The 288,358-nt window shown below is 37.5% G+C and overlaps 1 protein-coding gene across 1 annotated transcript; it reads right to left on the reverse strand.

The window, feature by feature from the left end:
* Window positions 1-298: 298 nt before the first annotated feature.
* Window positions 299-167,679, reverse strand: LOC150077950 (cell adhesion molecule Dscam1-like). Its single transcript, XM_090385369.1, has 36 exons — window positions 167,138-167,679; window positions 99,910-100,230; window positions 98,440-98,601; window positions 82,382-82,531; window positions 77,404-77,521; window positions 76,975-77,150; window positions 74,541-74,813; window positions 73,254-73,661; window positions 67,788-67,949; window positions 67,301-67,585; window positions 67,027-67,146; window positions 63,884-64,057; window positions 57,879-58,026; window positions 57,572-57,720; window positions 54,345-54,476; window positions 54,053-54,220; window positions 53,129-53,199; window positions 52,570-52,807; window positions 49,810-49,956; window positions 41,996-42,151; window positions 35,614-35,753; window positions 35,198-35,351; window positions 34,984-35,098; window positions 34,052-34,206; window positions 33,111-33,128; window positions 29,736-29,834; window positions 28,910-29,095; window positions 23,899-24,192; window positions 20,779-20,943; window positions 20,327-20,482; window positions 19,734-19,846; window positions 15,507-15,579; window positions 10,164-10,250; window positions 6,394-6,532; window positions 1,552-1,628; window positions 299-550 (listed from the first exon to the last, which is right to left on the reverse strand). Exons 1-36 carry the CDS (start codon window positions 167,232-167,234, stop codon window positions 519-521), a joined length of 5,658 nt encoding a protein of 1,885 aa, XP_090241495.1. The 5' UTR covers window positions 167,235-167,679; the 3' UTR covers window positions 299-518.
* Window positions 167,680-288,358: the final 120,679 nt, after the last annotated feature.

Here is a 288,358-nt window from a genome sequence, read left to right on the forward strand (position 1 = left end):
TTACAACCTTTAAATATTGGACTATACAAGGGTTCCATCGGATTAGATTTATTTTGATATTACTTTAAATTATTCAAATTTTTAGTAATCAATTAATCTTAATTACGGATTGGAATATACTATTTCGATATTTTAGGTTTAGATATACTTCTACATTTTAAAGTTGGAAATGGAATGTCGAGCAAATATTACTTGTCTGATTTTTTCGAAATTTGACTGAATTCCATGAAGGGGTCCCGTGTAAAATTTCCTAATACACAGTTTTCACACTACGTATACGTAAAATAAAAATCTCCAGTTCTTGATATTTTATTTTTAATTTTTTTACCAAACTTGATTTTCGTTCTTCTGACTAGTATCTTAGAATTCGCACACAGAAGTCTGCAGTGCAGCTTAGTTCTTCGTCCTTTACTAAGAAAAGAAATCTCTGTATTTTATTTTGTACAGATTTGTACGTATCGGTGAATTCAACGAGTTTGACACCGACAGTTCACAGACAAATGGCTGGTAGATAATGTCTACTTGTATTTGAGTTGACGCTCAATTGGACCTGAAAAAAACAAAAGAATGAAGACATTCATTATTTTATTTATTTCACATGGGATTATACATTATGCTATCGAAAGTATTGGGACAGCATTATGCAAAATATTGACTATGATAAGGATATAGAGGAATTAAAGTAGAATGTAGATGTAAATTTAACTGCAGATGATCCTTTCAGATTCAAGGAAATTCCAGGGAGAACAGAGCAAGTTGAAACTGATACAATATATTGACTCCAAGTGGTTTGTGAAATTTATTAAAAGCGATTTTGCCGGTTTAGGAAACATGACGTGAACGTTGATTTTCAAATGATGACGAAGTCCAAGAAGATGCCCAAGTGGCTTCATGAACAACTGAAAACGTTTTCCTTTGACAGTATTTTAAGAAGGTTTTAGAGAGATGTGTTTGGAGAAGCAAAGGAAACTATATGGAAACGTAACACTAAAAAATGTTTTTGTTTATAATCCAGAAAGACCACCAATTCAGAGGAGTTTACAATACGATCGTTAAGTGTATCGTATGGTCATTGATGGAATCAGATTTTGTGATAAAACCATTTTATGTACCATAGCTCCAAATAAATAAATCAAAGAGAATGATTAACAACCGAAGAGACAAAGACAAATTCGTTGATCCAATCCACTGAGCACGAAACGTGTTAATAAATTTGTGATGAACCCTAAGATCAAAGGAAGTAGCGCCATCCACATTGTGCTTCCGTCGGAACCAGAGATTTCAACTACTCAAACAGGGTTTGCTAGTGCACTCTCGCTCATAACCACTCAACTATGCCAGGCCTAAATTATTGCTTTACCCTCAGGTATTTTTGCAAAGAGGTTTCTAAAACACGAAAAAATGCTGAATTACAACGCTATAAACTTCAGTAACATTAAATTACAATTATTAATTTAATTTAAAAATAAGATGTTAACACTGTGCTTCACAAGATAGTAACAAACTAATTAATGGAAAAAAGAAGAAAAGAAAATTTTAGTAGAAACAGACCTGGACTGTGATCAGCATGGCAGTCTTCTGATGGATAATCACTACTAAAAGAATAGGTCCTCTCTACATCACTGTCACTGAGAAAAATGGAAATAATTAAAATCAGCTATTGCATTCTCATATCACTACGGGCCTATGAGACAACAATTAATCAATTAAACTATACTAATCAAAATTAGATTAAAATCTGAATTAATAATAATGATAATAATAATGGCGATAATAAATGATAACGGTAATGGTGATAATAAATTCTGTTAATGCCCCTGGAGATGCAAACCAGAACTATCTATAAATGTGATTTAGTGTTGAATATTGAATTCTATGTTAATTGCCATTATCTGCAATTTATTTATATTTTATAATTCTAATTTCTTGCTGTATATACTAAATATAACCTGTGTGCTCCATATATATTTGCGGAAAATCAAAATAAAACATGACGCTGAAGTCAGTTAAAATCTAAGAAGAAAATATTTGTCTGAAATTTTTATTTTTGAAGATTTTCACTCCAAATGATTTTTTTTCAGTAATTTCTAACGGATGCCAGTATTTCTACTGTAATTTACCGATCGATACCGGTGACCCGGTCATTAAGGTCATTGATAGAATCAGATTCCGTGATAAAACCATTTTGTGTGCCATAGCTTCAAAGAAATAAATCGAAGAGAATGATTAACAACCGAAGAGACAAAGATAAATCCATTGATCCAATCCACTGAGCACGAAACGTGTTAATAATTTTGTGATGCACCCTAAAATCAAAGGAGAGTAGCGCCATCCACATTGTGCCTCTATCGGAACCAGAGGAAGGCCTTTCCAATTTGGCTGTGGTTGGCTGATCTCGGACGAAAGGAACAGGGTTCCACTAGTGCTGAGTTTTTAAGAGTCCGCACAATAAGTAAATTCTTCGTATACATTATACTTAATATATTGGCACAATATGGCGTAAGATACTGAGTTATAAGGTTGTAAGTTATCAGCAGTAACTTTACTACGCTTCCTACTCAGTGGCATAACTTTAAAAAATTAGTTACTAATTAGCTATTATTAGCTAGAATCATGCCCAGTAACTGTCTAAATTTGCGTTGATTGAACAACAGTCACCACGCATGACAGACCATATTATCACCTTTTCAACATGAGAATTGTTTGGATGGTCTTCAACCTTCAACTATTCATTCTGTGGACGTAACTTTATAAAAGGAAGATAAGCACATCATTACGCATTAAATGTTCAAAACAAAGTGGGATCCATTTATCTTACATCCATTTTCAGAATGTAGACCTCTTCTGCTGCTCAGTGTCTTGCATTATATTCAAGTACATAATGATGTCGGACCAGATTTCTTCTTGAATATTTCTTTCTTCTTGAGTACATTCTTGAATATTTCTTTCTTCTTGAGTATATTCTTGAATATTTCTTTCTTCTTGAGTATTTACCATTGCTTTTTCTATTGATACGGTTCTTTTGTGCAATATAGCAAACAAACCTTATAGGACGAGCCGAAACATTTGCAACAACCTCCATTCTATGTTGTTTATCTGTGGTTGATTTCAGATGCCCATCTCGTTTGTCAATAAAACCATGAACCTCGTTTTAAGTTTGGACAACAGTTTGGTTACAGGTTATAAGGATAGCCTTGTAATTTCTCCATGAAAAAATTATTGTGCGATGTCACCTCCAAGCTGCTCAAGTTCAGCGTGAGAGGAATGCGAATCATTAAACTTTTCAGTTATATATACAGTATACAGGAGTATATACTGTATACATACTCACAGATACATACAAAATATTAAATAAGGGGAATAGGAAAAAAATTAAACGTGTACACTAAATTTCCTGATATTGTTTACTGCTTTGTGCACATTCGTTTTTACCTTTTACTAACGGCAGCTCACTTCGGGCAGCTCGAGATTACTTCTACTTTTGGTGCCATTTACTATTGAATAAAATCTGTAAAGTATTATGTACGGGTTCTGCGAAACATCAGCACTAAAAGCATATGGTTACGATTTTACTGAAAATAAATCGTGTTATTGGGGTGTGCATCTTATTAAAGGGCACCGTCAGTGGAGAATAATATGTACTGCACTTTTTTATATTTTTATTAAGTGTTTTATGTATGCATTCAGAATAAAAACATTTGGTCTCTGTGTACTTTATTCTTAGCCGTACAAGATTAAATTAAAAAAAAAACGATCTTGAAACTTTTGATTTTTACTAATGATAACATAAAAATACGAGTTCAGGAGCATTACAAGCAACGCTCCTTCAGGATGACTTGAACAGGCTTCAAGAATGGTCAGAATAGTGCAGAAAAACGTAAGCTCTTTCACTTGGGAAATAGCAACCCCAAAATAATTTATACACTCGTGAAGTTGAATTATAAGCAGTAGAGGAAGAAAGGGATCTGGAGGTTAGAATACAGGCAGATATGAAGATTTTTGAGCAGTGTAAACAAGTGGCCAGGAAAGCCCATGGTGTCCTGTCAATGATTTATTGAACATTATCCTGTAGAGATAGCAAGATCATAATCTCACTGTATAAGGTAATTCTAAGACCGCATTTGGAATACTGTACTATATCCGAGTATGGAGACTTCATCTGGAAAACGACATTGAGCTTTTTGAAAGAGTCCCAAGTCGGGTAACTCGCATGATGAGATCGTCAAAGGGCGACCGTAAAAGGAAAGACTCCGATTATGTGGGCTGCAGAGCTTGGCAACCAGGCATTTCTGAGGGGACCTCATTGAGGTTTATAAGGCTCTCAGAGGGGTTAGTAAAATGAATGAGGCGAAATTTTCACTGTTATAAAGAACTCCAGAAGTAGGATCCATAAATTCAAATTACAGGAAAAGAGGTATAATTTTCTTTTAACCAGCTCGTCGTTGATTACTGGAACAAGATACCTCAGCAGGTAATTGAGACTGACAGAAATTCAAAGGTCAACTAAAACTTTTTGAAGAAATTCAAAGGTCAACTGAAATAATTTTTCTTTTTCTTATTTATTTATTTTTTTTTTGGCCGGCGCATCAAAAGCCTATAGCTTCCTTGCACTATTTGGCTGTTCGACACAAATAACAGAACACGTAGAAAACGTGGTGTAACTCGTGCAGCTTGAGATGAAACGGGACAAAATTTGGTATGGCGGTGTACCATACAATAACGATAAACTGAACAGACAGCGAGAAACTTCGGACAGGTATAAGGGACGACATTTATAGGGGTTGTACAAGAATTACCAATTCTTGTACAACCTCTAGTTGATATACGTTTCTCGAAAATATGGTCACACGGCATCAGTACAGCGTATGATCCCCTCCAAAGGCTAAACAGACCTAAGAGCGGTGAACCATGCTCGATCTAAGGGTGTCTATAATATTCTGTGGCAACAAATCACCACCAATTCCTCGGTCACTGACCAAGTGACCGAGGAATTGGCTGTCGGCGTGCAAGGCGACTCCCAAGGGTGTCTCACACTATTCGATCGAATTTAAGTCGTTGAGTCGTGCTGGACACAGCAGTCGTTGAATATCTTCAGTTTCAAAGTGAAGATATCCACCACTTGAGTTTTGTGGCGTTGTCGTGAATGAAAAGACTTTTTAGGGGTCAACCGCACCCCTAAAAAGTAGCACATAGGGTTTGAGGATCTTTTCTCGGTACCTCTGCAAAGTCATGTATCCTTATCAAAACATGAAGGGGGTGCGGCTGTTGATCCTTTTCTCTGATGTTGAAAGGATGATACCGCATTCCTCGTTGTCTCCAGATGAAACGTCTAGAATCGGCTCCTAGGCTAAAATGGACTTATCAGAGAACAGAACTGTACCCCATTTGTCAGGTCTCCAAGTCACATGTTTATGGCACCAGTTTCAATGAGCTCTACAGTCTTTGTGGTTAATGGGATACAAACCATTGGCTTCTTGCGTGGAGTCCACTTGAACTGAGCCTTCTTAACGCCGGTCAGAAGTGTTTTCACCTGTGGTCGCAGCAGCCTAAAGAGACAGTTGATGACAGGACATCTTAGGGTTCTTTCTTGCTGTTAGAGCCAGACAGCGGTCTGGCTCTAACAGCAAGAAAGTTGGCACAGCCCTTGAGCGATATTGGCCAGCTTTTCTTGTAATGGTCTGTGTCTCCTGAAACTGCTTCTATAGTGCCGAGACGACACATTAAGCCAACATGCCACCTCCGCCTAGACTGCCCGGCTTCAAGTCATCCATAATCCGCCATCTCAAAGAATTATCTAAAGGAAGATGACTTGCCATCCTGAGTACTGGAGATGTGGCTGTCCCACTGAGCAAGGTAAAAAACGGGAATGAAGTGATGTGGGCCTAATTTGTGCTTTTATAGGCATGGATAAGCTGCATAATGTGCGCCTCTGTAAGGTGGTAGATCGAGTTATATTGGATTCTCGGAATTTGCATGCCAGGATGCCTATTATATTAAATATTCGCATTTGGCGAGGTTCTTCACGATAAAATATTCATGAAAAACATTTTGTTCTGTTAACTTTGTCGAGAGGTATACTATTACACACTGCTATCGACTGTACTGGAGAGATAAGTCTTGCAATCAACAAACAGTGGAAAGAATTTTTTCTTCATGCTTTTTCGAAAGTACTTACCATTTAAAATAAGAGCACGGGAATAACCTGCTCATAAAGCAGGTTATTCCTGTGCTCTTATTTTAAACCTTGTGAAAGTCATTTGGAATTTATGAGATTACCACAAGACTCTTATAATAGAACTAGTCCAGTTAGAATGCACCCATTCCACTAAAAGCTAGTAAAATGGAAGTATATACATTTTCAAATGTTTATTCAATGCCTAGATGAAAAATTACCTTCCTTCTCTTTCCCTGCTAGTCCTGACTACACGTTTGCTTACTAGATGGCCTCTTGTTTTTTTCGCTAGTTGAATAGTCCTATTTAATTCTGGCAATACATCTTGAGATTCCAAATTGCTTTCTTCTTCTATGATACCTAAAGGAAAAAAAAGTGTAAAATGTAATAATGTATTAATCGAATTACAGGTAAAAATAATTATAAATGATTAAAGAAAGAAAATAAACAGATAATCTTTTTAAAAAAAATATTACAGAAATAGAAACAATAACATAGTATTAATTATTAGTCAAAATTAACAAGTAATATAAATAATACATAACTACTAGGTAATACTAAAAATAATGATAGAATTTTGTTGATCATCGATAACTTTCACGCCACTATAACTTGTTAAGGATTTCAATCTTTGTTGGTAAGTTTTTTTTTTCTTTCCATTATATTACATCAAATGAAATAATTTTCCCCACACAGAATACAAACTAGTGGAAAAGAAATACAAGCTGTTGTAATTCATTAAATAGAGGGTTACAATATGAACTGAAAACACATTTTAATTGTCTTCATCATAAATCAAGAATCTTCTGATAATAATTTAACCCTTGACAATGGACAATTTTCTCTGATTTTGAAGCACAAATTTAACATTTTATTTATAATAAGAAATTCTCTTTCTTACCATATTTGTTTAACTTACCATATTTGGTTCAGGATATTGAAGGAAACAGTATTTGGGATTTCTTTGGTTATATCCAAAACCTGTTTCGGACATTTTAATCTCTTTAATTGGTGCCCTCGTGCGTAGCACACTTTGTAGAATCACTATCCTCACCACGCCGGATGGAAAAGACCTGAATTCGAGTCCCGTCGATGACGTGAGGAATTTTAGTGGGCTTTTTCACAACGTCGGTCTCAGGCGAGGGTAGCGTGGTTTTACAATCCCGGAAACTTGGGTTTTTTGTCCATCAAACAGAAAATCAACTGCAGAACGCATGCAATTTACAGATAATACGTATGGAGCAACATGGCCTTAGTCGCTGATGCTCCTAAAACACCACTTCAGCAACTCTTGATCAGGTAGTACAATCTTATGTTTCAATAATATTAATTATTAGTTATAATAAAAATAATAATTAAGTAATTAATAGGTAATATTAGTAAAATATTAATAATTACAACTAGTACATATTAATTTGAACTCCTTCCCAAAACAAGTTTTGGGAAGGAGTTCAAACTTTGTGATATGGCGACCCTCTACAATGATAAAGGAATTTGTGAGATCCCCATACCCCATGAATAAAACTAATGATTTCAGAGTCCAGTGATTAATGAATAAAAGCAATCATAACTCGGGCGGGGGAATCGCCCGAGGGATTCAAGCATTATACCCAAATACAGGGATTTTCAAACCACAGTTTGAGAATTGGGTATAATTATTTGAGTATTTGGGTATAATGCTTTAATTATGTTTTTTCTATCATGTTGTGTGTGTGTGTGTGTGTGTGTGTGTGTGTGTGTGTGTGTGTGTGTGTGTGTGTGTGTGTGTGTGTGTGTGTGTGTGTGTGTGTGTGTGTGTGTGTGTGTGTGTGTGTGCGTGTGTGTGTGTGTGTGTGCCTGTGCGTGTGCGTGTGCGTGTGCGTGTGTATGTGTGCGTGTATGTGATCAAAGTTTGGTATCAATCAAAACTTTGATACTATTTCGTGGGATTATTCTGGAAATTATTCTATTTCTGCGTTATTCTATTATAACGAAGAGGTCGACTCGGTGGCCAAGTTAGCCGGTATCGAACGTGACGCTGTCTCAAAGCCTCTTCCGTAGTCGTTCTTTGTACATGAATTCACCCATCCATCGCATTCTGTCACTGATAATCAAATTAAAAGAAAATTCTCAAACTGTACATCACGATACTGGGAGATTGCAACGCGCTTTGAGGGAGTCGCAAAATCTTTGTAAATTTTGCCTCGATTTTAAATTACTGTTTTTTTGAGTCACACGCAGTGTTAATAATTATTACATCGTGGAAGTTAATCATAATTGGAGCAAATATATTACATTTTTCTAAACTACTTTTATGCAGTCTCGTTTAGCCAGATATAATCACAATCTCCATGACTCCACACAATAAAAGAGATACGTAAGGATCTTTAGCAATACCACTTCGTTATAACCTTGATCAGCTCAGGTGCAGATCTATAGCTACGTTATTATTATTGAATTTTTAGGCGCCTTTCGAAACCGGGCATTTTTGTTCCGGTGTGGGGGCGATGCTTATATGCACTGTTCCACCCGCGAGGGCTCTATAGCATATGTTCCCAAATACTGCTATTTGTAATAATGGTAGATTTCATATAAACTGAATGAAGAAACAGAATAAACACAACCATTACCATCCATCGTAATAACTATTTAACTTCGTTATATTCTTTCTCTGGTTTATTTCTCTTTTTTTTTTTTTACCAAATGAACCAAAAAATCAGCGACGAAAAAAGAGAAAACTCTTGACGTCCAAAGTTACATTTAATCACGTATAACAAAAAACATGAAACTTATTTAACCATTGCGCTGATTCTTGCTTAAACGGCTTAAAATACCATTGAGCTATACTGCAAGGCAACAATAGTCTAATTTACACAACTTATCGATTAATCTTGCACAAGGACATCTTGGGCGTCTCTCATAATGCATAGGAAGTCACAATTGCGTTGTCAGCTCTCTCACTTGGGGTGCCTGCTCACCCACCAAGGAGGAGAAACTCCGAAACGGTGCCGTTTGCGTAACTGCATTCCACTGAGAATAAGTAACGATATACTTTTCCCAAGGGAAGTGTCATTTAAAGTTTATCGAATAGCATAAGTTTATACAAAGTTTGCAACAGAGTATCTTTAGATTTCATCTCATTTTGTGAATCACTTCACTATGATCAACGCCACTCAAACTTCAAATAAGTTTAAGTGTGCGATAATCGAAATCACCCTAAAATTTTACATTATAGTTATATACACTTTTTGTAGCTTGAGGCCTCCTGCCCTAAATTACTACGGCTAGGAATTAAAAAGTAGTCTGTTTAATTGTGATTAATATCATAAACTCATTTCCCCATCAAGAACGATATATGGAAGGGTGATTTCATGTTCCTTGATGGTATTCGCGTTCTTCATTTGCCACTGGTTTCGGGAAGCTTGGTTCAAATCCCGTCAGATACTGGAGGAATTCGTAAAGATCTCTTCAATAGAAGCTCTAAATAGGCGATCTGTATGGTTTATCTTTGTGAGTTATTCTGAGTTTTTCAGTCCAGACAACATGAAAATTCTCGTTAGCACACACTTATGCAGATATAATGTGCAATAAAGGCCACATGAAATAATCCAGCAATAGAAAATAGCTCATTATGACCAAAGTAATCGATGCGCCCAAACCCTCAATATTATAGCAACATTTTAGCATTTTGCATTTCAACATTTTGTTGTAGCATTTTGCATTTCAACATTTTGCTGTAGTATGTATAACATACTACAGCAGTTCCATTTTTTTTTTAATTTGCTACAATTTACAGCAATTTTATATTTTAATATGAAGTTCCCCCCCCCCTCTTTTATTTGTTAAAAAAAACTTTGTAAACTGAAATGAATGTGGAACTTGGTTGATTTCCACCTATACCTTTCTAGAGATTATATCGTCCTTCCTCTCTAACCACCACTACCATTATTCAACACAAACAAACAGTCTGATTGCTTGTGTTAGATAACCCTTATCTCTACTATATATTTACCTTCGTCTTCTACTTTAAGACCCGTACTGCCGGATTTTCTTTTTTGGATAGCGGCTTGGATTTCTTCTGTACTTGCATAGCGTGATCCTAATTGGAATGAAAATAATACTTAACAATCCTAAATAATCCAATTATACATCATGAGAATTTTATTCAATGTTATAAAAAATGTTTCTCCAGAGAATCAGCAACACCTGATGACTCACCGGAATTGAATGGCTACCTTGTGGTAATGGAAATGGTATGAATGTTCGGGATTTATTTTCAATTTTATTTTATTTTATTTTTTGGCCGAAGATTACAGTGACTTAATTACATTTTTAATTGTTATTGTTGGTTAAGAGGGAGAATTAAACAAAGAATTTGCATTTAATTCAATATTGAAAATAAAAGTACAGTCTCTCTCTCTGGGAGGGGAAACATTAAACGCCAGTGAGATGTTTTCTCCGCCCTTTGGCATCGATGCTAACCATTATATATCTTGACATCCATGCTAACCATTATACATCTTGGCAACGAATCAAAAAGATGCTTGATATCCAATTGAGGAATATTTTTCCATACCTGATTCTCGTCATTAAACACACGGTTTGCCTGCTTGATGCATCGACCGAAATTTCCGTTCCATTACGTCGCAAGCATGCTCAACAAGAGAAAAATCAGAGTAACTAGTAGACCAAGAAAGAATGTCGACATTGCAGTGAAAGTTTCTGACAACGTTTATCAAACTAGCAAACTATCTAACAACGTTCGTATGTTGATATAATATAACTTTTAAAGATTTATATATTTAATTAGTTAATTTTCTTCATTGTCCTTGATAGGACACAAAGGTTGTTTGTATAACTCTTGGAAAAATGGAAAAAAGGACAGAGTAAAGTAGCTTCAACTACACTCTAACTTATGATACCATCTTCAGCGAAACCCAGTGTGTACCACACCACCAATTATAGAGACCCCACGATACTGGGTTACTTTAGGAGATGGCACCCCCCCACATCATGATTCCTGCCGTTCGAATTAAATTCCTTTGTGAATATAGGCAGAAACACTTTTACTCTTCATTACTCTGTCATTACTCTTTTCTGAACTCAATGTTGTTCGTTTGTTTCCTTTGCTTTTTTTCCAAGTAACTAATGGTCGGGTTTCGTGTTTTTATTGATTTTTTTCCTCTGGTTTTTCAGGGAATGGGAGATGAGATGAGATCGGGCAACCATTGCCCAAGACCGACCAAATTGTGCTACGGTGTAATAAAAGCCCATAAAAATACTACCCGCCTTGACAGAACTAAAAAAAAAACAGACTTTTAAAATCATATGCTTCCCATGAGGGCTGTGATCAAAAACTTTGGCTCATCACTAAACATAGTCCATCGTAATTCTTCATTCTATCTAGTTCTGTCTCTATACAGAGAAGTCATTATATGCGACAAAATGTAATGAGGTGGGTTGGGGACGAAATGCAAACTTGAATGCAATCCTGGGTCATATACTAATGAGACATCCTGGTATTAGGTAATCCTTGTAGAGAAGAAAAATCTGTCAGCATTAGCCTGTCAAATTATTACATGGTTCTCAGGTGCTGATAGTTCTCTCAGTGTTCCAGTGTACGACGGCTGTGGTTGGATAACTGTCTTCAACGGGTTGAAACGAGTCAGGTGAAACTATTTGCCCTAGAGCAAATATTTTTATTTGGCTCATTTCTATTTCAATTCCCCTTTCAGCTTCAGATCCTTCATAACAAGAGTACTAAATTCCACAGCAATATTGTTTGAATTTGTCACAAGTCTTTCTTTATATACATATTGACTAAAAAATACGAATCTTTATTCAGTCTCGAATCGGGTCGCCTTTGTTTCGATTACAAGAAAGTCTGCGGCATGAATTCTATAGGGTGTTTTACTGTTTTGGTCTTATTGTAATCATTCTTCAAGCAAAATATCTCATAGCTGTGACAAAGTTGAAGGAAGAGGATTGCATTGCCGAACATCTCGCTCCAGAATATCCCACACATTCTCAATAGGATTTTTTTTTTTTTTTTTTTTTATGAAAACCCCAAACACGAAAGGTATCAAGACCTATAGTACTTAGTACCGTGCATGGGTTGAAGGAGAAGTATGGGGGGAGGGGGGATGCCGGAAACTTTGCTCTAGAGACTAAACATGAGTTTCACCACTTCAAGCCTCCAATAAGCAAAGTGGTGGGATTGAGATTAGGTGAAGTGAAAGTGGGAGCCAAACATGGTGGAAATCATGTCATATTATCTCAACCATTCTTGCACGATTCTGGCATGATGCGCTGTTGCACTGTCATCCATAAAGTGGCCATCACCTTCTGGATAAAAGTGTAAGGTGCAGTAGATGTGATACAAAATTCCGGTACTCTCTGGATGACATTAGACCTTCCACCAGTATCAAGACCCAGTCCGTGCCAACAAAACATTATCCATACTATGATACCACCTCCAGATGCTTGGGTTGTCTTAACAAGGTGGGTCAATCGCTTCGTGAGGTTCTCGCCACACTTTCTCCTTGCCATCAGTTCAAAACAAAGTGTATTGTGATTCGTCGAACCACATCACTTTCTTTTATTGTTTCCAATCACGACGTTCTCGGCACCACTGCAAGTGGATTTATCTGTTTTTCTCTGAAACAAGTGGCATATAAATAGGCAGGCGACTGCCAATACCCAATTTTTTTTCAATTCCCTGCTCATGGTACGGTTAAAATAGAGCAGTTCTGGGCTTGATTGAAGTCAGACGTTATTTGTTGCCATTGGATGTCTTATTTTTCCGTACAGTCCTCCTCAGAGTACGACTTCGCTCTGTTTTTCTACAACATTTACGCCTTTGAAATGTGGAAGAATCGCTTACTTTCGTCATAAAAAACCTTTGAGATGGATGCTTTTGGAAAACCAGTTGCCTTTCTTTTTTATTTGTGGCTCCCGCTAAACGTGCACCACGATAAAACCTTTTTCAAAGTCTGACAGATCACACGTTTTCCCCAATTCTGGCTTTAGATTATTGTAGTCAAACAACTCTGTACAGTGTTTACCCTCAACGAGGCAACACGTCATCACCCCAAGTAACAGTTTTCTATGCATAAAAAAAAAAAAAAATACAAAGTTTGTATTTTTTTTTTTTTTTTTTTTTTGGTCGGTGCGCGTATGTATTTTGTATTTGAATATATGTGAAGACAATAATTAACTCCAATTCTTATGCTGATTTCTTCAAACCAAATTCTCACGCCAGTTCTTACCAAGATTCCCGCTATAACAAGAGGCAATATTTATACCCTTGTGTAAATATCGAATTAGACCGTGACTGGGAAATAAATCTCACTCTCTCTCTCGGATACGGTGTGGGAAGGACGTTGATTTTAATCACTGTGCTACATATTCAGTGAAACACATGGGATAGAATGGACGAGAATAGGAAGTGGATCCATCGATTCACAAGAGGAGTAACAGTTGTTGTAGGATTTTAGGCACATCAGCAACTTAGACCATACTGAACCGTATATATATTACGTCTGTTAATTTCATGTGTTCCTGTTGTCGATATGGCTGTTTGCTAGACGAAAAATCCGAAATTCCAGGAGGAAAAAACCACGCTATAGTCAGCCACGTTGTGCAAAATGCCCCTGAAAATTCTTCACGTAATCAAAGATTCGAACTAAGGTCTTTTCCACCCGATGTAGAGTGAACGGCGATTCTACCAACTGCTACCCACGAAGCGATGCTACCCACGAGAACAGGAGTAACAGTAGGTTATCACATAGTGGGGTCTCATCTCCGTTCGTCAGATAGCAGAACGAGTGAGATACCTAAAATCAATGGTGGAAGGATCATTAGGTGTTTCCACCAGTTGTTAAATTTTAAGCGCTAAAGCAGCTGGCGATGATACATAGTATATTATGTCTGTAACTGCGTGTGTTCCTCGGTCTCTTTGACGTTTGCTGAACGAAAAACTCAAGTTTCTAAAGACAAAATCCATGCGTCTCTCACCGAAGACCTACTGACCAAGCCAATTCGTGAAAAATAGGCCCATAAAACTTCCTCGTGTTATTTACACGATCTGAATTTAGATTTTTCCAGCCGGTGATATATCCATTGAAAGCGAAAGCACTGTGCGCTAATGGAAGAGAGAAAGTGCAGTCTGGGTGAAGTCATTAATGTAGCAACAATAAATTCGGTGGTAGTGTGATAGTATGAGCTTGTTTTGTGTACTTTGGATTAAGTCTATTGGTTTCATCGATAAAACCAAGAACGATCACCACTAATGACCACCCAGTGTTAGTTGACAATTGAAATAAACAGGAAAAGGAAATCATAAATGCACCCTCAATGAGTGAAAGCTGGTTCATTGGGATAGTGCGAGGAAATCGCTAGGAGGTCCCTTAATGAACTGACTTGAAAGACATTTGATAGAACCATTATAAAAAGAACGGGTCATCATAGTCAAGCATTTAATGAGAAGTAGACACTGTCTTCCACTGCCTATGCTGGTGCAGAGAAGAAAAGAATTCGACATTGCAACGGAGGAAGAATATAATGGGAAACGATGAATCAAGCTACACAGTCTGGGAACCAGATGGACGCACCCCTGTGTGGCGTAAGCCCATAAAATGCTTACACCCGGATTGCAATGCAGTCTGGGTGAAGTCATTAATGTAGCAACAATAAATTCGGTGGTAGTGTGATAGTATGAGCTTGTTTTGTGTACTTCGGATTACGTCCATTGGTTTCATCGATAAAACCAAGAATGTAGCCATTTAGTACATTCTGGTGGTAAACAAAACAGGAAATAAATCCTTATCTGTACCGTGACAATTCTTTGGAGAGAGGGAGAGAGAGGGGCGGTATTTTTATGAGCACAACAACAAAGAACTGAACTGAATGACCAAATGATACTACTAACCCTCCTGGGGATACCTTATAACAGTTGTGCCAAAGAAGGTTAGTGATGCCATTAATTGAAGTCCATTGGTGTCACGCTGGATATTAAAAATTTCTTTTTAATAACAGATTGATTTTTCGTTTAGTATTTCAGTATACGTTAGAGGCTTGCGTATTTCTATAAGAAAACTGAAAATCAAAGATTTTTGGTACGATAGTAAATAGAATAGAATAAAATAAAATCGGAAGCAGTGACCGGAAGAACGTACCATAAATGCTGAGCTTACACTTTACATTACATCCATGCATACTTTGGATTATGTACTGATTATGTACCCTTTATATACTCTGAATTTTCTTCTTTCCAATTGTTTTTCTGTTATAATCAGTTTTTATATTATTCAAACTTAATTCCCTAATATGAAATCAGAACTGTGCATACACCTACCTATCATTTGGCTTTCATCTCGTTTCGTGCTCGAAGTATGTTTCTGTACAACTGAATACACGGATCCAATATCCTAATAAATAAATAAATAAATAATACTTAGAACATATCTTCAACTATAGTACAGTCCATTGACACAATTCTACCCCTCCAAATCCGGCACCATGCATTTTCTAGAAATGAAAATCGGCAATTTTCATTCTCGGATCGATATTTCAAATTAGAGCCATAGTGTTTTTACCAACTTCCAACTAAACTGATACATCTGTTAGGTCGTAGGATTGTATAATTGTAATTCGTTAACGACATTACTTCTTTGATTACAAACGAAAGACTAGTTTTTTGAGTTTCACCATTCATGCGTGAAGAATGATGTAACGATTCACAAAACACATTCTCTAAAAGGTAAACATATTTGTCGTTAGTGAATGTTTTTAGAACATTTAGGTTGCCTTTTGAAGACATCGGCGGCGCTGTAACTTTTGTCCATTTCGCCCATAAGCCATCTAAAAGAAAATTAAATAGCCAAGAGGAAAAAAGCGGAACGAAAAAAGCCCATAAAAGTTCCTCACGTCATCGCCAGGATTTGAAAGTGGGCCTTTTTCAGCCGGTGTGAGGAGGACGGTGGCGATACCACTGTGCTACCGCCCAGACAACAGTTAACAGTAGACCTCACCAGTGAAATGTTGATCCATAGACACCAGCGGTCCTAGTTCTTTCCAGCAAAACATTCGCCATATTAAGCAACCACCACCACCTGCCTGGAGAGTGGGTAACATTTACGATGGGTCCATGGACTCGTGTTATTCGCGCCACACACGAAGGCGTTCGTCGGCGTGTTGCACCAGGTATTTCGACTCAACCGACCAGCACACTCGTTTCCAGTCCTCCAGTATCCAACGAGTGTGTTGACACCACTGAGCAGACGGTGTGTGAGAAAAAGATGAATGAGTGTGAGTGAAAAAAAAAAAAAATATATATATATATATATATATATTTTTTTTTTTTTTTCATATATATATATGAAACTTGAAAGAAAAGGAAAAAAAAAAAGAAAAAAGTATTCAAATTAAAAAAAAAAGTATAAAAATAGAATGCAAGTAGAGTGAGAATGCGGATTGTGAATGAAGTAAATGTGTGTCTCTCCCACCCCTTCCCCTGGTGGGTTAACCACTGCCAACAAACATATCCCATCCCCAGAGCGGGATGGGCAGCTTGACCTTCCTACCGGATTTGACACTACTTGGACATGACACCGACGAAGACATTCTGTGACGTTGCTGCCAACACGCCATTGGCAATCTGAACTGGGTACTCTAACGCGGTTCTCTTAAAAAACTCCATCCCCTGGCAGGGGAGGGAGGAGACAGGTCTCTGTCTCCTCTCCTCCTCCCTGCCTACCCCCATATGTGGGGCTCGTCTCCACTGACCTCTTTGGGGATGCTTACTCTATCGTTCCTATTCTTCTATCTGTTTTCCCCCAGTCTTCAGTCTCCCTCCCTTCTCTCACAAAACAGACCGAGTACACCCCTTAACAATGCCGCCAAATTCTAGTCAACGTCTAAATTCTACCGTTTTCTTGTAAATCTCTTTTGGCCAAATTCTAGTGTACACCCTTTTTTTTTTTTTTTTTTTTAAGCTTGCCACTGAAATCCTTGGAAATTAGGTGGTAGCGACTGCCAGAGTACTTAAATAATCTACTGGGTGCCTGACCTGTCTCCTCGTGGCAAAGTGTGGGCAACGGTGGGTCCGAATAGGGGCCCAACTGCTAAATAGTCAGAGAAACAACAGAACATAACGCTACACAACACACCACTCCCCACACACTTTTAAATCTTTGGCCTCCACAGAGTTCTGTGTCACTCACAAAGAAAAGAACGCGGAGATGGAGGAACCCCTGGTGCCGTCAGACAACTAACACACTTAAAAAAAAAAAAAAAAACACGCACACTTTGAGCAGACGGTGTCTCATGGGTCGTCAGTTGTGGACCCCATACATCTGAGTGTGTAGCAGATCGTCATTTGGGATATTGTTCTTATATTCCCCATATTGTATTGCGATGTCAACTGTGGAACAGTGAACTGCCGTTGGGCCCATCCAATGGGCTGCACCCTTCGCTCGCCACGAACACCCACCTTGAATAAGCTTTTAAGTTCCTTCGGCGTGAAGTGGTTTGACCCATTTGACTGCTTTCTTTGTAGATGTCAATTGGCCATGAGCAACTAACAAGACGTTTCGTTTGTAATATGGAGGCATCCGAAGCAAGATATTCTTTTGAAACTCCGTAATATATTCACTACGTCCCACAACTGCTTTCGTGGTCGTGCTAATTTATCACGGTCAGATGTAAATTGCCACTACTCTGGGGTACGAAGCTATTCGGTTTTTTATACTGCGAGTTATGCTGAATTATGACCTGCCCATACAGATGGGCAGGTCATAATTCAGTGACCACTGAGTGTATTTTGGAAAAGGAAATAGTTACTTTTACTGTACTATACTGCTCGACAAATGAAAAGAAAACGTGGCGTAACTGGTGCAGCTTGCAATGAAGCGGGACAAAATTTAGTTATGTTGGTTTACATCCTTATTCTTATCATAGAATAAGGATGAAACGAGGAGACAAGGAGAAACTTCAGACAGTTATAAGGGACAATTATAGGAGCTGTATAAGAATTACCAAAAAGATTACAGAAGTCTATATAATATTCTCGAAAATATGGTCACATGACATCAGTACGACATTGATCTCCTCCAAGAGCTAAAGAGGCCTGACAGCGGTGAACGATGCTCGATATAAGGGTATCTAAAAGATTCTGTGGCAACAGATCCCATTCTTCCATCAGCACAGACCTTAACTCACCCAGTGACCAAGATTTGGCTGTCAGCGTACAATGTGACACCGAAGCGCGTCTCACACATGTCGATCGGATTGAAGTCTGTGATCGTGCTGGCCACAGCAGTCTTTAGATATCTCCAGTTTCAAGATATTCCTCCACAGCTTCCATGTGCAGTGGCGTTGTCATGCATGAAAATAAAATCTGGACCAACTGCACCCCTAAAAAGTCTCACATAGGATTCGGAGACCTGTTCTCGGTTTCTCTGCAATTAGAGTATCCCTCTGGAAAACATGAAGAGGGGTGCAGCCGTGGATCATTATTTTGCAACACACGAGAACACCGCTTGCACTGTGTGTCCCTTTCTCTGATGTTGGAGGAACGGTACCGCATTCCTTGTTTTCTTCAGATGAAATAACGTATAGAATCAGTTTGAACGCTGAAACAGACTCAGAGAACAGAACTGCAACCAATTTGTCAGGACTTCAAGTCACATATTCATGCACCAGTTTCGACGAGCTCTGCGGTCTCTGGGGTTAACGGGGTACAAACCACTGGCTTCATTGCGTAGAGAGTCCACTTAACACAGTCCGTTTGGAAACGTTTTCGCCTGTGGTCGCCGCATACTCAAGACAGTTGATGACAGGACATCATAGGGTTCCGTCTTGCTGTTAGAGACGGATAGCAGTCTGTTCTGGGTGACGAGCCTTTGGGTCACCTTGGCCAACCATTCTTGTATTGTTTCCTATCTCCTGAAACTGCTTCCATAGTGCCGAGACGACACCGCGTGATACATTAAGCCAACCTGCCATCTCGATACTGGAGATGTGACTACCCACTGAGCAAGCCAAAAAACGCGAATGAAGTGATGTCGTCTCAACCTGTGTTTTTATAGGCATGAATAATTTCAATGAATGTGTGGCTCTGTAAGGTAGATCGATTTATATTGGATACTTGGAATTTGCATGGCAGGATGCCTATTATATCAAATATTCGCCTTCGGTGACAGTTCACAATAAAATATGCAAGGAAAACATTTTGTTCTGTTAATTTTGTGGAGCAGTGTTTTTCAGCTACAATAAGTCTCCTTTCCTCTCTTGAGAAAAAAGTACTGTGCATTTTAAGGAAAAAGTACAGAGATGCAACATTTGTCGCCTTTTTTTGTTTTATTTTAATGTACATAATATGACGACAGAAATCCAAAATACTGCAAGATAAGGATTGGATCCCTATTTTGACTGATTTGAGAAATTGGACTGTGTCGAGAAAATAACAACAATAATTCTAAAACGAATAACATATTACGAAACGAAAATTTATTTATACTTTATAAAATAAAACCCAAAGGATTATTTGACGCTACATCATTGGGAAATAAATTAATCTTACCTTGGAATCTCTTCTTTGTTGAGTGCTTGAATCGTCTTCCCTATCTAGGCAGTGCCATACCCTATTTTCTCCAAACGGGGAATGGAATGTGGCATATGGTGAAATATCTTCACCTGTTTTCACAAGAAATTAATTTTTAATCATATTTTTGGCCGAATTCGATTACTGAAATTATAATTATTTTTCATTGGTAATTTTTTATTTAGAAAAATCAACAATAATTTGATAATTATTACAATATCACTAAATAAATAATTTATAAATGTTTAAGTGATATTCTTTGATAATGTTTTTTAAAAAATGTTAAAAAAATAGTGTTTCGGGAAGAGATAATTTTTTACTTTTTTATTTTATGTAATTTTGTGGTGCCCTCTATTGCAAATGAAATGAATCTTTTTATTGATACATATAAAATTAATTCGATTAAGTTAAGATTTCCCCAGTATAAAAATAATCTTTAAAATAGCCACCAAGATAACTGTCTCGTTTTTAAATACACAATTTCATTTTTAGGTAAACTGCAATTAAAGAACTTCTTTCTCCTCCGATAAAAACGTACAATGTGTAATAAATTTTATTATATGATAAATTACCTATACTTTTACCAATTGATTCAACAGATGGCGCCACTTTACGTACTGGTGAAGGAAATACTGTAGGTAGAGGCCGATTACTTTGATCATAATTGAGCTTCTTATCAAAAGCAACAAATGCTGTTTCGGAATTTAAATCATTCCTTACTGGATGACCTAGTATTAAAAAAATAAAAAAGGTAACGTTATTCACACAATGCATTTAAAAAGAAATTAACCAAGAACAGCACATTTAAGGAAAAAGTAATGATGTATGAAAATAAAAGAATATATACCAAATATGTTTAAAAAATATAAAATAGTTTCATATATTGAAATTAACCCCAACTAAAGGTAAATATAAAGTAAGAAAGGATATTTATTTAATTATTTATATATTATTATTATTTTTTTCACAAAATCAGGAACTTATGTATCTTTACTAGCGGAAATTCCTAGAATTTGTATATTACCTGAGTATTTCATATCAGAAACTTTTTTCCTGTGACAGATGATGAGGAGAGTGATAATAACTGCAGCTAGGACAACCAAAGAAGACACAATAGGCACTAGGACGGCAGTGTCTTCGTAGAAAGGGGGATCTTCAGTATGGACGATTAGTTCTGGTACGATTGTAGCTATATTTGAAATACAACGTGATTTTTGTACCAACAGGGCATGGATTGGAATTATTAAAAGTAAAATATTAATTATCAATTAATTAATAGTAGACATCGGATTATATGCACTAAAATATGCACCAAAATGCTAATATATGCGCTACAATTTTTACATTTATTACTTGTTTATTACAATTAATTGAACCACAATTTCTTTACATTTAACATGTTGATTTAATAAAACCGTTTATGAAAAGTTTTAACATCTTTTTTTTAAGTTTCCCTTTTCAAACTCACACCTGGAATAATTTTTGCTACAGTGCACAATAATATATTTCTCAAAGTGGTCCATTGTAAATTTGTGGCGTTTATCATCGAAGATCATTATATTCTCACATTTGGTGAGTATGGGCTTGGCACACACAGGGTCCTGGGCTGGATATCATCATTCTTCTCTTTCTTGGTGATTCCCTTTTACTTCTGACTCTCTCTCTCTCTCTCTCTCTCTCGGGGTAATTCAGAATTTTTTTTTTGGTTGGTGCAGCAGATAAGCCTCAGGCTTCCTTGCACCATATGGCTAATAATAATAATAATGATAATACGCAGAGAATGGCCTTTCTATCCCTACAGAAGTGACTGAGCTGTATTTAAATAGCTTGGCTTCCAGTGATATATTCAAATATCGTGGATGCATATTTAGAACTGAGATTAGCAACGGTAAAAGGAATCGAATGAGGATATCATCGTCTTAAAAGTGCGCGTTGGTGTTCGCATGACAACTAAGTGAACACAGGTATACTCGTACTGATGATGTTATTCCATCTCTCCCAGATTGATCACTAGATGCGCTAGATTCGTTAGCTGCAAAGGCCTATCTTGGATTCGTCGTTCCACACGATCCCACGGATTCTTGCTGGAATTTATGATGGACGGTTATGCAGGTCACCATCATATTTCATCGTACTACTCTACAAACGATTCTGCATAATTCGCACCCTGTGGGCTGTAGCACTGCCATCTTAGAGGCCTGTTGCCGTCCAAACACAATGTAACCACAACCAGTCATGTATTTTCCCATCATCAAAAAGGAAAACATCCACTCCCGCCTTGAACTTTCCCAATCTCTCCTCCTCGGCCATTTGGGAGGTTATTTAATTCAGAGATTTATAACACGTTGAGCGCTGCAAGGTAAACTTGAAGTGATCCAGACTTCTTTTACTCTCTAAGATATTTGCTTTCCTCCTGTTTCTTATTTTATTTACCAGAGATAATACATTTCCCTCAATTCATTTTTGCACATGGCGGAACTGGTCATACAGACAACCTTCTTCCAGCTGGAATTCTCGTGGCTAGCTTTGTCCGACAGTAACCACTAAGAGCCTCAGACACTGTCTGCGCCGTTACATGGGTGAACTCCGTTGCTACCGGCAATGATGCTCCCGCACGAATACTTATGAGCACGCCTCTTTTGAGTCTGTTTATTTATTTTTTTGACATTCCCAGTCTCCATAAATCTGTAAAAAATCGTGTTGCGGTTTTAAACGACTCTAATGTTTTTTCATGAATACACGCTCTTCTATGTTGAACACCATGTTCAATTACCTCTCTCACTGAGCATGAGTTATGATGCTGGTATAACTTGATTTATTATTAATACTCATGATTATTTTAATACTTTAGTTAGTATTAACATTTATAGTTTCGCATACTTTCGAATAGATGGCGATACTACGCTCAGAATGAAGAATGTTACTTTTAAATTTCGTGTCTACAGCACTCAAAAGAGTTCTATTTGACACTATGTCACTTGCTTTTCTAACCTAAATTACTACTGTTTTAGGTGAAACAGCAATTTAGGCCACATTGCGCCGTGTATAATTTCTGTAAATTGCGTGTGTTCTATAGTCGATTTGCAATTTTATAGACGAAAAGGCCTAGTTTCTAGAACAAAAACCATGCTGTCTTCGCCTGAGACTGAATAACTCAGTCACACTGCGATAAAGACCCATAAAAATTCCCAGCGTTACTGACGGGATTCGAACTCAGCTATTTTGCACCCGGTGTGGAGAGGACGGTGATTATATCAACTGTGCTACCCACAAGGGCAGTCAATACGGAGGCAGTTGTCTTGGAATGAGGGAATTAACTGTTTCTGTACAATGTACATGTCATTCAGCAACGTTTGCTACCAGACTGTGGAATCATATTAGACTGGGATTTCTCCTCCGATGGGGCCTGGTTTCATCTAGAATCGTTTGGGTATGTAAACTCTTAGACTACTCCTGTATGGCGCATGGAAAATCCCCACGTAGCATATTATAATCCCTACACCTGTGAAGATTGGAGTGTGGAGTGCAATGATCTGTCGTAGGATTTGGGCTCATCTTTTTTCACAGAAACTATAGCCTCTCAAGTAGTTCACTAACACAATTCACGAATTCCCAGGACACTTCACAGTGGAGGAGATTGTTAAAGCACTCTCCTCTTCCCTGTGAAGGTTTCAGCAAGATAGAGCATCAAGTAATGCAGCTTGGCCATTAGACTTTTTGTGGTAATATTTCAAATACAACAACAACAACAACACATGAATTCTGGAAAAAAGGGCAACGTATTCAATGCATTACATACAGCGCTTCATCCTGGCCAGATATTGTGATTATGGTGTAGATCTTTCAGTATTTTTTATGGCAAATTAACCTTAGACACATTAACGTTAGAAAAATGATAAAACAAACGTACTCCACTTTCGAATTTCTTCATTTTTATATTCTTCAAACTCCTTATATCTTCTTTCGCAACACTTTTACAGTAAATAGTGAAAATATCCATATTTAAACTTTTAGAATCGATGACTGTAGGAGCAAGACACAGGAGATTACACTGTCAAGCAAATAAACGATTTAAAGAACAGTGTTAAAGATGCAATTATCGTACTAAATATCTTTTATAAATTGTTATTCTTTTAGAACTCACCTCCTCTGTAGGCCAGCGTCAGCACGTCGTACTCCGCTACTGTTGACCCGGCGACATTGTGAGCCGTAACTCTTACGTTGTACCAGGTATCGGGTCTCAGGTCGTGAAGGGTCATCGGTCCCTCATCACGCTTTACGTGGTTGGTAACCAGCACCCATTCAGGCATGATTCGGGCTTTATACTCGACAGCCATGTGAGTAATTGGACAGCCACCGTCATCCCAGGCGTCTAGCTGTAGGGTGATAGCAGTGACGTTTGGCACGATAAAGGCTTCCTTCCGAGGGGAGACAGGTCCTGTGGATTGACAGAGAATAGGGAGAGAAAAGTGATTGATGACCTTGCTTTATGAGAGTAATCGTAAAGTAGAGAAAAAGGAACGGTAGAGGCTTTAGTGTTCTCTAAAGAGGACTTACTTTGAGTGTTAAATTAATTTTCGCTGTCAACTTTGATGATATTAAGGCAGATCGTAGGCGTGACAACTTTGTTTCTAGCGAGGATGCGCGACTTATTAAACTTCAAGATTTATAAATCTCGTCGTCGAACTGACGGCGAAAAATTGGCAGAAACATTGCTTTTATTAAAAAAAAAAGTTGGCCGTATTTTATACTGGTTGATTTTAAATTTATTGCTGCGAATTTATTATAATAGAAACAAGCAATCTTCTTTCTGAACTGACAGTTCAGCCACAACAACGTCATTGTCATGCGCAATGCGCTGTTCAATGTTACTGTCGTCAGAAAAATATTAATGAATGTGGCAATATTTTATGATGATCTTTTCAGTAACGTTACACATAAAGAATACTATTTTTTTTTATAAGGAATAAATGATCTTGGCGATTGATCTCACGTTCTTTGCAGAGATCCGTTTTCCCCCTTGTCAAATTTAATTTGCGTTCAAAAGTTTTCTTCTTTCTTGCTTAGCAAATGGAAGAAAACTGTTTTATAACAAAATATGGTGTTTTTTTTAGGTGCATTAGCATTAGGCTATATGGCGCCGTATATAATATGTAAATTGCGTGCGATCTGTGGCGATTTGCTGTGTGCTGCACCAAAAACGTGAGTTCCGGGGTGAAAACCATGGTACCCTCACCTAAGATGGACTAACTCAGTCAAGTTGTGAAAAAGGGCCATAAAAATTTCTCGTGTCATTCGTGGCCATCTTATTTCTGTGAACAGTAATATTTCTCGTGAGGCAACTATTGCCCCCGATAGATTTCCCATCTTTATCCTAAAAACTCATCCTTAACACCACATAGTGGACATAGTGAGTATTTTGCATCTACATTTATACATCAGGAGTTGTTTATGGAGGAGAATGTCAAAAGTTTATCAAACTCTAACAGGGAACTTAATGAATTTGCAATAAATGAGAGCAAAGTGAAGGAGGAATTGTTGAAGTTAAACATAAGAAAGGCACTCAGGGTGGATGGGATCTATCCAGTTATATTAAAGGAGGCAGCAAAGGAAGCAAACAAACCCTTAGCCATAATTATGAGAGCTTCCTTGGACTCAGGGGAGGTACCCATGGATTGGAAGGAAATATATCACCAATTCACAAAGGGGGTTCAAAAGGTGACACAAGTAACTACAGACCTGTTAGTTTAACTTCTGTTTTGGGTGAAATAATGGAGTCAGTGGTTAAAGAAGCATTGCTGGATCATCTAGAAAAGACTGCAGCAATAATTCAGACACAGCATGGGTTTGTCAAGGGGAAATCTTGTCTGACCAATTTGATTGGATACTATGATGTGGTTACAAAGGAACTAGATGCAAAAAAATAATTCTGATATCATATACTTCGATTTCAGAAAAGCTTTTGATACTGTTGCACATGGAAGACTAATGTACAAATTGGAGCAGTATGACATTAAGGGCAAGTTTTTACAATGGGCACTGCTCTTCGTGGACTGTTATTAGTGGAGTCCCTCAGGTTTCGGTGTTGGGTCCACTGTTCTTTTGTATATTTATAAATGATATTGATGAAAGTATATCAGGCTTAATCTCCAAGTTTGCAGATGATACAAAGGTTGGCAGGGTTGTTTATGATAATAATGACAGTATGTTACTACAACAGAATCTATAAAAGTTGGGCATATGGGCTGAGAAGTGGCAACTGAATTTTAACACTGACAAATGCATAGTACTGCATATGGGTAGAAGTAACCCCAGAGAAACATACCAACTGTGTGGTGTTACACTCAGGGTAGTGGAGAATGAAAGAGACCTGGGGTAATTGTGCAGTCAGATATAAAGTTTTCTGAGCAGTGCACACAGGCTGCAAGAGTAGCACAGGATCTTGTCAATAATATACAGGAATTTTGCTAGTATAGGAAAAGGAGGTGATTATCCCTTTGTATAAGGCAACGGTCAGGTCACACCTTGAGTACTGCGTACAGGTCTGGAAACCTCATTTTAGGAAGGATGCTGAGTTGCTAGAACGAGTACAAAGAAGGGCAACAAGATTAGTGAGGGGAACGAAGCAGTCCTCTTACCAAGGAAGACTTAAATTCTACAGATTGCAGCGTCTGGAGACTAGGCAACTACGAGGTGATCTGATTGAGGTGTATAAGGCCTTGAATGGGTTGAATAGGTTCAATGCTGATGAGATTCTTCCTCTTGCTCAAATTACCAACCTGAAGGAGCATAAATTCAAATTGAGGAAAGACAATTGCAGAATAGATGTGCGGAAATTTGCCTTTAGCAAGCGGGTAGTTGATTGCTGGAAAAAACTTCCATCTATCATTATGTCATTAGCTTAAATAAATTCAAGGAAGAACTGGACAAACTTTTAAAGCGAATCGATGTGTAAAATGGGAATTGAATTTTTTTTTTTTTTTTTTTGGCTGGTGCTGTATAAGCTTACTTTCTTGCGTCATGTGCCTCTACTAATACTAGTGGACATAGTGTTATTGTTATGCGGTTCCTGTGGTTTCCCACAAATTTGAGTTAAATACTCTGTGATGCTGGAAAACATTGTAACATTGCATGATCTTTCTTATAACAAAAGCCAAACCCATCGGCCTATTACCTATAGGAGCAATTTGGTCACAGCAGCCCTTGCGCAAAAAAAAAAAAAAAAACAACAACAACAGTTACCCAACTCCTATTTAATTAACACCTTTGTGGACTGGGAAAACATTAGCACTTCTCCACTGCAAATGGATCTTCACGGCGTCTAACAATGCTCTGATATTCAAAACGATTTGATACTTCCACGCAGCCCTTCTAAGTGTAGCTGAACCATTTTCCCTTAGAGTCTTGCCCTCCTTTATCTCAGTGTCTTTTCTAATAAACGCTTCTGTGAGATCATTATATCATTTTACAGCAATCTGACTTCTCAACATTCCCCAGAGATTCGAGCTTTCTTTCGACTGTAAATATCAATGAGAAGTATTTATCTGTTAACTCATTTGCCATTTCTGCTGGGCTTTCTATGGACTTTCTGCTGAAACCAGTTAAGGAACCTATTTGATTTTTTGTTGTATTTACATCTAAGAAGAAATCTACAAAAAATTCAACAGTCTTTCAGCAGTCTAAATCATAATCGGTATTTAACTTTTAACTGTTGAAGATAACGAAAAACTTCACCTCCTCGTGGGTACTCATGTACGTCAGTAAACTCCTGAACCTTATTTGCACCACGTGGATGTTTGCTTCAAATACCACAGAGTGTACAACAGCTGTTCTATTGGCCTAAACAGGATCCTTACTGATAACAGCTGCCAGCACAATGAGTCCTGGAGTGACACCTCTCGCGGTTTCGATATGAGATATAAATAAATAAAGACAAATAAAATCGAATAACTATGTGTTTAATAACCGTCGTCAGAGGGAAAAATTTTTTAAAGTGAAATGGTGAAAAAAAATGTTTTTAAAAGGAAAGCGATAACAGTAAAAAATTGAAAGCATTTTACCTGGAATGGAACAACAAAGTCGTATATTCCTCTATTAAAATAATTTTAAATAATAAAAAAATAATATAATTTAATTTATTATTGCTTTTATTATGAAAATTGCGATTTTTTTGCAAATTCATTGTTTCTTAACATTCTGATCATCTTTAATATCCATTATTGACGTCCTGATTGCAGGGAATTATAATAAGAGTACTTTATGCAGGGAATTATAATACTAATTATAGAGGAAAGATAAACAATCATTTACATACACTTAGATAACACTGAAAGCTGATATCCACACCTTTTAGAAATTGTCACCAGTTAAGGTTTTTCAAACGAATTATTATATTAACTGAGATAAATGATCTTAACCCAACCCAACCATTCCTATTATGAAAATTGAAGTACGCTCTAACAGACAGATGCAATGCTTCATTTTGCTCCTTTAAAATATGACACTCTTTTCAATGTTAGCGAGGTTGGTCCTGCATCATTGGCAACCCTACGAGTATTTAGATGAAATGAACTTTAGCAGCAAAAACTGTGGTTGGTTTATACAAAAGGAAAGTAGTTCAAAGATAATTAAAGCTACTTAAGGCGCATAAGATAATTAAATACGAGTTTGGCTTAAATATGAATGAGAATTGCTTTTTTATAATTTTATTGGCACTATTGGAAGGAATTTTGTGGTTGCCGAAATCACAGAAACTGTTTCCAGTGACTTTCTTTGTAATTCTGAAATTTTCTTGCAGCCTAAGCACTGCTTTAATTAGTTCCAATAAGTGATTATCAGAAAGTGCCAAGTCCGTATTATGTGGGGGAAAAAGGAGTAACCCCATTTCAGATCCTTTGAAGTATTCATCGTGACTGGGGATGTGTAAAGTCCGACATCGTTTTGGTAGAAACAGGCTGTTTGGAGAGTCTGTTTCTCAATTAATATCACCTTGAAACCATACTCCAGTATTAAAAAAATATATTTATATTTGAACCATCCACGTAATTGTGTTTTCCAGTAGTTAGCTTTGTTTTCGCCTGACATTCTCTTAATTCTGAATGAAGAGAGATATTTTCCATTTGTTTTGCATAATTAAGTTGAAAATGCATTCTTACCTCCACCGCTCGTCCTGGCCGCCACAATATCACTTGGATCACTACGACCAACGCTGTTAACACCAACAACATACACCTGATAACGAGTACCGCATTGTAAACCTCTTATGGTAGATGTTGTGTTTGGCGAAGTAACCTTTTGGTGTTCCCACACACCATTTCGACGTTTATAGTGCAGTTCATAACCTGAAATTAAAGAAATGACAAATCTTTTAAAAAGAACTGAGTATATTCTACATCCTTTAGTGTAAACATTTTAATGACTGTAAATTTACAAGGGTTTGTCGATATTCACTTAATCAATATGACGATATTCCCTAATTGTTTCAAGCAGCGTATTCACAAAAAAACTAACTAAACTCTTCAAGAAATCCTCTATCTACTTATTGATTTCTAGAATACAGAAACATATTTCAATGCTTCACGAATGCCTGGGGTTATGTAGTTGCTACGTCACTGACTACATCAACTATGATGTAGCCAGTGGATGCATGTCGGATTTGATATGTTTAGTATCGACTGATTATTTTGAGATATCGGGTTTCCTTCCATGTAAGGATCATTAATTCAACTTAGTCCATATACAATGTCTAAAACATGAAGAATAATGGACTTACCATTTGAAATGTCCGCAAATAATTCGATTGAGTTTACAGATGTGTAATCGATATGCGCATGCAAATAATGGTTCTATAATTGAGAATAGAAAAAGTTGATATTGTTTACAAGGTGAGGTTTGGGTAGACGAAAATGCGTCGCCATTTCTCTGTGTGGTTGAGAACTTTATTTAAACTATAGTCCAAATTCAAAAAACGTATTTTCTTACCTGTTACAGGATTTTCTCCAGCTTTTCTCTCTTTCCAAGATAGAGTAATTGTTGTGACTGTAGTTGACTCCACAACTGGGGCAGGGGGTGCTGGTGGAACTAAAGAGAAAGCCAGTAAAATTATCAGACTACATATATAATTTCCACTAATTTTGTTAAAATTAAACAATGTGAATTTTCGGTGGGGAAGTAAGGAAAGATTAATATTTTATAGAAACTATTTAGAAATTATTTAGACATGGCTTTATCCATATCACATATCGATGGACTCATAATGGTGACAAAAGTATGGCAATAAACGCAGAATATTGTGAAATGTTCTCGTTGTATGTCATAGGGTGTGCCATTAGTAGACAGTTAATTAAATAAAGATACTTCAGATTATGCGAAATAGTCGAATTGTCTGCAGCCAATACTCGGACACTTCTGGACACAACTCTCCAAAATCTAGAAAACTACTGGCGTTATCTGTAAATCATTGTGGTCTCCCTGGTTTGTGGATTTTATTCCTCCATATATTTTTTTTCTTGTGAGAATCACTGGAAAGACAGCCGAAGAACAGTTGGAAACGATCAAAAAGAGAACATATTAAACATATTTAGAAACAAGCCTGATGATACCGCGAGAACAACGTTTCTCTTGATTCAGCTCCGAACAAATGACTAGAGAATTCTCCATGAGAATACCACAGCCAGATCTGAAGTTAGAACCTGCTTTTATGACAATCCGGCCTGACTTATTCTCTCTCTGACCTCTTGCTACCAGCTCAGATGCTCTTCGTTGTGCAAGCAATCAATGGAGATCTCTTCATTATCAAGGATAAATAAATAAACACAGAAAACAAAATTTTCTAGAACAGAACAGAACTACAGAACCACCGCATTGATTTCTCATTACATATAGAGAGAGATGTCATCTAATTTAGAAACACTATCTCCAAGCGAACATAAAGTTTCTCACATTGAATTCACCACGTGTCTGCATACAGCAATGCAATACTGTGTAGGTGTGTCTAAATGTAGATGCAGACTCATATAAGTAGTCGTCCATGCGTCACTGAACCTTGTACACTGGGCTAAAATTGGTGACCTATAATTATTATTTGCATCCAGTTCACCATACTTCCCACTACGGATTATAAAAGAATTTCAAATTAGGATCGACTTGACAAGTCATCATTATTAAAAATGACAATAGTGAAATCAATCCCCTTTCCCCTGACACCTAGGAACTTTGCTAGTGTACAGTTCCTCATCATTCATCCCACCTTATAGTTCACCAAACACAGCGACTTCAAAGAAAGGACAGATGCAGCAGGTAATACAAAACATTTAATGAAGAGGGGCAATTGAAAAGTTCGTGATTTCAGTATGAAGGGTTTATTTGAGAAGTCCAGTATCGAATCACTTTTCTACAATAGTTCCCTTTGCAGTCATTACACTGTTGCCACCGCTGCTGTAAAGCTTTGATTCCAGCAGTGAAGAAAGTTTCTCTTGGGCTTCCAGGAATGCATCCACTGCAGCAATGACGTCACTGTCGGCGGAAAAATGGATGCCGGCCAGGTATTCTTTGAAATTATCCAGGATTTCAAGGCCGCACTTATACAGTGAAGCCATGGCAATGACAGACTTGTGTCAGTCATTGACACAAATCTGTCATAATAATGACGGATGGGTGCGTTTTCCTGATAGAACAAGTCCCTTAGCTGAGTTTTCCTCGGCGTTTGTCTTTGATGTTTACACGCAACCGCCTCACAAGGTCTGCGCAATATGCATCTATTATTTTCTGACTTTTCTGAAGGTAATCCACTAGCAATACTCCAACAGCATCCCAAAAAACCAAAGCCATCACCTTGTCAGCAGAAAGAATCGACTTGGCTTTCTTTGGAAGGGAAGAAGAGCTGTGTTTCCACTGTTTGGACTCCTCCTTTGTCTCTGGCCGAAACTGATGGCGTATGTCTCATCCATGGTCATAAATCTTGCAAAAGAATTTAATGGATCTGCTTGAAACGATGTAAATGTTCGCTTGACTTGAAAACTCTTTTGTGTTTTTTATTTTCTGTCAGCAACTTTGGAACCTATCATGCTGCTACCTTTTTCATGGCGAGAACCAGTGTCATTATGTAGTACACGCCTTCAGATGAAATGCCCAAGATGCTAGCAATGTACCGAACTATCGCTCATCACCAGATCATGCATACTGTCAAAAACTTCTGAAGTGATGGATGTGCAAATCTTCTACCAAGTGCGTCATCTTCCAGGCTCTCCCTTCCTCTTTTAAAATCTGCCGCCCACTTCTTAACCATGGTATAGGAAGGAGCATCGTCCCCCAATGTTGTAACCATATCCTCAAGAATTGCCTTTGCCGCTGGTTACTTTTTTCCCAAATATTAGAAGACTGCACGGTGAATAATTATACAGTCCATCTTTCCTCATTTACACAACTTTGTACCTGTAATAAAAAGACTTTATTGAAATTGCACGAAACTTTATGGGCTACTATTTGAAGTGATATACATTAAGGCGGTTTTTTAATAATCTTACACAATCTTGACAATCTTTTATATGAAGTACACCTGTAACATCATAAAACCTGAGTTCGATCGTCCCATCGATGACGTGAGGAATTTTTATGGGCCTTTTTCACAACGTGGCTGAGTTAGTCGGTCTCAGGCGAAGGCAGCATGTTTTTTCTCTCCTGGAAACTCGGCCTTTCGTCCAGAAAACCGACCACAGAGCAATATGGCCTTAGTTTTCGATGCTCCTAAAACCCTATTACAACAACATCAAAATAATTCGGTCACATTACTAAAACAAATATATAGCAGTATGTTATATTAGAATAACTGTGTTGTCTTTTCGTTAGAATAGATTTATTAAGCAGAAACATGCAATAAGTTTTAGGGAAAAGTATTATAAAGACTGTTCAAGACATTATTACATCAAGAAAATGAAGTTATAGACTAAACTTGCAGGTACGAGCGACAACCATGCTTTGGGCAGAGTTTTTGAAAGCTAGCAGCAGCAGCAGCCAGATTAAAAATAAAGTGACAGGTACTATCGATTTTAGGGTGTATTAAAGGAAAATGCCTAAAATTGCATTCATGCGTGTATGGATGTGTGGAAATAGAAAAGTTAAAATTTATTGTTGCTGTCAATTTTGTAGAGTGCAAGACGTAATAATATTTGATAAAGTAGGTGCTACATCAATAATGCATTCGTCTCATGCCAGTAGTCGTAAATCACTGGGACAATTTTGCGCCGGTGGCATTCTGCATGCAATCTTCACGTGAAAGAAAAAAAAGGAACAAAATAAAAGAAAGGGAGGGAGAGCATCCACGAATGCTAAGTTAGAAGAGTTTTTTGACGTACTTACACTGAGAACGTCGACCCACTGTAAAGCAGTAAGAGAGAAATAAAGGTTAAATATACAACTTTTTGGACTGAAGCATAAATATAGAGTTATTGTCAAATTGAATGATTGATTTATTATTTATATTTTATTTTCTCTTACACTACTACTGCATTAAAGGAATGTAATACTCATATATGCTTTCAGAAAAATATAAGGTTTACGTTTTGATTTCACAAAATCAGAGGCTTTATCAGACCATAAACAACAAAATATACTATGCATAGAAGTATGAAGAAAGAAATATTACTCTTTTGATGCAGTAATAAATAAAATAATTTATATAAATTAAATAATTTGTTAATAAAATAATATGATTTTAAAAAAATATTATTTAAAATTTAAAACTTTTCAAACATATATATAAAACTTTCCAATGCACCTTTTATTTTTAAACATAAATAAAATATATTATAAAACATAATTGGAAAGCTTGAAACTGTTTTTCTTCCTATCCCAGACTCCAAAATCTTGAGGAATCCAAATTTCTTTCTATCACGGACTCCAAAATTTTTAAGAATCAAAGCAACTGTGTACACAGTTAAAGTAAAACCAAAATTTACATTTAAGATAAAGAAAGGAGAAAGAAAGAAATTTCCTTATTCTTTCACTACCTTCGTTAATTATAATTTTGTTAAAATTTATATCATTTTTCGTTTTACATCAATAGTTAAGCTTTTCACTTTTGTCATTCCACCAAAATGAGAATCAACAAAAATGGACCAACGTGTGCTGCCATCTATTGCTCCCGTAAAGAATTATATAGATGGGCTCCAGGGAGTTATTGGTAAGACTTCCTTGAGTCCTTGCCCAATCATTATTTTACCACAGTTATAATACAACTATAGCATATTCAATACTGTAATAAATTATAGAGATTAAATAATTGAATTGTAAAGTCTTACCTTCAACTAACAGGGTGTAGAATATCTCATCTGAACCATATATATTTTGAACGTGACATGAATAGTTTCCTGCATCGATACTTTGAACATCTTCTATCCTTAATGTCCCTATTGGCAAGATAAGGAATCTCTCCTTGTCTGCTATGCTATGCCCACTGAAATATAAACAATTAGGCTATTTTTACGATAGCGAGTGATTTCTTTTAAAATCATTGATTTTCAAAGATATTAAACTACATTAATATGGTTAGGGGTGGACGTTACGTGGTTGTTTTCCATTAAGATTATTACTAAATATAATACCACGCGAAATTAATAGTATATATTTATTAAGCTATTCGCCTAAACTACTATACATTAAGGTAACGTTTCAGGTATCTTACCGATACCCATCATCAGCCCATGCTGGAAATCGCCAGTGTGGACGCACGTTTTCCGCGCTCCTGGATTTTATGAAAATGTGGTTAGAGTGCCACACTCAAATCAGATAATTTGATCATGTTTTTAAAGTTACCTTTTATCGCGCGAGATATTTTGGTTTTACCAATAAAGACACACTCTGAAAGATACTTTTAGTAATTTACCAGTGAAGTGGGTTGTGCATTGTAAAAAATTGTGTTTACCGTTGGTGCTTTGCTGCTTTCCTTTTAAAGAACTCAAGGGACTTATTTTAGAATTCCGGTTGCGTGGTATTTGCTTGGATTTTTTCCACTTTGCATATTTTCTTTTGGTGTGGTGTTTCTTTTCTTAGCATTTGCTAATGTTGACTTAGCTGGTTGAATTTTTTTGAGTGGATTAATGATAAAAAATAACTTTCTTAAAATTCTTAAATATCTCGTGGAGTCCTGACTTCACAATTCTCTGTGGGGCGGTCGAACCCCAGAGAGCATTTAAATAAGGGAATATGAAGTATTTTTCAGTAGAATACTTACTTCCATTTCCATTCCCTCGTGGGTGTAGGTAACCCAACTGTTCTGCACTGCAAATCTACATCCCTTCTCCAGGAGGTGAGAATTTCGCTGGTGAAAGACGATATGCGTGCTGGAGCTATACAAAAGGGTAAACGCAAATTGTAGCTGTAATGCTTGGTGTACAACATGTCAGAATTGAATGATCAGACTGCCCGTGCCACACAGAAATATTTACCTCGTTGTGATGGAGTCTGAGCTACAATTCCCGATGGATCTCCTTCTCCAACGTTTGACGAAGCAGTTACCCAGAATTCGTAGCGTTGCCCCCGTGTAAGCCCTCTGATCTCATAGTAAAGTTCGTCTGGTGCCGCCGTTATCTTCGTTTTATTCTGAAAACAAATATGCTTCGTCAGTGTAGGAGAATGATGGTTGAGAAATGAATGAGTATCTCCAACTATCCTTAAAATATTTATAAATTTATTAATATAAATTAAAAAGAGGTTATCTCTTTTATTTTGTTATAATATTAGATTCGACTAAATAGGAATAATTCAACAAAATTAAAAATTAGTTCTCCTTAACGAAAAGACAAAGAAAACATTTTTCATCCTTATTGCTCCTATTCAGTATACAAATTGTTGTGGTACTTACTTGTATTCCATAAACTACAGCTCTCATATAGAGAGTGTATTTCTGTATGATGCCATTGGGATGAAGTGGTGCTTTCCAACTGACTAATACTGCATCAGTTGCCATCACAGCAGCCTTTATATCTGATGGTTCTCCCGGAACTAAAAAAAAATGAAATTAGATTAATTATGTTACTTAAATGAATTTGAATAACAGATAATTATTCTGACAAACTAGTAATATTATTAGTAGTAGTATCGGTGTTCGCAAAATGATGTAAAAAAAGCAAACCAAAAAAAAAACTGAATGTAACCGATATCTTTTTCCCTCACTTCATTTAACTATTTCTTTAAAACAGTTGTCTAATCTTCTTTAAATGTGCCAGTGTATGAACTTCCAACGTGTACTAGTAGGTGGGAGTTTATTCTAACAGCCAATCATTATTTTTTTAAAGGAAAACGTTCGGACATCTATTACGCAATTATTTCCTCTCCATTTATATTTATGTCCCTTTGTGTACGTCATGTGGCTGATTGTAAAGATTCCCTCAGTGTATAGTTGACTCAATTCTATTAAAGCCTTAAATATATCAAATCAAGTCATCCAGAAGATGCCTAGTTTCCAACCTGCAATATAGAGGAACTCGGTCTTTTCTATAATCATTTCAACAGAATCACATCGTTCTAAAAGGGATTTCCAAACATGTATGTGTATATCGCTTAACCACTGCTTTATACAATGGAATAATCACCTTTATTTTCTCTATTGATAGAGATATACCCAAGCTCTCTTTGTTATTTTAGTTTATTGAGTTTGGTGCTACCCAAATGGTTCGCTACTCTAAAATCACTCCTGCTATCTGGTTGGAAGACTTGAATTTTACAATATCACACCTCAGTTGCCAATTTCCACCTATCCAAATAGTTTACGTAGGTTTTCTTGAAGTAGTATACTTCATTATTGTCATTAATCAATCACTTTGTCCACTTTTGTATCATCAGCAAACATTAAACCTGAAATATATAAGCTTACATCAACATCATTAATAAGGGACCCCACCACAGAACATTCTGGAGCTCTACTCGTGAAATTAGTCCATGAAGAGCAAATATTACTGTTGATGAAAGTGCGAATGTTAATCGTGCGTACAATAACCAAAAGAGATTTCGTTTTAGAAAAAAAAACAGAATGAAATTTTGTTTTCTCGTGCAAATTAGATACACAGTATCAATTGAACCAAAGAGGATATTTCATATTTCAATTATTACACTTGACATTATATACAACAGGATTGTTAGACATTAACAACTTATATAATCAACAGAATTGTCATTAAAGAGCAAGGTCCAATTAGTTTTTAAAAAATTAAATAGGATAATCACCTCTTTGGGGCAATGTCTTTTAATGAAACATTAAAAATATTAAAACTGTGGCTTGATGATGAGAAATAAAATTATGAGTTGTTTTTGGTCAACGCTTTCATTTGAAAACATCACATCTAACAGAGTACGACCTTGCGTAAGAGCACTGTTATATAAGTGGAGATTAAATTTATCAGTGGAATAATTAAATTATTTGTTATGTAATCTTGACCACAATATTTTAAGATTGTATTTGGAAAAATTAGTCACTAATCAGAACAATCTGTGCAGAAGGAGAAATGTTCTTAAATAAATTTTCTATTGCTCGCTCAGATTTATCTGCCATTTCAAACGAACAAGCGATGGTAATTAAAATCTAAGTAAAACATGAACTATTTCAACAAAGCAGCCTTGCAAGTTAGGAAGATAACAAATTTTGAAACGAATTTTTAGCAAGATAGCAAATTTTAAACGTTTTGAGTGTCCCAAAAAGGTGTAACCAATTTTAAATGAGCAATACAAACATGTTGGAGAAAATGGAACAAGATGAACGTATAATGACACGGATTTGTTTCACGGAAGAGTGCACATTTCATGTTTCGGGAAAGGTGAATAAGAAAAATGTCAGAATTTGGGGGACTGAAAACCCACACTGTGCGCAGGAGTATCAGCGAGATAGCCCAAAGGTGAATGTGTGGTGTGGCATCATGGTTGATCGTGTTATTGGACCCTTTTTCTTTCAAGAAGCGACTGTGAGAGCGGATAATTACCAGGACATGCTTGAGCTTTATGTGTATCCTCAATTGGATGAATTGCCAAATGGGGTTATTTTCCAAAAGGATGGAGCGCCGCCATATTGGGTTTTGAGTGTGAGGAGGTCTCTTGATAACAAGTTTCCTGGCCGTTGGATTGGGCGTGATGGTCCCATTGCGTGGCCACCACATTCATCAGATTTATTCCCTTGTGATTTCTTCTTATGGGGGATTCATCAAAGACACAGTCTACAAGACCCTTGTTGCAGACACCGCAGACTTAAAGCGCAGGATTACAAATGTAATTACCATGATTAAGCGTGACATCCTTGAAAAAACATGGGATGAACTTTATTACCGATTAGATATTACTCTTGTGACAAGTGGTGCACATGTTGAATGTCAGTAAAAACTTCAACTGTTTCTCTCACATTTAGCGCAGGTTTTGTGTTTCTATCACCAAAATTACATTTGTTACAAACATTTCAAATTGGTTACACCTTTTTGGGACACCCTGTACATTTGATTTTAATTTGATAAGCAATGTCAGGATTCAGTTTATGGCCAAACTATTTTTCGATATAGTGCTAATAAGAAATGAATTCAGTTTAGACAACTCGTATTATCAATTGACGTATTATCAGCAGCAGCGATTTAAACTGGTTTGATTATGTCAATTTTATTTCATTATGGCGTCGTTGGGATAGTTATTACATTTCAAATGAAAACACTTAGGAAATAAAGAGACAGAGAGAATCAAAATTTGAAATTATACGCCATCAGAGAATGAATCTTACTTTTGCTTCTTGGCTATTTTTTTCTTGTTTTCACACTGTAACTACCTTTTTTTAATTATCCACACTTCCATTTTTAAAGTCCGCATGTGATTACAAGATGTAATCAACAGGTGGAAAAGGCTTGGTTCGATTGCCATCAATAACGCGAGTGACTATTGTGATCTTTTTTCACCGATAGCTCAATTAGTCGATTTAAGGCAAGGACAACAAGGTTTTTTCTCCCGGAAACAGTAGATGAGGTAATTTTCGGGTGGCCATACGCATGGAATTCCACAGCAGACGACTCAAGAGACACCCCCTTCTCCTCACAGCTAATCATCGTTGATGGTGAATGCTGAGGTGTCAGCAGTAAGCTAGTTAGACACTGGAGGACTGGAAACAAGTGTGCTGGTCGAATGAGTCCAAATACCTTGCAACACGCCGATGGACGCCTTCGTGTGTGGCGAAAGCAACACGAGTCCATGGACCCATCGTGCACGGCACCCGATAATCAGGCAAGTGGCGGTGGTTGGTTAATATGGGGCGAGTTTTGCTGGCAAGAACTACTAGATCCCCTAGTGCGAATGGACCAAAGTTTCCCTGTTGAGATTGAACAGTGGTGTTGCCAATTTTTGGCAGGAATCGCTTTCACTGTGGAAAGACTTTTAGGCAGCATGGCTGCCTACAAGTCTTCAGACATCTAGTGAAGTCAATACTTCAGCGAATAGCGGCTGTTATCCGTGCGAACGGTGGTCCAACACGGTATTAGGCAGGTGGCTATAATTCAGTGATCACTCAGGGTATGTAGTAGGATTGTCAGTTTGCCAGTGCTGCGTTCTCTATATTATCTGTGCAAGCTAGAAGTTTTGCATAATTTTATAGTGTTTTTTTTTTTTTTTTTGTTACCTTGCTTTATCTTCTCCTGCGGAGTATAATTTATCTAAATATATCTAAAAGATGTATTGCCCTCGGAGGTAGCGCAGTTGGTAAAATCGCCGTCCTCTTCACAGTGGATAGAAAACTTCCCAGTTCGAATGACATCGATGATGCGAGGAATTTTTTTTGGCCTTTTGCACAACGGAGCTGAGTTAGTCGGTCTCAGAAGAGGGTAGTATGGTTACTTCTTCCGGAAACCCGAATTTTTTTGTTCAGCAAGCAGGCAAATCGACCACACAACAAGAAATTTACAGACATACTGTATTTTGCTCAATATGCCAAAGTTACTGATGCACTTAAAACCATACAACAACAACAATAACTGATATAGTTCAGTAAGACATGGCTTAGAACGAATTGCGTCGTTTAGAATTTGCGCCAAGAAATAAAGGTCATGAAAATCACTATGTAGTGTTTGTATGGTTGGTTTACCTATTTAGCGGGATGAAAAATTCCAGTTGCCTAGAGAAAAAACCATACAACTCTTATTCAAGACCCACTAACTTGGCCATGGTGTGGAAATAAGTCCATTAAAGTGCCAATAGTAGTTTCAATAATAATCACTGAGACCTTTTTCGGCAGTGGAAGAATGAAGAAACGCTATTCACTGCTTCTTCCTTAAAAACAGTCTAAGTTGCAAACGTCATGCAAACTTCCGTGTCATATAACTGTATCTAGTTGTCCTTGTAACGCTACAAGACTAAAATTGTTATTTTTCTTTTCTTTCCCACGGAAACAATCCAACAGTTTGGACAACAAACGCCTGACATCTAAGCTTTAGATAAAGTTACTGAAAACTGAAAAAAGAACCATAGCAACAACCGATAATCTCACACACAAATAACACTGGAAAACAACTACAGATGGAGATTATGTCCACTTCGCCGTCCGAGGCAATGTTACTTCAATATTTAAAAGGTAGTCACTAGCTCGATATTATTGTTCAGTTCTAATTTGAAATTTCTAGTGCCTTTTCCACAAACCACTGCCATTTTGTTAGTCTGGTGTTGATGGTGTTTTATTTTTCTGTTATTTTTTATTTTAAATTTAGATGATGCGCCGCAATCTATAAATTATTTCTATAGTCTGCCAGCAGCTGCTGGCCATCTTTATATAGAATGGTATTAAAAGCATCGCCTAGTTTCAAATGCATTTTCGCTGTTTGTCCTTCCAGTTTCCACTCTTCGTAATTATACTGCTAATATTGACATTATACTTTACTAGGGATAGTCTACATCTGTTTCCCGAACTCACTCCACTACCTATCACACATAAGTTCAGTTTCTGTTAAATGCATTTTCTGTGGATATTTGCGGGGGGGCTCTAGCTTCTGAGTAGCATCTAAAATTCCGTCTCTTAAAAAAAACAAACAGTCCAATAGCCTGGGCAACAAACGCCTGCCATCTAAGCTATAGTGGTCACTGCCATCTACAGCGACACGTGCATCAGTTAGTCAACATCCATTCACAATTCATTTCCACTGAAACTATTTTTTTCCCTTTTATTTATCTCTCCTTTGGAACAACCTTCTCTTTCTCTCTCTTTTTTTTTATCTATTCCTGAAAATTGAAATCAACTGAAAATCAGAAGACCTTCAAGTATTTTCAATCTTCTCAATCCAGAACTCACACAACATCATATTTATTGTAATTTCCAATAACAATTCGTGTTTGAGATTACCCTAAACGCACTCTATAGGAAAACATGTGTGGCCTTTCCCACCAATTCCAACTTCTTCATTTTGTTGTCATGGCAAAGAATATATTTTGGTGTGCGACAAGAATTAGAAATGCTTTCCAAAAAATAATTAAACAAATGAAAACTGTACTGTTCCTTAATCGTTAGTTTTTATAAGGTAAGTCCAGGAATCAGCACCATTTCTAAATTACTGGATAGCATTTCTGCTTTCTCACATCATAAGATAAAGGTTGCGTTAGATTCTCGCAGCGACTCGAATTTAAGAAACGCTACCCATCGAGGGCAGCTACCTTTTGCGTTTTACACAATGTGGCCGATTTAGTCGGTCTGGTTCTCTGATTGTGTGATTCTTTTTCTGTCCAGAAACTTGGGGTTTCCATCCTTCCACAAATAGGCAAACCAACTGCAAAATACGTGCACTTTACCAGTTGTTATGATAGTTTAAATTTCTTTAACTCAAATCGGCTATTCAAAGAACAACTTATTGTAGTCTTACCTAGTGTAAAATTAGTTTATGCTTTAATATCGTATAATTCAATACCTCGTGAGCCGATATTTTCTTACATTGATGAATCCTGACGTTGCTGATTTTTTTCCACAACAGAAATGGCGGTTTCTTTCCATCAACCTTACGTTGCATAGTAAAATAGAATACTAAATTCTAGTTACAAATATGGCAGAAAAATATAACCGCAACCATTAATAAGGAGGGAGACTGAATAAGTTTGATGGAGTTTAGGAAAAATATGGAATGAAAGTAACAGACAGAGAAAGGGAAGAAGTGAAAATATAAATTCAGAAAGCATGTATAAGAAAGAGAAATGAGGAACAGCGTGAGAGAGAGGGAAAGAAAGAATTATTGAGCAGGTAGGAGTAATACCATCTTCTAATGTCCTGCAGTAGATCGGTTCGCTCATCACTCCATCTCCTGCTGCAGTGAATGCAAGTATTCGGATACTGTAGTTGGTATATTTCTCTAGTCCGTGGAGGATGAACTTTGTCTTTTGGGTGGTTATATTTCCTGAATGTTGCTTGTCTGAAAGAAAAATAAAAGCATTTATAATTACACGTCCACCACACTTACGTATAGCAATGACTGCAGTCATTTCAAATTCTAAAACGCAAGATATGTTAAAGAAATATAATTATACAAATGTAGTAAGGAAGTAGAATACTGATTCAACCCATCTTATTGAAATATGTAAATATCTCTATGAAAGAACACTACTTTTCTTTGTTTCGTCGTCAACTGTCGCTGTCATTCCTACACTGACAGCGAGAAGAACTTAAACTTAGACGCTTTACAAACAACTATATTTGTCCATGCAGTCATTCTACACTGACTAATATCGTTTTTAATCTGATAAGGTCACTCAGTTGGCGAATTCTTATCAACATGTAATAATTTGACTCCAAGCGGATGGATTTTCATAAAATTAGAGACTACTTTCTAATTCTTTCAACATGGTGAAGAGTAGAGACCATTTGGCTTTTGTTTGAAGACGGCAGCTAGAATTAATTATAATATTCCTGTTAGAATCCCCATGAAATTCAATCAGCTGACATATATTGTAAATTTTGTTTGGATCTGACTACAGACACAAGTTCTAAATGAGTGGGTGGTGCTTATAATCAGAGTGGTAACCATCTTGTTTCTAGACGGCAAACGTCTCTTATCAGAGCACACTAGTTGTGGGGGTGCTCTGGTTTTATTGTGGGGGGTGTGGGTATTTATTGTTTTTCTTGGTTGCCCTAATTTTCTTTATATTTTAATTATTATAATTTATCCCCTTTTTTATATGTATATCCCCGTAGTCCAATCCTCCCACTTAGCATCTGACTTGTATGTTCTCAGAAGATTACCAGACTCAAAGGGGACCCCAATTAATTTAGGTACTTTTCCGCCGGATTGGCTGAGTTTCGGAATGACAGACTCCAACACATGAATGAAAAATAAAACAATGTTTATTGTCATATCATACAGAAACTAGCAATAGTATTTAGTCAAACTATATTTAGCTGGTGACTTGTTATTTCAATAACCTTTATATGTGTAAATATCTTGTTCAAACTCAATTGTTTCATCATCAGATATTCTATTCTAATACACATTATTATTCATTATGACATGGTGTCTCTTCATGTTCTTTACAGGGACTTCAATAGGTCGTGTCATACACTTTACATAGATTCTTCCCACTCTTCTTCTGAACAGTCTGTATAATAAACCAACAACTACCCGCCAATGAACTGGCTCACAAAAACCTTCAGAGTTCGTGTCTCAATTTGTAAGAAAATTGCTTTTATTCAATCAGACACCCTTTCTGCAATCAGGTCAACAGGAAATATTAATCAATTCAATTTAACATTACCCTTCTGAACAGTTAATCCTCTATACCTTTATATATCACTTATTAATTAGCCCCTACTCAAATCAGAACTACTCTCCACAAATCAACTCATAATAAATTGAAATTTCAACCTTCAATTTCATACATATTATAAAAACCTTTCGCAACATTGAACAATTCTCAGTTATCTATTATACCCTCTCCTTCCCGCAAGCATTTATATGAGGAGCTTCACTTCAAATTATAGGCTACGTCCGTCTTAAATACCTTACACTTTTATTCATATATTCATTTCTTAAACCTCCCTCCTTAACTATATATCTATTTATCCTAAAGTCCTTTCCTTAATAAATTAAGTACACCTATGTCGGTAAACTCTCTAGCACTTACGTGTTAGGCCTGGAACTTTCCTCCCTGCTCGGCTTCCTTTCATATCGGTCATTCAGGTACTGGAATGCGGGGGCGCTCATTTGGGGATCTCGGTGATTATGGTGTTTCCCTACCGGGTACTGCACGGCTGGAATCAATCAGTGTCGCATACTCTTTACCGGTCAGCATTTTTTCTTCCGTGGATAGAGGGGTTTTCGAGTAGGTCGATGGTTCGACCACTCATTCGACTGGCCTTGCCTATATAATTCTCAGGGTGTGATTCTTCCTTCTTCCTCACTACGGCTTCCATGTTTACAGGTGAACATTCCTACGGCCTGCCTGTCGGGATATGCAGAATTTCTATCACTGCTTCCATCTATCTCAGGTCTGCAGCTATCACCCAAACTAGAATACTGCTCTGCTTTGTATCGTTCTCCAACTCCTTCAAATCATTCTCCAGACCGCTCCGTGAACTTCTTCAGCCTCCTCCGAAAACTTCTTCCGAATCTCACGAAAACTTTTCCAGAATGCCCGCAAACTTCTTCAGAATCTCCCTCTCAAAATTCCCTCCACTTTCTTCCTGGCCAATAGGAGATCTGCACATCCTTTTTCCTGTGTTCTCATTTGTCTCCTCTCCTCTTCCGTGGGCGGGTCTTCTTTACTCTTTGTGTCCCAACTTCCGTGGACCTCGAACATACGAGAACAATCCAGAAAGAGAAGCGGAAGTTCAGGTCAACTGAGAAGCGTCACAGCTCCTCCCGTGACCTCACGCGCGCACACCTGGTGACGTCGCCTACCTCTAATAGCGTTTCACCGTGAAATCTTTAAGAGGGCCAGCTTAAGCACTCTTGGCCCTTACTATGGTGCATCTGCTTCTGTCTTAATGGGGATTTGTCATGGTATATTACTTTTACTGACTCGTCAAAGAACTTCCATACAAACAAGCTACAACTAAACGGGGAGTGACTGGAAGGTATTTTTGAATTCCAGTGCTTCTTAACCCATGTTGTTTTTACCAGAAAACCACTATTCGTATTACAGTTAAATTCTCATAATATTTAACAAATTTTATTAATTAATGTAAGGACGGGTCCTTACATAGTATTTCCATTCCCTTACAAGAAAAGCAGGCGTATGTCATCTGATTAGCCAGCTTTCCGTCTACGTGAAACACACTAAAAATAATCCCTCTTTCGTGATGTCCCCTTAATCTACTGAGAAACTCCTTAAGCTTCAACTTCAACAACAAAAGAAATGTATGAGACATAATAGGATGATTTTTAGTATTAGAATTAACCATATAGAGCAAGGAAGCCAAATTATGCGCTTCCATCCTCAAGTAGGTAAGTATCCGTTGATCTTTGAATTTCTTCAAACTGTCCACCTCAACTAATTGAAGAGGCAAATTGTTCCAGCAATCAACAACGCACTGGCTAAAAAAATATATTTAAACCTTTTAAACTTTACCCTGTAATTTTAATTTATGGCTCCTAGTTCTGGAATTCTTATAACAGTGAAAATTTCGCCTTCAATCATTTTAGTAATCCTCTCAGAGCTTTATAAACCTCATCAGGTCCTTTTTAGGTGTCTAGACGTTAAGCTCTGTAGTCCATATAATCGACATGTCACCTCGTATGGTTGCCCTTTTGCTGTTCGCACCATGAGACTTTCCCGTCTTTGAACTCTTTCAAGAAGCTCAGTGTCTTTTTTCAGATAAGGTATCCTTATTTAGACACAGTATTTCCAATGCAGTCTTACAATTGCCTTATACAGTGGGATTATGACCTCTATCTCTACAGGAAATTGTTCAATGAATCACCAATAGGAGACCATGGGCCTTGTTGGCCACCTGTTTACACTGCTCATATCGTATCTCCCAGATCCCTTTCTTCCTCTACTGTTTTCAATTTAACCTCATCAAATGTATAAGTTATTCTGGGGTTTGCTATCTTCAAAGTGTAAGACCTTGCATTTTGCTACATTAAAACAGAGCCGCCACATTTTTAATTATTCTTGATGACTTCAATAGGCTTCAGCTTGTACAAGTCATCCTGATGGAGCGCTGCTGGGCAATAATCATTAATGACTCTCCCAATTTTTGCATCATCTGCAAATTTTAACATCACACCCTCTCTCTCTCTCTTCGTCGATATTGTTTAGAAAATTAGAAATAACAGTGCTCCAAGAATCGATGCTTGGAGGATTTCACTTTTGATATTACATCAATCTGAAGTATATATCCGTTAATCACAACCCTGTGCCTTCTGTCCTGCAACCACCTTGTGATACATCTTAGAATCTTTCCACTAATTCTAACGTATTCCAAATTGTATGGTAACTTCTCGTAAGTTAAATTCTTTGCTAAAATCCAAATAAACTACATTGAAATGGTTCCCTATATGCAACTCACGAGTAATGGTGTCAAAATAGCTTACCAATTAGTTGAATGATTTTTCCTTAACAAAACCATGTTGTGTGTCCTTCAGAATGCCTTTTCTATCTAAATGTCCCAGGATTGCATCCTTAGTCATTGCCTTTAAGATTTTCCCTACCATTGAAGTTACATTAACCGGTCTGTACTTATTGACTTCAGTCTTAGAACCACTTTTATGTATTGTCGATACGTTGGCATTTCTACAATCCAAAGGAATTCCCCCGAGTCTAATGATGCCTTCAAATTTAACCTCAGTGGTTTAATACACTCTTTGTCCGCCACCTCAAAATTACTGGGTATATATCATCCACTCAAAGAGTCTTACTTGCCTTTAGGCTCAAAATTTTACTAATAAACAATCTATAATTTTGAAATCACTAACTTCATAAATGTCAACCACACTCGCACATCCTCTCCTCAGCATGAAGGGTGTTTCGTCAGCAAAGACCGGTGCAAGTGCGAGTACTTAGTCATTGCATCATCTGGGTTATCTATGACTTTCTCGCACCCAGTACTCAAGGGTATGATCAGATTCATTTTCTTCTTCTTCTTTGTATTCACATACATTTAAAACTCTGGCCCCATTCTTTGCCCTCTTAGTCAGTGATTTCTCATACTCAGCCTTGCCTTCCTAATCTTATCTGTGGTACTATTATAGATAAAATTGTACGTAGCTGTCATAGCTTCAGTATTTTTCATCACTCCGTAACTTTACCATGCTATCTCTTCCTGCTCTATTACACTGGCCAGCTCCGTATTCATCCATCTCGGCATCTTCCTCGTGCTATACTTTCTTAATGGTATACTAGGGGGCTCCGCCCCCTGCTCGATTTGTTCGCCAACCTCCGCGCAATTGACCAGGTGATCAAAGAAAGTGTACCGTATTACAAGTACGAATCCCAGGCCGTACTAGAGAGCCACAATCCACTGTCGAACCTATCAAAACGCACTGATCGATATCTAATCTATATATGTTTGTTTGTTTGTTTGTTATTTGGTTTTTAGGAGCATTAGCAACTAAGGCCATATTGCTCAGGGATATGCGGTGGTTATTCCCTTGACCTTTCCGCATCCTCCGTATTTGGTGGTGACGAGCTCGAACCCCGGTCTAATCAAGAAGCGTGTGCTACTGCTGCTGCTCCTTCCCACCTGGCTACGGAGGCGCCAATCTATATATAAAAGAAAATAGAAAGTGTAAGAAAAAACTGTAAAAAGTAAAAATTTGTGAATGTTGAGTGAATGAAAGTTATTATTAATTGCATATTCTATCTTAGCCCCTTCACCGGACAGACTGATGGCTATGCGGGCCCTCAGGGGCTTCGTGGTTATCCAAGCTGACACCATGCTTTTCCTAGCTGGCAAGGTGTGGGATGCTGACACTGGCCATTAGGGTAACCCCCAACCCAGTGTGGGACAGAGCTGCAAAAAGTACGCTCCACCATAGGAATCTCTTTCCCTATGTTCTTTTATTCTACCACCCGGGTGGTTGAGTCTCCTTACCCCATCCCCTTTCCCCCACCCTGTGTGCCCCTGCTCCCTTTTGCCTGGTGGCTCACCCCACCACCCACTTTCAACTCCACCTTCTGGACCAGAATGGGCGTCCTGTACCAGGGGTCCACTTACTGTCTTCCCTTTTAAATCAGGCGAGTGCCTCAACTACTGCCCCCTCTGTTCTCTACCCCTTTTATCCCACCCTCTTCCTATCTCCCCATTATCTCCTTTCCAATATTTTTTTCTTTTTTGGGGAGGGCTTTTCTTGGATGGCTAGGCTACCCCAGGGTTCACCCCGCCAGAGCTTTCTTCTCTCCTAAGGTGTCCTGGCCCGCCTCCCCGGGGCGGTGACGGAAATTGAGGGTGTTAGTAGCTCTCCACAGGCCCCAGACTAAGTGGCCAGAAGAACAACAAAACACACACACTAACACACACGCTGGCTTTATGCAGAGTATTGTATTCTACACAGAGTAAAAACGCGGAGTTGGGGGAGACCCCAGTGCCGCCAGACAAAAAACACTATATCACTATGATCGATATCTAAACAGGAAATGACCTAACCTATGTAATTATTTACCTGCGCATTTGTAGTATGCGGCATTCTCAAGGTCGAATAAATATCACAATGTAATTATTTACCTGCGTTTACATAGGTCATTTAGGCAAAGGCCTCTTGCTTCGGGTTCCCATAATGCATGAGGAATATTGTTGCATCCGAAAGAGCAGGACTAAAATATTTAACTAACATATTTACAAACTATACAAATATTTAACAAAAATATTTACAAATTACTAAACTATTTACAAATATAAAATATTCATTAATATACAAAAAAACGTTACAATGGAACATCAAATGTTAGAGAGCGAACCACGTGCACGAAGTTGGTGAACGTTATGGAGGCAGTTGTTAATAATTAATTGCATTTGTAGTGACGTAAGTGCCACGCTCTCTTCTCCCATTGGCTCGAATAAATATCACTAGGAGGAAAACTTTTAATGTATAGAGAGATATGCGTTCATGGCTTCTGTGATTATTGCTTTAAAGTTATACCATAATTCTAACGTATTCTCCCTTCCTCTGCAATCCGTCCAGTTAACAAATGCCATGTACTTAAACTGTCCTTAGTCCTCTTTTCTGAAATTAAAACCGTGCCTTTGCCTTTAACTGCTGCAACATTTTTCTTCATCTTCCAATTAACTCACACCGTACATTATCTTTTCTTAAAGACATTATACCATACAGGAACTCGTCATCCCCAATTTCCAGCTGGCACCCACAGTCCTCTTAGCCCTATCATGTCAGCATTAGTTGTCCAAATGAGGAGTATGAATTCACCTATTTTATTGCAACACTCCTAATATTGTAGACACAATTAACACTAATGATTCATTTATAGTTTACTAAGCCTAGCATTTCTCTTGAAGTTATTTAGGCTTGTTTCCTTTGCTTTACCTTCCTGCTCATTTGAAACACTGCCACCCTCAGAACACCTTGCCAAAATCCGCTGCTGCAGCAACAAACAAGAATTGTTGAGAAGTGTGCAAGCATTACTTTAACCCATAATATCGGATAAACGCGTGCCGAGATTACCCTTGTCCTTTAACTATCAGTTTCCTCAACCTTCAAAGGTATCCTCCATAATGCTGGTAAAAACCCTTGCACTATCTTTGTTAAAATGAATACTGTCTCTACAAAATAGATTCCTTCCACCTACAAGTGCGGGCCACGCTGATAAAAATTTCCTCCCTAAAGCCTTGCAGAGTTTCTCAAATCTTGAGTTAATCTACAAGGCTTTCAGCATATAATCCCTCCTATCGTGTCTGGACAGAATTGTTGACATACATCTTCTAACTCCGGGCATTTTTTTTAGCATGGTCCTATATTTATTCATCAGATAATTTTTTTTTACATCATTAATCCTACATGAATAAAATCTCACAAAATCGTTAATATTACCAAATATTTTAAAATAAACTGTAATGCTGAGGAACCAACAAAAACTTTGATTTTTAACCAAGTTCAGCCTATATTTAAGTAAAAATTACCTGGTGCTTTGTGTGGCTTGCTGTAAATTATACGATATCCTTGTAATATCCCATTCAGAGCACGCTTTGTGGGGGCCACCCATGATATCTGCAGACTTTGAGAGCTCACCGGAGAACACTGCACTCCATACGGAGATTCATCTGGAACTGCAGGAAACATGAAATAGTAACGTTATTCTCCATCATTAATTCCGAATTTGATAAAACCTTCCCATAATTTTGCTACTAAGTGTATCTATCGTTCACTATTTAAATTCAATTTGAGTTCTGCTTTTGAAGTGGCAGTTGTTTGCTTGCTAAAAAAAAAAAAAAAAAAAAGACGAAGGAAAGAGATAAAAAAGCACTTAATTTAAGTGTCTTAGCGACGTCTTTGAAAAGCTTCCGTGTTCCTTACCAGGATACTGTTTGTTGTATTTCACCTTCACGAACCCTTAACAACTAGATATAAATAATTCAAACAGCTGTGTTAAAAAAGCACGTATATCCCTTCATGGAACATCAGCGGAAAGTCTTTTGACAAGGAATCAACACAGACGGTAACAAAAAATATACTTAAAGCGATTCTTAGTAACCAAGGGAACTAGAATATCATGAAACATCGTATTTACAAAGGCCATAATGCAGACATTGAGCTGAGTAGCAATAGCAAAGAAAATACTTTGTAAGAGAAGTTCAATATCGATAAAAAATATGTGTAAAGAGGACTGAAAGCAAAATATCTGACGGGATTGCGCAAAACCATCGATTTTATTGCTGAAGATTTCGAAACACTCTTCGAGTGTAAACTTGAACATCCGTTCATAAAGATTTATTGCAGCTTTATAAAATTCTACAGTTTTGGTGAATCAGCTATAATGATCTAGCGGTCAGCATTACTGTTCCAATATACAGTACAAACTTTCATTGTGTGATTGCACTATTGTGGGCTCGGTACAATGTTTCCAAAGAGCTTTTCAGGAGCGGATTTGTGTTTTGTCAATTTTCGTACCTGTGGAAAGTAGTTTACAGTTGGAAACTTTATAAAGTACTCTTGCCTTTACACCGAAAGGGAGATGTAAATCCTATTATACACAGCCAATCCAAAATATTGGAAACCGAACTTCTTCTTATACTTGCCTGAACTACTGCTTGAATTCGACATGACATGAATCCTTCTAGTGATGATGGGTGCCTAATGTAATTTTAAGCCATTCCTGTAGTAATAATTCTTCTACTTCTTCAGTAATGAAAGGTGGTCTACGCACCCGTAGACCATGCCACAAAAAATAGCCACCTTAATTCTAATAAATAACCAAGGAAAGTTAATAAAAGGATCACATTTATATTGCGGTACGTACGGTATATAAATGTAAGTTTTCAAATGGTATAAGGGAAAATTATTGGTATTAGATAAGTACTGCATGATTGCTTGGAGACTCCTAGTTGATCAGGTGATGGTGAAGATAGGTGATCTTTCCAATTTGCAGAAAGGTATTATTGTTGGAACAAATTTAGGAGGACACACAATTGAGAAAACAAAGGAAATCACTGGTGTGTCGGCAACCATGTCAAAGGTATACAATGAGTGGAAGACGAAAGGAGAATACAGCTCGAAAAGGAAGACATGCGGCAGAACATCGGTAAGAAAGAGAACGCGGGCATTTAAAGCGAATTGTGCATTCAGACTAAAGGTCCAGTGTGTACCTCCAAACGAACTATGCGGCGAAAGTTCAAGAACCGAGGATTTTGTACCGTTTGCCTATAGGACAGCCACTTTTTTCGGTGAAAAAATCGAAAGATTCGACGGGAATATTGCCACCAATACCAGGACTGGACTATAGCACAGTGACAAAAAAATCATGTGGTCTGAATTTTGCACTAACTGCAGGGTGAAAATGTGGCGTGAACATCATGAAGCCATGAATCCCAGACCATGTTGTGTCCACCAGTCAAGCGGCTGGAGGTGCAGGTATCATGGTATGTCGTATTAGTACGAACAGGATTTGCTCATATCACTAGAAGGTCGTGTTACCTACAATGGATACCTTTCAGTCGTATCCGATCAACTTCACCCGGCAATGCTTCATTTTTACAAGGAATGCGATGGATTCTTTTAAGACGACAACGCAACTATCCACCTCGCAAATATTGTAAGTGAATGGCATGAGGAACATTCCCAATGATTCCAAAACGTACCTCCTAATCCTTCATATTTGAATTCAATGAGAATATCTGGGATATGTTGGAAAGGGCAATCCGGCTTCGCAGTTCTTTATCCTGATGGAAGAATGGCCAAATGTGGAATTAGTCATGAAGAATTTCTATTGGATACTTTTCGCAAGGTGGCTGAGTTCGTTGGTCTGGCAAGGGTAGAAAAATAAGATCTAATGGATTTTCATTTTTAAAATCTCTTGATCATAATGATCACGGTTGTAGTTGTAAAATAAGAACAATCGATTCTAATAACAAAACTTTATCATAAAATAACTAACACCATTTTGGCTTTTTTCAATATTACAAAAAATAGCAGAACATTCCCATCTTAAAAATATTTCATTAAACAAAAACGACTGATAATAAATAACTATTGCGAAAAATGCTCCACTCGAAATTTTTCTATGGAACCCCTGGTCTCCTTGAAATGCATTTTTAGAAACGTTGTACTAGCGCAACTGTCTACTTATTTGGTTCCTAAGAGTAGTCAACTTAATGCTCACCAGAAAATATAATCAATTAAACAAATGCACACCTTCAGTTAAATATATCGTTAAAATTGATTACCATCCTCTAGAGTCGCTGCCACTACATCATCCGATCGTGGGCCTGCTCCCATGGCGTTGTAAGCCTGTATTAAGATGCTGTACTTAGCGAACTTATTAAGTTTATCCAAAATACACTCCGGTCGAAAGTCACCTGCTACTTCCATGGTCTTGTAGAGGTAAGGATCTGTGGAATTGTATAATTTATATCCAATGTAATACCCTTTAATTTTACCATGCTGGAGATGAGGAAGAGGTGGCTGAAAATAAAGGATACATTTATTACATTTTACAAGTTTGAATTCTAAATAATGTCTAAAATTAAATATCATAATTACCAATTAGAATGAACAATAAAAGGTAAGCCCATTTCATTTTGAAAACGCTTACAAGTTGGAATGCAATATAAAAATACTAGTATGGAAGTATAGTCACGTCCCAAAATATTATACGTGTTTTCTCTTCCAGACATAATGCTTTATAGACTTTTCGATGCTTTAATATGATCAACAGATCATATTAAATTGGAGTTAATGAAATAATAAATATTCCGAATTAAGAGAATAACACCTTTTGCTTACCTTCCAGGTAATTCGCAAAGACTGGGAGCTGTGAGGTTCCACATGCACAAAAGTCGGAGGGCCACCAGGAACTGGAAAGAATTAATTGCGATTTTTGTCTTGTACTTACAATATTCATAGCTAAAACAGTTCAATCAAAAGTACTTAACATTAATTTTCAAGTACGCTACTTAGTTTTTGCTAAAAGGCAGTTCTGATATTTTAAAATAATACTATTCTATATTTTTTGGCTTTTTAAAATCCTGTGCATATAACTTTATAAAGACAATTTTTCTTAATCTATAAGTACAAAATTTATTTTTTTCCAGTATAATTTTTCTCACGTTATTAATTGTACGATACATTACATAAAGCAGTTTATAAGCTTATACGAAATATGTTTCACATCATAGATTTTCACAGTTATTACGAGTTATCTTTCATATAACTATTCATAAGATTCATTTTTTCTCTCATATTCGTTGTGTTTCATTTTCCACAGCATATTATATGCTTCGACTCTTCCAAAATGCAGTGGAAATCTTGGATATCAGTATTTCCAGTCGATTGGACTGGAAATAAATCCATCAAAATCGACGCAGATGACCTACACATAAAGGAGGAAGAAGAACCCTCTACTTTTTGGCAATAAGTCTGCACATCACAGTGGTTATAATCAGTCTTCCCCACATTGAGTAGAACAGTCCTCGGTTCGAATCCCATTAATGACGAGAAGAATTTTTACGGTTTTTTTGTGCCACGTGGCTGGGTTAGTTGGTCTCGGGCAAGGATAGCAAGTTATCCAAGGAAATTCCGGTTTTTCATCCAGCAAAACAAGCAAATTGATCCTATTTGTTTAATAGAATTTATTGAGAAAAATATAACTAAGAATATTTTAAATAAAATATAATTTAACTATTCAAAACACTTTACTATCTTATTAACCTTCTTCTGTGGTGAGGACTTCCAAAACTTCTCCAGGCTCACTTCTTCCTAAAATATTCTCAGCAAGAACACGAAAATGATACTTAGAAGCGGGTGATAATCCTTGAATCGTAACACGTGTTTGGTCTCCGGCCACAGAACTATTTGAAAGTATTCCTTGCCAGGCAGCTGGAATATAAAATAATGAATTTTGTAAGCCAGTCCCCTGCAGTTATTAATTAGTGAAGCATTCCTTGATTATTAAGAAAATCTAAGCGTTCTATTGCTTTATTTGTGATGTATCACTACATACCTGAGGCATTTTTGAACTGCACTGTGTATCCAATGATAGGACTATTTCCGTTATAAGGAACGCTCCATGTGAGGCCAATACTTCGACTATTTCTGTTAGTTACATCCAAATGGCCAGGTCGCTCAGGGGGTTCTATAGAATCGTTGAATAAACCAGCAGTCAGTCTTATTGATTATGAATGAAAATTTAATTAAGTAAACCCTTATAAAACGCGCTTAGATATGGTATCACCAGCTTTAGAGCACAGATAAAACCCAATTCATCTACATTTATATAATATACATATGCATTGGTACTCAAAAGTTAAGTAACAAACACAAAAATGTAAATAACTCAAATGCCGTTTATTATACTGTGCCAAAATATTAATGGTACTTTGATAATCTACAAGTATTGAAAAAATTGCTATGTGAAGTTAACAAAATAATGCATTTAGTGAGTACACGAGCGGACAAAAATGGTATGTCATTAATCCACGAAAACGTACCCTAATAAGGCGTGTGATCTCCATACGGGTTTCTGTATGGAGATCATGTAGCGATACAGGTTTCTAGGATCACTTCTAGAGATTTCGGCCATGTTCTGTTGGATTGAGGTCGGCGGATTTGTGGGTAATTCCATATTGGGTTTCATTTTCTTCCTCTACCGAACTCGACTCATCAGTGAAGCAATAGGAGCAAAAAGCATTAAAATGTCCTATTGCTGAGGGGCTCGATCGATATACTGTCGGCACTAATTGAAACGGGCTCCTTTTGCATATGAGAAGTGTTCTGTCAAGTCAATCAGTTATATAATATAATATGAACCAGTTTTGTTTCATAACTTGCTGATCTAGTGAACAAATCCAAAGCAAAGTAATCATCATAAATTTGGTTCAGTTACTTTCTAATCTTACAGTGGTATGATCGTATTGAATTCAAAACCAATCTAGTTTAGATTGCAAATTCCATCATTCGCTCAGAGCAGTTTATATACAGTACATCTCCACTTCATTCATGCATTATCTAATATGAAATACCAAATTTGAATCTTCTTCACAAGAACGAAAGAATTCACTGTGCCTTTCTTACCACCGTTATGGCAGAACAGAAATGCATTTCGCATTCAGAGTAACCAGGACAAATAAACGACCTCAAATAGACCTTGGAAAAATAAACTAGTCAATCAATGGATCAATCTTAAACTCAGTCAATTAACTGAAATACAGATGGTTAGGTAATGTCATTTTTTGGAAGGAGAAGATACAACAAAATTGCGTTATCAAAAGTAATGAGATATATATATATATATATATCTACAGCCAGATTTCTAAAGTTTTAACTTTCCAAATTGTAAATCTTTGACGTTTTCCCCTTTAAATTCGATTGATGTATTTTACCTTGGTAAACTATTTGCTCTTGGGGATCAAAAATAACGAAATGTGTCAGTTGAGGACCATGAGATGAGTTTGTTAAGGCTGTTCCTCTAAGATAATCTCAAAGACGGATATAGATTTGTAACCTCTTTGGTTTCCATCGTCAATAATTCTGACCACTGTCTGAATAGATTGATTGACATCATTGACTGATTGCGATAGATTGACAGAAGAATACGTAGCGAAAAGAGAATGAAGGAGAAAAGATCTCTCTAACTACTTTGCCTCCAATTGATAAAGTAGATAGTAATTACTGTATTTGCGATGCATGTTGAAATGTGGCAACGTTTGTTCAATTGAAAAGATTCTTTTGTCGCTAAAATCCAGCGACAAGCTTACAGTTAGTACACTATTGTTCATATCATTCATTATAAGTTTGCTGACAAGAACTTTTTGACAACTATTACGAGTAACCCGATAAGAATATTAGTACGCGATAATTGACGATTAAAATTCTTGTCTCGTTCTACACTCATCAGCCACCAGAGGAAAGAAAGCTTCAGGCCATTACGCTGTTTAGATCGCATCTTTCCTTCAGCACCCACTATTGACATTCCTCATTGTATATACGGTTGCTTAGAGTAGAGCAAAGTGCGAAACTTGCTAACTTAGTTTGAACCTAGTTAAACAGATGTACCGTAAATTACATCACTCACTCAATTCGCACAGAAGGTTGAATTGTCTCAACCATTTTATAGACACAAAGTCGTAAACATTCTCACGAAGTACAACCGCATTGCACTAGAGTTTCTAGTTACTGGGTTTAATTCGGTTAAGCAGAAAGCAGAATCTTGGCTGTATGAACTGGAACTAAAACCTTCTCATTAATGATAATTGTGATGATTCCGATAATGGGGATAATCTTTCCTAGTTCTTCGGATTTACAGAATTCATTGGATTAGAGAATGCGGTCCCTAATTGTTTCTGCTATGTTAACAATAAATTCGTTAAAGACATTTTCTTTTGTTGTCCCTGATATTTTTATATAAAGAGCTCAGTTTAGTACTCGGTGCGTTACATTTCAGGCTCGTTAACAAACAGTTCCATAACAAAAATAAATAAATAAAAAACGAGCAAAAAGGAACGAGTTTCATGCGCTAACCAGGAACATTTCTTTTCTGCGGATCCACCACCGCTGTTGTGAATGAATGGATAATGTTCAATCAACGTAAGACAATAAACAATATCCAATGCTTGTCCAAAATATATGGTATATGGATTTTCCTGTGTGATAAGTATGAAAAAATAATTAATTTCATTAAAATTGGATTAATAAATAATTAATCCAATTTTAATGAATTTGGGAAGGCTGCACAAATTGTTCTAACAGAATAAAATATAAAATTTAATGAAAATCCATCTACTGAGAGTAGAGTTATTACATGCGGACGGACGGACAGACAACAGAACTGTTGAATTTCTATTGGTCCGAATTTAATGAAATTTTGAGTGGCTTGGCAAATCTGTCTAAACTGCAAAAAAATTGTCCAATAAATTATGAAATTATATATATATTTCATAGATGCTTTACTCATATACGCATAATAGGCCTAAAAAACTGGATTCTTTATTAAATTAATTATAAATATTCAAATATAAGTCTACTTTCTTAAATTTAATAGTTATAAAATAGAAATTTGTTTAGACACCTTCACTTCTTTTTAAGATGGCACTTTTAAAATCTCAAATACTGAGTATAAGGTTTTCTTTGTATTTTAAGAATATTTTAAAATTAAAGAAAAATAAACTGTGAAGCTCCAAAATTATAGAGTACAAAAAATGTTTTGTGGTTGGCAATACCAAAAAAGCTTACCTTGAACAACCAATTGCACTGCAGCTTGATCGTGGCCAAAAGCGTTGGTCACAAGACAAGTAAAGTGTGCGGAGTCTGATCGATGAGCTGAGGAAATTGTGACCTCTGCCTCCATTCCTCCAGGAACAATTTCCTCTCTGAGATTATACCTATAAATCAAAGAAAACGTAAATCCAACCTTCTTCCACAGCTCTGGTATTGTGAAAGACTTTCAAAGAAAGCTAATAACTGCTGATTGGTACAGGTGTTTTTGTTCATTGTAACGCCATGCTGAAATCGGGTTTTGGAATGCTTAAGTGAAAATTACCTTTGTTCGCTCTTTAGGTTTATTGGTTGTCCGTCTCTGTTCCAAATTATGGCCATTGGTCTATCTCCCTGGGCTTTGCATCGAAGCTTTGCCTCATCTCCTTGTCTAACTGTCAGGTTGAGGTAGTTTTCTAGGAAATGTGCTGGAACTGTAAAAAAAGTATACATTACAAATAAAAATTAAAAGAAATTTAAAAAAGAATAAAAGTTGCACTGTAATGTAATCGAAATCTACTTTGGGTGAATTAAATATTTGCTGAAGTATTATTAATGACAAAAATATAAATACTTTAAAATAGCTAATTTTTAATGCATTTAATCTCTGCATGAGAATAAATCACAGATTTAATACGAAGTGATAATTTATTACACATATTTATAATTATGAGTGTAGTTAATGAATTCGAGGTACTGGTTAACTCAAAAATGTGAATATAAGACTATTAGAAACTTGGTGGTATATGGCATTGTATTAAGTTATGAGGTGTATTGCGTCTGTATTTGTGTAATTGCATTGTTTTTTTCTGTTTACCGGAAAAAAAACGTTATAAGATCAAGTCTACTGTTGGTCTAAACGATTTTAAAAGAATTAATCCCAGAGATGAAATTATACAGTCCTTGCCCGAGACCGGCTAACTCGGCCACAGTTAGCTGGTCGGTGGCCGAATTAGTTGGTCCCTAAATATGATGTGGAAGATTATGAATGATGCGAGCCTAAGAGAGAGACATTATGGGAAGTTACTACAGCAAATAAATGAGTGGTTAAGTGGCAAAAGTGTGGTGGTGGTCCCACAGGGTACGGTGCTGGGCCCTTTACTGTTTTTAATATTAATTAATGATAAGTATATAAAAGTATATAAAAGGATACAAGTATATAAAAGTTTAATACCTAAGTCTATTGATGACACAAATTAAAAATGGTAGCTGGTTTATAATACCGAAAAATGCAGGATTCTTTCATTTGGGTATCAGTAATCATAAAACAACCCACCGGTTGAGTTTCACCGAACTTTAAGATATTTCATAAAGAAAGGACTAGGAAGTAACTATACTGATATGAGGTGTTTTGTAAATGAGACAAAAAGGTTATCCAATTAAATGTACAGTATAAACAGTGGTTAAGCCCGCAACTTGGACACAAAGGGTATTCTTGTGAAAAGAGGCTTGAGGTCTTCAAATTCCGGTGTTCAGAAACCATCTTCTATGGAGTGACCTGATTGTGGCGGTTAAGCTTTTAAAAAAGGATCTAGTCGAGTACAAAATGCCGGGATTAGCTCTACACTTTGCCGAATGATATACACAAAGAAAGTGGCTTAAATTTAAATCGAGAGGAGATAAACTGTAGACTGGATGTCTGAAAACTTTCCTTAGAGTGATTGATTGCGGGAACGAAGTCCTATCTATTCTTGCGGAGATTGAAATTTTACCTAAATTCAATGGAGTTTGGAAACTCCACACAAAGGATAGAAGTAAACACTTGAAATAAAAGGTAAATGAATTGAGGGAAGACAAAATTGTCTACAATTAGGGTATTTTGGTTGATACTACTTGAGATGGCTTCCTTGCATCGTTAATATAAATATCCTTTCTTTTCTGTATTATTTATGATGCAAAATAAGGTAAAATAGTAAACTGTTGACAGTACCTTATGAGAAGATATTCAGAAAATAAAGCCATTAGCATCCATCTTCATTTTGGCCAAATGCTTAGAACACTCGATTTCTTGATCCGCATGAAGCCTTTTTAATTCTTATTTCAGCAAACATCTTTATTTACATAGTTAGTGAAACCATAATTATAATGAGGTTGAGTTTGATTTTGTAAGGTAATCACCGATGTAACTAAAGGTCATTAAGTGAGAATGTCTTTTCTGTAAACAGCGAGCGTAGGGAAAACCGAAAAGAAACAATACACTACTCGGTTCTCTTTGACAATCTTACTAGTGACGTGAAGTACAATAGAAGACAATCAATAACAAGAACAAATGAAAGCGGATGTCAGGTTGTGACAATTAATTCAAGCGACTGCGTTTTTATCAAGAACAAAATCTGTTTTCTTTTTTTTCTTCAGTTTACTACCAACTGTTGAATGTTCATTCACAATTGTGTTCGTAACATCCTACTAGTTTTTTTTCTCTGCTCCGATCTGTGGGGGTGGCGTTTTAATGATGAAACAATCTATCTCTATTTATCCCTGGCTGGGTCGCCAATTGTGGGGGTGGGGTTTCTATCTTATATATATTTTTATATTACCTTTTATTTTGTTATTATTTGTTATTTATATTCCCCACTTTATATATGTACATCCCCGTAGTCCAATCCTCCCACTTAGCATCTGACTTGTTTGTTCTCAGAAGATTACCTGACTCGTAGGGGACCTTAATTACTTTAAGTATTTCTCCACAGGATTGGCTGAGTTTCGGAATGACAGACTCCAACACATGAATGAAAAATAAAACAATGTTTATTAACATATCATACAGAAATTAGCAATAGTGTTTGGTCAAACTATATTTGGCTGGTGACTTGTTAATTCATTAACCTTTATATGTGTAAATATCTTGTTCAAACTCAATTGTTTCATCATCAGATATTCTACTCTAATACACATTATTATTCATTATGTCATGGTGTCTCTTCATGTTCTTTACAGGGACTTCAATAGGTCGTGTCATACACTTTACATAGATTCTTCCCACTCTTCTTATGAACAGTCTGTATAATAAACCAACAACTACCAGCCAATGAACTGGCTCACAAAAACCTTCAGAGTTCGTGTCTCAATTTGTAAAAAAAATTGTATTTATTCAATCAGACACCCTTTCTGCATTCAGGTCAACAGGAAATATTAATCGATTCAATTTAACATTACCTTTCAGAACAGTTAATCCTCCATACCTTTATATATCACTTATTAATTAGCCCCTACTCAAATCAGAAATACTCTCCACAAATCAACTCCTAATAAATTGAAATTTCAACCTTTAATTTCATATATATCATAAAAACCTTTCTCAACTTTAAACAATTCTCAGTTATCTATTATAATCACTCCTTCCAGCAAATATATATATATGAGGAGCTTCACTTCAAATTATAGGCTACGTCCGTCTTAAATACCTTACACTTTTATTCATATTTTCATTACTTAAACCTCCCTCCTTAACCATATATGTCTAGTTATCTTAAAGTCCTCTCCTTAATAAATTAAGTACACCTATGTCGGTAAACTCTCTAGCACTTACGTGTTAGGCCTGGAACTTTCCTCCCTGCTCGGCTTCCTTTCATATCGGTCATTCAGGTACTGGAATGCGGGGGCGCTCTTTTGGGGATCTCGGTGATTTATGGTGTCTCCCTAACGGGTACTGCACGGCTGGGATCAATCAGGGTCGTATATTCTTTACCGGTCAGCATTTCTTCTTCCGTGGATAGAGGAGTTGTCTAGTAGGTCAATGGTTCGACCACTCATTAGACTGGCTTTGCCTATATAATTCTCAGGATGTGATTCTTCCTTGCTACGGCTTCCATGCTTACAGGTGAACATTCCTACAGGCTGTCGGGATATTCAGAATTTCTATCACTGCTTCCATCTACCTCAGGGCTGCAGCTATCACCCAAATTAGACTACTGCTCCACTTTGTACCGTTCTCCAACTCATTCAAATCATTCTCCAGACCGCTCCGAGAACTTCTTCCGACTCCTCCGAAAACTTCTACCGAATCCCCCGAAAACTTTTCCAGAATGCCACGAAAGCTTCTCCCTGAATGCCACGAAAACTTCTTCCTAATCTCCCTCTCAAAATTCCCTCCACTTTCCTCCTGGCCAATAGGAGATCTGCGCATCCCTTTTCCTGTGCTCTCATTTGTCTCCTCTCATCTTCCGTGGGCGGGTCTTCTTCCCAACTTCCGTGGCCTAGAATATACGAGAACCATCTAGAACGAGAGGCGGAAGTTCAGGTTAACTGAGAAACGTCACAGCTCTTCCCGTGACCTCACGCGCGCACACCTGGTGACGTCGCCCACCTCTACTAGCGTTCCACCGTGAAATTTCTAAGAGAGCCAACTTAAGTGCTCTTGGCCCTTACTATGGTGCATCTGCCTCTGTCTTAATGGGGATTTGTCACGGTTATTTACTTTTACTGACTCGTCAAAGAATTTCCATACAAACAAACTACAACTAAACAGGGAGTGACTGGAAGGTATTTTTGAATTCCAGAGCTTCTTAACCCATGTTGTTTTTATCAGAAAACCACTATTCGTATTACAGTTAAATTCACATAATATTTAACAATTTTTATTAATTAATGTAAGGACGGGTCCTTACAGATCGTTAACATTTTACCACTGAATAAATGTGGTGTAGTGAAATCACACGAGCTGAACTGAACGCGATCAAATACTAAACATGAAGTTGCATATGCATTTTTAATCCAAAATATGAATATGATCCATGATTTCTTTTTAGGAAGTTGATATCTGAGATAGATATCATAATGTCTAGCTGCTGGTACGGGTGCAGAGAACAGCAACGAGATTAGTGAGGAGAACGAAGGGGTGTTCTTACCAAGAAAAGCTTCAGTTCTGCAAATTGCAGCGTCTGGAGACTAGGCACCTGCGAGGTGATCTAATTGAAGTATTTCACGCTTTGAATGGATTGAGTAAGTTCAATGCTGATGACATTCTTCCTCTTACTCAGACTACACACGTGAAGGGGCATAAATTCAAATTGAGGAAGATTGGTTGCAGGATAGATGTGCGGAAATTTTCCTTCAGCCAGAGGGTGGACAATTGTTGGAACAAAATTTTATCTGTTGTTGTGGCAGTGGGTAGTTTGAATAAAGTCAAGGAAGAACTAGACAAATTATTGGAGAGGATGGATAGGTGATGTGGAAAGTTGTTTTTTTAATTTTCTGACTGGTGCTGTATAGGCTTGCTTGCATCATTTGTCACTACTAATACTGATATCTGTAAAAAAGTTCGGGAAATGAACTGAACTAATATTTGGGAAGTGACACATACACCCATGATTTATCACCAATAATGATGGAAGAAACAGAGTGTGGATCAGCAGCAGCACGTTGACGAAGAGCCTGGCATGCAAGAACTCGCGCATCTCAGTGATTATCAGTGAGGATGCGATGCATCAACTTTTCTGACTCGAGTTGCATCCTTTGTATTAAAGTTGATTGACGTTTCTTATAAGATATACTAATTTCAGCAGCAATTTCGCAGATGGTTCAACGATGATTCCTGATCAGATCGCGAACACTAGCGATTAAATCAGTGGGGTTTTTTTAAAGTTAAATGGTGGCTAGAATGATGATTATCTTCAACGACAAGCAGCCCTTTTTATATTTTGTAAACCACTGACAAGTTTTTCGAACAACACACTGAATTTCCCCCAAAAGTCATTATTTTAATTTACTTGGGCTTCTGTTGCACTTTTACCTAATTTGAAGAAAAATTTGATGCAAATTCGCTCAGTAAAATCGCTCATTTTAAAATACAACAAAACACATACATACCATCTAATAAATGCACGCTAATTCAGACTGACTTCAGATAAACGGATGATTCATGTCTATAAGCTACCGAACATGTTTCTACGATGCCACAATTTCCAGATACAAAGTCAGCCCCAGAACTTTTCAATCACACTTTGTACTTTGAAGGGACAGTTTCCTTTAACTCTTTGTGAACGTAATTGTAAAAATCATGCTTCGATTAGCTTTTTTCTCCAAAAAAAAATTTCGTTCATTACTACTCCAGGTGGCTTTCGTTATCTTGGCAAAGTATATTTAATAGTGGTTTTAAATTGGGACACGAAATTTCGCACAGGAATAGATAGCAAAACGGCATTCACTCTAACCCAAAATCATGGTGATTAATAGCCAATCACTGTGAAGAAGTAAGAGGAGCAAGACCTGCCTATCACTCATTGTAGCAGAGATCCCTTGTACTGAAACTAAACCCAAATTCTTTACTTAATTTGATAATGCTTCTCTTACCATGAACTCTCAGGTAGATGACAGTGCTAAGACCATTTCCGATTCCATTTGAAGCTTGACATAGATAATATCCTGCATCAGAAGCATTGGCTTCAGTAATTCTTAAGGTACCATTCTCGAACACTTGGTAATGAGGTCCACTAAGAATTTGTTTGAAATCAGAAGGCACATCTCCTATGAGAAAAACCAAAGGTTAATTAAATACTGGAACAAAATGTCACTGAATTTTGAGAAATTGCAAAGATTATGTAAATTTAAAGATGGATTGCCCATATTTCGATTAATTAAAATAATCAGTCAGGGGATCTATGGCTTACAATTACTGGGGTCTTTTGGGCGCTTTTTCTATTCGTTTACAAGAAAAAGATATGCGCTGTTTATGTTCCTTACTTTTTAAGGATTATGACAATGGCTTTATAATGAGGTCTGCATAATAGTAAAAACTTACCATTACGAAGAGATCAATAAACGTCCACAAAAGGTAACTCTACGGCAGAAAAAAAACATGTATAGCCCAAATTATAAACAATGAGATACAAAGAGAAAAAATCCATAGAGTTCAAGGGAAGGTAATCGTTATCTAAATAATCTGTGGATAAAATGGTCTCTAAGAAGCTTTACAAATAGAAAGCGAACCACAAATCGTTGAAAATTGAAGTCGGGGAGAGAAGGCCATTAGGAACAAAGAGAATAAAGGAGATATTGAGCGTTTGTTGAATACCTAGTCTGAATTTTATTTAAACAGTGAAAATTCGATTTCATTGTGCGAAAACGGTAGCTTTTAAGACGAAGATAAATTGTTCTTCTCAGGGCAGAAGATGCCTGATAAGTCATCACTAACAGAAACATAGCTTAGGTCAGACAATGATGAAAATCCGGAGTTTAAATAGCAACTTCAAGTGCATCTTCATTAAAGTTGATGTTTCGTGAGCTTCAAAGTAAGTTTTTATAAGTTTTTTTCCTCCCATAAAAGCAGATAGAATCTCTTTTGTACAGCGCATTAATGTCCCGCTTGCCTAATTTTTTTCTACATCACAGAGATTTATACGCCAACATCTGCCCATACTTGCGCATTCTTTTGATCGAAATAGAGTAGAAATCTGTTGAAATTTGCCAAGACGTAATTAACGTATTTACGTTTTATTTATGCCTCTTCAATCCAACATAAGTTCATTCTCCAACAAAACATCGGATTCTTCTGAAAGAAGTTTTTTTGATTTCTGCTGTAATTAACATTGGCCAAATTGTTAGGATTCAAATAAAGACTTATGTTCGCCGGTAAGTAATGAACTTTAAAATGAACTGCTAAGTTAGAGCTACGTACAAAATTCCTAATGGCTTCTAATTGCTCTTATCTTATTTTAATTTAAAAAAACGAATTACTTTATCTTTTACTTAACAGTTTAATTACAGATCTAAATTCGTTGGGCATCACTAATGCATAACTGTGTTTACAAGTTGAAAACATCCTTTTTTTTTCTTAATAATTCCCGCAATTCTTTATTAAATATAAAAGCACTTAAATGCAAAAATCAATATGATTAGTGGAATTGCTTTCGTGGGACGAAAGAGGCTTTCTTGATTTTCCTTTCAACTGTTGACAGGCGGTCTGTTCTATAAATATTTTGAGGCATTAGAGAAACATCTCTTAGCTGCTTTGCATGATATGGAAACAAACTTAATTAGATAATGATTTAATGCAATTGCAGCTAGTTGGTGGAAGAGATCTGTAATAGCTTTAATTGCTATCTCCTTTCGTTGATAGCAATTAAATTAAAATGTGTGAATCGTGATTTGTTGATGAAATAAATTGTTGAATTTCACTAAAAGCAAAGCAAATGTAAGATTTGAAAGCCAGTTCTACATCATGAAATAGTCTCTAAGACAATAACGAATGTAACAGCAAACATGTTCATTTGTGTTATCTAAGTTCATCAGTGAATATTTCGATAAACTTAAAATGGACATATAGTATTAACTTGAGGTAGCGATATGAATCGTCCAGTTGGCTTCTAAATATTATACGATTCAGATGTGACAGCAAGGGGAAAAGTTCAGTGAATGGGTTTCTAATACTTTGGCCTATAAGTGATCATTTAGTTTTAAAGAACGTCCAGTTCCTGCTTGTTGAATGACGAAGTTTCCTTCATTCAGTCAAGGGGTGCTGTTAACAGCTCAATTTTATACCTACGTTGGGTCTGGGTCTGAATTTTGACATCTTGTTAATTGGCCAATAGGTCGGTCATCCTGAAGCTCAAATCTTCTTGTTGTTCAAATCTGCCTTGGAGTTGCTTTTTAGGAATGATTGGCTACTTTTTTAAAAACTTCCTAGGTTGTGGTTATGTCGGTCTTTGATCCAGGGGGAGAGTGGAGAGGAGAAAGGTTGACTGTCTTGTCGGGAGCTTTTTTTGGTTTTCTTCTACTGTCTCTTTAAGGATGTTGACATACTGTTGATCGAATCCTATACCTTGTTTTCTGTTTTGTCTTCTTTTCAGGAGCTTGAATATTTTTTTATAAAGAATGAATCTTTAAATTTTCTTCTTTTTTTATGGTTTCATTTTGTTTTCTTTGACTAACTCAGCCACTTTGTGAAAAATGCCAATAAAAATTCCTCGCATCAATGACGGGATTCGAACTCTGTCTTTTCCAACCGGTGGGAGGGGGGGAAGAGAAGGCAATTATACAAACTGTGCTACACACAATAGCACGAAAAATAGAATAAGAAATTAAAGAAAAGAATGAGAGAAGAAAAAAATAAAAGGGAGAGAGACAGAAAAGGAAAGAAGAATAAATATAGGAGAAAAAGAGAGCAGAAGGGAAAGAAATTAGAATGGAAAATAGTGAATAACAGAACGAAATAAATAAATAAAGAAAGAAGATAATAGAATAAAATAAAGTTCCTGTGTGTGAGAGAGAGAAAATAACAGTTTAAAAGATAGAAAGCCAGAGAGAGAGAGAGAGAGAAAAGAAGGGAAAGAAAAAGAAAAGAGTGGAAAAGAAAGGGCATCTCTCTCTCTTATTTAAATAAGAGAGAGATGCAGATAAATCTCGTTTTATTTCCCATTCGAAGTCTAGAGATGAACACTCCAGACTAATGAATATGCAACCAAATATTACAAAAGAAATGTTGAATACTATCTTACCTGGAGCTTTTTTCCAAGTCACTTGCGGGATTGGATGACCTACCGCCCGACAATCGATAGTTACAGTGCTGCCTTTAACTACAAATGTATTAGTTGGTTCGATCACCCAATGAGGAGGAACTACCAGAAAAAAAAAAAAAACTATATATAGAAAAACGATCGAAGAGAAAATAACTGAAAAATGTTACTTTTCGAGATGCCATTTTAATTTGCCATCACGGTGGATTGAAACGTTTTGTAAAATAAACAAAATTTAAGAAATGTGACAACGTACCATTCACTACTAACTCGGCGGTGAAGTTGACAGAGGCCGCAACGTTGCTGGCTACGCAGGTGTAATTTCCATTATGCCTTGGACTGAGTTTTTCGATCACCAAGGTGACTGAATAGGTATCAAATTCCTGAACTTGGACTCCGAGATCTGCTGGGATCGCTCGATTGTCTTTAAGCCACGTGACAACAACCGGTGGATCTCCACGAGCGACATTGCAGTAGACTCGAGTTCGCATTCCTTCGTGTAGGTTGTTATCAAAATTGAAGCGCTCAATAAGGGGCGGAACTGGAAAACGAAAATTAAAATAAAAAGTTACCTTTTTTTCATTAAAATTTGATTTTTTTAAATTTAATAAAAAATAATATATTAATAAATGTTAATTGATAACTTTTTAATCCGTACAATAAATTGATGTTCTGATATGGTAGCTTTATAGTTGCATAACGTAATATTTTCGATACTGAACGAAGATTTCAAAAACCTTTACCTTTAACAGACGCGTACATCTTTCCTTGCGCACTTTGACCTTGTCTGTTACGAGCCACACAGGTATATAAACCTTCATCTACTGTAGGATCGACGTCTACCACCTCCAAGGTTCCATTTGGATAAACTTTCTGTCGGTGATTATAAGGTAGTCGCCTGCCCTCTAGTGGACAAAAAAAGAAATCAGCACTCATTGAATCCTCTGTGGTATCTAATGAGTATTTCATCTGGAATCTTTGGTAAAGGAGAAATTTGATTAAATATGCGAGTATGCCAAAATTAATTTAACTGTGAGAAATTGTCGTCAATCGACTGTCTGGCTTAAGACGGTCTGTGTCAAGGTGGTGCCAAAGAATCTCAGAAAAGACACTACCCGATCTTTTAGAAAACATTGTAACTCGTAACGAGGCTCGGATTTTCTAGTGAGACAGAAACAAAAAGCCAAATTTTTCGTTTGAAAATTTGGCATTTTGTTACTGTGTTTCCGAATCGTCCTGTTATTTCCAGATAGAAAAAACTCAAGCATGTGAAACCAAGCCAGTCTTCTTTTTCGATAACAAAAAATTAGACCCTCGTAAATTTCTTCCTCCACGACAAAAAACCAATCATTTTACTTTTCAATAATCAATACTCATAAACAAATTTTAAACTATTTCATCTTAAAACAGTTGAAAATATTCATAGTAATATGAACGGCACTACTAAATGATTTCTAGAAAATTATTTCTAGCATTGTTTTCCATAGAAGAGATATTAGAACGTGTATATCAAGTCAGAAAGAGAGTAATTTGAAGATGATCACGCTCACTTCCACAAACATATCCACAAGGAAAAAGCTTCATTAAACCAATACCAATAAACAGACAACCAAACTCCCCGGATGATTAAAGACCAATCTCGATAGGCTGCATCCTTCTCGAAATATTTTGACAAAGCAATACTTAAGCATATAAAAGATCATTGCCCATAGATCTTCATACTTGCAGTCATTCCAAGCAGATCAATAGTCCCGAACTTCCTTAGAAATTTCAGGAGTCAGAAAATCTTGGATAATGCAGCACAAATGGCTGTAATTTTTCTTGATATAAAGTTTTTGTACAATGACACAGAATTGCTGTTTCCTCCTATACTTGAAGTATAATAGTTGTCATTGTCCTGGTTCTCCTAATTATCATTGAAAAATACACTAGAATTACAGAAAATCTACAACACTGCTGCAAACAGCAGCTGTGCAGTTATTTGCTTGTCTCACTCGACCAAATTACCAAGAAATATAATATTAACGAAAAGATATCTTAAAGGGAAAGGGGAATTTTCTATCTGCTACTCTTTTCAAGATCGCTATCGATCTGTTGCTCTCTGTAAACAGGAATTTCCTTTCGTACGAAGACAACCTTACGCTGTTCATCCACTTAGAGAGATAGGGCATAAGGCTGGCATTATTTTACAGAATGCCCAGCAACAAATAACTCCTTCATCTTATCTTCAAGCCATTTGAACTAAATATCTTGAAAAGACACCAAGTTTCCTTCATCAAAAAGAAAAAGACACGCACAGATCTCGTTAATGGAAAGGTAATAGAGAAGGTCAAAGATCACTCTGATCTTATTAACTTCATCAGCCAAGAATACTGGATTCTAAGATGGATAAATTGAGAAGTATCCTTTTCACAATATCTGAAGTAAAGCTTTGGAAGCACACTAGTGCTACAAAAATTATTATACACTCACTGGCTAAAATTAGAAACATTTATTCAATATCTATCAGAGCCGCTTTTGCCGAATTGCAGCCCATACATTTCATGGTGTGGATTCCACTAGGTATCCGAGAGAGAGTTTACCTCCAGACCATTCTTCCATCAAGATATTTATCAGCTGATGTATTGTGGCCAGTGAAGTCGAACTGTCCTTTCCATTATATCCTAGACATTCTCATTGGATTCATGTATGGAGAACAGTTGAACAGGGTAGATGCTTTTAGTCTTGGGAATGTTCCTCGAACCATTCAAGTTCAATTTTTGCACGGTGGATAGCTGCATTGTCATCTTAAAAGAGTCCATCACAATCCGGGTAAAAATGAAGTATTGCAGGATGAGGTTGGTTCGATACTACAGAAAGATCTAAGAATATATATATATATATATATATATATATATATATATAAAACATATTTTGTGATATAATCCTTCACCACTTCTTCAGTGTTAGGTATCATTCTCTACCATACCTTTAGCACTTCTGAAGGTGTGGTGGAGAATGGGAACTTAATAATAAACAGTTCAGTTCCTTTTTAAATGAACTGAAACTTAGTAGATTCTTTTTTCCCTAGGAAGCAGAACTTAGAATAGTTCATGGTTTGAATACTGAAACTAGTTCGTTATTTTTATGAACTTTAGAAGCATTCCTCTCAGTGAATCTAGAATTTTCCAGTTACAAAGAACTTTAGAAACATAGGGTGGAGTTTCATTCATGTCAGTGCAGACTAGGACTGAAGGTGACACACGATGATTGCAATTTATTCGTGAAGAAAACCGTTAGCCTGTTTTAGCAATTAACCTTTCTTACTCTCACGTGCTCGCTGTTTTTTTCAAATCAGGTAGCCTGCTTCCTCAGATAAGGTAAGAGGTGGAACAACTCTTTTGCCAAAGTCTCGATTAATTGGTATCGGTGTGATGGCTTTTATCATACAGAATGCTCAGGGGAAAGGTGAGGGGGGGGAGATACACGCTGAAATGGAGAAGGCGTCTTTATCTAGAAGGTCGATCAGGTAAGCAAGACAACTTATTTATCATATCCAGGGCTTCAAGACACAGGCCAGACTTTAATCACGTACTTGTCGGTAAACTTCGTATATTTAAAAATGTGTCTTATACTCTTTTTCCGAAAAGAAACAGAAATACCAGAGCGCAAACCTCGAGACCAAGCTACAGCGATAAATGTTGAAGAAAATTACTTTATAATCTTATAGTAATTCGGATTTTATTGCTTTCTGTTCAGTAGGCGAGCATCATAACAACCGAACCAATTTATATATTTATGCTGTGAGAAACCCGAAAACAATTCCCGGAATAAAACCACACACCTCCGAGCGCGATCTTCTTTAATCGGAATACAAGTGACAACTATTATACTTCAAGTATAGGAGGAAAGAGTGACGTATCAATATTTTATATTTCATTTGTTTTCGATTTTATTCGAAAACTAATAACTACTTTTGTCTCATTTAAAATATCTGCACATCGTCAGTTTGTGTTCGAACTTGATTACTTTAATCTAATTTTTCAGAGAAAAAAGAAGCCATGCTGTTTCGCTGGTGATTAAGTACTTTACTTTACATCGAGGAAGATAAAGTGGTCTTTTAACCGGAAAGGTTAGCGAACACGTTTGCCTTGGCTCATGAATTATGTATGGGCATATTTACATATTTTAATTCACTCTGTAATAAACCATCCAAGTCAATCCTATTCGAAACCCATTTTGAATAATCAGCGTCCCTCGCGCTAGCAAATTTTCTGTAATGGCTAAAATCCATTACTACAATGACCTCGCAGTGGACTCCGAATGAAGCAGGGATAAAAGGACGTAAGCAATTTGCACTACTACTATCTCTCCTGCAAGTTTACTAAAACACCTTAACTGGCATTACAGATTTCAGTTTTAACGAACTAATAGAACTCGTTTGCTGACAATAATTTTGTTCTATGAAAATTCTTATTCACTTTGTTTTATTTATTTCAATAAATTCTAAATTTAGAGATTTCGCTACAGCATAATGTAACGGGAAGGGTAAAGTACATTAAGCAAATTCAGGAATTTGCTCTTCTTATTCTTGTAGACCTTTGTAGTCCCAGCCCATCCTGCGAAAAAGAAGTGCACGCAAATCTCATCTCACAGCTACCCATTAATTGGCGTGATTCTGGCAAACCTTTCTTGAGTACAGTATAGAAAAGTCTAATGTACCTTTGAGTGACGCGAGCAACTTTTCGGGGCTTTTATTTCACTCAGTAGCTAAATCAGTCGGTTTCTGACGAGGATATAATAAGTAAAGAAAAGGAGTACTTGAATATGTCAACTTATTGAGTTTGTTGAAGAAATTTTTAACATACTCAACACTCTTTGAATGCTATAAACTTCAACAAGTTCATATGAATTCCTTCTTTCAAGGCTCTGGTTAATAGAGAAGAAAAACTAGGTTAGGCAAGTTTTGAATCATCCATCCCTGTTGTCAGGAGAGATAAAGACAGACATCGCTGCTTGTGCTGCGCATCACTTCGTAATAACCATATGATCGAGACTAGACGAGCACCGAGTCAATATTAGCTTTCGTTTCAGGCTGGACAAAGTGGATAATAATCTGTTGTATCAGACCGTGTTTCACATCTCTCGAAGTTACTCTCAGTGGTCAAAATTGAAGCTACGCTATTGATTGCGATTTTCAAATGTAATGGTTTTATTATTACCTGAAGAATGCGTGATTATAGTTTCTCTAATTATAGACGGATGCTAAGTCTAAGTTGTCTGTCATATTCGTCATGACAACCACAGAGAGTTTTTGTATAACTATCAGTTTATCGGCCTAGATATTTACAATACAAAACAAGAGCTGCATATCTGCCCGCGTTAATCAAAACGTGGAAACAAGAAATGAGCTTTTACTATCCTCGTGAGATTAAACTCTTGCATGTTAAGACTCCATAACTCAATAGTATGTTTACTTTGTTAACAATAAGAGATGGATACTTGGATGAAATGTTGTCCCCCAACAATGGTAATGACCAAATCCAACATTGTGTCAACAAGAGAGAATGAACGGTAATACTCAGTCTGAATAACATTTCTGAGTAAAGCATTTGTATAAGTTATTAATAGGGTTTAGATTAAGTCGACTGTAAATCTTGACTCGCTGCATCTGGTAAGATTCATAAGTAATGTCCTTGAGGAACCTATTAAATAAACCTAAGACAAGTTCTCGCACACAGCCCTGATGGGAGAAATCCTTTAGACAGCGAATTTATTATTTTATTAAAGTGTCATCCCAATAATGAAATTTTTAATTCATATAATTACAGTATTACTATACCAAACCACCAATTTCTAAAGCAAATCTGTGCACATTATCCTATCGAAATACGATGTTGCGTATGATTTATAAATAAGAGACGATCCGAATGCGTAGCTAAGAAATCAATAAAGCACCGGCCTTGTAGGAAACGCCAAAAGAGATAATAAAATTGGCTAAGAGTTTTTCATTGTTTTTAAAACAAATTTCACCAAACATGTCTGCAAAATAAAATGACTGTTTCTTTTGAGATTGGGCGAATCCACCAGTTATCCAATCTATCGGAACAGTCGCTTTACAGAATCAATTAGCAACATAAATTCCCACCAAATTAGGAAAAAAACATCAGACCTGTAACTATCGGCCTATTGAAACTTTGTATAACTAATTGAATAACAGGCGAGCCTACCTTTTTCCCAATGTATGGACTCAATGGGATATCCGGCTACACGACATCGCGTCACCATTTTCTCCATGGAGACCACAGATATGTTCAACATGTTCCTAACAAATGGAAGGCCAAACACATTCAGACGGGCAACGTGAATTGCCTTTCCCGCTCTGTTGACGGATGAACACTGGTATTCTCCTCCATCTTGTACTCTCACACCAGAAATGTTCACGTGGCTAACAATTTCCCCATCAGATCCCACATAGTCACCGACACGCCTTCTTCCAGTTCTGACAATCGGAATGCCATCCAGTGTCCAGGAGATTTGAGGTTTTGGCGATCCTGCTGCTATGCACTTAAGGGACACTGATGGTCCAGGCTGTAGTGTTTGTTCAGTGAAAGTATGCAGAAGTAATGGAGCTACATCTGGAACAAACACGTGGAAAATAAATTACTTTATACAGTAATTTTCATTTAATAGAGTAAATTGTTAAACTTGAGTTAAATTAATATAAACTAAATCTAGGATTTTTAAAAACATTTTTGATTTTTAATTTTAATTTTTATTTTATTCAAAAATAAATTCATTTCAAAGAGACTCAGTTTTTATATTTATCGCATTAACTATAATAAGTATAACTATGTTTAGTTTTAATAAATTAATTTTATTTATATTAGTTAATTAATGCTATGGATAAAATTATTGGTAGAACTAATTCAACCAATAATTTTTTAGCCACAGTATGATGAATTAACCATTTTAATTAACAGAGTATTTACTACATTTTATTTTATATATTAAAACTGTTATTTATAATATATTACTTATAGTATTTAAATTTTTCCTGTAATAGCAATTCTATTGTAAATTAAAATTTAATTAAGACACCGTTTGAAAGTTAACAATAATCTATATATATATCTTTTTATGTATACTGGATGTACGGTTGGCCTGTGGCTACATCGATTTTTCTAAACTTTGGACATACCTAACGTCCGATGTAATGTTTTCGATGTTCTGTATGTAACATTTAAATAATAATTTTACAATTTAAACTCTGTAATATTTGGATTCTATATATATATATATATATGGATTATATTTAGTGTAAATTAAACAAAATTTATTTCAAATCGAAAAAAATCTTATTCGAGAATATTTCATTTTAAATGCTCTTTTAGAATTTTAAGAATTGAAAATAAAAATTCATATTTTATGTCAGAAATCAAATAAATAAATTTACTTTAATACATCTTTTCTAAGTTATTATTTAAACCATTTATCCAATAGATGGATTCAGTTACCGCCTAACTGGAGTTCAGCAGTTCCTTGAGCCCAGCCATGCAAGTTGGATACGAGACATTGGTACATTCCCTCATCTTCTCTCCTCACAGCAATGATGTGAACAATAGTTGTGGATACCAGTTTCACTCTTATACCATCAATCACCAGTGGACTTGCATCTTTCATCCAAGTGATGTTCTGTACAGGATAACCTGATATGGAGCAGTTAAACTTTGCTTCTTTCCCGACATCCACCTTCTGTCGCTGGGGTTGGATGTGCACAAATAGCGGAGCTGTAAAGAGGAAAATCTGTTGCATTAAATTTACTCATAGAACTTGGAACTAATAAATACGTAACTGACTCTTGTAGGGGAGAACTTGGCTATTTTAGCAATAATATTTAATGAGATGAGGTGGAAACTGCATTTTTAATGATCGTCAGTGTACTCATGCATTTTTAGCCGATCTTATCGGTTAGCTGAAATTAATGGGAACTAATTAACGTTGATAAGGGAAGATAAAACACGAGCATCTTTTTTCGGCTTATTTAAAGATACCCAAAACAAATCAATTGGAAAATATCGATATCTTTTATGTTATTTTAATTTTTTATGTAGTTAATTGGTCTTTCTAGGTAATGACCTGATAGCTTAACATGATCAGAGCAATCCCATCATCCATCACGGGTTTTAACGAGAGTTTAATAATAACAGTCACCTGTCACTAAGGTTCCGATACTTTAAAAAATCATCATAATCTAAAACTCTTCAAAACCTTTGGTTTCTTGCTCATATGGATGCCGAGAGAGTGCAGAAGTGGTCATTAAGTATTATAAATGTACTGTAATACACGAGGACATTAAATATGCTTGGCAATTAGCGATGGAAGTCTTGTCCGCTCTGCAGTGGAAGGAAGAAAGAGGGTCGAAGTTGCGGGAGGGATCCAGGAACGCGAAGATTTGGTGGCTTATCGTAAATCGTTAGAAAAATGAGGGCTGCATAAAATAGCATTACGCATAAGGATCGGATGGTAGGTGATAAATGGTAGCACGGTTTTCTTGCTTTTTAAAATACAAGCTCATACACGCACGCATTAACATGTATTAACGAACTAATTTTTTTATACGGTTTGCTCGGATGCAGTTTGACGTCAGCTGCAACATTAGCGAAAAATGCGACGTGGCTCTGAAAATCTCATGAGAGAGGAGAGGATAAACGGAAAGAGAAAGAGAGAGAGAGAGAGAACAAAGAGAAAAGAGAAAAGATGGCGAGTGAGAGAGAGAGAGTTAGGACAAAGAGGGAAGAGAAATGAGAGGAAGAGAGAGAGAGAGAGACAGAGAGGGAAGAGAAAAGATAGCGAGTGAAATAAAGAAAGAGAGAAGGAAAGCGAAAGGAGAAAGAAAGCTAGAAAAGAGAAGGGCCGAGAGAAAGATAATGGCAGAGAATAAAGAAGTTAGAGAACGTACGTATTGCGTTATATTTTAAGTACGTTCGATTATTAAATAACATGCCTCAAAGGTATATTAGAAACTTCTATACTGTTCTCAACAAGTGTTTGCCAGAATCACACCACCTGATGAGTAGTTGTGAGGTGAGATTTGTGTAGAAGTTTCTTTTTTTAGAAGGGATCGGGAACGAGCATATTGGGGTCAATCTACTGACATGATATTTGGTACAAAGGTATAAAAGAATACGAGCAGCAACCAGATTGGTGAAGAGTGCTAACCGATATAGATATGACGAACGGCTTTGTAGGTGCAGACTGCAAAACTTGTCAATCAGACATTTTGTGGAGGGAGAGAAACTGATTGAGGTATATAAGGCCTTGAAGGAATCAATAAAATGAACGATTGAAGTATATTTTCACTAGGGAGTAAGAAAAGGAGGGGCCTTCATGCCGTTTACTTTCGGGCAGAATGTTATAGATTATTGAAGTGGATTGCCTTCCATCGTGGTCGAGGCGAAGAGTTTTGTAAAGTTCCAACTTCCATTTATGTATAGACATAACCAAAAAACATTACGCGGAAAAAATCCGATTTTAATGAAATTTAGATGGCTCTTTCTAAAAGATCCAAATACAAATTTGTCGACATTCGTCCATGAGAGTTGATCTGTTGCATGCGGACAGACAGAGACGGACGCAAATGGACTTTTTTTCAGTATTATTAAGTTAGCCTTTAACTTGGGAACAGAACAACTGATTATCATCAAGCCAGGCTATCGTTAATGTTACTACGAAGCTTGGAGTTTTTTCTCGCATATAAATAACTGATGATGCTGAGATGATAAGGATAACTGGGGATCAGCTGTAGTTTCTCATTAAGAGCGTTTTTATAAATTAAAGTGCTACACGGAGAAAACTATGCATCGTACTTGTATTTAAGAGAGATCCTTAACAAGGCGAATGTACAGAGATAGAGCCAGAATAAAATGACATCTGATGCTCCGTACTCACCTGTAATGACTAGGGACATCTCTGCTTTCTCTTCTCCGACGGTGTTTTTTACAGCACACACGTAAGTGCCTCCATCCTGACGTGTAGTCTGACTAATTAGCAGAGAGCCACTTACTTGCTGTACACGTTTATCAACAGTGACAGGTCTTAACGTTTTTCCTTCATACTTAAACCATCTGAAAATATCAAATATAAAAAATAATCACGCTGAAATGATGTAGTATTTATACATAAAAGTTTATATTATACATTAATGTATTCAATACTTTTATTCTATAGAATTCGCATATATTATTTCGAGCCATACAGAGTTCTTTTTAATATAAGTACAAGAAACTTCAAAGAAATTTAAAAACTGTTCCTAGAGAAATTTATGTTACTTTTAATGTCTACTTCAATGCAAACTAAGCACAAATTAAAATCATTTACCGATATTCTGGAACGGGTAATCCCTGAGCAGCGCACGGCATTTCTACCAAATCCCCTTCGTTCGCTTCCACAAGAGGTCGGCTGTCTGCTAGACGCGGAGGCACTGTGTTTTGAGGGTCTGAAATCAAATTATGATTACTATTTAGTTCATTATTGAAGCACACTAATTCCTAATGGCTGTCTAACAATCAGTAATACACTCACCAGCCAAAAAATAAGAAATTATGTGTGATAGGGCCGCCTTTTGCTCGAATTACAGCTGCACATGTCGTTGCATAGATTCCGCTAGCTGTATGAGGGAGTCTTAACTCTAGATTTGACCAGTCTTCCATCAGGTTATTTATCGGATACTTTACTGTGATCAGTAGAGAACTGCGAAGCCGAACTACCCTTTCCAACGCATCCCAGGCATTCTCATTTAGACTCAGATCTAGAGAATTAAGTGGCTAGAAGAGATACTGGAAATCTTGGGAATGTTCCTTGAATCATTCCGATATAATTTTTGCACAGTGGTTAGCTTTGTTGTCATCTTGAAAGAATTCATCGCAATCCGGGTAAAAATGAAGCGTTGCAGGGTGAAGTTGGTCCGATACGACAGAAAGATATTCATGGGAAGTAAACACGACCTTCTAACGGCATAAGCGGACCCGTTTGTAACAACAGAACATACACCATTCCATGATACAAACTTGAGTCACTTGAGTAGGGTAACACGAGACAGTCTGATGCATGGCTCCATGAGGTTCACGTCACACTTTCACCCTACCATTGGAGAAAAAAGCATAAATCCAGACACACTGCATACCGCAGTCCAGTCTTAGTTGGCGGTACCACTCCAGTCGAATCTTTCGATTTTCCAAAATCGAAAATAATTCCAAATTCTTCTGCTTCCACCGCATGCTTGGTTGGAAATGGAGTTTTCTTTACCTAAATTCAATAATTTGCTACACAATGGACTTTTATTGTGACGCGCAATTCGCTTAAATTCCTGCGGTCTTCTTCGTGAAGTTCAGCTTTCTGCCTCATTTATTCCTTTTCGAGCTACATTCTTCCTTCGTCTTCCACTTATTATATATTTTCGAGATGGTTTCCTTCGACACACCAGTGATTTCCTTTGTTTTGTCACCAGTGGCTCCTGCTAAACGTACTCCAACAATAAGAGCTTTCCGAAAATCGGAAAGATCACCTGTCTTTCCCAGATCGGATCGACTAAGATGCCTCAAGAAAGCCAAAAGTATAAGCCTACGTCACAACTTAAATTTGCATACTGTTCGTTTAATTATCTGTTGACACCAGTTGCAAAAGGTATTTAATTTTTTGGTCGGCGAGTGTAGCTAACGTGTGACTGAATAATAAAATCACTCTCATCTAAATTCACTCCTAAATTTTCAATAGGGTGAACCTTGGTCTTGTACTCACCGTCCAAGTAATACCAATTCCCACCCATGGACTCCATCAGGAAAGAGTCCAAGGCATTCAAAAATTTAATATTCCAGAATTTATTTATATATTGTATTGCTTTTTAATAAATAAAAAGACTTATTTTTATTTATTTTAAAAAAACATCATTGTACTCGGTTGCAAAATGTAGTTCTCCCAGTGATTCTAAAAGGTAAGATATTACACTCCTCGAAGATGCGTAAGTTGTCTTAAATAATTCCTATCTGCGATGAATTTTATTTTAAAAAAATGTGAAAAAATTCTTTAATTGAATTGTAACTAATAAAAATTTAATAATATTTTAAATTTTTTAATTACTAAACATAGATTTATTCAGATACCTTTTCCTATTTTTACCTGCTGGGACAAAATTGTCCCTACTCTATCATAATTGTTATTTTGCAAAATTTTCGTGATTCTAAAAAAGTTAAGGATTTATAGCCCTCACAAATAATTCTTTTAAATAATTCCTATGTGTGATTTTTATTTAAAAATTGTAATTAAAAATAAAAGTGATTAATGAAAGGCTGTTCTAAACGCGAATTTATTTAGACACATTTACTCCTTTTTTTTTTTTCAAGATGGCGATTCTTAGATGTAAACCGAACATATACTAAAGTACAAATATCTATCATGACATTTTTTTCTATTTTTTTCTAGCCCCCTTGGGGGCAGAATTCGCTGGTCTCCAATTTATTAGAGACAGGATTTTCACCTGCTCGTACCCAGATTTGGGCTTTCTGGGTACGGGAACTGCTGACATCCACTATCTCCAATGGATGCGCGATTCTTTGTGGTCTTCACCACCGTACGTGAATATAGGAGACTGCTGTACCCATAAGACTTGCTCTTCTTCCTATGGGTGCTTGTAATAATACATTTAATTTAGTACGTGTATAGTTGTGGCCCACCTCCTCGTGGCGTGGACGGGTACTGGGAAGCAGGGCCGACCGGACTAGTCGGGTAGGTAAAGTGCCTGCCTGGCAACCCAAAGGTCGCGGGTTCGAATCCCGCCTCGGGCTTGAATCAGAGTAAATGCAAAACCTTTGGGAGGTGCATTATCGCCACAGAAGCCGATGCGCCAATAACAAAAAAAAAAAAAAAAAAAAAAAAAAAATGGGAAATGAATTAATGGCCACAAACAATTAGACAACACAAAATACACACATGCTGAAACGTTCTCACTTCTGGCCATTGTACAGAGTTCTGTATGTCATCACAGAGAACCATGGCGGAATGGAACTAACGTTTAAGGGCCGCCCTACATAAGGCACAACACATGCCCACATATCATGACAATTCAAGTGTTCACTTAAATATTGGGCTTCGAACTGCATAATACTTTTTTTTTTAGATCTAGCACTTTCTGAAATGTAGTACACGAACTCTACATATTATTTTTCTAACGTATCGCTTGCATTTTGACTGTGGCTTACTTTTTGTGTGTTTGTGAATGCAAGACGAAATATGTCAGAACATGCATGGTTTCGCATAGTACTTGATACTCAGGTAGACGTTAAAAGGGAAAAGAGGCTTTGTATGAATGAGATAATTAACCTATGGCAAACGAGATGGGATACTGGAACATCGGGAAGGGTGGCAAAGCTATTTCTTCCTGAGGTGACGTTTCTCCTAGATAAAAAAAAAGTGGCTAAATGGTTTACGCCTGGGTTGGAGTTGCTATATATAATAACAGGCCATGGCTCATTGAATGGGAAACTATTTCCTAGGATTAACAAATACTGAATTGTGTTTATGTAAAGCCAAGGAAAATTGGCTTCACATTAATGTAGTTTCCATGACAGTGCGCGAGCTATAATTAGTGACTTCCTTGTGAATGTGATTCCTGGACAGGAGTGTCATCCTTTGATAGAATTAGATAAACTTCAGCTATTACAAACGTTTGCTAAAACCGCATTCGATCTGAGAAGAAGTAGGCTTACACAATTAAGAACTGGTTCAACTTCGGTAAACTCTGATTAATTTGGTCTTTGTAATAAACTGAGACCTTAGGCGTCCCATCCCGTGGTGTGGATGAGTATCTGGAAGCAGCTTTCCCGGTGATTGCTCCTTCTGCGTAATCAGGAGGCCAGCAGAGCACAGCATGCATAAAATGCACAAACATTACACCTACACGCCTGGCTTATTTTACAGTCTGTTAAAACCCACAGTTATACGAGGCGAATTTGAACTGATGTTCTAGGAGCCTCCCTAACAACACATGTCCACATGTTAAGGATAACTTTAACTCTAAAACAAAGTTACAATAACAGTTTTTCTAAAAACGTATCGCTTGCATTTTGACTGCGGCTTACCTCTGAGTGTTTGTGAATGCAAACTTATTTTGCAATCACGTCTCATATGCTTGTACAATGAAAAAGTAAATGCGTTCTGTTTCTATTAGCAACTAAGCAAATGATTAATGCAGCAAATACAAGATTCAAACTGAGAAATGTTACATTTTTTATGAATCCTCTCCTTTATCTTTATTTATTTTTCATTTTTATAAAGAATGCTTATTTAAATAATCATTAATTATAACATAACATGAAATGGAAAGAGATGAAAACTCATCCTATAAAACATTCAGCACCGAATGTAAATCTGCATTTCAAGTCGCCTTTCTCTCTCTCTACTTTCAAAGCCGGCTAATGACGGTGAGCAGTTATTTTTATCAATCTAAAGTGCTCTTTTTTAGTTAAATTTTCTTCGTCAGCGTTTTTCCTTGCACTTCAATATTAGTAAGAGGAAATATGCAGTTTTCATATTTCCATCTACATATTTCCTCTTACTAATATTGAAGGCATTAGCTATTCCATCTGTTTATTTTTGGGAATGTTTCAGCAGAACGAATAATTTAGTTTTCCGATGAGCCTTTGCAGTTTTGCAGAGTTTGAGGCTACTTGGAACATTATATCCTAAAAATAAGTGTTATTTGAATTTTTATGGCAATCTCTATAAGAAATCTAGACCTGTTATTTCATCTTTCTTCTTTTTTTTCTAATTAACATTTGAGAAAAAATCTTTTCTTTAAGCTTCCATTAAGATTGTAGGATTAACCAGTAATTCGTTAAAATCTTTTCTTTAAGCTTCCATTAAGAAATATGTAGGATTAACCAGTAATTCGTTATTAATTTTGAAAACGCGGATAAGAAAATTAAAATAAACTCTATAACACTTCCGTTTCGTAGTCCATTTTAAGCTTAAAAAGCAACAAAAGGTGTGTTAATAAATTTTTATTTACTCATTATCGAAAAAAACTATGACTGTAAATTTAATAAGAGAAATTAATTATTTCAATTATATGTATATATTTTTTTATTTTAAATTTCTACGAAACAAATAAGTAGCAACGTGTTTTGAGAATTTTCATGTGATCACCAGATAATGAATCACGTGAACACCAGAGTAAAATCATGTGGTGACGTCATGGTAAAAACTTCATAGAAAAGAGCAATAATGTCAATTCATTAAAACTAAAACGGATAAGCAGGAATTTATGGTAATTAGTCTAAACGAAAGGTGAATTTATAAATACCTGTAACTACCAATCTTCCTTGGGAATCACTGAGCCTAGATTCCGATGTAAGCCGATGTCTTGTTCGGCATCTGTAGCTTGTAAAGATGTCGGCTGCCCCAACATTTCTTATATGCAATTCACCACTTGGAAAAACGCTGTACCTTCCACCTGGTGGTTAATGAAGAAGAAATATATAATCAGAAAATTTTAAATAATTTATTCGTAATAATCAACACTCAGTGCTATCGTGTTGTTGATAAATGTATTTTTGACATTTAGGTAAAATATTTGAATAGCGATTCGGCTTAATTAGTATTTTAAACAGACCTTCATACCAAAGTTAAAAAACTGCTCTAGTCAACAGACAGTATTTATATTTAATTAAAAGACTTGTTTTGAATTTAAAAAAAAAAATGTATCTTCTCATCAGATTAATGGATTAGCTAAAATAAAATTATCGCTCTTTATGGTGTTTACCCTTTTAATTAACTAATGAAATTTAGTATTAATGAGGGACTAGGCGAAAAAGATAAGATGTTTGTAGTTTGTCGCATATTGAACTATACACTGTGCTGCCACTTTATTAAGTACACCTACCTAGTAGCGTGTTGAGCCTCCTTTAGCCTTCAAAATAGTCTGAATTCGTCTAGGCATGGATTGAACAAGATGCTGAAAACGTTGTGCAGGAATGGAGTACCATGCAGACATGTGTCACGCATGTCTGCATGGTACTCCATGAGATTCGACCGAGGTGTAGGCCTGCAGCGAACAGCTCTTTCCAACTCATCCCAAAGATGTTCAATAGGATTGAGATCCGCGGACTGAGCGTGCCACTGCAGCAAAGAAAAAGTCATTGTCATGTTCCTGGAACCATTCCACAGTGATTCGGGCTTTGTGCACCGGCACATTATCCTGCTGGAAGTAACCATCTGACTGAGGATAAACTGTAAAAATGAACGGATGCACTTGGTCAGCAACGATGTTTAGGAACGATGTGGCATTCAGACGTGAATATATGGGTATCAATGGACTCAACGTGTACCAAGAAAACATTCCCCACACCATAACACTGCCCCCACCACCTTGCACAGTAGTCGTCAGACATGACGAGTCCATGGATTCACGTTGTTTTCGCCAAATGCTGATCCTTTCATTAACATGATGCACCAAGAACGTCGACTCATCAGACCAAGCAACTGTTTTCCAATCCTCGATAGTCCAGGTGCTGGTGTTGCTGTGCCCACAGGAGGCGTGCTTTCTTGTTCTTCATTGACAACAAAGGTACGCGATGTGGCCGTCGGCTGTTGTAGCCCATTCGCGACAAAGTGCGACTGATGGTCCGTTGCAATATTTTGTTCTGCGCACCAAGGTAGTATTCTGACGTAATGTGCGACATTGTGACCCGTCTGTTTGCTTGCGCAATTCTAGCCATCCTGCTCTGACCTCTCTCTCATCAACAAGTGATTTTCTTCCACAGGAGTGCCATTGAGAGGATGTTTTCTGTTCGTTGCATCATTCTCGATACACCCTTGAAACTGTGGTGCGTGAAAAGTTCAGGAGAACTGCCGTTTCAGAGATGTTTTGTCCAGCACGTCTTGCACCTACTATGCCACGTTCGAAATCGGTTAGACTACTCCTTTTCCCCATTCTTGCTACGGTTTGTACGCTTAACTGATACTAGAAAGGTTGTTCTGCTGCATTTATATCCACAACTGTGGTCATGTGACTTGCAACCATTTCTGTAGGACAAACCATTTCTGTGCACAGCAGGGGTGTACCTAATAAAGTGGCAGCACAGTATATATATCCTTACCTTACGTGTGACGACAGTGATGAGATTAATTTTTCATTCTAGTGTTGGCCAAGGAATCTTTTTTTTACAAGCCAAATTTTCAACAGAAGAAATCTTTCAACCCCAATAGCTTTAAATAAGATAAGGTGTGAGTTAATTAAAAAAACCTATAATGTAGAATTATATAAAAAATATAATAAAAGTATTTAAGGAAAATTTATAGAACCCAGGATATCTAGGAATACGTGCTGAAAACACTCTTGTGTTCAATAATGGAATAGTAATGAGAAGACTTTCTATTTTATGAAGTAGAATATAGTATGCCATTCTCTGAAATTCTCTCACTTAAATATAGTTTATATTTGCAATTCTACTTCCATTTTCTATATATCTCTCTCCTCTTATCAATCTCTCACTCTACTTGTCCCTCACAGCTTTCCTTGATTCTGGTATCGCTCTGATTCTTTGTGTTCTGCTGTTATTTTTCTGTTTTATGGTGTTCTGAGATTTTCTGAAGAGGAAACTTTCTGTGAATATTAAAATTAAATAATTTATGAACCGTAATTGCGAACGAGCTGAACACAGTAACACCTTGGAAAGTTTAAATCCATTTACACTTTAAATATTTAACTGCTCGGACATCAATATTGCATTAAGCCTTATCCGAAAGTATTTCCGCTAATTTCGAGAAGTGAGCTGCATTACGAATCCATCTGTTTCAACAGCTCGATGGGCATGTGCTAAATACATTTTCACATGAAGAGTATGTTTAGTTTTCTCGCACGCTCACATTGCTGCTATTAAGGGGACATCTCGTCCAAAAATTCGAAGATGAGCCAATAAATCAAACTTCTAGAACAAACATGAGCGCATGCAATCGGAAGTAAACTTCACCCTTTTAGCTGCTACGTCCAAAACGTTTCAAAACGTCAAGCGCACCAATGAGGGGTCCTGCACCAATACATCAATAATGTAATCTAAGAAAGCGAAGTGAAGGTTCATTAACTTGGAACGTTGCCTAATTAAGGCACGGAGGCCCCTTCAACGTGTCATTCGAGCCAGAGGTGATCTGGAGCTTGCTGAAATTCACACTGACTTGCACGCGCCACTGGTTTGTGACTAATGTAGACTAAGGCAGTTTCCTTGTCCTCCAGAACTCCATTGGTGGCACGTCAATTTACAACGCAAAAGGCTACGTTGTAGTCTTGAAGAGTACGTTATGAAAACAGTGATATCGCTGCATCTACCTAAAGAGATTGAATGCCCAGAGATAGCAACTAACCAATACTGGAAACACTGATAAGATAAAAGGAGATTAGACCTTCAGTTTCATACAGATTAGGGAAATGTATTAGTTTTCATTCTTTGAGCGATGTCTGTGACAATGAAGACTTTATGAGTGGCAGCGTGGATGGGGGATGCATGAGTGCACATCACTCTCTCTCTCTCTCTTCCCCCGAATGTCGAAACAGCTGTGCTAGCAGCGTTTAGGTGTTTAAATGCATAGTAGATTTCTCTATTTAGGTGAAGCTATGCAATGTAAAAAGATTTAACAGCTTAGGCTGCAGCGTTTAGGTGTTTAAATGCATAGTAGATTTCTCTATTTAGGTGAAGCTATGCAATGTAAAAAGATTTAACAGCTTAGGCTGCACCATGGATAACAGTATATTTGTCTTTAAGTTGAACATAAGCCCAAGCTTAGCACACAATAATTGGTGTAGATCTTCATAGAGAACAGAATGCTCAGGTGATCAACCATCTTACGCAGTGCCTTCCAACGTTATTTAATGTCAATTTCTGCATTTAAATACTCTGTCACCATGCGAATATAATATTATATAGTTTGAAATCCTTCATTATCCTCATGACTCTCGTCCTAGTTAAGCGAAATAGCCTGCCATTTGATTGGCTGCGGTCCTCCGTAACGGTGTAGTGGTTTCGCAACTTTTCACTTCTTTGGAGAGATCTGGATTCGAATCCCATAGGAGACTGGAAGAATTCTTAAAGATAAATGTCACTATGGAAGTGTTATGGTGTGAGAACACTACCATAGCGAAACAGTTTTCTTGGTATGGCACATGCGTCTCGTTATGCTGAGAGCCTGCCACCTGGAGAGCGTATCCGAACATTCTTGCGGACCAGGTTCATTCCCTTTACCCAGTCGGCAGCGGAGTTCCAAGTACTGCAATATTACAATGCCAAGGCCGACAGGGCGCAGAGTGTGTAGAAATGTTGTACGCGATACATGAATTCTATCGAGAATCTGTGAAATCATCCAGAACGACCTATCAGTAATGGGCTCGGTAATCAGCAACAGTAAATATATAACATATTTTATCTCTACCGTTTTACAGCTCAATATATGTTATATATTTACAGGAGGATTTAGAATTCTTCTGCAGAACATATTGGGTGTGTTATGATCAATAATAAAGACAACAATTCTTATGAATGTTCATCCTTTTTCTCTAATAAAAAAAAATCCATAAAAATTCAGATAATACAAATTCGTTTGCACAAATATACTTAAAATTAAATAACCTCAACGTAGAAATAATTATTTATATTTTCGCTGTTATTTTTTATATGATACATACATTATACGCGTACAAAGGATAGCAATACCTTATAATATTTATTTTACTATATATCAGTAATTTATTTTCTGTAAGGAAAGGAAGATAAATTATTCAAATATGAGCATCCGTGAATAATATATATCTATCTGTTTGAAGTAACGCAGCTGAATCACATTTGTAAACGAACAGGGACAATAGAATATTGGGCTTTAAGATTGTTTAATATTAGCTGATTACTCTGGACATATAGAAGAGCCCGTTTCTTGTCCTGGTAATCTAATTTACAGCCAAAATGAAGTTCGTATGTTTTCTTTAATGTAGCGTTATAGAATGTCTGTGAGATTTAATTATGCAATCAACGTACACATAACAAAAGCCATCTGGTGAACTAATGCACTGACATGACATTTTAAAAGCCCGTTCAACTGCAATCGATATCAAAAACTATAACAAGAGCACAAGTTTACGATGTCACAATTACAACTGACCTATCTGGAAGGTTTGTTTATATATCCGTTTAATATGACCAGAAACTGGCCGCTGCAGAAAGTTCAAAAAAGCTCTCCACCTCAGAATTTCTCAATCAGCAGTCCAACAAATGTGAATAGATCTAATCTATATATGTGAAAACTAAACTATGAAATATCTTGCGAACCGAGAGTGGTAGGAAAACGCGGGCTATAGATTTTAAATCAAGGTTAAAAAATACGCTAATCCACCATATTTCTACTAAAAATGTCATTGTTGTTTGCTGTTTTAATCTTATAGATTACAAGCTCTGTATACATAAAATTATCTGTTAACCGAGTTTGTTGCTTCGAAATATTAATTCTATTAAAGTGTTTTGCTACTTTTTTTAGTATTTCTAGTGTTGAAACATTTCTCCAAATGAGATAATAGAGTGTATCCATGAAATATTCATAATAAAAACTTCGAAACTCCAAACATAAACAATAAAAGAAACTACAGTGAGCGGGATTATCAATCTCATCCTACTCTGACCAACTATTTCTGAACAGCTTTCCACGAAATCGGAAGACAAGAGAAGCATAACGGCTGACAAAATAAGGAAAGGAAGGTATAGATTGCAAGAGCTAGTGTGTGCGGAAAAAAGACGTCCCCAGAGATTGGGAGGAGGGTTCTAGCAATCTTGTGGTACACGGAATCATGAAATTTTGATGAAATCCTAGAATCAACTGAGTTTCTTTTCATCTCTTTCCACGGAAAAAGAAAAACGAACAATCGGCGTGTCATTTCTCCGTAAATCGCCTTAGAAAGCACCAAAATGGTGTGTCACAAGAAAATATTAATTCGGATATCACAGTAGATGCGGATCGACACGAGAGGGAGCTGTCGAAGCAACAGGTAAAGTGAAAGCAATATAAACATGCTTTGCGGTTAACATGCTAATGCACTCATTATCGAACTAAGTATAGCCCTTATGTTAATTGAGGGAACGTAAACCTTTGATTTATCAGTCTAACACATTGAAGAAGCCCTCAGTTTAAATCTTAAACATCAAAATATGTTGTTTTTGAAAGTAGATATAAAGTTACTGATAATATAATTCTGCATAATCATACGTTTTAATATTTTTCAGAATCATGTTATAATTTTTGTTATACATAATGAATAGTAAATATATATACATCACAATATATTTATATTTATTCTGCTTCTTAGAAAATTTAAGATTTCTTTGAACACCTTATTTCATTTGATATCAGCAAAAATTATTCATTTACTCTTCCACTTGGCATGCGTTGAGTCTCTATTTAGATCACTTCTTGCATTATTATTAATATCTTGAATCTTGAATCTTGCATATTGAATCTTGCATATCTTGAAAGCCTGTGTTTTCCTTTAGGTATTGGAGCCATTCTCGTTTGGGTCTTCCTGGTGGTCTCTTATCTCCAATTCTTCCGGTCAGTACTACATTAGGCAGCCTGTATTGTTTCATCCGGTTCACATGTCAAAACCACTGATGTTGTTTTTTGTAGATCTGCTCTATTATGCTGCATTCAAAATTTAGATCTTTTCTTACTTGTTCACAAGTTTTATGTTCTCTTCAATTTGTTTTATTGATTTTCCTTAGATATCTCATTTCAAATGACATTATTTTTTGCCTTTCTTTCTTATTTATTCTCCAATTCTCTGATCCATAAGTTGCTGTGGGTATGATGACAGTTTCATGTAATTTAATTTTTAGACTATTTGAGATTTTATTGCTCTCCCATATGTTTTTGAGTTTGTTGATGTTTGTCCATCCGATGTTCAGTCTGCGAATAATTTGGTCAATATTACTTAGGTTTCCGGTTATTAGAAATCCCATGTATACAAATTTTTGTACTTGTTCTATTTGTTGATTTTGGATGTTTATGTTTACATCTTCTATGTTTTTTTTTCCGATTTGCATTACTTTGGTTTTATTTATATTAATATTAATTCCATAATTGTTTCTTGTTTTATCGATGTTTGTTAATATTTCTCTTAGTTGTTCTTTAGTTTCTGTTAAAATCACAATATCATCTGCATATTGTATGTGGTTTATATTTTTTCCATTTATTATTATGCCTCTTTTTTCTTTAATTGATTTCATTAGTTCTTCTAGGTAGATATTAAATAGATATGGAGATAAAGGACATCCTTGAATGACTCCTTTCTCTATTTCAAATTTTCTCTGTTTACAGAGTCAAATGCCTGCTTGAAATCGATGAAGCACAGATAAAGAGGTTTCTTCTTATTCCAATACTTTTCTGCAATGATGTTTAGTGTGAATATTTGGTCTATTGTTTATCTTCCTTTTCTAAATCCTGCTTGTTCTTCCCCTATTCTTTCTTCATATGTTTTAAGTATCCTATTTTGTAAGATCCTTATAAATATTTTATATATATGGTTTAAAAGGGTAATGGGTCTATAATTCCGACAATTTTCTCTATCTCCTTTTTTGTGTATAGGTACTATTATTCCACTTTTCCAGTCTTCTGGTATATCATGTAAATAAAATTAGATTAAACAATTGTGCAAGGTGTTTTAGCATTGCATCGCCTCCGAATTTCCATATTTCTACTTGGATACCATCATTTCCGGGTGCCTTGTCATTCTTCATTTGGCTAATTGCTTTCTGAACTCCTTCTTTTGTTATCAAGAGTGCTTTATCTCTTCTGTTATCTAAGGCAAGAGTGCTTTTTCCTTCCCCTTTGAACAGGGTTTGGTAATATTCTTTCCATATTTTTTTATGGACTACGGACAGTTCCTGTGGTGGTTACTAGATACACAGAGAATGATTGCGATTAGTCAGATAACACAGTAGGAGAAGCGTCAACCGAAGAACTTTACTTATGATATACATATGAAGTAGTTAATTTATGATTAATACTATTAATGATGAATTACACTGATTAATGTAAGTTTAAAGACAATGACAAAGTTCATATAAAAAGGAATCTAAAGTTAGGTTTTGTGGTTGTAGAAATTTGTACTACTGCGGATAATAGAGCAAAATAATGCATCATTTTTGTTGTTTATAATAAAAGTTTGTTTGCTATTTCTTTAGCGGTTCCATTTTTTGAAAACATTTATATTTTCAGTTAATATTGTGTATCACTGTCTAGGAACTCCTTTTCAGTTTTTCAACTCACGTAGTGGATAGTTTTCCACGTTTTTGTCACTGCTCGATGTCCACAATTTTTATCATCAGTTTCATTCAACCACAGAAAACCAAGTTTAAAGATTTTTTTTTTCAAACATGTTTGATTTCTTTCTTCATTTTTCTTTCTTTTTTTTCCTCCTGAGAACTGCTGTGCTCAATGATTTTTCAGTGAGACACTCCAGGTGATGCTGAGTCGTATATATTTTCCAGTTGGATAAGCAGCTCGCTTTAGTGGTTTTGGTTGCACTCATCGGAATATATCTTATCGATTTCGTAGCGTTTGGGGTATAATCTCACACCACTTTTAGCTAAGCAATATCCGATATGTACAAATTGATTTTATTATCCTGTGACGTAAAATAAACTGGGTAAATGCGCTGACAGAAATCTATGCGTCCTAGAGTATTCTAAATAAGTAGAATATAGTATTTCAATGAATTAAAATATAATATTTCAATTAACTGGAACAAAACTAGATCTTACAAATTCTAATTAATTTGTAAGATCTAATAAAATACGATCCATACCATCGAATTTAGTTTTTGGTACCTAATGACATTAAAATAAACTTCCTGAAGGGAGTAGGTTACAAAGATCCAACATTTTTTTTCCAGTAACCATGATAATACAATAGTTTGCAGTATTGTAAGTGCTATGAAACAAAAAAGGAACACGAAATTATAACTGAACACTTTCTCATTTCGAAAGTGTAAAATAACTAATAATATTTTAGAATTTTCAAAGTTATTTGATTTGATTTCATGCAGTAGGAGCATGATAAAGAGGACCCACGTAATTCTTCCTATCAACGGATAGGAAACAGTGTAAAGTGAAGTAAAGTGTAAAGTGTGTTTAGGGTCAAGCGGCACCAGGGGTTTCCCCCATCTCCGCGTAGGTTACATTGTATGTGAACCAGTTTACTGGAAAAGCCAGAGATTTAAAAGTGTATGGACTTTGTATATGTGTGATGCCTTGTACCGTTGTTCATCTGGTCATTTAGCCGCCAGACCTCTACTGAGGCCCGACGTTGCCCCACTTTCGCCCCGTGGAGGCAGACCAGGTATCCACTTGAATATAGTTCACTCTGGCAGGTCCTGCCACCTAATTTCCTGAGATTTCAGTGGCTAGGACCTAAAAAAAAAATAAAAATAAAATAAATAAAATAAAAAATAAAAATAAAATAAATAAAATAAAAAATAAAAATAAAATAAAAAAAAAATAAAATAAATAAATAAAATAAAATAAAAATAAATAAAAATAAATAAATAAAAATGTGATCACGTTGAGGAGGAAGTGCTAGGAGGTCAAAAGAAATGTTGGGCGAAATTGATTTTCACTTGTGGAATTTAGATTGTGTGGGGCGTTCACTAGCGTGCAGGTAGAGTGGGGAGGGAGACTGAAGACTGGGGGGAGATAGATAGAAGTATGGAGCCGATAGGGAAGACAACTCCAGTTTACAGTGGGGCATGCCCATGCCCCACCAGAAGGAAAAGAAGGGGTGGCGAGAAGGGGAGGTGACAGCAGGGCTGTCCCCTCATCCCCCGCCAGGGACGGGTAGAAAGTAGGCCAGGCAAGGGAGCTGGCCTATTTGCCCACAGGGCATACATGTGGGGTGGCTTCAGTCGGGCGCCAAGGCGTCAGGGCTGCCCCATTTGGTATTCCCAGGAGTGGAGTGAAGATATCTCTGTCCAGGTTTTCAGTCCAGGTCTGTATGACATTTGTGCAGATCATGCTTCGTCTTTTATTAAGTAGTTACTCGTGGGATCCAGGTCCATCCACTAGTGGATATTCAGTAGGATAGGCTTCAGTCACAGTCAGGGAGGACTCCCGAAGGTCCGATTGTAGTCAATGCATTTGGTTAACAGTTCTCAAATGGAATCGGTGTCCTCCATCGGTCAGTATTTGGGAGAGTGCAGTTCAGGCACAGTCCAGTTTTATCTTGGTTCATCATTTGTTGTGATTGTTGTTGTATTTATCCTAGTTGTCCTAGATTTTCCGGCAAAGGAAGAGTCTGGCGTCTTACAAAGAGGCACTGAGCAAAGTTGGTTAGGGCATTGTAGGTTCCCTCGTCCTCCAGTAGGTAGTGCTCCTGATTTTTGGGGTTGAACTGGACTCGTGTGATGAGGTGTCCACGCAGATCTTCGTACAGTTCACACTCGTGTAGCAGGTGGTCCCAGGTCTCGAGGGAACCACATGCGCAGGCTGGGTTATCTGTCAGTCCAAAGAGGTGTAGCTTGTGGCGGATAGCTCCATGTCCTGTGAGAAGGTAGGTGACGTGGAGACCAGGGCAGAGCCATGTCGGATATTTTGGGTACACCTTTTGCAAGTTCGGAAAGAACCTTCGCGTGATGTCTCCTTTGTCAGAAATCGTCCAGCGTTGTTGCCATTTCGATGTCAAGTACGTTTGCAGCCTGTATTTCTCAACTTCACAGTTATTAGCCGGGTCCGTAGTGTGGTCCTGGAAGGTTGTGACTTTGCCACGTCTGAGTTGCTGAAGCATGCCATTGCGAATCACCTCAAGATCAAGAGGGAGAGCGCCCGTGATCACTTGTAGTGCATGAGTAGAGACTGTCTTGCATGCTCGGGTGAGGGTCAATAGGATGGGTCTATGTATGATATCCAGTCGTCTGCGGTTTACCGCTGTTGAGGCTTTGTGGAACCAGACGCCGGAGGCGTATGCGATTGCCGGGATAATGGCTGCTTTATAAAGGATCGCAAGTGTGCGCCTTTTCAGGCCCCATTCGCAACGTGTGACTCTGGCAAGCATGCCAGCGTATTTTTTCATCTTAGCCTGTATATATTTTAGGTGTGGGGTGAAAGACCGATTACGGTCCAGGATAACTCCCAGGTACTTTAGTTCTGTGACTAGCTTAATTGTCCTATTGTTGATTCTTATTTGCGGCGGTCTAGTTGGGGTTAGGTAGCCCTTAAGTAAGATGGATTTAGTCTTGGTGGCCGAAATGGTGAGCCGATGCCTTTCCGTCCATTCTTGCAGTGTGGTTACTGCTGCATTCGCGAGAGTTTCTAATTGGGCTCTTGAATCTGCAGTAAGGGCTAGGGATAGGTCGTCTGCATAGGCCAATGACTGTACACCCCCTAAGTCGAGGGAGAGGAACTCGTCCAATACATAGTTCCACAGGAGGGGGCCTAATACTGAGCCCTGGGGGCATCCTCGGTGTATCTGTCGATCTACCTTGCAGTAAGGGGCCTGTACCAGGATCCGTCTGTTTGTTAGGTAGCTTCTTATGCAGCTGAATAGATTTGATGGCAGTTGGGCTGCCCTGAGTCTTGCGAGGACGCTCGGCCACCAGAGGGCGTCGAACGCCCCTGCAAAGTCAATAGAGATGAGGAGAAAGTATTTTTGTCGGCAGCTCTCCGCCATGTTAAGGATACATTCCAGTGCGTCGAGGGTTGAGTTTCCCGGTTTAAAGCCAAACTGTTTGTTTGCTGTTAAGCTAGCTGTGAGGTAGTGTGATTCAATCCTATGTCTGAGCAGCTGCTCCAACACTTTGCTGAGCACAGTCAGGAGTGATATTGGCCGATAGGAGTCCGGCTTGTGCTGTGGTTTTGAAGGGTTTTTAAGGATCAATTTAATGTTTGCCACCTTCCAGTCCGTAGGGAACCAGCCTGAGTGGAGACAGTGGTTGTAAAGGTCCAGGAGCAGATTCGGGGTGTACTCAGCCACTTTCCTTACTATTTCCGGCTCGAGCATATCTAATCCTGGGGTTTTCCTGTTTCTTATCTTGTTAATAGCAATTTGTAGTTCTGCTTGGGTGAAGGGCTCCTCCGTCCTGGGGGATTTGTATGCATCGTTGGCTTGGCATAGCAGTTGCTGTTCAGGAGTGTTGTCTCCTTCAATGGATTTAAAAGTGGCGTCTAGTATATTGTTTACAGTATCGTGCCAGTTGTTGGTCATAGCACCCTGGGGAGTGATGGTGGAAGGGGTTACCTCCCCCCTTGGCAGCTTATTTGTGACTATCCGATAGATGATACTCCAGGGGTCAGAGTTGCCGACAGTAGAGACCAGATGCTCCCAGGACAGCTTTTTCCGCTGCCTGATCGTCGCAGTATAGGTGTTCCTGGCCTCCCTGTACTGTTGCCTGAGTGGTTCCACCTCAGGGGCCAGCCAGGTCCGTCTGGCTCTTTGGAAGGCGCGTCTCTTCTGGTTCATTTCTCTTCTTAAAATATCAAGTTCTTGCGACCACCACGGAACGGCTCCTGGCCGAGGGGTCCTTTTCCTGATTGCTTGATTAGCCGCATTTACAATGGCATTGGTGACAGCGCGTTGGTGTTGGTCCGGAGTTTGTTTGTGGAGCTGGTTGGATGGCAAGTTTTGTGCATTTCTAGTGATGGCTTCTTTGAATTTTCCCCAGTCTGCTTTGTTGACAGCATATCTATTCTGTTTGTAACAGTTTGTCTGAGTACGGTGGAGTGATCTATGCATAGTAAAGGTGATAGCCCTGTGGTCGGAGGAGGTCCAATCCTCCTGCACTTTCCAGTCATTGAGGTGACCGGCTAGGGATCTAGTTGCCATGGTGGCATCCAGTGTGGCCTCCCAGAGAGTTGAACTGAATGTTGGTAGATTATTAGAGCGATTTATGACAACAAAGCTGCTATTGGCCAGGAACTCCTCCATGTGTTGCCCATTTCTAGAGCCTCTACGCTCTGGGGTCTCACTGTGCCACAAAGGTGAGCGGCAGTTTAAGTCGGCGGATACAAGGATCTTGGCTCCTGCTAGTTCGGTTTGCACTTTATGCAGATATTGAATGTACGGGAGGATATCTGCTTCTGGACGACAGTACAGGGAAATGATGTAGAGTTCCCCTAGAGAAGTTATGATGTGTGCACAGGATGCCCACTCGTGACACAGGTGTGAGATCTTGGTGACAGTTATGTTGGGGTTTCGTACAACAACTGCAGCCCATGGGGTTGCTCCATCCATTTGGACAGTTTTATAGCTGGGTGGGTATCCTCGGACAGCACCTGCACAGGTATAAGGTTCTTGCAGCAGGAGAATGTCTAGATTTTCTTCTTCGGCCCTTTTCCTTATCTGTCCCGCTACAGCAATGGCTCGTTGTGCATTAAGTTGGAGGAATTTAATGCAGCTGTTGTTGTAACTTTTAGGAAGAGTCCCCATAATATATTCTTGATTGTTGGGCGCTTCTTGCTTTAATATATACCGGGCATTTGTTATCTCTGACTGAATGTGTGTGGGGGAGTTTTTGCCACTTGCAGTTTGCGCAGGCTGGGTCGCTTTGTTTATTTGGACAGTTTGCATAATTGTGCCCCTTCTCAGCACAGTGTCCGCAAGTTGGCTCCTGCTGGACGCACGTGTGGGTGGTGTGGCCGAATCGGCAACACCGGAAGCACTTTGGGACTGCGATGTGTTCCCTGAAGCGGTGGGAGCTCCAGTTTATATATATAGGAAACAGTATGAAAAGTAAGGCTTCTCGTTCTGTCTAGTATTTGCGTGTCTGTAAAGATTCAAATTACTTAATAATCCGATTGAAACATATCGCCTGTGGTTTCTTCTAGTTGAACATATCGTTGAAGAACAGATTATGTCCAGCAGGTTTTGGTCTCTCGGTGGCCGGTAGTTAACTTGGAAGATTTGGAGTGGTTGAAGAGATTTTGTGAGCCAATTTTTGATTTTGAGGTGTATTGAGATTCTACTACTCCGTCTCCTATTACTGAACTAAGGTTGATCTTGTTTAGGTATGGGGCAACGGAACCAAATGGGAAAATTATCGCCACTCTTGTAAAAGTACACTTTTCTATAAATTGTGGCATAATTGTACACCCATCGGGTGCACACTACGATCTCCAATAGACAAAAACATTCATTTCTGCCAGCATCGTTGCGAAGGTCATCTTCAGAAAATGAAAGTGAAGTATTTACAAGCTTCAATGTCAAATTATTTTTCGCTTTTTTATTCATCTAATTTTCTATCTTTCTTTCATACACATCCGTTTTCTGTCCGAAACGTTCCTTATTAGCCGTCCCTCTTTTTTAAATTTCTTCAATTTTTTTCGTGTATTACTTTAATTTGCCTCTTATTCATTTTCTCCTGTCTAATTTTTCCATCTTTTACCCCATCGTTTATGCTTCAGTCCATTTTATTTCCTTCATTCTTAACAAGGTTCTTTTGAGATAGGCCTTTTTAATAGATTGCTTCGATGTAGAAGACGTCCCTTGAACAGCAAACTGCTGATTCGTTGAGAAACGTGAAATATCTGATCAATAATTTTCGAAGAAAGTATTTAAATAGAATTCTTCGAGAGGTAATATCAAGTTTCAAAAGGAATTGTAACTCGTTATCCACAGTGTTAATTATCCAATAGAACGAGATAATATCAAAAGTACTGAAACTCTTGGCACCCAAGTGTGTTTCACTACCCTTGAGAAATACATTTAGATAAAAGATTTTCTCAGAAAATTCACTAGACAAAAACTTACACAATGAAGTACAAGTTTGTCGTTGGAAAAATAAGGATTAGTCTTCGTTTCAGCAACAGTATACGCAGTATGAACAGTACTAAAGATGGTGGTTCAAAATAATAGAATACTTACCAAGCCCCAATATTGTTTGACTCTCTATGTATCTTAATAATAATAATTGCACATTGCATCTTCAATTCTAGCGACACATCAAATGTGTCGCTAGAATTGAAGTATTTTGTCAGACTCGAATTGAAGTCTGACAAAATCGTGCATCGTAATTCGTTACTCCATATCACGGCTTTCCAACCCTCCAGAGACAAATGAGGACGGTTATGCAAATGGACGCTGTGCATTGCTGTGACGGTTGGTTGGTGTGCTGCAGCTCTTCCATAAAATGCAATTGCGATCCCAACTCCAGAATGGCACTATTCAATGAGGACTCACAGGATCCAAGTACCACCCTTCTGAGCGCCATCCGGTCTCTTTCCGTTAATTTCTGCGGTCTACCCAAACGCTTTCCAGTTCTAGTATCACACAAGGACATTTCCACATCATTTCCGCTCTGAGGTCGTTATCGAATACTTGGACATCAAGCAATGTTTATTCCGTGACCTTAGTAATCATTCACATCTCTGTTAGGGGACAGTTCCTTATCGAAGATGACTGACAAAGCTGATGCCAAGAGCATCCCAGGTATTAGGTTACGGTGAGGTAGATAAAAGAACTGTTCGGTTCTATTTTTATAAAATAATTCGAACATAAAAACATATTCCAATTTTTATGTTTGTTCTTTAACTTTTGAGCACCAGTATATTATTAATATTACATAAAAATACATCACATCGGGAGAACGCTTGGTGACTTTAAGTTTCTAATTCACATTAATTAACTTGAGGAGAATTTTCGTTAAAAAAAGGTTTTGCTTTAAAGAAATTTTTGAAGGTGAACTATCTTATACTTTAATCTACCAATATGCTGTAAACTGAAAGTTTAACACGTGAGTGAATAGAATACAAATCCCATTTTACAACATAAACACAGTTAAGTCAGTGTTCGTTATAGATTTCACACTTTTATAACGGAGTTGAAAGGTCCAAAAAGATATTAATTTTTACCTCACAGAAGTTATTTTATACGCTTTTAAGAAAACTACTGTTCTTTCTAACTTTTCCGCACTATATTCAGGAATTAAAACTCCTTTTAACTTTTTGTATACGTAATAGCTAAACACAAGGAAATTCACGAGTCTACAAAAGTGATTCCACTTTTACTATGTAGCTAATCTCTCCGTTTGGAATGAGCGAAGGAGTCCATGGACATATTTCTGCTCCTGTAGTCCGCACATCGCTGCACACAAATGAGGTGTTTTGGCATTCTCGTGCACCGAAACAATTTTAATACGAAACGAAGTGAGAAAATGAATTCTTAAGCCACAATCGCAATACGCCTTGGGAATTGTCGACAGTAGCTTTTCGCCCATATAAACAGCTCCAACCTTTCAAGTATGAGATGCCGCTTTGCCTTCTAAATCACTCGCGGGGAGGACGTAGAACGGGAGAAAACAATAAGAAATGAAATAACAGCTATTCACTGAAGGCAGAAACGACTTACCGTTTTCAATATCGGAAGAAATGACGGAAGCGGAATTTTTAACCCATGAGGTCACTGTGACGTAGTCTTTGACGAAACTGGGAATCTGGCACTTCATCACTACGGTGTTCCCTCGGATAACGAATTCGTCGTACACTTTGACCTCGTAATACTGGCGGACAACTGAAAAATTACGTAAACGGCATTCATTAAGATAGAAGGAATGGTTCTTAGATATGTATCTGTAATTCAGAGATAAAGTTAATAGTCAGAGATAAAATATAATAAAGGAAGGAGTAGAAAGCAGAGGAAGACTCAGAGGAGAGTATTGAGGAAGCGAAAGTGCGAGAATTAGGGGAAGCAAACAGTGTCAAAATGCATTTATACTCAGTGGACAGTTTACTATGAATATCACTCATTTCCTGGCTCGTGTACTTAAGAAAGTCATAAACTGGATAGGCCCTTGCTTTAATTTAACTTAATGAGATAGCTGCACCGGTTGGTGAAGTAGAGGAATATTAGTATTATAATCCTAGAAAGAATTTTGCACAGTAGGCCTAATGCTACAGTAGATTATTCTGATGGATAATGCGTCTTAGCCATCACTGGGAGAGGAACAAAATCACTATACAAATTTGTAATGGGATTCACGAGATCACGCGATGATATTTGCTAGGCTCTACTTTCTAGGAATTGTTGTCCATGTCCAGTTAATCGCATACTGTAGATGAAACCGGGATTCGTGGAACCAGAAGATTTCTTTATATTTCTATGGCATCCAATTCCAACAGTCTTCGGTCCACTGAGGAGTTTCATCCTATTATATGGCATGTATTAATGGTGTGATGGTGTCTTCTTCTATTGTAGCCTAGACTGAACCAGAGGCGTTGCGATGAGGGTGCAGAGGAGCAGTTGCCCCGGGCGCAGAGCTTCAGGGGCTCAAACTGAAGGAAACAGCTATCACATTCACATTACATTATCACACTCAGGGGCACCAGGAAGGCATGTTGCCCCCGCTGGGCGTCGATGACCCTAGCTACGCTACTGGACTGAACAATAACCAATGCATTGGGAAAACCGTGAATTGTGACAGCGCTGCAAACTATGCTTCCATATAATTAGGACCAATCTGCAGCTCTCACAGCAGTCAACCACACTTTTCTAACCAAAAGTTTGAATTGACTTCTCGACTATGGTATTTCTTACGCGCACTTGATACTGCAATTTTTATTATTAATTTTCACTAATGGATTTTCACTGAAATAAACTTGAAGAACCTCTATTTAAAGAATCACTATCGTATTGTTATTGGGACTATTAAAATTTATAAAAGGGATAAGTATTTCATCGTGGTTCTCTCCTGCCTCTGCTTAGATCCGATTAAGTTGCTTGGCGATTCTATTATTGCAAACTTTTACTATAACCATTGTCTATGACAAAACTCCTAATAAACTGTATACTGAGCGTATAATAATGAACTTCATTACTTACCAGCACGAACTCGGACAGGACCACTCACAATCGTTCCTAGAGAATTTTTTGCCATACACCGGTAAGTGGCGCTGTGTACATCTTGACGGTAATTATCTGCTGGAAATGGTGGAAAATATAGGGTTCCATTAGGAAGAATATGTCTCAACCCCAGCACTCGTGTCAGATCTTCACCATTTCCAAGTTGCCACTCGATGATTGGAGCAGGATTCCCATGAGCCGAACATGTTACTATTGCTCCAGAGTTGTTGGAGAATTCTACATGATTTGGAGGTTCGTAAATGAAAACTGGACCCACTTTGTCCCCTGACTGGCAGAAACCTGCAACACAAAATAATAGTTTTGTACTACTAAACAAAGCGAACATTATCATTCTATCAATGTAAATATTAAAGATTAAATATTATAATTTAATTCTATGAATGGAGAAATAGTTGAAAATCTTTAATTTTCAACTATTTCTCCGTTTACAGAATTACGTTATTATTTTTATTCATCGGAAGATAAAATTTGAGAAGTTTTAAATCTCCGGGAATTAATCGTTGAAGCCTACCTCTTAGGTATTCTTGGGAAATTTAATACGTCTCTCAAAACCGTATTCTTAACATAAAATCATACCTAACTGCTCTTTCTGTTTCCATCTCTGGCATTATTTTTTTCTTCTTAAGAAATAATGACTTACTGATCTAGTCTTTTAGTTAGATCATCGAATTTTCGCCTAGAGATAAATCTCTAGATCCATTTTCTCTTGGAATGTAGACAAAGAGACAGTTCTGGCCACGAGCCAACGTTAGCAGAATAATTTATTCATTCCAATCATAAACTTATTATTTTTTATTTATCTCCAACAGCGTTGTTTAAATATTAAAATCTTTTCGTCTAAACACGTATTACCTGCTATGCGATTGTGGAAATTAGACGTATATACTTCATGTGTCTCTATTTCAGTTTAAATGCATTATTTTTATTTAAGAATAACGAGTTTGCATTTATAAGATAAATAATAAATATCTATACATAAATATTTAGAAAAAGTGTGAGTAATCTTGCGTTAGAAAGAATAAAAATGAAAAGCATATGCCAATTAGAGTACTTATGTCTGTTTTGATGTCTTTGTCTTAATCATAAAAACCCTTAGGAGAAAACAGCGAAACTTGAACTGAAGTTATAGTTAAAATGTCATTAATCTTATCATGTCACCCTTCGCATTTAGCCGAATTTAACTGTCACTAATATTTTCATAAGAGTTTCTAATTTTTTTTTTTTTTATGTACTCTGCTGTTTCCATTAGCTTCCATGTTTGATGTTGCAATACTGAATTCTTTATAGTCTTATTACAGTCGTAATTGAGGATGCAATGTTTTTCGTCCAGAAACTCATCAGAAACAGCCAAACCAATCGTTTTCCATCTTTCTAACACTATTTAACACATTCTATCCTATTACTGATTGGACCTTTATTTTTAAAAAGAATATTTATCATATAACGAATCTTTACGAATCTTTATTTTCAAAAAGAACATTTATCATAAAAAGAATCTTTATTTTTAAAAAAGAATATTATTTTACGATAAGTATTCTTATAAACAAAGACCAGCTACTAGCGACCATTTTCTAACTGATAGGTAGGCATTGTCAACAGCATTTATATAAAAATAAGACGTTGGTGATACGATAGGACTTATTGGGCATCATAGTCCCTTTTGATTTGAATTACTATATGGTGTATAAAAAGAAACTTTGCTAAATCTTTAAGCATTTCTGCTGGATAAAACATTATGAAATTTTATCCAAGTTCCATATAGTGTCACATTTTTTATTTAAAATAGGATGCAAGAAGGGACTCAAAAATTCAAAACCGAATGTTTTATCTGTATTTTTGAGGTAGTCGGAAAATATATAATCTGTAACGAAAACTTGGAAATAATTAAGGTATATATCAAGAAAAAAATTGTTGTGAAATAGTACAGGCGCCAAAAGTTTTTTTTTTTTTTTTTTTCCTGTAGAAAATAAAAGGATTGCGTTTTGTACTGAGAAAAAGAGCAGGTGCCTATGGATAAAATATTAAGTTTGATCAAAGTTTGCGCTCGAACACCCTACAAGGTATCCATCAAATTATGGCTACGTGAGCTCATGTAGATCAGCCAGGTTACGAAGATTAAATAGTTGGAAAGGTTTTTTTTTTTTAGAAATTGTTTTAATACAGCATTATTGGATTATATTAAAAGATTAATGGATCAGAAGAGGTGGATGCATTTTGTCATATAAATTGTTTTTGATATTATTCCTATACTATTTAATATATACCATCCTCTCAAAAGTATTTGGACACCACTCCAAATGTGGTGAAAGGGCAGGACTACGCAGATAACAAACAGGTAAAGGTGTGCAGGAAACACCAGAGATATCAACAGAGTCTGATATGAGTAATTAGAAGTACACGACTTGGTTTCCAGGAGAGAAACACAGCCCATAATCTCCACACCACACTAACAACATCGCGTTTAGCACAGTGGTTACGATCACTATTCTTCCACATCGTGTGGTAAAGGGTTGTAAACTTTATCGGCTTTTCTCACAAAGTGGCTGAGTTAGTCAGTCTATGATGCCTCATAGCGTTAGCTGCTTTGGCGCTTAACACACTGCTTCGGCTGCTTCTAGTGGTCTGGGCTAGTATGTTTGCAGGTTTCGGCTAGCTTTTCTGGTAATTCTGTTCTAGCATGCTGGCATACCGAATTAGGACGAAACAAGAATGGTTCCCTTCAATGGAGAATGATAGAGAATTGCAAACAAGGGTTTTATGCCAAACTTGAGCGATATGACGACCAATCACTTAAGTTTTCATTTTAATTTTGTTCGCATCTCTATAAATACTTTTATCATTCCATTCGTTCCCATTAGCCCTTGTTTCTAACCAAAATTTCATTAAATATAATTCTCAAATTTCATCATGGCGTGATGTCAAGATTGTGAGTATAAATTCTTACAATACCCGATGAAGATTTGAAAGACATTTTTCCATAATAGCAGTCAATACTGAAGCCTTGATTAAAGTAAATTAAATAATTCGTAAAATTAGGTGGATCTTTGAGATACATTTTGGAATGTTTACAGAAGCTTTATTTACCATCTTTATAATAATACAAGGGATAATTTTTTATAGGACGCAGTATCAAAGATCTCCATGATCTTGCAAATAATAATCTATCAAATATCTCCATAATCAACCAGTGGCAAAACTACCACACTCCCAAATTCTTCACCGCGGGGCGGTCCAAAGAATTAGGTGGACGTGGGGTTTCTCAATTAGTAGTTAATATAGTATGGCTGTTAAGGATCACAGGGAGGTCTACAGACCATTAGTTGTCTCTGCGCTCACTCTAAAAAACCCAATCCGCTTCACCAGATTTGTAACTGATCGTAACGTGACCAACATGACCTTTCCCCCTTTCGTAGTAAGTGCTTTATTTCTAAACATAAGAAAATATTCTCCTTTATTTTCTTTCTTTTTTGTTTTAGTTGCATTTTAGCTATTTCTGGCATTTTCGAAATCTTTTTGTGTTATTCGTCTTTCATAGCGCTGCGCTGTTTCCTTCCAGTCATGACTCTCAAGAAATATAGCTTATTCCCAAGTCATCGATGGCAGTAACCCGTAGGGCACGTTAAAGTTCATGGCAAAGGCGCACTGTTGAACCAGTTCGATGTTGGGAAATATATCTTAAGGTCAATCAACAAATCTAGTCCAAGGGTTTATAGAGGTCACTATCAGGGAAAAAAGAACCGATTCTGCAGGGCTGTTTGTTGGATATAATGTTCAGCGTTTCATTAACTTGATGAAGCTGAAGGATATTCTCACAGTCGCAATGTTTCTATAATATATAAGAACAAAGCGGTTAACGTAACTTCTGACTCAAAACTTTTAAGACAGATTTCTTAATAATATAATCAACAGGCAACCTAAAAACATCACTCGACAATATTCTGTTCTCAACCATCAAATGATTAATAAAAGGGCAAGGGTGAACATTCACACCTCATAAAGGACTGACTACGAATATTCTTTTCAGAAGTGTTTTATTACCTCAGAAACACTACCGAATGTAATCAATGCAAGAAGAATCTATTGCAATAAATCAAACGCTAATGGTTTGTAAACCTTGTATTCAGTGTTTTATGTGCTCCTTCCAGGAACTTTTCAGATATAGATTATATGAAAAAAATTATGGTTAAAGTACGTATTCCACATACACTCGTGAAAAAGTGTATAATTCAAAATGAAGTTTTATTTTTCTTCTTTGTACGTTAAAAAGGACGCATTAAAATAAATCATCAGGGTGTATTTATCGGCCTTTTCCCGGTAAAGAAAGTACAAGAAAAACAGAGAGAAAGAGTCGGTTTAGAATTAATATTCATTATACAGCTTGTGTGTTGTTTCCCCCCCCCCGTTCCCAGGGTTCAATTAAACTCTACTGCCTGTGCTATCCGAACAAAACTTGGAAAACTACTTTTAGGAATTCCACAGTCGTCAACGGTTGCTCTTCCCCCTTCATCCGCAACTCCCCCTACCCTAAAACCTTTTTCGTTGTCGATCGATTCCGTCTGCAAGTCAAGTCAAGGACTTTAAAACAAACAGCCAAGTGTTTCTGAAATGACTGCTCCTCTTTTATTCGTTCGCCTTTCTCAGTGCCGAGGCATAGGTGCGTGTAGCGTCTCTTTACACTTCACCAAGCACCTTCCGTAGGTTACGGTCTCTCACAAGCCTCCTTTTTGTGTGCACTAAGCCATCATGAGTGGAGTCCACTGTGAATGACACCACGAATAGATAGATCCCAGTGAGAAAAAGAAGAAAGATGGAACAGTACGATTGGGAGAAAGTAAATTAGCCTGTAAGAGAAACTATAAATGTGCATACACAGGCAGGAATTGTTAACGGTTGGGGGATAATACGCAAAGCCTTAGGGGAAAATAGTCTTTCTTACATGACTGGGAGTTCGAGTGTTTCTGGAGATTCAGAGAGGGAAAAAAAAATGCAAAACACAAAGTACTAGAGTAAAGGATTTGGATACTTTCGAAATACGATATCAAAAATCCTCTGGAGTATACTTCAGATTCCGATTTGTCTTAATTCGACTTCTGTTTTCATTCAAGCAGTTCAGAAACGTATAAAATAAATATTTGTGAATGAAATTGTGTGATTTTCGAATAATTAAAAATGAAAGAAAAAAATAAAAGAAAATTAAAAAAACATACATAAGTTAATTTTTTAACTGTTGCAATAGGCTTAAGAGAGAGTATTTCCCTCAAGAGCTCTTAACTTTCCCTAGAAATCTTAGTTACGCAAACATTTAATTACTGATGTAGTTATGGTTTCGGCTGATGTACCAAATTATTCACATTTTAAGAAGCCAAAGATAGAAATCTGGACAGAATTTTGCTTTCTTTTCTCTTCAATACAGCACCGAAAAAGATCCCCGAATCCTCAAATGAACTTGACGCTCTCTTCCATGATTGAATCATCTTAAACAAGAATGTCCATCCCTTTCGTGAACAAACGGAAGTATTTTAGTAATCAAAATCATCATCATAATTACAGCATCTCAATCCCATTATTTATGTCCACTTCGTCAAAGCAAATCTAATTCCCAATGCCACATTCTCTTAACTGAATTTCTGGGGCAATGGGAAGTCATATAGACTTCTTAATATTATTGGTCACCCTTGGTCACTCGGTTGCAGCATGAAGGTTGCATTTGTCGACATAAAAATGACTTGGAAAACAGTGTATATTATACATTTTTAAAACACTACTAGTTTGCGCATGCGTTTTACATGCTTTTGATATGTCTTCCATGTTTTCAGCTGGTATACTCCACATATCATGCTACTGCGTAAAGCACCGTTATAATAAGAAATAAAGTATTATTAAACGAAAACAATTTATTAACGTTAAAAAAATAGAGTATAACGTTTAAAACAAAAAGGTAGAATTATTTCATTCGGTTCTTTATTAATAATATAGATATTTAAAACACCTTTTTCTTTTTGAATCAACAGTGCATTACAATGCTTTGGTAACGTAGTGCTTTAATTGAAATGTAATGACAATGCTACTATCGTTTCCTCTTTTTTAATCATTTTGTAAAAGTTAAAAAATGAACACTAAGGGTTTACAGAACAAATATACAAATATATTTTTCTTTTAATTGTACAATAATATATAATGCATTGAGATGCTTTGTTTCTTCTTCATTTGTAATGGATTGTAATAAAATATATTAGAGATACCCTTCATGTTCGTATTCGTAATGGATAGTCTCTTCCAGATCACTAGTGTATTATTTAATTGAATATTATTATCCAGATGAAAGATGATCGTCTTCCTTTCTTCTTTAAAATCGTGTTATCACTGCTAACTACCAATTTCATCTTCTAGCTCCATTTCATTTTCCTTTCTTCCTGAGATAAGAATGAAATTTAAAATACGCAGCTAAAGTAACGAGGGGTTGGCCCTAGTAGAGAGAGAGAGAGAGAGAGGGAGGAGACGTAAGATAACTAGAATAGAGCGTCGAAGATGATACATGGTTTTTGCATCGGAGAATGGCATTGTTATTAATTGAAAAATCAATTCTTCTCGGAATCCACTTTTTTTTCCTACCAGCTGGTCATGGGTGGGGTCATTATTTAGGCGGCTCTGGTGTATTTCATTAAAAGGAAACCCACTTAATGGGTGGCTGTTACTGCTCTTCTTTCGTCTTTTGCTGTTCTCGCTCCGCTGATAACTCCATAATGATCCGTTCCTAAAATGGCATAGATCGGCAATGGGAAAAGGAGGTCGACGCATTAAGAGCAGGGAGAGCCCGTCCACTGAGGACGCCAAAGATCGGTGTTTTAAGCGATTTTATGAAGACAAGCGTTGACTTCTTTTTATTGTTTCAGTCGTCCGATGATTCTTGTCCCCTTTCCCTTTGGCTATTTTCTTGTATCACCTCGGTATCTTAAGTGCTTTGTAATGTTTGTTCTAGGAGTGGACTAAAGCAGCCTACTTAAGTAACGAAATAAATAGATACGTTTCTCTAGAAGATAAGATTGTAGGATTACAAGTAAATCAGATTTTCTGATGCTGGTCTTAACATCGAAAAGTGGAAAATTCACGATTATTCATAATACCATTCAGAAAAGGTCTAGGTTTGGTCCCTGTTGGAGAAAGAACTAAAACTAGAACAAGAATTTATAGGGATTTTTCCCACCACAACCTGGCTGGATTTGTCGGTCTCGAGCGAGTTTTACAAGGTTTTATCTGCAGGAAATTCATATTTTTAATCCAGCAAACAGACAAATAGACTATACAATACACGGATGCCTCACAGGTTTAGTTGAGTAGGAAAATAAAATAAAAATTCATGTAAATAAATCGAGGAACTGGTGAAAATAAAAATAAAAAAACGACGCAGAGAGTTTACATGATAAATCTCTTCCGAATTTGCAGCCTTCTTCAGGTCAGATTTTTTTCTCCTGTCCCAAAACCTATGAGTGAGAGTTCTGTATGCAAAACGAGCTGTGATTTTTGTTCTTTCTCATCTCTTTACACAAAAGAATGCGTTTAAGCTAGACTCGTGAACATATTAGATGGTTCCAAAAGCAATGCTCAGGATGAAGTTTACAAATGCGTTTAGATTTGATCTACAATTCGAATCTGAATCTGTCTTCAAAACAACTCATAAACATCAAGGAAAGGAATGCTGCAATGCAGATGGACTGTGAGGCATAGGGAAGAAAACCTTGAACCCTATATATGCCTTTTTTTTTTGGGTCGCAGTTCCTTATAACAGATCATGATGCTCTTAACCATAGTGCTCAACTGGTGGAGGGGTTTATTTACAGTAAGGATATTTCCTGACTAGTGCGAACACCGATGGATTTGAACTTAAACCCAATATTGCAAAATTAGGGAATAGCATTAGTATGGCAAATGATGCAAGAAATACAGCACAGGCAAAAAAAAATCCCATTTCACCTATCCATTTCCTCCAATAGTTTATCTAGTTCCCTGAATTTATTTAAGCTATCAACTTATACAACGACAGATGGAATTTTGTTCCTGAAATCAATCACCCGCTGACTAAAGGCAAATTTCCTCAGATCTATTATGTGACCAGCCTTCCTCAATTTGAATTTATGTCCCTTCATTGTGTAGTCTGAGCAAGAGAAAGAATTCCATCAGCATTGAGCTTTGCTCAATCCATTCAAAGCCTTAAACACCTCAATCAGATCACCTCCTAGGTGCCCCGTCTCCAGATGTCGCAATTTGCAGAACTAAAGCCTTTGTTGGTAAGCGCATCCCTTCGTTCCCCTCACCAGTCTCGGTGCCCTTCTTTCTACTCGTTCCAGCTTCTTAAAACGAGGCTTCCAGACCTGCAAAATTCCCTGTATATCATTGACAAAACCCGCATGAGCCATTCTGGTAGTTGCATTGCTCTGAGAACTTCATATCCGACTGCACAATTACCCCCCAGGTCTTTTTCATTCTCCTCTGCCCTGAGTGTAGTACCACACAGTTGGTACGTTTCTCTAGGGTTACTGCTACCCATATGCAGTATTTTGAATTTTTCAATGTTAAACGTCAATATCCATACATTTCTCAGCCCATCTGCACAACTTTTCTAGATAATAATAATAAAATCCTTTATTTGCAATTTTATTTTACAAGTATACGATTCCCGTTACAGGCATCCAGAGGAATCTAACAATCTAATTGGAGACATTAATTATATTTACATACAAGCTGATAAAACATAGAAAATTGCATAGAAAAACCGCAGCCATTGAGTAACAATAAAATACATATAACATTCAGACAATACATGAATCATAGCGAATATAACGCTTCTCCAACATAAGATTAGCTTAAATAGTTTTGAGTTCTCGATAATTGCCGGATATCAAATGAGAGTTACAAGAATGGTGACTGCACGTGAATATGGATTTTCTCTTTTTTTCCCTGTATGCCAAATCGCTGGACCACAGATCAAAATCAATGTCGGCTGAGCTCACATGCTCCGATTATGCTGTTGGGAAAGTGCCGCTTGAAGGTTGAGAGCTTCTGCAAGTTTGAACAGAGCACCGGAGGATTTCTGAGAGCCCTACCCGGGATTTTCCAACCCACGAATTCCCAGATGTTGATGAAGTCGTGAATTGTGAAGCACAGATTGAGTGCCATTGTGAGCTTCCTCGCATATGCCATGTGCTGGGCTGAGGTGTAGCTTAGATTTTTGAAGAGCTGCGATTGTTGGCCCATTTGAGGACCAGAATTCTAGACCCCAAAGCGTCTTCAGGCTGGACAAAGGAGCTGCAGCCAAGACTTCAATGCCATAACCGATGATTGAACTGAAGTAGTAGAAGAGAAATTTCCTGACTATTTCTTTATTATGCGATTTACAGAGGTCGAGTTTCATGCCCCAGAAGGACCGTAGCGCTTTTGAGCGCAGTTGCTGGATTTGATCCTTATAGGTCAGATTTTCGTCCCTTATCACTCCTAAGAATTTAATTGAATGAGGGGCGACGAGTAGATGCCCTCAATTACGGGCTCCAGAGAGACTGCTGGATTGAGGTCTGCTTGTTCTCTCGGTGAGAAGATGATGTACTTTGACTTTTCCGGAGTCTGCGCGGGCAGCACAGTGGTATCGTCATCGTCTTCCCCACACCGGGTGGAAAAGGCCCGGGTTCGAATCCCGTCGATGACGCGAGGAACTTTAATGGGCATTTTCACTCCATGGCTGAGTTAGTCGGTCTCAGGCGTAGATAGCAAGGTTTCCCCCCAGAAACTGGGGTTTTTCGTCCAGTAAAACAGACAAATCGACCATAGAATAGACGCAATTAACAGACATAAGACACACAGCACGGCTGATGAATTTAATTATTCGGGTGGTCTAAATATAATAGTTTGATTTTTGATTTTTCCGGGTTTAGTTTTAAAAAAAGGCCGCCTATTTACAGAAGGAGGACAGATATTTGTTGAGGGTGACAGACTTCGATAGGTTCTTTGCCTGGTCTCGTGAGGTGTTAGCAGGATTTGGTAGATAGCATACGATATCGTCGGCATAGGCCATAAATGCAGGTATATCATTCATTAGGTGGTAAAAATATCGCCGAAAATAGCACTGCCGACAGACATCCTCGGAGTATGCCGACATCTACCTGCTTGGTGATGCAGCGATTTCCTGGTTAGAAGGTGAGAAATCTCTTGGTGAGTAGACTTCTGAGGAGCTTAGCGACATTACCTGTGAAACCGTAGTAGTTCTCCAGAAGGCACATGAGAGAATTAATCTTTACTGAATCAAATGCAGCTTTCAGATCCAGGAAAACAGCATGAAGAACAGAGCCTTGTTCCCAGGGCTAAAGGGTTTTCAGGTTTAGAGCCTGTAGACATGTTACTGGTGATCTTTGTGAGAATACATAGTGTGTGTGTGTGCTGAGGTCGCTGGGAGAGGATCTGGTTAGCAAGAGCTTTGAAAATGCACTTCTCTAGGCATTTGAGAATAGGAGAGGAAATAGAAATTGGCCTGTAGTCAGTAGTTGAGTTAGGGTTTTGCACTTTCGAATAGGTGAAGAAATTTGAGAATAGGTGAAGAAATAGAAATTGGCCTGTAGTCAGTAGTTGAGTTAGGGTTTTGCACTTTCGGAACTGGGACGACTCTGTAATTCAGCCAAGCGACTGGGACCACTCCCTGTTGTAGGATTCTGTTGTACAGTTTCTCGCTGATGAAGTAGGAGGCGACTTTTAGATAAAGAGTGGGAATAGAGTCACTTCCCATCATTTTCTTATCGACCAGAATGTTGATGGCCTTGATTAGCTCTTCTTCGTATCATGTTGAAGTAGCATACGGTCATTCCTGTCATTAACCACCCTGCCAACCTTTGTATCATCTGAAAACTTGGATATTAAGCCTGATATGTCTTCATCAATATCATTAATAAATATAGAAAACAAGAATGGATCCAACACCGAACTCTGGAGGAGAACACTAATAACATTTTTCCACGAAGAGCAGTGTCCTTTGATTACCACTCTCTGTCTTCTCCCACGCAACCATCCCTTTGTACATAGCAGCAACTTACCATAATGCCATACTGCTCCAATTTGTACAACGGTATTTTACATGCAGCAGGATCAAAAGCTTTCCTGCAATCCAATTACAGGAAATAATTTTTATATGATATAAACATTATATTTTGCATCCAGTTACTTTGTAACCACATCGTAGTATCCAATTTATTTATTTATTTATATAGATATATACACGTTTCTCACACACAGACCCTAAATAAAGGTGAGAACGCTAGGTGTTACAGAAAATACAAAACAGTGATAATCAATACAGAACTAGAATTAAAATATATACAAAATTTACATTAAGAAAACAATCAAATTGGTCAGACAAGCTTTCTCCTTAACAAAACCAATGCTGTGACTGAAGTATAATTGCCGCCTTGTCTAAATGATCCTGCATTACTTCTTTAATCAGTGACTCCATTATTTACCCTGGAATAGAAGTTAAACTAACAGATCTGTAATTACTCGTGTCACCCTTTGATCTCCTTTGAGTGGGTGGATACATTTTCATATCTCCAGTTCGCGAGGCCCTCCCCTGGATCCAAGGTTGCTTTCATAATTTTGGCTGCGGATTTGCTTACTGCCTTCGCTGCCTCTCTTAATATAATTGGATAGATCCCATCCACGCAAGGTGCTGTCCAACCATCTACCAATATTTTATATGAGTAAAGTTTGAGAAAATTAGGATTTAACACCACCTGTACTCTTACATTCTCATTAACCATGACAATCCATTGTGAAAGTCTGGCTCTCAGGCATAATAATACTCCCTGAATACTCATTTTCGATACACATCAGCTAATTCGTATTTCAGACATGACATGCTTTACCAGTAAGCTCATTCACCCCACCAGTATGTCGTAACTGTCAATTATTTTAAATGGTAAGTTTGGAAGTAGACCAAACTTATCGTATATAGCAGAGTCTGGCCGGCCAATAGACCCATACTATTAAGTAGTAGTCAGTTTGTTTTCTTTCCTTTATTCTTTGCCTTTATATCACTTTTATTTCTGTTTTTCTATACGTCTGTCTCGCTCTCTCACAATCTTTCCATTTTCTTTGCTTCATCTTCCTTATTATTTTTTTAATTTTTAATTTTACTTTAATTTTTTTCTTTGTTTATCCGCTTCTTATATAAACAAGTCTGCGATGATTTGGAAGAGTTATTCGAAAATAAAAAAAAAATCATACCTTCATCGTTGAGATAAGACAGTAAAGTTTCCCAGAGAGAAGTAAAGAAATAAATCTCCAATAAGAATATTTTGATAAAAAAATTGCGCATCGGCTATAAATAGGATTAAATATCGTTAGTGTTTCTTTAAAAAAAATAAAAGACTGAGGTAGATCGTAAATATATTAGGTATACGCATATCTATGTACATTTATCATAAAGCTTAAAGAGAAAACATGGAATATCTGGTTTTCTTGTGCAACCTCCTTCTTGCGAAGCCCCTAATACATTTACCTCAATCACAGACAAAGAGATTAACAAACACACAATGCCTACATTTTACATATTTTTTGGAAACGGAGCATCTGCAAATCATTTACAGTTTTTTTTTTTTTTTTTTTTTTGCTTAATCTATAATACAAACTGTCAACTCTTTTATCTTTTTCTATTCGTGGACGTTGTCATCAGCTGGATGGCTTTTCCCACATAAGCCCCACATTTGTCTTGTTTTGTTACAATTCAGAATCAATACCAATTTCTCTTTCCAGCGTTACCAAACCCCTTTGTTTGATTTCACATAGTGATTTATAGGCCTGAATAGAGGGCGCTTCGAGAAAAAAAAATGAGAAGGCATACAGATGTGTCCGTAGTTTAAAGCGACGCTGCTATTCTTTCTGTTTAAAATTCAAGACACAATCGTCATTCTACTGGCTCACAATGGAGTTCTTTGATCAGACCTATTTCTTTTCGGGTTTTAAGGAACGTCACAGTTTTGTATCCGATGTATGAAGTCCTTTGTGCTGTATCGCATGGCTGCTCCAAGATCATTTTTCAGATGCTCGTTATTCCGATGCTTTTTTGACTCTTAAAAAAACAAGTATTAAGCCAATATAGTACAAGAAAAAATACAAAACTGTTATGTTTTACATAAATACGAAGATATAACGTTGAAACTATGTTTCGACCATTAAATAAATTACGTTTAATGACTATTTTTATAAAAATAGCAAATCAAACAAATATTTCTTTTATGTAAACAGAAGTATGGTGTGCTTCAACGCAATAAAAAGACATTTTGCGAAAAAACATTTATTTAGACATTTCTTTATACATAAAATAATTATTTAGTTGCAGTTCATAAAAAAAAAACATTAAAACACTAACAGGATAGTTTAAATAGACAAATTCGCAATAAGCAACCTTTAAATAGACAAATTCAAAAGTCAGAACTGAAATTGACAAATTTTAAGTCAAACTTGAAGCAGACAATTTCAAAGTCAGACTTGAAATAGACAAATTCTAAGTCAAATATGAAATATAGAAATTCTAAGTCAGACTCGAAATAGACAATTCTGTCAGACTCGAAATAGACAATTCTGTCAGACTCGAAATAGACAATTCTAAGTCAGACTTGAAATAGGCATTCTAAGTCAGACTTGGTTTATTTTTATTTAAAATGAATCTCAAACTTCTGCTGCTACATTGAAAATTTGCATGAGTCAATAAACGAATCACTGCGATGCAGTCTTAGAAAAGACTAGAAGGAAAAGGTGTATAATAAAGTCAGTATTTAATAAATAAATAAATAAGTACTTAAGAAAAAAATTAAATAATTAAATTTAAATTTCATTTTTAAAATGATTTTATACAAAATAATCACAAATATTTGTTTAATTATGAAATTTTAAGTTTTTTTTTCAAAAGTACTTGTTCTATTTCTGTTATTATGACATTTAGGGTTAACATCCTATTGAAGAAAATGGTCATTGTCCACAAGCTGTTTCTGCTATTGTCTGAAGCCACTGACAGGAGATTAAATCCACAATAAAAGTGACAGTCCATTTCTACTTCCACGTGTTATTTTTTCCGGTCGGTCTATTGTGAGCTAACCCGTCTGTTGCACGGTATTTATCACGCCCGTTTCATTTTTCTTCATCAAGCTGAAAGGAACAAGACAACTTCCTCTGCTCATGGATCATTATAACGCTACGTTGCTAACCTGAGAACCAGCAACACGAAAGTACAATACAACAACAGCATCGATCTTCAAAGGATTCGCCTGATTTTTGGAAAATACCGAATATTGGTAAAATAACACTACGAACGTGATTCCAGACAGTATTGATCAATAGGTCTATTAACACAATTTCTGTTAGTAGTTTGAGCCTTCATTGATTGCTGCAAAGTGCACTGCACGCCAAATGATCTGTTTGTGTTGCATGACGCCAGGTAAACGTTGAAGTTGAAATAGTAAAGTCACGCGGAGTTTGTCATAGTATTGTGAGACATTTTTATACAGAATGTTGATGTGATGCAATTTATTTCACGATTGCATCATGTAATAAGTCTACGTCGTTTTCGGTAGAAGGAATTAGAAGGATCAAATCCGGCAATCAGTAAAACATAAGATAAAGAAATGAGAGTAATTAATAACAAACATCCGATACATACATTAAAGAACTTTCGAATATTTAACGATTTGCCACAGTCCACCACATTTGTTCTCAAAAACTATCTTTTAGAAAATGTATAGTTAGCTGACACGTTGTTGAAGTGAAGAATCCATGCAGTTCGCCAAAGATCTTTTCTTTTGTATCGAACAGAATACGACATATGATTCATAATTTACAAATACATTCACTAACCACAAAAGTATAAACCTTTTGCAAATAGCTTCAACAGATAATTAAACGTAAGGTAAATGTAAATTGCCACATGGACAATTATGTACACCTTGCTGATAGTTATTAGTCAACCCGATGAAGGGGAAAATACGTGACCTTTCCGATTTTCGGAAAGGCGTTGTTGTTGGAGCATGTTTAGCAGAAGCCACAACTGAGAAACCAAAAGAAATCACTGGTATTTCGAACACAACCTTCTGTAAGGTATGCAGTGAGTGGCAGACTAAATGAGAATGTAGAAAGAAAAAAGGGGAAAAATGTGGCAGAAGGTCGATGCTACAAGAACGAGACCGCAAGCATTTAAAGAATATGCGTCAGAATAGAATTTCCAGTGTGCAGCAAATAACTGAAAAATTCAATTTAGGCAATGAAAGATTCATTTCCAAATGAACTATGCTATGGAGTTGGAGAATCTAGGATTTGGTAGTCTGTAAAAAAATCATAATATTCGAGTGGGGCCTCCAAGGCCAAAACTGAGCTGTGGAACAATCAAAAGAGATCGTGTGGTCTGACGAGCCTCTCAATTTAAACTTTTTTGCGCCGATGGTAGGGTGAAAGTGTGGCGTTTACCTCACGAAGCAGCAAAGCATCTGGGCTGTCTCGTAACCACCATTCAAGAGGGCGGAAGTAATATCATGGTAGTATGAGGTAAATGCTTCATTTTTACCCGGATTGCTGCGGTGGATTACTTCAAGATGACAATGCAACTATCTATCGGGCAAAAATTGTATCTGAATGGTTCAAGGAACATTCCCAAGATTTGCAACATCCACCCTGGCCACCTAATTCTCCAGATCTGAATCCAATTGAGAATGTCTGGCATATGTTGGAAAGGGCAGCTTAGCCTCACATTTTTCTGTCGACCACCATACAGCAGCTGACAAATATCGTGATGAAAGAACGGTGAAGTCTGGAGCCAGACTACATCAGACACCTAGTAGAATTCATGTCATGTCGTACACGGGCTATGATTCTAACAAAAAAAAGTAACCTAAATAGATATTTAATAAAGATTTCTATTTTTTGGGCCAGTAAATGTAATAACAGTCTTATTCTTTGAATCATCTAGAGAAAATTATGAAGATAAAATGCCTTTGATATGAAAGAACCAAATAAAACATTAGGATTTTTCTCTAAATAAGATATCCAAGTATATACACATTATACAACTTTTTCTTAGGTTTTTGTTCGAAATATCTAAACTTATTAAATACAAATTTTTGTATTTGTTTACAGCTTAATATTTATGTTAATTTAAAGACCATCCTTGTAATATCCAAAACTACTATATAGCTTGTTTGAAGATAGTTCATACCAAAGGTAAAGTTTTAAACTTTCGTTTAGTACAAGTATAACAGAAATAAAAAAACTGGCAAATTAATTATTGAACGCAAAAATATACTATTTACTACAATAATATATTTATTCGTTTACATTCTACGTTTTATTCATTTCTTCGTAAAGGATTTAACAAGTTATGCCCTTGTAAGCCATATGGATTCATGCTCACGTTTCCTGACTGTGATGCTAGCGACGAGATGTGAATAGATAAAATATGACCCCCATAAATATTTCTAGAAGTGTCCATTGAGACTTGTAGAAACGGAAACATCAACAACTCGTCATCGTGAAAAAAAGAGGACTTGATGCGAACTCGAGAATAATGGTCTATATGAATGTGATTTAATAAATTATGGTTTGTTCTGTTTGTAGTTCTCTCTGCTTATTCGAAAAGTTACTACTTTTCAGGAAGTTCCGAAGACGCAGTGTCGAGAAAAATGGCCATAATGTAAGATTTACTGCCTCAAAAGAGAAATTTGGTAGAAAGTAAAGTATTGGAGAGTAACATTAGTGGAACGTGAGTGTAAATAGTAAACAAATAAGAACACGAACAGTAAACAAGCATAAACAAAATAAATAAACATTACTAACCAAAAAAATATACACATAGATAAATAAATAATAAACATCAATAACAAAAAATGTTTGTTTATGAATAACACATAAAACAAACAAAATACATAAAAGGTTTTGTTTGCTCATGAGATGACTCTGACTTTGAAATTATTTATTAATTAAATTATATAAAAAGTTCAGATGTAATTCTTATTCTTAAATACTTTGGCGTGTTTTCTGCATAATGTGATATAAAATGTGCCTGTACGCTTTACGAATACAGTTGATATGTTGATAGTAAAAAGTATCAACTTATCTCCTGAACAGTAGGACAAGTTGATTTGTTTATGGAGACAAATTGATACGTTATTCACCGCTGGCAGATTGCACAAAGTGTATTGCCCATTTACTTCATATATCTTGAAGATCTTTCGTGATGTAAACGTGTTGTCATTGGAATTTATTTGCCTAAAACAAGTGTATGCTTTAAGTTCAAAGGAAAGGAATGACAGATGTCAGTGCAGACAAGAAAGGGTTAACTTTCTATGTCAATTAAACAGTATTGAATCACGAAAATGAAGTGGGCGTCAATATGATGTATGGCCATCATGATACAGATGGCTAAATGCCACGGGAGTAAGTTAAAGAGGTGGCGAATGTCATCTTGACATTGAGCAATGCTTCCTGTACTTGTAAGTGGGGACAACTGGATGAGCCTGAGAGGCAGGAGTCAGTGGACGTCCCATCATATCCAAAATGCTTTTGATTAACGATTACGATCTAGTACACGTGAAGACCAAGGAAATGTGTCCACATCACGGAATATAACATGGAATATGTGGGTGAACATTGTCCTGCTGAAAAACAATTTGAGCTGGAGTGCTGAATGGCAGCAACACGTGTGAGTCGCTCTAACGTTTGAGACAGATCGTAGAATGATTTTAAGATAATGGCTTGCTGTCAATGTGCCATTAATAACGCCCAGATGTGACTGGCTATTATAAATAGCCATTCCAGGTGTTGACCCGGTATGCTGTTACCTAATCAAAGCTGGACTACCTCTGTTCCTGACACCTCTTTAGACGCGTATACAGCGTCAATCGATACCAAGCAGAAATGTGATTCGCCACTAAAGACGACACGAAACCACTGTTTTCCCCCAAGGGGCTACAGCTGACGACAATGAACAGCACCCCTCTTCTCATAGTAATTTGCCAAGTGTGCTCCCCGACATAGAAGTGGACACGAATGGCATTACGATGTTGTAAATCTGGCAGATTTTGACAGCTCTGTTTTTCTGTCGATCCTTCTGTTCTTCTGATCCACCAAAGTCCGGGCGACATGTCCCATTACCTTCTTATACTTATTGTTGTCAACCGTTCGAGCATCATGACCGATACCGACGGCAATTTTCCATGTCGACCATCCAGCTTCTGACAGTCCAATGATCCGACTTGCTTCAAAGTCAGTGAGCTGTATATAACATCTCCTTAATTATATTAAAGACAATCCACAGCCTTAGACAGTCGTTCGCTCGTTGTTTCTTTTCCTGTAACGTAAAAAAATGTTTTACGAGCACTTTCATAATTTTCGGTCAGGGTGGTAACAGACACGTTATTGTTCGTTCTTCTGCGCCTTCGACTTGACATGCTAACCATTTACGTCCATTACGTTGTAGTAATGCATGCAAATATTCGCGTAAAATCGTCCATTCTTTCAGACAATTGCAGTACTTGAAAATACATTTCGCACTGAATCCGGGTTCGCCCATGTGGATAATGCTATAAAAATGTACAGTCACTTCCAGAAATTTATATAATTTTTATAATAAAATTAATAATCTTTTTAATTGAAATTACTTTTTAAATAGACTTTGTGGAACCGACTGCTGAAATAATATCATTTAAAACCAAGAGTTGTAAAGGTTATTTTATCATCTGTATTCTGCTATTAATTATAACGTTAACTGAAGTAATATTTTAAGTACAACTTTATATGTATAGTAGACTAAGACAAGATTACTTTTAGAAATCGAATTTTTTTTAAAGCTCCCTTTAAATTACTAAGAATTCTTAGACACTGGTTTTATACAGGATAAATTAACAATAACTAAACGGGATTCAGAAACTATCGCGACTTTTCTAATCAGGAATGAGGACCAAAATTGCAGACTCTTCCGTACTGCTTTCGTTAAGTCTGAGTTACTCCACTGTTAAAGGCATCATTACTTCCAGTACAGAGCGAGAGACCAGTTCGAAGAGCACTTACTGGAAGCTTCTATTGTTCTCACAACGCTGCCTTCAACAACTGCCTCACAAACAAACAATCCGAAGTACTACAGTGGCTTCGCATCAAAGGTACCTTGTTTAATTTCTGCAATGAACGTTAAATCCTTAGACTTTGCCAAAATAATCAACGACTCCCGTTGTAGTATCAGCATTTAGAATATACAAATGTCAAGAAAGTGATCCTCACCTCTCCGGGAATGTTGAATTGTTCACTAACTGCTGATACTTGACTTTTTATGTGTCTTTCACATAAGACTATTAAAAACGGAGTTGGAACGTCTACGCCACAGTAAAAGGAATACATTTAGGCTTCCTGTAACGCGACTTTAGATCTGGCCGGTTAGCGTAAAGGGCCTATTGACCTCGCCATCTGTCCGTCTATATGTAATAACTCAACTATTAGTAGATGGATTTTCATTAAATAATCTGGCAGTTTGCGCACAAGTCTTTGCTTTTTGTTCATTTTTTATAAATCAGGAATTATTTGCACCAACTGCAAGCTCGGATATTTTGATAGGGTAGTGTATTATCAAACATGAAGATGAACCCCCCATCCCAACCTCTTTGAACCTTGTTTCCAGAGTTCTAAATTATCACCCGAATCCTCCAGCCTCTCCTTTAAATCCGATTTCCTCCACCCTGCCCAACCACATCACACACGAATTTGTAACAAAATTCCATTATCCTTTTGTCTTTATAAGACGATTTTGTCCTCAAACGCATTAAAAGAATGGTGATTATTTCCTTTCGTGCAAGCTAACGTCATAGTCTGAAGATTAGGGCTCAAACACAACCTTTAGTTATAAAGAGACAAAATCTCATTTCATTCACTTAATCTACTTTTTCTGCTTGATGAACTCCGTCCCTAAGAAGGCTTTAAAACAATTCTTCACTTGGCTGAAGACGAGTAATTGTGAAGCGATTTATGTCTAATTTGGTGTGAAAGCATCCTCGCGATATTTCTTCGTCAAATCACATATATACACTATGCTACCAAAAGTACTAGGACAATAAAAAAATTGCCAAGCGGAGTCCCTGATAATACAATTTGTTTACTCATAACTGATTCTATACAAGAGAGAGAGGAAGCGGAGAAACAGAGGAAAGAAATTAAATAAAATTAGAAATAGAACAACGAGAGAGAAAACAGAACTCAGTTTATCATCCTTTGCTAGATATATCGACAAAAGAGGTGTAGCCCCTTCATTTTGTTGCCAAATGTGTTTGTGAGGGGAGGATATTTTCAGTTTCACGCTCGTACATCAAAGACTGCCAATAATTCTTTTTTTTTTTTTTTTCTGTGTGCGTGTGTGATTTACGATATTGGTTGTAGATTTGGAAATAGGCAGAGATGGACCAGAATTCAATTTAATCAAACGGTTGTACTGTTTGCATGTATATCTGGATTTCTGTAGTGAAATTTCCCCAAGTAGATCTTGTTCAATAACTTGCATCTCACCACTTCTTTTGCAAGAAAGCGCAAAAAACATTTCTCATCGATGAATTTCCTCAATGTCGAGTTTTATTCAATTTTTTTTTAATTAACTTTAAAATGAGATTAACTTTCAGTTTATGAATTTTACGTACAGCTTGTATGGTAAACGTTCTCATTATTCTATTATAAGGAAAATTATAAATAATTTTATTTAATTTTAAGCAAAAATAAAGATTTTCATTGAACCAAGTGTATCAGCAATATTGCGAGTAGATTTAAATTATAAATAAAGTTTCATTTTATTTCATAGTTTCCTCGTTTATTATATACTCGTACACGCACACTGCCCTACCAATAATATCCGGACACCACCATATTTACAAATAACTTTTATGTTAAAACGTGTGCTAAAACCTTTTCGCCTTTATGACACCTTTGGTCTTTGTGGAATACACTCCATCAGTTTTTTTACAGATGATCTCTGATATTTTACGGGATTCAGCCTTTAAAGCAGCGACCAGTTCAGCACTTTTTGGGAGGTTTCTCCTAATAAGCACCGGACAATCCAATGCATCCCGAGGTTCCCTAGAGGATTGAAGTCAAAGCTCTGGTATAGCCAGTTCAACAGTTTGAAGTTCATATCCTCAGGCCAGTCTGTCACAACTTGAGCATTGTGACATGGAGCGTTGTCCTGCCGATACAGGTATGGCCATTCCTCGACATGCTGCTAAAATGTAGATAACGCATTATTGTCCAGGACATTTAGATTGTAGACCTCAGCATTCGTGGTCTTGTCGAAAACAACCAATGGTCCAGACAAAACTACAAAAAACAGCCCAAAACCATCACGCTGCCTCCACCAAATTTCATTATCGGGACTATACACCCAAGTACAACTGGTAGACCGTACACCGTGACTAGTCACTTCAATATACAGCTTTCCATTGGTGTACGGTTTCTGAGCCGTGTGAACAGCTGCCAGAAAATGTCCTTTCGATGATAAATCAAACATATCTCGCATAATGCAATTGTAAGACCGCATTTGGAGTACTATATCCAAATAAGGAGATCTCATCTGAAAAAAAAAAAAAAACATTGAACTTCTTGAAAGAGTCCAAAGACAGGCTAGTCACATGGCAAGATTGGCAAAAGGGGTGACCCTAAGAGGAAAATCTTCGATTATGTGAGATACAGAGCTTAGTCACGAAGCACATCAGAGATGACCTGATTGAGGTTTATAATTTTTACCAACGATGTGACACTATACTCACTTTTCAACAGTCAAGATGATGCAGTTAACCTTCAAGCTGCTCTCAACTCTTTTGCTAATTGGGTTGCTTTGAATAGTCTGTGGGTTAATCCTAGGAAATGCAGCTCTGTTTCCTTTGCAGTTTCGAGAAAAACTAAGATTTTATTTAACCAACATTACCTCAAGGAGATTCTGATTTCCAGAGTTGCCGAAGTTAAAGATCTGAGAGTTACTTTTAGCGCTGGATGTGAGTTTGATAAATATGTTAGGAATATACTCTGAGTGAACAGAAATCATGAGATACCTATTTAGACAGTTCAGAGATGCGTCTAGACGTATCACAGGTCCCAACGTGTGCCATTTTAACATGCCACAAACCATTACCGACCGTCCACCTGCCTGAATAGTTCCTTTTTGGCATGATGAGTGCATAGCTTCGTGCGGTTTCCTCCGCACGAAGCTATGCAATTCACCCTTCCATCCGCTCAAAATAACTAGAAACAAACGGGATTCATCGGACCAGGAAACCCGTCTCAAATCCAAAGTCCAATGCCGATCTTCTTTCGCCCAGATGAGGAGTAGAGTCCTGTGTCGTGGTGTTAGCAATGGGACTCTGGTCGATGGGCAGCTCCTATAATCTATTGCGGCTAATGATCGCCTGATGGTCTTGGTGGAGACGTTTTTGGCACCTCCCGCGTTGAAGTCGCGGTGATTTGTGCCATTCTCGCTCTCGGGTTGGCTGAAACAATACGAGACAGACGTCGACGGCCACGTTCATTCACCGCCTTTCTCCGCCCACAGCGCTGTCCACGATGAGATGTTATTCCGGAAATGGCATATTCCCGATTCACTCTTGATACTGTCGAATGGGAACAGTGTAATTTCTGTACTACTTCCGCGATAGAGTGACCCATGCGTTGGTCACCCACTATCATCCCTCTTTCAAAGTCGGTTAACTCACGACGTTTATCCACACTGACATCGAATTACCATCTACGTGAATGCAGTGTACCTATATACCTGCCAAGTGGGTTCGTCCACTAGCGAGAGGGATGACAGCGTCGCGTTGTCCAGGAACCTGGTATCCCATGAATTCTGTCCTTTCGGTGTAATAAAGCAAGCGGAAAAAAATATTGGCTTCATTCAGATTTAAAAATCCTCAGTTCTCTGTGCTCCTATTCAAAGCAGCTGTACTCCCTATACTGGATTTCGCCCATACTATGCATATAGTATGGGCGAAAATACAGTTTTAGATCTAATGAAGGCGAAATTTTCACTGTTATAAAGAATTCCAGAACTAGGGGTCATGGATTGAAATTACAAGGGAAGGTGCTGCCATACCATTTCGTAGTCCTCGTGGGGAGCACAGATTTTTAAACTATACTTTGAATTTCAAACATAAATATTTTTTTATCAACCAAAGAAACTTTGGTGTTTCTTTGGTCGAACTTCGTATTAACTAAAGTTTTCCCAATGTCCCAATTGAGATAAAAAAAATAGATTGGTCATTGTTGTAGTTTAAAATACAGTCATTAAGGGATAAAACAAAATTACCTCTGTGGTATTTGTGTCCCAATTCTTTTGCGGACTTCCAGCAGTCCTTTCAATAGACAGAATAGCTATTCATCTTTACCAGACCTACGCAATGGCTGTTAAATCTAGGGCAGTGCAGCACAAAACAGAAATCACAGAGAATGAGTTTCCTCATCGAAAATAGTATACACTTTAATCGGCTTCAAATCGGTGTCCTTGTTTTTAAAGAGCTGCGGATGTGGGTTAAGCCTGAAAGTTCTAACATCGAGTATTTTCTTATCAACTTGAGACGGAGAGTGGACTTTGGTGTGCTGAAGGCAACGGTGGGGTAATAACACAGAAATTGAATCCTTCCTCTTTCGTTCCACTCACTTCGCGTCTTTCACTGCAACAATCGCAGAAAATATCAACCCGAGGCTGGCACACACTTCATTCATGATTATTCTTTCAAGAACTTCCAGATAGAAACAAGCCAAAGCTTTCTTCTTCGCAGTATAAAAGATTCAAGAGGAATTTGAGGAATAAAGAGGAAACTGTTCCGAGAATAATGTTCCTGTAAGAAGAGAATTTATTGCCATTCAACCTGTAATTGCTTTTATTCATCGAGATTGATGTACACAAAAAAACTAGAAATACTTTCAGCTCTAGTTTTATTTGTTTCAAATCAGTTTCAGAGATGAAATAAAAGCGTATTAAACTTTGGAGAATTCATTTAGCAGGAAACCAGTTCAATCAACAAGATGCAATACGAAAAATAATTGAAATAGCGAACTAATCATTTTAAAATAATCGCATATGGTGTGCGCTCAAAGTGTGACAACAGAATCATTAATAAGAGAAGAGAATATGGTGAAAACGAACTATAATGGGTTTTGCAAATAATGGAAATATCTCAATGGTTTCGTAAAACTATGCTAAATAGGAACAGCAGTGCGTTGATGTGTTAACGAATAAAGAGAATGTCATTTATGGCTTCAAAACGACTTACGTCATTACACTATGTCACGTTTGTTTCAGCAACTAAGCTCTTTGATTCCATCAGACTGGAAATACTGCCAACTGTTGATCACTGAAGCTAGAAGCATATTTTAAGAAATGCAAACATCACGATAGGTAGTAATAAGCATGCAATGATATTGTATGCTGCATAAAGCCCTCTATGCTGTGTGAAACCATCAAGAAGGCTATCGAATTGCTTTAAAGGGTACAAAGGAGGACAACAAGTCTGGTTTGGGATTCAAAGAGATGGAAGGTTTGATCAAAAAGCTCAGTAAATGGTATTATAATTCTTTAAAGCGTAATAATAGCTAAACTATTGTGATCGACACTTACATCCATATCTTTTGAAATGACGAAACTTAGCGAAAATTAAATGATTTTGTATTGGAAAGTTTAAAGAATAACGCCCTGTTTGAGTCGTGTTTAAATTAGACAAAGTTATATTGCGCCATGACAGTCCGGTCCTGGGAAAGTCCCACTATGTAGCGAAGAGTTCCACCGTGAACTGCTGAGGCTGTTTTAGTAGCGCATTGGGGTGGGGGAAAGAGAGAAGTCTCAGAGACTTCTCTCTGAGAGTAAAAAAAGAGTAAAGTAAAAGTCTTGGCCAGTTACTTCTTAAGCAGTATTAAGGAAAGTTTAGCTTATCTGCCATCGACCATATTCCTGTGCTAGAGGTTAATCTGGAGGCTGAGTAACAGAACAGTTAGATAGTGCCCCTGGCTTCTACTACTGCCTTTGGTAATTTCTTTCAGTATTAACATAGAACTGTTCCCGAAATAAAACAGTACTAGAAGAGCTATATGGCAGACTTCAATTAATAAGAGAGACTTCACTGCACTCTGTGGAAGGAATCTGCAAAAAAAGACTCCACCGTGAAAGAGAAAGAACGCAAGTCCTCTGAACCGTGTTGTATTGGAAAGGATGCATAGATAAAGTTGTCGATTATTTTAGAAAAACATAAGGAAATGTTTAGTATTGAGTTCGTTTGTTGGTTGAAGCTGTAAATAAAATTGACATTGCTAAACTAAGAAAGATAATGGAATTGTTAGAATTTATTTAGCGCGCTGATCGATCGCTGTTGTGAAGAGAAGTAAGATTGCTGATTAAGAGAAATACGAGGAAGTGATTAAGATTGAATTAGTTTAGTGTTTGTAGCTGTAAAAAGAGAGATGATATTGTTAATTTAGGGAAATTTTATGGAAATGATAGCATATATTATGTATTAATAGGTTAAATGAGAAATGAATAGACTAAATGTAGATGAATACCAGTTATGTATATACTTGTAAGAAGTTCTGTATAATAAAACATGGTTTTATAACATTTGTGTCATTGCTCATGAGAAACTGACAGCTTCTATACTGTATATATTATATACACTGCCCTACCATTAACATCCGGACACCCCTCCATGGATGGGGAAGCCGATCCTATGCGGCAATACGTCACGGAACCTGCTATAAATATGCACTGAGCTTCGAAGAGAAAATTGCAAAAGTGGGCATGCAAGATGACACATTCAACAGAATTACCTCAACAGTTAAACAGAATTGATCACCTCAACAAATGCTAGACGCCGATTAACATGATCAAGGAGCACGAATCCTGGACTGTAGAGCAGTGGAAAACGGTCCTACGGACAGACGAGTCGAGATTAGCACTCTAGTAGTCTGATAGCCTCCTGGGTGTAGCGAATGCCAGGGGAACAGTTCCTTCCTGGTTGTATCCTCCCAACAATGAAGTTTGGTGGAGGCAGTGTCATGGTATGAGGATACTTTCATGGTTTGGCTTTGGCCCATTTGTCGTTATCGACAAAACCATGAATGCTGTGGAATACCGGGACAGCCTGGACAATTATGCACTTCCAACATTATGGCAATACTTCGGGGAAGGCCCATACCTGTATCAGCAAGACAACGCGCCATGCCATACTGCTCGGGTTGTAACAGAGTGGACTGAGGACATGGGTGTGGAAAAATTGGATTGGCCAGCCCAGAGTCCTCATCTGAACCCTATCGAGCATCTTTGGGATGTATTGGATCGTCGGGTACGTGTACGTTGAGATGGCCCAAAGAACAAGGCCGAACTGAAGGCTACGTTAAAGGCCGAGTCGAGGAACATATCACCTGACATTTATAAAAAGCTGGTTGAGAGTTTGCGCGAAGATTGAAGGTCATCATAAAAGCAAATGGTTTGAGCACAGAATTTTAAATGACACAATAAAAGCTCTTTTTTGTCTAAAGGCAGGTGTCCGGATATTAATGGTAGGGCAGTGTATATTATATGGGAAAATTCCTCAACTCCTTGAAATTCTGATATTTTAATTCAGTCAGGTAGCTTGTGTGGGCTTTAGTGCTTGTGGGGCGCTGTTGTACTAAAATAATAACAACAATTGTCAATTACAGCAATTACAGGAGGAAATAAATATATATTAAAAAAAATAAGTTCTCAAGAAAAAAAAAACCCTCCCACAGCTAACGATATTAAAATATATAAGCCAATTTCTCCAGACAGGACCAGATATCACAAATACACTACGCGATCAAAGGAAGACCTACAACAACAATCTTTGTTTCAAAGACAACTGCCATTCTCGAAGCGTTTCAAGAGAAAGCCGAAATGGCCATCACATACATCGATATTAAGGCCGCTTTTGAAGCTGTTAACATCCAATCGCTTAAGGATATGCTTGAGAATCGCTTCTCCGTTCATGGTGATCTGCTGCGGTTTTTGAATCCGCTCCTCCGTGAGAGGACTATTGCTCTCATGTTTGGCGATTAGACAATAACCAGAACAATCAATGTAGGCGTTCAACAAGGAGGCGTCGTCTGTGGTCTCTTATTCGCCGCTGTATCCGTTCCAGTACCCAAGGGTGGCGTGATGTTGTATCACACGCCGATGACCTTTCAATGTGCTCACCAACATCGATTTCAATTCTTCGTCTCTATAGTTTCAAGCCTGATCAACAGTAAACGTGTTGGCCTTGAGAACAACGTCTTTGCTTTGTAACTCCATAAATCCAGAGAAATCAGCACTTGTATACTCTTCGAAACCTGATCCAACTAAGAAATATAAAAGCAGTTTTAATGTACTGATGACTAAGAATTAATTTCAGAAGAAGAAGATGACCTGGTGAGAAACCCATCTAGTCAATCAGACGATAGAACTACGAAGAGAACTGAGAAGTCCGAAAATGCCCTTTCCAACATATACCAGACATTCTGAATTGGATTCAGATATGTAGAATTAAGCGACTAGGGTGGATGTTAGAAATCTTAGGAAAGTTTCTAGAATCAATCAGATCCAATTTTTCCAAAGTGGATAGTTGCGTTGTCATCTTGAAAGAATCCATTGCAATGCGGGTAAAAACGAAGCATGGAAGGGTGAAGTTGGTCCAATACGACAGACAGAGAAATATTCTTTTGATTACAAGACCTTCTAACGATATGAGCGGACCTAGTCCGTACCAGCAGAACGTATCTCACCCCATGATCCCACCTCCAGCCGCTTGAGTGGTGGATAGGAGACATTCTGAATGGCGCCGTGAGGTTTGCACCACACTTTAATCTTATCATTGATGTAAAAATGAGTAAACGAGACTTGTCAGACCACACGATCTTTTTCCACTGTTCCAGAGTCTAGTCTTGGTGTTGGTTGACATCGCCACTTCAGTCAAAATCTTTCGATTTTTAGAGAAAGACGTGGTTTTCGTATAGGCACACAACTACCGTATCCCACATTCTTCAACTCGTGCTGCATAGTTCGGTTTGAAAAGATGGGTGGGGTGTCTTTCTTTGTCTGAACTGAATTTTTCAGTCATTTCCTGATTTGCTACAATCTGGAGCTTCCTTTTAAATTGCTGTGGTCTCGTTCTTGAAGTACCGACTTTCTGCCTTATTTTCGTACTATGACAGCTACATTCTTCCACTCATTGTATACTTTTGAGTTGGTTGCTTTCGGCACTACAGTGATTTCCTTTGTTTTTTCAATTGTGGCTCCTGCTAAACGTCTCCAACAATAACATCTTTCCGAAGTTCGGAAAGATTACTTGTCTTCACCGTGATCGAATCGACTAAGAAGACCCAGGAAAGTTTGTTTATTGTATTAGTATTTATTGGTATTCGTATTAGTAATTATCTAATACCAAGGAACTTGTAATCATACCATGGGAAAACTTAAAGTTGCATGCAGTACTTTAATTATATGTTGATGCTAACTGCAAAAGGTTTCTGATTTTTTGGCTATTCAGTGTAAAACAGTTCAAATTTATAATAAATAATAATGCCCTCGAGAAATAAGATATTTAATAAAAATCATAGGAAACATAATCAGCTCATGTGATGACAAAGATTTAGGGAATAGATTCCTACAAACATGTGAACCAACCATCTAGCGTGCAGTAATAAATTATGGCAGAAAACATGGATGAAAAAGATAAAATAATTAGAATTGTTGAAGAAACAGATACACAGGAATAAAAGGAAGAATTATATGAAAAGCATGAGGAAGAATAGATGGCCGGCGTTGAAGACTACAACCCATCTGGTTGGAGATCTAGGAGGAGACCAAGGTGATAGAGTTTGGTACAAATAGATCATTGTCTAAATCGTCAAGACAGGAATAACAAGACAGGGATATAATTACGCAGAATACTGATAGTGGAAAAATAAGAATGGAGTTGAGAAATAAACTGAAATTGGTAGGAAAAATGAAAAAAAAAATATATATAAGGGGGTATTCCACTCTATTAAAGATGAGCCATGATCAATCAAGTATATAAAATAGCAGCTACCATCTTGGATGTCTTGTTTAGAATTACACTCATACTTCAGATAGTTCAGACCATGTACGATGGTTTTATTTTTCTTTTGGATTTGACTGGGTTTGCTTTTTGAAAAATATACAAGGAATGGACAAATCTCGGCAGAATTTATAAACGAATGGTGAAGGTGTCATCTTCCTATCGTATCTGGTTGTGTTTATTGACGTGGAAGTAGATTCAGATAATAAAATTTCAACACGGATGGTTGTCCAGAAACTGGAGGATTTTATTATATACGTAGATAATCTATTACAAACATGATGATAACTTCGCATCATTTTCCATTACACGCCCTGTTCGCTGCGAAGCAGGAAGGGAGGAAAAGATGTTTCGCAACAAGGAGTAAGGATTTTATATTGGTCTCTGGTATCTCCCAAGTGACTACCAATAAACCGGACACCTGAAATCCCTATTAGTTGGCGATTGTCTTCGCTGCTAATTCATTAGCGAAACAGGGACGGCACCGCCTGATCATAATTGGCAAACCCTTAATAAATGTTCCGCTCTTCCGGACAGAAGGTCATAGACCGCGCGCTGTCTGTACAACCTAATTAAATTGTGGAGGCTCCGTTTTCTTTGTGTTCTTCGAACTTAATCAGGTTTCGGAGTTTTCAGCAAAAATTAACGGCCGCCCATTAATCAGCATAGAAAGTGGCCAAAAAATAAAGGATCGACGCTCGCCTGCAAGGTACGGACTTCATTAAAACCAAATTAGGTCAGAAATGGTCTTTAACTTGGCGAAGCCGTTTGACTTCCGCTTGGAGTGATTGTGAAGCAGCTCTAAGCGTCGAGGTGGGCTTTTCGCTCTTTGCTTTACGGAAAAACCGTTTTGTTCCCTGCGATTCATTATGCGGGTGCTTTCGGGCCTCAGTAATTAATTTCCGCGCGCGACGTCGTTTTCTAAAGCGCGGGTAATGAAAGACGACTTTTCGCTCGCTTCTGTCGTACACTCACACATGGAATGCGTGAAGGTAGAGTGAGCCGATTGTAAGGTACTCCGAAAAGACTTAAGAAGCAGAGATTGAGACAACAGTTGAGATAATCTTCGCGGGATGCAATTGTCGTGTTCAGTACAGCCAACGGATTATATTTACATCGTTAGTTTTCAACGTTTTACTCTCCCTCGGCGAATCTTTCCTATTTCAGAAATCGATAGTTTCCACGGCCTTTCATTTTATAATATTATAGTTCCTACGAGACACGTTCATAAGCAATTACATATTATTTTGATTGTCTTTCTCCTAGAGTATTCGGTACCCAGTCGTCCGAACTGTCAGCAATGCATCTTTCAAACAAAGTCTGTGCGAAGATGGTGATGGTAAATCTTGACGATGAATAAATACTGAGACTTTTGAGAAAGGATAATGAAAGAATTCAACTTTTTCGAGATTAGCTGTAACTGATGATGAGACATGTATCTTCCAGTATGAGCAAGACAGAAAAAAACCAAAGTCTTCAATGGTCTAGGGTCTGCCCATACCAAAAAAAAAAAAAAAAAAGCTGCTTAAGCATGCTGATCACCTTTACAAAGAAATTATCCCTTACTAATTTCTTTCTCGATAACAACTGTCAACAAAACTCCACGTTTCGGAGGTTTACAGCATCGTATAAATCGGAAAATATCTAATTATCTAATCAACTCTATGGGATTACGATCCTCGTGGTAACTACCTGGATCTACTGCTAATTCACTCTACACGACTCATGTGGATTGACCAGCAAGACATCTATTAGGTCAGGTTATGTCATATTAACAAATTAACAGCAATCAAATACATTATGACTGCAGTCTACCCACGCAATTTAGCAGTCGTCGGGAGAACAGTTGGTATAATAATCGTCCTCTCCACACCCGCTAGAAAAGACCTGAGTTCGAATCCAGTCAATAACGAGAGGAATTTCTATGTATCTTTTCATACAACGAGGCTGAGTAAGTTGATTTCAGGCGAGAGTAGCATGTTTTTTTTTCTCCCGGAAAATTGGGTTTTTCGTCCAGCAAACAGCAAACCGACCAAAGAACACTTAATTAACGCAGGCATATTATATTCTGCAACATGGCCTAAGTTGTTGATGCGCCTTAAACCCTACAACAACCAAAACGCAATTTATGGACATCATACTCAGGAGTATAAGGTCGCCTTAGGTTCTTGGGTCGCCTTACTAAAACAGTTTTTCTTCCTAGCTACTTAAGGTCAGAGGGCAATAAAATTACAGTACATCGGCCTTATTTCTGCACCTCCATTCTAGGACCCTTGCAGCTGTAGAATCCTATTTCGTGCTCTCAGAGTCCATGGCCTCATTGATTGGCCATGGACTGGAGGATGCCTTCCCACACAGCCTCCTTACTTCTAACTACATCCCTCCTTCTCTTGTGTACACTCTGTATTCCCCATACGTCACCTTTTTTTTTAAACTTAGTTTCTGTCCAGGAAGCTCAGGCAACCTAGCGGAACCCAGCCAAAGAATAATGGCCAGTCTGGCTTACCTCCTAGCGGTGTGTACGGGCAACGTCTGGTCCTATCAGGAGCCCTGCGGCCAAAAGCCAGAACCCAACACAATACTATTCACATACACGCTACTGAAGTAAGTGGCAGTGACCTTACTATAAAACCGTGTACCCGGTGCTTTTTTGAGAGGTAGCGTATCTGAGTACAGAAGCACTAAAATCTCTTTCTCTCTCTTCTTGACTGGATAACTGGATTTTAAATTTCTAAACAGCTCTATCAGTAAGGCAATTTAAAAAAAACAAATACAGAAAAAGAAAAAAGAAATCGTCGAATGATCTCATTTCGAATCAATTCATCACCACATTCAGTTTGTTAGCACTGATAAAAGCATATTGGAGGTTAGAAATATAATCTTCATATGAAAGATATTTCGAAGCTACACAAAAACAGAAGGTAGCTTTAGTTTTTAGTCCCATCAGAATTGAGTCGTGTTTGTAATTCTCTCAAAACAGCTCTGAAAAACTTTGTTCAGTCTATTGTCTAAAAACGGAAAGTGCATTTATGAGACCACCATAAATTATTAATTTTAGTTATTTATTGATATGTCATATATAAGTTACAATGCAGAGCAAAGATCCTAAATACGCAAAAATAAATTCATTCTGATTAACTTGAAACAAGATTAAAATTGCCTTCATTATTCACTTTGTTAAAAGATGTAGAAACCAGGATCCATTAGTTTTACTAACAATTCCTTGTTTACCTTACACTTTTTTACCATTGCAATTTTGTGATGAACAGTTTTTTATTGTTTCAAAATATTTTTTACACATTTAAATATTATGTCATCGCCTTTTGGGTTTAATCATGAAAAATATTCATGTTAACTTCTTTTCGAAGCATGAAATGAATTCAGAAAGAGTAGAGGATAGAGAGAGAAATCTACATTAAACATAATACGTGAGGAAGGGCTTGAATTTGCATAACACCAAACCAATATCATATTTATTAGTTTTTTTGAGAAATAAACTAGTCCTCCATATTATAAATATATAAAAAACACATTAGATACTTTGATTATGGAGAACAGAGGTGAGAATGAAATAATTATGCATTAATTAGCAGTACGAAATGTGTGTCGATTAATCACAAGATGTGATGGTAGGAATACTTTAGTTGTGTAAACAGAGAGCTGTTGGAGTCAGAAAAAAAGCTAATTACAAGAAATAGAGCGAACAGAAATAAAAAGTGAGCTCGGTAAAATGGCATAGGTAATAAAAAGCACCGCCTTCTGACAGTGAAATTAGAGAAAGTGGATGATAAAAGTTCTCGAGAAATTGCCACACGAGTAATTAAAGGGAACTGCGTGTTTTATCAAACTCACAGGTGACCATTTCAAGAGTACAATATCTTTGGATAAAGCGATGCATCGTAAGGGTCGTTATACATAACACCTGCTGTTCTCTGCCAAAATAAAATGGTCATGCGATCAGGGGACCATTAGCATGTGGTGTCGGCTGAAAATCCCAGAATAACTCAAAATGGAGAAACTTTGCTCCCTCCGCCTGAGATTGGCTAGCTACAGCCCCCATTGAAGATTTTAAAAATTTCTAAAATCAGTAGGGAGCGCATGGAAGTTCCTGGCGATCTCCACCGATTCCTAGAATAGTATACGCAGCTGCAGGAGGGGTAAGGTGCATATTTTCGTGGAATTCCTTTGGTCTCCTTGTTCCATCTGAGAATTTTTGAGTATCAAGTACACCCGTCAATACTGAATGTTTATCTCTGTGGACAGGGTTACTTTTAAGATGACAATGCAGCCATCCACTGTGTCAGATATATGAAAGAGTAGTTTTAGGAACACAACGAAGACTTCATGCGTCTTCTCAGGCCTGGCCAATGAACATTTATGTGATAAAAATGGAGTTGAGGATGGTGACATTACATGAATGGTCCAGTAGTCTTCAAGTGTCACTTTTCAACATCTTGAGTTGGGTTTGTTGTAACTGCATGTATTTAAATTTAATAGGTGCTAAAAAAGGTGGTAAAGCCAGAGCCAGTATTCCTATCCGAAAGGAAAACAAGATCATCACCCTCTTTCCTGGTTTCTACACGAATAATAGTTCGAATTATGGAGAAGAGTTCCCCAGCAGGATTACTGTTTTGTAAAAAAAAATAAAGGCCCCGAAGAAATGTAATTATAAAGGCAATTCATGTCGAGCAAATAAAGGCTGACATCAGATCATTATTTTCGGAAATATGTCTGGTTCTTGTCGACAGTCTCTGCAACGATTTACAAAGACAAAGAGTAAATTCTCATGCGTCTTCGAATATGTCCCCTTTCTTTGTCTTGACATCCAGATCCCGTAACTGGTTACGCCAGTGGGATACTCTCTTCACTCCAAGAATAAGTGCAAGATCTTGTTATTCGTGTTGAATTTCTTGGCACGATTCCTCACTACAAGGATTTTTATATTCTTTTTTATTTGTTTCCACCTCTCCGGGAGGTCCCGAATGGCATTCTTCCTAGGCGTGAGCGGCAGCCAAATGAAACAAATAAATCTTGTACGCAAGGTCATTGCTGACAAACCTTAGAATGTCTGTGCCAAATTTCAGTAATTACTCCACTGTTGACGAAGGAGCAGTTACTTTTTTAGAGTTGGATTTCTTTAGAAAACAAGATGCTGTTTATGTGTTTGTAAATATTTCACTTGATAAATTCTTTGATTAAAAAGAAAGGGCGTAATGAAAGATTATGCCCTTTCTTTATAGAAAGAAAGAAAACGTGGACTGTAACCTTCTATTCATTTAGAAAATGTCCAACGATTGTCGACGAAACCTCAGAGACGTTTAAAGCATTTATTTATTGAATAAACTATTCTCTCTTTTACGTCTAGTAAAGTTTGTTAAGTTAGAAATTATTTAATTTCGCAAACAGCATGGAACTTTGACAAACTTGCTAATAAGTTTCTAACAAGTCCTTAATCCTCTCATCATCTGTTCGATTAGAAGATTAAAGGAAGTTAAATTGCTCATTTGCTTAGAGTGGTTTGCCTTTTTCTGATATTAATTTATAAAATATGAAAATTGAGAGAAACACTGAAAAAAGGAAGATAAATATTTAGGTGTTCCTTTCAAAATAATTTAATTCCATACATCATAAGTTTTCACAAACACCCGACGTTACTGCTAAATATTGAGAATGAGAACTCTTTTAAAGTGCTGATGACATTTTTTCAGCGTTTACTTTGGAACGAGAAAAAAAGAGCAATCCCAGCAGTTTTGGAAATTCTACAGATCAAAACTTCAGAGTGTTTGCGACTGCTTTGAATTTACTGTTTCATATAGCGTTTAGCTAAGCCCTCCTCTTCCATGTGAAAAGAAAGTAGCTATTGATTTCAGAAGAGAGCGCCATCTGCTAACGAATACATTAAAATTCAGCTGGATAAAAAGAAAAATCAAAACTAAAACATAAAATAAAATGAAAACAATGAATTTCGAAGTCCAATTTAGTGAAATCGAAGTCCAATTTAGGGAAATTCAATTATGAAGATACATGCCCATAAATGTAAACCATTACAATATTTTTATTTAATTTATATTATTTTATTTTTGGTATTCTTCATAATAATTGGGAAAAACTGCAAATTAAAGTAAATTTTTATTTGCTTTTTTCAAATTTCTGAATGAAAAATATTACAATAATTAATAATTAAAAGTATATAGAAAAATAAATTAAATTTAAGAGATAACTTAATTAAAGAATTATTCAAATAAATTAATCAGTACAATAAAGGGTTAAATAATTTATTTAATTAACACAATGGTTTATGAACAGAAAATACGTATTATACGCTGTTTTTATATAATTTAATTAAATAAGTTTTTTAGAATATACAACTTTTCTACTGAAATCATATTATTATAATTAATTAAATTAATACAATAGATTTCCTATTATGTGACTCAATGAATATTTAAATTATTTATTTTATTGTTAAAATGATTAAATCATTGTTTATTGAGTACCAGAACCGGTTTTACTTAGTGGGCTCTAACTGGACTTTAGAATAGACCAGGGGCACATCGCTTTATAAGTTGATCTCTGGTAAATTTAAGTTACTGTGGAGTTAAATATCCGATTGATAATTTTGTAATCATTTTTAACTATATTTTTAATAAAATATTCACGTTCTGTTCTTGGAGATCGATACTTGTATTTTTAAAACACTGTTGTCGGTTCCTTATTGATGAAAGAGGATTGCTTGCAAAGTTTTCTCCCATGGGATCAGAGAAGGTAAGTAACATACAGGCAGATATTTTGTCGGAATATTTCCTTACCACAATACGGAAGTAATCCTAAGAGAGTGTGAGAGAGAGAGAGAGAGAGAGAGAGAGAGAGAGAGAGAGAGAGAAAGATTTTAGTTTCGTGGGTCGTAAAGTCTGGAGAGCAGATGTCTGAGGAGCGACTTGATTGAGGTATTTAAGGCTTTGAGAGATTTAAGTAAACTAAATGGAAGAATATCTTTTTTCTTTTTTTCGCAGGTGGCACAAACCAGAGGGCATGCACTTTAATTAAGGAATGATAGTTGCAGACTGGATTTAAGAGAATTTGTTTTAGCCAAAGGTTTCTTGATCGTCGGAGAAACTTGCCACGTATTCTTGTAGAACTTGTAGAGAGCTTATGTAAATATTTGTTGAACGGATACTTTTATAAATTTAAGGAAAGGTTCGATTGCATCATTGTTAACAGTTGTCGTAGGATAATATTTGATTTGAGTACTAGATAAAGAATGTATTTCTTTTTTTAATTTGTGATCTTTGTCACATCTGTTTTACGTTGCGAGTTATAGGGTAAAATAAACAAGAGTTGTATTTTTGTATGTATGCAAATAATATTATGTAGCCAAATTAATATTTTATATAATTAAGAAAAAAAGTAGAGGGTTAAAAGAAATGAATATTGATGAACTTTAATTCTTTTCCAAAAACTTTTCCATGTATACTTTGAAGCATATTTATATTGTAAGTTATCCCCATCATGAGGCAGCATTGTGTCATCATCATCATCATCATCAGCCATTTTCAATCCACTGCAGGATGAAGGCCTCTCCAGCAACTTTCCAGTTCCTTCTGTTTTGAGCACTGGCCATCCATTTACTACTCAAAAACTCATGAATTTCATCTATCCATCTCCGCCTTTGTCTTCCAGGTTTTCTTCTAGCCCCTCTTGGGTACCATTCTGTTATTTTCTTAGTCCATCTGTCATCATGTCTTCGAGCTATGTGTCCTGCCCAAGACCATTTTAGTTCTTTAGTTTTGATAAGAATGTCCTTTACTTGAGTTTGCTGCCTAATCCATGTGTTTCTCTTCTTATCTAACAGTCTCATTAATAAAGTTGAGAAGCTTATTCTAGATAACCGCCGCATAGCTAAGTATGAAAAAATTCAAATCCATCTGGAGTCAATTTAATTACCTTTAAGTATAATATTTAAACTGAACTGATAAATAAGAATTTTGTGATATATACAAAGCGAATAGTTCTAAATAGGCCACTTGAGTAACATTTTTCGTTTTATTTATTTCTTCCATAACTTATACAAAGCATAACTTTAATAGTATGCAAAAGTTAGGCTTCACTTATTGTAATTTCCTTTGGGAATGCTCTGAAAGCGTGAATCACAACTTTCGTAAATTTTTGCTGGTATAAACGTGTGTGATACCAAAAAATCTAATTCAAAGATCATGAATAAAACACACAGGCTTGCAAGCTATTGCATTTTAAATATCAAATTCAAAGCAAGGAAAAATAATAAGCGTTCTTTGTCTAAGACTGAAACGTCGCTTAGCACTCAACAACTGTAATCTGTTTATTCTAAAATTCATGAAAATTTAAGAGATTTTTCTATCCATTTCCATGTGGAGTTGCACTTATTTTAGTTGCATTCTTTTAGATTGTACTTTGTTTGAATATAAGAAATAATTAAACAGACTACCCAGAAATCCTTCCAGGGAAAATAAACATATGTCAGCTATTATTTGAGAGAAAATAATGCAATTTAATTTATTAAGTTTCTGGTGTTTTAAATACTTTATTAAATAAAAATCATATTAAATTTCGTTTTATTCCAAGTGCCACGATTTCTTGAGAGTGGTGAACTATTTAAATCTTCCATTACAGCAATGAGACGGTAATTCAAATCATACAAGATAATTATCACACAAATTCTTTTTTCATTGGAATATTAAATGAGACTGATTGGTAGGCTGATTTCCCACAAGTATAAAAATTGTCTCCACAAGAAAAGGATTGCTTCAAAAAGCGTACGTCTTATATGTTAATTCTTTTTTAATTCGCTGTTTTCTGACTTTTTTCTTAATTTTCCCACACTCATAATATTTGTTTTAGGGTATTTAATTCAATTTTTCTTTTATTGCTTACTTTCTATTTCTTTCTCGAAATATTTTAATCTATTTTTACAGATTTTATTGTAAGCTCGTTTTTTCCAAATGTCTGTGTTATTATTCTTATTCGTTTTCTTTGACTTTTATCAGTTTTATGTTATTGGCTCATTACGTTGTTTCAGTTTCCCTTTTCGTTTCTTTCGTAATGTTTAATTTTGTTTCTTTTCCGCTCTCAGTTTCTCTCTCTATATCTGTGATTTTAAATTGCGTAAGGAGAGAAAGAGAGAGATAGAAAAAAATATGCAAACGTATTTTTAAAACACGTTTGAAAATACGATTAAAATTCCCGACAATATACTCACTATCCAAAATATTATGAACCTTTTTACGCAAATGGGGAAGTCGATGATCTTCCTGATTTTCAAAAATGTGTTATTGTTGGAGCACATTTAGTGGGAGCCTCATTTGAGAAACAAAGGAAAAATCACAGATGCGTTGAAAGGAACCATCTGAAAAGTATACAATGAGTGAAAGGCGAAAAGAGAAAGCAACTCACTGAGGAAGAAACGTGGCCATAAGTCTGGATTCCAAGAAAGAGACTTCAGAAATTTAAAATGAATTCTGCGTCAGAATAGACGGTCCAGTGTGGAGAAAATGGCAAAACCATTTCCTGCCGAACGGGAGTTGAAGAAAACTTTGGTAGTCATGTACCTACGAAAGCCACTTATTTCTGTGGAAAATCGAAAGGAGTTGGAGTGGTGCCACCAACGCCCAAGACTGGACTGCAGAACAATAGAAAAAGATGTGTGGTCTGACGATTTTCGATTTACTTTTTTGCACCAATGGTAGGGTGAAAGTTTGGCGTGAACCTCATGAAGGCATGCATCCAGACTATCTCGTCCACTACTCGAGCAGCTGGAGGTGGCATCATGGTATGAGTTATGTTCTGTTGGTACGGATTGGGTTCGCTCATACCGTTAGAAGGTCGTGCTACCTCCAGTGCTTCATTTTTACTTTGATTGCGATGGATTATTTCAAGACGACAGGGCAACTATCCACAGTGCAAAAATTACAACTGAACGGTTCAAGGAACGTTCCCAAGATTTGTAACATCTACTCTGGCCGCCTAGTTCTCCAGATCTGAATCCAGTTGACATTTTCTGAGATATGTTGGAAAGGTCAGTTCGGCTTCGAAGTTCTCTTCCTACCACAATACAACAGCTAACAAATATCTTGATGGAAGGATGGTCAAATCTGGAGATAGACGCCCTCAGAGAGACCTAGTGAAATCCATGCCATGATGGGCACGTGTTGTAATTCAGGAAAAAAGTGGCCCTAGTAGATTCTGAATAAAGATTTCCATTTTGTTTTGTCCAGTGAGTGCATTAGACAATGCAATTAACGGTAGTTAATTCTCCTTTACTGGCAATGATCGTATCAGTTCTCATTGCCCTTAGTCTACATAATACCAACATTAAGTGAACATTATGCAAAAAAACATTGATAATCTGGTGTCAGATTATTGATTGAGTTCTATCGGCGGTATTGAGGATCAACGCTATCTACTGGAATTATTTCAAACAATCAGTATCAAAGATAGCGGTATCCTTGTAGCCATACATCGAGGTTGAAATACGATTTTTAAGAATTTAAATTTAAGAACAGTATTGATGTTCCGTGCTTCTTGGATGGCATGAACGCGAAGGATGCGCCTTCTTAGAACACATAGAGACTGGAAATGAATCCTGGCCCTACTATTATACACCAGAAACAATCAGACAAGTTCAAAGTGGCACCACACAGTCTCATTTCGACAGAAGAAAATGCGTACCCAATGATTAGCTGGGAAAGTGTTACTCACGAGATTATAAAGGAGTAATTCTGAACCATCTGGAGACAGTGGAGAAACAGTGATGTGTTTCTGAACACATCACTGTTTCTTCGCTGTGATGTGCTTCTGAACCATTTAAAGTGAGTAATTCGAAAGAAACATGTGGTTTTCTGTCTTCACGTAGCAAGATGGTTTATAACCATCCCCTTTACTTGGAATGATGTGGTCTTCCAGTTTATTTAAAGTCATTTGTTCTTTTTGTTCTTGGAGTACCCTTTTACTGACTTGCCTTTTTTACAGTTCTAGAGTTTTTTCAGTGGACAGTAACCGATTGTAGACTCTTGATACAGTCTGTACCGATACATTTGTGACCTACGCCCTTGTATTAGTATCAACAATCTTACCACATGTGAAATCTTATAATTTCTTTAAGGCCATGTAGCAGTAACTATATTATAAATTGAAAGCGCATAAATTTCTAATTATGCATTGCTTTCATAATAAGTAGTGAATAGAGTTCAAACGATACACTATTGAAATCACTCTGTGAGACTCTATAGTTAAACAAGTAAGGAAATCGAAGTTTCGAAAAAGATAAAAGATTAATTTCGAAAGAAGTCGCAAAGGTATTTAAAGTTAGCGTCGTAGATGGCTTCGGAGAAACGCCTCTCTGCTTTCTGATCAATCTGAAGCTGTGTAGGAAACGGACGATTATTTCAGTGTTTGTCTTGTGCTGTCCTTATTCCCTGGCATAGCTTGTACTACTCCAAATTGAATGAAGTCGCCACGGCTCTCAGTGGGAATGCATACAATCCATTTGCAGGCATACATCAAATGTAAAAGTCTCTTTTAACGCAAAAGGCCTTCATCGCTGGAATCTGATCATTCCTAAACAAATCTCATTAACTGATTAACTGCATTCAGGTCCTCTTTTCAAACTTTTATTTGTCTTAGAGAAGTTTGCTTCAATTACCTAAAGATGCATTTGCTTTCCAGTATTACGCTAAGTAATTAAATATTTTTGTTCTCTCGTTCGTTCTGTTTCCTCCCTATTTCCTTTTAACTTAGCTTTGCCCCGAAGACACGTGAATTCCAGACAAACAGCGAATTTTTACTCTTCCATCGATTTTAACCGTTTCTTTTTTTCTTAAATATCTGTATTTGTATCTGCGAGACGAAAAGGGAACGGATTGGCCAGCCATGAACGAGAGAAAGAGAAGAAAAACGAAGAACGTGACAAAGAGTGAAAAAATAAATCGAAATTAGACGATAAGCTCTGTCCAGCTAGGACTCTTGGCTTGCACAAATTCAGTTAGCAAAATAGGTGGACTCTTGGTAAGCGATTACTGTCCCATGAATCTGTCGGTTTCCAAAGGGTGGACAAATTATGCACACGCATTTCGCAGTATAGGGACAGTAATGTCGTGTGCATGTGAATATCACAAGGTGACCGTGAAGTCCAAACCAATTAGATATTTATACATCTACACTTAGTGACCACTTTATTAAGTACCTCTACCTGGCAGCGAATAGGTTCCCCCCCCCCTCCCAGACTTCAGACAGCCTGTATTCAGGAAAGGCATGGATCAATGAGGTGTCAAAAGCGCACCACAGAGATTTTGGTTCACGATGAGTTGAATGCATCCCAAAGTCTTTGCAAATTGTGTGATTGCGAACCTTTAGTCAAAAGCGCTTGTTCTACCTCATCTCACAAGTGCTCAATGGACTGTTATATACTGTAGAAGCCACCACAATGGGCTGAATGTTTCTAGAACCAGTTGTTGTTATTTGGTTTTAGGCACATCAGTGACTTAGGCCATATTGTCCCGTTGTATATTGTACCTGTAGAAGTGTGCGTGTTTAGAAGGCAATTTCCAAGTTGTGCGTGCTGAAAAACTTGGAATAAATTACGGGGGAACCCTATTCCGTCCGCCTGAGAGGATCTAACTACAGCCTCGATTGAACGGCACTGTAGAAATTCTTCCATTCGTCGACGGGACTGGAATCCAACCCTTTCCAAATGAGTGACAAGTGGCAAAACCGCTCTGCTCTCACAGAGAACTCTAGCCTAGAACCCTATTACGATGTCTATTACAAGGTTAATAAGACTCTGGCCGTGTGACATGGTGGATCTTGTTGGAAGACCTCATTCGCAGATACACTGCAGTCGCGACAGGATGCGCCTGGTCATTTCATGAAAAGGGCAGCTGTACTTAATAAAGTATATAGGAATATATATAGGAATTTTTCTAGCAGGGATAAGGAGGTGATTATTCCCTTGTATAAGGCAATGGTCAGGCCACACCTAGAGTACTGTATACAGGTCTGGAGGCCTCATTTCAAGAAGGATGTAGAGCTGCTGGAACGAGTACAGAGAAGGGCAACAAGATTAGTGAATGGAACAAAGGGGTGCTCTTACGAAGAAAGGCTTAAGTTTTGCAAATTACAGTGTCTGGAGACTAGGCACCAGCGAGGTGATCTGATAGAGGTGTATAAAGCATTGAATGGTTTGAGCATGCTCAATGCTGATGGGATTCTTCCTCTCGCTCAGAATAATCACCTGAGAGGGCATAAATTCAAATTGAGGAAAGACAGATGTAGGATAGACGTGCGGAAATTTGCCTTTAGCTAGCGAGTGGTTGGTTGGTGGAACAGACTTCCATCCCTTGTGGTGGAGGTTGATAGCCTAAATAAGTTTAAGGCTCAGCAGGACAGGTATTTTGAACGAACAGAGGGGTGAAGTGGAAGTGGGTTTTGTTTTTTTTTTTTTTTTTTGGCTGATGCTGCATAAGCTTGCTTTCTTGCATCAAATGCCTCTACTAATGCTAATGCTAATGCTAAGTGGCCATTCAGTGTAATTCAAAAGCAGAACTTTTTAATGCACAACTTTTAAATTTTTTATGTTCAAGCCAATATTCATAACATACATCCTCCTGTTAGTTTGTTTGGATTTTTATGGCGCAAAAACAACCCTTGTCATAATGCGCCACGTCACCATCCTCCTGTAGTCTGTTTTCATTGACTACATAATAAAAGTGTTTTCTGCCTTGACGGGAATTGAACCTTGCTCTTTGAGGCATGATGTGGAAGGACTCGCCTCAACGATTCATCTTCTTCAAATCGACAGAAAATGTCCGCACAGAACAACTGAAGTAGCACCTTTTTGTCATTGATATTGATTTTCTACATTTGTGGTTTGTAAGATTTGTAAGATAAATGTTTCCTTATAATAATTTTAGGGACATCCCAAAGACTTCACCAGCGCGATTGGTGGATTTATGTGTACGACTTGCAAAGTCCTTCCTTATAATTTTCGAGCTTTCTTCGTTAATTCTTTGTCTGGTACTTTTCTTCTTGTGGCTCGTACAACAGCCAATCTCAACAAAGTGTTTGTGCAGCTCAGGCACTGGATAACTGGTTGGAAGATTCGCAAACCCGAACCTCACATACACACCGTGTCCTTTCTGCGTCTGTTAAAATATACAATTCAATTTTTAATACATCGAGCGCTTCTAGTGGCAGTTGCTGCAAATAAGTATACAGACTGTAACTTGAAATATTCAGATGAAAAACATCGCTTTTAACTTTCCTCTGAGTATAATTTTATTTTTAAATTATACATATTTAAGTGTTCAACTAATTTTGAAATACTCTGTATATGGAATGAATTTATGAATAATAATTGACAAATATTAGTAATTGACTCGTAGGTCTATAAAAATGAAACGTGACTTATTAAAAATGATGTCTAATGCTGTTGAAACCTGTTCCTTTCATACATAGCCTCATCATATTTGCAAATAACATAGTCAAAAAACTAATATATAAACTATCCAAACGGTGTATTCACCATGCCTTCTTAACAAATCAAAAAAGATAATGATAAATCGCATTTAAAATGCGCTTGCATGTTTATAACCTCTTAATATTCATAGCTTTTGTTAAAATGCTAATTATACATAAAACTTAACGAAATATGCACGGAATACTAGTTCTTCATTCATTACTTCCTTATCATTATCAATAATTAAACGAAAAAATGTGATGTAAATACAATCACTGATTCCAGTTTGAGTAAATTGCTTTAAGGATTTCTTCTGAATTATTCTTATTAATTGCCACATTAGTATTTCTTTTAAATTTTTAAATGTCAAATTACATGACTAAACCTAGGATGGTTTTACGATAAGGAAGTCTGCTAATTTGTATTGGTTATGAACCGAGGAAACTAAATTGCATTCTATTCTATATGATAGATTTACCAATTAAGGGATGGAAAACATCTTTCCTGGTTTAAAAAAAATGCTACCACGCAGGACCGACTAACTCAGTCATGGTGGGTGCGAATATAACATAAATATTCTCGTTGTCCGGAATGGAAATAGAAGAATCTTAGTAGAAGATTTAGGATACCAAAATAGACCAATGGAACGTTATTAAAAATGTTAAGATATCTACACTACACTACCACTAACAATATCCGGCCTTCATGTTTGGAAAACATGCGTCTCAATGAACAAATTAGTAAGGTCCCAACTGACCCCAACAATGCATTGATCCATCATAGAATATTTTTACCAGTTTCTTGTAGAAAGAAGCAGGAATCTGTGCCCATTGCTCCTTCAGTGCAGCACCAGTTCAGTTGTAGAAAGGTGGCGAACTGACTTGCCCTGATCCGACGTTTCTACTCATCCAAAAACGTTTGATAGAATTCAAATCCGGACCATGGGCTAGCCAGGCGAGTTACTGATCTTATTGTGATCTGCATATTAGTACGATCTGTCAAGTACAGCATCCTTTATAAATCCAATTTTATCAAAGAAGTTGAAGGAGTGCGCATCTATTACAAGAATGTGTATCTTAGAGACAGTCACTCAGCGCCTTCACCAAATATCTTTACAATTATTGCTGGCAGCTTGTCGATCTATTACTTATACTTTTCAGAAACCATCTAAAGAGACAGTAAGCAGAATAATTACTGTAGAAAACGAGATTGGAGAACTGCCCACTTGATGCACGGAGGAGAACAAATCAAAGTACAGTACTTTGATTTGTTCTCTTGCATATTTTTCAACCATTTATGCAGCAATCATCAATATTCTGTTGTATCAGGTAACCAGAAAAGTGCATGTAGAGTTTAAGTTCAAATTTATCAACGGTTTTTTTGGTCCCCTGATAGTATTCAAATGACCCCATCATTATAACTCGTATCCCAGCAGAAGTCAATGCAACTACAGTTGAAGAAAAACGTATCCTTAACATTCATGGCTATTGGATTACATAACGCATTTGTTGCATAAGTCTCAACAATCATTACTCTTTGAGAATAAACGAGGTATTCCTCCAGGCCAAATTGATCTGATCTAAATTTGAAAGCGTAGAATACACTTTGGAAACTAGGCGCAATTTCTGTCAGTTGCAGAAATTACGCCTTTAGCATCCTTCGTGTTCTCCAGGATGCGATAACATGGCAGTAACATTTGATCGTGACCCAGACTTTATAACGATCATTTTCTCTCTCTCTATCGAATTCAAAAGCTCTCTTTGTTGATGAAGCGAATCATTTTAGTGGTGTTAGATTTAGACTGCAAACAACAACATTTTAGTGTTGTTAGATTTAAACATCCATGTGGATGTTTAATTGCGAGACCATTAGTAATTGAACTGATTTATTTTTCATTAAGATTATTACTGTATACAAATCGTTTTCCCAAACTATATTGATTTATTTATTGTTATTTATTTATATCAGTTCAATCACTAATGGTCTCGCAATTTCCACACGGATAGCGGATATATATTAAACAGGTATACTCGTAATTATAAAATTTGTTGCAAGAAGTTATCGAGGCAAAACTTCTCTGGATTGAATGAAATTTGGTCTATACGATGAAAATGTTAGCAGGAAACATGTATTCTAGGTTTGACAGATTACATAGATTGGGTCTTAATGGAAGTGATGGATTAGTAACGCTGGGTTCCTTATATGTAATTGTTTCTTATGTGAAAGGCTGTGTAATTGTCGAATCCACTTGTTCTAAGGTTGGTGTCTGCGCGTGTAGCACAGTGATTATGATCACCATCCTCCCAACTGAATGGAAAAGAACTGGGTTCGAATTCCATCAATGAAGCGAGGAACTTTTATGGGAATTTTTCACCAGTTGGCAGAGTTAGTCGGTCTCAAGGGTAAAGAGTGAGATTCACCTTCGGAAACTCGGGTTTTTCGTCCAGAAAAAAAACAGGCAAATCGACCAGAGAGTACTTGGCTAGTCTAATATGACAATTTTGTTCTTTTTGTTATTTTAAGGTTGATCTGCACGGATAGCACAATGGTTATAATCGCTGTCCTCTGACATGAGGTAGAAAGGCCAAGGTTAGAATCCCTTCAATGACTCGAGGAACTTTTCTGGGACACTTTTTGCTTTGTGGGTCAGGAGGAGTTTTTCCCCCAGAACTCGGGATTTTCGTCCATAAACAGCAAACTGATTGAAGAATACATAAATTACTGGACACAATATACTGATGCTTCATAGCCTTAGTTGCTTTGGCGAATACAACACACACACACACAGCTAATCTGCAAAAACAGAGAGAGAGAGAGAGAGAGAGAGAGAGAGAGAGAGAGAACGTGATTATAAAATCCCAGCAACGCCTTTAAATGGTATACATCCAACACTTGTTGCTGGTAAGGTATGGGAATATTTTTATAGCTGCAATGTATACTTCCATCTGACCTCAACAAACCGGATAGGATAAGTCAAAAGGGGCCTTGTTAATAAAGGCATTCGATTCAAACCAAAAATATCAGAACTGTTGTAGACAATCAAGATGGACGAGGATAAAAGTAGCCATTGCCCAACGAAGATGCTTTGCATTTTTCATGGTTCCCATCCTGCTTCCTCGAACATCTAGGACAGAGTTCTACAGTTGCTTTAATAACACGCAAACGGTCGTTTCGTAAGCCTGTTTCGTGCTCTTCCAAACGTAACTCCATACGCCATAAAACACCTGTGGAGTAGCCTCCAAGACATCTGGAAAAGTCACGAGACAGAAAAATGAAAACCATCCTCACTTAGTGGACGTTGGTTAGCATTTTGCTCGTGCTTAATAATTCACTCGCTCCGATGGCGTTCTCTTTGGCTTCTCCAGAAGACTCGCCATTAATGTTTCACGGAAGAGCTGTGCTATTTATATGTGCAGCACATTGGGAAGGCTTTTCTATATGTTATATCCTGCAAAAGTATTCTTTTCATTGCTTTGCTCGAATATTTTCTGGTAATAACACTAGAGTAAAGCAGCTTGTATGGGCTATTTTATTAATAACCACGCATTCGAAGGTTTCACTTATTTTTCTGTTTTTTTTTTCTCTTAAGCTTTCTGCTTTTTAATTTGGTGTCGTCTATCTTTTAAACAGCGGTGAGTAGTTTTTGCTTTAAGCATTGGGTAAATTTTTATTTGATACTAGGGAAATCGTAGAGTGGCATTTTTGCCTTGCTAGTGAACCTTGTATTGTATAATAGTAATCAATGGGCGATTTTCCCATCTGCAAATCTGGTTATCGGTAGTGATTTTACTTGCAATAAGAATATTCAGGTAAAAGACCCACTGGGTGGCAGATTATGAGAATTCCCTGGCAAAGAATGCAAAGAAAAGCAGCAAAGATTTCTACGCTTATAGTAGTAGAAAGAAGGGATTAAATCACATTGGGCCACTTTATGTCAAGAGGTTAACTGTTGATGACTCTGCTCATGGTGTTGACAAACTGAATAGGTATGTTGATTATACATTCACACATGACGCATTCTTTAGGTAAGTGGATGCCAGAAGTTTATCAAACTCCAATGGGGAGCTAAATGACCGTGAGATACCTGAAAGCAAACTGGAAGAGGAGTTGTTGAAGCTGAACATAAAAAAGGCACCTTGGGCGGATGGAATCTATCCAGTTATATTAAAAGAGGCAGAAAGGAGGCAAGCAAGCATTTAGCTATAATTATGAGAACATTCCTGGATTCAGGGGAAGTTCTATGGACTGGAGATGTGCGAATGTGTCCTCAATTCATAAACGGTATCAAAGGGTGGCATGAGTAATTACAGATCTGTCAGATTAACTACTGTTCCAGGGAAAATAAGGGAGTCTCTGGTAAAAGAAGCAAAGCAGGATCATCTGGATGGGAATTCAATTATACTGCAGTAACAGCATGGATTTGTTAAGGGGTAGTCTTGTCTAACCAATCTGATAGATTAGTATGATACAGCTCAAGGAACTGGATGCAAAAAATAATTTCGATATCATATACAGTACTTGGAATTCATGAGGGCTTTTGATATTTTTGCACATAAAAGACTGCTGCGTAAACTGGAGCAATGTAGTATTATAGGAAAATTAATGGTATGAATATGAATAAAGGGATGGTTAAGTGGAAGAAGGCAGAGAGTGATTATCAATGTGCACTGCTCTTCATGGACTAATCTTATCAGTGAAGTTCTCCAGGGCTCAGTGTTAGGCCCATTGTTGTTTTCAATATTTATTAATGATATTAATAAAGGTATTGTATATCAGGCGCAATGTCGAAGTTTTCAGATGAAACAGAGGTTGTCAGGGTAGTTATGACTGTAATCAGCATCAACTACTGCAAACAGATCTAGGAAATTCGGGTCACTGGGTTGAGAAATGGCGGTTGAAGTTTAAAGTTGACAAATGCAAGGTACTGCATTTGAGTAGCAGTAATCCCAGAGTAATTTATAGTACTACAATCAGGGTAGTGAAAAATGAAAAAGGCCTGGAGTTAATCGTGCAGTCAGATATGAAATTCTCTGAGCAGAGCAAACATGCTGCCAGGACAGCTCATGGGGCTTGTCAATGATACGCAGAAAATTTGCTAACATGGATAGGGAGGTGATTATCCCTTTGTACAAGGCCATGGTTAGGCCACATTTTGAGTATTTTATACAGGTCTGGAAGCCTCACTTTAGGATGGATGTAGATCTGCTGGAACGGATACAGAGAAGGGCAACCAGATTGGTGAAGGTAAAGGGGTGCTGTTGCTTACAAAAGCTTCAGTTCTGCAAATTGCAGCTTCTGGAGACTAGACACCTGCGTGGTGAACTGATTGAGGTGTTCAAGGCCTTGAATGGATTGAGTAAGCTGAATTTGAATGGCTTTCTTCCTCTTGCTGGGACTACAAACACATGAGGGAACATAAATTTAAGTTGAGGAAAGATGTTTGCAGGATAGATGTGTGGAAGTTTGCCTTCTGCCAGCGGGTGATCACAGGCTTCCATCTGTTATTGTGGAAGTGGATGGTTTGATTAAATTCAAAGAAGAACTAGACAAATTCTTGAATGGTATGGATGGGTGAAATGTGTGTTCTTTTTTTTTTTTGGCTGATGCTATATAAGCTTGCTTTCTTGTATCATTTTCCTGTACTACTACTACTATATCAATTACATTTAGCTAAAATCCAACCTTTAACCACTGCAAATTCCAAATTCCTCTATGCTGCTGTTTATGTTACTGTCCACGTTTATGAAAAGATATTAAAGACACTCAAAGACAAAAGTAGATTTCCAAATAAGAAATTAACTAAAGAAACAAAATAATAAAAGAATTTAAAGAATTGGGGTATTGCAGCCACGATTTCGCCAGAGGAGAGCTTCTACCTGTCGACATCCAAGAGGTGGTGTACATTCTATTTTAAGTTAGCCCTCTGTGGGCTAACTTAAAATAGAATGAAACAGAGAGAGAGAGAGAACTTATGTTTGATAGGCTCGCCTGATTCAGTTTTGAATGCTTCCTAGCCACATGTTAATGTCAAAACAAGTTGACATTACCAGATAAACACGGTCCACGATCAACAACTTCGCTTAGCAACGTTCAGTTCATGCACCCAAAATCAGTTAATCGTGGACACACATTCAAAATAATAATGCTGTATCATACTCTTCTCTAAGTGGAATGCCATTCACGTACGATGTTCTGGCTGCGAAATGATGGTCATGTCTTTCCGTGCCTGAAATAACATCGCTCTCCATTGAGTCTTTCGGCATTCCACTTAGCAAATTCATGACAGCTCTATTATAAGAGGCTGTACGGATGCCATCACTGCATTTACAGTAACAGAAGCAGCCTCTCTCTCTCTCTCTCTCAGGCCCATTAGTCGAAATTATGATTGCTTTATAAGCAAAACAGTATGCATTAGATGAGTCGCTGTGTACAGGTTGAAACACGTGATGATTACAAAAATAAGGAAAGAACTCCTTAGGAAATCTGTTCAGGAAATTCGAACCAAACTTGATGGAATCTGAAATCTTCTTGACAACAAATAACGTTGAATAATTGATTGTAATTAGTTACATTAGTTAATTAGACTAATTACTTAGTTAATTGCATTTACTCAGGTAAACTATAAGGTATCATGATTTCGAGAATATTCTGTATGTCGCTAATTAAACTTTTTAGCGTGTTTTGCGTCTTAAAAGCGCGGAAGGCATCTCAGGAGAAAATTAATGAAGTCTCGCTGAAAAAGGACATCCGCGTTTCTTTAAATAATCGGATATAGAGCGAAATTTTTGACTACGCGCTAATGAGTAGACACAGTTCCAACATTAAAAAATCTGGGAACAAGGTGACACTCGCGCCTTTTAATGACTCCTTGATTAGTTTTTTTTAGTTACTATATTGCTTGAAAGGTGGTGGGCAATACGCTGAAACGCAAATCCAAAAAAAGAAATACTCTTCGCTTCAGATTAGGTTACAAATTGGTTTATTCTATATCACAGAAGTTAAGTACGTACTTTTGAAGTTGCTTCGTCATTGATCACTGAGAAAGAGCTGATGTAATTTAGCTCGAAACATATAATATATTTAACGTATAATATACTCTCACTAAGAGGGAATAAATCAGTTTAATGATTTTGCGAATATTTGTTTAAAATTTTATATAATTTGTACCTCACGTTTAAAAAAGTTTGAGGAAAACATATTATTAATTAATAAATTATATGAATATTAATATTAAAAATAATGTTGATAAATTATATTAATATATAACTATTAATTAATATTTTTAATATTTAATATATTTAATATTTAATAACCGCCTAACTGTTTAACTCTTTAAAATTTAACTAAAAAACACCACTCAACTATCTAATTAATTTCGCCAAAGAGTGCCCATCCAAGTCCGCTTTGAACTATCAAACTATCCACCTCGACCACTGTTGCAGGTATTCCAGTGATCTATAATGCTGCCTGAAAGGAAACTTCATGAGATACAACCTTCTGTTACTCCCCTCATTCATTTTAGTGATTTTCTCAGCGTATTAGTGTCAAAGAACTAGCTACAGAATTTCAAATTAGTGTAAGGTTTATGGAGAACATCATCCATCAACAGTTGCTGTGAGTAAAGTGTTTGCTAGATGAGTTAGTATTAGTATTAGTATTAGTAATGGCCGCATGGTGCAAGAAAGCCTATGGCTTATGCTGCACCAGCCAAAAAAAAAAACCCGAATCCCGAATAAAACAATGATAAAAAAAATAATAATAATTAATAAAAGAAAAGGAAATTAAACCTATCATCCTATGCGCTTCCCTCACCCGAAGGTACTATCCAGATGACCTTTGAATTTCCCCAAACTCTCAGCCTATACGACCCATGTAGGCAACTTATTCCAGTAATTTATAACTCACTGGCTGAAATAAACCTTCCTGCAGTCCAATCTAAACATCTCCCCTCGTAACTTGAATTTATGTCCCCTAGTTCTAGCATCATTTATAATCTTGAAATTTTCGTCCTCATTCATTTTACTGATGCCTCTCAGAGCCTTATAAACACCTCAATCAAATCTCCTCTAAGGTGTCTAGTTTCCAAACTCTGCAACCCACATATTCGAAGTCTCTCTTCATAAGGACGCCCTTTTGCCGATCTCACCAGACGAGTTACCCTTCTTTGCACCCTTTCAAGAATCTCGATGTCTTTCTTTAGGTGCGGTCTCCATACTTGAACACAGTATTCCAAGTGTGGTCTAACAAAAACCTTTCATAATGGGATTATCACGACCCTATCTCTACTTGCAAAAGTTCGATAGATCATCGATAGGACACCATGGGCCCTCCTTGCAACCTGTTTACAATGCTCAGAGAATTTCATGCCTGACCGTATCGTAACACCCAAGTCCCTTTCCTCCAGTACTGGGTTTAGTTGAACTCCACCAAGTGAATAAGTTATTTTGGGATTACTGTTTCCCAGGTGCAATACCTTATGCTTTGTTGGATTAAAGCACAGCTGCCATTTTTCTGACCATTCCTGAAGTCTATCTAGGTCTCTCTGAAGAAGCTCAGCTTGACAGTGATCATTAACTACTCTACCAATTTTAACATCATCTGCAAATTTAGACATCACGCCCTCTATCCCTTCATCAATGTCGTTTATGAAAATTAAAAACAATAGTGGTCCTAATACTGATCCCTGGGGAACCCCACTTCTTACATCAACCCAATTTGAGGAATAGCCATTTATCACAACCCTCTGCCTCCTGCCCTGAAGCCATCCTGCTATCCATCTAAGGATTTTCCCAGTGATTCCAACCTGTTCCAGCTTATAAAGCAACCGCTCATGTGGGACTGAGTCAAAAGCTTTGCTGAAATCTAAATAAACAATCTCGAAATTATTCCCTAAATCCAGCTCGTGAGTGACCCTTTCGAAATAGCGAATCAGATTTGTTAAACATGATTTTCCCTTTACAAAACCATGCTGAGTATCCTTGAGAATTTCAATTCGATCCAAATGATCCTGAATTCCACCCTTGATCATTGCCTCCATGATTTTCCCTACTACTGAAGTCAGACTGACAGGTCGATAATTTCCAACTTCACTTTTAGAGCCACCCTTATGTATGGGAGATACATTTGCACTTTTCAAATCCAAGGGATCTTCCCAGAGTCTAGTGATGCTCGCATAATTAGCCTCAATGGTTTAATGCACTCTCTTTCCGCCTCCCTTAAGATTATAGGGTGTATTCCATCACCTACAGGAGCCTTACTGGCCTGTAGGCTCGAAAGTTTTTTCATTAAATAATCTTGCGAAATTTCAATATCATTAATTACATATTTTCCAACTTTGCTCCCACAAATTTCGATTGCCACAAAAGGTTTTTCATTTGTCAATATCGATGCAAAATAACTGTTGAGTTCAGATGCAACGGCAACTGGCGTATTTAATACTATCCGCTTTCCCTTACGTAAAGGCCCGATATGGTTTGCCCTGCTCTTCTTGGCATTTATATATGTGAAGAATTCTTTATCCCCCCTCTTTGCTCTGTTTGCTAGTGATTTCTCATAAACTGCCTTTGCCTGTCGAACCTTTTCTGTGGCTCTATTAAACATCACCTTGTAGCTGTTATAGGCTTCAGTACTTTTTATTGCTCTGTAACCTTTCCATGCCACCTTTTTCTGCTCAAGTAATGAGGCAACTTCGCTATTCATCCAACTTGGAACCCTCCTCGTGGAATATTTTTTTAATGGTATATACGCATTCAAGACATCTGTGATTAATGTTTAAAAGCGTACCACAGTTCAAATGTATTCATTTTCTGCTCGATATCTACCCAGTCAATAGAGGCCATCTAGTACCTTAAGGCATCGTAATTTTCTTTTCTGAAATTAAAACCCATTCCTTTGCCTTTTACTGCTGCTACCTCTCTCACCTCAGAATCCACCTTAGAACTCCGTGATCACTTCCTGCTACTGGTTCCTCTACTGTCAGCCCTGTTATGTCATCTGATTCATGTGTGATGATGAGGTCTAGGATATTCTTTTCTCTAGTACTTTCCCTGACATGTTGATACAAATAACAGTCATCTAGTTGATTTAAAAATTTTGTTCCCCATGTCGAGTTTTCTTCCCATTTACTCCAATCAATTAGAGGCAAATTGACATCACCCATAATAAGGCATTGACGCTTACTTGCCCATTCCATTTGCATGTAGAGGCTCTAATCATAATCTTCACAATCACCTGGTCTGTAGATTACTCCTACTCGCATTATACCTTTGTTTTCAACTATCTCACACCATACAGACTCTATACTAGCATGTGAAATGGCTGAATCCGGGAAAGCTATCGTCGCACTCAGGCTGCTTCTGATAAGAAGCATTACCCCACCACCCCTTCTATCTACCCTATCCTTCCTAAATACATTATACAAGCCGTACTGAAAGTCATCATCTCCAATTTACGGGTGACACCACGTCTCCGTATGCACTGTTATGTCCGCGTTACTTGTTTTAACCAGCAGTTCGAATTCGCTCATTTTATTGACGACACTTCTGAAATCTATATAAACAATTAAGACTTACTGTTCTTGTATATTTAACAACCCTTGAAGTTTTTTTTAGGCTCTTTTCCCTGGCATTAGCTACCCGCTCACTTGAAACGTCTCTGTCCCCAGAACATCTAGATAATACGTCCAGTTGGGGTAACAGATAAGAACTCTTGAGGTATGTGCGAGAGTTACTTTGATCAATATTATCAGATAAACGCGTCTCAGTATTACCCACATCCCCGCCCCCCTAACTAGCAGTTTCCCTGAACCTTTAAGGTATCCTCAATAATACTGGCAAAAACTTTTGCACCACCTTTGTTTAAGTGTATCCCGTCTCTACAAAACAAAGACATCTGGCCCCTTACCAGAAGAAGGAAAGAACACAATCTGCAAATAAAACGCTGTCGATGTGCCAGGAAAAGCAACATGAGTTTTTTCACTGCTAGTCACCATGGACAGAACTTGGATCCATCACTATCATCCTGAAACTAAACAATGTCAAAACAATGGAAGCATGCAGAATCACTATCCCCTCAAAATGGAAAAGGTGCAACAAAGTGCTAGCAAAGTGATACTGTCAATTTTTGAGATCAGCATCGTGCAATGCTAATAGATAATAGATGACAAAAATGTGTCATTTTGTCTCGTGACGATGTTGAAAAAGTGTAATGCATGATGTTTGTTTCAGTCTTCTAGCATAAATACTTCTGGGTGAATATAAATCTTTTTTGAATTCCCTCGTAATAGTCTTTATTGGGGAACCGTGCCAAAAGCTTTACTGAAGTCAAGTTAAATAATGTCAAAGCGCTTCCTAAATCCAACATTTATGACTTCATCATAATAATTAACTATATTTGTCCTGCCAGAGTTCTCCTTCACGAATCAATACTGCGATTCATTAACAATTCCATTCTTATCAACATGATCATGTGTTGCATCCTTAATCAGCGACTCCATGATCTTACCCATCACTGAAATCAAGCTCTCTGGTCTATAAATATTGATCAGGTCTTTAGCCTTCTTTTGTGGACCGGGGAGACTTTAACACTTTTCCAGTATAGAGGGATCTTCCGAAAGTCTAATGTTGATCTCATTAACATTCTCATCGGGACGATGCACAGCCTTTTTTAGTATAACAGGATGTATACCATTAACTCCTGGAGCCTTACCTTCGCTGAGTTTTAGTAGTTTCCATTTACTCTTCTTTGAGATTGATATATCACTGGATTTACAGCAGTCTGACCCTTTTCACTGTCTCTTCGTTGTCTGAAAGGTCTTTCAACTGTAAACCTCGTTGCAAAGTATCTGATTAACTTGTCTGCCACTTCTGCTGGGCTCTCTATGACTTCTCCACTTCGATCAAGTAAAAGACCTATCTGATTCGCTCTTTTTTTCTTATATTCACATAAAAGAACTCTTCTTCTTTTTTTTTAGCTCTCATAGTCACTAATTTCCTGTACCCAAATTTCCCCTGTCTTACCCCACCAGTGAGTTTTGTTGCATCTATTCATAACACCCATAAATCAGCACCTCGCGATAGTCAGTAACTGTCCCATGCTTTTTGATTTAGCTCAGTTAACCCCTTAAACTTTCTGGTCATCCATTTAGACACATCTTTCTTTTGCATAACTTCTGCACTGGAAACTAGCAGAAGTTTCTGATACAGCTACCTAACTACAGTATTAACTAACCGAATTGTTACTGAATTATCTATTTTTTCCTTACTTCGTGTAAGCTTTCATACAAAGTAACAAATGCCTCTAAATGTCTGCTGAACCTTATGATGGCTGACTGAAACAAAAAGAGAAAATTCTGATGTCTTTTAGAATCTAAGCTGTATTTCAACTTGATCTAACTTTGTTATTTTCCCATTGCTACTGAGACTTCCATTATTGTTAGAAGTATTTGACATAATCTCCATTAAACGAATAATAATACTATGTATTGTGATAAAATAAAGATTTGGGCAGGACTCTTCAACTGATAAATATTTCAAACACCATTTTATATCTCCGATTTATTTGCAATATCAATAATTAATGCTTTCGTTTACCCTGATCATTAACATCATGAACGCATTCTGAATATGATTCGAATCATCTAAATTCGGAAAAATAAGGAAATATGGGCGTTTTTTTGTTAATCTTTTATTAACTTTTCGACACCAGAAAAATATACTGAGTACCTAGTTTATGATTGTTAGTTATTATAACGTGATATTTAAAGGAATATTAATATTTCTATATCTAAAGTGGAATACGATGGTTGATCTAAGTAATAAAGGTTCTGTGTTGTGGAGAATATGGGTGGCCAGGGAGTCGTTCCGGATGAGTACTCGCATGATTGAACTACCACGGGAAGCAGCGAGACGGGTGCAAAATACTAACTAACCTGACAGATTTCGTTGAGTACAGTAAGATTAATTGCAGTATGCTCTTTGGATGCAAACCCTTCCCTCCCCCATAGGAAAAGTAGTTGGGAAGAGAAAGTGGATATTTCTCCCCCTCTCGCTTTACACGTTTTCCACAGATGGGAGGCTGCACTGCACTGGCGTTCATTATCGCAACCTGGTCTACACTTAGCTCCCTCGGTGGGATGCACAGCGTAAAAATTCCCATCAGAAACGGCACACCACATGGTATTAGAGCGGGACGTGATAGATTTCTCCCCCGAGAAGAACGACACGTCGGACTCAAAGCGGTCGCGTAGGAGATGGCTGGCGAAGACTATTTTCATGAAATGCAAACACACGCTCGGTTAATACTTGATAAGAGCGCCTGCAGAATTATTCTCTGCAGGTGACATATAATTAATGTTAAAGCAAATTAGAAATGCGAGGTCGTTTATTTTCCTGAGAGCTCCCTTTACACGAATTCTTAAAACTGGAGTCAGCATTTATGAATGAAGAAGTTAATTTTGGACAGCAACAGTTTTCGCTCATTAGGATATTAAGGCAATTCAGTTTAGTTCGCAAATTTCAGTGTAGGGTTGGTAATACTTAGACTTGGAATGTTAATGTATATAATTTGGTGGGTTCTTTATAACAGGCACTGCCCACAGTATGGTTCGTTCTATCAGATGAAACGTTCCACTTGTTCTTAGAAATAAGAGATATTTAAACGAATATTAAAAATATACATATTAATAAGAATAAGATTAGAAACCCGGATAAAATATCTCTGCTAGCAGCGAACATGATTTGATACAGTTATGTTTCTGGTTCTACTTAAACATCATACTTACCCTGTGCTGGCTCTGTCTCTGTCCTCTCTCTCTTTATGTGTGTTAAGCGCCAAAGCAATTAAGGTTATGAGGCGTCGATGTCTGTCATTGTTTTCGTGTATTCTTCGTTCAGTTTTTTGGGCAAGAAGAAGTACGTTACCTTCGCCTGAGATCGACTTACTCAGCCACGTTGCGAGCAAAGTCCATAAAAATTCATCGTGTCAAAGAAAGAACTTAGGCCTTATCCGGTGTGGGAAGGCGGTGATTATAAACACGTATGAGGCATAGAATACTTGCAAGTTATAAAGTATCTTATGCTTCATGGCCTTAGTTTCTTTAGTACAGAAACAAATTAGAAACATAGGCCTCCCTATAAGGGGAACGTTTTCTTTTAACCTTTCTCCCCAGTTCCAATGAATCACTATTCCTTAGTTCCTACACTAACCAGACAAATTTGAATCATATGTATATTATGTCTGTTCAAGTGTTGTGTGAGAGGTCACAGGAGGATTTGCCTGCTGGGGGGGTTGAAAAGAAAGACCTCTCCATCTGAGATACTTAACTTAGACCATTTTAAACTGGATATAAGTTACCTATCGCCCATACTGTCTGCGCGGGTAGCAGAGTGTATATAAGAACCGCTCTGTTCACACCAGGTGGAAAAGACGTTCGCATCTCGTCAACCACGCCAGGAATTTTTAATGACTTTTTTCACTCCATGGCTGAATTATTCGATCTCAGGCGAAAACATCAAGGTTTTTATCCCCAAAACGTATGTTTTTCATCCAGCCAAACAGGCAAACTGACCAGAGAGCACGAGCAATTTGCAAATCAAAAGTACTCACGGGTGGATGAGGTAATTCTTGGGTGGCCTTAATAGTTTTAAATCTCCTATACTTCCAACATCTCCAAAAAGTGTTATCCAGTTATTCTTAGTATGTCACCAACGTTTCCTCCTCGGCCACCTTGGCAGTTAATTTATTCCAGTAATTTACAACACACTGTCCAAAAGTAAACTTCATGCGATCCAGCTTCTATTACTCCCCAAGATTTTATATCTGTGGCCCCATGTTCTGTCTCTCCAAATGCACCCTAATCCCTAAGATGTCCAGTTACCAGAGTTCTCAGTTCGTGCCTTCTGAATCGTTCTCCATATACAGGCATCGATTAGAGCCACTCACCATTCCAACATAAATTAAATAACAATCTGTTCGCCCTACTTCGAACCCTCTCTAAAAGTTTTTTTTTGTCAATTTTAAGTGCAGATACCAGAGCTGAATACAACATTTCAAATGCATCTTATCCCAAAGGACAATGGATCCTTCTCCCTACTTGGAAAGTGCCTATAAATCATAAAGTATGATGCATCGTGTCCTCCTAGCTGCCTGTTTGCGCTTCACGGTAAATTTCATATCTGATTGTATCGTAACTCCTAAATCTTTTTTTTTTTTTTCGTCCTGACCTGTGCAAGATTTTTTTTTTATTTGAAGCCCTCTCTCTTGATTGATAAGCAACTCCTGGATTTCTACTCCCTAAGTCTCATTTTACAGGCCACATCTCAACTGATCCAAGTTATTCTGAAGTAGCTTACCCTGCCCCCATCAGATACCCCTGGAAATACGATTTACCATTAAAGTGTACTCCGCTATCGAATTTCCATTGGACTCATTTGATGACTGCATCAACAGGATACCGCGTACCAATTATTCCATAATATTTTCAGAATGGATAGTTGCTCTGAGCTTCCTCCTTAAATTCGATCACTTTGCAAAGTGCTCGATCCATTCGAAGTGGTAATAGAAAGAAGCAGTTAAAGTTAATGTAGCAGTTTTTGGCAGCATGATGAAAACATACGATGTCGTATAAAGTAAAGCATTATGGGAGGCGAAAGCATGGCACAAACAGTAATTAAAGATAATGAGCAATGAAGCGTAATCGAAAATCAGTGCCGTGCAGCGAGTCAATGACCACAGCATCCCGAATAACTTTCAAATGGGCAGTTTCGGTGACGGGTTAGAGCTGTTCAGACATAGACTCGAAGCATTTGAATGTTCCTCGTGAACCTAAAGCTGCTGAGAGCGTGGTACAATAATTACCCCATGGAAGGCATACAGCAGAAAGAGATGCTTGGTTTCTGTTTTTAATTTATTTATGATTCATTTATAGTAGTTTCTCCGAGAGCATTTGCAACTGGGAAATGTCGTTTTCATTAAGGCTAATCAACATTCTGTGCGCTTTTCCCCTTTCGATGTCTCTTTATTTTTTTTCCTTTTTCGTTCACGCTTGGATTTCCATTCGCCATCATTCTATTTTTACATTTCCATCTTCATACTATTGCTCTATAATATTTATCTTTCCAGAATTATCCTTAGGCCTTCCAGTTAAATTACAATATCTTCTCAAAAGTATTAGAGCACCGGAAGTATTGAAAAAAAGGGTTTTTAATGGTATTAATATAATTTGTTGGTCCAATTTCGACCTTAGTGATGGCATTGAGCCTTTTGCCGAAGACTTCTCACAAGCTCGCGACTGCAGCAATCTGTAATTTAGCAAAATTGCTCCTTCAGTACAGTGATCATCTATTAGCTAAAGCGACCATGCTGAAGTCGCTTTGATCAGGGTTTTAGCGTGTCTCAAAGGTCCGGAACAGCTAGACTGATGTGGGACCTCATTTTCCTTATATTAGTCGCGTACAAGCCTGGCTTTATGACCACATGTTTTTGGAAATACTGCTAACGACCTTAGTCTGACACTAGAATTTCATACTATGATACTTCTTGAGACGATTTATTGCTATAGGTCATGAATCTCTGTGCGTTATTCAGACATTTTATCCGTACCTAAATACAAAGTCAGCCATGAACACTCTATACTGGAGGAATTTCTAAAGCCCTTTTCAATCTAGACTGCATTTAGTCGATCTTAGGTGGAGGGAGTAAAGTATATCCCTGTGGGTTTTCGGCCTTTCTGGGTTTTTCAGCCTGAGCAACAGACTCTTGGAAGCTGGACAGATAATTTTTATGAATGTCGTTGATAGATCTGAAGCTCCGATACCACGTTTCTCAAGGGTATCTTCAAGGGATAATGTAAGTACCTCTTCAGGGTTGGTTTGCCGATCTTCCCTATTTTTCGAAGATGGACCACTCTTCACTTCGGAAAATTCAAAAGGTCGGCTGTTGCACGCATTCACAAATTACTGTGAAAGGTGATAATTTCCCTTCGCAATTCTTCAAGTTACTCATCGAGACTCATACTGCTGCCCATGCTTTTTGACAAATCCTTATTTTCATATGCTGGCTTGCATTGTCCGATTAGTTTGGTAGGAGAGCATACGTCTTATGATTGTCTGGAAGAAAGTGATCGAGGGTTTTACTGATATTTATCACAATAGATGAAACTTGAGTTCATCGTTTTGATTCAGATACCAAAGATAAAGCACGATTTTGAAATACGATCTTCGAAAGAAATGAATTCGCTTTCGAAACACGATCTCCGCTTTCAACGAAATTGTTTGTCTCACCTTCTAAGATGAAATAATCCAGAGGGAATTTTGTTCCTTAATTTCTCCAAGAATTTTAAATGGTTTTCGACTATCTCTGGAGGGAATAAAAGTCTAAACCTTCTCAATTTCCCAGAAAACAACTAGGACTTTTTCTGTACAAGCAGTGACATTAAATATCTTATTCGGACGCTGTTAATGAACATATATTTCGTGTGGTAGTAAACCGCAATTAAAATATTTGTTGTCTTTTTTGTCTTTAAACACACAGATGATATCAACAATCATTTTTTTGGCATTCTTCTTCAAATTACTACATAAAATAAAGGCAGAAAGGCCCAAAAATTAAGAGCCAACAATGGTAATTTCAGTCAGGAGGGACATTCGTTTATAAAAATATCCCGAGTGAGAGACATTTTATACGAATAACAATATAAAATTAACGGTACTGAAATTACTGATATTAATATCGAGCTTAAAAGAAAGTAAGCCTCCTGGAAATGATAGCAATATTTTTTTAATTTTGAAGAAAATTGAGAAAGAGTGTGTTGAACCATTAAGGTTAATCAGGAGGACATCATTGGAATCAGGAGAGATTCCTCTAGATTGGAGAGGTCCCAATGAACCATTAATACATAAAAGCTGTTCTATGAGTGAAGTCGGTAACTGTATACCGGGCAGTGTGATTTCGCTAGTAGGGAAAATCAAGGAGGCAAGGATTAAGGGTGCAATCCAGGGACGTTTAGATAAAAATGACATTCTGAAGGACACACAAAATGGTTTTGTTACCGGGAAATCATGTTTAACTAACCTCGTTAGCTATTTTGTTATTCGTGAGCAGGATGTAGACTACGACGTAGCAGAGTGGTCAGGGGCAAGAGTGCAGTGGCACGCGCCCTTGAGTGGACCTGGGTTCAAGCCCGTGACTACTAAATGCGATAAATGTTTGGATTGACATTGGGTGAAGAAAACACCAAAAAAAAAAAAAAAACAAGAGCGTCAAGCCTGGCCAGCTGGCTTGTAAAAATTCGGCTGGTCATATTAACATGGAGGAACGACAAGCGTTCCATCCATGTCGCTAACCTCTAGCTGGGACAAACAGCGCGGAAATTACTTTTGCTTATATAGGAAATATTGAGATCATTTACTTGGATTTTAACAAAGCATTTGACTCGCTCCCTCATGAGCCGTTCCTTGGTTGAACTTCTCTCCAGAATAAACAACTGCACTTTTAAATATGCTATGGCTATTTTCGTAGATTTCTCTGGAGCCTTTGACTTCCTTTGGTGGGACAGCTTCTTTGGTCGCCCAGGGCTGCTCAATGCTCCTCACAACTCTACAACTTAACCTGCAACTACTTTCTCCACCGTTCTGTACAAGTCATTTCTAAAACTCAGCAACTTAGTCGTTCTGTCTCTCGAGAATGCCCACAAGGTTCGGTGCTTGGTCCACTCGTCTGGGATTTAGTTCTAGATGAGTGGCTTCCCCCTTCAACTCCCAATGCTTCTAAAATAGCATATGCCGATGACCTAACACTTCTTGTCCTTGGTAATTCTCGTGCTTCTTTGGAAAGTACTGCTAGTAGCATTATGAATGATCTGTGCTCTTGGTCCGCTATTAATAAACTTACCATTTCTCCTAACAAGACTAAGCTTCTTTATCTTAAGGGCAACCTTAACATTTTCAGGCCTCCGATTGTTAAACTTTTTGGTCGTTCTCTCTCCACGGTTGACTCGCATAAATTTTTGGGTATTATTCTAGATCGTAAGCTAAACTTTCAGAAACATACCTTACATTCATGATAAAATAGCCAAATATACGTCTATGCTTGTCCTTTTTTCTCATCAATCCTGGGGTATTAATCATCATACCCTTCGTCTTTTGTACAAAGTGGTGTTTGTTCCGATTTGTACTTATGGCGCTGGTGCCTGGTTTTGGTATACTAAGAAGATTGCCATCCAAAAGAAACTCTCCTCTATCCAAAGACGTATGCTCTTAATGATGAGTCGTACCTGTCGCACTGTCTCGACAGCTGCGCTCCAGGTTTTAAACGGTTGCCTACCTCTGGATCTCCAAATCGCTTATCCAGATTTTTGCTATTACCTTAGACATGCCATTCCAGTTGACTTTTTAGACTTCACTCTTAATATCCACTGAGATCCTAAAACTGAAAAATCTCGTTGCTGGAATCATCTTGTTCAACTCTGGCAAGATCGGTGGTCTTCTTCTTCAAAAGGTATGGTCACAAGAAAATTTATTCCATCTGTGTCCTTTTCCTTACAAAAATCTATTCTAAAATGGTTCAGTCCGAATCTCCGCACTCTTTTTCTTCTAACTGGTCATGGTTTCCTTCGTGCTAAACTTGCTATGTTTAACATGTCTGATTCATCCCTCTGTAACTGTGGCAGCCCAGAAGACTGGCAGCATGTTCTTTTCACCTGTCCATATTACTTGGATCTTCGTCAGCCTCTGTCTACTCAGTGTCAACCATTCTCCCCAGGCAATGAGTCTTCTCTCTTTAACCCCAAAGAAAAATTTCATTTTCTGCAAGATTTTGCACATCAGTAGTGCCCTCAAATCATCAGTAGTGCCCCAATTTCAGGAATTACTCCTATTCCAGCTCTACTTTCAGTTCAGACCAGCATCTCTATCATTGCCATCTCGTGATACCACCACCATCGTCACTACCACCATTTTTTTCCCATTTTATTAACTTATTTTTATCTTTATTTTTACTGAATTTTATTTTTATTTTATTTTATTTTTTTTTTTACTTATTTTTATCTTTAATTTTTCTGATTATTTTACTATTATTTTATTATTATTATTTTTTAATTTGTTAAAATTAACTTTATTTGCTCATATTTTGAATGATTCGACATTCAGTACGTGACACTCGAGGTTTGCTGCGGTTCACGCTGAGTTGTGGCCCGCCTCCTTCCGGCGTAGACGGGTATCAGGACGCACCACCCTGGTGCTTGTTGCTTCCTGATAGCAAAGCGGTCAGAAACAACTAAACAACATAACAAACACAAACATAGCATTACACACATTTCTGGCCTTTCTGCAGATTTTTTGTAACATCACAGTGTACCAAGGCGGAGTTGAACTAGCGTTTGGGAGCCGCCTTACATAAGATACTATACATGTCTACATGTCTATACATGGTTCCTGCATCAGCTGGAACATGTTGGGATTAGGGGCAGCTTTCCGAGATGATGCAAGGTGGCTGCACCGAAGGGTAATTAACAGAAATCACTTGCGTCCAGCAGATGACTTCGATTAATTACTCTTCGATGTCTTAAACGACCTCAACGAAGTGAAAGATGACGTGATGTCGAAATTTGAAGATGATGTGAAGATTAGGAGAGTGGTTAATGATTGGTGCCAGGCATCGCTCCTCCAGGATCGCTTGAACAGGCTTCATGGATGGTCGAAAAAGTGGCAGCTATGTTTTTAAGCAACTGTTGTTGTTGTTGTATTAGGATTTTAGGAGCATCAGTAACTAAAGCCATATTGCTCCGCTCCGTGTATACCGTCTGTGAATTGCGTGTGTTCTGTGGTCGATTTTCTATTTTTCTGGACGAAAAACCCGAGTTTTCGCGAGAAAAAAACCTTGCAACCTTTGCCTGAGACTGATTAACTCAGCCACGTTATGAAAAAGGTCCATAAAAATCCCTCACATCATCGACGGCACTCGAACTTAGGTATTTTCCATCCGGTGTGGGAGGAGGGCGATTCTAATAAATGTGCTGTTCACGAGGGCTTTAAAGCAGCAAAATTCAAGGTATTACACTTGGGATAAAGCATCTCCCCCCCCCCCCAAAAAAACCATTATACAATTGGTGTGGTTGAATTAAAAACAGTAGAGGAAGAAAAGGATTTGCGAGGTACGATACGGTTGGATGTGAAGTTCTCCGAACAGTGCAGATAGGCGACAAAGAAGACACATCGAGTCATGTCGATGATTCATTGAATTTTTTTTTTGGGATAGAGGGAGGATTATCCCATTGCATAAGGGAATTGTAATAGCGCACTTTGAATACTGTGTCCAAGTATCGTAATTGCACCTTATAAAAGATATCAAGCTTCTTCAAATGGTCCAAAGATGGTCAACAGGAGATTTAAGCGCCCTTATACGAATACTATTTTATGAATAAGGAATCTCTTTGGGGTATACATTTATACTATAAAATGAAATGAGGACAGTTTACGATATAAAAATGCATTGCCACAAATCTTTGGAGGACGGGAACAAATAGGAATATATCTTAATATATTCTTTTATCTATATAACCTACCGTAGAGTTTACACAAGTATTTTTAAACTTCCGAAGTTTCTTGATGTTACTTGGCCACCTCAAATCAAAAGCATTCATAAACGGTAAAAATTCATAGCGAATATTTAGTTTGTTGTCTTTCGCATCTCATGCTAGATTATTTGAATTTCTTATTGTGTTTAAAATTCTAGAAAAATACTACGATTTCATCTGCCTGATATGAGAGGCATATGATGTGGGAACGCTATCACCTGACACACCCTCCCATTCAACTGCAAGTAAAAGCAACGTAATAAGCATTAGTTACTGGACTTACTGAAACCTTTCTCGAGTTTACTTCTGTTTTTTGTTCTACTGCGGCAGTACTGGAAGTGACTGGATGATGTTTTCTCCACAACATCTTACGTCAATATTTTATCTTATCATTTGTTTCTTCCTAACAACAAACGCTCCACAAACTTGATTATAGCTTATCCTATAAAAATGACGAGATGGACTGCATCTCTATTTTAAAACAAAACTGCAGTTCAATATTTCTGGGAGGGAGCACGAATATTTTTCTTTTCTTATATATAAAAGAGCCAATGGCAAGATATTTCCCTGTGCCTGTTAATTTATGTTTGTCTTTTTAACAAAGAAAATAGACGTAATGTAATGGCTTCGTAAATTTCTGAGCATTAAATACTTTCGCCTATCTAAGTTCACAGATAACCCAGCCAAACTCTCTTACTAATGAAATTAATTCCCTTATCTTGAGGTGAAACAGATGCTTCTTTGCACACGAAAAACTAATGAAGTCTAGAGTATTGAACAGACATTTAAAATTAAGAATATACAAAAGATGAACAGTTGTTGAGAGTGTTTGAGCGTAGAATTTTGTGAAAACTCTTTGGGCTCGAACAAGACGTTGGTGGCTCCTGGAGGATCAGAATAAACCATGAACTTGACAATCTTATTCAGGGTGTAAACGTCGTGTGAAGAGCCAGAGACTTGCCTGGTTGGGACATGAGAATGGATGATAGCAGAACTAAGAGGATAATGAAATGGAAACCTACCGGTAGGACGTCAAGAGAAAGACCGCGGAAAAGATAGTTGGATGACGTAGAAGGGTACTTAAAGATCATGAGAATAAGAAGTTAGAGAAGTTTGACTTCTGGGAGGGCTTACTGGTGGAACATCGTTGAGAAGGCTAAGACCCACCCTGGGTCATTACGCTAAAAGAAGGAAAAAAGGAGAAGAGTAAATACTGATATTTATCTCATCTTAGTAGGAGGTTTGTAGTAATGGAGACCGAAAAAATTTTCATTTCACATATTCCTTTCTCTGATAGCTGCCTAAAATCACTGAACATGTTACTTCACCAAATATTGCAGTTGTGTGTGATGCAAATTGTATGTAGATCAAGATCTCGTTATGCTTTGCAATTGTAAATATAAATTTTCAATGCAGTCAATTGTTTAGTATCCGTTTTTGGAGCTTTTTCGTGTCTATTTTAATTTTTCTCTATTCCTTTAAAACTTTCCTCAGTATATATTTAGTTATTTTTTCTGTATGATTTCAAGAGGAAAGTTCTTCAAGATATTTGCATAAAAGGAACAGCATAATTTGCTACAATAATATATTATATAGTACTATAAATTTCTGTGAAATTGAGACTGAAAATAACTGGCGCTTTGGATGGGCAATAAGCCTAAAGGAAATTATCTATGACCTACTTCTTCCTCTAGATCGATGCCTAAAGAGTTATCCATTGTTTTAATTAACTTATTATGGCAATCCTTTTGGAGACATTCTTAAAGATAAAATATAAATTTCAAATAGGAAAAAAGCTTGAGTTTGTGTTCCAGCAACGTTTTCTAGGATGAATTACTGCTTTGTATAATTAATTAATTGTTGATTGAAAATTGGCTATTCCAATACAACATAGTACGAAGTGGTGCTTCCGTGCATTACACTCCTGAATGCGAGGAAGCACTCTTTAAGGCAACTTAATTTTCCATTAGTTTAAAGATATTTTAAGCCAATACTTGAGTAACTTACCTGTCTGAAAGTCTGTAAACAAGACTAAAATCTCCCAAATTGCGCAGAGTCCAAACACCGAGTGTAACGTCATCGCACGTGGATTACGATAGACCATACGTCCCGACCTTAAACCTGTTCGTCAGCAACCAACTTGCCGATCACGTTGTCAGGGAGAAAATATCTTCATTCACACCTAATGAAGTTGTAAAAGACCACGTCGACGGACATCGGTCTCCTGTTGTTGCCCACATCGCATGACAAGGATGCTATCCGAAATTTGGCAAAGAAATCCTCTCCTCCTCAGGCCACCCTCCCACACACGCCACGTGACTGTTTTCGAAAATGCAGGTGTCTCAGAAACTGCGGGCGATGCACTTCACAGTTAGCTCCGTCATCTGAAGAAACCGGGTGCAAAAGAAAAAGAAAAAAGCCGAATCAACAACACACACTCACCCGGTGTTTACGGAGCTTCCTCCTTTAGCCCGTACTCCAACCCCGGAGCTTCGCAGTTAACAACCACTACTCATGACAGCAGCGTTAAGTTGTACCACGTTGTCCGACAGCGGAGAGAAGAGCTCGCCTGCCACTCCACTAGAAGCAACGGCACACTGAGAAGCAATCTTGATTGATCGTAGCTTTATGGAAACTGCGCTCTACCCTTAGCCAAGCATCCCACTGCGCCCCTGTCGGAGATATGACCTGAGAGTCGCGTGTCACGAGGACAACTCTCTGACGGTTGTGGGGTTGGGGGGAAAGAGAAAATGAAGGAAATATTATAGTTTAAAATGACGCATGTTCCCCCGATCGATTAATCCCTGGAAATTTGAAAGGGTAGTAGCAGGAGGAACCAGTGGGTTCTCACGCTCACCGAAACTTCTATTCAATGGTTACGGATCGATAAGCATTGTCCAGCCACGTGGGTAGTGGATATCCCATAGAATTGGAGTTTGCTAAATCGATAATTCCACTGCATCCAGCCCAAAACCTGTTCGATGTTTGTACATATGAAACGAATGGCAAAACCCTGTTATTGGTAATATGATTCACGGTGTATTGTACTCCTAAAATCGATGTGCTGAAATAAGTGTGTCCGTGTGTGTGCTTCAAACTAATCCCATTTAAAGCTGTCAAACCTGTTACTTGTAGCCACTCCTTTTCAGGCATCAGTGTGTACACCGGATCACAGTCAAATATCATTTAGAGTGATGCCTTTTGATCGTTATTCTGTAGCATCTACATCTTCCCAAGATTCGTTTGTTTTTAGTGTTTATGCAAAACTCATGGGAACTCTTACACGAAATAAAACCAAATAAAGTACAACCCTCAGTGGCTGAACCATAAATAATTGCAAATGCTTCCCCCGAGGAAGGAGTAATTTTGTTCGATAATTTTCGTTAAGATTACAAAGTACGCAATGAAGACAATATCGCGCACTTTAACATATCTGCACTCTCATGGGCCCGTTTAAACTTAATGGCTGCTCATTAGTATCTAAATTTTAATTTTGTGGGACACTTACACAGCTACTGAGAATCTTTTGAACTCCAACAGAACACTGATGCGTGATTAAACGCAGATAAGGAAATAATTAGCAAAGGATATTACTTAAGATAAAAAACATACTTTTTTAAAATTACTCTCTTGGTTTGTTGGAATCCTTTTGGAGAATTTGCTTTCCAAATCATTATTCCAATTTTTTTTTAATATCTTCATTCTCTTCAGGTTTCTTTCATCACGTGTTCAGTTGTCTTTCCATGTTTCTTAGAGTAAATAGAAAGACAACCTAAGCACGTGATGAAACTTTTCACTGTAAAGGTCCTTTTTAAACTGTGATAACTTTTATAAAACTTCTTCGTATTCCCTAATTAAATATGAAGAATTAGAATATGTGTTTATTTACTTAATTTTACTTGCTAATAAGTATATATTTGATGCGATACTTTATTCTTTTACAGAAAAAAAGGGCAAGTATCACTACCCATTCGTTGCAGAATAGGTAGTAATACTTTCACGAATTATCCTTTTCCAGTACGTCCCAAACAGATACAATTAGGTTTAGATCGATGAGTTCGGCAACCAATAGAGGACGAAGAACTAATTGCTATGTTCTGTTCTTGAAACCAGTTAGCAAACTGTCTGGCCTGGTGGCATGACGCGTTATTTTGCTGATAGACGCCCGAGTTGTCTGGATATACTGTCATCATGAAGTGGTGTACTTTGTCGCGACGACAGAAAGGTAAAAAAAAAGCCCATGTATGCTATATCCATAAATCATAGTGTCTGCGCAGTAGTACAGTGGACATAATCACAATCCAGCCCACACTGGGCGGAAAAGGCTCTAGTTCGAACCCCGTCAATGACGCGAAGAACTTTTATGGGCTTTTTCACTTCGTGGCTAAGTTAGTCGGCCTCAGGAGTGGACAGCAAGGTTCCCCCCCCCTCCCCAAGGAAACTCTGCTTTTTCATCCAGAAAAACAGGCAAATCGGCCATATAATACATCTAATTTATGATTGAGTGTCCACTGAATTGTGATCACCGTGTTGGGCCAAAGTTCGCACGGATAACACGCTATTCTACTAGACGTTGACTCCACTAGATGTCTGGACACGTCCGTTAGGATCGGCAGCTATGCTGCCTGCAATACTTTCCATGTCGAAATAGATGAGGGTTGTAAAGTTGAAACGGGAAGTGAGTCATGTCGATACCTCACTTCTCGTTCCAAAAGATTCCACTGATGTTCAATTGGATTAAAGTCAAGCGAATTTGGAGGCCAGGCAAGAAGGGTGATATCTTCGCTGTGTTCCTCAACCACTCTTGCAAATTGCGGGCCCCCATGGACTCATGTTGATTGCGCCACAAACGAAGGCGTCGGTCGGCGTTTTTGAAATAGTTATTTGGACTCATCCGACCAGCATACTCGTTTCCAATCCTCTAGTGTCCAACCAGTGTGTTTTTCACACCACGGCATTCGCTGTCGACGACGATCAGCGGTGAGAAGGTGTCTCTTGGATCTTCCGCACACTGAGGCCTATGCAACCCCAAATGTCTCAGTGTGCGGCGCATTTTCATTTGGAATATTCTTGAATTCCCCATATTGTATTGCAATGTCAATTACACGCTGTCAATGTCAATTACAACACGCTGCACCCTTTAGTTACCATGAAAATCCTCCTTGCGCAATCCTTTACAGTTCTGTCTGCCGGAGGTGGCTTGACCCGTCCAATACCATTCTTTGCACATCTCAACCATAGTGGGCCGTGAGCAACCGATAAGACGTGTCATTTCCGATTGCTCCCACAATTGGAGTTTTTGAAACTCCGTAATATCTTTATATCTTTATTTCATCTCATAACTGCTACTTTATCACTTTGACTTGCACGACCAGATTCAAATTACTACTGCTCCAGTGTAGGAAGCTGTTCGGCATTTTATACTGGGAAATACATAGCATAGCCCATTGTGGATGGGATGGTGATAATTCAGTGATCACTGAGAATAAGTTCGATCTTGGCCGGCCCTAATACGGCAGTTTTATTTGTCCATAAATCGTGTGTGTTATCAAGTCGATTTGCCTCTTTTTCTGGACCAAAAACAAGAGTTTCTTGGTGAAACATCTTTGCTGTCCACGCCGGAGGACGACTAGCACTGCCACGGAGCGGATTCGAAACAGAACGGACTGTTTTCTTTCCAGTATGGGAAGCACAGCGATTATAACCACTACGCGGACTGGGCAACCACCGTCTATGTCATCACCGGAGTTCTTACTGTTTCCCACTGTTAAAAAAAAAGTCATGAAAGGCTACCACTATGAAGATATTCAACACCTTCAAGCAGTTCTAATAGAATGCGTAAGCAATATTCCCAAAAATAGCTTCCAAAGTTGCATAAATAAGCTTCCAGCGACTTAGAAAGAGAAAAAAAGACTTGTTTGTAAGTATCTTTTTTGTTGTAAGATCAGGTCTAAACTTACTTCACAATGTCTTGTGCAATGGAGCCTTAAGTATGACCTTTTCATAACTGTAACAAGATTTAGGGACAAGCTTCAGAGGTAATCGTGCTCGTTGCTCTCTTTATTGTTAACGTGGTTTATGATTATATGACTACAGACAAAAAAAAATAATAGTTTCAGCCTCTTTTTACTATCAATTATTTGTAATTTTAAGGCTATCTGTTACCAAAAACTGAAGTTTAATCACTGTTGTACGCGGTGGAAGAAGATAAATACACAAATTTCAAAAAAATGCATCCTCATCGCTATCATACTAGCTGCAACAAGAAGAGGCTGCTGAGCTACACGTGGAAAAAGTCAAATACCACTCATAAATTTATGACAGATGTATGGAAGTGTTCGGATTTTCTGAAGATGCGAATGTAGAAAGAGTTGTTTTTTTTTTATTTCAGAGATAACGCCTTCTCTGGACTCTCCTGTAGGAAGAAGATGAAATGAGCACAAATAAGGGCTAAATATTTCGCCAATCCTGGGAGTTGTAGCCCTCCTTACCTTGGTATCCTCATCGCGCGACTTACCTATGGAAAGAGATTTACGGATTTTATTAACATCCTTAGCATAATATGAAAAAAATATATATAAATTGTACTTTCAGCTTCCTTAAATTATAGTGGATATGCTTTAACAAATAGCCTCAAGCACCTTCTTTTCTAAGAAACAAAAATATTGCAATCATCGACGTTTTACAAAAGAGCAATTTATGTTACGCTGTAACAAAAAGACAGTTCCTTCTCATCTGTATTTCTCCGAATAAGATGTTCATTATTGAAACATCGTAAATTGTTATACTGTCTGAGATCTCTAATGATTTGGAAGGTGAGATTTGTTGTCCATGCATAGATAATGAATCCCTGGTTTCCTCCTTGGCGTCTTCCTAACATGGTTCCGTGCTTGTTCGCAGTAATAATTAATTAGCCAATGGATTACTTGCGGATGTGCTGCAATATGTTAAACTCACGAATAGAAAGCAAAAATAGATTTAATAAAAACAGGACCGCTGACATCAAAGTTATTTCTCACTTAGCGAGTCGCTGAAGGTTCGTTCTTTTCTTTTCTTCTAGAAACAAACTTTTTTTCTTCTTTAGTATCCCGCAGTCTCTTGATAAGAGTGAGTAGGAATTACATTTCTTAAGGGCCGGGATGTATGGCTTCCTGTTCGGTGGAGAAGAGGCAGTCATAACAAGATGGATATTTTTGGCTGTTTGCCTTACGAATGAGGCAGATATACACCACAAAAAAGCGAATATATTCTTTGCATTTCATTTTGCAGATGGCTTTTTATGTCCCATTGCCAATTATTAGATGATTCTTCATAAATATGACAGAAATGGAGGTTTTAAATAAAGTATTGCGGGATATCTGAATATTACTTCGACCCTGATATTTGGTAGCAAGCCAAGATATTTTTCATCCAATCAGTTTGTTAATAGAGGAAGGGTCATTAGTCTTCGAGTTTCCGAAAGACTTTTAGCACGGTCAACAGAAAGCATTTTCTCATATTCATTTATTTAGAAACAATATTAAGTAGTGAAAGCGTCATAAAACTTTACATTAACTTTTACTATTCTTTGTCTTTGGTACATCATCTTCAAACTAAAATAAATTTCTAGAAAATTGTACGATCTCTGATTGAAGGCGATTTACCATCAGAGACACTGATAGTTGCTAATGTCTTGAAAATATTTGATCAGAATACGAATTCCAGGGAAAAACAAACGGTTGTCTCATTTAAAATCATATTCTGATGTCTCGAAGTTGTTCCTGAGACAATACTCAGTTTGTAAAAAATGATATGCTCTAAGAAAAAAGGGAAACTCTTTTACTTTATTTGACAAGTTAACTCTATGTAAAGTCTTCTTATGAACCCGATACATGGAAAGTGATTTATTACCTGTGAATACGATGGCCTAGTTACAAAAAACATGCTCACACAATTGGTCCATTATACGATACCGGGGTTTTTGTATGGAACTCCATCGTGCTACTCAGTTGAATGCTTTGGAGTAGTTCGAAACAAATTAGTGATGAACAACAAGAAGTTTGGCTGTACTTTTTTTTTAAAATGGTGTATATAATCTATTTGCACTTGCTTTTGTTGGTTTATTATTTTTCAGTGATATTTCCAATAAAAGGAAAACCAATTTTCTCTGCACTCTCTCTCTCTAGGAACAAAGATCGCTTCAAAGGTGATCTATGGCTTTGTATACAGCATTTATAACCGGCTTCAGTCTACAAAAGCAACCATTAATACTCCCCGTCTCTGTTTTTCCAGAGTTTCCTCTGCTAACGCTATTATCGTGACATTACCAAGTAGTAGGAGAAAGCTTCTCTAGCTTGTATGCCTTCTAACCAATTCCAAATAGCATCCTGTTGTTCATGAGTTTCCTATATACAAGAAAGAGTTTTTCATATGCTGGTGTTATCTGGTAATGCGAGTATTATGATCAAGGGATGCTTCGGTTTGGAGGGATGGTTGAAATGTGTATTATGGGAATAACTTTTTTTAATATTCCATTCTACAAATGTTTTTCTTTTAAATCCAGTATTCGCTTTCAAACGAATGAAGCAATATTTTTACTGTTTTTGATTACATAAGAAAATGTAGAATATTTCGATCTCATCTTATCTCTAGCAAGGGTAACTTAATGTATACTATGTGCCAAAATATTAGAGACAGCGACGCGGTATCTGGATAATCACATTTGTAATATTTTGTATACTTGGCAGTTTATATATAGAATAATTAAAAGGTCAACTCGAGCACTGAACTCCATTCATAGATCCATAAATTCCTACGTTGATACCTTTTTAAAAAATGTGCCTTTTTTTGGCTCTTCTTATAAATGATGCATCGAGGTACCTCTTTAAACTATTTGTGTGGAATATTTATATAAAATGTTCCATTTCGGTGTAAGAAAATCCGTTTTCGTAAAGCACATGAAAATACAGTACATGCAGTGAAATTGCAAAAAAGCCTGCCACTATTCTGATATCATTCCAGCGGTTTGTTCGGGCCTTTGGATCTTTTACACGCTTCACCAGTGGACTGCAAATTCGCACGCGTGCTTGTATTATGGTTAGCAACACCCTAGACTTGCTGTTTGTAGTGTGGCATACTAAATATATATGCCTGTAACGTATGTGTCTATAGAAAATTGGCATTTACTCTGTCAATGTGATAGACATATTTGGAGTAATCCGAGCAGAAATTGGCAATGGCGACTTTTCTTTATTCTCCTTAGTAGTATTCTGTGTTGGTTTCTAAAGACAGTTTAAAAGAATGTTTTTGAAAGAAGTTTTTAAAACCTGACACCTTTGATTCCTGATTATAATTCAAAAACTGAAACTAATGTACAGTATGATCGCAAATAAAGTACACTTAGATATAACAGCGCTCCTAGTGGTCACTTTATACATTTTTAATTTTTTTTTTAAGTTTTGCTAAAAGTATTATTAAAATTCAGATTCTTTTCCTTAAATTACAGTACAATAAATAAATAATTTATTATTTTCATTTTTCTTTTACAGATAGCTCAAGATATGTACAAAAACTGCCCGATTCTATTGATCCTATTTTAATAAAAATTTGAATGACTCTGCAAATTTTTCTAAAAGAACCAAATATAAAATTATCCACTGGCAGTCTAATTGTTACATGCGAACAGACTGACGGATGAACTGGAGAATACAACAGACATTTTATGACGCCTGAAAATCTGATTTCTACTTTAGTGAAGACTGAGGACTCTTTTCGGGCAAGGTTTCGTCTTTTAAGATGCATGGCGTATCCTACAAAGTGTGATGTGCTGTAATATTTTTTATGATACTTAACTACATTTTATTCTCACCACAAGAATTCTTAAGATCTCGGGTTACAACCGAAATTTTAGAAATGTTTAAAGAGTCTATTATCTTTATCACGTTCTTCAGTCTGTTTTTTAATCTGATCCCTCAGGGAATAACAAATTGGTATTAAATAATGTCAGCAGATAAATCCCAAATTGCCACCATCTTCCAAATATTTATCGCTACTAAAACGGCTTTTTCTCCTTATTATATAAAGCAGGAATTTTCATGGCGTCGATCCTTTTTTAAAAAAAAATAAACGCGACTATTTTTTTAACCGGTAGTGTACATTCATAAATATTGAAGCTTCAACCTAATTCTAGACATCCCCGTCTTTTTTGGAAGCGTTTTCTCTTTCTGTTTTATATAACAGCGCCTATGGAGCTGTCTGTGTTGCTTTTCTAAACTTAATATATACAGTGACCTTTCTTTTTTATCTCATTCTAACCCGATCAATATATCGAATCCTTACCGGCCTGCTTGTGCCTCAACAGTCGCGCATTTCCTGTCGAAGGAGGGAAATCATTCACACTCTCGCGCCTGTTACTCCACCCAGACAGGTTAACAGCCCACTTGGCGATAAACTTTTCCAGTGAAAGTTTCGGAATTCTAGCATGACTTAGCACAAACCATTTGGCTGATGATGTAACAACGAATCCTTCGTTGGAAGTCATTAATGCAATCTGCTACCAGCCCTTACTGCTGTAATAGGGTTCTCTGCCTGCCATGTTGAACGTTGTGCTGCTAGCGAATAGCGGTCAAAAATACTTACTTCGGTGTATGCGAAGAAAAGCTGAATTATTAAAAGTAACCTAGGTATGTGCAAATTGGTTAAATTTCAGATACTTGAATTCATAGTCCGTATTACGACAAGAGAAAGCTGATGAACCCTGAAAGAAGTAGGCACATGTGCGTGTTGAGCAGAGAAAGAAGAGAAAATACTATAAAGATTTATGTATTATTATTATACATTTAAAATAATGTATTTAAACGTTTATACCTGATGATCTTAAAGATTTATCTCCAAGCAGAAGTTAACAAATTGCAAAAATGTAATAATAAATATCAAAGTAGAAAATTCCTCATTTAACGCATTTTCGTTATTACGCTGTTTTTCGATTAGAAAGCATTTCTTACTTAGCACGGAATGCATTCTGTTTTATATGGTTTCTGCGATTGATAGGGAAAATAATTCTTTGAATTTGTTGTAATTATTATAATTACATTGTAATTTAAAATTTACAGTATAAAATTCTGCAAAACTACTTTACAGCGCATCGAGTTGGAGTTTCAAGTCTTATGGATTTTTTTTATTTAGTGTTCACCTGTCTAATTTTGGTTTTCCAAGGGTTTTTTTTGTTATTTGAAACTGATGTTGGATATTGTTTGAATATTTAGATATTTCATCGCATTGTTCTTTAATATTAAATACATATTTCTCTACAGCGATCATTTTATTTCTTCTTCCACGTTAGTTTCTAATTCATTCTGTTTTTCTCTTTCAATTCAATTTTTTCCAATTTTAATTTAGAGCACACATGTTTAGTTCTGTGTAAGCTACCCGGACTGTTGAGCCGAGTTAAAGAGTAGAAACGATGGTTTTCTCGATGAAAATGGCAAATGTTATAGAAAAGGCAAAGAGGTTCCTATTATAAGTGAGGGTTTGGCGTACAAAACCCCCTTTGGAAAGGTAGCTTTGCTATCTCACGCTTCACTTCTTTAGCAGAGAGGACAAGCCTCGCAATTCGGTAAGACCAGGTCTGCTACAAAAGAAAGATTCGAGACTCAACTTAAGCCCTGGGGCACCAGCGGTGCAGCTCTCCTTCAAACAATTCCACACCTGCGCGCACCTTTTACAGGGTGATGGAGAAATTCAATACATTCTCAGAAGTTTGCGGCTTCCAGCGTTTTTAAGCGCTTTTATTCGTCCGGGTTGCCAACAGCAGAACCTTTACCTTTTTTCGTGTGCTTCCTGTTTATTCTTTTCGTTTGAAAAATAATGAAAGGCCAGAACGTGTCTGTTTGCGCGTGTTATAATACGCTTGACAAACCTTCTTTTCGGTGAAAGATACCCATTGTCATTTGACAAGTAGTCCCAAAACACGTTTAAGTCGCTGAAAATATAACTGACTCAAATCGATAAATAAAACCCACAACTGGGAGTGCTACCGCAAGGTAATGAGAATGATTATGCGGTTTGAACAGGTGGGTAGGGCCTGCAGAGGGATATACTGACATGTTTTATAGTGTATCAACATTCACGCAAGACTTGGATTAGTTCAATAGCTGGTGTAGAAAACGGTGCATTCTTTTTGTCGTAATATAAGAGATCATGTTTAGATCCAATTATGCTAATTAATATCTTGATCAAATTTCAGAACAAAGAAAGCACCCTCCAACTAAGAATAAGCACATGTCGGTCTTGCTGATCTCCAGAAACTAGCTATGATCCAAGATGGAGGCCAAGATACTCCACATCAGATACTCCACAAATCTAACCCTTCTGCAATTGGCCATTGCTGACTAGACTTGGACCCCACATGACACGAAGAAAAGAAAATACACTGTTAAATATTTTAGTACTGTAATGGAAACAGACACATGGATAAGGTATTCGCTAGGAATCCAAAAATGTCATATATTTACTTTCAACTGCCTAATATAACCAGTAAAGAATAGTTTGGTGTCAAAGACTACCCCAAAATCTTTGTAGGGTGGACCCAGTTGAATAGGTTGGGTGTGTATTAACGGACACATCAGGGAAGAAGCATTTTTTCTATGTGAGCCAGTTTTTAAGGTTTATTTCAAGCCCAAAATCCCTAAAATTGGATAATCAGGGAAGGATTCGTTGAAACCCTTTTCTTCTGACAAGTTTGAGGGAATGAAATAGAAGTTATATAACCTCTCATATATTGTCTGCGATATTTGTCAACTAAGTGAATCACAAAACGCCGTAGAAATTCGGTTACAAACGTGTCTTTTAATGTTCATATCACGTATACCCGATCACGTATACTTAGATCACGTATACCAAGAGTAATAAAAGCGCACTTTAAACTCTTGTATTAGTCTTTATATTCATGTTTATTTGTTGTCCTCGTGTATAATAATATTCTGATTTGCAATGTCAATCATTTACTTAATTTCGTTTAAAATTTAACTTATTAAATTCTGATTAATATCATGAACTCGATACCTGGTTGGGACTTTTCGAAATATATGATTTATCTGTATAGATACACAACTCAAGGCCAGTATCGTGAACAAACATATATTCAGTAGATTATAGATAGATAGCTACCCCAACACTTCGACAACACTATCACCAGATTTCGTGTTGAACAAGATCCTTTGGACCCTTATCCATTCTACTACATTTCCACCTAAGAATCTCATCAGATCCTCTCTAACAAATTTAACAACAAGATCCTTTGGACCCTTGTCCATTCTACTATATTTCCACATAAGAATCTTATCAGATCCTCTCTTACAAATTTAACAACAAGATCCTTTGGACCCTTGTCCATTCTACTACATTTCCACCTAAGAATCTTATCAGATACTCTCTAACAAATTTAACAACAAATTAAAAAATAAAAATCAGCAGGCCGATGCACAGAATATTAAATAGATCACACGGTAGAAATGTTTCATTCTAATTAAAGTTGGAATATTTGTTACTACCATCTCACTTTCTTTGTCCGAATAAAAATCTCCAAAAAAAAACCATCACTTTAGGTTGGTTCGTTGCTAGGCAACGAATGAAATCAGCTCACGAAGTGCTACGAACAAATCAGTCCTTTCATTTTAGCTTATAAGGTTGCAGCAGTTTCTTATGTCCTGCACTCCATTAAGTTCAATAACGATGCATATTTAGGGCAGCTCCTTGTCAGCGAATCTCCAGTTTCTAACAACATTAGTCTACTCTCTGCTACCATTACACCGTGGAGGTCGTGTCTTCGTTTTTTCCTTTCGTGATCGTCTTTGAGTGCATTAACAGGTAATTTTTTCTGTGTCATAAAAAAACGAACTCGCTAGACAAATCCTTGGGAGGTATTAAGGCGAGCAATTCCCCCCAACTGTAGTAAGGTGAGAAATACTAATACTACTCTCCTCCCCCTTTAATGATAGCTCAAGGGAATGTTATTTAAATCTGCTTTGCATGCTCTAGTAATCAGAAAATGAAGCTGGATGCCAATTAATCTCTTTATTCTTGTTAACTCTCGGTTAATAAGAATATCCTGGATTTGTAATTGTCTGACTAAACACTCGCATCATAGAACTCTGAGTTAATAAGACGTGTTAAGACAAGTGGAACATCTGTTGCTAATTAATAAACGGGGTGTCAGGTTGAAATTGAATCCAATGGAGATTGCAGAGTACAGTTGAACGGATAAGAAAAATTCGATACTGTATTTCTTTTAGTGACTGAAAGGGTCTTGATTATCTACTTGTCTTAACATGTCCTATTAACTCAGGGAAACTTATCCTAATAAGGAGCGTGATCTCAGTAGGTGGCAATAAAATCGTGACACTGACTCCACGATGCTGAGAACATGACTGTTAATTAGCCGAAGGTGTTAATCTATAGCTTATTACACACCGTGGAAAAGAACTCAACGAGTAGGTTAAAAATATAATTTTAAAATATTTTTAAAATTAAAAATGGCAGCGCCAGACAGGAAAATGTAAGTAACTTTTGTGTTCCCCCTCTATTTCGGTCGCTAATGGAGCTAAAGGTTTAAAAATCTCATTAGCTATGCATTACTCGATGCTTATCAAGTGAAAACTATTCCGATTGAAATCTATCGTTTACTTTTCGTGTTAAAATTAAAAAAACAATTTTTTATTGCACTTCGATAGCGCGCTTCTCTATTACTAAGTAACTCTCCTTTGGGTGACAAAAAAAGGTTGCTAAATACAACGATGAGCCAAAACATTATGACCACCTACCTAATATGATGTTGGTCCTCCACGTGCAGCCAAAACAGCTCGTACCCTGCGAGGCATGGCCGCTACAAGATTTCTAAATGTGTCTTGTGGTATCTGGTACCAACACGTAACCAGCAGATCCTTTAACTCCTGTACGGTCCGTGGTTCAGAAGCAGCAGATCGGAGTTGCTGTTCCAACACAAACCACAGATGCTCGATGGGATTGATGTCTGGGGAATTTGAAGGCCAGGGCAATAGTGGCATAGTATTTAGGTTCAGGCGCCACCGGTGGTTTCCCACATCTGCACCTTATGTACTCTGTGATGAAATGCAGAACTACTGCACAGCCAGAAAAAAAGTGTAATGTCTGGTTAATGTAGTATTGTGCTTTGTTCTGTTGTTGTGTCTGGCTGCTTGGCCGCGAGGCCCCTACTGGGACTCCACGTTGTCCGCCACAACCACTGGGAGGTGAGCCAGGCTGCCCATTATACTCTGGCTGCCTCTGCCAGGGTTGCCTAAGCTACCTGACAGAAGCCATAAAAAAATATATATATATATAATAAAATAAAAAAAATAATAATAAATAAAATAAAAAAAAAAAATGAAGAGTGAAAATAAAAAAAAGTTGAGGCTGTAAAAAATAATAATAAAATAAAATAAAATAAAATAAAATAAATAAATAAATAAAAATAAATAAAATAAAAAGATAAGAGAGCATATGGGGGGGGGAGTAAGAGAAGAAGAAGAAGTGAAAAGTGGGGAACAGTAGTTGGAGTGGACCAAAGAGGGAAGGCAGTCCACTATAAGGAAAAGGATGGAGAAGGGAGTTTAAAATTACAGGAGCAGGTGCTCCTGTGAGTATCCTGCACCCAAGGTAAATTGCATTATCCTATCCCAGTAGGGGATCGCAGGGGTGGCACGTTATTCTGTTCTGCTCTGAGTTCTGCAAGTCTTGCTCTTCTACAATTGAAAACAGCCTGGGCGTAGCGTGTTAAGGCTAGGTATGTGGCCTCTTCTTGAAGTAAAGCTGACTCTCCTGATTGCGGGGGTTTCCTTGAATCTCTGTGAGGAATTGAAGTCTGGCGTTGTTGTAAGTGAGACACTCGTACATAAGGTGTTCCCAGGACTCCTCTTCACCACAGTGGCAATATGGGTTATGGCCAGGGCAATACCTGGAAGTCTTCCTCATGTTCCGCGAACCATTCTCGAACTATCCAGGCGGTGTGGCATGGTGCGTTATCCTGCTGAAAGACGGCGCCGCCAGAAGGGAAGACGTTGAGTGGATGACTGGACCCAGGGTATCTCAGCAGAACGTAGCCCAAAGCACCGCCGCCACCGGCTTGTTTTCGTCCCATGGTGCACCCAGGCGCCATCACTTCCCCAGGTAAACGACGCACACGTACCCGGCCGCGCACATGATGCAACAGGAAACGTGATTCCTCGAACCAGACGACCTTCTTTCAATCACTCAAGGTCCAGTTTCGATGCTCGCATGCCCATTGTAGGCGCTGTCGCCGGTGAACCGTGGTTAGAATGGGCACTGGGAGCGGCCTGCGGCTACGCAGCCCCATTTTCAGCAGGGTTCGACGTCTTGTGTGTTGTGACACATTACTCCCGTCACCAGCATTCCAATTACCGGCGAGTTGCGCCACAGTCGCCTTTCTGTTGCGACGTACTATCCGGGAGAGCCTTCGCTCACCTCGAGCATCGATGAGCCGTGGTCGTCCGACACCTCGCCGGCGGTTCGTGGGTTCCCCCTCCTCGGCCACTTTCGGTAGGTACTAACCACGGCTGACCGTGAGCATCCCACCAGCTGTGCCGTTTCGGATATGCTCTGACCCAGTCGTCTGGCCATTACAATTTGGCATTTGTCAAACTCGCTTAAGTCCGCTGTCTTTCCCGTCTGAAAAAAAGAGTAACACTGATTAACGGAGCTCAGTATCAGGTGTTTTTTATACCGTGTCCCGACCCGCACACGCGCCGTAGTTCACCTGTAGTTGCTTCGATTTGCATAACGACTCGCTGGTCATAATGTTTTGGCTCGTCGGTATAGTTATTTAATAATTCTATAAAGGTCATTCATAAATTTTGCGACGAGAAGTATTTTTTTTAAATTTTCAAAGCTGGAGTTGTCCCGGCAAGGAGGTACTCATTGAGCCAGTGTTGATGGGGCGGTGGTGGGGAGACGCCTGCGTGGAGTCTTTTACGGCCTTCCTGCCAGTCGCTTCTCTCCCAAGACTTTAACCGCTTCTCCAGGAAGAAGCCGAAGTGGCTTCTCCCACCTTTGTCATTCACAACAACTGCAAAGACTCAAATAGAAACGTTATCGTTATTTCCTCACTTTTAGGCCAAGCCGGGGCACTAGAAACTTTTTTACATTACCATAAAGCTCTCTATTTGAGATATTAAACTAATGACCATTCGTCACTACGGATCCTTCATCCTGAGTGCCCGGCACTCAGTAGTTGATCGATTTATTTTTATTTGTATTTGAACTTTTTGCTCATATCAGTATGGGTGTACTTGTTTGTGTTCAGCGGCCGATTTTACATGCTGGCTCGTGGCAATTGGTTCACGAGGAGGGACGGGACCTTATTTCCCACCATATTGGGGCGCCCAGATATCGACAATAACTTGAGAAGCGCTATCAATAGATTTTTATGTGGTGCATTATTTAAAGACTCAAGCAAAAAGTGGTAGCCAAACCACCCACGCATAATCAATAAACAACCGAGGTCAATTTAATTACAAAGATATCATAAAATTTCAGGTTTACATTTTAATTATAAAGCTCCTTCAAAGCTGGACTGTTATTTTAATTATATTTACTTTATTAGATTTATTTTAAAATATATATTTCTTTTTCAACAGATGTCTACAGCGATAATAATTCTTCGCAATAATGATATCCAGTTTTTCCTTGAGAAACACTAAAGCTCAACTGCTTTAGTGTTTTAGGAGCGCCCTCTCGCTTCCGGTGCACGAACTATTGGATAAAACAAAAGAAATTAAATATTTAAAAAAAATAATTTTATTACAAATTTTTTAAGTAATTTTTTTTAAAAAAATACGTGAAATATCTATAAACAAGGGGAAGTGCAAAATATAATCGTTCAATTTTAGTGAGGAGACGTAAATGATAATAATCTAAGAAACAAAGTATTATTTGATACTTCAGGCAACGCATATTTTAAATTCTTTTCAAAACAGCTAAACTGCGAGTTTTCCTCAATGGATTCATTGCATTTTTGTCCATTATTGTTCTACTTCTTTTTAATGCTTTTTATTTAGTTCATTTTATTCTCTCTCTCTATTGAAGTAAGTAGGAATAAAAATAATTCGGGCGGAACAATTGCCACGCTCAACAAATTTGTGGAGCGCTCTGGAGATCCACAATAAAAATTACCGATGGCATCTGTCATACAACAAAATCCTCGTGCTAAGCAGACTTCGACCGGTTATCCGGCTCGCAACGTAGACGCATAATTTTGACACGGAACAATATATTCTTTTAAAGATCCTCTTTCTCATGAATATCTGTGGGTGTTCTTCGATGTGTTAAAAAAAAAATTGGAGAAGTTGGATGGGGGAGGGACGTTGGACTCAACTGGTGTCTACAAACATTATTCATCGAGAAGAGATGCTGGCATACGTGAGAATAAGAAGCATCGATCAGAGAGCGTTGCTTGTCGCTTCCTTTTGCGCGCCTGTGTGCCTTAAGGGTGAGCAGAACACCGTTGTCTCGTTCGCTACAGCCGGAACTACCGCCGAGAGACGTGGAGTGTCGGAAAAATGCTTCCGTTCCCAAATGCCACGTGCTCGCCATTGTTGCCTCGCAGTGGGACTGCAACCTGTCGTGCTTGGAAGAGAAATCAATAAAGAGTATTACTATGGTAATTTTTCAGTAGAAGCGACTTGGACATCCCTGAAGAGGAAGTTTTTCAAGCGCACGTAGTGTGTCCTGTATTGAACAAATTTTGTCGGGTCGTTGCCATGTGCATCATTATTGTTTTTTCCTTCTTTTGTGTACTGTTGGGGCCATTATTTCTTTAAGTAGCAGTCCGTAAACTCTTTGCCAATTTCTGAATGCAGTCTTTAAAGGTGCGAACTTATTGTTAGAAGGTGAATATAGTTCTATGCAAACTAAGATTCAAGAAATTTACTTCACTCTACTTTATGGCAAACGTATTTCCCCCAATATATACATGCGTATGTCAGCGTACGCATTAGATGTGTTAAAATATTCAAATATTGCCATCACTCTCAAATGAGATTCAATCTTTCGTTATTCGCTGAGATTTTATATTTGTGACTGCCCCGGTTCTTGTTTCATCTGCGAGGAAGAAAAGACTTCCCTCATTAGACTTATTCAACCCTTTCAGCGCTTAATATACCTCAGTCAGATCTCTCCTCGGATGTCTAGTTGCCAATCTTTGCAATCCACACATCTTAAGCCGTTCTTCATATTTGTATCGATATGCACCCATCGGTAATCTTGTTGCCCTTCTTTGAACCCTGCATGGAGTTCAATGCCTTTTTTGAGGCACAGCCTCCGGATCTGAATGAAAGATTCCAAACGCGGTCTAACCATCTTCTTGTATAAAAGTATAATGACGTTCTTTTTCCTACTAGCAAAGGTTTTCCACCCTTTCCTACCGGCGTGGTATCTCCATGTTGTATAATCATAGATAGAACACAATATGCCTTCGTAGCTGTCTGTTTACACTGCATTGAAAATTTCATGTCTAACTGAATCGTATCACCTAAGTCTTTTTCATCCTGAACCACTTTTAGCTCGCTCCTCTTTCCCTAGTTTATATGTGACTCCAAGATTTCTGTCCCCAAAACGCAAATGGGAAACGCAAATAGTAAAATTTAGCCACATTTTTCGGACCATATATGCAACTGATCCAAATCTTTTTGAAGAAACGTGGTCTGGCTCGAATTGTCAACTAACTTCCACTTTCATAATCATCAGAAAACTTTGACAGCTTCCCTTGGATATCCTCATCAATATCATTTATGAAAATTAGAAAAAGGAGAGGATCCAATACTGATCCTTGAAAGACCTCGCTTTTTACATTGGTCACCCAGAAGACTGACCATTTATGAGCTAACTGAAATCGATAAGGTCAAAATTGTGAAAATGAGTACAATTACAGCCCAATACGCTCACACTTCTTGGTCTTTGTTTCAATACTAAAGAAAACAACGAAAATACGCCAATTCATCGATCACGCGCAGTTCACAGGTGCAACTGATACAAAAGGGCATCAGCATTAATGCTCACAGCTCACTGAAAAATCTATTGATTGCATCACTGACGTCATGCTTCAAACAAGTACGCAAATCTCGTGGACAAAGGAACAAGTTAAAGTTTCTCTATGTGTTCCACTATTATTTGGTCTTCCCATCTATCCGGACAACTTTTAGTGTTGGAATATTCTTGTTTCTAATTCTTTACCTTCTTTACTGGTGTATATTTAGCTCCAGATCCTTATATTATTCGTTCTTCAGTACTTCTTATATACGGAGCCAAGATGGATTTTTATAATCAATTTTCTTTCTTTTTTATTATTATTATTATTTATTTCTTGATTTTTCAATAGAGTCTTGGTATCACATTAATACTGTACCCTGGGGGACTTCTTCGTCGATCCAGTCATGGGGAGAACAGTTGATATTTCCGATTTTCAGAAAGGTGTCATTGATGGAGCATATTTTTACCAGGAGCCACAACTAAGAAAACAAAGGATATCACTGGCGTGTCGAAAGCAAATATCTCAAAAGAGAATAGAACGAGTGGAAGATAAAAGGAGAATGTAGCTCTAAAAGAAAGAAAGAAATTCGGAAGAAAGTCGGTACTCCAAGAAGGAGACCGCAGTAGATTAAAGCGAACTGTGCATCAGAACAGAAGATCCAGTGTGGAACAAATGCTTGAAAAACTCGTTTTAAACAAAGCAAAACCGATTACCAATCCAACCATGCAGCAGAAGTTGAAGAATTCGGGATTTGGTAGTCATGTGCCGATACGAAGACTTTCTTTCTGCAAAAAATCGAAAAATTCTGCTGGAGTAGTATTGCCAAAGTCAAGAAAAAGATTGTGGTCTAACGAGTCTCTATTTACACTTTTTTGCACTAATGTTAATCTAAAAGTGTGGCGTGAAGCTCATGAATCCCTGCTCATGATACATGCAGACTGTCTCGTGGCCACCACACAAGCTGGTGGATGTGGCATCACAATATGAGTTATTTTCTTTTGGTATCAACTAAGTCCGCTTATGCTGTTAGGAGGTCGTGTTTCCTCCAATGACTATATTTCGTCCAATCGGCTGAACTTAACCATGCAGTGCTTCATTTTTTTCATCCAGATTGCGATGGAATCTTTCATGATGACAACGCAACTATCCAGAGCCCAAAAATTGTACCTGGATGATTCGAGGAACATAACCAAAATTTCCAACTTCTATTCTGTCCCCATAATTCTCCAAACCCGAATCCAATTGAGAAAGTCTGGGATATGAGGTCGTTTTCTCAGTTCTCTAACGACCCACAGTACAGCGATTAACAAATATCCTGATAGAAACACGGTTAAATCCAACACTGGTCTCCCTCAGACACCTAGTGGAATCCATGCCACTGCTTGTACTGGCTGTAATTCGAGCAAAATGCGGCGCTACTAGATATTCAAATGTCTCTAATTTTTGGCCTGAGCGCAATTGTCATGCGCATGTGTCTGTTGGTGATCGTTTCCAGGTGATGAACAATTAATCTCTGCATCTCTGCATTCTCTGATTAACCGTCACAAGACACCAGTTCCAGCATCATGCGAAAAACTCTACAAAAAATACATTACGGGAGTAAGAGACCTTCGTAGACGCCACTGATGTCGTAAATGAAGCTGAAAATACATCATCATTGGTTCCAGGATCGCAAAGAAAGATGAAGGCAGGAAGACTGGAGGAAGTCACATGGTTTAATGGTCGGTTGAGTCCTCATGTACTCTTTTCAGCATTCATGGAAGAGTGCACATATTGGTGAAACCACTTGAATCATTGGAGCCATTGTTGCTTACCGGCAATACAAATTGGTACAGGAGGAGGAGTGTAATGGTGCAGGCATGTTTTTGCGGCAGACACTTGAAACCACTGATTCCATTGAAAAGCACCGTGAAAACAAAGTATATCTAAACACAGTTGCGCTGTTCAAGAATATCAGGAACCGTTGCATTATTACACTTATGGACAGAGATATTTTTGAGATGACAACTCACTGATCCACTTCGCAAAATTTGTGAAAGACTGGTTTGACAGACACGAGGAAGTCTTCAGGCACCTGATCTGGCCAGCCTAATCTTCGAATCTCAATTACATTGGGCATCTGTGGAATGAACTATAAAAGTGTGTTTGTTCGTCAGCACAACCCTCTGTCAGGTCACTTCAAGAATTGAGAAGTACAATATTCCTGGGAATGTTCTACCAAGTAAATTTTCAACGTCTTGTTGACACCATATCACGTGGTCGCGTTGAAGCATTTATTCGGTCCAACACGGTACAACGCACTATTAGTTCATTGCCCTAATAAAATTTTCATATATTTCATTGGTTATATATTTTGGGTGGTTAAACTAATAATTTATGAATCTAGTGGTATCAGACTTTTTCTGTTTGATGGATTTTATTGACTGTTCATCATGAAATCATAAAGTTTATTGAGTTCAATCTAGGTCTGTCATTAAAAGAAAGGTATAGCACTCCTACTTAATCCAAACTTTTATTTGATTCTTTATATTTAAGAATGAAATATCTGTTTCATTTTTACAAGTAAATATAAAGAATCATTCTTTGAGAAGAAGAAGTTTTTGAAAGAGCACGTTTTCTGAGTTCTAGATCAATCGAGGATGTATTCTTCTAAAATATCGATCCTTTTTCTCATCAGTCTGTTGGTGAACATAAAGTACACATTCATATTGATCACATATGAGTTATTGGTAATAAAATTGGATTTGATTTAATCTAAGAATTTTACCGTACTTTAATATGATATTTGCTTAAATGATTAAGGATTTGTAAAAAGCCATTCGCCGAGAGTTTGGAGCTGGGAATGATTTATTGCTTTAAATGAATCTAATCGGATTACCTACTTTTCGTGTTTTATTGCCAAGATTGTGAACGCTCACTATCACGTGTTTACATTGAATAGCTAGTTTATTAGGTACACTCCCACCAACCAAGAATTCCATCAATCTGTCAAAGACTGTATCACATGTCCGTACCTGTACGAAGTTATTGTAGTAAGGTTTAGGAGCATCAGCGACTAAGGCCATATTGCTCTGTGTAACGAAACAGGCCTACGCGCTCTGGATTCATTGAGGAATTTATTATAGTTACACACAGAGCGTACAAATAAAGAAGAAATATATGAGCTTTCGGCTATATGGTAGCCTTCATCAGAATTAAAAATACATGAATGGCAGTTGGAATGAAGATGTGCACTGCCAGGTGCGTGAGACGCGAGGTTTAATTGTTTGTTGACGTCTGTGGCTGTGACGCATGATGACGTGGCCAGCGTTTGTCCAATGATAGAACTACTGACTCTGTGATCGGGTTGACTTGGCAACCACTGTTCCTGTTCAAGGATTTATCCGAAGATTTTTATATTTAACGATTCCAACCAGGTACGCTTTAGGCCACCTCCTCTCCACTGCCCGAACCTTGCTTACTCGCGCCTGGACACACTCCAGCTCCGCTGATGAAAGACGCAAAGAGGTCACTAGGGTCAAAGTAGACCTTACGAGGTGTGGCTACCCCATTGACGTCCTCGACAGGTGTGATCTACAGACACGTGACATCGTGACGACCAGCTACAACACCAACAGTGACGAGCCATCCACGAGGGCATTCATCCCATACTACCCCAACCTGTCACAACAGATCGGCAGAATCCTGAGAACGCACGGAATAAAGTGCATCCAACTCCCAGGCAAGAAACTGCGTTCTTTCATTTCCAACGTGAAAACACCTGTCCCCACCCTTCTGCAGAGCGGTTTGGTCTACCGCATCTCTTGCCGTGACTGCACTAGCTGCTACTTTGGAGAGACTGGACGTCGACTCGAGAAACGTCTCTCGGAGCACAAAAGAGCGATCCGTTTAGCGGATATAGAACACTCAGCTATCGCCGAACATGTCTGGACAACCCACCACGACATCGACCCACACCGCGATGTCGTGGTGGTAGACAGATCCCACCATTACCTAAAGCGTACCTGGTTGGAATCGTTAAATATAAAATCTTCGGATAAATCCTTGAACAGGAACAGTGGTTGCCAAGTCAACCCGATCACAGAGTCAGTAGTTCTATCATTGGACAAACGCTGGCCACGTCATCATGCGTCACAGCCACAGACGTCAACAAACAATTAAACCTCGCGTCTCACGCACCTGGCAGTGCACATCTCTATTCCAACTGCCATTCATGTATTTTTAATTCTGATGAAGGCTACCATATAGCCGAAAGCTCATATATTTCTTCTTTATTTGTACGCTCTGTGTGTAACTATAATAAATTCCTCAATTGCTCTGTGTATATTGGTCAATTTTCTGTTTGCTGGACGAAAAACCTGAGTTTCCGGGAGAAAAAACCATGCTACCCGCACCTGAGCCCAACTAACTAAGCCAGCCAACTTGTGAAAAGGCGCATAAAAATTCCTCACGTCATCGATGGGACTCGAGCTCAGGTCTTTTCCATCCGATGTGCGGAGGACAGCGATCCTACCAACTGGGCTACCCACGAGGGCACTATAATAAAGTAAGCAATCAGATACAGTGTGTGTGTGAATTTCAATTGGCCAACAGCACAAACTAAGTGACTTCGAGCGTGGCGCTATTAGCATTAGTCTTAAAATTGCTATTAGCCTCATGGTATTTTTTTATTTATTAAACTAGGAGGTCCCACCCAGGTTTTCTAGCAACCCCTCCATCTGTTTACAATGCTGTACATATTATCACAGACATATCTGCGTACCCAAGTTATAAAATACAGTATCAATAAGCTACCCACAAAGTACGGTATGTCATTTCGTTCGAAAATTTCTATGGTTTCGATAGAAGCAGTTGTGTCTCATCCTAGACGTTCATGATCAATTGATCTTGGTTACATAAAAGGTATGAAGTTAACCAGGTCAGTTCACTATGAAAAGTTACTACAAGAGTCCCAAGTAGAGGAACTGTTCAGGGAAGTAGCAGACTTTTGTTGAACCAGCCAAAATAATTGTAATAAGTCGGCCCACCAGCCGGTGGACCAGAGTTCGAGTCCCGACCAGGCGAGAAACAGAATCGCGAAAGTCACTTCATCGGAGTTACCTTCCCAAAGTCGAAGTGGCAGCCGAGACTGGAACAGGCGCCATCTACCGCCGATCCTAATGACTAAACTGAAGCTGAACAGGTCCAGCGCCATAGCCGGATGTTAAACAGAAGCACTGAATGTACTGCACCGAGTGTGGCTCAGGATAAAGTCACTCGCATGATGTCCTTCAGGGTCATTTTTAAAAATTCGGTCGGAATGATTCCCAACAGCTGAGGTCACCAAACGATTCTACCAACTGTGCCAACCATAAGGTTGGTACAGTTGGTAGAATCGCCATCCTCCCAACACCGGTTGTAAAAGACCTGAGTTTGAGTCCCGTCGATGAGGGGAGGAATTTTTATGGGGCCTTTTTCACAACGTGGTGAGTTAGTCAATCTCAGGCGAGGATAGCATGGTTTTTCTCCTTCAAACTCGGGTTTTTCGTCCAGCAAACAGAAAATCGACCTCAGAACACACGCAATTTACAGGCAATATACATGGAGCCTTAGTCGCTGATGCTCCTAAAACCCTATTATAACAATAAGACAACAACAACAACCAAACGCGTATAGCCGACCAGCGAACCAACGAAGAACCTTATGATAATAATAATAAATAAACTACTTATGTAGTTTCTTTGAATCTTTGAATTTCCCGAAGTTATCAGCTTCAACAACCCACAGAAGTAACTTATTCCAGTAATTAATAATACCATTTTCTGGTTAAAAGGAAACTTCCTGCAATCCAATGCAACCTCCTTAATTCTGGAAATTTTTATAGCAGTGAAAATTTCGCTTCATTCATTTTACTATCTCCTCGTAATAGACTTCGTCAGTTCCACCCCCCACCTCCGCGCTTCCGATGTGTCTGTCAAGCTCTGTTTCCCCACATTTTTGGAGTCCTTCCTTATACACACGCCCTTTTGCCGATCTCACTAGGAGCGTTGCCTGTCTTCGGACTCTTTCAAGATGCTCTATGTCATTTTAAATTCAGTCCCCTTACTTGTACACAGTATTCCAAGTGTGTCTTACAACTGCCTGATACACTAGGATTATGAGTTTCTACTTCTACAAGTAAACGTTCGATAAATCATCAAGAGGATAACATGAGTCTGCCATTCCGCCTGTCTGCCCTGCACGAAGAACTTGACGGCGGAACCGCCCTTGTTGTAATCCCTAAATCCCTTTCTTCATTTGCTTTTTTTAAAATTCAACCCCACAAAATACATAAGTTATTTTGGGGTTGCTGTTGTCAAATATAAGACCGTGCATTTTTTTTCTGCATTAAAACAACACTTCTCTGACGATCTCTGAAGCCCATCCAAGCGATTCAGAAGGAGAGTTGCTTGTCTCTGATCATTAACTTCCTGCTCTTTACATCATCTGAAAATTTTGACATCACGCTTTATAATATCAATGTCATTTATAAAATTGAGAAACAATAATGATTCAGATCCAATCATCGTGGTTTCCTACTTCTAATGTTAAACCAATCTGAAGCGTAACCGTTAATTATAACCATCTGCCTCAAGCTTTGCAGCCATCCTGCAATCCATCTCAGAATAATACCACTGATTCCAAGATGTTCCAATTTGTAGTAACTATTATTGAGGGATTCACTCAAATGCTTGCTAAAATTCAAATTCATAAGGTACAGAGAATACGAGTAATAGCACCGTATTTAGTAGTCACGGGCTTGAACCCCGGTCACTCAACCACTCGGTTACGTTGGCGTGTGTAAATATCGATGCGAAGTATCCGTTCAATTCATCAGCTTGTTTTATCTAAGACTTGCTCTCATCCGCTACGCAAGGGTCCGATCTGATAGTCGATGCCAGATGCGCGGATGCAAGTATCACGCATACTATCACACTGTTGGAATGTTTGCACGCAACGGGGTCCTTAAAATTCTGTTTACGTGACATTTACTTTACTAGCGTTTTCATCTGAAACTCCTCTACCATCGTTGTAAGTATGTCTTCTCTGATCTGTTTGATCCCAGCGATTCTGCCATATTCTAAAAATACTTTGTGCAATTTTATTCCTAACTATCCTGGCGGGTATTGTATGCTCCAGCTCCCCAACCCCTATTAGCGTTTTTACGATTCCTTTCCTCACAGAGATTCTTATTAAAGGTTCTTTCTGTTGTTGTATGGTTTTAGGTGCATCAGCAACTTAGGCCATATTGTGTTGTATACAATATGTCTGTAAATCGCGTGTGTGTGTGGTCGATCTACTGTTTGCTGGACAAAAAAACCGAATTTCCAGAAGAAAAAGCCATGCTACCCTCGCCTGACTAATTCAACCAATGATGAAAAAGGCCCATAAAATTTTCTCGCGTCATTGACGGGATTCGAACTCAGTTATTTTCCGAACAGTGTGCGGAGGATGGCAATTGTACCACCTGTGTTACTCACGAAGACAGACATTCCTTTTAACTACTAACGAAACTGTTGGAATCTCCCCGGATAAAACATGCAGAGAATTACTCAACAGGGTTAGTCTTTATGCAGCTAATGACTGCCTTCTAATTTAAATTTTATCTATTCTATATCCATGCTCTTACCGCATCGGTTATAATGGGAACAAATCAATATGCAAGCTTCCATTAAATGTTTCCATTTTATTCCCAACATGCGCGCAGAACTTTTCATAATTTCATATAAATATTCTTTACTTTATCTGGCAGGAATCTCACATAATTGAGGAAAGAAAGCCCATCATCAATAACTCCTCCTTAGTATTTCACCGTCTTAAAATATGCTAGTGTGATCTTTTCTCCCTTAATCTTGGAGAGTCTTCTTTCACTCAGCCTACCTTTGAGCAATATTCTTGTAGATTTAGGTATAGAGATTTTTAACTTATTTTTTCGTGTCCACTCCTGAATAACATTGAGGATACTTTTTTGCTTTGTTACTAACTAATAAACGGAATCCGGCTCCACCAATATCAATAAATGATCGGCATTTGATAGCTTTTGCTAGTCTAGCCTAACCAAAGCTATCGGCATATTGACAGCTTTTGTTAGGCTAGACCAGGTCCACAGCAACTTATCCATCACAATATTCCTAGACCGAAAATCGATCCCTGAGGACATCCTTTTTGCACAATCCTCTCGATCGGTGTAAAACTTGTCCGAACTATGCCTGTTCTGTTAGATAAGCGATCCTTCATAAGGTTGTACACATTCATAGAACTGTGCATTATTCTTAATCGCCTAAAACCCCCAGGCCACCATAAAGTATCAAAAGCTGACTTGAAGTCAATAAATAACGTAAGAAGAATTAGCTTCATCTACTGTCTACATTAAACTACATTGAAAATCTTCTGTTGATCTGCTCGGTGCAAAACCAAATTGCATTTCGGACACCAGTCCTTGATCTTCTTCAATATTGTAATTAAAAACCTCTCCTATAATTTTCCTACAGCTGATTACTGTGAAAATTGACCCTATATGCACCAATATCATCATCTTTCTTCAAAATCTTCAGCACCGAACGTTTGTCAAAACTTGTGGCCTTATCCTAAAAAACCTTTTTACTAAATCCACCTCAAACAGGTCAATTCATCATACGTAAACTGGATATTGCTTTCAACGACATACTCATCATTATTATTCCTTACTTTCCAGTGGCAATCACTTTATAATTATTCAGTATCTCCTGGAAAGAAATTCCTCAAGGTCTTTTCTGTTGTGTCATGACAACCAATAGTTTCGTCTCCTTGAATATCAATTACCGTGTGTCCTACTTGCTCTACTTTCATCTTATCTAAGACAATCTTATACACAGGACACCATGGGGTGTATCCTTCCTTATGTACAAATCTTGCCACGCTTTTTCTACTTTTAAATATCAGCCCATTATGTTTCTTCCTGAAGTCACTATGTTTACTTTTATACGAACAAACGCACATGGCCCATGACAATGTTTAATTACAGTCGACCATCCGAACTTTGGTCCACCGTTATCCTCAGATACAGGTGGACCCAATTCCTGATTAAAGCTTTAATGGAAATAGCGTCCATCAATATGCATGTAGCAGAAGAAAAATGCCGGAAGTTTCCATTAAATTTTTCATCAAGTGTATGATACTGTTTAAAATATTCATTCCTATAAAAAGTGGATGGTTAAGCACTTCTTTAGTATATTTGGACAAGTTCGTTACTATCAGTATTAAGGGTTTTAACCTGGAGTTAAATTATGAGGAAAATTTTTTGCATTATTAATCTGTAAATTCGGAATAACGACATCTTGTTAATTGCTAGCTTAATTCTTTCTGTACTCTTCATCTAGTTCATTATTTATGGCTTTCATAAAGATACAAAAACACACAAACAGCTGCTCAATTCACTCCAGTCTCTTGGATTTCATTTACAGAAAAGCTAACGATCTTTTTTTTTTTAAATGCATGTCCCATTTTTCAGAATTCCAGAGGAGAAAAGCTGTTTTGGAAGTCATCAAAGAAGAAAGTGTTATTATAGAGAGGTGATAAAGGCGTTTATTTCTTCACAGGTAATTAAGTGATTTTTTTTCCCTTTTGATCAAATGATGCTTATAACTTTTTCTTCAGTTCTTGGGGCAATTGTCGACGAATCATTAACTTTCTCTCCAGTAAATCGAAGAGATTGAGAGAGTGCGTGGATGGGGTGAGAAATACTGGAAACTTCATTCAGTTTGCTGTGGAGCATTAATTCGAAGAAATTTTTATCGTTTTCTTTCATTCTCAGAGCGATGACCTTTGATATTAGCTAATTGCATAACTTTAGGCTTAGCAGTTCCTAATTGTATTGTTATGGTGTTAATATTCCATCCACTTTTCCACAAATCAGCTTTATCTTTTATCTTTTTCACTAAATAAAAAAAGCAACTTATGATTGAACTAAATTCCCTTTACTCAATTTATATATCGATCTGGAAAAGATTCAATGATTTCTTCGAAGAATTCTTTGGTTAATCTCGATTATTGAAGTGCTTTTCCCCATTTTTAAAAATACAATACCATTATTATTAATTCCTCTACGTTTTCTTAAAATATTATTCTTTAATTATATCTTTATTAATTAAAACGAGCAAAATTAAAAATTTACATGTTTTAATTTTTATTCACTTTCAACCACTGCGCATCTGTTGTTGTCTTGAATCCTTTTGAAACTGTGTTTGCACGATTTTGTAATTTGGATATGTTTATCAGACTATTCGAATAAATAAATATAGATCAAATGATTAATTAAATATAACTGATAAATTGGAAATAGCAAAGCGAATTCAAGAATTGCTGATGAATGAACATTTTGTATCTACTATATGTACACTATTTAAAGCTGTATAAAAAGTAAATTATTAAGTATAATAAAGATAATGGGAATTAAAGAAAGGCATAAACTTATAAACAATCAAGGAAATGTAAACAGAAATTCTAATTATATAAAATTAGAAGAAATATGAGGAATTATAGAGAATAAACAAGTCAGTTAATGATGCTGTACGTTACCAATTCAGGCATGTTAGCAATAAATAACACTAATTCATGATTTAAAATAGTAAAAAACGCGAGCTCTAAAAAATTTCGTTTCTGCGCATTCACCACATTTCCCATTTGATTCCTTCAAACAGCGCATGGCAACAAGCATCTTCATCTGCAATATGTGATATAAATAAATAATAATTGTCCGATTTCTATTGGTGCGATTTTCTTGTAATTTGGGAAGGATCGACAAATCGTTTAAGTAGCAAAATATAAAATTTCACGAAAATCCATCCATTTGGAGTCGAGTTATTACATGCAGACGGACGGACAGACAGAAAAATAATAACTGTATGACCTTTTACTGTCCGATTTTAATAAAATTTGGAATGAGTCGACAGATCTTTTTAAAAGGTATAAAGTTTCATGAAAATCTGTCCACTGTCAGTCGAATTATTACATGCGGACGGATATTAAGACAATAGGCCATGTATGCTAAAGCGCCTAAAATGGAATATTTAAAATGTAAGGAAAGTTAAATATATAAAAAAGGTTATTGGGTACACTAACGAGTCAGAAATTAATAGTAGAAATAAAATAGATTTAACCTTTATAAAATATAAATGTAATAGGAATAAAATTAGTTCATTTTTTATGAAACTTTATAATTATAAATAAGCACAAAAAATTTAGATGAAGAACTCTGGCTGATTATATTTTAATTCGAAAACGATCTAAAAACAGCATTAAATCGATAAACTCATGCACAAGCGCAGATGTTGCATCAGATCATAATCCAATAGTAGCGTTATGAAAGTAAAACTCAAGAAAATAAGAAAGAATAAAAAAGAAACAGAATAGATCTACATAAGTTAAACGACACCAGCATCCAAGAAGAAGATGAAGGATTACGATATAAATACAGCCTGGAAAGTTGCGAAAGAAGTCTTAGTGAAAACGAATAAAAATAAACTCGGAGTCTGAAAAATAGGATGGAAGAAAGAAAGAATGGATGACCGAAGAGATACAGGAATTAATGGAACTAAGAAGATGATGGAAAACAAGAAATAAACAGGAATGTCGAGAAATATAACATCGAAAAATTAGACTAGAAAAAGAAAAATGGTTAGAGGAAAATTGCAAAGAGAATGAAATGCTCCAACGAAAACATGATGCTTTTGATGAAAACAGAAAAAATAAAAGGAGTGGTAGATTACAAAAGAAAAAACAATATTAAAGAGCAAAGATGGGCAATAAAAATTGAACATATGGAAAAAGTATATTTTGGCGTTCTTTGATGACAAGAGAGTAGACCAATATAGATGTGGGTGGACCAGATCGCAAATTATTATTAAAAATTAAAATTTTTAAAAGAATTAAATTATTACTACTATTTTTCTTATTATATTAATCTCAACAGAACGCGAAATATATGTTATCTTTCGATTAATACTAAAATCCTGAAGAAAATAAGTGAAGTGTATTACAAAAATGTTGATTACATTCATGATCTAAGGTATGTGTTGCTATTTTTATTTTATTAAATTCCAAAGGAAATAATGAAATTTCCGAATATTTTAAGTTGGTATAAATTCATTTTTATAGAGACTTTTATAAAAATCATTCTTATTCTTTGTAGAAACTCAAGTGGTCAGACATTGAGGTAGTAATACCGTTCTATCGTGAGGCCAAAGAGATAGCAAAACAGTAATCGGCAACGTGATGCTAATTAGGCGATCTTATACTTGCGCATCCTTTCATAAAAGTTTGTGGAATTGGTAAAAATGGCATAAAGATAGCACTGAACCATTCATGCAGTTCATAAGAAATCCTGAACTTCCTAAAGGGACCAAAAAGTCATCCAAAATGCTTGACTGACGTTCCGACATCATTCATTACTGAGTGGGACACCGCATTACCTTTAAAATTTCAAAGACTCAAGACTGCCACTCTACCACACGTCAGAAAAAGCTACGTTTAATATCTGCCGGATATTTTTCCTTCCAGTTTTGCCATCAAACGGATGAGAGGATAAAAAATTGCTTTAAAAATTCCTTTGCCGGTAGCGCCCTCTGTCCAGCTGAAACGTTAGGAATGACTCTGACAAAATGGCGATAAAAGATGGCATCGTCGCGGGGACGGTTACAGGTAATGATATCAGGGTACAGGGATGCCTGCCAATCACAGCGACGCTCTGATGGACGGCTTATTTTATTCCTTTCCTCCTCGCACGACAAAGACAGATTAAAGTTCCGAAAAGTCGGATGCACGCACCGTGTGGCAAGCGGTTCCGCTAGAAAGTAGCTATTAGGTATTTTTTCGGAGGTAGAAGTGAAAGAGGAGGTGGGGGGGATGCACTTTATCGACCGTTGGGAAACGCTGTCGAGTTTAGTCGGTGGTACTTATTATTCTCCGTCCGTCAGTTATGAAAATCGTTCCAAAGATTTCCTTCCTAAGAGATGGCGATGGGATGAGTAGTGGTGAGGCAGTCGTCACGAGTGGCAATTTATGCTCCGTAATTTACGTGATGCCATCTAATGCAGCCTTTCAAGCTGAATAGCAACATTCCATGTCCCTGATGGACACTCTGGGAACTTATCTATAGTAACAAAAGTCTATACTCTCGTTTCCAACGACTCTGAAAGAGGCCTGATTGTTAATAACATACCTTGCGCCTACAGTTCACGAACATTGAACAGTAACTGGCTATTAGAGGCATCTTTTACACTGGAGGGACTTTTATCAACGAAGGAAACGCTGTGTGTACCGATTCAGTTTCGACCGCCATGACAGTAATTACAATGCAAAAAATTTTGGGTAGATTGTTTTATGTGAAACATCCTTCACGTTACTTTTAGGTATTTTGGTTTTTATATATTGATTACGAAATAACAATGGAATGTAACGAAAATGCGAGACGAAAAAAGAAATTGTTGATACAAATCCCTCCAGTGTAAAAGATGCCTCTAATAGCCAGTTACTGTTCAACGTTCGTGAAATATGACAAACAGTAGAAATACTTGTATTCTTGCAGTCATAAGACAAATATTTGTATTGTTGCAATCACACTGTTCAACATATGGCTACAATCAGTTAGGTAATTAGGCTATTGGTTTGGATCTCCTCTTGCGGAAGCAGCCGATGACGTCACTTCCGTGACGCATTTTTCGTGGCCGATCACATTTATTCGGTTGTAGGTGCCCCCAACGATGTTTCACTTAAAAAATCCGAGTGATCGACTTGTTAAAACAATATCAGAACACAGGGTTCTCGTATGCCCAAAGAAGATCAAGAATGATTTTTAGATGCTTTAGCATAAATGCTTAAGCGCCTATTGACCTCAGCATGTTCGTCCGTCTGTCTGTCCGTAAGTCGGCATGTAACAGCTCGACTTCCAGTGGAAGGATTTTCATGTGAACAGATACATACATATTGAAAGAAAATTGACTTGAAAAGTATACGGGAGAAGAGTAATAAATATTAAACTGAGCGGTTTCGAGTGCGCAAAACTATTGAGTTTTATTAAGTGTTCTATAGGGTTATAATCTTAGTAATTAATTGATAAGAAGATAACTGTGTTTACTTTTCATGCCAGTTAATCAGAGAAAAAGAAAAAAAAATAGAATGCGTCTGAAGTGACAACACACTGCGTACATTAACTAAATTCTAGCAGAAGTATTATCAGATGTTTAGAAATTACTTACTAAGAAAATATTCAATCGATATCACATTTTTAGGGTATATTTCAATGGTCCCTGGAAAGCTTTTAAGATCACTCATAACTTGAAAATGTGGCTTTGGCACTTTCTTCTAACTGGCTTGACAGCTCTCTCTTCATTATTGGAAACAGAAAGAAGTCGCATAGGACAAGTTCAGAGACGTATAGTAGCTGTGGAGTATATGATTGAGTTAGGAGTCCAAGGAGTGGATAACTCTGATTACAACCATAACGAACTGAAGAGAAAATTTTCAACAAGGGAACTGATGATCATGTCTGCATATACGCAGGCATGGCAAAAAAGAATTCGCATGGTACATTTATCAACGAAGCACTGACTAATTAATCAGGTAAAGATATCGGGTCATGGTATTGGAACCATCAGTTACAACAGCCGTTCACCTCTGGCCGTTAGTAATGATTGTTGATGGAAAGACATTATGTTGAAACTATTCTAAGACCATGTTTCCGCTCTTTCTACACTCCATTCCAGGAGCTGTTTTTTAGCAGGACAGTGCCCTCCAAAGTGAAGTTCTCATATACCAACAGTGTCAATGTGATCTAGATATGCATCCTTGGGTCCAAGGTCCATTTCCAAAGTGAGGTTCTCATATCCTAACAGTGCCAATATGATATTGATATGCTTCTTTGGGGTCCAAGGTCCATTTACACATTGCCCTATAATCTGGGTGCCCTATAATTTGGGTTCAATGCCCTATAATCTGGGTGCCTTCTGTGCTCTTCAACATAAGGTATTCACACATAAAAGCAATGTCCGTATGGTATCATCCCCAGCCGTGCTCTATCCGATATACGTGAATCAACAGTGATATATCCTTACAGTGTTCCTATTTTCTGGTCCTTCCCTGGTGTGCATCCAATATCTTTTGCGCGCTGAAGAAAAATTATCATTTTTTTTTTTTTTTTTTAACAAGAGAACTTAATGATTGGCTTCATTTTGGAAGAAAATGATGGATGATAGTAAAAAGAAGATTCGCATTTGGATCCACTTGCGCGTTTGTGAATTAATAACAAAAGGACACGATAAAGAGAAGAAATCGTTGATTTAATTATGCTGACTGCATGTTTTTTTTTTATAAAATTTTATTTATTTACAATTCAGTACTTCTGTTAGCATATATGCATAATGCGCCTATTCTCATTACCATATTTGTCTGTCTGTCCGTCCGAACGTAATAAATCGTCTCGTAATGGATGAATTTTCATAAAATTTTATACACTGCTTAACAAAGTTAACAGAACACGTGAAGCTTGCGATGAAGCTGGACAAAACTGAGTAGACATTTCATCTTGGGATGCGGTACCCTCCCTCCAACATCAGAGAAATGGACACTTGCGGTGGAGACAGTGTTCTCGTGGGTCAGAATAATGATCAATGTCCGCACCCCTCTTCATGTTTTTGATAAGGGTACTGTAACTGCGCAGAGGTGCCGAGAACAGATCCTCGAACCCTATGTGCGACTTTTTTAGGGTTGCGGTTGGCCCATATTTTCATGCACGACAACGCCACGGTACATAGAACTCAAGTGGTGGACGGATGGTGGAGATCTTGAAACTGAATATATCCAATGATTACAGTGGCCAGCACAATCACTAGACTTAAATACGATCGAACGTGTGTGGGCGTCCTTGGGCATTGCACACCAACAGCCACCTCCTCGGTCACCTCCTTCACCTCCCCCAAGATTTCAATAATACAATAAGAAAGATTCCCATAATGTGGAGACATCTTTTATTCAGAGGTTCATTGGCTAATGTAGCAAAATTCCTGAAGAGATTTTCCAAGCTTCACTTAGCAATTAATCTTTTTTTTTTCTAGAAATATTCACCATGAAGAGAATAAATTCATCCTAGAAACTGTGCCGGATAAATAAAATAATATCATCTCTCCATCTCTCCTTATATCATTGCAAACAGTGTTTTTGGACCATCGTAGTCCTGGTTACACTTTATATTTATGATTTCGTGTTTAGGCTTGGGAAAAAGAGTTCTGTTACTGAGAGGACAGAATGTTAATTCGGACCACCGGATAATTTCCGTGTTTCTTCACAACAAAAGTAGACATAGTTTAGGTAATAGTGCATTTGCTGACCATATTTTATGAGTGTAAAGGAAATAGTGGCCGATCACGCAATGTACGCAAGTTTGGGAGATTAGAACTTGACATGAACTGCAAAGAACAAACAACCATGACAGCCAATGCAGACAAGAATAATTGCAGCAATTTTCACGAGGACACATTACCACAACAAGAGTTACTGCTACGACTGTAATATCAATGAAATTACCCAAAGGTTGTGACCGTAATTACAGAAAAGTAGCGGGAGAAACACAAGTGAGAGATGTCTGAGCATTGTAATAAGGAAAATGTTGTATGGGTTGCTTAATCGGTTCGTGTTTTAGTTAGAAATTTTGAAATAGAGGCTGCCCCCTAAGCTTTGAATTAGAAATTTCCAAATTCTGAAACTGTCTAAATTTAAGGTGAATATGTACAGAATTATTTGTAACATTTATTTATTATCTGACTGTAGAGGTAAAATTTGGTGGGCTACACACAATTTGATTGGACCTTAAATAATTATTGTTGCCTTAAGTGTTTCTATAAAAGTTAAATAGTTATCCGAAGTAATAATATTTGAATTTGATAATTATTTGATACTTGAATAATATTAATATTTAAATATTTGAATTTGAATTTCTGATTTTTTCAATTTTTCAACATTTGAATTTTTTGAATATTTGAATATTTGAATTTTTTGAATTTTTGTATATTTGAATATCCGGATTTTTTGAATATTTGAATTTTTTGAATTTGAATATTTGAATTTTTTGAATATTTGAATTTTTTGAATATTTGAATTTGAATATTTGAATATTTGAATTTGAATTTTTGAATTTTTGAATTTGAATATTTTAATTTTTTGAATATTTGAATTTTTTGAATATTTGAATATTTGAATTTGAATTTGAATATTTGAATTTGAATATTTGAATTTGAATATTTGAATTTGAATTTGAATATTTGAATTTGAATTTGAATATTTGAATATTTGAATTTGAATACAAGACAAAATAGATCAGTTATAGATTATATTATTTCAAAACATTCAGGGACATACGTATTGAAAGATGTCAGAGTTTATAGAGGAGCCGAATGTGGATCTGACCATTTTCTTGTTAAAACAACACTGAGGTGGAACTGGATTAAGAAAATAAGAGTTGGGCTTCAACCAACTATTCAGGTAAGGAGAAATGCTACGAGTGGATCAATTTAACGTTGAACTACTTCAGGACGATACCATTAGAAGCAACTTCACTCAGAGATTGGATGCTGCAATTAACATAAAGATAGAAGGTAATAGTGAAGAAATTTACGAATATTTAAAAATATTGTTTAAAAAAATAGCTCATGAAATCTTAGGTAAAAAGAAGAGCCAAGGACCAAAAAAGACCTGGATTACAGAGAAAGTAAGAGCTGCTGCTGTAGAGGAAAAGAAACTTGCATACCAGAAACGGCTGGGTGAAAGGTCTGATGCATATAGGAACATTTATGTTGAAAAGAAGAAAATAGTCAATCGGTTGGTAGTTGAATTAAAAAATGAAGAAAGGGAAAGGATGTACGCGACTATTAATAGCAAATTGGGCTTCAGGTGATCAGCGAAATCGTGGAAGATTCTTAAAGACTTGAGAAAACAGAATAAACACAACGCTGGTTTGCAATTAATACCTTTGAAAGATTGGATGAAGTACTATGATGGACTTTTAAAAGAAGACCGGGAAAAGTTGAGGATGGTGGAGGATTTCGGTGTGGAAGACTTCGACTTAAAAGTTTCTGTTAGGGAAGTGGAACTCTTACTAAAGGAGGGAAGGAATGGAAAATCACCTGGACCTGAAGGAGTTTATGTGGAACTTTTGAAATACAGAGGAAGAGGAGTGGCTGTTTTGATACATAAACGGTTAAATGGTATACTAAGAGGAGAAGAAATGCCGAAAGAAATGACAACAGGGTATATTACATCAATTTATAAGAAGGGCCATTGTAAAAGCTATTCAAATTACAGAGGAACATGCGTCCTGAACCCGCTGTTAAAGAGTCTTGGAAAATGGATCAGGAACCATTTAGAAGCCCGAATGGAGGTGTCAGAAGAACAAAGTGGTTTTTCAGCCTGGAGGTAATGCATAGACCATATCTCAACAATATGACAGATTTTTGAAAAATGCCAATCGAAGGGAAGAGAAATCTTTATGATTTTCATTGACCTTGAAAAGGCATATGACAGTGTTCCAAGAAAACTCTTATGGGAAGCACTGAAAGAGGTAAATATTGGGGGACAATTAATAGTTGCAGAATTAAAGTGGGACCAGCTTTGTTACCTGAATTCCACACTCACTTCAAAAGGCTTATTACAAGGTTCTTGCATGTCACCAACACTTTTCAAAATGTATATCGACATCTGCCTAAGATCCTGGTCAAAAAAATACAATAAAATGGGATTGCCGATCAATAAGAACATCTAAATGGCTTTTAGGAGACATTCAGCAAGAACTTCTAGAAGAGACAGAAAACGGAATGAAGACATAAGAGAGAAAATGGAAGTGAAAAAGAATATTATTGATACTATCAAAGAAAAGCATTTAACGTGGTATGGACATGTAAAACGGATGCTAGAAACCAAATATCCAAAGGCTATCCTGGAATGAATACTTCCAGGAAGGAGGAGAAGAGGAAGACCTAGGAGGAAATGAATGGATGGAGTACTGAAGTGCATGACAGCCCGAGGTTTAACTGACCAAGGCACCTTGAACCGCACTTTACGGCGGGGAAAAATTCCTACCAAAAAATAACTTGTAGGCTCAGGAAACCCATTGTAAATGGAAACACTCCTCTTGAAGAAGAAGAGAATATTTGAATTTGAATATTGTATTCCTAATTCTGAAATTAGGGAATATCTTTTAATATTTAAATCAGAAAAAAACTTTTAATTGTGAAATTAAGAGAATGTCTCTTAATATTACAATTAGTAAATTCTCTAACTCTGACACTAGGGAAATGATTCGTAATCTTCCAATTACTTGGAAGATTACGAATTTCTTTAGTATATTCTCTTATTCTGAAATTAGAAAAATTATTCTTAATCTTTGGATTAGAAAAAAAAAGTAATCCAACATTAGAGAATATTCCTTAATACTTAAATTGGAAAAGAAATTCTAATTCTGAAATCACACAAAGCCTTTTAATCTCTGAATTTCTTTAATCTCTGAATCTGAGCATTCTTTACCTTTGAATTAAGATTTTTTTATTCCTAAATTAGGAAAGATTCCTTAATAATTTTAGCTAGAATTATTTTAAAGTTACTAATAAAATTAAAGAATATTTCCATAATACTTTCCAAATTTCAAACTAGTTGAGATATAAAAATCTAATTTTTATATTAACTTTCCATTTTTCAGTTCTTGTCTTCTACTTATAAAACTAACCTCTTCTGGGTTAATTTACCTCATCTTTATTTGTAACAGAGATATTTTTAGCCAGTTAATCGATTTTTCTTTCATCGGACTACTGAAACTAGGCGACCTGAAGGATTATCCACCTTCTCCACCTATTTCTAACTGTGCATGACCAAAGAAAACATTCCTGTCCTTGCTATCATTATGAACTTCTGGTCCAATACCGTGTCTGTAGTGTCCACAACAGATTATTTATTGATTACTTGTCCGGAACAACGAACTAGTTCTGCCTCGGCAAAGGAAAAACTTTTCTCTCTCTGTTGAGACTGTAATAATTGATGGAAAGCTACGATAGCCCCAGGACAGTTTGGAAGGAAGGAAAAAGACTGTCGTTCGTCTTTCAATTACATTTGTCTCATCCCCCGTACTCTGTTCCCCAGCCTTTGTTTTGCTTCCTAGAAGTGATTCGGATCTTTGGCAGTGGTTACTTGGAAGGCACTGCAACGTTGATAGGGACATCCAATTAAGCAGCAATTCTTGTATAAAGGAAGCTGTGCCTACCGCTATACCTAGCTAATTGAAATAAGCGCAAATCTCTTTATCCACATATGTAATCCATATATTTGTACAGACTCTGATTGAAATGTGCGTTGAGTTTAATTGTTTTGCCAGTAGTTATGTATCTTTAAGAAGATTATACTTTTTTTTGGAAGAATTAATTAAAATTTCTGACGCTTAAGCATATTTCACTGTAAATTATTAAAACATAGGATATTAGGAACTGAGAATGACAAGATGACACAGTTAATGAGTGGAGAACTGGAATAAAATCAATTTCGAAAGTGTATTCTGTCTACACTGCTGGTAACTGAAATTGCTCCAAACGAGTCAAATATAAAATTTCACGAAAATCCACCCACTGGTAGTTGAGTTGGTACATATGGATGGATAAGAAAAATAATAATTGTCGGATTTCCATTGGCCCAATTAAAAAAATTAGGATGGCCTGACAATTTTTTTCTAAAAGGACCTAATACACTGCTTAACAAAATTAACAGAATACCTAGAAAACGTGGTGTAACTCGTGCAGCCCATGCCCCACCAGGAAGAAAAGTGGGTGGTGGCAGGAGGGGGAGGAGACAGCAATATGTCACCTCCCCCCCTGCCAGGGAAAGGAGTGAAACCAGGAGGCTGAGCCAGATGTCCAGCCTTGGGTCGCCTAATGGCTTTGGTGGCAGCCAATTGCTGCAGTCATGGTCGTGTATTGGTCCAGTTCGGTCCTAGTTTGTCACGTTTCGCTTTTTTTGTTCTAGGATGGTATTTTGTCTAGCTCCTGGTGATGGTACAAAAGTGTCAATACGTGGGCTCTTGTGTACGGCAATTCTTTCATAGGTTGCATTTATTTGAGGTGTTTAAGTTTTAGACATTATAATATCATGTTCCAATTTTCTTGCGTTGAGCTGGCCCCAGTGGAATGCAGGGACGTGTCCGGAAAGTGCGTTTCACAGTTTTGCATTCCTTGATGTTAGGATTAGGTAATTTGACACATTTGAGTTTTCTTGCTCCCAGCAGAAGGCAGGACAGATCCAGATGATGTTTCCACGTTTGTGTTTCTTGGTGGAAGGTTTCAGTCTTTTGGTCACTGCTGCAGTTGCGGTTGCGGGAATGTTCTCCTTTCAAAGAGATCTTTGGCAAATTGAGCAAATGCCCGGCATGTATCCTCCTCTGTTATTACAAGGTGCTCCTGGTCTCGGAGGGATAGATAGATCCTAGTAATTAGCCTGCAGTGCAGTTCCTCATAGAGAGGGTATGTGTACAGTAAATGCTCCCCGTTTCTCGGGAGCCACAGTGACACAGTGAGGTATCGCTGAGTCCAAAACCCTGAAGTTTGTCTCTAAAGAGCCTATGGCTAGTGAGCAGATAGGTGGTATACAGCCTAGGCGCGAGCCATGGCAGGTATTTAGGATATATCATTTGTATTGTAGGCAGAAATTTGCGCGTGATTTGTCCTTTTCTGGATGCTTCCCAGCGGGCCTGCCAAGTCAGCTGGAGGTGAGCAGAGAGACGTTTCCTTTCATTTTTGAGATCATTTGAAGGATTGGTCGTAAAGTCAAGGCAAGTGGCCACCCGGCCAGATCCTTAATGGTACTCAGCGTTTCCGTGCACCTCCTCGGGAGGCAGCCAGGTTCAGTAGGAACGATTCAGGTGGGGGGGGGGAACCATTGGTCTGCGCCTGAACTTGCCAAGGAGGGCCCCAGTAAAAAAAAAAAAAAAAAATTTCTGGAAAGGGAAGATGTGAAAATAGGGTGACAGTGAAGAGGGAGAGAATAGAGCAAGAAGTTGAAAGTGGATAGGAAGGCAGTCCACTTGAAAATAAGAAGTCAAAGGGACAGAGTGGGACCCTCGTCGGCCAGGATATGACAACCAAACAACCAAAAGCCGCCAACACCACCCGACACTGGCCATTGAGAGATTAAACATAGCCTATAAAGAAGGAGGGAGAGGATTGACTGACCTCATTGAATAAGAGAAAGAGAAAACCTGCGGAAATTCTTCCATAAAAACATAGCACCAATTTACCAAACCATAAGACATGGAGACAAACGGCATACAACACTCATTCTCAATGAGGGAACCACACTTGCACTGACAGAAGAAACGAAGACCGAAAGCTGGGCAAAGAAGACACTCCACGGCATACACGACAATGCCCTCCATCAAAACTATATAGATAAGGCGGCTTCCAACGCTTGACTCACGAACGGAAAGCTCTTCTCAGAGACTGAAGGATTCATGTCCGTCATTCAAGATGAGGTAATCAAGACCAAGAACTAGAGAAAATATATTGCCAAGGATTCCGGAGTAACAGATGACATATGTCGACAATGGCACCTGGTCCCAGAAATAATCCAGCACATCACCGCAGGATGCAAGGTGATCAACCTGGCGGAGTACACTCACAAACACAACCAGGTGGCCAGGATAATACATCAGAAGCTAACGCAAAAATGCCAGCGGATCAAAGAAAGTTTGCCGTATTACAAGTGCGAGCCTCAGGCCATACTAGAGACCTCCACGTGCCATTCATCATAACAGATAAGACATCCCGCAGAACAGAGCACACATAATCCTCATTAACAAGATCTACTTACCTGAGCGATATAGCGGTGGCCAACACCAGCAACCTCCAGAAAACATACGAGGGAAAGATCAGGAAGTATTCAGACCTAAGACAGGAAGTCAACGAAATGTGGCATAAGGGACAATTAATGACCATTTTGATCATCGTGTCAACCACCGGCATGGTGGCAAAGAGCCTCCATAAGAACCTAGCAACGATAGGCCTTCCAGAGAACTCTTACGTGGAACTTCAGAAAGCCACGAGCATGACCACCCGCAGGTAGCAAGAGAGTTCTTCAACCAACAGTAACAATAATAATAACAGTAATTGGATACAACTAACACCCCGTGCACTAGGTACTAGTACTCGTCACGGGGCGGAAAAAATCCCATAAATATTGAAAATAAAATATTTTTATAATAATAATAACCGCTTACCATGTCAACCACCGGCATTAGCATTAGCATTAGCATAAGCATTAGCAGTAGTAGAGGCATTTGATGCAAGAAAGCAAGCTTACGCAGCATCAGCCAAAAAAAATAAATAAAAATAAATAAATAAATAAAAAAAAACCACTTCCACTTCACCCCTCTGTTCGTTCGAAATACCTGTCCAGCTGAGCCTTAAACTTATTTAGGCTATCAACTTCCACGACAAGGGATGGAAGTCTGTTCCACCTACCAACCACCCGCTGGCTAAAGGCAAATTTCCTCACGTCTATCCTACATCTGTCTTTTCTCAATTTGAATTTATGCCCTCTCAGGTGATTATTCTGAGCAAGAGGAAGAATCCCATCAGCATTGAGTATGCTCAAACCATTCAAGGCTTTATACACCTCTATCAGATCACCTCGCCGGTGTCTAGTCTCCAGACACTGTAATTTGCAAAACTTAAGCCTTTCTTCGTAAGAGAACCCCTTTGTCCCATTCACCAATCTAGTTGCCCTTCTCTGTACTCGTTCCAGCACCTCTACATCCTTCTTGAAATGAGGCCTCCAGACCTGTATACAGTACTCTAGGTGTGGTCTGACCATTGCCTTATACAAGGGAATAATCACCTCCTTATCCCTGCTAGAAAAATTCCTATATGTATCATCGGCAATACACCATGAGCTACTCTTGCAGCCCGTCTGCACTGCTCAGAAAACTTCAAAGCTGCCTGCACAACCACTCCCAGGTCCCTTTCATTCTCTACCACTGTCAGTGTAGTACCACAGAGTTGATACGTTGCTCTGGGGTTGCTGTTTCCCATATGGCCACCTCTCAGCCCATCTGCTCAACCTTTCCAGATCCTGTTGCAGCAGCATAGTGTCAGTAGTGTCCTTGACAACCCTGCCAAGCTTCGTATCGTCTGCAAACTTGGACATTAAGCTTGATATACCATCATCAATATCATTTATAAATACAGAAAACAATAATGGACCCAATACTGAATCCTGAGGGAATCCACTAATAATAGTGCAGGCATAGTAGCAATGTGCCTCCACAAGACCCTAGCAGCAATAGTCCTCCAAGAGAGCACTTACAAAGAACTCCAGAAAGCTGCGAAATTGAACACCGGTAGGATGGTAAGAGACATGTGTATAGGCTAAGGACGGCACCTGGAACGTCTATTCAACTCTGCCTCGTATCGCTGTGAAGAAAAAAATCACTGTGAAAGGGCCACGAATGTGAGTGATGTAGATTTGTGCGAAAAGTGTGCATGTTCTGTTGTTGTGTTCTGGCCATTTGGCCACCCAGAAACATTAGTCACCTGGAGAGATGATTCTGGGTACTGTCCACACCACGGAAAGGTGGGCAAGTCCCAGTAAAGCACGAACCGTCTCAAAAGAGACTCTGACTCATCCTGAGGGCTCTTTCCAAAAGAAAAAATAAATAAATAAAATAAAAAGAATATTAAAAAATGTAAAATAAAAACAATGTGATGTCCTGTCCTCAACCGTGTTTGCCGCAGCTCTAGAGCCCTTCCCGACATCCAACGATTTCTAATCATACGCTGATTATCTGATACTTTTTTATCACTGTATGAGACCAAAATCAGGTTCAAAACCTGGCCTTAATCGGATAAACTAAGCCAACGCAGCTAAACTATAACGAACTGCCGAAAATAAACCCGAGGAACCTTTCTGCCTTATTCAAGCGTTCTTAAAATATACATGTACAGCCGGATAATGTTCTTAATATTATGATTATAAATAAATCCTTTATTGAATGTTTCTCTCTTCACATAATGACTGTATATAATACACTGGTGTGCAAAACGTAAGGACCAACACTATTTCTAAAGGTTATAACCACAAAATCAAACTAAACAGCCTGTGGCGATTTGCATAACTGTGGCCGTTCAATAGAAAGCTGGTGCACGTGAAAAAATTTGAATCGTGATGAGAGGGCTCACATAAATAGATTAAAGCAGCAGTTCAGCAGTTAAGTGCAAATTACCAAATGGTGAGCACGATTGTTACACACGTTCGATTGGTTTCGTACAGTGCTACAGACAACGAAATGGCCAGTAGACCACATCTGGATGACTTTACCCGGGGTCGAATAATTGGGAAGCTTGAGGAAGGTCAAAATGCGAGGAGTGTGACTGCAGAGTTTGGTATCGCCCATAGCATCGTCTCACGTGCGTGGTCGACCTTCAAAACGACAGCTACAGCTGTTCGAAGGACAAGTGGTGGTAGTTCACGAAAAACAACGCCCAATGATGACCGCTATACACTTCTACAGGCCAAGAGAGACCAACACCAGACAGCGGGATCCATTACAAACCAGGTGCACAGGAGCACAAGACGCAGTATATCGCGGTTTACTGTGGACAGGCAACTCCGCAAAGGTGGACTGTTTGCCCGACGGCCAGTACTCTGTGTCCCTTTAACACCTACCCTTCGGAGACACCATTTGAAGAGGTGCATCGAACACAAGGACTGGACACCAGCACAATGGGGTAAGGTACTCTTTACTGATGAGAGTAGATTCAGTCTCAGCAGCGATTTTGGACACCAGCTAATCTGCCGAGAGGTTGGCACACGGTATCACCCCGCAAACATCACTGAAAGGGATCGATATGGCTGTCGAGGTGTTTTCATCTGTGGAAGCGTTATCTTGGATGAACGTACACAACTGCAGATACTGGAAGGCGGTACTGTAACCGGTGCACGCTACTGTACTGAGGTAATCCTTCCCCATGTGCATCTGTTCCGAGATGCGATTGTCCCCGAGTTCGTGTTTATGGATGATAACGCCACACCCCATCGCACTGCAGCTGTTGATATACTTTTGAAAAGTGAGGACATTGTTCGTATGGATTGACCCTACCCGTTCCACCGATCTAAATACCATCGAACACATATGGGACGCTCTGGGGAGCGTCCCATATGTGTTCGATGTGTTCGTCCCATATAGACGCCTAGCGGCACACCCACACCCACCAGAAAATGTTCACCAACTGAAGATGGCGCTGAAAGAGGAATGGACGATGTTACCGCAAGAACTTATCAACAACATTGTTTTAAGTATGGAGAGGCGGTGCAAAGATTGTATCGACATTAGGGGTGGCCATATCTCCTACTGAGGACCACATCTTCCCTTTGTTCCATCTTTGGCAGCGATGCATCTGTATCATGGCAGCCAGTGCTATGTTGCCATTTTTGAATAAACTCACTCTGTTCCGTTTTGTTTCCGTTGTTGTGTCGGTGTTGTTTCCTTCATCATTTCTGTACCTCACGAGGTTCCATGGTATGCTTTTCCCATATCCAGGCCACTCCTATGAGAAGCTACAGGTGAAAACCTGACTGATCCTTAAGTTTTGCACACCAGTGTATAATGACTGCATAGCGGTATTATGAAGGGCACAAAATGTGAGAATGTTGTGCAATTTGGCACTAGTGATATGAAAAATAGGGGGATATCTGAGGACTTAACAAGTACAGGGTAATGGTAGGAAAAAGCTGTGAATGAGAATTGAATTTGAAAGTGTCTGCAATTCTGTTCAGACACGACAGCAGAGAGTACATGATGAGAGCCTTGCCAATCAATTTGGCACTGGAGGGATTCTGTAAGGCTCCAAGGGTAGAATTTTTCTTAGTATGGCCTTTGCTTTTTAACAGGAAAGTGTTTTTAACGGATGGGATATACTTATGTAGAAGGGAGGTAAGAATATTTGCTGTTGCTCTCGAGACAGTGATAGATGAGTCGGAAAGTGCTAGCTTGAGGAAATACACCAACTAACAGATTAACTAGAGCCGTAGGCAGAGGCGAAGATGATTCTTGAACTGCTTCTATTGGAAAACGCAACAGCCTGGAACTCAAAGTGTCGGAGAATTCAGTCTCTGCTGGGAATCATCATGGAACCAGTGAATACGTGGGATTTGTAAGGCTAACTAAGTGTAAGAACATGTTCATGTATACTAATGGTAGAAGCATTGTTAATAAATTTGATGTATTTGAACTACGTATTAAGCATCAAATGCACACAGTGTAGGGACAAAGGATACATGGTGTCACTCAGAACTAAGCGAAGCTGAATTAGAATATGAGGAGAACAATGTATACAGGAAGGAGATATTCGACAGGAGGGGTTATTCTCTTAGTTAAGAAGCATATTAAATGTAAGGTAGAGCATTCAGTCAACATGGGTGACCAGCGCAATTCTGAATCAGTCTGGTGTGATATATGCACTGGGAAAGAAAAATTGTGTAGAGTTTGTGTTATAGGCCTAGTGACTGTGATAAGTATACCAATGAGCTATACAGAGAAACAGAGTGGGCCAGTAAATCAAAATGTTTTTTATAGGAGATTTCAGCGGGGAGCTAAATGACTTTGTGATAAATGAAAAGTAATTTATAATAAGTGACAGAGCTACAAGGCTCATTGCTAAATGATACATGAAACGAAACTGGAAGAGAAATTGTCGAAGCTGAACATAAAAAGGCACCTGGGGTGGATGGAATGTATCCAGTCATAATAAGGGAGGCAGCAAAAGAGGTGAGCAAACCCAAAGCCATAATTATAAGAGCATCTTTGGATTCATGGGTGGTTCCCATGGACTGGAGATGTGCGAATATACCCCCAATTCATAACGGGATCAAAAGGCGACATGAGTAATTAGAGACCTGTCAGCTTAACATCTGTTCCAGGGAAAATAATGGAGTCTCTGATTAAAGAAGTAATTCAAGACCATCTGGAGAGGACTGATATAGAGGACTAATTTAAAGATCTGAAGGTGTTAGTAATTTGGAACCAAGATTTGCTTCATTCTATTATTGATACCACTTATGGAATGGAGTGAAAATTACTTTATGTTATCAAGTGACGGAACTGGAAGATGCCTGTGTACAGAACGTTCCAAAGACTCCAAGAAATGCAAATGCTGCCATCTGATCTTTTAGTTTTTTTGCCACAGGTCCTGCTGAGTTTCTAAGAAGAGAAGCCATGATAGATGAGGACTTAGAGAGAGAGAGAGAGAGTAGGTTGTTTATTTATTGAAAGCAGGCTACGATTAAGATGCTTCCTATTGGAACTTTTTAACTGCTCAGTTAAAGTTAGGAGTGAACTTTATTAACACGGAAACACTGGTAAAGAAAGAAGGGAGCTTACTCAGTGTTATTAATATTCTTTATGCTTTACGGAAAAAAGCATGGGTATTATAAAGAGCAGACTAATACAATGCATCATACAGTATGTTACGATAGAATGACTTAGTGACCAATCAGGTTTTTTTGAAGCTGTTCTCTACCCGTAGTAGAGAACAGCCTCTGTTCTCTGCTATGGGTATTTATATGTAAATTTCTGGATTATATGTGATTTATAAAGCTCTTCCAAATTTTTCTTTAAACCGGAAATTGGCAACGAGTGGGAGTGGAGATTTGAGTCATCCTTCTGAAAAAAAAAAACAAAGTTTTCACACACTAAGGACCTTCTTATATGGGCAAGACATCAGAAATTGACGTTCGGAGATTTAGTTTATCATGTCCGAAGTTACATCATCCTCATTTTCCTTTCTTATAAACACGGCATGAAAATGTCAAGAAGCTTGTGCCCTAATTAAAATCCCTGTAAAACTATTTTTCCATTTTCTTGGGTTTATTCGTTACTATAAGGTAATTAAATAAGCCTCGTTAATTCTAAGTATTAATAGTTTGTTTGTTTTTTTAAGCTGTAAACCTGTCAACTACAGTTTCTCGTACAAAAAAATGGATTGTGAAAATAAATGCATAATTCACATTATCCCTGTAGATGTTTCTCAAAGCGCTGCTGCGTGGTGTAGTGGTATTACCACTTCCCAGATTTCACGATACAAGAGGACAGCCAATATATTAGTTTCTTTCTCAATTTCGAGTTACTATGGCCGACATGTCGACAGAAAAGTGAGTTATTCAGACAAGAACAATATTAAGAAAATTTCATAAAATGCCAGTCTTTTCTCTTCTCGCCTTGAACATTTAAAGCATCAAATAAACCAAAAAGGGGAGAAAAGAATGGTTTAAACCGAATGCAATAACATTAAAATGGAATTCTGTTTGGACATTAAATATACTGCCCTATAATAGTCGACAAGATCCATTTTCAATGTCTTAAAAGTTCGAACTGCGATAGACAGAGCGCGAAAGACTGTTATTCTAAAAATAGTCTCGACTCAGAAAGGATAGTTTCCAGGAAGATTGGAAGGAAAGTCATTTCATTACCCATGAAGTTTTCCCCGAAGACTTAAGACTCGAATATATCCCCCATATGGAATGCATTTAACCGTCACTAGCTGTTTGGAGTGCCATAAAAAGAAGTTTAAACTTTCTTGAAATAGTTTTAAATGCTCAAAGTATCAGATTCGATCATATGGGCTGGAAGACGGTTAAGTGATGTAATGATGTGTGCTTTGAATATATCATTATTAAGAGTTACTTGGAGTTGTAATTTCGGATGAAATTAAAATATCTCGGATAACGTTTAAGTGGAATGTTTAATAACACCATCGTTTCGAATATAATACAGCATGGAGTGCTCAAAGAATACATTAAACTCAGCGTGATGTTCTGCCAAATTCCTCAGATTAAATAAGGTTCTGAAGAAATTGTGGTGTATCAGTCGTGGATCTTACTTATGATATATTAACAAAGAATGATTTTATATTCAATGTGAATACATCTGTTTTAAAATGTTTCACTTTATATAATAAAAATATTTTTCTAAAATAACAAGAAACAATACCAATGGTCATGGACAGGATTTTAGGACTACGATTACAGCGCCTCATTGTCTGAACAGTCTCTTTAACAAGCTGTTCTAACACTGAGCATACTCCCCAAGTAATTTCCATGTAACTTTATTACTTTTTGGCTATTTATCACCAATCCGTTTATTTTCTCTGTTTATATGTGTCAGTAAGTTGAGAGAAGGATATTATGTGGTTATTCAAGATGCATTAATGTGTAATTAAGCGTTTTCTGCCACTAATCAAATTCAAATAGAATTTGATTAGTGGCAGAAATTTGATTCAATTTCAAACAGAAGATTCGTCCAAAACATATCAGCATGAAGTGATTCAATTTTAACTTCTGAAGGGCAAAAACCACGATAAATTCATAATAGAATGTTGGTTGTGTATGGTGGAGATTACTGCCAGTCGATACGAACAGAAGAATGGTTGATAAGAAAAACAAAACTTCATGAAAATCTTTATCTTAAAAACTGCGACATCAGTAAATAACCTTAATAACACTTTAAAACCAATCATTAAGTTGAATCAGATTTATTTATAGTTATGAATTCTACGTCGTATCACTAATTGGAATACTCAGATATCGCTCTATAGGGATTTTAACAAAGGATAAATGGATTCTAGTAAGACTATGAATCTTCTTGGGTCTTTATAATACCTCTAATATTCCCATTTTCCTAAAGAAGAAACACTTTTAAATAATTTATGACACTCTTGCAGTCCCATTCTTGCTATTAAGGTCGACATGATGCATTTCGCTGTAGAATTTATTTTAAAAATGGTCACCAGTTATGTCACTGGAAATTTAATGAGTCAAGTAAAAGAAATGGGGAATTTTAATCATAATAATTGCAAAAGAAAGGAGAAGAATTAAGTATATGGACTTCCTGAGCATGCCAGGGCTTTACAAATTTTGCTACAGTAATTAAATTTTTCACGTTACCTCTTAACAGTGGCTGCCGATTAGTAAGTTTCTATAATTGGGCATAGTTTAGTTTATTAGCGGCGTTATGGGAAAGGTCATTACTCTCGTGCTAGGCATTCATAATGAAGCGTTGCCGACGAAGAAGCACAAAGCTGAATACGTAATGTTAATGACCATTTTGGTCCGCCAGAGTTTAATTAATATTTCCTGAAAGTAAACTGATTTTCAAGATATTGTATGGATTATGCAAGAAAGGAAGTGAATGTTTCAGTTCTGTAAGAAATTTAACCTTACTGGTATTGTTAATAAGGCAATGTTCAAAATGCTAATCACATCACGTACGAATTTCATAAACTCTGTTAACACGCAACTAGAACTCAGTGCTATTGAAATGAGAAGGAGTTGGAAAACAAAACATGCACATAAAAGACTCGAATTATAGTTTAATGCGTTCTGGAAAAACTTATGTTTTCTATGACGTTTGCAGTTTTCTAGATCTTAGCCCAAGCTAAGATCTAAATAACTGTTGATTTCCGGCAGGTGGGGCCATAGATCTACATAGATCTACAAAGATCTACAATAGACCTACAAAGTTTTGAAATTGTCTGCCCAAATTGCAGCTGTTCCTATTTATTGTAATAGAAAAGAGATAAAAATATTAAGTTAAGTGAACCTGGGGAATAAAGTCATGTGCAGAAAGTCAGTGCAGGAAATGTTTCCATTTCGTGCTCTGACCATTTATACTATTGAAGGCTAGCTGCTGATCAGAAGGTCTCGGTTGAACTTACTGGCATGAGATGAAAGTCAGTTGATTGGAATTCGTTATGGCTTTTCTATAGAACCACCCGTTGAATTCAGAACAACATCATTAATGAAGGAATTCCAGAGCACTTGATCAAATACAGACCCACTGGGAATGATACTGAAAAAAAAGACAAAAAAATTTGCAAATTTTGCACTGAGACCATAAGACTTAAATATTCCTTTAAAAACTATTAAAACACAATTCAAGCGCTTGTCTTATAGTTCCTTTATGGTGGAAATAGCAGCCAACTCCAAACAGCTCTACTTGAATCCGAACCTTTATCCAGCAGGTCTAGATGCAATGTCCTTATATGGGAGCCAAAAAGCACATTTCATGTTAATCTGCGAGGTAAATCAATCACATCCGGAAGACATCAGCCTATAGCCACAATGTGCCTGCCTATATAAACTCAAGTTCCATTGACCAGACCTGAACACTAGCAACCAGTCTGAGCGGGTAGCACAGTGGTATCGTCACCGTCCTTCTCACACCGGGGGGATAAGGCACGGGTTGGAATCCCGTCGATCACGTGAGGAACTTTAGTGGGCTTTTTTCACTCCGTGGCTGAGTTAGTTAGTCTCAGGCGTAGATAACGAGGTTTCTCCACCAAAAACTGGGTTTTTTTCGCCCAGAAAAACAGCAAATCAACCTGAGAACACACGCAATTTACAGACACAAATAGGTGTTTATGTTTTGAATACGGGTACCCTAATATAAGAATCTGAATAACTTTTGAACACTAGCAACCAAATATCACTGTTAAAAATCGAAAAAAAAACCCTTGAACTGACGATGGTTTACAACCAAATTGAAAATAAACAAGCTGCAGTCCCTTCTTGCTATTCCTTACCGCCTAGACCATGTGTTCTTTTTAAGCTCTAGAATGACCAGAAAGGCATGATTCAATTATTTTTAAAAAGGAGTTAAATGTCCTAAAACAATACAGTATTTCAAACAACTATTTCAAACAACTTTGAAGGTAGAGATATTAGAATTGAGATTATGCATAATGGCATTAAGATTGCCAATATTTATAACCTTTCGAATTCAAATGACAAATTTAATTAATTGACTGGATTATCCATATGATTAAATATAAAATTATTATCACATGCGACTTCGATTTCCATCTTCTGAAGTTTAACAAATAAGTGGAAAAACTGCAAAATGAGAATTATGTACAGTACCTTGAAGGATAATGAAGCTTCTCTTTCCAGAGGGAATCAATTTCCTCAACTCGTATCCTCTGACTTTCCAATCCATAGCAATCAAATCACCAAACACTTCTTCAAATCTAATCAACCTCTTAAATTGAGGTTCTACCTACTATTACGCCTGTTGTTTTCCCTCAGCAGAGCAACTGCAAACTATCAGTTCATTAATATGTTGTTGTTGTAGTATGGCTCTTGGTGCATCAGCGAGTTAGACCATTTGCGTGCTTTGTGTGGTCGATTCACCTTTTTTTTTTTTTTGTGACGGATGAAAATCTGAATTTCCGGTTCCTAAAACCATGCAATCCTCTGCTGAGACCGACTAACTCAACCACAATGTGAAAAAAAAAAAAGTCCATAAGAATTCCTCGCATCATTGGCGAGATTCGGGCCTTTGTACCCCATGTGGGGAGCACGACGGTTATATACGCCGTGAGGCCATTAATAGAAAAGGAGGTAGGTTTAATTACCACATCTTCTTTTCAAATGCAGGTTGTACGATGACTTAAGAAGGACCCTGCTTCAGGCTGTGCCAGGTATCTCAGAACAGCAACCAGAGCCTCTGCTGCAAACACCTGACAATCTAAAGGCATTCCAATCCTATGCATCCCAAGTCTTTGAGGGCAGGAAGCAGAGCTACATAGTTGTTACTGCACCTAACAATACCTCTTCAGTGACTTAAGGGTTCTATATTCGCATGCCACCATCTTCTTCTTCTTCTTCTGCGCCTCCGTAGCTAGGTGGGAAGGAGCAGCAGTGCGTAACACACGCTTCTTTATTAGACCGGGGTTCGAGCCCGTCACCACCAAATACGGAGGATGCGGAAAGGTCAGGGAATGACCACCGCATATCCCGGAGCAATATGGCCTTAGTTGCTAATGCTCCTAAAAACCGAACAAACAACAACATCTTCTTCTTATTTTTTTTCCCCACGCGCTCTGCCTTGAGTTCCCACTCCTAGTGCAGCTAATTTATTTATTTATTTTATTATTTTTATTATTTCTATTTTTTTTTCCCACGCGCTCTGCCTTGAGTTCCCACTCCTAGTGCAGCCAATTTATTTATTTAATACATTATTTTTTATTATTATTTTATCATTATTATTAAATATATTTTTTTGATTATTATTTAATATATATATATATTTTTTTTTTATTAATTAATTAATTATTTTATTTATTTATTTTTATTTTATTTTTTTTTTCCCCTAACTGCACCACGGGTGGTTTTTTTTTTTTTTTTTAATTTTAATTTTAATTATTATTATTTTTTTTTTTTTTTTGCCTCTTCTTTCTTTATCTCCTCCCTCTGGAATGGACCCCCAGAGAAATCTCCCCCACCTTCTGGAAACACTAGGTGGGTCAGAGTCTCTCTTGAGACAGTACGTGTTTTGCTGGGACTGGCCCACCTTCCCGTGGTGTGGACGAGTACCCAGAATCATCTGTCCAGGTGACTGATGCTTCTGGGTAGCCAAGCGGCCAGAACATAACAACAGAATACACACAAACGTACGTCACACACATCTGGCCCATTTGTAGTGATACTATTCTTCACAGAGACACGAGGCGGAGTTGAACAAACGTTCTAGGTGCCGCCCTTACCTATACACATGTCCATGTCCATGTTACCACAGATTAGTTTAAATTTGAAAGGAATATTGGTTGTGTTTCAAAAAGGTTCGGTTGCCTAAATTTTTAAGAGAATTTTGTGTTTTCGATTTTGTATTTTTGTTTATTAGGTTTGTTTATTTTGTTTATTTGTTTATTAATATGTTTAATATGAGAGAATGTAAATATTCATAGCAAAAAAAAAGAAACAGGTTTCGTATGAGAAGCACTCCGAGTTATATTTGTAAATAACGTTTTCTGAATTGAGAAGGCAACACGGGGCTTTGCAGATAGAAGGTATTTGCTTTAATTTATAAAATAGAAATAACATGAATATCATTATGGCAATACGTTTAAAACATTAGTGCAATTTCAGCTGGTAATTATGCTATCTCGCATCTGTCTTTTGTTTGTCTTAAAACAAATTTTTTACATTATCAAAATGGAACTGGCTAACCGCTAACTATTATACTTAGCATTAGAATTAGCATTAGTTGAGGCATATGATGAAAGAGAGCAAGCTTATAGAGCATCAGCCAAAAAACTCCTTTCCCATTTCACCCACCATCCAGTTACTCCTAATGTTTGTCTAGTTCAGCCCTAAATTTATTTAAGGTATCAACTTCCACAACAACAGATGGAAGTCTCTTCCAGCAATCAACTATCCGCTGGCTAAAGGCAAACTTCCACACATCTATTCTACAACTGTCTTTCCTCAATTTGAATCTATGCCCCTTCAGGTTCTTAATCTCAACAAATGGGAGTGTCCCATCAGCATTGAGCCTGCTCAAATTATTCAAGGCCTTGTACAGATCACACACCTGAATCAGATCACCTAGCACGTGCCTAGTCGCCAGATGTTGCAACTGACAGAATTTAAGCCTCTCCTGGTAAGAGAATCCCTTTGTTCCTCTCACTAATCTTATTGCCCTTCTCCGTACTCGTTCTAGCAACTGTACATTCTTCCTAAAACGAGGTCTCGAGACCTGTATGCAGTACTCAAGGTGTGGCCTGACCATTGCTTTATACAAAGTTATAATCACCTCCTTGTCTCTCTTAGCCAAATTCCTATGTATCATTGACACAAAACTCCATGATCTGCTCTGGCAGCACGTCTGCACTGCTCAGAGAACTTCATATCCGACTGGTCAATTAAACCCAAGTCTTTTTCATTTTCCACCTCCCTGAGTGTAGTACCACACAGTTGGTACGTTTCTCTTGTGTTACTGCTACCCATATGCAGTACTTTGCCTTTGTCAATATTAAACTTCAGTTGCCACTTCTCAGCACATCTACCTAACTTTTCTATATCCTGTTGCAGTAGCATACTGTCTTTACTATCATTAACAACCCTACCAACCTTTGTATCATCTGCAAACTTGGACATTAAGCCTTATATATCTTCATCGATATCATTAATAAATTCACAAAACAACAATGGGCCCAGCACCGAATCCTGTGAGACTCCACTAATAACATTAGTCCACGTAGAGTAGTGTCCATTGATTACCGCTCTCTGCCGTCTCCCACTCAACCATCCCTTTATTCATTGCAGCAGCTTGCCCTTAATGCCATACCGCTCTAATTTGTACAGCAGTGTTCCGTGTGCAACAATATCAAAAGCTTTCCTGAAATCGAAGTATATGATATCAAACTTATTTTTTGCATCCAGTTCCTTTGTGACCACTTCGTAGTATTCAATCAAATTGGTTAGACAAGACTTCCCCTTAATAAACCCATGCTGTGTCTGAACTATTACTGCAGTCTTGTCTAGGTGATCCTGTATCACCTCTTTAACCAATGACTCCATTATTTAACCCGGAATAGAAGTTAAATTAGCAGATCTATAATTATTTGCGTCACTCTTTGCATCCCCGTTGTGAATTGGGGATATATTTGCACATCTCCAATCCACGGGGACTTCCCCGAATCCAAGGATGCTCTCACAATTATGGCTAAGGGTTTGCTTACTTCCCTCGCTGCCTCCTTCAGTATAACTGTATAGATTCCATCTACCCCAGGCGCCTTTTTTATGTTTAACTTCAACAATTTCTCCTCCACTTTGCTCTCAGTTATTACAAAATCATTAAGCACCCTGTTAGAGTTTAATAAACTTTTGTCCTCCCTTCCCTTTTAGAATTCCTTTTTTTGTAAATGTAGATGCAAAATGTCATTCAGTTTGTCAGCTATCTGAGCAGGATCATCAATAGTCGAACCATCCATGTTAAGTGGACCAATCAGATTCATCCCTTTCCTTCTAGAGTTTACATAAGTAAAGAAGTCTTTGCTGTTTTTCTTTGCATCCTTTGCCAAGGATTTCTTGTAATCAGCCTTCGCTTGTCTAACGTCCTTTGTGACTTGATTGCAGGCTAGCTTATATCTGCCGTAGGCTTCTGTGTCACCTGCTAATTTATATGCATCTCACGCATTTTTCTTCTCTGCCACCAGTCTCATTAGTTCATCTGACATCCATTTAGGCCTAAATCTTGAACAGTATTTCTTAGTTGGTATGAAAAGCCTAGTAACTTCCATGATTAATCTTGAATTCACTGTTTTTAACATCATCAGTTGATCTCACTGTATAGAATTCAAAAACTGCCTGAGACCACTGTAGTCACCTTTACGAAAACAATAACCCTTCCCTTTACCCCTGATGGTAGTTACATCTTTAAATACATCCCACATCCGTAGACTGTGATCACTACCACCTAGTGGTTCCTTTATCTCCAAATTCCTAATGCATGCGTAATCACTGCTGATAATCAGATAAAGAGTGTTACTCCCTCTGGTTGCCCCTCGATTGCTGCAGAAAACAATCATCCACTAAATCGACCAAAGTCTTGCTAGTGGGCGAGTGATCAACTCACAAGTTCCAATCAATTTCTGGAAAGTTAAAATCCCCGATTATAAGACATTCTGATTTACTGGCCCATTCTATTTCTATGCACAACTGTTCATTGTACTCATCAGCGTCATTAGGCCTATAATACACTCCTACTTTCATTTTCCCTTTCCCGGTGTTTATATCACACCAGACTCAACATTACACCACCCATGTCAACTGGATGCACTTCCTTAGATTTTATGTGTTTCTTAACTAACAGCATAACTCCTCCTCCCTTCCTACCCTATCTGTCCTTTCTGTACACATTGTACTCCCCAAATTCCAGTTCTGCATTCCTTATATCTGTGTGACACCACGTCTCTGATATCTCAACAATATCTTCCTTTGATCCATTGATCAGTACTTCAAATTCATCAAGTTTATTTACTATACTTCTAGCATTGGCGTACATGCAAGTATGCATGCACCTGTTCCTATTCTTAGCTACCCCAACACAGCCCATGTATTAACTTGTTCCATGATGGCTCCCAGGAGCTCTTGAAATCCTTGGCAACTTACTCTCTGGGCTGCTGCTCATTACAATAAAGGCACTGCAAGAATCACTTCCACCTCTGCCAGTGGCTACTGTTAATCTTTCTTTTAGTCTGTGAATCCTTCCGGGCTAGCAGTTTTCCGACCCACCTAACATTGCCTCGATAGCATCAGCAAATATTCTTGCACCTTTCTATTTAAAAAAAAGGAAATTGTTTAATGAATAAACAGTTTCCTTTCATCATATCATTGAGATTCAATTCTTTATAAAGACTACTCTATTAGCTAGTTCGATAAACGTCTATAGTCCGTCTTGAATCTTGAACGAAATTAAAATCAGTTTGTAAAAATTGGTAATGAATAGTTAATATATTTTCATACTCTTATTTGTTGCTCCTTCTTAGATTTTTTACAACTGTTTTACAACTTAATATCTGCTTATTCAATATGGATACATCGCCTTTCGTTATGCCAAAATCTGTATGAGAACAGCCCCCATTTCGAAGATGGAACATCCAACGTACTTTGTTTGACAACTTGTCTACTCAACCAAATCTCAATAACTAGTGTCACCTTCAGCGTTACTGCAATTATTTCTGAATCATCGCACCAGAAAATTAAAGGATTCTTCGGGGAATTGTGGATAAAAAGATTTCTAAATGATAATAATTACTTTTGCCATCTAAGCGTAACATCTTCCATTCTAACATCTTTCATGCTCGTTCACTCTAAATCGGTGCATTCTCAATTATAATTAGTTAGTGAGACGTTCTGAAAATGGACACTTCGAGCCAAAAGTATGGAAGGCTGCTGGAGATAAAAAAAATGCTTGAAAATTCGATATTTAGAATCAAAACGAAAACGGATGCAATTAGAAATTTAGCTAGGCTCTTTTTTATTTTATTTGTGATGGGGGAAAATAATATGAAAGATATTGTTATTATTTATTACAATTATTATCGGGACATACAAAAATAACAGAAAATACTTAAAACAAATTCGGTGATTTTCGCTTTCCAAAATCCAATCGATAGAATTTCATTTTGATGTTTGCTGACCAGGTGCACATTGGGATCTTCAGCTGGGTTGTAATTTCTTCAGCCAGTTGAGATAGAAACGCTGGCTTTATGTCAACAGAAACATCCAACAGAAGCGATACACGAGTTCAGTGTAAATATTTTCCAAGGAAGGATGCATCCTACTGCGTAATATTGATTTTTTCCCTTTTCTAATTTAGCAGTTTCGCTTAATTGGAACACTGATGAGAATCAAGCAAATCGTAGGATATAATCTTCGAGAAGCCACAGAGATATTTCTGTTATGTTTGAATACGATTTAACCTACACTGGACAGAATTCGGGACGAAATATCAATGCGCCACATAAAGGAGAAATAAATAAACTAAATAAATATCAAGTACACGCTCCCAATTAAAGCGGAATTCAATTTGAGTTGAAATCTCGAATGCAAGTCAGGAAATTAAGGTTTCGTGCGAAAACAATGGATTTATGGAAGTCGCTGGAATCTTTTATCATCTAACACTTCAGTCGCACATTACAGAACAATTGCTTGGCCAGTTACTTGACTAAATTCGCCAGTCATCAATCCTGGAGAATAATTAGATGTTCGAGAAGGAACCGTTTAACTAAATTAATGATATTTAATATTAAGTACATTATATAAATCCACGCGCTATCCAAACCATTTCTGCTCCGGTTGATATTAAAGCTATTATGATAATTAATTGATATTTCTACACCATACGTAAAACCACAGAAATAAAATCTCTCTCTCTCTCTCTCTCTCTCTCTCTCTACGATTTCTCTTCTGTCTTCCCTAACCAGCTGTCATCTGATGCTTGTGGGACTACCTTCCCTTTCTTTTAGATAATCCCACGATCAGCCTGCATCATTTCACATATGCCCAATGCATGCTTTTATTCTGTTATTGAAGGGTAGGCCAACCCCTATTTGGGAGCTTACTAAATGATGCGTCCGTATCCCCCCCCCCCTTTTTTTTAAACACGGTTTAATGTCAATGAAGCGGGTGCCTTCATCCAAGATGACCTTTCCTCATTTTAAATTGCCTTTCTGCAATATCATGCAATATTTTTCTAAAATAAAAAAGAAACAATGCCATAACGGGCGACACATTTTACTAATCATCTCAATTATTATTGTTTATTATAAACTGAGTAATCTTTTTGGTACTGCACGTTGCTTTAATTTGATCTTTGTTAAATTAGATAGAAAATCTTAATCAGTTCTTTTTTTATTTAATGTTTTAAAGTTTTACTTGTTAGATCAGTAAACAAGAGAGTAACCATCAACACAATGAAAATGGTCATAAAAGTAATTAAAAACCAGCCATAGTAAAACAAATATAAGACAGATAAGTCACATATAGACAACCATAACATAGATAAGTCACATGTAAACAAACATAAGATAGATAAACCACAAAGAGAAAACCAAAAGATAGATAAATTACTGTATAAATAACCAAAAGATAGATAAACCACAAAGAGAAAACCAAAAGATAGATAAATTACTGTATAAATAACCAAAAGATAGATAAATTACATATAAATAACCAAAAGATAGATAAATTACATATAAATAACCAAAAGATAGATAAGCCACAAATAGACAACCAATAAGTGAGATAAAAAATATTCTTAATTTGGCAGACTCGGTTATAATTGTTTCATTCATACTGAATAATTTTTTTTAAAAATATTTATTAATAAATAATAAAATAAAATTTGATATATTATCTTGAGCTTTTTATATTAAGGTTTATAATATTTAAATAGATTAACTTAGGTTGAGTAAGAGATTAATGACTACTTCTATTATTAATCTCAACTGTTTTATATGAATAAATATACTTCTAATTAAAAATATGTTATTCTTTAACATTTTAAGAGTCTTAACGTTGATTAGCGAATAGAATAAATACGTATCCGTATAGAAAGCTAACAGTTTTTGTTGTAATAGGGTTTTAGGAGCATCAGCAACTAGCCATATTGCTCCACATATACCGTCTGTAAATTGCGTGTGTTCTGTGGTCGATTTTCTGTTTGATAGACGAAAAACCCGAGTTTCTGAGAGAAAAAAGCCATATTATCCGCGCCTGAGATCGACTAACTCAGTTACGTTGTGAAAAAGGTCCATAAAAATTCCTCACATCATCGATACGACTGGAACTCAAGTCGTTACCATCCGGTGTGGGGAGGAAGACAATTCTACCAATGTGCTACCCACCATGGCGTAAGACTAACAGATATTCGACTTATTAATGCTCGATTACTGAGCCCATCGAGGGCTTAATTTGAAACAGGTTGTTAATAGATAAAATATGCACAAAATTTAATTTCGCCTAATAAATGCTTGAAAGAGATACTAAAAACGTTGACCACAATGGTTTAGGGATCAAGCATGTCTGTCTTTGTTTCAAGGACGCGAAACAACGACATTTGTATATCATAAACCATATATTAAAGTGCTTATCAAGTAGTTTAGTCTTAAATACACCGAGTACACATGCTTAAAGTATTATTAATCTTAATCTGTACGCATATTATTAATCTTCGTTTCAACCGTATTACGGATTCAAATACTAAATCAACACAAAGTGATTTGGCTGGCATTTGTGACTGCCAGTCACTCTCTTTCAGCATCTTAGTGTATCACATGTGTATTCCTACAATAGATGGGTGTCTCTGTAAACTTTGACACTCTTTCACCTAGTTAGACGTTACATTATTATTAACCAGGGGCGGCAATAAATCAAATTAGCACGCGCCGTCTCTATGGGCTACTTGTTCTGCATCACCCAAAGTAGACACACTTGGTAGTGGCACTTTTCCACCCACTTCTACTCTTTCTCACATCGAGGGAGGACTAAATAATGAGTCACGGAACACTCTGGAGACATATCAGACCCCAAATACGGAGAGCGAGCTGGCGAGCGAACAATGGTTTCCGCTTCACCTGACTGATGGGTTTCCGCACGACTCTACGCTACCGCAACCCCGTGAAATCCAGGATAGAACTGTTCGTTGAACCTCGGGGAGAGAGGAGAGGCGGAAGGTGACCCTAGGTGAAGTGATTCAGCTACTGACTCACTATTGACTCGTTTTGTCAGCCTGCACTTGGACAGGAACTCTGCCGATTTCAGAGATGCCAGAAGCACGCTGGAAACGAAGGGGCAGTTTGGTGTGGGGGGGGACCGTAACTTCCTGCCTGCTCGAATAACGCGCGTACTTGTATAACTTACGCATATATTTATTTACAAATTTAAAACGATTAAAAAATAATAATAGAATATATTTATGAACTACTGGTGTTTGTTTCTTCAACGTGGTCTTCCTTTCTACACCTCTACAGAGTTGCTGAAGATCATTGAACAGCTTTCTAGAGTACTTTCTGGCAGTTTAGTAAAACGCGGATTTCTATTTACCAATATAAAAGTTGTGGATGATCGTGGCTGTATCTGGTGAGGTATTATCGTGCAGGAAGGACCGATCCACTTTCAAGTATCTTTGCAGATGTTTAGTACATTAGTACACATGTAAAATAAGGCGACGGTTGTTTGACAAAATTTCACAAACCCGATCCGCACTTTCAATGTTTCACGATGTGAAAGAACCTCCTTTGTGTCGCAGACATACGAAAAACTTGGTTTGTTCTTTCAGATTTCACCATTTGGACATGTACAATCATAAACAGCTGACTCCGAAGAGCCCACACATCTCTACCTGTCCATACCTCCACAAACTGACTGTGCGCTCGTGCCTTACCAATCATTGGCTATGAAGATCGATATATATATATATATGTCCCCGGATGCGCAAACATGAAGATGCTCACAATCTTGGTCCTACGATCACCGTTCTCTACGATGATAAGGCCAAGATTTCACGGTTGCGTGGCTTCCCAAATGAGAACGCCCTGCTACTATCCACTAATCCAAAATATTTCTTGAATGGTTCAAAGGGCATTGCAGTGAACTCCAACGTGTTCTAGCCTCTACGCTGCTCTCCTGATCTCAGTCCTATTGAACATGTGTGGGACATCCTGAAGTGATAATCAGACAGCTGGGGAAAACTCCCTCACTTCGTCTCATTTGCTGGTATATTTTTGGAGAAAGGGTCCCGAGTCCCGTGGGACAACGATCAGCCTATTACTGGTTCAGTGCCCACGATATATAGCAGCAGTTATCAAACCGCGGGGAAATCTAACGCATTATTAGCTGTTACCCCTTCATTTCTTTCTTTTTTTTTCGTACTGTATATGTCTTGCATGGTAGACGGACCTTGAACAATGTGGATGGAAAGGTCCAATTTGAATTGACAGAATTTTACATGGCAGTTTGATCAAATGTATTCCATAACAAATAAGTGGAAATAATAACTAATGGGAAGTAAATAACTAATTAACTTATCACCAGTGAATTAATAATTGAATATCTAAATAATATGAAAAGTAATTATTTTTAATAAACTGCACATATTCACTCAACTTTTTATAATATGTTACTTATTTCCTCTTGGATTAAAAAAAAATTAAATACAACCCTTATTTCATGTTTCTACAGTGATCAATATAACAAACAAATAGAATGATTCATTATAAGTTAAATTGATAATAAAAAAACGAGCTCTTCAAAGAGAAATGACATTCATATGAGCAGTGTTTTCCCTTTCTGCGCATCCGCCATATTGTTCATTCATTTCTCCAATCAACGAACATAATATCCAATGCTTCAGCTACAGTATACGGTATATAGACAGCCTATATTACATTTATAAAAAAAAGAAAGAATAATTTCTATTTGTTGAATTTTAATTAAATATGGGATAGGTTTGACAAATCATTCTAAAAGAGCGAGCCAGATATAAAATTTAATGAAAATTCCTCTCTAGGAATCGAGTTACTACATGCGGACGGACGTACCGACATACTGAAGACAATAGGTGAATGTTTTTTTGCAAATTTACAAATAAAAAATGCGTATTCGATCCAAAATGCTACCCACAGCTTACGCTTACTTATAATTTCGTTACTTTTAGAAAGAATAGCTTGTCACGTGTACAGAAGAGAAGACTGAAACCATAAGCTCCTTTTATAAAACTGCTCTAGAATTATGAAATAAAACAAATAGTAATTTTGCTAATGTATCAGAATCATTGGAAAACATTAATAAAACTAATGTTTTCCAATGATTCTGATAAACAAAATAACAGTTTAAAGAGGAGGGGGGAGTAAAAATAAATAAAAACATTTATTAACAAATGGATTCAACCTTAGTAAGAAGACACCCGCCCCAATTGGGATGAACTTCTACACCTGTGGGGTATCGTGTTTCCTGTGTGCGAAGGAATGCAGTAAATTAAGAAACTAGCATTAATGAAATATTCACGTGGTATTGAAAAATCGATCAAGTTTTTCCTCCACGAGATTTGAAGGCTGAAAAAAAAAAAAAGTGCCTTGTTCTGTTTTTAGCAGGAACTCATTAATTAGAAACTGGGTTCTGGATAGCCTCAAATGTTACGTTAATTTCAAAAAATATTTGAAGTTTGCATTTAATCTTTTAATCGTTTAATTAGAGATTTGAATTAATCATTTGTACAGATAGTGACAAAAGCGACTGCATGTTCCATCGAGCTGTATATTTGGAGATAAAACACATTTCAAACTCTCAGGCGATACATTTAATGAAAACTGGATGGTCTCATTACTGAAACGTGCTGTTTTTTTGGTTCTTTCATTTATTTCTGACTTGACTCATTCAGACAAGCATTTCTTCCTTTTGCTACATTCTTTGGTACGTCTTATTATAAATAAATGAATAAAAGACTTTTAGTTTGTACGTTTTTTAATCATGCCAAAAATTAAAGAGACCTTAATTATTAGAAATTCAATTAAAACCTTTTAAATGTTAATTTACTCGTTTATACGTTTTTTTTTCTTTTGATTCACTAAGCCACTTTCATTTATATTTCTTACATTGGCCAATCCAAAATTAATCTAAGGTTGAATCCTCAAAAGTTCTAAGGCTGGTTGCATAAAACAGAATATGAGATAATAACATCTAAACCGAATGACCTTTGTTGACTTTTAAAGTTGTATTCGCTGCTCTTGCCTGGATGAATCCTGCTGCGTAGATGAGGGTCATTTTAGCAGCTAACGGAGCAGTTTAAAATAGAGTTTAAAGCAAAGAGAATTCCGAGCAATACAGAACTTTCTCATGCCATGAATAAATGTCAGTATAACAGAAGATAATTCTTTATCTAGCCTTAAGACAGAATAAATACACTTTGCATTTGATATTGATACTATAAATTGAATCTAGCGTTTCTATTTTAATATTTTAACAGCTTTAAAATAAACTGGGTATGCACATCGATGGTTTTATTTACGAAAATACTGTATGATGTCTCTCCTAGATTCATTTCCTTGAAAATGGATTCAGACAAAACACAGATAGAACATGAATGAGTGGCTCTCATGTTGTATCTACATTTTTTGATTTTAATATAGAGATAACGTAGATTTCTCCAGCACTTGATGGTACGCCTGTATTTTAATATATTAATATTCATATATTTGATATATTTTCAGAATTATTAACAAAATAAATATGGGACATACCTTCTAAATGTTAACACTACTCTACTTTTATATACACTACTGCCAAAATTATCCGAACAACCCTCTTATTTCAGAAAAATTAGCCACACCTGCCATCTGTACGTAGGTCAAGGTAAAAGGCAACTGCATTCACTCTAAAAGAAAGAAGATAAAAGAAAACAGTAAGTGCGTTGAGACATTAAGCTTAGAGACTTTCAACGAGGAGTTCTCATAGGATGTCAGATTGTTCTGTCAGAGAGTTCTCATAGGATGTCAGAATTCAACCTGTTCGTGCAACACCCTAGATCAACAGGGGTTGACGTGATTACCAAATGGAAATGGCATTACTATAGCCATGAAACATTCGGGTAAACCCCAGAAATTGATAGAAGGAGACCAGAGGATGCTCAGAAGAGTATTGCGTAGATAATAACAATTCTCATTGAGTACTGCCAACCCAGGAGTTCGGGGAAGCCACATTAACTCATATTAACACAAGGACGATACGGAAGGAACTGTATAGCATCGGAATTTATAGAAGGGCTGCAGCATACTAACGAACCATTACAGCAAGGCACAGCGACCACTTTCCCAGTGCACAACCCATCGTAATTGGACCCTGGAACCTTGAAAAGCTGTGTTATGGAATGATGAATCACGATATACACGATTTATCGGTCTGATGGGGTTGTTTGGGTCTGGTGGATTCGCGCAGAATATTATTTATTTTGTTCCAAGTGCGAAGTTTGGCAGAAGTGCTGTCACAGTCTGGAGTTTGTCGTGGTTTTGACCACTGATAGTCGAACTTGGAACGATGGCTGCCATGTGGTGCATTGACATTCAGAAAAATTCCGCTATGGGAAGCAGTATGGAGAGGAACCGGTTTCTGTTTCAGCGCTGACAATGTACCATGCCATGCTGAAAGGTTTGGTTTGAAGATGCAACAGGATAATTAAAGACAAATGTGGCTTTAAACCTTATTATTAAATAGTGCATCAATAAAAGGTACTTTGAAATGTGCAGGTATCTGGTTACTGTTTTCAGATAGGTATGTACGAAGATAATATTTTAATCTTATACCTTGAAGTAGAAGAAAGATAAATAAAAAAAATAATTTCGGAGGTAGATCCTATCGAAAATACTATTGGAGAGTGTCAGTAATGAAATTATAAAGTGTTCTATGCAAAGAAAAAGTCAAAACAACAGTAACTCAAGCTATTACTTTAAAAAAATAAAGTAATAAATCAGTTAGAAGAACATATTTTTGTAATTATTATGAAATTATCAATATGATTAATATATGAGCTCTAACAGATTTTAATTAATTGTGTAATTCAGAATCTACCTATAAAAAAACTGAGCTAATAACTCTTCTCCAACAATATCTGTCTGGATAAAGCAGCTTTGAAACTATGCACACGCTTCGCTTTTCACCAATTAAAAGACTGAAAGAAAGTTAAGATCGTAAAGTATTGACATAGCACTATTTTACAGTGTCTGAGAACCCAACATATGCGCTTCATATTTTTAAAACTTTTCAAATATTCTCGATTGTTTATACCGCTTCATTCCAAGAAAATTTACTTTTCTAAGTATAAAATATGCTCTTTACAGTTCGGCTCTTTATTGCTCCCAGTAATTTATTATCTAAATATAGCAAGGATTCGGAGTGCCACCTTTTGCCGAGCGTAAAGTCTTTTTTTTTTATTCTAATTGATGCAAATGCTTGCCTTAATAGGTTCTTCCAGGTAACATATGTTGGTGGAGATTTTTAAGTGCATTAAATTAAGTTCAGTTTTTCTTATGATTAGATTAAGGGGGTTTAAATCTTTCTTCTGCTTGCATTTCAGATGCCCCAGTTAAATTATGGACGAAATTTTTCAGTCAGGAAGCACTGAAAGGAAGCTTTCGTGATTAATAATGATTTAGGGGATTAATGTAATTTATTGCGAGCCTTCTCCCTTCCTCTCAATCATCAGATCTTGTTATTAATACTCATATTTAACGGATTAAAGGATTTTAATACAAATGATGGATTAAAGACTTTTTTTTTTACAATTTGGATACCTTCGTTGTTATATCAATTTGACCTTGAAGCAGTACACTCAAAGTATACCTCAATAAATTGCAGGAATCTATTTTCTTAAATCAGTAAACTCAGAATTGGCCAAGTCTCGACAACAGCGAGATTAGTCCAGTGCTTGGCAACTAGATACCTTGGAGGGGGACCTCAATGAGTTATAAAAGGCTCTGAGTGTGCAGAAAACTTTATGAGGAGAAATTTTCACTGTTATAAAGAATTCCAGAACGAGGAGGAACTAAGGGACTAAAACAAAAGATATAAATTAACACAGTTCTAGTTACATTGGTTTGTTGAATTATGGCCTTGATTATTTGGAGGGTTTCTTGGTCCATCAACTACTTTGATTGCAGCGCAATGTTACCTTTATCCAGCATTATGTCTAAACGTGTGTGCTACGAATGAATTACCATATTGCGAGAGATGGAAAATCTGGAATAACTTACCGGTTATTCTACTCCTCCCTCCTGCCTTCTAGAACCCAAAAAATGCACTGTTTTAATTGGATATATTTAACTTATATATTTATACCATTAAATATTTAGAATATAGTAAAAATTTAAATAAAATGAAGCATAAAATTGGAAAAATTAGTGGTCCAAACACGAGAGAAAGGAGAGGTGGAAGAAATGAAAGGACTTGGACAATATAAATAGAAAGACTTTAGAGGGTAAATAAATAGTGTTTGAAATTACTCAGTATTGAGGAAAACGAGACACCAAAAACCAGGAAAAGAAACCACAGATTTAATGACACGACTGAGGAAAAACAACTTGAAATGCACTTTGTCTTTTAACACAGCTCTCTAACCTTTCCCTTACGCTTTCCCATATTTACTTTCACTCTGAGGTCACCGGTCATCCGTCACAGCTGGGCAGAAGCGCTATTTATTTTCGGTTCCTACCCGTTCACCCAATTAGGTTCAGGTTACTTGGCCAAACTCCAAGTTTCACTTCAATCCCACGGTTGTTCTCGGGTCCAGTGATATCATCTTTCAAACCCTTTAAATCAGATAAAATTAACTACAAGATGAGAATTAAATTTTATTTTATTTTAATTTAATTTTAACACAGATTTGCACAATAACTATAAGAAAAGCAGTATAAATTAAACAAAATCTAAATTTATATTTAACCAATTTAAATCAAAAATAAATTTAAATTAATTTATATCTAATTTGACCGAATAAGCAACGTTCTAGGTATAATTTTAAACCCAAATATATAGATTAAACTTGGTTGAACAAGCTTATGTGTAAATAGACAGCATAGAGCTCAGTGCTAAGTGTTCTGGATGTTTCAATAGGCCTATTTGTCTGTAATTTCAGTGATTTCACTAATGGAGAAGCTAGCGGATATTTGAGGATATATGGGGTATTCTTCCCTAAATATATCCTATTCATTCACTAACTACAAAACTCAACACAACCGTCCTCAGAAGAATAGAATGGCACTCAAATGTCAATTGTGCCATTTTGGTGATGGGACAGACGGAGCTACAAACCGGATTTCCTATACCGCACGGCCATGACTAATGAAGCCATGTTTAATGTATAGAATTGTTGATAATAACCGATACTCTGAGTAAATTTCGAAGCTTTCTCTGACTGGATTGAATTATGGCCTTGGGAGCAGGAAATGGAGTTCCAAAGCACGTCCCATTTCCATTAGAGACCATCTACGCTTATGGGGAAAGGAGAGCAATGACAGCCTGTTCATCTTAATTTTGATGTCACTGTTCACTTTGTTTGTTACATATTTCACAGTGTCAGATACATCATATATCGTACAAGGTGAATCTTACCTGGACTAATTTCAATATACATCTTACAAGTTTCGTAAACTTTATCTTCACAGAAATTTCTATGAGCTTAGGCTCGAACTGCAAAGCTGACATATTAAATTCAATTTGTCATATTATAATTATGATATACACTGCCCTACCATTAATATCCGGACACCTGCATATCTATAAATAACGGTCGTTTACAAGAAAAATATTAACGTATGCTGACACATTTGGCCTATATGAAAGACTCTAGGCAAAACCTGAAAAAAACCCTCAAACCATCACGCTACCCCCGCGAAATTTTATTGTCGGGATGATACAGTCCGGATGGTAGTTTTCGTCTGGCATTCGCCAAACCCAAGCACTAGTTGTTAGACAGGCAGAATATGTACTGTGACCAGTCGCTCATCAGGATAATTAGTGTGGCATTAGTCAAGATAATTAGATCTTACTGAATGTCTGTATGTGCTGCGACAACGCCGACCTGCATTGCAAGCGGACAATTCTTTGAAAGGCCCTTCTGTCACCTTCTATTTACTTCTGAAGTTTTCCTGGTTGTTTTGTGATGGTTTTAGCACCAGTCAGCTTTCATTTGCATATCAAATCACCAATCCTCGACCTAGGGATCTTCAGTGCCGTTGAAATGTCACATACAGCCTATTGGTTATGTGGCATCCTATTATCATTCCACGCTTGAAGCCTGCTAACTCTATCGATCACAGCATCTTGCATTCAGTATCTACTACAGTCTCCTCGAAGATCTACGAGCATAGTTATAATTGTGTCTGATACGTGGTGGTGCATGGGTAGAACATGACCGACTATCAACAGAAGGGTGCCCGCATTTAATGATAATGCAGTGTATTTAAACCTCTGATATTCTGAAAATTTCTCAATTTTTACTTAGAAAATTTCTTTTTCCGTGTAGGATACCTTCATTATATATAACACCCCTTATCTTCTGATCCTTCATTCATACACGGAATATTTCTAACCAGCAATTTACATAAAATGACTTTTTCGTTAAGGTACTTTTACTTTTGATGATATAGTTTACACTTCCTTATAATACTCTAGTTTTCATTTGTACCATAGAAAACTTTGGTGTGTCTATTATATGGATATCTTCTTGCATTCTGTAAGCATGAAATATGATGTAAGTCTTGTTTTATTTTGTTCATAAAACTAAAATGTTTTATGAATTTATAAAGTGCTTGTACACTCAAACATTATCATATTACGATAGTGGTTCTTTTGCAATATACAAAAATGACTTGGAAGTTTATTGTGCTTAGATGTTACTAAGTTGTGTCATATAAACGAGTTTTCTTCAGGAATTTGCAATTACTCAATAGAAGAATGTTGCTAAGAACGAAGTTAACGTGCCCTAAAATAGAGTTACCGCTTCCATCAGAGAGGAATAGTGAATGACAACGACTATGTAGTCAATAAGAAATGACTGGTATATGAATGATGGCTACTCGCGCATTTTAAATTGTTTTACTAATATAATACCATAGAGTACGGCAAGCCTAATCTTCATGAAACCTAGGTCCAGAAAGTGAAGTAATATTTTGGCTATGGTACCCATAAAAGCGTTTTATGGTTTTTATAACCATAGTGAACATGGCCTCAGGGTAATATTCTGTCGGGTAGTCCAACGTGCTTGCATAGTCATATAGCTATGATGATTTTGAAAATTCCTACATCGGATACTTTTAAAACTCTTTTGACCTTAAAATAGGACAAAATAGATTCGTCGCAGTAATAAGCAAATTGCTTTTGATAGTTGCTCAATTACTGTTACAGTAAAACCTCGTTAAAACAAAACTGGCTTGTATAAAGTTGACGAACAAAACGGTGTTCTTTGACGTCGCTCCAGAAATCTTACACTCATGTCTGTAGGTCTCTGGAAACTCAACTCTGATTAAAAATTAATAACAATCTTCTAACTTATCTATCAGTTGCATCAAGATCAAATGACGAATAATGGTTTTCGGTCTGCGATAGGGTTCTTGCCATAGCCTGTCTGATTAGATTTACTCATATTTTCATTTTGCTTTCATTTTCTTTTATAATTACTTGGTATCGTATAATTAGAGACCAAATTTAGAAGGTTTGAAACCCATATGTTATGTTAATAATTAGAAATTTAGAAACTGCATATTAAACTAATAATATTGGATACTTCGTTCTGTTATATCTTTATTAAAAGAAGTCAAATTTAAAGTGATCAGTTGTCCACACATAATTCGTGTGGACAACTGATCTTCTGATATGAATTGATTTTCTAATCATATCCCCTATTGTCTATGAGATCCCACTGCTCATTTTTAGGCACGCCTCATCTAATGTGCATATTTGAGAAATTATGTGATTTACCTGTAAGTTCACACTCGTTACTTTTGCGTCATAATATAATTATTACCATTAAAGCCCTACTTTTGTGCACATGTTTGGCACTGTGCCAACTGTTTGCAACAATACGAACCGGGCTAAAAAATATTAAAAGCTATTAGATATAAAATAAATCTTAAAATATTAAATACAATTTTTAGGAAGAATATCTTACGACCATCAGGGGACTCTAGTTGTTTTTCTTTAAGCAGTTAACTGTTGATATTCGAATGTAAAACTTGCAATTGTTTCCAAAAGGCAAGTCCCTTTACTGCAGGATTTAACTTAATTAGGCTACATGTAAAATGTCTTTCGATTCAGATTAGAATTATAAGAAGACTTAGTGTAAATATTATTAATTTTGTATAATGAATTGAGGATTTGTACAAATAATAAATATGACGTTGAACTTTCAAAAGGAAGCGTAGTTTAAATTGATTACTTAAAACAAAAAACAAATTAATGAGAGGGACTCAAAGAGACAGGCATCATTGGCCTAAAGATGGCAATTGATGAAAAATGCTTTGATGTACATTTAACATAATTTTATGCTTTAGAAAGAAAAAATGTATTGGCCACATAGCCAAAAGCACTTACTGGTATTAAATGGTCATTCCACACAGTAAATCATTAAAAATTATTGATTGTGCAGAAGAAAATATTACCATTCTATAATCTCTACCACCACACACACCACTCAATATCTTCAGCCACTTGGTAGAACATTTTTCAACCCCACGAAAACATACTATCGTAGAGGGTTAATAAATTTGTCAGAAGCAGTTGTGAAGAAACTATTACTGAACGATATTTAGGATATATTTTAAGAAAAGCATGTAATCGTTCACAAACAGCAGGGGTTTCTACAAATCGCTTTCGGGTAACTGGCATATGTTCATTTAACAGGAATATATTTCCAGATAGGCCTAGCCTTTTTAGTGGAAATTTAAACCATGATATGGCAGAGCTTCTCAATTTAAGTCTTCAAGAAGATGCTGTATCTCAACTTGACAACAGTTCGCCCTATCAAAAACGTAGACAAGTAAAAGGAAACTATTCCTTTTTCTTTGGGTAAAAAGAACTTTAATATTTCTGAAATAATACATATAATAAGCACAATCCCAGAGTATATTATAACTATAATACTTTTAATAGTTTATACTTTTAATTTTACCATTTGCATTTAACAGTAAAGTAATACAGAGGCAGTTTATGTACTCCCATTATAGATAATGGGAGTGGGTGGTCTGATATTGGCGGCGATTTTCCTTGCTCGCCCCCTTCCCTGAAAAAGTGGGCAGGCCACTGGTATTTCATTGATTTTCCCCTCGCCCCAGCTGTTTAAATTTTAATAATTGATTTTGTTTCTTTGTAGCGCTTTTAGGAATAAATTATGCAAGTTTTTTTTCTCTCTCTCTCTCTCTCGAGTAAGTGACAAGTGACCTCTGGTGTTAGAACTTCGAAACTATAAAAATGATTAAGGTAATTGATCTTTAGAGTTAATACTGCTTTTGAAGCATTAAAGCAGCTAATTATATATATTATACTCACAGCGTTGTAAATAATGCTCAATTGCTGGATAATTATGGAAACTTGGGATAAAAAATTATTACAAAATGCAATCTTTGTTCACGCTTGATTGAAATTTCATTGAGTCAGCCTAACTATACTGGTAGCGTAATATTCAATGAAATTTCCATCCCCCAGCGGTCAATGGCATTGTGGTGTGAAGTTTTAATGTAGCTGGGCAAAAGTCCAATAATTGTTAGCGCTTATTCAGTTTGGTACAATGCCTCCATTGGAATAGCTGCAAGATTAACTTTATTGGTAATTTTAGCTCTCAGCATTATTGCCTTTAATGTTCTGAAGGAGAGCTTTGTTCAGATAACAAAAGCAAGGAAATGAGAAAGATCGATTTGAATTTTAGTACACAGCTTGCATGCAGAGCAGATTACGCTAATTGTGGGCAGTCGTCAGGCATGAAGGTCCTAATTTTAAACCAAGTCGATGAATTTAGTATTCAAGAATCGCATAAAGGTGACTGACTTGTGCAAAGATATTTATATTAGAGAAAGGACTACTTCTTTGGGCGTAAGAGTTTTAAACTATTGTTTGAAACTAATTTATACAGAAATTTCTTATTGAAAAGGGTTAATTGATTATTGTCATTTCTAAATTATAATTATTAAATCACTATAAAAATAAAATTATAAGCGATTACGATGAATTCTATTGTTCGTCTCTTTCTGTACTGGTTTAAGAATTGAATATTGACTCTTTTATTGAATAATAAGATTTGAATCTAATTATGCCGTTGAAATTATTTCAGTTATATAAAATGAAGAAATTGTAACGAAGCAGTTGGCATTTATAGAGTCCGTGCTATAGAGAGAAATAATGTGACATCGATGTAAGAGCAAAAGTTAAATCTGGCTCAATGTACAGCCTTGGAGAAGTGTATTTGAGAATGTTCCAGAAATAAAACCAAAAGCTTCCAACACGATACTGAGACCAGTAATAACACATGTATAAATGGACTTCTGAGCATATTAACATGGCGATCAACTTGAAAGGTTGCTGATCCAATGAGTCCTGTCACAGATACATTATATAAGAGTGTCCACAGGATTAACGTTCAAATTACTTCAAGTGGAAAATTACCTTCGCCTTGTCGTGCTCCACCATCTACTGGTAATCATCCACTGGAAGCATATTTTTATAGGGTGAATCTAGTCCAGTGCATCTAAAAAAAGTGAAATAAATAATCCACGAAAAAAAACTTTTACATTTCAGCCTTACAGTATTTCAACGAATTTTGAATAATATTTAAAATTCAAAATAATATTACTTTTTTAAAATGAAAATGTAAATCCTTTATCATAAAATTAATATTGTTGGAAATAGCAGATAGCTTTCAGGCTTTGAAAACTTTCATTAATTTCTAATTTTGTTTTCTTATTTAAATTTTAAATTTTTAATTTAATTAATTTAATTGTTTCTCTAATTATCTTAATACATAAAATTATTCATGGTAAAGTGAAACTGTAAGCATTTCCATACACATGAACTAATCAGGTTCAATGTTTTTAAAATTAGGAATTAATTGTACTTCAAAAGCCATCTTATAAAACAATGAATGGTGTCTAAATAAATTAAAGCTTATTAAATTTAATAAAGTAGCCTGTAACTTTAAGTAAATAAATTTAAACTGCATTATTAAAATTATTTTACAAAAATTACAGAAAATCGAACGAAAACGTAAATAAATATTATATTAAATGGAAAAAAAATTTAAGAGTAAAATAAAAAGTTAACATCAAATTGCAGAGGATGTATCAAATGAGTAATTTGTAAAATCACGTGAATCCCTAGTTCATGTTTAAATTGATTTTCTGTACATATATGTATACAAACTGTATAAGGTTATTCTATACAGCTTTGATGATTTTAGAAGGTGTAATCAGAACTGGTCAAAACAATCACTGTACAGTCTAATGGTCAAAGTATACATCTGTACATGCTCTGAACAGTTGAAACTGTTCTATGTTCTAAAAAGGTAATTGTAAAAAAAATTGTACAAATAAGATTTTTTATTTTATAATTTTTTATTTAAATTACTTAAATAAACTTAATTAAATAAACACGTTTATTTCGAATTGTTTATATCACTAAAAAATGGGTATAATAAGAAAATCGTTTCATTTTAAAAGAGCCATCTTATAAAACAACAAATGGTGTTGAAATAAATTTGCATCTCTTTTTTTTTTTAATATTATTCAATAAAAAAGGGATTAAACTTTAAATAAACAGATGTTGATTATATTATTATCGAATATAAATGAAAATAGATACTTTATTTAAAATTACGTTTTAATACCAAGAAGAATTTTAGTCATCATCATCATCATCAGCCATTTTCAATCCACTGCAGGATGAAGGCCTCTCCAGCAACTTTCCAGTTCCTTCTGTTTTGAGCACTGGCCATCCATTTACTACTCAAAAACTCATGAATTTCATCTATCCATCTCCGCCTTTGTCTTCCAGGTTTTCTTCTAGCTCCTCTTGGGTACCATTCTGTTATTTTCTTAGTCCATCTGTCATCATGTCTTCTAGCTATGTGGCCTGCCCAAGACCATTTTAGTTCTTTAGTTTTGATAAGAATGTCCTTTACTTGAGTTTGCTGCCTAATCCATGTGTTTCTCTTCTTATCTAACAGTCTAATTCCCAATATAATTCGTTCCATTCTTCGCTTCTCTTCCATTCTTTTGGTGAGTGCCCAAGTTTCACTTCCATAAGTCATGGTGGGGAGTATACATTGATTCATTATTTTTCAGACAAACTGGGATATTGCTCTTCAGTATGTGACTATATTTCCTGAATGCTATCCATCCAAAATTTATTCTTCTCTTGACTTCCAGCCATTTATCATTATTACAGCTAATAACTTGTCCCAGATAAGTATATGACTCCACCTTTTCAATTACTGCTCCTTCAATCATTATTTCCCTTTCCGTGGCATACCTGTTCATCATTACTTTTGTTTTAGCCATATTCATCTTTAGTCCAAAATCCTTACTAACTGTACATAACTGATTAAGATTTTCCTCTAATTCTTTGGGATCGTGGCTTATGACTACAATGTCATCTGCAAATCGTAAATGGTTTAGGTACTCTCCGTTCACATTGACTCCTTTCTGCGACCAGTCTAATCTTCTGAAAGCTTCCTCAAGGGCAGCAGTAAACAGCGTCGGAGATATTGTGTCTCCTTGTCGAACTCCTTTCTCGATTTTAAATTTCCTACTGTCTTTGTCTAGTCTAATAAAGGATGTAGCACTCTCATATATTTTCTTCAAAATCATAATATATGGAGTATCTATGCCTTGTCTTTCCAGTGCCCAAAACATTGCCTTATGCTGTATGGAGTCAAATGCCTTTTCATAATCCACAAATGCCAGGCATAATGGTGTTTTATATTCATTTGCTTTCTCCATTAGCTGTGATATTACGTGAAGGTGATCCATAGTTGAGAATCCTGTCCTAAAGCCAGCTTGCTCTTTCGGTTGATTCTCATCAAGTATTCTTTCTAATCTGTTAGTAATGACCCTTGTGAACAACTTGTAGATGTGGGATAACAAGCTAATTGGTCTATAATTTCCAATTTCTGATTTATCTCCTTTCTTATGCAGCAAAACTATGATTGCATTATTCCACTGCTTAGGCATCACACCTTTTCTAATGCACTTTGTGAAGAGCCTTGCCAGTTTTTGTGTTATGTCTCTTCCTCCCAATTTTAACAACTCTACAGTAACTTCATCTTCCCCCGGGGCTTTCCGATTCTTCATTTTCTTCAATGCATGTTCTACCTCATCAGGAAGAATACCGGGTATGTCGTATGTGTTGCTACTTTGCAATCCATCTTCCCCACTGCTGGTATCATTCCCTCGCTCCTTGTATAATTCTCTATAGTAGTCTTCTGCTATTTGAATTATGCCTTCTCTGCTGTTTATAAGTACACCATCGCTATTCTTCAGTTTCAGTATCATTTGTCTTTCTGTATTACTGCTCATGGCTGCTGATTTCAATCCTTTGTTTTCCCTTAATGCTTGTTCTACTTTTCTTGTGTTAAATCTTCTTATGTCCTCTCTGAGTCTCTTTCTAATGGCTTTGCATAACTCAGTATACTCAATTTTCTCCCTGTCAGTGTTTTTCTTGCTCTTCATTTGTCGTCTTTGGTTCATCATGACAAGTGTTTCTTGACTAATTTTTTCTTCTTTGGATTTCTGTTTCCCTATAGGTTTCTTGGGCTTTATCACTTTCAGAAAGTTGTAATATTCCTCGTCGATATCTTGGTCCTGAGCAGTCTGCAGAAGCTCAAACTTGTTCTTAAGTTCCAGTACATACTGCTTTTTTTCCTCCTCTGTTATCTCAAAGACCTTTGTATTATTTACTCGAGTCAGTTTTTTCCTTTCCTTTCCTACATCTATATCAAGTGTACATCTTACCATTCTATGATCACTTCCAACATTTACCTTATTCAGGACGGTAACATCATTCACAATATATCTTCTGTTAGTGAGGATGAAGTCGATTTCATTAGTTGTTAATCCATTTGGACTCTTCCATGTCCACTTTCTGTTCACCCTTTCCTTGAAAAAAGTGTTCATTACAGACATTCCTTGAGATTCTGCAAATTCCACAAGTCTTTCACCTCTTTTATTTCTTTCACCAATTCCAAAATTTCCTATAGTTCCTCTTTCTGCGCTGTTTTGCCTTTTTCCAACCTTAGCATTGAAGTCCCCCATAATAATAGTGTAGTGGGTTTTCTGCTCATCTAGAAGACTCTCAATTTCAGTGTACATTTCTTCAACCTCTTCATCATCATGGCTCGATGTTGGTGCATAAATCATTATAATCTTTAGCTTGTACCTCTTAGAAATCTTGAGTATTAGTCTTGACACCCTTGGTGATGTACTTTTGAATTCCAAAATGTTGTTTTTAAAATCTTTATGGACCAGAAACCCAACTCCACCTTCACTCCTTTCACTGTTTCCATTGGTGTACAGCAGATTTCCACTTGATAAACTGATAAGTGATTCATTTCTTCTTCTTGTTTCAGCCAAACCGATGATATTCCAATTTACATTTTCTAATTCCTTTTCCAGCTCTAATATTAGTAGTACAGTACAATAAAGAGTAAACATCAAAATACAGAATGGATTATAAACAAACATTTTAAACCAGTAGTTCTCTGGTAAATTTAATGTAAATACAAAAACTGTCGTAAAGTGGTCAGAGCGATAAGTAGATTTTAATATCTGAGGGAGAAACAAGTATATTTTGGCTAGCTGAAATATGATTCGAGTAGAGAAATACGTACAACGAGAGAACAACTTAAAATATTGAAAGCTGTGAAAGATATATCACTAGGCAGACACATTACGTGTGTTACAAAAGCATTAGTCTTGATTTTACATTAACTGTTATTGGAGATATCGGCGAAGAACAATCAACATCGCAATCTTCTTCAGTATTTCTTCCATCATGCGCTTTCACAAACATCCTCCGAAGAAATAAAGTAGTAGAAAACAGCGAGAAACACGTAAGAGAAATAAATAAATAAAAACTTCTTCCAAGATAGAAAAAAAAAAGTGCGCAAGAGAGTAAAAGTTTCAGTAATGAGTGTGAGAGACCCAGTTCATAAAATCATAAAGAAATCACGAAGATTCTTGTAAGAAACGCCTGGTGAGGTGTAGTAGAACAAAAACACAACACCTACAACGAAAGAAACTTATTATAGACTACACGAAAACCATCTTAAGACAATAAAAAAAGAAAGTAGTGATGTAGGGACAGTGATAAAACCAGAGCCGCATCTTCACGCTGAGTGTTATTGTTGCTATAAAAGTAAATGTCAGGTCTGAGTTGTTACAAAAGAATATTCAACTTGCTCGGAATTATTTCCCAGGCGCGCACGTGTTCTTGCAGAGCGTGAGTATCAACCGGGCCTGCCTTTGTTGAGAGGATACTGCGTTAAATGACTATCCACACGGCAGTTAGACCCAAAATTTCTCCCATACTTCTGGAATTGAATCGTGCCTAGGGTGTTTAGAAAGCTCGAGGCCGGCCGAGGAATAATGGTGCTTGGGTGTCGTTGATGTGGAGGCTTAACGCTATGGGAACCAGAATACTAAAGTAAACATTCCGAGAGGCTATTTAGACTAGCAGTCTGTAATAACCTGAAGTTTGACACATTTTACAGATCTGAACTAACTCAATTTTTTTTTTCTCTACAACTGCAGCAGTATAATAACATTTTTATCACTCACTGTCATGTATTCACATTCGTGGAAATTTTACTGGTGGTCATTTTGCCCGACTGGTATTTAGAAGTCTCTTTCGAAGACTATTGATTGCGAATTTTCTTCGACAATCGAATGGCTCCCATTTTTCTATATTCTTTTTTTCCCTTTAACGGTTCTGTTTCGCAGTGGATAATAAAGCTAACATTTTGAAGCAAATACTTAAACTGCTCGAAGAAATATTGACCCTCATTTATACGGTGTTTTCTAACGTGAAAAAGGTAGTTTAATGCAATATGAAAAGCCAGTTTTTTTTTCCTTCTCAAAGGAAAAATTTTGTACAAAACACATCAAAGAGTTTTATTTATTGGAAGATGCGAGAATTTCATTACGTTATCATACGCCTTTTTGTCCAATTCATAATAATTTAAACGCAAATAAATCTAGACACTTTCCATCTCCATCATCCTTCATTCATTCATCTTTTTCATCTTTCTGATTTTAAAATTTTATCCCATTTTCAGACAATCCACTCACTTTATGGTTTTGTATGGGCTCGTCTTTGATAAATCTTCCAACACATTATTAATTCTCCATAGCTTATCTGCTGGTCACAACGATTCCCAACCATTGGTTTTCCATTCCAAGGAGTTTGTTTATATTGTTGGGAGATGAGGCCCTTGCAATCAGCAGCAGCCACTGATAATTTCAACTGGTAGTTCCAAAAAGTAAAAGAAATAAGAATGTTTCTTTTCTTTACACTAGTATAATGGATACATTATGACATCTCAGTGTTTTACAATCGGACGACTCTCCTACGGACTTCGAAAAGGGGATGGTTGTCGAGTACCTGATGAAATGTGGAGGTATTATGGAAACTGCGAATCTTGTGGTTGTTCGCGGAGTTCTGTACGATAATAAGATTTCATACGATAATTTATCCTTACAGATTTATAGCGTGTTAACTTATTAAATAAGGGAACTCGAACTGTAAACAGCTCAGAGAAACCGTATGTTTGTATACAGCATATAAAGAGTTATGCGAGTTCTGTATAAACTCTAAATATCCCACCCCCAATTCTGGTAAGTAATTGCTCAGATAAGTGGACATGACATACATCCCACTATCAGAAATTACCCAGGTCGCTTATCGAGACTCAGTTACCCATTGATGGTTAATTTAATAATCTGCTCTATATTTCTGGCATGTCAATAGTAACAACATCCATTTATACAACTCACGTGTCATTAATTTCTGTAGCTCAGTGTCGAAAGATATATAATTTGGTTATATTGACTTCCAAATTCGAAATGACCTATATTAAGTTAACCGAACTTCTGAATTTCAACATTAACACCAGAAACTCCCATCTTTATCATTTATTAAAACAATGATGTGGATGTTGCCATGGATACATTACCATCTTTGTTTTATACAGTATTATTAAAGTAAGTTAACATATTTTAACATTTAATTCTTATTCATAATCTTATCGAGAACAATCTTATCTAGAAGATTAAGATTAATGGAGAAAATTCGAAGAAATTAAACATCGTGTACATCTTAAATCCCAGTGCACATGCGCGGAGTCAAAAGTAATTGGTGGGGTTTAATTCTGTCGAAGTAATGCAATTTTCCGCCACTTTTCCATCGCGTTCAAGAGGGCGCTCTACGTACAATGGAAAGTAGAAATGTTAATTATTTCCGTGCATGGCATTCACTTCGAGGATCACAGGGCACATGGACATATAAACACGTGGCCGCTTCAATTATTTTCTCTGGCGCGCTTATTAAGCGAGCATGGAGGGAATCATTACTCAGAAGCCGTAAAAAACGAGTGGATGCATTAGCTACTCCTGGTAGTATTGCGACACGTGCGTTGGAACCGCGCAGTTGTGTGCCACTGAGAAAAGCGGAATGTGTGAGGTTCGATGCATGGGAACAGAGATTATTAGGAGAACCCTCCACTGCATTCCCACGAGAATGTCAAAGTTGCGTGTCACCCCCCTTCCCCCAAGTTTTAGGCAGTCCCTTGATCGTAATAATTAGCGCTGACTTTAGCCCAGGCGACATTCAGCTCCATTTACAATCTAATGCACGCGATCTTCAGTTTTGTTTTAATGAATCCGAGCTGTTTGCAATCATATGCAACAATGTCCACCAACTGCACGAGCAATATGGTCTTTGGGGACAGGCGCATCTCCAAAGGTGTTTAAGGAAGAGCACTTATGTCCACCTATGGGGGATTTTGTGTCCGCATGCGTACTTTGTTTCTCAGCCACAGTAAACTTCCCGTTAATCAAATTCCTCTTCCGATTTCGGTTGGAAAATCCGGCTACCGTTTCGCACTTATAAAATCTATGAGTGGAGCGCCGAGGCGATCAATATTCGTCTCTTCCTCTTTCACCGTGTCGTAGACCGTGTGAATGTCTCTTCACAATCCCTTCAAAGTGGCAGACGGTAGATCGCTGGGGAATAGCGGAACGTCAACCTGAAGCTGATAGCAGATCTCGCGTCGTATTTGGTGCATGACCTTTCTTGGATCACTAGAAACTGTCCATTACAGTAAGAGATCTGTTGCTAATGGTAAGGGACGGCAGCAGGATATTGTGGACGAGACGATAATGGAGAGGCGGAAGTAAGTGCTGTCAACAGCAGGAAGGTGAAGAGGGAGCTCACTAGTAATGATGTGTGAACAATGCTAAGACTATAGAGACCCTGCGGGGGAACTTCTCTTATTGTCCCCCCTTTAAACGTCAACGCCAAGCAGCACACCTTTGCAATATTATTTAAAAAAATTCATTCTTATTTAGATAAACAGTTTTTTAGAGCAAACAGTAACTATAATATCCAAACATTATATATCGATGCCTCATGGCCTTTGCTGACTGCACCAATTCGGAACAACCAACTAAGCAGACAGATTATGCTTCATGATATTCCTCTGCACATCGTTCCATTATTTTTGACTGCTTCTCCTTATGGAATTTTTTCCATCCTGTGACGGGTACTGGTACCAAGTGCATGGGGTGGTTGGTTCTGTCCGGTTACTACACTGGCAAAACTTAAGGACCAGTCAGGTTTTCACTTGTAGCTTCTCATAGGAATTGCTGTTGTTGTTGTTGTTGATGGGGTTTTAAGTGCAATGGCTACTTAGGCCATATTGTACTATAGAAGTGGCCTGGATGTAGGAAAAGCATACCAAAGGAACCTTGTGAGGTAAAGAAATGATGAAGGAAACTAACAACGGAAACAAAACGGTACAGAGGGATTTTATTCAAAAATGGCAACATAGCACCGGCTGCCATGATACAGATGCATCACTGCCAAAGATGGAACAAAGGGAAGATGTGGTCCTCAGTAGGAGATATGGCCATCCCTAATGTCAATGCAGGCTTTGCACCGCCTGTCCATACTTAGAACAATGTTGTTGATAAGTTCTTGCGGTAACATCGTCCATTCCTCTGGCAGCGCCATCTTCAGCTGGTGAACATTTTCTGGTGGGCGTGGACGTGCCACTAGGCGTTTCCGCAGAGCGTCCGATATGTGTTCCATGGGATTTAGATCGTTGGAACGGGCAGGCCAATACGAACAATGTCCTCACTTTCCAAAAGTATATATCAACAGCTGCAGTGCGATAGGGTGTGGCGTTATCATCCATAAACACGAACTCGGGGCCAATGTCACGTCAGAACAGACGCACATGGGGAAGAATTACCTCAGTACAGTAGCGTTCACCGATTACAACGTCCATCCAAGATAACGTCTCCCCAGACGAGAACACCTCGACCGCCATATCGATTCCTTTGAATGATGTCCGCGGAGTGATACCGTGTGCCAACCTCTCACCAAATTAGCTGACGTCCAGAATCGCTGCTGAGACTGAATCTATTATCATCAGTAAAGAGTACCTTACTCCATTGCGCTGCTGTCCAGTGCTTGTGTTAGATGCATCTCTGTAAACGGTGTCTCCGATGGGCAGGTGCTAAAGGGACGCAGCGTACTGGCTGTCGGAGGCAAACACATAACATCTCTTTTAAAGTACATTAAGGATTCTTCTGAGAAATATGTTCTTATGGTCTTTATAGACTTCGAAGGAGCATTTGATTCGGTATGGTGGGAAAGTGCCCTTCGATCTCTAGTGCTTGCAGAGTGTAATAGTTACATATTTAACACTATAAGGTCATACTTTCAGGACAGATTTATTACTGTGCGTGCACGTCATCTGTCATATAGTGCCAGTGTCTCGAGAGGCTGTCCTCAAGGTTCGGTTTTGGGACCTCTCTTTTGGAATGCAGTTTTAGATCAGTGGCTTGTTAAGGAGAGTACAGAGGTTGCTAAGATAGCTTATGCTGATGACCTTGTGATTGGGGTTTCTGGGCGCTCCAGACTTATATTGGAAAGAAAAATACAGTCAGTTTTAGATGATTTAATGGAGTGGGCCAATTTTAACAAATTGAAGATCTCTGCAAGTAAGACCTGTTTTATGGTTTTTAAGAAACAATTTGATTACGGCAGGCCTCCAAGAGTTCTTTTAGGTGGTGTTCAAATTCCTTATGTTGCTAAAACTAAGTATTTGGGATTAATCATAGATGACAAACTTTCCTTTTTCCCACATGTTTCACACCTAAATGTAAAAGTAAGACACTTTACAGGCTCCATTGCTAGGATTTCTCGTAAGGAGTGGGGATTGAATAAGAGGGTGTTGTCATTGTATTATAAGACTATTTTTCTCCAGATAGTGGCATATGCGGCTATTGTTTGGTTTTCTGTGGTAACTAAAACTAGGATTCGATCGAAACTTTTATCGCTTCAGCTCTATGTTATTAACTTTATTGAAAGTACCTAGAACAGCGTCTACAAACGCCCTACAGGTAATTGCTGGTACCATGCCATTGGATTTATTTATTGTCTACAGAGGGTTTTTGTACAAATTGAAAAAGGGTACATCAGTAACGTTTTTGGATATTACAATTGATTTCGAGAATAATATTAAAGAAGAAAAACAACGAATATGGAACAAATTAATGGATTTATGGCAGACCAGATGGGAAAGTGGTGATGTTGGAGCTGTGACGAGGAAATATATTCCCCAGGTGAACTATGCATTGGCAAAAACCGTGGCATCTTGGTTTACGCCTTCTATGTACACTTCTTATTTGTTAACAGGACACGGCTCACTTAGGGCCAAATTATATGAGAGAGGGTTGGAGACAGATCCTTTCTGTACATGTGGCGAGCAGGAGACTTGGATGCATGTAATTTTTTTTATGTCGGGAGTATGAAGACCAAAGGCGGATTTTGATGGCGCATATTCCTGACTTATCATTTGATACAGTGCATTTGCTTATTGCAAATCGTGACTGTTTTAATTTATTTCAGGAGTTTTCAGCTGCTGTTTTTGCAAGAACTGTTCTCAGAGCCTTTCTTCAGAGGCAAACCTAGTGTCTTAATTGTCTTCATGGAGTTTCACTATTGGTTTCTACATCTGGCTGGCGGCTGGGGTGCTGGACCTGATTCATGGTGTTGGGTCTGGTGCTCTGGTTGGTTGTCTTTTGTGCTGCAATCATGAATACTCCATTCTGGATTCTGCCGTGTTGGATCAGATTCATTGCGTCGGGTCTGGTGGTCTAAAGCGTCTATTATCCATGACGTACAGTTGGAGATTGCTGGATAGTACCGTTATTGGTTTTGGAGGTTCCAGTGCATGTGAAACAGCAGCTGAGGAAATATTCAGTTGAACTGTGATTTTTGAAGTTTATAGTTGTGCCATCCAGACTATTGAATATTATTGTTGTTTTATTATATATATATATATATATATATATATATATATATATATATATATATTTTTTTTTTTTTTTTATTATTATTTTTTTTTTCCCCTGCTGGCTCCCTGGTATGGGCAACCCGGGGCGCGGGATTGCTGGCACTCACTGGTATTGCACTACCTCCAGTGGGTGCGGGATTTCAAGTGCGAATAGCGCTACAGTAAAATCAGACTCAAGTAATTTAACATACCTTTTAAGGACTGCTTTGTAAAGACTATATATTCCCAAGTTCTCAAGGTAGATTTGGGCTTATGCCTGGGAGCTACCCTGAATAAGAACACACTTGCACACACACATGAGAGTTTAATGTTTGTCAGAGCATATAATTATATGTAAATATATCTTTTATATAAATCATGTATATACTTTTATGTACATAATGTTGAGACTATATTGTGTGTAATTAATAAATGAATGAATGAATGAAAAAATGTCGGAGGCAAACAGTCCACTTTTGTAGAGTCACCTGGCCACAGTAAATCGCGATATTTTGCGTCCTGTGCAGCTGGTTTGCAATGGATCCCGCTGTCTGGTGTCGGTCCCTCTTGGCCTGTAGGAGTATATAGCAGTCATCATTGGGCGTTGTTTTTCGTGAACTACCACCACTGGTCCTTCGAACAGCTGTACCTGTCGTTCTGAAGGCCGACCGCGCACGTGAGACGATGCTATGGGCGATACCGAACTCTGCAACTACACCCCTCGCACTTCGACCTTCCTGAAGCTTCCCAATTATTCGACCCAGGGTAAAGTCACCCAGATGTTGTCTACTGGCCATTTTGTTGTCTGTAGCACTGTATGAAACCAGTAGAACGTCTGTAACAATCGTGGTCCCCATTCGGTAATTTGCACTTAACTGCTGAACTGCTGCTTTTATCTGTTTATGTGAGCCCTCTCATCACGATTCAAATTTTTTCACGTGAACCAGCTTTCTACTGAACGGCCACATTTATGTAAATCGCCACACACTGTTTCGTTTGATTTTGTGGTTGTAACCTTTATAAAGAAATAGTGTTGGTCCTTAAGTTTTGCACAACAGTGTATTATTATTGTGGGTCCACTGGTGTCTTTGACTGTCCTACAGGTGTTCAGGATCGCGGCTTTCTGGAATTCCATGTAAATGTTCTCTGGGAGGCCTAATGTTACTAGGTTCTTACGGAGGCTCTTTGGCACTATGTTCGACACGGTAATCGAGGTGGTTATTAATCTTTGACTTCTTAGGTCTCTACATTTCCCGATCTTTTCCGCGTAGGTTTTCTTGAGTTGGACTGTGTTAGGAACGCGCATGTCGATCAGTTAAGTAGCTCTTTTCTTCTAGTCAACGAGGTTATATCCGCCCGGTCCGTTGCGCGGGATCGTTTTGATCGTTAGCTTGTGGGTTTCTAGTAGCGCCTGGGATTTGTACTTGTAACACGGTACGCTCTCTTCGATCAACTGATATCACTAGCATCTGATGTATTATCCTGGCTACTTGGTCGTTGTCTATGAGTGTACTCAATCTGAGTGATCACCTTGAATTCTGTGGTGATGTGTTGGATGGTTTCTGAGGTTAGCTGACATCGTCGACATGTGTACTTTGTTGCTCTGGGGGCCACGGCGATGCATTTCCTGCAGTTCCTGGTATTCATTGCCTGGTCTTGGATGGAGAACAAGGATCGTTCGGTCTCGAGACCGAACGATCCCGCTAGTGAGCCATGCGTTGGAAGTCATCTTATCTATGTAGACGATGGGGTCATTGTATTGTCTTCCATGGAGTGCCTTCTTCACCCATCTTTCTGTCTTTTTTTCTTCTATCTGTGTCAGTGGGGTCTTTTTGTTGAGGTTTATCAGTGTATACTGTTTCTACACTGTGCTGTCACTTTATTATTACTGTTTCTACACCCGCTGTACACACAAATGGTTTGTCCCACAACGTTGCAAGTCACATGATCAGGGTTTTGGATATAAATGCAGAAGAACAACCTTTCTAGTATCAGTTAAGCGTACAACTTTTCTAGTATCAGTTAAGCGTATCAGTTAAGCGTAACAAGAATGGGGAAAAGGAGTGATCTAACGGACTTCGAATGTGGAATGGTAGTAGGTGCAAGACATACTGGACAAAGCATCTCTGAAAGGCAGTTCTCCTGAAATTTTCACGCAACACAGTTTCAAGGGTGTATCGAGAATGGTGCAACGAACAGAAAACATCCTCTCAATAGCACTCCTGTGTAAGAAAATAGCTTGTTGGTGAGAGCGGTCAGAGGAGGATGGCTAGAATTGTGCAAGCAAACAGACGGGCCACAATGTCGCACATCACGTCAGAATACAACCTTGGTGTGCAGAACAAAATATCACAACGGACCACTAGTCGCACTTTGTCGCGAATGGGCTACAACAGCCGACGGCCACATCGCGTACCTTTGTTATCAATGAAGAACAAGAGAGCACGCCTCCTGTGGGCACATAAACACCAGCACTGGACTATCGAGGATTGGAAAACATTTGCTTGGTCTGACGAGTCGAAGTTCCTGGTGCATCATGTTGATGGAGGGCTCAGAATTTGGCGAAAACAACATGAATCCTTGGGGAAAGTATTCCTTGCACAGTAGTCGTCATGTCTGATGACTACTGTGCAAGGTAATGGGGCAGTGCTATGGTGTGGGGAATGTTTTCTTGGCACACTTTGGGTACATTGATACCCATAGATTCTGAATGCCACATCGTACCTAAACATCGTTGCTGACCAAGTGCATCCGTTCATGTTGACAGTTTATCCTCAGTCAAAAGGTTACTTGCAGTAGGATAATGCGCTGGTGCACAAAGCCTGAATCACTATGGAATGGTTCCAGGAACATGACAATGACTTTTATTTGCTGCAGTGGTCCCCGGAGGATCTCTATTGTACATCTTTGGGATGAGCTGGAAAGGGCTTTTCGCAGCAGGCCTACACCTCCATCGAATCTCAAGGAACTGCGTGATACACTCATGTCTGCATGGTACTCCATTCCTGCACAACGTTTTCAGCATCTTGTTCAATCCATGCCTAGACGAATTCAGGCTGTTTTGAAGACTAAAGGAGGCTCAACACACTACTAGATAGGTGTACCTAATAAAGTGGCAGCACAGTGTATGTCTTCCTTATAGCTTGGTTATTACTGTGGGTCGACTGGTGTCTTTGACTGTCCTACAGGATCGTGGATTTCTGGAGTTCCATGTAAATGTTCTCTGGTACGTTGGTTCTATATTTTCCTGGAAATAATCCTTCAGGTTCTAAATCGCCTTCTATTGTTCGATGAGTTCTTTCAAACCCCTTCCTCCTTCTTTCCGGACTATGGTCACTCTCCACCAAAAGTTTCTCCACCAGTATCAACGGCCAATTAAGCACCATGCCCATGTCATTACGTCACCATGATCAACCTTCATATTTGAACCTGGAAGAATGAATTCATGGATTATAATCTATTAGATATTATATGGTTATTGGAGAAATCTCGATACACTAGAGAGACAGTCGTACTTGAAAATCCCAGCCGGGTTTTGGCTCCCACTATCATGGCGACATCAAAGTCACTTAAATCATTCCGCTCTTGCCTATTCTCGCCAAGAATTGCACATTTATAGCATCCCTACGTGTCCTCGCTGGTAGCGAAGTGGCTATAAACACCCTACCTCCAAACTGGGTGGAAAATTCCCGGGCTCGAATCCCGTAAATGGCCAGAGGAACTTTTATGGGCATTTCTTCGGAGGGTGGCTGAGTTGATCCTCTCAGGCGGGAACAGTTTTTTTCTCCCGGAAACTCGAATTTTTCGTTCATCAAACAGCAAATCGACTACAGAATAGATGCAAATTTTAGACAGAATTCGACTTTTTTGAATTCTGTCCAAAATTTGCTTTATGTGGCATAGCACGAACAGATGATGCTGTTACTGAAGACGCTCCATTTCATGAAAATGACAGGTGTACCTAATAATTTGGCACTCAGTATAAAATATTAATCAATATTAATATTTTTCAAACGACCGTTAATAAGAGAGAAATACTGTAATCAGATTATCATGTGGTGTGACTTGGAGTGGAAAACAATTTTAATTTAAAATAATAATACGCTCGAAAGCACTAATAAACAAAAAATTTAATAACATACACCACAATAATTAATAAAATAAATAATTTGAAAGCGTAAAGGAATTATTACTTTAATATAGAAGCTTAACTTACACGAGATATGTTTTTCTTTTGTAGATATTTCTGCAAAGAAAAAAACATTCCTCTAATCCAAAAAAGAACTTTTTCAAGAATTTCCAATCCGTACATCTTATTATTCAAAGAAGAAAAATTGCCAGCGCATCTTACCGTTGTCTGTTTTCTTGACACCGACTGATATTAGAAATGTTGGAATAAAATGAGTTGCCTAAACAGTGTGTCCATAAATCGTTCGTGGTTCATAACCCTCTTGGCAGTTTAACACTGGTCATATATATTTCTCTCCACGGCTCTTCTTCGTGGGATGACCTGGATAATCAAGAAGGATGCATCTTGAAGAAAAATATTTTGTACTATTTCTTTTCTCTTCATATTTTATTAATCCCAACTGTCACATATGAAAACATTGGAAAGTGCGTGAGAATTTATCAAAATAATAGGCAACTAAAACGCACTTTTGTTTATTTTGGGAGACTTTTAACAAATGTTAAATAGTAAAGAACGTTTCTTTAAGGTATCTGCTGAGAATCATAATGCCGCTTCAATCTCCTTACACAAATATAAGAAAATATGCCCATAAAATTCGTAAAAGAAGAAATATGATTCGTTTTATTTCTAAATTCAGAATAACTGCGGCTGCGCATATCACACAACACCACCTATCGGATTTTCTGAAAAATTGACAGTCAGAGGAATTTAAAACCAGAGATTATTAACGTAAAATATAAGCAGTTGGATACAACGTTAGAAATATATGAGTGTTAAAGATACCTTCTTAAGTTTCTGAAGAATAATGTACAAAAGCCCGATTAGAAACTTGAGATAGAGAATTTTATTTTTAACATGCCTCATTCTAATAATCGGGAAAAAAAGGAATCATTTATGTTTCCAGCAATAATTTTAGGAACAAATTGCGTCATTAGATAAAAATAATAGAGTTATCACTTATGCACCAGCTAATATCTGCTGTTTACCAACCGGATAAATTTTGTTCATCATTCCGACTCGCATCTCGAAGTCCTTTCTTAATTAGCATGCGGTCACAATGTTGGAAACATTACTGCTTATTCAGCAACTCCGCCAAGATTCTTTCCGAGAAGAAATCTCCAAGGGAATTAATGAGATCGTTAGTGATATCATTTTTATCTTCCTTGTAAAGAGGAAAGAAGGATTTAGACCCCACTACTCATAGACCTAATAGCCATCCTCTGCTCTCCGGAACTCCCACGAGACATGCATAATCCATAACAGAAAATGTATTTTTCAACACAATTCCTGCTAAACCTCACAAAGGAGACAAAAGAAAAAATAAATAGCCACAACAGGGGGAAGATTTTCTTGAAAATAATGACCTTTTCGTTCCCTTCAGTTACATTTTTCTGGAAATTATTCTTTTCTTTTATAAAGACAAATAGAGCGCTGCAAACTCCCTTAATATGTTATTATGTAAAGCACACAACCCAAATGTTCTTCCCGTAAACCCATAATGATCTTTTTCTCCCTCTTTACTTCGCTTGTTTCTAACAGATAATCGCGGTGGCAGAGTTATAGTAAAATTTGTACTACTCTTTGGTTTTTTCTTTTCTGATTCTCATGCATAAATATTCCATCATATGAAGCCCAGCCGCTGGTTTGGAATAGTTTTTTTTTTTTCGTAAATGTTTGTTATTAAAGAGAAACTCGAATATAATTAGACTGTCTGTTAAAGAAAAAGTTCTCCATAGTATAATCGTGGTGAATATATTTCAAATCGTCACTTAAAATTATTCATTCAAACCGAATAATTAATTTTATTTGGTGTTAATCTGGAATGAAAATGAGTGCATACCAGAGCTGTCAAAGTGGCTGTTTTTTGAGTTTCAGATTCCTAGACTGATGTTTGGGGGACACTAAAAATCCGTTTATGTTTGTCCAGTGATTTTAATTTATGGTGAGGTTCATCACAATTTTGTAGCTGTTATTCGCAGATATGCCGAAAACTTTCCACCTCAATGAGTAGCAAATCGTAAAATATTTGCTGCTGTGGAGCCACGACTTAGATAAGTCGAAACCATTACGAATAAATTCTGGTAGAGAGGGACTTCGAACTGCAAATAATGAAGTGTACAAAAATTATTGACACAAGATATGAATGAAAGTAAAAACTTTTATCTGTGGCTCATTTTGCAATGACCATGTGATCCTCAATTTTCAGCCTTATTCTGGTTACCATGAATCATGATTTACAAGAAAGAGAATTCTGAAGTCTGGACACACTCATACATGGGCCGAAGAAAACCTTCAGTGTTTGGTGTGGTTGGGAACAACCTTATTGCTCTTTGGAACAATCTTATTGCTCTTAGGAACAATCTTATCTTTGCAGAGGATGTGGTCTAGGCACGACGGTATACCAGCTCACTTTTCCCCTGTTATTTCTGACTTTACTTACCGAATAGATTAAGAAATCCATGGTTTGTCCTACAACGCAAGATGAACTAAAAAATCGCATTTTGGAAGCTGCTAAAACCATTAAGAAGAATGGTGGTGCAAATGACAAAACATTTCAGGGAATTGTGGATTCGTCATGCTGAATGACGAAATGGAGATCATTTTGAACAGCTGTTTTTGATGTTTTCCTTTTAAAGGTTTGTTTCAATTTTATTTATTTATGCTTTGTAATTTATGATTAATGTTTAATGTCTTGGAAATAAAGATTTTACACATATGTTTACAGCTTTATTTTTTCTTATTTTTAGCTGTAGAAATGCCTCTGTATTTATTAACCATCCTACATAATATCAATATTATCAATTATATCAATTAAATTAACATTTAGTTTTAATTCTAACGAAAGTTTGAATTTGTTGATGATGTAGTTAATATTGCATGTTAATGTATAAAATGGAATGGATCAAGATAGGACGGAGGTTTAGAGGCTGACTGAAGGGTAGGACAAAAATAATAATAATCATTTCAAAAGAAACTAACTGAAAGTTTTTTCGTATGCAGGTTACCAAGCACAGTCTCCTCAGGGGATCGCTTAGAACATAAAATGAATTAGTTATTATTAGTAGTAGTAGTGGCAAATGTTGCAAGAAAGAAAGCTTATACATCATCAGCCAAAAAGAAAAAAAAATTCCCATATTACCTATCCAATCCATTCCCTCCAATAGTTCTTTTAATTTATTTAAATGATCCATCTGTACAACACCAGATGTAAGTTTGTTCCAACAATTAATCACTCTCAGGCAGAAAGCAAAATTTCTCTCATCTGTCCTACAACCATCCTTTTTCAAGTTAAATTTAAGTCTTCTTAGGTATCGTCTGAGCAAGAGATACCATCAATATTTAATTTACCCAATCCACTCAAAACCTTAAACAAGCCGATCAGGTCTCGACGCAGATATCTATTTTTCGACGCTGCAATTTGTGGAACTGAAGTCTTTTATGGTGAGTACCCTTTTGTGTTCCTGGGTAATCTTGTTGCTCTGCTCTCCACCCATTTCAACATATCCACGTACATCCCAAAATGATGCTTCCAGACCTGCATGCAATACTCAAGTTATGGCTTAATCGTTGCTTTATACAACGGGATAATGACCTCGTTATCCCTTATGGCAAAATTCTTGTATATCATTGATCAAACCCCATGAGCCGTCTGGCATCTGGACAAGGGAAGATTATTCAGAGAACTTCATATTTGATTGTATAGTTACCTCCAGATCTTTTTTCATTCTCCACTACCCTGATGTGGCATCAGACAATTGGTACGTCAATCTGGGACTACTAATAATGTGCAGCCTTTCATTCAACGAGTTAGCCATATTACATCCCACAATGTCGAAATTCTTAAGAAAACCTGTATAAACGAGGCTCTTACTGATCAGAGTTATGGGTATAAACCATCAACAAAAGAAAATGAAAGATTATTCACTTTTTGCTGTGGTTTCATAGACTGGATTTTTAATGACCAAGATCTCCTCTTAGGAGGTCATCTTTCCTAGATTTTCAATACGCTATATCTCGATATTGTGAAGCGTCACAAAATCACGATATGGAATATTGAAATCCTCATAAAGTTGTCTACAACTCCCTTTATTTCTCAGTCTATGACAATTAGCTTTATTAAAAATTTAATATGAACTTTCCAATCATATGAGCTGCTGCCATTTCCATCTAAGTTTTAAAACCACACGAATTTTTTTTCTTTCTAATACAGCTATAAACTTTGCCAACTCTTTTTTTAAGATTTTATGTTTGTTACTTAAATTTTTAACGTATTTAATAATCTAACTTATACGCCTTCTTCTGGCACACACCACAAAAATTGTACTTTCCAATTCTCATTTCTACATTAGAAATTTGCAATAACGAATCCAAAATTAAATATTTACTGAAAGCGTGTTCTTTTTTTTTCCTTTTGTGGTAACAACGCCGTGAAGAATTCCTGGTGGGAATAAAAATTCTCCTTACGCAGATAATTTTGAATTAAGAATGCATACTCTACTCTCCAAACAAATGAGAATAAGCATGAACCACCGACGTCCACCGACTGCCTTGAATAATAGAATATTCGCGTTAGTGGCCATAATTCTCTTTTAATATCACACCTAGGGAGCTCCTCTGTTGACTGAGCTGGTATTACACAGCAAATGCTTTCACTACTCCTTTCTTCAGACACCCATTTCTAAATGCAAATGGGAATTGCAGGATTTAGAAGCTTAGAAAAAGAATTTGAAAAGCAATAATGACCTTCGCGTGTTCCGGAACATCTTACTATGAAAAGTTCTCAGCGATCAAAGATTGTGTTTTAAAAGACGTTTCTTTACAAGGTAATAAAGTGTTTTATGGTTTGTACTTATTTAGAGCACACAACAGAGTTGTCAGGAAAGGAATGGGGAGAACCTAAACTACTCTTTATTTATAGAGCCTTTCATAAAGAACGTAGGTAAAGCTTAACTACATGTATGTATTATTATTCTTCCATAAATTTCACAAACTTTGCAAACAACAGTTGTTTTTGATGGACAAACAGAAAATTTACGCATTCTGCTCTATACTTATTGAATTACCAACTTCTTAATATCCAATTAAGAGAAAAAATCCAAATCTAATCGATATATTCACAGTCCACGGTTTTCTTTAAGTTGAACCCACCAACATCTTAAGTTTATAATCTCATATTCGGAAGATAAAATGTCCATTGCCAACGTACAGACAGCATGGTTACGGTGGATGGAAACTTGTGTTTGCTTATCATTCGCTTGGTTGTTTCTGAAGAACTATGAAAGATGCATGATATGCTACTTTTGGAGAGAGAGAAGGCTTATGTAGCTCCAAGAATTTCCTTCTAATTCCTTGCTGTCTCCGCTCGTTACTAGGGATTTGTCGTCAACACGAGATCGAAGTTCACAAGTGTGTGAACAACATCAATGGAGAGAAAAACTGCAATAGGAAAGACCAACAAGGAGAAACCAGCAACAAAACTTTGCCAGACAGACGGAAGAAGAATAAAAGAGAGGAGAAGTTTTGCAATGAAACAAACCGTAGACAGCTCTACAGTTTGTTTAGAGATAACGCAAAACAGTGGAAATAACAGAAGAAAAATAAATAATGAAAAAAGTGATCGAAACTTTAAGATTATAAAAAAAACGAAATGGAAAGATCCATATACAAGTCCATGAAGTAATGGATGAACAGAGAATGTAGCACCCTTTCATTAACTACTAAGGAATACGCAGCTCAGAGGCACACCAGTCCCAACCAACGTCTTCAAAAAGGGAGTCAACGATTCGTTATTCAGTCGTCACCAACACAAGCGGCAGGCTCGCCGTGGTGGTCTAATCCACCGCAGGATCCCCTATTCTCTCCAACAGGAACCCAGCCACCCGGAAACGATAGGTATGCTTCAAGGGTGATGGATCACAAATTCGAGCTCAAGTCTAACCCTAAATGCTGCTCCTACCTCAACATTGAGATCAATTTCATAGTTGACTCTTCAGTTCATATAGGTCGCATACCACTCTACGAGATATTCCCCAGTCGCAGACAACTACCGATCTTCTATCTAAAGTGCCACATCCACTCAATTATACATCTGTTGTACACTAACCAAAGCAGGATTACAGCCACTTAGCCGAATTTACAAAGAGGATGTATTTAGCTAACGTTCCAAAGAGGATGTATTTATCTAACTTTCCAAAAAGAAAAGCAGGTTAAATGTGTCTAACCCATTAACGGATATTATTCTTCCCACATATTGATCCATAATTGGAAGTCCTGTATCAGCAACAGTACAAGAACGAGCACACGAATAATCGGGATCTCATGGAGTCCTTCGTGCAGATCTCATTCCCCACCTGTTGATTAACTGTTCGTAAATCATGATCATTAAAGATGATATCAACACTATTCCATGGGTCCAGGCAGCTGGATCTTTAGTCTTCAGTGGAATTCCATCTATTATGGTTCTATGGTCGACTCCAGTTCAAAGCTACTGTGCAATGTGGTTACTGGAATGCACACTACAGTCCCTAAGCGTAAATATTTCTGAGGTTCACCTAAATAGCATTTTTCAAAGTATTTTTGATCCATAACACAGCTGTCAGCCATTACTGTACTTATAGAGCATCCAAGGATGTTCAATAAATCATGCTTCAGACCATGAGATGAGCTTTCAAAAAGGAAGAGTAACAAATAGACAAAATAAACATAACGAAAAAAAAAAAACTCTTCATTAGCCTCTTTCTTCTTTTGCGATAAATTCTTTTCTACAGTTTATCGCAGAATAACCTCACCCTTAGTCTGATGGCTAAATTAAAACTCTTTTGTAATAAATTCCCTTAACTTTGCCGTTTGTAAATACCAATCTCTTTACTTAGTTTGGAAAGCACTCAAATAAGAAAGTGGGAGACGATGATAGTGAAGAGAACCGTTATTTCTGCTTCGATACACACTTCACCCGCGGGGCACATTTCTGGTTTCATCATCAAACTAGAAAATTTAGCTTCCCAGACCAAAATTTTACGAGTTTCTCCCGTGATAATAAAACTTTAGAGGGTTACAATAAGTTATCATTCCACTTTTAGGTTCAAGTGAAAAATCACTAGTTGTTTACGATCTAAAAGAGCGCCTTTCTGGTGACTTGAGTGGATTAAACCGATGTTCGATGGCATTGTTTACTGCCAGAAAAACTTAAGTGGATGTTAAGTGTTACAAACGCCTCCATAGATTTAAATAAAGCCGAAGACCATTACGAAGAACTTTTTTATTTGCCTAATTTTGGATTAATAAACAAAAGGTCACGTGATGAAGATCGAGAATAACTTTGCCGGATTTCTATTTATCCCATTTTAATTAAATTTGGGATGGCTCGATAATTCTTTCTGTTTGCGCTAAATATAAAATTTCATGAAAATCTATCCATTGGGAGTCAAGTTTTGCATGCGGACGGACGAACAGACAAACAGACAGATGGGCATGGTAAAGAGCGTAGGCGCTTATGCATATTTGCTAACGGACCATATATTACAAATATTCGGGATGGTGTAAAACAGAATAGCAAAATTTTGAAGCGGTAATCTTAAAAAGAACTTTTTTAGGAATATCATTCATAGAGATTATGTACGTTTTATATATTTTTTTAAATATTCTAACTTTTTTCTTCATTTTGCTCTGTCTTCCCTTGTCATATATCATATTAAGGCTGCTTCAGCAAACTGTTAATAGTTCGTGGTAGAAAGAAAAAAAGCGAGTACATCTTTTTCTAAAAGCTGTTTTTTAAGTCACTGTTCAAGTAAATTGTCTTTCCCTGAAATAATTTACTTTTATTTCGTTGCCATCTTCTCGCATTGGGCTTACTGTTTGACTAGTTGACCTTTATTTTTCGTGCTTTAATGTTATTTTTTTATTTCTTCTCTGTTTACACCACGGGTGTTTTTTTTTTCCTACTAGAGAAAGAGATAGAAAGAAGAAAATCCGATGAAGTCTGGATTCCCAATAAAAATTCCGCTCTAACGTCGACTTTGGATGTTTTCTTTTAGTACAAAGTTGATTATGCGAGTAGGGCTGCCAGATAGGACTTCTGATGACCCTAACACAGGAAAAAAAAACCTCAGAAAAGATTTTTTTTTTCTCTATTTCCTGTAACATTTGGTTAAATATATTTTGCATTCCAAATGTTCAAGAATTTCTTTGAGAACTGGGACAGGTATGTGAAGTTAAACTTTAGAATTATAGAGGCTCACTATAAACTGATATTAATTGCTTTATTATGCTGGCTGTTTCTTCAGTTTCATGATACACTTGCCTATCAATTTATTAAAACATCAAATGTCTCAATATCCCCAACGTGTCAAAGGTACCATGCAAAAGATAGACAAAAACAAACAGAAACTTCACGAGAGGCTTGATCATACGTGCCCAAGCAGCAAGACGTCATCGGGTACCAAACTATTATTTGGCCACCCAAATAATTAAATTCATCTATCGTGCTGTGTGTCTTATGTCTGTTAATTGCGTGTGTTCTATGGTCGATTTGTCTGTTTTGCTGGACGAAAAACCCCAGTTTTTTTTGGGGGGGAGAACCTTTCTAACGCCTGAGACCGACTACCTCAGCCACGGAGTGCAAAAACCCATTAAAGTTCCTCGCGTCATCGACGGGATTCGAACCAGGGCCTTTTCCACGCGGTGTGGAGAGGGCGGTGACGTTACTACTGTGCTACACGCGCAGACTACGTCATCGAGTACGTGTGCCAACTACACTCATGAGCCAAAATATCATGACTACCCCTGTCTCCACGAGTGGGCGCATCCTTCAGCGCCTAGGGGTCACGCCACTGACTGGTGTAGTCTATATAGTGACAGAACTATATAGTGCCTCTCATTCCCTCATTACGAAGCCTGTGCAATGAGAAAAAGGAAGGACCTGATTACCTTCACTATCAACCAGTGATGGTCTGAGACCATTACTGGTTGATAGTGGAGGTGAACGGCGGTGGCACATTCTGTCCGGGACAACAAATGGCTCACGATCCCTTAGTAAACGACAGACTACCATTAAGGCGCAAAGAAAAACGTTTCGGAGCACACCAACCAGCGGACGTTCTTGCGGATAGATCTACGGTGTAGGCGACCTCTTCATGTGCCCATGTTGACCGACTTTCATCAACACCTCCGCCTGCAGTGGGCAAGAACCGCCATTCCTGGACATTGGGTGACTGGAAAAGAGTCGTCTGGACTGTTGAATCAAGGTTCCAACTGCATCATGACCGTGGATGGGTGCGCATTCGACAACGAGGTGAACAGCTGCAACCAGGCTGCGCGGTTTATACCATGGTCTGGAGGATGTTTTCATGCACATCACTGGGTCCTCTCGTCCCCATTGAACACACCCATACCACCAGATCCTACCTGGACATTGTTTCGGACGAAATTTTGCCCTACATGGTGACCGTGTATCCAGATGGCACTGGACTCTTTCGAAAAGACAACGCCCCGTGTCACAAGGCACGCATTTACAGGAATGGTTCAAAGATCGTGTAGAAGCATTTCGTGTGCTCCTATGGCAACAAAATTTCTCGGACATCACCCCCATAAAACATTTGTGGGATGTGGTAGAACGCAGCATTCGTCAGTCCATGACAGTGCTTTGTTCCGTTGCCAAGCCGAACCTCAGGACATCCTTATCTTCTTACTTGGCTCAAACGCGTTGTGTTCCGAAATCTTGTCCTAAAATGGATTGACATGGCTATAAGAATACTAAGTTCATCAGCAACTTCGTGAATAGTTAAACGTCAATCACCTCTGATCAGAGAACGTACACAAGCAAGTGAAGCGTTGGTTTGTGAAGTTGAGGAGTGGATAGAGAGGGGGGATCATCTTCGACATGCAAACGGAACAACAGATAGCATCTTCTCCGTAAGCTGTTTTTAACATTTGGTGTGTTTGTTAGTTTTCATGGAAACTAAGAAACCAAACTTGGCGGCCCGACTTTGTCAGTAATCGTGCCAAGTTGAAATCTTGCTGCATATTTCGGCAAAGATACGGTACAATGGACTCTTGGTACAGGCTCTAAACTGCATTGGGAACGAATCTTATTGGTGGAAGGAATGTGATGGAGAGTGATAATCCAACCACCAATCACGTCTGGTTTTCGTAAAGATATGCGACAGCACTTCTTAATTAGTTTCTTATTCAATAACAGCAAATTTTATCCATTTTAATTGATGAAAGAAAAAAAAATAAATATTAGAAGGCTGCTCATCCGTGAAAACATTATATTTTTCATCTTATGGAGCACACACGATTGTTGTAAGTCCAATGTTTGCAACGCTGGCAGTGACCCGGTGATTAATCCTCTCTCGTGCTTTTCGAATTATGTTTGCTTTGGCAAGCTGATAATATTTGATATATCATTTATAATTAATTTAAAGTATAGATAAAAGTTAATACAGGTAAACAAGCCCTCGTGGGTAGCACAGTTGGTAGAATAGCCATTCACCCCACAATAGGTGTAAAAAGATCTGAGTTCGAATCCCTTTGATGACAGGAGGAATTTTTATGGGCCTTTTTCCCAACGTGGTTGAGTTAGTAGGTCTCAGATAAGGGTAAAATGGATTTTTCTCCAGAAAAATCGGGTTTTTCATCCAGTAAACATAAAATCGACCTCAAAACACGCGCAATTTACAGCCAATGTACACGGAGCAATATGCCCTTAGCAACATGACTGTTCAAGAAAACTTATTTTTAGTATTCTGTCCCTAGCTTCCAACTGTCAACTAGATCTTGAATAAATTTGCCGTGCCCTGTCCCTAATTATCTTGGCGTCACCAAATAAACCAGTTCCAGCTTCAGAGGCTGACCAAGTAGATAAGAATCTCTTAACCTTTTAACCTTTCCTCCAGCAGAGTTTGCCGCATACGTACGAGAAATCCATTCCGCTTTGAAACAAAAAATATACAAACCGAACTTTCCTTTTAAAAGATTACGCCATTGGGTATTTTCTATCCATTTATTTATGTCTGGTATGATTTACTGTGCAAAGAGCGTTTTGGTTGCTCTTTTACTTTGAGACATATAGCATATAGACAACGCATACATATATGTACATGAAAGCAGTGAGATTTGTCGAAGGAGGAATAGAGTAGGCATTAGAGTAATCTATTTTTAGTTGCATCGGATGCCTCTTTAATGGTATCAATAAATAGAAAGGATTTTGTACTTACTTTGGATGCATTTATTTATGCGCTCGAAATGTAAAAGTAATGTGTCTCTCTAATGATATGGTAATGGGAATCTCAATGAAGCAGGAAACGAATGATTGTTCTACAAATCCCTATTTTCTGGCACTGAATTACCAATCAATGTTTGAGCAAAATAACAAGTTTCCAATCTACCTGTTCCAACTAGAAAAATCAACCATTTTGTTTTCTTTGGGCTTGCTTTGTTATTTATCTCTGGAAGAAGAAGAAAAATTATAGAGCGATCAGCCCGAGTAGACTGATTGTAAAAGAAATATATAATCCAGCCAAGAGGAAAGAATAAATAGAGAATAAAATTAAAAGAAAGAAAGGTGGACTGCAGTGAGCAGATGGCCAAGTAACATACATGCTTTCATACTATATGTATTGTACGATATGTCATGCTGCATTCGGCATTTTGATAAATTCGAATTCAGATTCTAAACAAATTGAAAATCCAATTTTAACTTTATTGTCCATAATGGTCAGTGCATTATTTTATTCCCTTCCCAATGTTGTGTTTCCCAAGGTCACAGTACAGTGTGACACTGCCAATTTCAATTATTCAAATATTTCAATTTGAATAATTGAAATTGGCATAAAATGAAATGAATTGAAAGAGTCGAGTTCCATCTGGACAAACGGTCACCATATAGGGCAAACTAGGTCCGTAGCAATGTCCAGGTAGGATCTGGTGGTAAGGCGGTGTTCAATGGAGACAAGGGGACCCAGTGATGTGCATGAAAACATCCCCCCAACCATGGTAGAAGTACTGGAACGATCCCTGAAACATTTCGATCTCAAGGACAATGAAAGGATCGTAATTTCAGTCAGAGAAAGATGTTAATCAAATTATCAGTTGATTCTTTCGATAATCGTATCATCCTTTCTGTGCGAATGATATAGCTTTCCTAGATGAATAGATAAACCTAGATAAATGTCGATATATTGAAATACATGCAGTTTTACAAAGTATTATTTTATCTAGGAGAAAAAATTCTTAAAAATCTTCATCAAAGTGTTTATCTTTCATTAGTGTTCTTATTTGAAGTTCCCATGAATATGCCCTCTTTGATTTTGTTCTCACTAACTCCAATAAATTTCTCTTTCAGGTTAAAGAAAACCTACTCCATTTTAATTCATTGCTTTGGCAATTTTTTGATCAAACCGAGTTTAATATGCGATGGTGGTAATAAAACTCTATCAGGAGTAACCAATGGTTTGTTCGCAACAATTTTCTTTCCTGGAATCAGTTCTTTTCTTTGAAGCCATTGTTTTTTAACGTATTGGATTTAATGGTTTTTCGTATCTCTACTGTCACATTCATAAAAAGGCAGCAATATTTAGTACAGCCAAATTGTAGCCTAGTAAAAGAACAATCGTTTTAAGGTCACCACGAATATGTCAAAAACAAAAAAAAAACTGCTCATATTTGATGCTTGCCAAGAAAAGAATCATGTTATAATAGATTTCTTTCATTTGTGCAGCATATGCTAAGAGTACTGATGGTAATGTATTTTTGTCATGGAGCAACACTGCTTTCAAATTTGCTTTGGAGAAATCGATGAATAACCAACGTTCAGCTGGAGTGTGCAGGTGTCCCAGAGCTTCGATTAGAGAATTTGCGCCACTACAGTAAACCAAATCCGCTTGAGAAATGAAATGCATACATATTTGCTGATATTTAAGAAAACGGCATATTTTGATGTCTTCTTGCAGGAGATTCAATCCTTCCAGTCCAGAAGCCAAAATGATGGTTAGATCCATTTAACCAGGCAGTAATTAATTTCGGAAACAAAGGTTTTTCATCCAGCAAAACTGAAAATCTACCACAGACCATATGCAATTTACAGGCAGTATACACGGAACAATGTGGCTTTAGTCGCTGATCCTCCTAAAACCCTACTACAACAACAACAACAACAAATTCTGTTTGCGTTTTTAAATCCAGCAACAAAATTTAAATAAGAATTAGCAAGAAACGTTTATGTGACAAAATGTATGATGGTCAGTGAGCGATTTTCTCCAAACATATATCATGTTTGGAGAAAATCATCTCTGCAGGTTTAAAAAGGATTCTCTAAAGCAACAAATCTCGATGTAAAATTTAAATATATAAATAATCTTTATTAAAAATGAGAATTCAAACTCCATCGCGGTTAAGAAATCAAACAGCACTAAATATTAAAAACTGTAGTAGAACATCATCGGATGTTTTAATTATGAATAAAAATTCCCGAGTCTTGCACGTTTGATAAATGATTAGAAACCAGGGAGTTCATAGTCATCGTTTGAAGGATCTGGCTGAGAATGTTACAGTTGAAGAAGGGTGTGCATTGAGTCTAAGAGTGAACGACCGTTTCGGTGAAAATTGGTTTAAGTCTATGCCAAGATTTTACAGTACAGTACTCGGATTACTGGGCGCATCTGTCCAAAGAATGGACAAGCTGAAGATGAAGGGTTGATTCTGTTCAGAGAGCAAGATGAGGAGCTTGCCATCTGCAGATATCCCAGAAATAAGAACTCTGACAGTACCACATCTACATGAATTTGAGACGAATACTAGGAATTCCTGTTTAGAAAATGCAAAAGGATTTGCAAAAGGAATTTGAAATGATCAAGGAGCACAATCGAAGAAAGGGAAGAAATCACTTGCCGAATGAATAGGCTAAGGAAAGAGAAATACACTTTTCACCAATTGTTGAAAAATATTCCACGATGACTTCTGGTTGGGCTAAAGTCAAAAAGGAGACCCTACACCGTATTAAAATTTATTTGTATCTGACGTTATTTCTGTTAGTATTCTAATACTTTGGTAATCCGATGTATCTGGATCTAAAATTCAGCTCTAGCGTGCTATTCCCATGCAAATAAATATTAATACACAACAGATAAATATCGGTATTAGACAACCTATCTGAAATGCCGTTACCCTCGTAGAACCCTTTCATGTATTACCCCCGACATCCATATACACACCGCAGCAAGCTCTCGCATGACAGTTTTTTTAAAGCACAGTGCATTTTCTTAGAAAGAAAAGAATTTACTCGCGCGCATTTTCTTGAAGAAAAACAAATCTGCTTTCCTAGAAAAATGCACTTTCCGTGTAATTCTATTCCCTGGTGACTGAAGAATTGCGAACAAAATATTCCGGGAAGCTTTACTCAGCAGGCCTGTTTCCGTCTGTAATTTCATACAAACACACACACACACACACTCTCTCTCTTTTCTTGTGCTGGCCCATTATATTATGCCGTAGAACAGATAGGGTTCTTAAAGCCTGTGTACATGTTATCATCAAATACTTCTTACAACGACACCACTCTACATCCCCATGTATTTCTGTTACCACGACAACCTAGTATCGCGGGTCAGTGACACTTGTTTTTTCATGATTTTACAGAAGATGTGTATTTTAAACAAAAATCCCATTCTGAGTGCACAGTTCTCAACTGACACCACATGCAGCCAGGGGATTAACGGCGGGCAAATATGCTTGTAAAAAGAAGTAGAAAATACCGACATAGTTGAAAAACAAAGAAATGTTGTTATGAGGTGATCATAAGAGTGTTACTTCCCATCTAACCGCAAAAAAAAGCATCTCTTACATGCCAGCCCAGTCAGTTCTAAACACTGGTCAGTTTTTTCCTAAATGATTGCTATTTGTCATTGATAATCTTAGCTCAATTAGCTCATGCCGTAATAAAATTAGCACTTACACTATTTTTAGTGTTGTTGTTGTTGGCATTAGCATTAGCTTTAGTAGAGGCATATGATGCAAGAAAGCAAGCTTATGCAGCATCAGCGAATAAAAAAAAAACCACTCCCATTTCATCCCTCCGTTCGTTCGAAATACCTGTCCAGCTGAGCCTTAAATTTATTTAGGCTATCAACTTCCACAACAAGGGATGGAAGTCTGTTCCACCAAACAACTACCCGCTGGCTAAAGGCAAATTTCCACACATCTATCCTACATCTGTCTTTCTCAATTTGAATTTATGCACTCTCAGGTGATTATTCTGAGCAAGAGGAAGAATCCCATCGGTATTGAGCATGCTCAAACCATTCAAGGCTTTATACACCTCTATCAGATCACCTCGCCGGTGCCTAGTCTCCAGACACTGTAATTTGCAAAACTTAAGCCTTTCTTCGTAAGAGCAACCCTTTGTTCCATTCATTAATCTTGTTGCCCTTCTCTGTACTCGTTCCAGCAGCTCTACATCCTTCTTGAACTGAGGCCTCCAGACCTGTATACAGTACTCTAGGTGTGGCCTGACCATTGCCTTATACAAGGGAATAATCACATCCTTATCTCTGCTAGAAAAATTCCTGTATATCATTGACAAGACACCATGAGCTACCCTTGCAGCCCGTCTGCACTGCTCAGAAAACTTCATATCTTCCTGCACAATTACCCCCAGGTCCTTTTCATTCTCTACCACAGTCAGTGTAGTACCACAGAGTTGATACGTTGCTCTGAGGTTACTGTTTCCCATATGTAGTACTTTTCAATGTTAAATTTCATTTGCCACCTCTCAGCCCATCTGCTCAACCTTTCCAGATCCTGTTGCAGCAGCATAGCGTCAGTAGTGTCCTTAACAACCCTGCCAACCTTTGTATCGGCTGCAAACTTGGACATTAAGCTTGATATACCATCATCAATATTATTTACAAATACAGAAAACAATAATGGACCCAACACTGAACCCTGAGGGACTCCACTAATAACATTAGTCCACGATGAGCAGTGTCCATTGATTACCACTCTCTGTCTTTTCCCCCTCAACTACTCCTTTACCCATAGCAGCAATTTGCCTCCAATGCCACACTGCTCCAATTTGTGCAGCAGTATTCCATGTGTAACAGTATCAAAAGTCTTTCTAAGATCCAAACATATAATATCGAAGTTATTCCCTGCATCCAGTTCTTTTGTTACTGCATCATATCCAATCAAATTGGTTCAGGCAAGACTTTTCCTTAACAAAACCATGCTGTGTCCGAGCTATAACTGAAGTCTTGTCTAGATGATCCTGCAGTGCTTCTTTAACCAGCGCCTCCATTAATTTTCCTGGAACAGAAGTTAAACTCACAGGTCTATAATTACTTGTGTCAGCCTTTGATCCTCCTTTGTGAATTGGGGTCACATTTTCACATCTCCAGTCTATGGGTACCTCCCCTGAGTCCAAAGTAGCTCTCATAATTATGGCTAGAGGTTTACTTACTTCCTTCGCTGCTTCCTTTAATATAACTAGATAGATCCCATCCACCCCAGGTGCCTTTTTTTTATGTTTATCCTCAACAAATTCTCCTCCATTATCCTCTCTGTTATTACAAAATCATCTAGCTGCCTGCATTTAACTGGAATCTGACTGGAATCATCTACTGCCTGTAAACTGAGTGTTCTCTGGTGGATTTTCTGTTTACTGAACGAAAAACTAGACTTTCCAGGAGAAAAAACTATGCTACCCTCGCCTAAAACTGACTAACTTTGCCACGTTGTTAAAAAGGCCCATAAAAATTACTTCCATAATCAACGGGACTCGAACTCAAGTCTTTTCCACCCTGATTTTCCAAATATCAAAATGTCCAAATCTCTTTTGATAAACTAGAACTGCTTCCGTTGGGGCAGGAAGAAAGTATCTGGATTTCAAACTTCTCTTCTCAGCCCCTTGTACAAAACTACCTTTCTAAGAGCATTTTGGTTTATGAAGTGCAATCTCTCTCTGATTGATAATTCGAACACTATTACCGAAATATTTTGCCATTTATAACCTGCCTCGCTTCCTCTATGCTTCACTAATCTGGCCTTTCATCTCGCAATCCATCCTTCTACCTATCGAGTGGGCCGAATATTTTCTCATCAAATGGTTAAATGACAAGCTAGGACTGGAAACACAAAGCTATTCAGCGTTTGGAATCTCTAATCATTGGCCAAAGTGTCTTCCTTAACATTTTGGCCATCTTTAGTGGCGAATTCCACCGAATGCTACCAGAGCGACTCCATCCCATCGCTCTAAACTTTCCAGAATAAATAGATTTGGTTTGATTATTCATCCATCAACGACTCCGGCAATCTAGGCTACCTTCCATTATGACCCTAATGTCTGGATTGACGTCTAAAATACTATTTCTGTACACAAGGTGTACAGAAACAGTGTTTTAGACTCATTCCTGTCGAACTTTAAACTTTTTAGACTTATTAGCTCCAGTTTCAATGAGTTTTTAAAATGTTTACTTTGTTTTGTTCTTTTTTAAAGCAATACCTACCCATTCTTATCATTTTATCTATGTAAATCCTCTAGCTTGATTGTACCGGGGTACGGCCCTTACCTTACTTTATTGAATATCATCATATGATTATACATATGGGTTATTTCCTCAGATGGCCAAGTTAGTCGGTTTCATGCGATGTTGAATAAACTAGGGTTTTTCATCCAGTAAAACACACAAATCGATCGATGAAATTTCAAAAAAATTCAGGCGATTGTTAAAAAAGAAATGGTTTTTTTTTTTTTTTTTTTGTGCCAAACTCGCATTAAGAAAACCAGTTAACAGAAGAAATAGTATTGTAAGTTTTGTCTAAAACTTAATTTGACGTTATTTAATAGAGAACTCGAGCTAACCTTTTTTTTTTCTTTCAATTACCTGAGCTGCGCTCGCCAGCCCATTATTTTTTTTCTCGAACACATCGCTTTGTCTGAATACAGTCATTAGAAAAGAACTCTATCCCTTAGTCGATTAAGCTTACAGGCAAAGCGTAAAGTAAACTCAAGAAAAGTGTTACTCAAGAGAAGTAGTGTTTGTTTGGAGGCTTTAATTATTAATAATTGTTCCCAAGTTGTAGTGGTCTCTCTGTTCCACCGGAAAACTTATGGTCAGATACCTTATTGGTTTATAAAGTAATTTAGCGGTCAGTGCATGAAACTTACTGGAACAATTAGCACTCCAGTAAAAATAATACTGCCCTTAGAAATAAAACAGACAAAAATAGAAGTAAGAACAAGATATTCGAGATATTTACAGTATAATGTAATGAAGAGTAAAGTTAAATGTTTCTTCAATACGAGTTCTATTGTGTTGCCCCTGTAAAGGATGCCTCTTTGACAAGCACACAAAAGCTATCATTTAATATCGTTTTTAATCGATAAAAATATTTGTTTTTTTTCTACAAGACACAAAATTAATACCATATATCAGCCCTACATATAAAACTCTAACAGATCGATAATCATGCGTCTATCCTGAGGATTAAATAATTATTTAATATCGTCCGAAAACTCCAAATCTACCAATAGATGCTTATATCACTCTGTAAGTTATTATTACATTAGCAGTGCTCCGCACCGTGATGATCTTGAATCATTGACAGTGTCTAGGATAGCGACACCTTCATTCATAAGCAACGGCACGTCTGGTGAGCATTAACTACCCTGTGAACATTTCAGTTCCTCATAGTCTCTCCACATTTCGTTTATGAATAAATCATCCGATGCCTTAGCCCATAACTCATCTATTACGTTTCTTTCTTATCTCATTATTAAGATTTTTCATTTCCGAATGTCTCAGCAAACTTATAAAGATAATAGAAACGCAAATACCAAGAGAAGCATCTGTTTTTTATTATTTATTAGCCACATGCAATAAATTTAATGATTACGTTTCATGATCGAACGCAGTGGAAACGTCTTGAAAGAAACAATAATCCAAACACAACTGCGCGCGATCGACTTACAGTATGTAAGGTACTTTAGAGGGTAGCGCCCTCGTAGGTCAGGTGCCATGGTGCATTGCATCATGGTCCCAGATGTTTTGACAAGCGTAGAAAAAAGATTGTAATTTTAGAGTTACTTGGGATGGAAAAGGCCTGTGTTCTCTGGACAGGTTGCCTCTTTTGTTGGACGAACAATATCTTGCTGTCCTCTTCCAAGACTAAATAACTCAGCCACGGAGTGAAATTAGCCCATAAAAATTCCTCGCTTAATTGATGGGATTCGAACCCAGGCTTTTCCACTGCATGAGGGTGGGCATCGATTGTAATCACTATCCACGCGCACCTCCGATAGGTGTACAATGAACTTAGTCCTAGAACTTAATTGTCTAAATTAGCCCATTAAATCCCTCACTTCACTGATGGGATTCGAACATATGTCTTTTCCACCTCGTGGGGGGTGGCATCGATTGTAATCGCTGTACAGGGGACCTTCGACAGAAGTAATGAACTTGGTCCTGGAATTTAATTGTCGAATCTAGTAGTTTGGTATAAAATTGTTAAAACAGTACACAAGGATGCAGCGCCATCTCTCCCTAGTGGCACCTTACGGAACTTCTTTTACACCATAGTAACTGTAATTGAGGCTAGTATCGACAGAATAAAACAAAAAAAGCAGAAACTTCGAAAAACAAAAGCTAATGTGCAAACCGATTACAAGAACTAAAAAAATCGAATTACCAGTGGAATGTAACCCAAGAGAGAGAGAAATAGAAACTTGTAGACCTGACTAATTTGTAGCCAGATAAATCGAGTGGACATCGAGACAAATCCCATGAAAGAACGAGAAGAGTGGGTAAACTGCACGCCAAGGCACGGAAAGCTATGAATTATTCTACTAAACTGTGGAACTGCATTGAATAAAAGGCTATTAAGGAAAGCAGTAATTGCTGTTGACTTTTGTGCTCTGCCATTAGAGGAAAGCGAGTTCGCTTGCAGATGAATAACAAAGTGCCCTAAAGAACAGCTGTGACGGAACCATACGTTAGATGGTGTCACCTCCAACTGTTTATAGGACTAATTACAGCAGTAATTTTATTTTGCATTAGACCTGGCCAACTTACTCGGTCTCGGTCCGGGAAATAAAACTCACATAAATCTAGCTAAGAATGCCCGGCGAAGAGGACTGACTCATAACTAACTGCGACTTCCCCAGGAAACCCTCGGCTAATTTCTGGACATAAAATGTCGCGTTGGAACGCGGGGATACACACACACACACAAAGCGCTTGCAGCAATACATCCCGCTAGTGGATACTGGTCGTGGCGCGAAGTTGTGTAGTAAAGTGCTAATTAATTTTATCTCCCCTAAGGTTGCCACCAAATTAGGTGGTTAACACTTCCGGCTTGGTTACGTTGGGGTGTTCCCGAAATCCCAGCTTAATTAGCTGCAGCGACAACAAAGTCTCATGTTTGAGTTCGTAAAGGTGTCTGCGAATGTCGTGGAAAACGGGGCCCTTCATTCAAAGCAGCATACGTGTACAGCGGTGATAAAATTGGTGACACAAATTCATTTCGACGTACAACCTATTCATAAAGTATACTTAACGCCGACATGCGATCCACGGTGGCAATCGCGGAACAATCTGACGGAAAGCTAGGTGCTAATGGTTGGAAAATGTACCTGTCTGTTTGACCATCATCATCATCATCACGCTCTCCTGCTCTCTGTCTTGCTCTGTTATAATCTATTAATAATAACATTTACGCTCAGTATTCACTTTATAGGTACATCACAAGATCGCTTGTAAATGTCCTAATATTCGAGTAATTTTGATGAATGACCCTGGCTAGAGGAATGAGCGTCAAGGAGCACCTAAGCAGTCGTGTGTGATATGTAATACAAAAGACAACCAATGTGACCGCCACCTTCTTTCCTAGGAGGTCTACGCTATCAAATCTATTAATGACTAGCTGGGCAATCCAAAAAGCCCTTAACTCAAAGAAACAACTTGAAATCTTATTCCTAGACATACAAGCAGCTTTCGACACACTCAGCACAACAGAACTAGTTAAAATTCTGAAGCATTGTTTCAGAATCGAAGGTAATCTTCTTGCTGTCCTCCATCAACTCCTCATTAACAGGCAAATATTTATCAAATATGATCACAGATTGGAGATGACCACCACGACCTCTGTTGGCATCCCACAAGGGGGAGTTCTCTCATCATGGTTTTTTGCCGCAGCACTAGAGCCCTTCCTTGCGAAGCACCCAAACTTCATTTCATACGCTGATGACCTTAAGATGCTGATCACATCCGATGATCCAGCAAAAGCTGAGACAGTCGCCTATGAAAATCAGATAGTACTGTTCGAGCTCCAGGATTATCTAGGATATCTGGGATTTAAACTGAATCCTCAAAAAGCAGCTCAGATGACTTACAAAAAGGAGGACTATTAATTAAATTATGCTCACAATAAATGGGACAGCCATTAAAAAGGTTCACTCTCACACGGACTTGGGGTTGAAGTGGGATGATGGGCTTACTTTCAAAGACCACCTCAAGATGGCCAGGCTAAAAACGCTTCCGGCGTACTGGGAAATCCGGCAGGAGTTGGTCGCTCTTAGGCCTCGGGAGTTCCTCTTGGAATGCGTGTCCGAAGAAATTTAACACCCGTACCGCTCTACGCTTCGGTACTCTGGTCAGGGGATTCCTCTACTCAACTGAAGAGATTCCTGGGGGTTGAATATTGGCTCCTGAGATGGCTAAACAGGGAGATGGGCTACCCTTTCACCATCTCTAGGAGTGTGCTCTATACAAACCTGGGGATGAAACCCTCGGAAACCATAGTCAAAAAGAGGAATCTACACACCTTGGCACAACTTCTATGCGGCCAAATGTATTCGTCTGATATCTGGGATGTTTCTGCAAACCCTCGGACCTCACAAAGAATCCGGTGCAGTTCAACACTTTGTCTACGATCTTGTCTGCAAAATGTGCACTACCTTAGGTCAGTGTTCCTGGTAAATACATTTGGAATGTATAACTCCCTGGGAATCGATGGCTCATCTTTCTGCAGCTCGAAGCGCTATAGAAAGGCCATAGTGAAAGAACTCTATAAACACGAACAATAAGCGCTTTGTGAAAAGAATTCCCTGCAAAGGCTTTCCTGGATTCACCACTGTGTTTATTATTGTTTGGTATTTATTTATTTTATTGTTTATTATTTTACGTATTGATTTTTACCTTCTTATGTATTTGCAATCTGTTTTGATTTCTTGCAATTCCAATGAACGCATTCAAATGGAATTTGCATAATGTACACCCTTCTAGCCAAACCAGGCTGTTCCAGGGGTGCTCACTGATGTGAAAATAAAATGATATTAATAATAATAAATTCTTTGAATACCAAAAGTGTTCTTAAACGTTATTGGAATGATTCGACGAACATCATAACTCCCTTCTCCTTTTTCAGTGACTTCCGCAATCACTGGACTTCATTCCCATCGAGCATGTGTCAGATGACACTGAACATCCCATCACAACATATGCAAAAAAAAATGTAACCTACCGCTGCACGTGCGTGTTAGAGGTAGTATGTCATGGCTGCAACAATTAATATCATTATCGATGCTCATTGAAAGAAGCAACCTGTAAAGGGATGGCGAGACAAAAGAAATAGCAGTGGAGGTGTATATTGTGCAGGAAAGAAGAGAAGGAAGAAAAATGTGATATTTCCTACACGGCAGAAGAATATCACGATTTGCTGCATTCACCAACTGTAGCAAACGAAGACTTAGAAGTTACACAAAAGCAGGAGAACACCCTAAATATAGAGGACGTACTAAGGAAGATATCAAGTAAAATCCATTTGCTCGATTTACTAATAGAAATTGTACCAATAAAGAAGAAAATGGAAGACCCGAAGACAGAAGCTGAAGATATGAAGAAATCAATTTCATTTGTCTCAGATCCCTTTGACAAAATTCAAAAAAATCATAAGTAAACGGCAGTACTTCAACGCTGCAATCAGCAAAAGAATTGTGGATCTGGAAGCTTCATTCAAACAAAATAAGGAAAATTCCAACCTACTTAACTTAAGGATTGACTCAATAGAACAACAACTGTTAGCAAATAATGTAGAAATAGTAGATTTAACTAGATTAGCAGGCCAAGATCTAGAGCTTGTTATACAGTAGCTAGGGCATGTATTAAAGCTACAGCACAATAAAGAAGTAGTACACTATTATATACCCAACAATAAGAAAAAAATGCTAAGCCTACTCTAATTGTGAAATTTTCAAATCATGTGGTAAAGGAAAAATGGATGAGAAAGGCAAAGGAGATCCGACTGACGTCAAATGATGTCTATCAGAACAACAGCAATATCCCAATCTTCATAGATGACCACTAACTTAACAACTCACCTCAAGCAGTTGTTTTGTTTCGCAAAACAATTAGTAAAAACTCACAGTTACAAATTGTTATGGTTGAAACATGGAAGGATTTATGTGAAGAAGAATGAATCTTCAAGAGCCATCAGAATCTTGAGTTCGAAAGATCTGCACTGTATAAAATAGACTCTTTTATTGTGCATAATTGAAATTTCTTGAAATCTAGAGCGAAGGTAAAATTAAGACATCAGGTACTTTTTGAGGACTCGAAGTCACAGGACTCAACATCCATGTGAAGATATAATTTTTAAATAATCCGAATATGCAAGCTCTTATAATCGATAAAAATCAGTTCTTTCTGGTAGCTCTAAATATCAGGTCATTAAGAAAAAATTGGTTTAACTTCTTGCAATATATAAATGCAATGAAAGAATTTATTCCATGTATAGTTTTGACAGAGGTTAACATAAAAAGTGATGAAATTTCTTATTACAACATACAAGGTTATGACAAGGTCTACATGTTGAGAGATTTGAGAAGGGGTGGAGGAATAATAATGTACTAAAGAACATACTTTAACGCAATACACGCTTACCACTCGATTCAGTCTTGTGAAAACTGCTGTGTCAAATTATTAGGAGAAGATCCAGAAAACACATTCATGATTGTGCTATCTATAGGCCACCAGCAGATTCCATAAACAGCCTCCTAATAGAATTAGATAACATAATGTTGCAATGGGATAACATACAGGCTGATAAGACAATACGGTAGGATATTTTAATATTAATTTACTAACCGATGAAAGTGATGCTTGGATACTCTGCAATTTTAAACAATTATGGATTTGAACACACCTTATTTGGAATAACTAGGCAACAAAGGATGGAGGGAGATAGAACAGTAAGCTCTTGTTTAGATCACCTTATAACAAATATAAAGTTGAAATATGCTAATTCTTACATACTATTAAATCAATTTTCAGATCACAGAACATGTATACTAATAGTGGATATGAATTCAAAACAACATCCATGTGAGGATATAAAATTAACAAGTGTTATGAAGAAAAATTCGTTATCAACAGGTAAACTGAAACAGAACATAGAAAACATGTTAATACAAGAGCAAGCATCTTAAACAACAGATGTAAATGTCTTTTCAAATAAGATAATACAAATGATAAACAATTCGAGGTTTAATAATACAGAAAGAAAAGTAATCACTCAGCTTGCAACATTAATTCTAGGAGTAACAGGATTAAGCTTAAGAAACCTTGGATGACAAAAGAAATAGAAGAATTAATGGTACAAAGGGACAAATACTTCAGGCAGTATAGGAATTGTCCATCAAAGAGAGAATATTATCATAATTATAAAACACTTAGAGATAAATTGACAGGTATGATTAAAAACAAAGAAACACTTATTACAATCATCTTTTCATGGATAAGCAGATAATTCAAAAGGATAAATGGAACATTATAAATAACTGTTAAGTACAAGGAAGAAATTATCAAGGGGAAATCAAATTAAAACACTATTAGAACAGATTTCTGGTACAAACAAACAATATGAAGCTGCAAGTAGGTTTGCCAAAGCTGAATTACATCTCAAAAGATAGTATATTCATTATTGCCAAAATTCCTTTAATCAACAAGATAGCCTTCCTCAGATAGTGAACTCTTGTGTAGTCTTAACTCCACAATACACTGAGATCCTTAAGATTATAGAACAGTTGAAGAACAAGAAATCTTACGGACTGGACTGTATTACAGTAACCGAAATAAAGAGAAATAAAGAACAGTTCTCTGTTCTCTTTCGTGGACCTTATAGCACAGATGTTAGAGTCGGGAAGCTGTCCAATTAATTTCCTTTCATTTAAGGTAATTCCAATACAGACATTAAGACCAATACAGTCAGTTATAAATAAGACAATAGAAAATTATATTTTTACCCATATAAGCAAATACATCAATATGGGTTGTTAAACAACTCTCTATTCTCATATCAGAAGGGCAAGAACCACAGACATTATTAGAGAATTTAGTAGACTCTTTTAACTTACATTTAAACAACAATAACTTCATAATGATTTTATTTATAGATTTGACCAAAGCATATGACTTAATTGATATCCCAATATTGCAATAAAAATTACTGAAATATGGTATTAGGGGAAGAATCAATCAACTCTTAGCATCTTATTTAACCAAAAGAAAAATAACAGTTGAAGTAGAAAATACAAAGGGAAAATCATACAATGTAAAGAGAGGAGTACCTCAGGGCACTCATGCAGGGCTAATCATGTTCAACATCTATATAAATGACATATTCGAAGAAATAAAGAACTCCTTTATAAAAATTTAGAGATTAAAAAGATTTTGAGGCTTTTAATAGAGATAAACATTTGGAATGACCTGAATAAGAGCAGGCAATTTTTGTTAAATATAAAATACTTTATTCATTTTTCAAAAACTGAAGTTAAATTTAATCTTGAAAAATCTAAACATTATTTTTGAAGAGTTGAATCCACAAATGAATTTCTCACATAATTTAAGGAACCAAGAGCAATTGTTTTGCCTCACCCTAGGGTACTAAATACATTGGTGTGCAAAACGTAATGACCAACACTATTTCTAAAGGTTACAACCACGAAATCTTTACTTGAGGTACTCTTTACTGATGAGGGTAGATTCAGTCTCAGCAGCGATTCTGGACATCAGCTAATCTGGCGAGAGGTTGGCACACGGTATCACCCCGCAAACATCACTGAAAGGGATCGATATGGTGGTCGAGATATTCTCGTCTGGGGAGGCGTTATCTTGGATGGACGTACACAACTGCTAATACTGGAAGGCAGTACTATAATCGGTGCACGCTACTGTACTGAGGTAATCCTGTCCCGTGTGCGTCTGTTCCGAGGTGCCATTGCCCCCGAGTTCGTGTTTATGGATGATAACGCCACACCCCATTGCACTGCTGCTGTTGATATGCTTTTGGAAAGTGAGGACATTGTTCGTATGGACTGGCCTGCCCGTTCGGGTGATCTAAATCCCATCGAACACACATGGAATGCTCTGGGAAGACGCCTAGCGGCACGTCCACACTCACCAGAAAATGTTCACCAGCTGAAGATGGCGCTGACAGAGGAATGGACGATGTTACCGCAAGAACTTACCACGAACATTGTTTTAAATATGGATAGGCAGTGCAAACCCTGCATCGACATTAGGGGGTGGCCCATATCTTCCACTGAGGACAATCTCTTCCCTTTGTTCCATCTTTGGCAGTGATGCATCTGTATCATGGTAGCCAGTGCTATGTTGCCATTTTTGAATAAAGTGCCTCCGTACCATTTTGTTTTCTCTACCGTTTTTTTTTTTCCGTTGTTGTGTCGGTGTTGTTTCTTTCATCATTTCTGTACCTCACGAGATTCCTTTGGTATACTTTTCCCATATCCAGGCTAATCCTATGAGACGTTACCTGACTTTGATTTAAGGACCAGTCAGGTTTTCACCTGACTGGTCCTTAAATTTTGCACACCTGTGTAGATTTGGAGAGAGGCATACAATGAATATAATAAACAATTTGTTGGCTAGTGTTGACTACAGGCTCATGAGAAGCTATCCTATCTCCAAATTTAAATTCTTAATAAGAAACGTTTTGATACTTAATGATTCAGTAGATTAGAATTGCTATGCAGCTGAATTACTATCTCTGTTTTCAGTGTGGAATGTACTGTGTTGTAATTTCATTATCTTTTCTGATAAATAACAAATTTGTATGGAAAGACTGTTGTGTGTGTAGAATTACAACTTGTTGTCAAGAAATTTACTTTTCATAACAAGTTCATTTATCGTAAACAAATTCTTTTGATGAAAAATAAATTGTATTGTATTGTATTATTATTGCTCTCATATTATTTCTACCTGATTGGAGGTTCCACCTTATGACGGGTATTGCTACCAAATACACAGGGTGGTTGTAATGTCTGGTGTTACTGTCGGTCGAGGAAATCTCTGACTACCCTACAGGTGTTCAGGATTGCGATTTTCTGGAGTTCCTTGTAGGTGTTCTCTGGGAGACCTATTGCTCTAGGCTGCTATGTAGAGTCTTTGGTACCATACCGGTGGTTGACACGATGATTAGGATGGTTGATACTTCTTGCATATGCCACATCGCCTTGATCTCATGTCTCAGGTTCGTGTACTTCATAATTTTTTCCTCATGGGTTTTCTGGACATTGTTGGGCACCGCTATGTCAATCAGGTAGATAGCCTTTCCCATCTTGTCCACAAAGGTTATGTCCGCTCTGTTGTGTGGGATGGTCTTATCCGTTATTATGGCGTGGTCCCACTACAGCTTGTGGGTTGGGGTCTCTAGTACTGCCTAGGGTTCGTACTTGTAGTATGGTACACTTTCTTTGGTCAACTGGTATTTCCTCGCTAGCTTATGATGTATTATCCTCGCTACCTGGTCGTGTCTATGAGTGTGCTCAGGCTGGGTACACTCATAGATACGACCAGGGTACACTCACCTTGCACCACAGGGTGATGTGTTGGATCGTTTCTGAGGCCAGATGTCATCGTCGACATGTGTCATAGAACACTCCGGGCTCCTTGGCGATGTATTTTCTGTAGTTCCTGGTGTCGATTACCTGGTTTTGGATGGCGAGCATAAATCCTTCGGTCTCGGGAAAGAGCGTCCCGCTCATGAATCATGAACTACAGGAACTGTAGTTCATGATTTGTCGGTTTACTACAGGAACTGTAGTAAACCGACGCATCCTTGATGCAACGCAAAGAACAATCCTACTGACAGTTACACGTGCTTGTAGGACAACCAGTACCCACGCGCTGCAGGTCTTGGCCGGAGCTCTTCCCCTTGACTTAGAGATCATGCGCAGGGGAATGAACTACCACATAGAGAAAGGAATACCTTGTACATACCATGGCTACACTGTGGACGTTAATGCACCACAAAAAAATGAAAAGACAAGGCTGCAAAAACACCTGATGCAAGTTTGGCAGGAGCGTTGGGCCAACTCAAATAAGGGAAATATCACCAGGAAATTCATTCCGAACATCGACAGGATGTACCCCAGTCCCCCAACTTGGTTTCAACCTGGCTTATACACCACCTATTTATTGACTGGTCACGGGGCCTTTAAAGCCAAGCTGGCAGCGCTGGGGATTGAGGTGGATCCGAGCTGTGCCTGTGGGGAGCTTGAGTGCTGGGAGCACCTTATGTATGATTGCACCCATTATGAGGACCTCAGGTGCAGACTGATCACTGCAATACACTACCTCCCCAAGAACTTGGAATCACATCTATTGGACTCACTTGAGGAATACAGGGAGCTAAAGGAATATGCCCAAAAACTATTTGGTAGGCGTAAAACACTGATAGCCATCTACAGAAAAAAAAAAAAAAAAAAAAAAAAAAAAGACACAGAACCCGCGTGGAGAGGACTCAAGGAGAACCTCGCCCAGGAACCTGCTTACTACTAATCATCTAAAACCAGCGATCGCAAGAATAACCCCATGGAGCTGCGGATCTTCCCATGATGAAGAGAACCACAGCCATAGCTAACAGACTAACAATGGACCTGACCAGTGTTCATAGCTGAGGAAAAATATGGCTATCAATGACAGAGAAGACCAACGAAGATAGAGAAACTCCAAGTTGCTGCCTCAACGGAGCCATATTGGCTCTATGCTCTGTACTCTCTTGTGCAGTGCAATTCTTTTACTCCCACACCCGGCAGGGGAGGGAGGTGACGGCTTGCTGTCGCCTCTCTTCCCTGCCACACCATTTCTTCCCTCTGGTGGGGCATGGGCATGCCTCACTGAAAAATTGGGGGTCACCTACCCTATCGACCCTCTTCTTCCTATTTCACCCCCCAGCCTTCACTCTCCCCTCCCAGCACTTTTTCTTGCACAGCGTATACCCCTACACGTCCAAATTTAAAATACACCAAAAAATTTCGCCCAACCTTTTAGGCACTTTAGAAACAGGCTTTCAGCGTCAAACCCCATATTAGTGCTTTAATGTAAGTGATTTAAAATCAACCGCGGTCGTTCCAATTTTATTTTAGGTCCTAGCCACTAAAATCCCAGGAAAGTAAGTGGCAGGACCTGCCAGAGTACAATTGACTCAATGGTAACACCCGGCTAGCCTCCACGTGGCGAGGTATGGGCAACGTCGGGTCCCATTAGGGGCCTGGCGGCCAATAAGCCGGAGAAACAATGGGCACAACATATAACACTACTCATGACCCACACACTTCTAAATCTCTGGCTTTGACAGGGTACTGTCACCGATACATAGAACATTCGCGGAGATGGGAGAAATCCCAGGAGCCGCTAGACCCTCAATACCTCATACCTCATACCTCTCATGAATCATGCATTGGAAGCAATTTTATCGATGTGATCTTGATGGAGATCATTGTAGTGTCTGCCATGGAGAGTCTTCTCTGCCCATCTTTGTAGCTTCGTTTTTACCTCCTTGTTGGGAAGGGGGACTCCTCGTTTAGGTTGAGTGGGGTATACCGCTTGTTTATCTTCCTTATCCCTATCTGTCTTGTTGAAAGAGTCCAGTACCATGTAGGGAAAAACGTGTGCTGAAAAACTGACAGGCACTACCTACGTCGCCGCTAGGTGTTGTGGGATGAGTTCCCTCGTTGAGATAGAGGGAAATCAATGTTTTGAGTCATTAGTGTATAATCTCATAGTGGATCTGTGTCTTCATTCGGATGAATTTCACCATATCGTTTCTGTACTGCTCTTTTTCAGTCGGATATGTGGGTATTTTTTCACTTTCTATAATGCTGATTGATTGATTTTCATTTTACTGGCGCAAAAAATTCTATAATGCTTTTGTTATTCTTGGCCTCTCTGAGGATCTTGCCCACGGCCGGCCTCGTGTCTCGTTTTCACATGTTTCACTTAACCACCGATCCCTATTCCCTTCACATGCATTTCTTTCATAATGCTGGGCATCGTCTGCGGATTGAGTCCTGAGACAAAAATTTTCTTTCTTGTTTGTCCAGCAGTAAATTATATTTTTATCCACGATCCGTCCACTTTTGACCTGGATGCATATTCTACAAGTTGCTGTCTTGTAGTTTTCCGCGGTGTCCAGCACAGTTGTTTGAAGTCGGCCTGACCTTTCTTCCGTGATTTCTTTTCCATTTGCTTACCTGTTTGGGGCTTTCTGAGCGGCAGAATTTTTGTTTGTGTTAAGGACTGGGAGTATTGCTGTCTGCGTAAACGTAGGTTCCTTTGCTTGGAATGTCTTTTATTAACTATTCTTTTTAAATTAATTTATCCTCTATTGTTTTTGCGCCGGCATGTGATTTTGCTATTCCGATTCCTTAACTTGAAATTCTCTTCCTGTATCGCCCTCAGGATTTCTTTGGTATTGGAAAAGGTAACCCCTCTAATTTGCTTACAAGAACTCTCATGAAAGAGTCTGCAATGTTTTGTTGTTTTACTTTGGTTGGTCGAGATTCTATTCATTCAGAGGCACTCGATGGATTTTTAAGAGGACCGATACATTTTGTTTTTCCGTACTCTTCTAGTTTCTTGTATCAACAATTGTCTAGTCATGCGTCACAACCTGGAATTTCAGATATTGAGTCATCCATCCGATATTTGAATGATCATTGTCTAGTGTCCTTGCATTCTAGAGAAAGCTTTCCACATCGACTATTCTCGTCTTATTCTTCGGGGAAGTCTTCCATTTCCGACTCACTGCTCTCCCCATTGTATGAGTCATCTGTTATTACTATATGACTTTGTTCTTTTATATTGTATTAATTATATTTTGTTATTTTTTTATAAGTTTAGATTTATTTGACGTCTTATTGGGGTAAACAAAAGTTCATTTATCCCTAGGGGACTCGCTTTTAGTTTTGTTTTCAAAAGCTGCTCACTCATTGGCGACTGGAAAGTGTACTTATCATTATAGAACTAGCTTGACAAAAATTAACAGAGTCGAATTTTTCATATTTTTGTTTAATTTCTAAGTGAGACATTTTGAAAGATAAACCAGCAGTGTTTATTTTAATAAGTTTTGTTATTTAAATTTACTTAAACGAAATTACGTTTAAGATAGCATAAGATCTCGCAAGATATCATGACCAACTGATAAATTGCCACTGACGATTCGCCTGTGAGTTTTAGCTTTTTTCCTTTTCTCCCTGTTGTATATATGTAGAACTTTCTCTAGTTTGTGACGATTCTTTTCTGGACGCTAGATGTAGAGTGCGAAGAACTTAAATTATATTTCTGCGTACTGTTAGGGAAGACTCAGTCTCTAAGAATACGAATTGATGCTCCAGAGAAAAATCGAATTGGGGACTACAGAGACACCAAAGTGTTTAATTCTATACCGGGATATGCTCTCAAGACTCAGTCCGGCCCCAAGAGCTGGTGATTTATAGCAAGACTTATATTTTTGCCAAAAAATATAAGGTTATACTGGAAAATGTCCAGAAAATAAACAGAATGTTCTTTTGTCTGCAGTTTTGCCCAGATACAAAGGAAGGAATGCACAATGAAAACCGTAAATTAACTCTAGACTTGAGGAACACTGCAAGCCTTATGGGAGGAAATTCTAATCAGCGTGTCCTGCCTTAGTAAATAGAAGCAATTTGTATTGTAAAAGTGAAATTCATCTCAACAGAGGAGATGCCTTTGGCTAATGTCATTCAAGAAGACAAAGGTTTTCGCTAATGTCACGAGGAGGCCTTAAGTGGCTTCCGTCCACTCTTTAAAGAATTCATCTAATTTTCTTCGTACGTTCGGCAGGTAAACGAAGAGTTCGCTCTATCTGAGATCGTTCATTCTTTAGCTACTCTTTTATAAGCATTATGTAAAAGTAACTGAAAAGTTTCATCCAAGTTATCTTCTGTAGCTCTCTTATCTCTTATCTTTCAGTCCCTTGAAAGTCAGTCACATTTTGCAAAGTATTTGAATATGACATCGCTCTTAATGTATTCTGTAATAGACCACTACATTCAATTTATTATGATGGTATATACTGGTATTTTAGTCAAGGAACTGCCTTCAAAGAGCGACAAGTGCGTAGTGGTCTGAAGAACGTTCCATAAAATCCAAGCAATGAATCCCTCTTGTTGCTGGTGCTAGGAATTGAGTTAACCGAAATGCTTCCATTGTGATGCCTAGCACAGCTTTTGTATCTTTATGTTTTGGCATTGGCGTGTTCTGGTCCCTCATGATGATTGCGTCACATTTCCATTTAAGTTTGAAACGAGCCAAATGAAAAGCTCGTTTCTGATTTCTCTCGTATGTTCTGGCAGTTTGTAAATGAAACATATTTGCGTCCTCCTTTCTCTCCTAAAGTGAGCACACTATACCGTCAGATCAAATTCAGATGGATGTTGTGTGGTGTAGGAGGACATGCAGAAGAGGGAAGATGATAGTCGTGGTATAGCTAATATCCACCACATGGTTCTCATAATGGATCCGAACTGATTCCACACTTTGATAGTATAGAAACCAATAGTGGATAGCGACCACAATGTTCAAACAGATTTCTGTGGTTAAAGGCAAGTGACAGTGCCATTGAGGCATGCCACTGGCACAACACTGAAAAAATACAAGTAAAACAGTTTATGTATTGAATACGATTTATTGATATATATATTTTTCTATTTATAACCGATGTTATAAATGATTGAATATTGCATAATGTAACATTCAATCATTTGTTGTAGGCCATATTGCCTACAACAAATGATTGTATGCCTGTAAATTACGTATGTTCTGTGGTCGATTTGCTGTTTGCTGGACATCAAACCCAAGTATCCGGGAGAAAAAAACAACGCTAGCCTCGCCTGAGACCGACTAACTCAGTCACATTGGGCAAAATGCCACATATGAATTCCTCGCATCATTGCCAGTATTCGAACCAAGATCTTTTCCGCCCGGTGTAGAGAAGATGGTGATTTATCACTGAGTCATCAGTTGGAAGATTTGGAAGATGAAAGATTTTGGAGTAGTCATCATCATCATCATCAGCCATTTTCAATCCACTGCAGGATGAAGGCCTCTCCAGCAACTTTCCAGTTCCTTCTGTTTTGAGCACTGGCCATCCATTTACTACTCAAAAACTCATGAATTTCATCTA

Source organism: Mastigoproctus giganteus, chromosome 11, assembly GCF_048544385.1.
Source record: "Mastigoproctus giganteus isolate SK-2022 chromosome 11, ASM4854438v1, whole genome shotgun sequence".
In the NCBI taxonomy this organism is placed as follows: Eukaryota; Metazoa; Arthropoda; class Arachnida; order Uropygi; family Thelyphonidae; genus Mastigoproctus; species Mastigoproctus giganteus.

Excerpts from the sequence above, each read along its gene's own strand:
- LOC150077950 (XM_090385369.1), bottom strand. The coding sequence starts at position 167,234 with ATGGTCTATCGTAATCCACGTGCGATGACGTTACACTCGGTGTTTGGA. Across the intron at positions 67,950-73,253 it reads GTCCATACATTGGGAAAAAG|AGGGCAGGCGACTACCTTAT; the intron begins GTAGGCTCGCCT and ends TTTGTCCACTAG. Across the intron at positions 19,847-20,326 it reads ATCAATTGGTAAAAGTATAG|GTGAAGATATTTCACCATAT; the intron begins GTAATTTATCAT and ends TTGTGAAAACAG.